At 40.4% G+C, this 242677-nt stretch overlaps 2 protein-coding genes across 2 annotated transcripts; both read left to right on the top strand.

The window, feature by feature from the left end:
• Positions 1-4254: 4254 nt before the first annotated feature.
• Positions 4255-124027, top strand: cpxm2 (carboxypeptidase X (M14 family), member 2; the record flags this gene model as incomplete). Its single annotated transcript, XM_080833800.1, has 13 exons — positions 4255-4543; positions 7705-7814; positions 17605-17744; positions 27359-27443; positions 32862-33012; positions 37493-37581; positions 85222-85345; positions 85446-85642; positions 106543-106722; positions 108273-108570; positions 109620-109759; positions 110371-110470; positions 123720-124027. 13 exons carry the CDS (start codon positions 4255-4257, stop codon positions 123995-123997), a joined length of 2181 nt encoding a protein of 726 aa, XP_080689926.1. The 3' UTR covers positions 123998-124027.
• Positions 124028-186280: 62253 nt separating this feature from the next.
• Positions 186281-241900, top strand: oat (ornithine aminotransferase). Its single transcript, XM_080834940.1, has 10 exons — positions 186281-186426; positions 200898-201128; positions 206255-206479; positions 210723-210818; positions 210952-211079; positions 219744-219866; positions 228960-229088; positions 231736-231849; positions 239980-240124; positions 240560-241900. Exons 2-10 carry the CDS (start codon positions 200912-200914, stop codon positions 240718-240720), a joined length of 1338 nt encoding a protein of 445 aa, XP_080691066.1. The 5' UTR covers positions 186281-186426; positions 200898-200911; the 3' UTR covers positions 240721-241900.
• Positions 241901-242677: the final 777 nt, after the last annotated feature.

The raw sequence follows: 242677 nt of genomic DNA, 5'->3' as shown, positions 1-242677 counted from the left end.
TAAAAGCCTACTAGTGACCTGATTGGTTTGTTGACCTGTCAATCTCACTATAACGTCTCCGTTATCAACAGAACCGCATGCGCCAGACTCCTCCTCCACCGTCCGTTGCATCAATGCCTTCAAACGCAACAATGTGAGTCGGGCGTAAGGGCATGGCAAACCTGAAGCGCGCGCGCGCACAAGGGAGAGGGAGAGACATGGATCAGATCATGACACATGTAGCTATATGTTATCCATGGGACTGTAATATTAACGCCAGACTCACATTGTTGCGTTGGAATGCGTTGATGCGCCAGGGGTAACGCATCCCCATTCACTTTGCATGGGGTGACGTCATCCTTTGCCGAACTGAATTGTGGCTCCGTTTGGTTCGTGTGCGTTGCGTTTCATGCTTTGCTTGCGGCAAGCGTTGAAGAATGTTCAACTTTTCGCGAGGCAATGCATGTGTTAGCCAATCAAATTGCCCATCATGCATAACTGGCAGCACAGGGGCTAGCCAATCATATCCTGTATATGCTCACGTCTACAGAGCGGCACGCTCAAAAAAAAAGATGGCTGACCGAACTCCGTAGATGGTCGTATTTGTACCTACAAGTTGGTTGTTTGACATTTTTTTGGTTAGATTTTTTAAAAGTTAGCGAGTAACAGACACTGTACAATGTAAAAACCCGTTTATTGTAACTAAAAAATACCTCTCATAGGATTTGCGAGGTGTCTGAGCACCCTCTCTAACGCCCGACTCACATTGTTGCGTTTGAAGGCATTGATGCAACGGACGGTGGAGGAGGAGTCTGGCGCATGCGGTTCTGTTGATAACGGAGACGTTATAGTGAGATTGACAGGTCAACAAACCAATCAGGTCACTAGTAGGCTTTTACCCTGTGAGTAGTAGCATGCTAACCCTAACCCATCATTAGACAGTGTGCTCAGACACCTCGCAAATCCTATGATACGTATTTCTCAGTTACAGTAAAGGGGTTTTTACATTGTACAGTGTCTATTTCTCGGTAACTTTTAAAAAATCTAACCAAAAAAAAGTCAAACAACCAACTTGTAGGTACAAATACGACCATCTACGGAGTTTGGCAGCCATGTTTTTTTTTTGAGTTTGCCGCTCTGTAGACGTGAGCATATACGGGATATGATTGGCTAGTGCCTGTGCTGTCAGTTATGCATGAAAGGCAATATGATTGGCTGACGCATGCATTGCCTGTTGAAAAGTTAAACCTTCTTCAACTCTTGTCGCGAGCAAAGCATGAAACGCAACGCACGCGAACCAAACGGAGCCACAATTCAGTTCGGCAAAGGATGATGTCACCCCATGCAAAGTGAATGGGGATGCGTTAACCCTAACGCATCAACGCCTTCCAACGCAGCAATGTGAGTCGGGCGTAATGAAAGCATGCTACTACTCACAAGGTAAAAGCTTACTAGTGACGTGATTGGTTTGTTGACCTGTTTATCTCACTATAACGTCTCCAGTAGCAACAGAACCCCACGCATCAGACGACTCCTCCGCCATCCGTTGGATCAACGCATTCCAACGCAACAATGTGAGCGAGGCGTAAGACAAATATAACATGACATTAAGACATGGCTATAACCTAAGCTTGCTATGTGAAATAAACAGCTTGCTGGTGTAATAGATAGATAGATAGATAGATGGATACTTTATTGATCCCGAGGGAAATTAATATACAGCATTCAGTGTGACTGTGAACACCCAAAATGTAATTGTAAGTGCAAATTCTGTCTGTTAAATACAATTGTATGTGTTTTAGCCCAAGAAGAATTAAGCGAATTAAACTCCTATAAAAAGATCCATATTTAAGAACAAACTGCAACAAAAGTCAGACCAAGCTTCAGTACTGAGATGTTGTGAATTGGATCTGACCACACTCCACTGGGGTTTGTTCCAGTTGCACCATGACAGACATTAACCTTGGGTTCATTTCGGAGCAATCGAACCAGCCTTTAACTAGTGGCAGTTTTTACACTTGGATGTGCCTAGATGTCATTTTTGGGAAAGTAAACTAACAGATTCTTCAGCATCAGTTCACAGCTCCCTGCTAGGTAGAGCCAGTATTACCCTGCTATTCTGCTGCTGCCAAGCAGAGTTGTACCACAGCAAGCCATAAGAAAATGATGCTCTACCTTCTTCTTTCAAATATCCCAAGGAGTTCCATAAGAATTCAATTGGATTAAAGTTAGGGAGCATACTTGGGCTGAATATAGTTTTCATTAAAAACCTTCCAGTATGATTGGGCAACATTGGAAAAATCTTCTTGAAGGCGTTCACTTATGTGGGTACTTTTTTTCATAGTGCCATCTACATACTGTATGTGATCTCAATACACATTTCGCACTCATGCAGCCCCAATCGCTTGGTCTCAGTTAGGACTGTTCTTTCGAAGTGATAAAGAAGAACTTGGATATCTTACTTGAATACTGTCAGAGGTTGACTGTGTGCAAAGTCTTTTGTGCTGTCTGAATGTCTCACAGATACGCCTCGTGTGAAGTCACAATTACATACTGATTGTTTTTCAAAGTAAGATTCTAAAAATATTTGATTGTGCATGGTGTCATTTTCATGTATAAACACTGCATCATCTGTCCTGGTACTATGACTGTAAAGAAAATTAAACTTAAACTACAGAAACTGTCGAAACAGTCATTTCTAAAGTTTCTTTACAATTATGTATATTTAACAGACACAGACCTGTTGTTGTCAGATACTTATTTGATACTTATTATGAGCCTGTCAGTGGCAAAAACAAGCACTTTGACACAGATGCTTGCCCTGTGGGATAACTCTGTATAGCCGTCTCTCAGTTGCCAGTCATTGCATTTATAACTCAATACTTGAACGATTTTGATCGTTTTTTGTCCTTAGTAAAAATTTAGAAAATAGGGAAAATAAGATAGTCAGGTGCAGTATTTTTTTTTTTATATGGATGAAAAAAGATTTGACAATAACCTCTGAATCTTTCATAAATATAAACACTTAACCATCTCATGGCTGTGCATAAAATTGGATATAAGAGAGAGAAACATGCAAATCCCAAAATCTTGAAGCTCAGTTGTTCAAGGAGAGAAAATACATTTTAGATTGTGTGAGGAAATCATCCACAGTACCAGTAACTATCTCATTTGAACGCCTCACCCTAAGTTTTATCAATTTAACCAGTGATAGACTGTGGTGAATTGAACAACCAAAAGACACATGTGCATGTAATATGAAATGATTTAAATATTGTTTGATATTTTCCATATTTTGTTGAAGGGCTGTACCTCAGGTGAGACATAGTCAGTATTTAACTTTTTGTTGACTGAGAGACTGCAGTTATTGTGCATGTGAATATTAGTATACACAAGCTAAGTTATATTCCATTGAAGATTTAGTTTGGAGTACCTTATTGTAGTTGATATATGTTTTGTCAGAAAGGGTGTTTCTTTTTTTCTCTTGTCTTTGCCACAACTCAGCTCTCAGGAAACATCTGTTTAACCTGTCGCTCACTAATGTGTAAATGATATGCCCGCGGTCACAAAATTAGGGGCCTAAGAAAGTGATGCACATCTTCCATTAATCTGCTTAATTGAACTTCAATACATATTTTTCCAAGTAGTTTCTTTTTAATTCCTACAAGATTTACATTCTGAAGTAATGTGAAAATCTACCATACAAATCCACCTAACCTTCCACCAACCTTCTGTCTTTCTCTTTGTAAAGAAACCTGCCTGTACTCTATTATACAATTCTACTAGAACCATGGACAGTGTAGTTCTAGTTGCCAGAAAGTATGACAAAAAATGAAAGTCATTCAAATTATAATTTATTAAACGTAATGAATTAATGCCCTTTCCATGTAGCTGTAGTCGATTTCAATACTATGTTGAATTCATTATTTTTGATTGATACTAGGTTTGCACCTGTCAATATATCCAAAAGAAAAAGTTTTATCTCCCTGTATCTATCATTCTACCTCTTCCCCAATAGCTTATCTCTTTGTCTTTTCTGCCCTCCCTCCTTTTTTATTCTCCCTCCCATTTGTTCTCCCAAGCAAGAATTTGCTTAGACCTTCTGGCTCTGTGGCTTTCGACAGGGACTTGGAGCGTCTGGAAGTATGTAGACTTAGTAAAGACAGGACAAACGGGGTAGACAGAGAGAAGTAACGGAACAAAGTGAGAGAGAAAGGGAGCAGTTTTATGGGAAACAGCTTTTGGCAGCCCACTAAATGCTGTAGCCTTCTCATGATGTCCGCGTTGTTCCTGAAAGGATGGTGTAACTGGTCTGTGACTCTGTCTATGCTGGCATTGTTGCTGTCTCTTTCTTATGGCTATCCGTTTGAAGGTAGGGATTACTATCGGGAGGACCAGCTAAATCGTGAGCACGATCTCCACATACCTGAATCCGCCCAGCATGCTCTTAAGAGACACCAGCTGCAGGGCAGCAACCGAAGTAGAACGTCTGTTTTCAGGAAAACACCGAAAACCAGCGCGGAGATAAGTAAGCAGGACACAGGGGGATCAGAAACTAAAGCAGGTACATTTCAGTGTTCCTCTACTTTGCTTCAATCAACCTTTTTTGTTTTTTCAAAATGTCTATCAGAAAGATGTTCTGGTTTTCAGTAACCCTCACTGGCCATTTTGCCAAAGGTGATCTGAAACATTGTTCTGTAAAACATTGAAAGAGCAGCTAAATCTCTGAGGCTCCTTGGTAGGACAGATGTGGGGATAATGAATGACAGCAGATGTAGGGGTAATGAATGACAGCATCCAGAGGGAATGTACTCCAGCGATGACACCAGGGATAATAGCAGAACATTTTCCCATTTCTATTTTATTTTGAAACCCCATTTTGGGCATGCATGTGTTCTTGTGCAGTTGTGGGTGGGCCACATATATTTTGCCAACAATGTGTGAGTTTAAATACAAACAGGGAATGGAAAGGAACAGGCTAAAATCACTTTTGACATCCATACTAAATATGAAACTCCCGATTTGCATAGGGTAAAATGTGAGAAAGGTTGATGGTAATGGGTTTAATTGTGGCAAATTGCCTTTGCAAATTGTTTGTGAGCATTTATTGCGTGTTTCCATTGAAGTTGCCATTGCACCCCTCAGGTTCTGAACTCATAGCTGTTCACAACTCCTCCAAAAAATAGGAAGGTAATTAATTCAAATAATGCAGCTGATGGACATTATTTATAGATTCATTTTTATAAATGTGCTTAAAATATGCTTATTGGATGGAAACCAAGCTATAGAGCGTACATCTTATGTCTAACACCTTTTATTGGTAAGTCACGTATAGTGCAAGTCCATCATGACAATATAGAGAGCCGTTAAGCAGATATTCTTATTCAAAAGTGCAAAAGTCTGAGGCCAAAAAAAGTGGTGCGCTGTGTAAACCTGGAAAAGTTTGAGGATTTACAAACATGATCAAATTGGGCATGACTATGTTAACCTTTGTACAACAGCTCAGAGATTTATCCTTTCCATTCCATACACATGCAGATGACTTGTTTTAGTAGATCAACTTGCAGCCATTGTTCACTTCTCTGGCTCAACTCTCTACAACATAGCTTATTAAATAGAATTGTGAAGGTGTAAGACATCAGAACTAAGTGAAAGTGTCAGAACTGAAATTCTTAGCAAAGAGGGGCTTGCTCAGCACTATTCCATGGCTAAACTGAGGGCTTTTAAGGGGGCAGTGCATGCCAGTAACATTTTGCAGTCAGTTGTATGAAGAGTACAATCAGGCAGACCAAAAGAGACGCATCATAATATTAGTGCATCAAGCTTCACTGAAATACAGTAAAAGTAACTCCCATTACGGATACAGAATTAGCTAAATAAAGAACGTAACCCTCCAATCAGCAAAAGTGCTGTCAGACAAAGGCTGTCTAGTGGCTTCAAGCAGCAGTCTCTAAACCACCAAAATGGGTTATGGTATTTGGCAGAAGCTTACAACCCTCCCTGTATAAAGGGGGTGGGTGGGGGTATTGTTTTATTTTTAAGGGCTATTTAGGTAGTCAACAAACAAATCTAAAGTACCTGACAAATACATTTGGGTAAAAAAAAAGTATTATACATTTTTTTGGAGGTTTGAATTGCTGGGGTCAAATTGACCCCAAGCATAATATATGCGAGTAAAATTTGAACATAATAGGAGGGTTTAAAAACATACTTAAAAAAGAAACATAATGTACAATGCAACAAAATGTTCAATGCAACTACACCAGTCCAACGCAGGCGAATGGAGAGATCAACCAGCTAGGCTATTATCACCTGGGGTCAGGAATGTAGCCACTCTTGAGTAGGGATTGGTATCGTTTGGGTTTTTTCCGATACCGGTACTTTTAAAACGATACCGGTGCCTAAATGGTGCTTAAACCGATACTTTAAAAAAAAAAAGCACAAAACGAGGATTGACAACGTTAAAGAAAAGCACATTTTTTTCTTCAAATTGAACAATATATTAACTTTTCAAACAATGAATATTACATTAGTGCTGTCAGTTTAACACGTTATTAACGGTGTTAATGCAAGAACAGTTTAACGCAGTCCATTTTTTAATCGCGCGATTAACGTGTTGTAAAAAAAAAAAAAGATTTTAGATTAACGTTCTTTTTTTGCTCTCCCAAACTGTGTAGGAGGCTAACGTTACGTTTGAGTGAATGGTGAGCGCGATATGGCGAAATGGATGATAAAAAGCTTCTGAATAGAAAGTTTACCTTTAAAAGTTGTGTTGTGCAAAAAAAAGCGAGCTTCACTGTTGTTGGCTTACCTTTTATTGGTAACCTAACTGTTACGGTTCATTGTTTTTGAAATAAGAGGCCTGACTTCTATGTTCACAGCAAACTTGAAAAAAAGACAAATATTAAGCCATGGTTTAACTGCACTATAGGCTGAGTCCTTGTTTATCTGAAATGTGCATTTTATAATTTTATTTTGTACCGCCCTGTTTGGCAATGTTGTTTTTCAATAAAATAAAACATTGCATAAAGCAAGCCAATCCACTTTTCCATGTTGATAAGAACATTACAAAAAAAAAAAAAAATGATTGAAGGGACATTTAGAATAGATCAAAATTTGCGATTAATAAATTTGCGATTAATCGCAATTCATTTTGAGTTAACTATGACAAAAATGCGATTAATCGCGATTAATTATTTTAATCCTTTCAAAGCACTAAGTAAAATGTTTGTAAAAATTTATTTCAACCACTGACTGTTCTTCTACCTTTAGCAGCATCTTCTCAAAATGTTTACAAAACTGAACAAAACCTTCAGGGCCTCCAGTAGTTGCTGTGCTGTAGAGTTACTCTCGCTGGCGTTTTTTTTTTTTTTGGCTTTGTAACTTTGCAGACCGTTTACGGGCACAAAAAGCTATATAACACACTTAAGGAAAGGGGAAAAGTGGGAACGCATAATAAGTCCTCTTTAAGATATTCGTTATAGTACTAAATTAATTTTTAGAAACATTGAATGAGTCTACAATTCTAATTCCAAAACACAATAATAGACAATTTGAAGACAATGTGTTTGTCAAAATGTGTATGACCATTGCTGAGCTTAATGCACAGCAATTACAGTTTTCACTTGCTAGTCAAGTAACAAGAGTGCAGTAGGTTTCATAAATAGAATGATTTCAGTAGTCAACTTATCACATATCAAATAAATGTCATCCTTTGTTCTATAGAATGCCCACCAATGGGACTGGAGACTCTTAAAATTGACGACATTCAGCTCCATGCCTCTACTATGAAACGCTATGGACTAGGACCTCACCGGGGACGTCTAAACATTCAGGTTTGTACACTCCCTGGAGAAAAACACAAACCCTGTGTGACACATACAAATGGAGGAGTGCAGGAGTGCTGCACTTACAGGATGACATCAAAGAAAATTTGAAATGTTTACTTATAAATAAGGGATTGCTTGTTAAAAATCACTTGTTGAAATGCAAAGGTTAAGATAACAGTTTATACCCTATGTTTTGACAAAGCACAACATTTTGATTTGAAAAATGTTTGATAAGTAGTCATTAACCCTTTGACACAATGGACAATGTCATTAACCCTTAGACATAATGGACACAACTTGCATTCAAATACACATCCGTTCTTATGAGTTGAATATCTAGCTGCTAACCAGTGCTAAGCTCACACAACCCATGCCACGTGCAGTTTTTGTCCTATATTTCTGGCGCACTGGTTGTTGCCGAGGTAGTAAGAGCTGCGGCCCGTCGCTCCTTTGATGTGACTGGAAACGGTATATTAACACATGTTAGCATGGCAGTGTTAAGGCCTCAATATACTTCTGCATCCCTCTCCATCCTCGAAAAAAAATGGGCGGGCAGTGGATTAAGAAAAATTTTGAAAAATTTGAACGTACTAATCGGCCCTACATACTACTCCGACGGCTATCCGTGCTGAAACCTATTCTGCGCCGGACCACTGGGTGGGGTAATGACTGTTTGTCGAGGCCGTAGCTACCCCATTACCTCTTTGTTGGAAGTTATTGATTGTTTTTCCTCCCTCCTCCTAACTCTCACTGACATGACATGTGGGCTCCCTCTGGACCTGTCAGGCAGGTGTCGTTACATGGGCCTTGGAGACATGTAACTCAGTCAAAGTTTGCATGTCTAATGCTATATATTCACTTGAGAAGGCAAATGTATCTCCATCGTGGTGGTAATTTTTTTGTGAAAAACATAGTAGCGATTTATAACAAAACGATATGCTTATCTTACATAAAATAGATAAACTATTATAAAACAATCCAATAAAATGAATACGTTCTAATTTTCTTTGGTATTTTTGTCACATTCAGATTTGCAATGATTTCTGGGTAACCTTTATATCACTACAACCAAGGGGGTGCAACCATAGATATTTATATAAAGGCTAGATATCCTGCCTGCGTTTCTGGCCGACAGAGTCAAATGTCTGCACATTTCGGCCATTTTGAGGACGGTGTCGCTGCCGAATGTGAGTCGCTGCCCTATGTGAGTCGTGCATGCTCAAACGGCATAATGTGGGTATATTTACTGGTTTATTTAATTGTGTTGTAAACGGTGACCAGCTAAGGCTCAACGTCAAAATATGGGGCTGCTTTTAACGCATAAGGAGTATAAATGTATACTTTTATTATCACCTTTATAAAAGCAATATTACTGAAATAATAAAATAAAGGTGATCCCACGGGGTCTCGTTTCAAGGGAACGTTCAATAGAGCAGGCTGCACAAAATTCTTGGGTGCAACGGCGGACTCTTGAACGTCCGCACGGGAGACATTTTAAGGACGGTATAGCTTCCGGGAGGGATCAGTGGTACGTTAGGTAACGTCAGTGATCTTCACAATCGTTTACACTCTTATCTCGCGGAAATCTTGACGGATTTACAAATTACTTGATTTACAAACTTGATTTACAAACGTCATTACCTTGGTAATAATTCTCGATGCTTGAACATGTTGAAATGTGCAGCGTTATTGTGTATCACGGCTATTGTGTTTCAATCATTTTACATCAATTGGCGAGGCATAATTGTTCTTTCTTTTCAATACAACTTAAGTTGCACATAAAAAAACTGAAGTTGCACATGATTTCCAATCGGGTTGGTTTGTTAAACATCTACATTATGATTTCCACAGGAAATTGCTGACTTTATTGCCAATGAAGATGCCAGAATTTTGTGCAGTCTGCTCTATTTAACGTTCCCTTGAAACGAGATCCCGTGGGATCACCTGTATTTTATTATATCAGTAATATTGCTTTTATAAAGGTGATAATAAAAGTATACATTTATCTCCTGTTGCCATTCTGTATGCTGAGTTTTAGTAGCCTATTGATTTTACATAAATAGCTTGTGCATGTGTATTTATCTGCCCTAGTCGCTGCCCTATGTGAGTCGTGCATGCTCAAACGGCATAATGTGGGTATATTTACTGGTTTATTTAATTGTGTTGTAAACGGTGACCAGCTAAGGCTCAACGTCAAAATATGGGGCTGCTTTTAACGCATAAGGAGTATAAATGTATACTTTTATTATCACCTTTATAAAAGCAATATTACTGAAATAATAAAATAAAGGTGATCCCACGGGGTCTCGTTTCAAGGGAACGTTCAATAGAGCAGGCTGCACAAAATTCTTGGGTGCAACAGCGGACTCTTGAACGTCCGCACGGGAGACATTTTAAGGACGGTATAGCTTCCGGGAGGGATCAGTGGTACGTTAGGTAACGTCAGTGATCTTCACAATCGTTTACACTCTTATCTCGCGGAAATCTTGACGGATTTACAAATTACTTGATTTACAAACTTGATTTACAAACGTCATTACCTTGGTAATAATTCTCGATGCTTGAACATGTTGAAATGTGCAGCGTTATTGTGTATCACGGCTATTGTGTTTCAATCATTTTACATCAATTGGCGAGGCATAATTGTTCTTTCTTTTCAATACAACTTAAGTTGCACATAAAAAAACTGAAGTTGCACATGATTTCCAATCGGGTTGGTTTGTTAAACATCTACATTATGATTTCCACAGGAAATTGCTGACTTTATTGCCAATGAAGATGCCAGAATTTTGTGCAGTCTGCTCTATTTAACGTTCCCTTGAAACGAGATCCCGTGGGATCACCTGTATTTTATTATATCAGTAATATTGCTTTTATAAAGGTGATAATAAAAGTATACATTTATCTCCTGTTGCCATTCTGTATGCTGAGTTTTAGTAGCCTATTGATTTTACATAAATAGCTTGTGCATGTGTATTTATGGCACCTATCTGAGCGAGCTATTCCGTCTCAAAATGGCCGCATTGTGCGGACATTTGACTCCGTCGGCCAGGAACGCGGGCGACTTATCTAGCCTTTATCTAAGATATCTATGACAACGCACTCAGTGTTGGCCACGAGACGGTTGCCTTTGTCAAAAAGTGGTAAAGTGAATGTGTCACTATGAAACAAAGCATGCACACTTCGAACAAAATTACCCCCCAAACTCTGAGAAAAGGGCCAGAAAAATAAACCCAACATGCAGTTTTATAGCAAGCAAGAGCAAGAGCATGCATACCTCAACATACAGTTGTGGGACTGCCTTTTCAACCATGAATATGTTGAAAAACACATACAGGAGCACACTTACTTATGATCCTCTCCCTGGACACCTTTAATGCCCAATTTTCAAGAAGACGATCTTAGAGAAATCGTTGTGTGTGTGGTAGTCGTTTATTGTATAAATACCTCCTCCCGGCAATCCTCACATACAGCGAACGATGGCAACTAGACAATGGTTGATGGTGGAGCTGGACTAGTTTGAGTTATTAGCAGAGGACGTGCTTGAAGCGATTTTTTTGGGGCGACAACTACAACAACAACAGAACAGGAGACAGAGGCGCAGGTGGTATGTACGTTTACTAGATTTTCCGCTAAATCAAGCGTTGGCGTATTCACAATAACACTCAAAAGTGTGCTGCTAATGCTTAAGACCAATGCTTAGACCGTGCTGATATGCTCTCACGCCACCCTCATTGAGGCAAAAGTAATGTTTGCCTCAAATGTCTTTCACATGCCGTTTTATGTAAAGTCAGACATTCTAAATATGTTCTACACATACATGAAATACATTTCCTACTTAATGGATGCAAAGTAGCCTAATGCTGCCAGCATTACTCCGTAGCAAATTACGTTAGATGTCAGTTCAAGCGGGTTGGAGAAGGCACTTTCAACACCGAGCCACCAGCCAAGAGACCAACAGTGGTCGGGAGCAATGTACTTTTCGAGGGTTTACATAAAATACGGTAGCCGTAATGCCGCAAGCGGTGAGGCTTTATAGTTTACCTCTCGTACTAAAACATTTTGACAGAAAACAGGAAATGTGAGGTCCTGACATGTGTGATTCCGGAAATTATGTAGTTTGGAAATGATGCCGTAAGCTGGCCAATCACAGCCAAGGGGGTATCCGACTCTCTCCGACTCTTTAAGAAAAGTTAGAAAAAAGCGTTCCTCTCCGACCAGCTCTCCGAGGGCTCGGATGGGTGAAGGTGTTGCCAAGGCGTGCCAAAGTGTCCCTCTACGACCGAATCGGAGAGAATCGTAGAAGTAAAAAATGGCCTTTAGCCTGCTTTACTTGGGATCACTTCACCATTTTTCTCAAATACTCGCTGCCTTGATAACACAGCTACACACGTGTATTGAATGTGAGTACTGTAATGTTGAATTTACTTAATGCCAACCCCTACTTATAGCAATGTTAAATTAATTGAGGTGAGATAACCTTAGCTGAAGTACAATGCTTCCCTTTTCAGGATAAAATGAGCCAACCCGGCATGTCTTAAAATGCTCCTAGGCTCTTTCGCCATCTTTGAAATAGATCTCCAATATTTTCCCTCATTGCTGGTAATGCTAAGGCTTTTTTAGTCAGGTAGAATCGAACATCTCTGGTGGTCCAGTTTGTTTGCTGATTTCCATTGTGATTACATGCTGTGTTTGCACTCTTATCTGGCAACCCGCGGTGTTAAAATGGGCAGTGGGCAAAATCACACAGGCCAAAACACAAACAGGTGTTCTGCTCCGGAACAAACCTTTTGAATGGAGAATTTACTGACTGTAACATTGTTGTCGGGGAAGCCAGTATTTCAGAATGTTTCCCTAATCTGGGATGACATATCATGGTCATGTTAGCTGACATAGCTTACACATATCTGGCTGTTTAGCAGAGATTTTCCCAAACCATTTTCTTATATTGCACCACACATTTTAACCCACTTCAAGTAAATGAAGAAACCACAAACGCAGTGGATTATTTGCAGCCTACATTCCAGCTGATTTTCTGCTTATGTAACATTAAATTCAAAGTGATGAGGTAATGTCTGAAATAAAGGATTTCTTAAGAAGTAACTTTTTCAATCTAGGCAAAATTGAGAGGATTAATGCATGGGAAATATGCTGGATTGTTTCATAAACTTGCACTATATTCTTTCTCAATCTTTCAACAATAGGGGCCTGCACTTTTCTATTTTTTCATTGTGTTTTAACATGCTAAAAGACTTCTTAAAGAAAAGCATGTTATACAGGTTTGCAATAGGCCTTTTGCCTAATAAGGACTGGATCCATATATAGTATTAAGTATTAAGGTCTGGAGGGACAATATATATTTTTGATTCATCCTGGAATATACAAAGCACCAAAGCTAACATTACCATCTGCCAGGAATGGTATTTCCTGTAAGGGATGAGAAACAGAGTTTGGTCTGCAATCTGTGTCATTACCAGGGCCCAAGATATTGGCCTTATTTCCCGAAATGTAATGACTTCAGCATGTCTGCATGTGAACAAACACCCACACACACAATGACTGTTACAGGACCAACCCAAATGCTCCAAGAAACATATTAAGACTAAGACAGACTCGTCCCTTCTTTGAGTTGGGAAAGGAAACACTCAAAACAGTTAAAAATGCAGTAAATGTTAGAGGAGCGCATGTGTGTTGAGTGTCAGCACAACATAGTGGCCCCAGGACAAGCGAGGCAAGCTGTTCTTGACCAGCTCAATCTAGAAATAGAAGTTAATTGGAGCAATACAGTAGTGGAAAGCAATATTTCTCACACCCCATAAACGAAATGATCTGATATTGCCTGTTGGCATTCATCTTGTAATGTGCTACCCTCTTATGGCCGCAGTAGGCTATTGGAAGCTTGGTTATCCATAATGTGCATGTTCCAACGTCTGAAAAAATGCGGCTCCCCCCTCTGTTTGATAAGCCCCAGCTGTTTCTATAATTTCAGCTTTTTTCACGGGTGCTGCTGTGACCTTTTGACAAGGGCACAATCCCAAGTCCACACTCAGAATACTCACACAGAATACTTTTGACATCACACAGTGTAGATGTTGCTGTACTATGGGCTGGAGGCCAGCGACCCACATTGGCCTTCAGTTCAAGATGGAGTCCTCCTCATTCAACATCAGATCTGCTGTTTATTGTCCCCCTCAGGGTAGTCTCTTCCTCTGATTGTAGAACACGTGCATCTGCAAAACACAAAGGCAAGAAAATATGACAACTAAAAACATCAAATGGGGAAACTGCCTTAGAATTACTGGGGAGAATACCTTAATCAGTGTTGCCAACTTAGCGACTTTGTCTCTATATCTGGCGACTTTTCAGACCCCCTTGGCGACTTTTTTAGCAAAAAGCGACTAGCGACAAATCTAGCGACTTTTTTTTTTGTCATTTGGTGGATTTTTGTGTTGACAAAGCACTGAAAAAGCATCTCACATATCCTGTTCTGCAGTTCATGTTACAACTGATCTCACGAGAGCTGAGAACAGCGAGGGCTGTCATGGTCTCCTCTCCACTCACATAGCGCAGTCTGACGAAATAACAGCAACATATTAGAACTTTGTATTCGCGGGAAAAATATTAGTGTTACCCCGTCAGAATTGCATATTGTGCGCATCCGCAGCTTATTTACATATTATGCAAATTAGTTTATTACGTCATCTAGCAACTTCTGGCGACTTTTCAGAGAGCTTACAGCTACTTTCCTCACAGAAAAGTTGGCAACAGTGACCTTAATGCTTTAATAGTAGGTATTGAGAGAGCAAGAGAAACAAGCAATCGTTATTTCTAACTTTGTCAAGTATTGGCCCTGATTTAAAAAAACGTTCTTACTCACAAATTTGATCTGAGAGTCCACGTCAAATCCACGTCAAAGTACAGATTTTTTAAAAACATCTTTGATGTGGTAAAGTACATATCTCTGAGTCAGGTTTAACTTGGCGTGTGTTACGGATTTCGGGTGATGTGTGAACTCAAATGCACGACTCAGACAACCGCAATAGATAATAGAATAAACGTTTTACTTTCCAGGGTTCGGTAGGCTACACGGTTAGACAGTCCAACAAGCAGGCAAACAAATCCAATTGGGCAAGGCAAAAGAGAAGTCAAAATACAGTCCAGGGTTGGCAACACGAGAAAACTTAATTAAGTCAATGTGAACACGGGGGAACAACACGCAACATTTATGACGAACAAGCAACGAGAGACAAGAACACATGGACTATAAACACACACACAACAGATAACAAGGGACAGGTGAAGACAATCAAGGCGGGGCAGACAATGAGACTCAGGGGAACTAAACAAGGGGAATTAACAGGACACAGGAGAAACCAATAACACTAACAAACAAGGTGATGATTGGGAACAGGTGAGGGGTGGAGACACTGACAACAACAATACCGCTTTCGGCCTCTACACAACTTCGGCGCTTTTACACTTGCCAGGCATTGACAGTTAAAGAAAGAAAACGCAGCGATTGGAAACAGGACTGTTAAATGTGTGGTTTTCGCCTGGAAGTCTCTAGAAATCTGGCACCTTATTGAACGAAATTAAAAAGAGTGAACGTGCCGTTCACAGACATCCGAATGAACAAGTTCACATTATAGTTCACCAGGCAATAATACAGAACGTTCAGTTCACGTTCACCAAAATCATGAACGAGTTCATGAACTTTCGTTCAATGACCGCGTTCAGGTACAACACTGGTTGTTAGAGGATATTTCCAACCGCACAATAAGGAGAGAAAGGGTTTTTCGTGATCGCTTTTTGACACAGGATGATGTATTGCTGATAAGCATGTATCGCTTGGCCAAGAACGCCTCTGTTAGAGCTTTGTGCCCAAATGGGCCCTCATCTAGAGAGACGCACCAGATGCAACCAGGCCTTATGTTGAGATTTTGTCTGTTCTTGGGTTCCTGGCAACGTTCCAATGAGAAATTGGAGACCAGTCGGGTATATCCCAGTCATCATTAAGTTGAATTTTTGCGATGTTCTTCGCGGTATTATCCGTCTATGTCCTCAATTTATTAGATTTCCATAGGAGGAAGAACAGCAAAATGTGAAAGAGGATTTCCTGCTTAAAACAGGGTTCCCCATGGCTTCTCACCCCACTTGCACACACTCAGACAGACTAAGAAGCCCACTTCAATACAGCCCACGTGCACGGTCGGTAGTGGGGTGCAGCATAGGCATGCTAAAGGGAAGGTGGCGATGTTTGGATGCATCAGGAGGGAGACTGCTATATGACCCTGAAAAGGTTTGCCAGATCATCCCATCGTAAAATCTGTCTAAGCCATTAGAGAGAGCTAGGACAAGACGAAATGCGTATGGACCAAGATGACCACCCTCCCATCCCAGCTGGCTGGAACACACACATCTCTGCGCTGAGAAGATTGGAGCTGATTCACCAACTTTACCAACAGGTAAATCATGTTGATAAAAATAAATGCACACATGTTCACATTTTTATTTAGGGATGTTTTTTCAAAAAAACCGTGATAGTGGACAGAGTTTGGTTTATTTGAACCAAAGCATGTCGCACTTCCCGAAGTGACGAACAGATTAATTCAAGTCCCTTTATGTCTGTAGGATGGCCTCGGATAAAACCCTTCCATGATTGGTGGAAGAGGAAGCTGGTGAAGGCCGGCGAGGCCACGATGCTGGTGCAGCAGGTGCTGCAGGGGCTGCAGGGGCGGCCGCTGTTGCTTCGGAGACATGTCTACTACCATGTCAGATACTTTGCTTTTGCCGTTACGCCACCAGACAGGCTTCCGAACAATGTTTGGCCCGCATCTGCACTTTCATCAGCAAAACGTCGATTCAGGCCTCACTATAATTCTTCTTTTTACGTGTTTCCTTCTTGCTTGCCATTGTCACAGAGAATTTGTGCCTTGAGAATGCGCTTCATTTATATGCTAATTTAATTAAGTAGGGGCTTTTGAGTGCAGGATTCAGTTTCGCACAATTCCACAATCATTTGGGATTTATAACTGAAGGATTAGGATACACATGTTTTTTGTGTGCGTACTTTCGTTTTCTCTGAATCACACTAATGATCATTTCAGAAAAGTTCTTAGATCAAATGAAGGATGCTTTTATAAATGAGACCGCTTCACTATAGTTTTGATACATTTTTCAGCTTGAAAGTTTTCTTTGAAATCATGTCATTTTCTAGATGATTTTTATAATGGTACTGTACATATTATGTACATCTACTAAATGCATGCTGTGAACAACACTTGTTGTTTCCCTTAACCTTCTGCCACACAACCCTCCCCCATCCCCCCCTTCCTTTCTCCACCCAGCCGACCTCAAGTAGATGGGTCCCCCCTTATGTGCCCTGGTTCTGCTTAAGGTTCCCTCCCCGCTACAAGTTCCCCCAACCCCCCGGGTCATAATTGTTTGTTGCCTTTACCATAAACTGCCACCTGAAGATGGCTCAGTGTTGTTTGTGTTAGCAAATAGAGGTTACACTCCTCTGGGTAAAGACATCCTACAAATGTATATTGTATTTTCAGTACTAGTAATACTAATCATTTCAACAGTAAATTACTTTATTGTGCCCTGTTTATTGATATTGAGGGTGCCAATTCTTTAAGTTTGTATGTTTACCTGTCCATTTTTATCTACTTTTCAAAGGACATTCATCTTGGTTTAGGATTAAGTTTCTGTACAGTGCCTTAAGATAAAAGACTATAATTCCGAAATTAATTTTAAAAGATTCCCTGTGTGTTTGTTTGACTGACTGTACTAGGCTGGACTGAATGATGATGAGTTCTATGATGGAGGCTGGTGTGCAGGAAGAAATGATCCTCTGCAGTGGCTCGAGGTGGACGCCCGCAGGCTTACCAAGTTTACCGCTGTTATAACGCAAGGCCGGAGTTCACTTTGGTCGTGAGTCCTCATTCATAACAATCTGACCTTGGCTCTTAATATCATATGAATGGATTTAATATTCTTGATTTTGGCTCTACAATACTTATTAAATAGTTTGACACTTCTGAACATCTTGTGAAAGCCATAGTGGTTCAAAGGCTCAACAGAAAGAAATTTCCAGACTATTAACCGCACCGTGTATAAACGGCATTACAGTATTGTATTGCTTTAAAAAAAAAAAAAAACAGTTTATTGACGACACCTGTGTATTAACCACAGTTTATTCAACGTTGCCTCATGCCATGTAGTTGTTGTGCGAGCGCTTACTAGCCATTCCAAAGTTTCTGAAGTAGGGATTGGCATTTTAAGCAAAAATGCTATAACTAAACCCCCTACTCACATGCACACATGTGCACACACACACACACACACACACACACACACAAACACTACGCTTACTACTAGGCAAAAAAAAAAGCATTTCCTGTGTACATGGAACAACCCAAGTATAATTTGGCAATCAATCAATGTATAAACCACGGAAAAATTACGGAACATCTTGGACAGTTAAGAGTGGCAGTTATGCCAGCAATTTATCATTTGTCATTTTTGTCATGTGGTCACCATGGCATAATAATGAACTTCACAGTGTTTGGGTAGCAGAACATTATTTGTTTTACTTTGTTTCATGGTCACATTACATCCATTGTCATCCATTATGAGCCAATCCAACAATGAATACCATTATGACTTAATTGCATGCCCACCAGACATTTAGGGCCTCATTTACTAACATGACTGCGTCCGTTTCAGGCGTAAAATAGCGGGTGAAAACATAAAACCGTATTTACAAAGGAGGCGCACTTTAGACCTAGTTTAGACGGAGCCTAGATTCACTGAATCGGGTTCATTTTTCACACAAATCGAATCTTTTAATTTTAATTCCGTTAAAGGACGGAGCCTGGTAATGAAAGATTTGCGTAAGGACGAACCCACCCAATTGGGATGAACCGGCTTTAGTACATACCCCACGCCTGTTGGTGGTGCTTTAGCGCTGCTACAGACAACTGAAAAAAACTTGAAAAACGTAGAAGACAGGAGGACACGGGTAAATAGCCAGTAGACAAGCTACAATTAGCAACGTTTAGCCTAACCGCATAGCATACATTTAATCTGCACAGTAATACATTATGATGGTTAATAAAATTAGTGGTCAGAGCCGACTATAGGTTATGCGAAAATGAATTCTATTCTCTATTGATAATGAAGAGTTTGGAACAGTGCAACATGACATGTCTGTCATCCCATTTCCCATGAGGCTTTGCTCCGACCATTCTACATTAATTTATGAACAAAACAGCAAATTAAATCGCTGGCCAATTTATATTTTTGGTAATGAAAGTTATGTAACGTCTAAATAAAAAGAATCATATAAAAATAATCAAGATAGGAGGCTAAACAAAAATCAGTAGGCTGGATTAATGAGAGTGAGTTCGAGACACACCATGAGTGAGATGTAGAGAGACATAAAGTGTTATGTCTATTGGTTGGAGATCGCAATGCGATCACGTGGGACAATGATATCATCAGGTTGCGTGAATCCGTGCACACAAACATCAGCCCCCAAACCGATTCAAATCTACTCCCTTTCTACCCCCGATTCGAATCGTTGCAGATACCGTGTGCGGATAGAGTGTTCGTCTAAATGATAGGGCTATCTGTATTAGTTTCAGCTCGGACGCAGACCAACTCGGCTCCGTCTAAACTAGGCTTTAGATTACTGCTGCTGGGAGTGTACAAAGGGAAAGTAGGTTTCGTCGCAAAGAGATGGGAGGAGATGCGTAAAGTGCGCCTAATTATGTATAAGTAACGAACCAAGAGGTGTTTAAGCATGACATATCAGCTACTAAATTAAAACTACGCGTGTGAGAGAAATTTGAAAAACACGAACATCAGAAATGTTATTTTTTTTAATGTTTATATTTGATATATCATTTAATATAGGCGTATACAAAAGTGTCGCACCAGCTAGCTGTTCGGCCACGTCTTACCCAGAATCGCCGCTCTTTTTATGGTTTACTTTAAACCGTATTTTCACCCATAGTTCAAGCACACCGAGAAGGCTACAGTGCTTGTCTTCTGCGTATGAGTAACGCGTATCTATTCAGGAAAAGTACTTGTACGCAAAGTACACTAACTAAACTAAGCAAATTGTAGAGACAGAGCAGCATATTTATTTCACCTTCCATGTTTATTTTGACGTTATAACCAAAATAAGTGCCAAGGCAACCGAACGTCTGAACTTCAGTTTCCCCTGCCCTGTCCAGTTTTCAAATGTATCCGCCGAGGGCAGTGTTTTTGAAAAGCATGGTTTTCAGTGTTGGAATACACCGTTTTAAAGTAGGGGTGTTGTGTATTCCTAAAACACTATTTTACAGGATGCTATGGGCAGTTAACCTGGCTATTAACCATCCTAGCTATCTCTAGCTTAGGGAACCATCTTAACAGTTTGCAGTTGCCTGTGTGTGATAAACTCATTTTAATAAGTGTGAATATGAACTTGTGAACATAAACTTGTTAATATGAAGCTGCACAGGCACACTGAGGGGTAGCCAAAACAACCCAGAAACTTAATGTTCATCGAAAAGTTTAATTTCCTAATATCAGCTCACCAAAAAAGGACAGTCATGAACTTAAAGTGATTACAACTTTTAATGTGGACGGGAGGGCTAAACGGAGAAATATTTATGAGATTCTATATTTACCCGGGTTAGTTTGCTTTCTAAAACTGATTTTTCAAATCCTTGATTGTGATTGGCTAAAAGCCGTTGTAAAATTAAGCAATATAGCACGAGTGGGAGTGGGGTAGGTAAGGGATAATCCCACAGGTGATGTTCGGCCGTAGCCACCGAGGCCCCTTTTGAAGTAGGACGGGCACGCGCACTTGCCCCGACAATTTGTCTTGCTCAAATGAATGACATGGTTAGACCGCGGATAAGCCGTACACGACCCGGTATATCCAGTTCTCAATCATCTGGGTAATTCAAACTGGCTAATAGGACAATTGATCAACTAAACAAGCCCTTAAGACGAAAACCCCCCAGGCCTGATTTCGAACCTTATAATAAATAAACAAACAACTAAGTTTGCAACTTACGTCAACTTTAAAAGTGATATGCTTTCAATATCATGCTCAAAGGCATTGTCTTTCCACCATAAAGAAGGGTACAATTGATTTATCAAAAATAAAGTATTTCAATGGTAGCCAGCAGAAGACATATCTGTGGAGAATGAAGAGCATGAGACAGCCCATAGAGTAGGCAAACCATAAGAGGCAAGTTGGATCCCTTCATAGTCAATCTTAGCCCTGTTAAAATATCACGTTTTAATACATACTTTTTTTGTTTGGGTTAACTTTACTCTCCATCACATAAGTGATATTGCTACACTAACATTTCTCTGACTGCTATCTGGCTGAAATGACGTCAGCTCTTATCAACACTGTTTAACCCATATCAAACGATTGTGGTGGACGCAATTGACAACAAAAATATAAAACAGCTGCAGGTTCGTAAAAAGCCTGTCCAGTCATTTCATCTGTCCCAGATCTAATGGTTGGATGGCCTACCTGCCTGCCTAACTACTTACCTGTGAGCACTCTACCCATGCATGTATTGTGCGTGACTAGGGTCTTCCACAAGCGGGCTAGTCACACAAGAATGGCAGAAAAAGTGCAGCTAAAGTTTCTAGTTCCACCTATACCTACAACTTGAACTTCTAAACAAAGAAAGAAACCAAAGACAGAAGTACAAGGGCCATAGAAAAGGCCTCCATATTTAACACACACAAATTACGTGATACAAACTTTGAACCACAGTCCTATACTTGGTTAAGGGAGAGGTGCAGGCACAGTTACCTAACATCCCTCCTCCTCAAAGAAAAACTCCCTGTTAACAGGAGAACAATGGCAGATTAATTCATACACGAATTAGGAAAGAATGCTACCATACATGTGGCAACTATTCAATACTTAGAAATAGGGATGCACCGATACCACTTTTTTACAAACCGATACGAGTACAAGTATCTTTATTTGTGTACTTGCCGATACCGATACTTCTTAAATTTGGTCTCATTGAAAGTGTAATTGATTTGAAGGCAGATTTTATTTTATCCTCTGCAGATTATGTCAAGCCTATAGTACAAAATTAACAGAAGGCTATCCCAAGCCAAAAATAAACAGAGCTTTTTGGTTTTAACAACAAAAAAAAAACCTTCAAAGAGTCAATATCATCACATTAGACAAAATGCCAATACAACCATATAGAGGCAATTCAATTTGCTGCATAGTTAAGAACACAGTCTGCTGTACAAAACGTGAACAGAACTATTCCTGGATAAGCAAATGAGCACATTTCAGTTATAAAAGGATCAAAAGAGTCTCCTGCTCAAGTACTCAAACAATCACTTAACCTATGTGGCACTATTAGTCTGTCTCTCTACCTCTCTCTCTCTGTGCGTGCACGTTTTATTTTTTGCGAAATTTTTTGATACCTACTTTGACACTATGACAAACTTTCCTAATACAGTCAAACATCAAGCAAGTGCAACACAAGACAAAATAAGACGGCAAATAAGCTACTTACTAGTAGGGCAGCGAGTGGTAGGACAGGTAGGACAACAAATCACATGTTGTGTCCGCATAGCGTGACCAGTTTGATTTAGTGAAATACTGTTAAGTGGTATCGGCAGTGTTGGGAAAGTTAACTTTCTACATGAACTAGTTCAGTTTATAGTTCACAATTTTTTTAATGAACTAGTTCAGTTCATAGTTCAAAATGTTTAAGTTAGTTCACAGCTCCAAAAAATGAACCAGTTCAGTTATTTTTTTCAATATGTTGGGAGCTATAATTTTTCTACAAGCTCTATCTGTCTGCAATACCGCTCTTGTCTTCTAGGCAACTTCAGCGCTCTCGCACTTGCCAGGCAATCATTCAATGAACGCTTTCAGACACAACACTGGGTATCGGTTTTTGGTATCGGCAATTCCAAAACGGTACAAGTATTTTAACGAAGTATCGGCCCGATACCCGATACTGGTATCGGTATCGGTTCATCCCTACTTAGAAACATAAGATGGTATTTACATCATACATACAAAATGTATAGTGGTTAAGATAGGGAGAGAGCGTTCAAGTATTGAAGACCATCTTAGTGGGTATACAGTGTTAGCACAGCTGACCTCTTTGGACTAAAAGCAGTAAAGAAAAGGCAGCTATCTTTCACAATATTTTTTTTTGTAAAGTATAGCCTGATACTTTTCAAATTTCAGTTCATTAATCAACATTCAGTATCCACATGAAATACAACTTTAATAGAATTTCAGTCCCTGAATATGTAGAGCTACAACAGCTAAATGAGCCTTCAAAATTTCTATTCCTATACCTTAAAATAAATGGTCCTAACTTAAACCATTGGAATTGTATTGATGTGCTTTTCATGTGGTTGTGTTTTATCCTTTCGCAAAGTTTCATAATGATTGAATGGTAGAGAATTGGCCTATGGTTTGCTATGTATTAATTACAGTTCACCATCAATTTTCTTCAACTTGATTTTTTTGTTAAGATAAAAAACACCCAAATCCAAAAATAACTCACAGCTGTTGGGCGTAATGCAATTTACAGTATATACAAAAGTTTTTCATCTTGGGGATCCTCACATTCCTCACATTAAATTTTGTGAGTGTAGGTGAAACTATATGACAGCCACAAGACTTTCTGCAAATGGGGGAGCTATTTTGACCAAGTCTTTAAGAAAAAGAAGAGGAATCCTCCTTGCCGTCCAGGGACACCATAGGCACCATAGATATCTTATAAAGGCTAGATAACTTGCCCGCGTTTCTGGCCGACGGAGTTGAATGTCCGCACATGGCGGCCATTTTGCGTCAGTATAGCTCGCTCACCCTTAACCCTTTGATACAAAAGTGACCCGACTGAGTTTTAATTGTAAATATCTTTGCAATACATTCATTTAATCATTCAGAATTCCAGGAGTTCCTCAATTAACTTGTTTTTGATCATCACAAATTCTTATTTTCTTTTTTCCTTTCTTACTTTTTTAATAAAAATCATTTTTGTATCACTACCCTTCTAAGGCACAACATGGGTCAAAAAATGACCCGTATTGACTTTTAATGTTATTTCATGCATGGCTGAGTGTTTCTTTGCTATATCTTTTAAGAATCTATTTATTTAATCATTTAATTTTAAATGTTTTCATTAAATATCTTGTTTTTGATTACCACAAATCATTATTTTAATTTTCCCTGTCTTAATTTTTGAACTAAAATAGTTTTTGTATTACTTCATCAAGTTTACACACATGGGTCAAAAATGACCCGTGTATGCAAGTGTGATAAAAATGGAAAAAAAAAAAACACCTTAAAAATGATTTTGTTAAAAATAAATGCACTATGGAATTTGAATGGAGCCGTTGATAGGAATCTTTGATTTGTAACTGTTTGCGACATGTTTACTGTGGACAACTTTTCACACTCAACGGGCTGCTTTTGCACATCTGGTTCATGTTAGTTTTACTTTACAATTGTTTTACCTAAGAAAGTATTTGATATCTTGTGAAAGATAACTGCACTTTATAAGTATTACTTTTACTTAATTACCTAACCTTGACATTTATTACTAGTGAGAAAGAGAAATGTGTCCAATATTATTAGCTAGCTGTTTCTATTCTATTCTAGCTAACGTTAGCTAGGTCAACATGTTGACAGCCATGTTGACATATTCTATTCTAGCTAGCTAATGTAAGCTAGGCCAACAATATAAAACTAGAAAAAGAAAATTATATTGTATACTTGATCAGCTGATAGTTGAAAATATTTTTTTGATTTTCTTTATCCACATTGTTAGTGTGGCTGGTCGCAGTCATTCCAGATTTACTGCTGAAATGGTCAGAGAGATGAAGAACAGGATGAGGAAGGTGAATCAATTGTCATTCCTGATTCTGACATCTCTGATGCTGAAATGAGCATAGCAGAGGGCAGAGCAAGAAGCCAAAACATCCTGAGGAGCTGCACAGGACCTGCATCTGGTTTAATAATCGATTCACCGAAAGATGCCTAGGATCTGTTTATCAGTGACGACATTATTGCAAATGCACCAACTTAGAGGAATGTAGAGCAGCAGCAGCAAAATAGAAAGAAAGGAGATGCATTGACAAAGAGGAATTCGTGGCCTTTATTGGTTTGAACCTCCTTGCGGGGGGGGGGGGGGGGGGCTCTGTAGTCCTCCTGAGCACCATACATGACGCCGGAGCAGTGGATGACAGCAGTGTGAAGAAAAAATCAGAAGTGATCCAGTAATATAACAGAACAAAATCAGGAATGGACACAATGGATCAGATTGTTCGCACCTATACATGAAAGCAGAGAACACAGAGGTGGCCCATGGTGCTCTGGCACAATGTGCTGGATGTTGCCACCCGATGCCTACACCAACTTCAGTGCACAACACCCTGAGTACATGGGTGGTGGGACCAATGCACGGCGGCTATTCATCAAGGAGCTGGGCTCAGAGCTTGTCATGCCACATACAAAGAGGCGCATGGAGGGCATACCCCACCTCCAAAAGCATACTACAGATGCAATAGGAAGATGTGGGATAAAAAAATTAAACGCAGCCACCACCCAGCCACAGGAGGACATCAAACTGGAGGGCCAAGTGAAGAAGAAGAAGTGCAAGATCTGCCCAGCTGCCACAGACTGAAAAGCCAGTTGCTGGCATCAGTTTTCTTTTCTTTTATTCATTCATTTTGTTCACTACAGTTTTACTACAGATACACTTACAGTTCAATAGCAGTGTTATCGATTGTATGGTGCATGTTATGTGTGAGTGTGACAAAGTGACAAATTAACATTTGAAATGTAAATGTATTACTGTTTGGTCCAAATAACTTCGTCTATTTTTCATTTTTATCACACTTGCGGTCATGGGTCATTTTTGACCCATGTGTGTAAACTTGACTTAGTTCATTAATTAAGAAAAGAAATAAAATAATGATTTGTGGTAATCAAAAACAAGATATTTAATAAATACCTGTAATATTAAATTATGCAATAACTATATTTTAAAAGATATAGCTAAGAAACACTCAGCCATGCATGAAATAACATTAAAAGTCAATACGGGTCATGTTGTGTCTTAGAAGGGGTATCCATAGCTTGTGGATCAAAAGGTTAACATTGTGTTGGTAGTGGTACATACTTTTTAAGTAATGCAGTGCCATAAGAAATTAACGTTCCCTTAAAACGAGAACCCGTGGGATCCCATATCCTACCCTATCCCATGTTTATAATTCTTCATAAGTATGCAGTGCCATAAGAAATATCTTACGTTTACAACAAACCAACCCGTTTGAAAATCGGTTGAAAATTGAGCAAGTTCTGGTTATTTAATGCAGTGCCATAAGAAATGAACGTTCCCTTAAAACGAGAACCCGTGGGATCCCATATCCTACCCTATCCCATGTTTATAATTCTTCATAAGTATGCAGTGCCATAAGAAATATCTTACGTTTACAACAAACCAACCTGTTTGAAAGTCGGTTGAAAATTGAGCAAGTTCTGGTTATTTATGGTTATTCTGGTTATTTAAATAACCAGAACTTGCTCAATTTTCAACCGATTTTCAAACGGGTTGGTTTGTTGTTTGGAAATCATGTGCAACTTCAGTTTTATTATGTGCAACTTAAGTTATATTGAAAAGAAAGAACAATTATGCCTCGCCAATTGATGTAAAATGACTGATACACAATAGCCGTGATACACAATTAAGCTGCACATTTCAACATGTTCAAGCATCCAGAATTATTACCAAGGTAATGACGTTTGTTAAACAAGTCGTTTGTAAATCCATCCAGATTTCTGCGAGATAAGAGTGTAAACGATTGTGAAGATCACTGACGTTCCCTAACGTACCACTGATCCCTCCCGGAAACTATACTGTCTAAAAATGGCCTCCTGTGCAGTCGTTCAAGAGTCTGCCATAATACATCTAGCCTTTATATAAGATATCTATGAAAGGCACCGCACTTATGATGCTTTGGCCCTAAAAAAGGCAAAAACTCAAATGGAACACCCAACCTAAAAAAAAGCAAAGAATAAAATGGAAACATCTAAGACAAATCAAATTACCATGATCAACATCTAGAATAAAGACCAAATGGGTAGGAAGGGAAAGGAATAAAACCACCAATCAACAAACTAAACCAAAAACATAGAACAACTTCAGACTGAACTAAAATACAACTGAAAGGGACACATAGTTCAAACCCATGGGAAGCCATATACTGTATATACAGCTATAAAAGTGAATATACTGTCTGATTTTAGTGAATAGTGAAAGCTTTGATTTAATTAGACAGTAAAATCTTAAATCTATCCTTTACCTCACTGAGAGCCAATGTAATGCAGCTTAAGCAGGTGCTATGTGCTCAAACTTCATGGTCCTTTTTAAAAGTCTAGCTGATCATTCATTCATCAAGTCATTCATTCAGAATTTCTTCATTCTTGTTTCTCTGCCTTATATTTATTTGCTCATTGTTTTTTTTTTTTTTAGGAGTGATTGGGTGACATCTTACAAAGTGCTGTTTAGCAATGACAGCCATACATGGGTTACCCTAAAAAATGGATCTCGGGACCTGGTAAGTGGCTAAAGGAATCAATGATCACTTATTCAAGATCAAGGTTTATTTTTTTATAATGCACCCTAAAGTAGACAAACACAGCGCAGGCTTATTATTTTAGTGCCAACAGAAGACACCATACATCTCTGCACCTTCTGAACTGTAAACAAAACTGTCAAAATAATGATCAAAAAATAAATAAAACAAGAAACCATACAATTACAATAGGGCTTTGCTGCATTGCAGCTCAGGCCCTAATAAATATTGTTTATTTGTATCATCTTTACTTTAGAATCCCCCATGAGTCCCACACATTGAGTTCTACTAAATGTTTTAAACAATAGGACACACTGTGGACACACTGTGGTCTTTACACCCCACAGAGGAGAGGGAAGAGGATAGCTGACTCTTTGGCATTTAAAGGAACAGGCACTCAAAACAGGTCGCTCTGAGCAGAGATGTTTTAGACAGGGTAAACAGGGTGCTGCTTTAAATGATCCTTGTGGTATTTTGACCAAAGTATATTACAGACATTTCATTGAGACCCCAAGAAGCCATATCAGCTTGTGGTAAAATGGGTATACAACAACTCCTTTAAATATGATTTAAGAGGGCAAGCTTCCAAATGCAGGGACTTACACCTTTTTCCTGAAAGCTTATCGGATTTTACGCATTATCTACAACTCCACATTTTCACTTTTTTTCACTTTTCACTGTTCTGAAAGCACATGAAATTATGCCTGAGACCTACCAGCAACCGTTTTAGGTCCTGTACAAAGGAGAATGCACCGATGTACTTAGAGTTTATAAGAGATCTTAAGTGAAACACTTTACCCACTGACTTGCTCAAGGTGTAAATATGTTTATTGGTTTTCCTTTTTTTAGCACACAACCATACTTAAAACAAGCGCACACATCAAAAACACAACACAAAGATACAACAACATTGGCTCAGCTACACACATTCAATACAATAAAAATGATTAATAAAGAAAGAAAACAGATACACAGCAAAGTATTCTCTCTTACGACCTTTCAGAAAATCCCCTTACCAAAATGTCAGAGACGTTGGGGTCTAAATAATTTAGATGAGGCTCCCAAACTTTATAAAATTGTTTGGATTTGGAATGTATCACACATTTCAGATATCCTAGAGGTACTAAAAAAACAAAACAGTATGCCAGCCCTTAATTATTGCACTTATCCACTGCAATAATGTATTCTTCCTAGCTGCATACAGTGCCCTCCACAAATATTGGCACCCCTAGTGAATATGTGCAAAACAGGCTATGAAAAAATATGTCTTTGTTGTTTATCCTCTTGGTCTTTCACTCAAAATATTCACAAAAATCGTACCTTTTCATTGACGTAAAATTATTGATAGAAAAAGAAAACTGTTGCCATTAAATAAATATTTTCCCCAAAACATGTGTGCCACAATTATTGGCACCCCTTAATTTAATGTTTTGTGCAGCCTCCCTTTGCCAAGATAACAGCTCTGAGTCTTCTCCTATAATGCGTGATGAGGTTGGTGAACATATGGCACGGGATCTGAGACCATTCCTACATGCAGTATCTCTCCAGATCCTTCAGATACTAAGGTCAATGTTTGTAGACTCGGCTTCAGCTCTTCCCACAGATTTTCTATGGGGTTTAGGTCGGGGGACTGTGATGGCCATGGCAAAACCTTTATTTTGTGGTCGGTGAACCATTTTTGTGTTGATTCTGAGGTGTGCTTCGGATCATTGGCCTGCTGGAAGGTCCAACCACGGCCCATTTATAGCTTACTGGAGGGGGCTGTTTTACCTAAATTTTATTTAGGTTTTCATTTAATATCTGTAAAGCAGTTTTCCCATTAGCGCCCCTTTTAGAAATGATAACTTTTTAACATTTTGCCATGTGTCGGTAGTCCTACAAAAGACTTCATTACCCACAATTCCCTTATCACCTAAAGTCTTATCTGCAAGAGAAAGTATTGGCTGAAAACAAGGTGGTAAAAACCGTGACGCACTTTCTCACTCTAAACTGCGTTGAAATTATACATTCTCTCTCTTTGCAAACTCTCTCTACTCTGGCGTTGGCCAGCTCACACCTCTCTATCTCTTGGCGTCGGCCAAGGAGCGTCTCCGTCCTTCCACCATCAACTGGTGAAGGCCTACTCTTTTGTTCTCAACAAAGACAATCTCTCGTTAGCCAAACACTGCCCGCTAACTGAGACAAAGTAAGTTTAGCAAAGCAGCTAACAATAAGACCTGCCAGCTAACTCTGCAACGGGAGAAACGAAGCACAACAGAACTCACGGAAACTGCAACATTCCGGGCGTAACTGCAGTGAAAAGACGACATCAAAGCAAGGACAACTTTTTCATCTCTTCTCTGCTCTCAGGAACATCGGATGTGCTAACACTTTTCCAAAGGACTGGTAACTTCGACTGGGCAGCTAGCTACTTAGCTATTCATAACCTGGCTAAGCATAGGACTGTTTACATATGCCATTGTTCATGTATTGTATCTGTTTTGTTTACCAAACATAACTGTTATATACTTTCATTGTTAGTTGGTAGTTGGCTTCGCCACACCATCCAAGGGAAATCGTTAGGATAGCTTATCAGACACACGAGTCTTGCATGCATTACTAACCATCTCTTTATTCTAACATGGCATCTTAAATCACATACGATTACCAATACATTGGCCTTCATATAGCCACACACGCGAAGCACATAAATCTAAATTCGCGGTGCATAATATAGGCTCGTCCTCTCTCACCACACATTTATGTTCACGAACGTGCACACATGCACGCGGAACTACGTGGTCAGACAAAGGGACACACACACATACTTTCAGGCGCGCTCCTAAAAGCGCAACACCAAGTTTACTAGCTCGCAAACACACACACTCCCTCTCTCCCTTACACATACAGTGGGGAAAATAAGTATTTGAACCCCTGCCGACTTCGCAAGTTTGGCCACTTGCAAAGAAATGTGTGATCTAGAATTTTAATGGTAGGTGTATTTTAACAGTGAGAAACAGAATATCAACAAAAAAATGCAGAAAACTGCATTTTATAAGATTTATGACTTTATTTGCATTTGATGCAAAAAATAAGTATTTGAACCCCCAAGCAAACAGCAAGAATTCTGGCTCCCAATGGCCAGTTATGTGCCCAAAAAGCACATAGATTAGTCCTCATTAGGTCTAACAAGGTATACCTGATCTCAACTGGTGACCTGTATAAAAGAAACCTGTCCAAAGAATCGTACTTCACACCTTCAACCTCACCACCATGGGCAAGACCAAAGAGCTGTCCAAGGACGTCAGAGATAAGATTGTAGACCTGGACAAGGCTGGAATGGGCTACAAAACCACCGGCAAGCAGCTTGGTGCGAAGCAGATAACTATTGGTGCGATTATTCATAAATGGAAGCAACACCAAACAACTGTCACCCGCTCTAGGTCTGGGGCTCCATGCAAGATATCCCCTCGTGCGGAATCAGTGATCATTCGAAAGGTGCAGAATAACCCCAGAACTACACAGGGGGAGCTTGTGAATGATCTCAAGGCAGCTGGGACCAGAGTCACCAAGAAAACCATTGGCAACACACCACGCCGTCATTTTTTGAAGTACTGCAGCACTCGCAAGGTCCCCCTGCTCAAGGAAGCGCATGTACAGGGCCATCTGAAGTTTACCATTGCACAGTTGAATGATTCTAGGGAGGATTGGGAGACAGAATATGGTCAGATGAATCCAAAATCAAGCTCTTTGGCATCAACTGGACTTGCCGTGTTTGACAGGGGGGGGAATGCTGAATATGACCCCAAGAGTACATCATACCCACCATCAAGCATGGAGGTGGAAACATTATGCTTTGGGGCTGTTTCTCTGCCAAGGGTACAGGACGACTCCACCGCATCAAGGGGACTATGGATGGGGCCATGTAACGTGGAATATTGGGCTTGAACCTCATTCCCTCATTCCCTCCCATTGAAAACACAACCTTAAAGATTTGGAGAGGATCTGGAAAGAGGAGTGGACCAAAATCCCTCCTGAGATGTTTGTAAACCTGGTGACCAACTACAAGAAACGTCTGACGTCTGTGCTTGCCAATAAGGGTTATTCCACCAAGTACTAAGTCATTTTTGTCAGTCAGTTTTGGGGGTTCAAATACTTATTTTTTGCATCAAATGCAAATAAAGTCATAATTCTTATAAAATGCATTTTTCTGGATTTTTTTGTTGATATTCTGTTTCTCACTGTTAATATACACCTACCATTACAATTATAGATCACACATTTCTTTGCAAGTGGCCAAACTTGTGAAATCGCAAGGGGTTCAAATACTTATTTTCCCCACTGTACATATACTCCTTCAATGCATTCGTTAGATACATTTAGCTAGATTACATATTGTGTGTTATTCTCTTATCATTGTGTAAATAAATACTTTGATTTATATACGCTGGTTTATTTAATGTTACACAAGAATGGACGTCAACCTCTTCTATTCAGAACTCCAATGACCTTCAACCATACTGTTAATAAGGTAACTTTGTTTGTAGTTATTAATTTAATTATTAATCAGAGTTCCAAATTGATAGTATAATATATTTTATGAGACTGATATATTTAATGACACTGATTTGTGGATTATCAACTTAATTGATCTGCCTTTGTGTTGAATGGTTGATCCCTGTCCAATCGGGTGAGATTACCAACATATTGTTGCTGTTGCAAGGACAGCACCAGTGTGTCTTGGTGGCCCTCGTGGAGACAATATCACAATTCATACACAATTGCACCCACATTCACCCGGCGCCTGCTCACTGGGTAAGATACCTACATAATCTGGTACTCCCATATGAGAATGGTACCCATTCCACCTACACATGCAAGTACACATCAAGCTCGGAGCATTCGCATCTGCATAGCTTGCATATGGTAACTGAGTTACATGGGTGCCAAAGTGAAACGTGGTTATGGCTGCCTGATGAGAAGCGATAAAATGCGGCACTTCACTTTCTTACTACTGCTCTATCAACCCACTTCAGGTCCTCCCCTTTTAGAGACTGTTGAACTCAAGATTGTTTAATCCCTCTTCTTTGAGAACAGCTCAATACAAGCATACCATTTAACACCATAATCAATATTCAAAAATTGAGTGGACAATTTTCAACATTATTATTGATATTGGTTTCAAGTTAGTCAATGCTATTCATTTAAGGCAATGAATCATACCTTTTGGGTGTAATATAATGTAGGGGCTTTTTGTAAACCGCAATTCAAATGGGTTCCCTCACCTGCTAAATTAGGACAAGCAATCACAGGAGAAACCAAGGTGTGCAGTAAGCAGTGCTTCCACATTGGAACTTTAACTAATGATTACTGTGTGTTAGTCCGTATTGTTTACTAATACCAAATACCTTCCCTTTGTAGATTTTTCCTGGAAACAGAGAGAAGGAGATCCCTGTCCTCAACAGTTTCCCAAAGCCTGTGGTGGCACGTTACATCCGTGTGAACCCTCGCTCATGGCACAACAGTGGTGACATCTGCATGAGGATGGAGATCCTGGGATGCCCCATGCCAGGTTAGCTTATTTATTTGTATCTACCCAATAAGAACTATTATTTGAAATGTTCTGTTTGAAAATTTGTGCTTTTGGAAGATGTCTGTAACTTCATGCATACAAGGAGAAGCTAATAATGGAGGGGAGCTGTTGTAATGGAGATATTTTAAGAATGAATTGTGCAGACAAAACTCTATATCCTAACCCTAACGTAATTTCCAGACTATAAAGCGCACCTGAATATAAGCCGCAACCACTGAATAAAAAAAAAAATAATGATTTTGAGCAAAAATAAGCCGCACGTGTCTATAAGCCGTAGGTGCCTATTGAAACAAATTAACTTTACACAGGCTTTACCGAAACACGGCTTGTGTCAAAAAATAAATATGCTTTAACGAAACACGGCTTGTAACAAAATGAAATAGGCTTCAACGAAACACGCCTTGTAACAAAAACAAAAAAAAACTTAAACAGTAGCTGTGGTGTCTAAAATATACACACACGCGGTCCCATTGAAGCAGAAGTCGAACAGCAGATGGTGGGTCTCAGTCCGGTTTATTATTGCACTTGTTAAAGAGCAATAAGAGAAAGCTCCCGGATAAGTTTCTGACAAAAATGTATTTGCGCCACATATTTAAAACCTACTCTGACACTCCCATTACAGCCCAGACTGGCTGACCCTAACCCAATGCTCACCTCTAACCTGACTCCATCCAATCAGAAAGCTTCTAAACTGAACCTAATAACCCACCCATTTTCTAGGTAAAACCCCTTTTTGACATTGTAGTGTGCGTGTGTGATTAACCCTCAAACTACTTAAATGAATTATCTAACATTACTTCTAACTCATATTAAAATATTCCACATAGCCTACCAAGAAAGTCATTGGTCACTATCTTCCTCCTCCTGTGCACTGAAACCACTGGAGTCATCTCCTTCGGTGTCGGAGTTAAATAGCCTCAGAACTGCTTCATCCGATGTTGGATCGTTTTCATGGTCGCTCTCGTCACTTTCATCCAGAGGCAAATTCCCCGCTGACCTCATGCTGCCCTCTTCCAAACGCAGCAGTCCAGCCTTTCGAAACCCGTTGATGATAGTGGACTTTTTGACAATGCTCCACGTTGCCAGGACCCACTGGCAGACTTGACCATAATTTGCTCTACGCATGCGGCCCGTTTTAGTGAAGGATTTCTCACCACTTGTCATCCAAGCTTCCCACTGATCACGGAGTGCCACCTTAAATGCACGATTTACACTAACGACGAGTGGCTGCAAATACTTCGTTGTGCCCCCAGGAATCACAGCTGGAATTGAGTTTGTCCTTTTGATGGCTTCTTTCACAGAATCTGTTATGTGGTCCCTCATGCTGTCCATAACGAGCAATGCCTTGTTCCTGTGAAGGAATCCTCCCGGTCGCTTGCCGTAACACTCGGTATGCCATTCATGCATTAGGTTTTCCGTCATCCATCCTTTCTTGTTGACTTTCACAACAATTCCTTTCGGGAAACTTTCTTTTGGCATCGTCGTGCGTTCACCATAGGTGGAAGCTTTTCTCCAGATGCCGTGCAGCTCAGAACACAGGTGAGGTGCGTCTTTTCATGCCCAGTTGTTTTGAGCGTTACTGATGATTGGCCTTTCCTATTGACAGTCCGAGTGATAGGCAGGTCAAACGTCAGAGGAACCTCATCCATGTTTATGATGTCGTGCGTGCCAATGGAATGCTCCACTATCTTTGCATCTGTACATTTTCGGAAGTTTGAAACTTTTTCCTCGTAGTCGGGAGGGAGCTGCTGACACAGAAACGTCCGTAACCTGATTAACAGGCCTTTACGTCTCATAAATCTGAGACACCACGATGGTCCACCTGGCGATTGTTTTGGCTTTCAGTCAAATCTACACAGTTGAAACACCTCGGCCTTCTGTTCTCTGTGTGTTGACCCAGTCTTCAAGCTCATATTCAAGTTCGGTCCATCTGCTTTTCTTCCCTCTGAAGGCTTTAACTGTCTTTTTGCACGAGTCAATTCCTCACGCTGCTGTTTACAGCGTCTTATCATTGACTCATTTAGGCCATGCAGCAGCACTATTACCTTTTTCAACAGCGAGATTTATCGCCTTTAACTTCACTTTAACATGGATGGCATCAGTGCAATGCTCCCACACGATAGCTTTAGTTCATGAGAGATGGACTTTGCTCGTTGCCAGTTGCTCGTCAATGAAATTAGACCACATTACAACATTTGACTGAATGTATTGTCTATCAGTATACTTAATCAGATATTGGGATCAACGCCAAGGAATTACTCCATGGCAAACACCTAACACCTTCACCCAACACCATTTATCCAGTGGTGACTATGCCACTCACAACAACATGATATCTGCAACACCAGTTCCTGAAAAAAAATCCCTGCTCCCCTCCACAAAGACAGTATCCTTTTGCGGTATCCAGTCTGCAGTTGCTCCACTTGACCACACACACACCATATTAATAACTTATCTAATATTCTGAGTATTCCCACCTGGTTATGACATTGTTCAGTAATGCAATTTAGTATTTGGTCCTTGCTTGTGTAACAGGATCATAAGGGGGAACCCCACAGCCCTGCTTAAGTAGCCAACTACACCAACCTGGGAATTGCACCCAGAGAATATTTAAACTAAATGTTCTAATAGGCACCTCAGCTCTTGAGAACAGGTTTGATACACACACCACACAAGAGTCGGGAATTCCAGAAGATGTTATTTATTATAAAGATATGTAATTATGATATGTATGCTTGTAGAGGAAGGGATGGACCTAGACAGACTGAGAGGTTAGGCAAAGTAGAAAAGGTATTTATTAAATAATAAATAAAAAGGGCTCAAACAGTCAGCACCAGGGCTGGCAAACACACTAGGGAAGGGAATTAAATGGAAATAAACTATAGCTGGCAGAGACTTACCTTAGAGGGGCGGCAGGCTAACTGGGAAGTGTGCTTCAGGATTCACAACACCCTTGTGAAGGCGAACACGGCACAGCACACGAAAAGTGACCAAAGTGACACAGCAACAACACAGCAACCAGTGATGTAGTCCAGGGTATACGCAGGTATATGGAGAATAGCCACTTATTTTTCAGTCAGCATTGCGTATACCCACTTCTCAAAACAGGGCTTTTATCCTGTGCTGTATGGGCTGCTTAAAAAAATTAAGAGTATTCACACTTCTCCAGGGACCACTACACCACTGACACCAACCACCAGGTGACTAGCCCCCCTCCAGGATAGCTCAATGCCTGCTAAAGGGATAAAGGAACTATGAACACCAGTCGATCCCAGCTGTAGGGCAACACACATAAACACAGAAACTAAAGGGCAAGATAGTTTGCCCTCTCACAGGATACCTGAATACTACACATAAACAATACACATGCAGACGATACAAAACAGAACACTGGAACAAACGCGTGCTGTGCACTACTATGCCCAGGTACTGAAATAAAACATGGACCACAATAACAAAAATAACGTTACAAGTTAAGCACGCCAAACCAAAGCAATGAAACTAAGTGAGACGTCAGGCACAAGCAAGCACAAATAATAAGTAACTTAGGAACACGTTAACAAATCACGAGGATGAGCTGTTTAGGCTATATGGCAGAGTATGGAAGCACTGACGCAACTCGTTTAAACCAAAACAAAAGAACGATAAGACAAGACAGCAGCTTGTGGCTCCAGCCCTCCACCAGGCCGGGTTGCGTCTGCAGAGCACAAATCATAATTAAAAACCAACGGAAGTAAAATGATGCCAATAGGGAGATTTAAATAAATAACCACGGTACTCGTAGACACTGGCTGCCGCGGGAACATGTGTCCTCACTAAACAAACATAGAACTCATTATAAATATGATTTACAATTTAAAAGACCAGGTCTACTTACCCATGCAAGAAAAACATAGCATACCTGGAACTAGGAGGAACAAGAGAGTTCTCGAGGTTAGTGAAAGAAGAGGACCACAACCCAAGGCTGCAATAAAGGACAAGTTAGTCCACAGTGTGTTTAAAGTTCCATGCAAATGGCTAAGGCGTGAAAACCTATCGCATGAGGAACAGGATGCCGAACTGCACAGGAGATAGCTATTTCCCAATCTCAAGATACTGCAAACTTCCAGGCCTTTATAGCCACACCCAAGCAGTGTCTACTAATTAAACAGGTGGGCTAAATGAGTGCGGTGGCGTGAGAGCGTAGGTGAAGTCATCTCACTACACTTGCAAACATTGTGCGTCAATAAAATGAGGGCCCAGTAATGTCAATGAAATGAAGGCCCATAATGTGTTAGCTGGTATGAAAGTTATGGTTTACTCAAATTATTTTCCCCAGAATAATTCCACAGTGCCTACATGTCAAAAGCTCCTTGAAACAAGTATATTTGCATTTTTTATCGTGGTATGGTAATTTAGGATATTGTATAACAGATATTTATATTTTTGGCTCATAAAACATATGTCTCCGTCTTGGCAGACCCCAATAATTATTACCACAGGCGAAATGAAATCACAACAACAGACAGTTTGGACTTCAAACACCACAACTATAAAGAAATGAGACAGGTAAGTGAAGATTTCTTCCAAAGTAACTAATACAAAATAAAAATAAACTCATGTGACCATGTAAACACACATATACAGTGCCCACCACAATTATTGGTTAAGATGAGTAAAAAGGGTTATAAGAAATTCACCTTTGGTGGGTTCAAGCAGCATTTCATTAAGTTTGAGCCTTTACATCACAAGCATGTATTATTATAAACATATAGTAGAATTTCTAAAATTTTGGCTGAACCCGGCCCGGCCCAGCCTAGCCCGTCAGGTCCGTTGGGTTCTGACGGCCCGGGTCAGGTATCCATTGAACCACTATCTAACATAGCACCAAGAGTCACTTTACCAACTTTAACAGAAGTGTAAAAATAGATAGCACACTCTTGCTGCACACCAGACTCCACAGTGAACCATATGGATGGCTCACCGCTAACAATGATGCTGCATTCAAAGTGACGGTAGAACAGCCCTGTTACCAGTTTTGGGGGAACTCCATGGGCCCTAACAATCTTCTATAGGGTGTCACGATGTAGGCTGTCAAAGGCTTTGTGAAATTCGATGAAGTTGATGTGCAGGGGAGTGTTCCATTCTACGCACTGCTTAATAATGTTCCTCAGAGCAAAGATCTGGTCTATGCAGCCCCTTCTTCTCCTGAACTCTGCCTGTTCTTGTCGTAGCATCTGGTCAATAGCGGCGTCAATTCTGTCAAGTAGAACCCTGCAGAAGATCTTAGATGGTACTGACCGCATGGTGATGCCCCTCCAGTTGTCACAGTTTTGGAGGTTTCTTTTCTTGGGGAGTTTGACAATCAGGCCCTTGTCCCAGTCTTGGGGTATTAATTCCCTATCCCAGATGTCTTTAAAGAGATCAGTAAGCACATTGACCGAGGTGTTGAGGTCAGCTTTCAGCATCTCTGCATGAACAGAGTCTATGCCGGCGGCTTTCCCATTCTCTTTGATGGCGAGTTTGACCTCTTCCTTACTTGAAGGGCTGGTATTTATGTCAAGGACCGTTTCTGCTGGTGGAGGCTGGCAGGATTGTCTGGCTCTGGGCAGTTGAGTACCTCACAGGAATGCTCAACCCATCTCGCGATCTGGTCACTTTCAGTGGTGAGGATGTTGCCTTGCTTGTCTTTGACAGGGGCCGGCTGGCTGGTGTACTTGCCTTTGAGTTGCTTTGTGATCTTATAAATTGTACTCAACTCGCCCCGTGCAGCTGCACGTTCAGCTTTTTCTGCCAAATCCTCAACAAAAAACTTTTGTCACTACTCACACTCTTCTTTACCTCTCTATCCTTTTCCTTGTAGGCAGGGCTGTAGTAGTGGAGGGTAAACGCACGTAAACGCCATTTATGCACCTCTGGGAGTTTGGAAACAGCGTTTACGCACCTATTAATAGCGTTTACGCATCTCAAAGTGGTGTTTACGCATCTCAAAGTTCTCTGCGCCTAGTATTCTGCCGTTGTAATAATCCGAAAGAAATTTGGTTTCATTTTACATCACCTTAGACTAAATTTCCATATTGAACATATGAACGCTGTATTCTGAATAATTTTTATCTGCACTGTATTATGGTCTGTGACCCTCCAATCAGTGCCTTGCTGCTGCGGCAACACCAATAAAGATCCAGGAAGTATGTAAACACATACACGTTGTGGATCTGCCTTTTCAAAATGGATTCATTAGCCATGGATATCAGGCGATTTTTGAAGAGACCATTGAGTGCTTTCATTCACACAGATGCCCACAATGGCCTCAAGATCAAAGTAAGACTGAAAAAGACATTGCTTTGGTTCGCACAACCAGTGGCGGACCTACCATTAAGGCAAACTAGGCAACTGCCTTAGGCCCCCACCCAGCAGAAAGCCCTCGACGAGTTGCCCACCCAGGCACCGATGGGCCGATGGGCCGATGGGATGGCCCAAGTCCATAACCAACCGGCCCTCCCGCAGATGTTGTCGTTCGCGACAGTTTTCCTTGCTTCACAGAATACATTATATACCTCTAATGACACATAACAGGAATCACTGTCTGCTATTTATACTACTCCTAGTGACCTGTATTCACACTCATGGTTACTATTTTCTTTACTAATCTAATCTCCTCCGTCAGTCTTACTATGTTTATTTGTTATTAAATGTCAATCACTCTAGCCTAATACTTGCGTGTCTCGCTCGTAGACACCTTTAACAACCCTACACACACACACATAATCACACACCCAGCATGCAACACTACCATTACCACTGATGTTTACACCCCATCGTATGTTCTGTTCTGTTCATTTCTACAATAAAGTTCAAACCAGTGGCGGCGGACCTTAAGGGCGATTGTGGCGACGAACTGCCTTCAGGAAAAGGAGATTTTTTTTTCTCTGTCGGAAATTACCAAATGTCGAATCAGGCAACAGTCACGCAACAGTTGTGCTTCAGAAGGCGGCGTCCCTATTTGGGGCTAAATGGAAATCGCCCCAGATCTCTCTCACTCTAATGTTAAATCCATTCTCTTTCATAAAAGAGGGCTCTCAATGCATTTTTTCATGGCTTCCGGGATGGCTCGCCATGCTCCATTCTTTCGTCATAAGTATAAGGACGTATGAGTTTTAAAAAAACGGTCAAGGCATATTCTGTCAAGATGTCTAACATTCAGTGCAACAACTGGAGTCACTCCTTGAAAGAAACTCATTTTTAGTCGGCGTACTAATTAAGATAAATTGACAACAAAACAATTAGGACTTCTTACACCAAATGTATCGATTCAACAGGTTTCTACAAAGGGTGGATATTTTACACATATTTTATGTGTCCTGTAAAGCTATGTTGCATCATACAACATTTGAGACATGTGGATAATGAAAAAGTGGGATAATTTAATGTGGAGCCAAATCATGTTTGCTTATGAAGGCTCCTGAATGCAACTTTCTTCCATATAACTAGCTACTGTAGCTATGTAGGTAGAGGGGAAATATTTTGATTGTGTGCTGCCATCTACTATACAAAAAGGTATTGCTGTATGAGTTAATCAGCCTACAAAAAAATTGATATTGCTTAATGTAGGATACTAGCCCAGAGTTAAGCATATTCATCTAGCAAACTATACCTACCTTGAAGTGTTACAATAGCCAGTATCATTTTATTCCATGTGTCCATCCAGGCAAATTTGTGGATCCAAATGTTATTAAAAAACATATATAATGTTATTTCTTTGTAATCATCCAAAATTATGTTAAGTGTATGGGTATTTTGCATACATTGAGTGGGCAACGCGCCGTATATTAAGTGGGCCGCTCTGACAGACAACTCCCGGGTCACTTTTTTCCCCCAGTCCGCCCCTGCTTTGAGGTGGCCCTTTTTTTTTTGCATTAAAAGGACGGATGAAGAGGGCCCCTGGCTATGTTCGCCTTAGGTCCCCAAATGACTAGGTCCGCCACTGCGCACAACATCGCATTAAGACAGGGTCACACGCTTTTAATAACGTTCTTTTAAATACGATGATGCAGGTAACAAGGCAGCCTTCCCGGTTCAATCTAAATACGCCTAATAAAACGTAAATTCTTTCAGCAATTGAAGATGCATGAGTAATTATCCTCACGCATATCACGCTAATTCATTGAAAATTGTAGACAGATTCTTTGCAAGCCAGTTAGACATAGCTAAGTGAAATGTTTAGCTATAGAATCTTCCTTTTTTCGCAGTCATGGTCAAATATAAGTGTTGAAGAAGAGCCTACATGAGTGTTCAATCCAACACAGTAGCCTATATGAAGTCCTGGCTGGTGAAGCACAGGAGAGGCATGAACCCCAGAACACGCCCATGCAAGGCAGGTTTCTCCAATGGTTAAAGAACAGGGGAAGTGTTTAATTGCAGCATGGTTTCTTTTTATATTATACTTTTCAGCTGTAACACCCTGGGCCTGTTTCCAGAGGCCTTCATTTTTTATTTAGGTCCTATTATATAGAGGTTCTTTCTTTTGTCTCCCCCACCACCCCCTTCGTTTTTGTAAGGCCTACACCTACTTTTCTTAACTGTTTTCTTGACATTTTATCACCTACAAACTCCAAACACATCTATTCACTGTCATTGATTTAATATGACTAACTGACAACATAATGGAATATAGCCAGGTTAAGTCAAAGGACTGCAAAGAGCTAAGAAAAGTTCGCCCATTAAAGCTATGAGAAGCTAGCAAGAAGCTAAAAGGATGACTCAGCAAGCATTGGAGTTAGTTTAGCATCGGTTATCAACAATGCATTGAGTTCGTTAAGAAGAGCTAAGTGAAAGTGCTTATCAAGACGGGATTTTATGCTGATTCAACCTGGATGTGACTAAGGTGCGTTTTGGATGGAATTGTAAAGATTTGTGTTGTGTTATAACCGACGACAGTTGTGTCCGACTGAAACAGAGCTTATTGAGTGAATTAGCTGCAGCATTGTGGAATATTAACGAACGATGACGACTGAAAAGGACGACCAGTGCCAATACTCGTGAGAGGGTGATGACAGCTAAAGGAGCAGAGAATAGACTGCACGTTCTCACAAACGCCAGAAGAGGTAAATTATCACAATTGACTTCAAAATCAAACGAAATTGAGTTACTTTTGAACAGTGAAGAATTGTCTACTGTACATGACATTCAAAAGGAATTTAAAGTGTACAAGGAACAATTTGAAGAGTTTATTGAGTGCAATTGTGCAGTAGCATCATGTCTCAATGCTGAAGAAAAGGAGGTTGACCAGCCATTTTGGTTTCACTCAAAGAATGAGCAATGCTTGCAGTTTATGGCTAAAGTTAAAAAGTGGATTGAAGCGAAAACATGTGATGAATAGATAACACCTATGGACAGTGTGTCAAGTGCCTCTGCAGCCCGCATGAAAGAAGAAGCTAATAGAGCTGCTTTGATGGCACAGGCAGCAGCTTTGCAAGACAAACAAGCATTAGAATTGAAGGAGGCTGAAATTAAAGGTGCATTAAGGATTAATAGCTATTCGCTAAAGGTATGCTAGCAGTTAAAACTAACGAAATCTCTTGAAATGTGCTGACTTTGACATTATGACAAACTAGTTACTCAACGACTGTCCTTACACAGTCAAACATCAATCATGTGCAACACAAGACTAAGCAAGACGGCAAATAAGCTACTTACTAGATCGGCAGAAGGTAATCAAAGTCAGGTCGGCGGGCTGCGGCAGGCAAAACTACAGAATGCAGTTATATGCCTATCGACCCTGCTATGCCATTGGCACGGACGCAAATCTCCATATTAAAAGTCATTGTAGCGCCCCAATTTTTTTTTAAGCTGTTATTTTAAGGTTAAACTGCTTATCGTAACCCTAATCCTGAAGCATAATTGTTGCATATTGCACCTTTAAAGCTGCAAAGGAAAGATTAGAAATTGAAACAGCTCTTGCCGTTTCCACTGCTAAAATGAAAGTATATGAGGAGTGCAGGGCAGTGGCGTAGCGTGGGGTGTGCGGGGTAGTGATGGGAAGTTCGGATCATTTTACCCTCTCGAATCTTTGAAACTCGTTCAGTAAAAAGAACAAATCTTTTTTCGAGTCATCCGTTCATATCAACAGGGGGGGGGGGGGGGGGGGGGACAATTCCCTGTCGTGTATATACGTCCACTACAAACACGTATCATATTCTCATGTAAGTTACTGCATGTAAACCAGCAGATAGCCTACTATCTTAAAATAAATTCCTGCATTCAAATAATGTATCATGAAAGTTTGGATGAAATGGTCATCACATTGGCATTTAATTATCACGGCAAACAATTACGCTGCACTGACCTGTAAGTAAAGTATAAAAAAGTTAAAATAACTAAACCTGTAATTATTTCTTGTGAACGAATATCAGTCACGTCTTACTAAACATAGACACTCGAAAGTGAACGAGGCTAATAAGTCCTTTCTGTTTCCTCTTCTGAGCATATGCAGGTTACGTGAAACATTATCCAAAGACCTGTATCCGAAGACCCAGTCAAAATGAACGAAACATTTCGGTTTTCTCTAGCTTCCCATGCTGAGCCTATGCAGATCACGTGAAAAATGATCCAAATACTTGCATCCGGCAGATGAACTAATCGTTCACCTCCCGACCATGTCTTTGGATCAACGTTTCGTTCATCTGCCGGATATGGGTCTTGGATCAATGATTCGTTCTTTTGCCGGATATGGGTCTTTCGTTCAATGATTCGTTCTTTTACTAACCGTGTCTTTGGGTCAATGATTCGTTCTTTTCCCAACCGTGTCTTTGGATCTATGATTCGTTCATGTGCCGGATACGGGTCTTTGGATCCTTTTCCACGTGACCTGCATAGGCTCAGTACTGGTAGAGGAAACAGCAATGATTCGTTCTTTTTCTGACTGGGTCTTCGGATATGAGTCTTAGGATAGATGTTTCTTCTGGTTGTTTTCGTATTTCATATCATCATAACATCAGCTAGATAACTAACTATCATTTTATGTAAATGGACTCTTCCATTTAAATCGTTTAATGTTAGATCCGTTATCCTTAGCTAGCATAACTAGGTGACCACAGCAACTAGCTCAAAGTGGATACGTTTGTCCTCACCGCCTTCTTTACCATGCATTTAACAGATGAATAGCCCTAATTTTTATTATTTTTCAAACTCTATACATCTGTAAAGAAGATTGGAGGTTTATGGGGATGTAGTTTTTATGACGCTAGGACAGAAATCGCGGAGCTTCAAAGGCATATTGACAACAATAGCAAAACTTTGCACCAGTAGGAAATCCTCCTTGAAGGGGGGCGGCGAATTTGGCTACCGCACAGGGCGGCCAAAAACCCCGCTACGCCGCTGGTGCAGGCCTCTCAAGTTTTGAAGCCAGTCAAGAGTGACATATCCCCGACCACGCCCGACCTGCCACCATTCCACTAGCCCCGCCCTCGCCGTATGCCCACAGAGCAGAGACCCCCCCCCCCCCCTCCCCCAGTAACAATAAAAGTACATTACTGAGCAGTATTTTGTCCATGTCATGGATGAATGTCTTATATATGCCATAGTCATAGAATTGGATGCATTAATTACCTCCAGCAAGGAGGTTATGCGATCGGGTCCGTTAATTTATTTATTTATTTGTCCGTTTGTCTGTCTGTGGACAAGATTTCTCAGAAACTACTGGGCGGATCTTTCTGAAATTTTCACAAGAGGTGGATCTTGGTCCTGGGACATCCCCATTAACATTTCGGGATGATCCGGATCTGGATTTGTGTACCTCCTTGCTGGAGGTCAGAAATCTCGGATTGCTCTTGTTGGGAAAAATGGTTTTCTTGAACATTGTAGTCAACCTTATGCATTTAAATGTACCTTGACCTCTTGTACACTCATCACTGTAGTCAATGGCAAGTAAAACTGACTGCTGGTTGACTTCAGTGCCTGCTGTTTGGCCTGATGCCCCTTACTGCCTATGTGCCTTGTCACATCCCGCACACCTTGATGGGCACAGGTGTTCTCTTGGCTGCAGGTAGAGCACTAATTTGTTTTTTACCTGACATCATTGAAAGACAGATGCAATGATTAATGCATCCATGGCCAGGATATTTATAACAAGCAAACACATTTACAAAAAATAATGCCCATAACATCATTGAATATTAAGGTCTGCCTAATATTCTTTCGAATTATAGGCTATATATATTTTTAATAGGCCTAATCGAATTTATTATAGCCTATTAACGAAGTTCGGAGTCAAAGCTATAGTGAAAAGGCAGGCTGTAGCCTAAAACTCTGTTGGCTACAAACACTCATTAAAAACGTATCCTAATTATCTGGGAAAATTCTCTAACTGCAGTCTAGTTGTCATTTCTTGTATCAAACCATTGTGAATTTGTCGTAACATTAAAACTGGAGACGACTTACTCCTTGTAGAAGACTGATGCTCAGAGCTCCAGTGGTCTCCTCAGTTGAACGAAACTTTCAGAAGATCAGTCGGGCGCAATGCCAGGATGCTTTATTTTCATTGGTTGCTGGATTAAATCTTACCCAGATACAACAGATACAAAATATACTTTTTTCTGATTGGCTATTGTGTAGCCCATTTCATTTTTTGGATTGGCTGATAAGTGGCACCTCACGTCAGAACTCCAGGGGATTCGGGGAGACGTGCTTGATTCCTCCATGGTGAGGCCAGCGCGGCCAGGTCATGTTTGCGTGCTGCGGCACATTAAATAGCCAAGAGGTTTTTTTCAGCGTGAGAAATACGATGTGTGGCGGGAGTGCGTGATTAAAGACCGAGAGCCCTGGGAGTGTGAAGAACTTCAATCCCAGACAGGTACAAAAGAACCTTTATTACTGTTGGACAGTGTTAAACGTGAGCCAGGACATGGTGACCTACAAGTTTTGCTATCCTCTAGACCAGGGATGTCAGGGGGCCAGATTGTTTTCAAGTGAGACCTCGGGGGGCCAAATTACCGGTACACTTTTGGCCTGGCAAGACCAAACACTAAACAAATAGACATGCTATTTGATATCATTTATGAAGGCCTGCTATACATTAAAAATTAATTGCAATACACAATAGCCTCGCAACGAAGCATACAATTATATGGCAGCCAAAAGCAATTTACCCTTTTTAACTGTGTAACATCAACCTCTGTATGTCAGTAACTTACATTTAAAATATTTTAAAACCAACAAGTTGACTAGGTCACATAAATAACACAAGTAAACTGTAAATTACTTTCATCAAATGTATTGACAACTTGCACATAAAATCATCTGGATGCACAGGCCTAATTAGGCAAATTAAAAAGATGGCCAGGCTAAGTAGCCAAGGCCTAAAGAAGTCAAAATATGTACCAAGGTTAAGTACTCAAACAGGTCAGGGGCCGTATTCACAAAGCCTTTTATCTTACCACTAGGAGTGCTCCTAACTCGCGCTAAAACCTTTTACGTAGGAGTAATTTCTTAAAAGTGATTCACAACGGCTCTGAGACCTACTCATACTAAGGATAATACCAACTCCTAAGCTTAAGATAAAAACTCCGTTGCTATGGATGACGACGATTCTCATGCACGAGTTTAGAAGGGGTGAGGACGGTGATTGGTTGTTGACAGGCTCTCTCATTAAAAACTCATTCGTGACGTCCCTCTAACAATCCCACTATATCAACTGAAAATAAGAGAATAACCTAGGCTTCAAATTAAGTCATATTAAATAGTTATGGACAGTGCAGTTAGTAGAATGCACACGCATGATGACAAGTTTGTGCATCCAACGGGAATGACACTTTGCACGATAAGATACATAGAAAGCGATCAATATATAATATGGCAATTGCATGTAATCAAGGCAGTAATAATTAAAGCACCCAGCAAACTGTTAGGCTATTATATTTCCAGCCCTTGACCACTTCAAATATCAGCACATACGGCCCTTCAAGCCCTCCAATCTTAATTGATCAAAGCGAAACGAGCGTGAACCGTAGCCTAGGCGAAAGCCTACTGGTCCCAGGACCAATAGCCACTGTCACCCCAGCGGCATCCAGCTGGTAAATTCTCAAAAACCTGCGACCGCTCTCCGTTGAAATGCACGAGTCATCGGTACATCCAGGCCACGGTGGACGAACTATTGTAATGTGTGTCCTGTCACTGGACATTCCTGCGATCGCCATGGAATTTACTTTGATATTGTGTAATTTGGCGATTGTCCAAAAGCAACTGGATAAACTGTTGGATGATGTGGGGTCTACAGTGCGTTGATAGTTTGATGAATTAAACGGCTGACTGATGATTTCCAGTGTCGTCATTTGCGTTTTCAGCAAAGCCAAATAGGCTATCTTTATGTTTCCAAACATTTCACTTCGGGACACATCGTTGTTTAAAGGCGTCATTGCATCCCGCGCTAATTCTACGACAATATTAATACCTTCACGGTTTAAGCAATGTCTTTTATCAATTCCAAGTCGGCTGCAGCCATCTTACGATTTTTTGTGAATAGGTCTTAGTGATTTAGGAGTCCTCATGAGGAGTTTTAAGCTGTCCTAGACTTAGGTGCTACTTTTAGGGATAAAATATTTTGTGAATTGCTCTTAGTAAAAAAAATTAGGAGTCCTACATTTAAGACTGACACGCCCATTATTTTTAGGAGTTTCTCCTAAATTCGCCACTTATAAGCTACTTTTAGCCCTAAGATTCTTTGTGAATACGGCCCCAGGTGACTAAATATTAAGTAGAAATTAATAAAAAAAATATATATATTACAACATTACAACAAGCAACTGATAGCACATTAACTTTGTCAATCAACTCCCACAAATATTTCCACATACCTATCTCCTTTATTTCCTCCCCATCATTACATTCCCTGCACTATGAAACATGAGGAAGCCAGCTACATTTTACATGTCGAAGCCAGAAGCCTTTTAGTTTTCACCAGCTTGTCCACATTGGGGGACAGGCTCTGGGCCGTGGCTATTTTCATGACATCATTGAGATGTCCATGTGTCAGGCGATTGCGCACTTTGAATTTATTAACATTCATTACTGAAAATGCCTGCTCACATAAATATGTTGTGCCAAACATACAGAGGATTTTACCTGTAAAGGCAGTGATAATTGGGTACTCGGGTGGCAAAGACTGGTAAAATTAGGGCTGGGCGATATGGGTAAAAAATTATCACGATAGATATTTATATTTTCATTCGATAACGATATAAGACGATATAAATTAAGTCTGTTTCATTTGCTTCAGACAAGAACGCCTGTACAAACCAAAGGTTTCAATGTTTCTTTTTTATTGTAAACTCCCAACATTTCTCAACTTCAAAACAAATGGAAATATACAGTAATCTTTTCAAGTAAACAAACTGATGTCTGATAATAACCGGTTCGTCCGATTGAGTTTAAGAACATCAGCTAAATGTGTGTAATGCGAAAATACGATGATAAACCAATAAACAAACAGGAGCCATGGCTGTGGGGCAATCCGGGGGGTGGGGTTATCCCCTCGGCTAGGATTCAGTCTAGGCTACGAGATTCAGCCCTAACGAAGCAAGAAGTTCCGATCATTTGAACGATAGCAATAAAATAACATTTGCGAATAAAGTGCACAATGGAAACATAGGACATTGTTCGTGTTTTACTACTCAAAGTATTCCAGGGATTGAGTTACAGTGGCAAGTTAGCGATCAAAGCAACAGGTAGACCACCTCCCAAGATCAGAGCAACAGCAGATTACAGCACAGTTACGTTAGCTAACAATGGAGTTTAATGAATGGTGTGCTAACGGTCACATATTAGAACGTAACGTAATTGTAAAACCTTTTTTTTTCTGTCTCACACTGTGATGAATATGTTTAAGTGACCACCGTTTAATTTCCATAAAATTAATACATTGCTAGCGGGCGTGGTGTAGCGTGTGGAAACAGTGCTGACAGGACTAGATAACTAGTTAGCAGGCTAGCCAGCTAGTAGGGTATCTAGTCATGTATTTAGACGCTTAAGCTTTGCAGTAGTCTACACTCTGACCTAACCATAGACAACGCAGCGATTTAAGACTTTTTAATGCCCCGCGGCCACCCTGATACCATTTCTCCGGAACTTCCTGCTGCATCACAGAAATTAAACGGACTGCTGTTCCTAATTATTCTCTATCGACATTATCGATATTATTGAAAATTAATTAATGTTACGATAGCTTTATCGAGGGAAGTCATTATCGCGATAATTATTTTTATCGTTTTATCGCCCAGCCCTAGGTAAAATGATTCAATACCAGTAGATGCGTACGCATCTTTCAACCGCGCACAGCATTGCAAGTCTATCAGTTCCATTTGCATCCCCTCTGGGACCTCGGAAGCATCCGTCGTGAATGGAGAGCGAAAAAGCGCAAAGTCCTTTTCCAGTTCAGTGAAAACCGTGAATCGATTGTCAAACTCGTGCATGAGGCCGGAAAGCAAGCTTGCATACTTGACCACTCTGTGATGACTGACAGACAGAGATTTTAAACATGGGAAATGGGCTGCATTGCGCTGGCTGAGCTGTGCCTTCCATAACGCAAGTTTACTTTGAAAGGCACGGACACTGACGTTTAAGTGTTCGGTAATGTCCACTAAGAAGGCAAGGTGTCTGATCCATTCTGGGTCGTCCAATTCCTCCACAGGCTTCCCTTTAGCCTGCATGAACTCGGCTATCTCTTTGCGTAATTTGTAGAACCGTTTGAGCACTGCGCCTCGGCTCAACCAACACACATCGGTGTGATAGGGAAGGCCCTGGTAAATGTCATTTTCAAATAAAAATGCATCGAATTGCCGATGGTTAAGCCCTCTGGCCCTGATAAAATTGACAGTGGCAATAACAACACTCATAACATGCTCCATTTTCAGACTTTTGCAGCACAACGCCTCTTGGTGTAAAATACAGTGAAAGTTCCAGAATACCTGGTCTGGGTTTGCCTCTCGTACCTTTTCTCTCAACTTCACAACCACCCCGGCCTTTCTTCCTACCATGGAAGGTGCACCATCCCCGGCCTTTCTTCCTACCATGGAAGGTGCACCATCCGTAGCCACACTGACAGCGCGACTCCAGTCCACCTCCAGATTGTCAAGGGCCCCGACAAGGCTAACAAACACGTCATTTGCGGTAGTCGTGTCTGTCATGGGTACCACGGAAACAAACTCCTCCGTGACATTCAAGGCAGCATCCACTCCGCGAATAAATATCGCCAACTGGGCTGCATCAGTCACATCAGTGCTCTCGTCAAGAGCAATAGAGAACGCGATGAATGACATTATCTTCTCTTTAAGTTGGCTGTGAAAGACACGACATTGAGTCAACCTTCCGCTTCTTTGATAGCATCCTGACTGATATCGAGTGGGAGCAACTTGTTCCTTAGTACGTTGGTCAGTGCACGCGCTGCAACTGAGACGGGCAGGACAAACTGTTGGATTACGTGGAAAATAATATAAAAATAATCATTATACTTAAAACCATTAAGTAAGGATAAAAAACAAAAGTAGATTTACATTTGTTGATATTGTATCATAATATTATTTATAAAAAAAAATAATAAAAAAAACTCTACCCAACCACTGATGTAACGGGGCCGGATGTGATGTCCATTCGGGCCGGATCCGTCACCACGGCATCCCTGCTCTAGACTGAAGAAGCCAACATATGGTATGACTACTAACCTGGCTGGGGCTTCTGGAGCAGTTTATGGACAGAAGGATGTTCCACCACCTATCCATATCCAACCTAGACCTACACATCAACCTGATGATGGAGCAAGACAGATGTACAGTGGGGAAAATAAGTATTTGAACCCCTGCACTGCAAAAAAGCTTGGTCAAAATGTAAGATATAAACACTTAAATCTATCAGAAAATGACTTAAAAGTAGTGAAATTATCTGTCCATGCAGCAAGAAAAAAATTTCTTGACAAGTTATCTTAAAATAAGCTGCCTCTAGACTAGAATTAAGCAGTCTCTGGTAAGTGTTCTTCGGCTGGAAATGCATATGTGGATGCTAAATTCTAGATAAACATATTTATAACCAGTCTCTGATTAGTATTCTTGGTCTAATAATAAGTTCACAGATGCTACATTTTAGATAAACATACTTATAACCAGTCTCTGATTAGTATTTTTGGTCTAATAATAAGTTCCCAGATGCTACATTTTAGATAAACATACTTATAACCAGTCTCTGATTAGTATTTTTGGTCTAATAATAAGTTCACAGATGCTAAATTCTAGATAAACATACTTATAACCAGTCTCCAATTAATATTTGTGGCCTAATAATAAGTTCCCAGATGCTACATTTTAGATAAACATACTTATAACCAGTCTCTGATTAGTATTTTTGGTCTAATAATAAGTTCACAGATGCTAAATTCTAGATAAACATACTTATAACCAGTCTCCAATTAATATTTGTGGCCTGATAATAAGTTTTAAGGTGCTAAATTCAAGATAAATGTACTTATAACCAGTCTCTGGATAGTGTTTATGCCCTGATAACAAGTTCACATATGCTAAATTCTAGATAAAATTACTTGAAATCAGTCTTACATTGTCAGAACAATTAGTATAATAGTTACTGGAAACAAGTTGCCTGATCTTAAAATAGAGGCAGTTATCCAGGAAGAGAGCATGTGCCAGAAAGCAGACCAATACATTAATTTCCAAACAATTAACATCATAGGGGAAAACCAGTGTGTACTAACTCAAATATAAATGTTGTGCTGTGTAATAAGGCACCACAAACCAGGATTTACACTACACAGGTTCTTGCTTTAATTTCCGGCCAATGTACATTGAGATAAAAGTCAACGTGTAAAAGATTCACCAGTTTAACTGGACCCAACAGATGAGCCAAATATACAAATTAAATGAAAAACAAGTACAAATATCAAATAAGCCAGCAATAAGCAGCTCTAAAACCTGACCCCACGGGTTCTTGCTTTAATTTCTGGCCAATGTACATTGCATTGAAATAAGTCAGTCAAGATTTTCAACAAGTCACTTAGCTTCCACAAGGAAGTTCAACTGGACCCAAGAAATATGGCAAATATACAAATGGAAAAAAAAGTACCAATATCAAACTAGAAAATGCATATCCTGAAGGAAATACCAGTGCATGAAATGCAAAAGTTAAGAAAGAACGAATAAAAGAAAAGAAAAGTGAAAGAAGGAAGGAAGAAAGGAAGGAACAGAAAAAGAAGGAAAGAAGAGTGGAGAAAGGAAAGAAGAGTGAAGAAAGGAAAGAAGAAGGGAAGAAGAGATACAAGAAGAGTAAAATAAAGAAAAAAGAGTGGAAGAAGGGAAGAAGAAAGGAAAGAAGAGTGGAAGAAGGAAAGAAGAGTGGAAGAAGGAAAGAAGAGTGGAAGAAGGAAAGAAGAAAGGAAAGAAGAGTGGAAGAAGGAAAGAAGATTGGAAGAAGAGTGGAAGAAGGAAAGAAAAGTGGAAGAAGGAAAGAAGAAAGAAAAGAAGAGTGGAAGAAGGGAAGAAGAGTCAAAGAAGGAAAGAAGAAAAGAAAGAAGAGTGGAAGAAGGGAAGAACTGTATTCTTAGTTATACAGTTGAATGGAGAGGGACAGAGAGAAGAGGAGCCTTGGAACATTGGCGCAGGTGTCAGTGAAGCACAGGTGCAAGCCAGTTTAATGACCCTATTATGATGTCATAATGGCCCAATGTAAGTCAATGGGAAAATTTAGATTCGTTTTTCTTTAATATCTTAAGAAGTATAAAGTTTAGAAAAGTGAAAAATACATAGCATAAGACCTACGCAGCAACGTTTGAATGAAGGTTCTACGTTAAGCGGTTCGAGCTGAATTAATCGCAGAAGTCGGTACATAGAATAATAAGCAGAAGAATAAAAAGCCTAGGAATAACAATACAGGGCATTTCATGCACTGTAATAAGCCAGCAATAAGCAGCTTTATAAAACAATTGGGTTCTAGCGCGTAATTTAGCTGTTTCTGATTGGACGAGAGACGTTCCATGCTATAGGTTATTCGTCAACATACCTACAGTTACGGGACTTTTCACAGCTAAAAATAAATCGCTCCGCGATGAAACATTCGCATTGATGATAACCGTTAATTCAAAGTTTTTAAAATTCCAAACCAAGACGTTGACAATGGAACTAGTTTTTGTTGCGGAGAAACAATGGCGAAATAAACCATTTTTAATCAATAACTTTGTGTTGAAATGTTAATTTGTTGACAGTAGAATTGTTTTAACCCTTACCTACCCCACTCCCACGAGTGCTATATTGCTTTTTTATAAAACAATTGGGTTCTAGCGCGTAATTCAGCTGTTTCTGATTGGACGAGAGACGTTCCATGCTATAGGTTATTCGTCAACATACCTACAGTTACGGGACTTTTCACAGCTAAAAATAAATCACTCCGCGATGAAACATTCGCATTGATGATAACCGTTAATTCAAAGTTTTTAAAATTCCAAACCAAGACGTTGACAATGGAACTATTTTTTGTTGCGGAGAAACAATGGCGAAATAAACCATTTTTAATCAATAACTTCGTGTTGAAATGTTAATTTGTTGACAGTAGAATTGTTTTATAAAAGCAATATAGCACTCGTGGGAGTGGGGTAGCTAAGGGATAATCCCACGGGTGTTGTTGCCTACGCCACTCGGCCTTCGGCCTCGATGGCTACGGCCGAACACCACCCGTGGGATTATCCCTTACCTACCCCACTCCCACTCGTGCTATATTGCTTAACTAACACCCGATTGACACACAAATTAGTGCCCGCCCAATCCCCCCCACCCCTGAAATTCTTTTAACTTGTTCAAACTGTATGTTACAAAGGGAATATTTTCGCAGAAGCAACATTTTTATGATCAACCAATGTTTTGCAGTATTTGGATATACAGCAAACATTTAAGCATGGCTTGAGCTCAAGGGCGTAGGTTTGCATAGGGTTGGTAGGGACTAGTCACGACCAAAGTTTGGGAAAGACAAAAAAGTCCCCACCAATATTTTGTTAAAGTGAGAAAAAAAATGTGCACAATATATTTGCAAACTCATTCGTATTATTACCAATACTATGTTCGTCGCCCAAAAGATTGAAAAATACATTTCCAAGTTGTCCAATTCCCTTGAGCCTGCGAGACAAAATGCTGTCATTTAATTGGCTGAAACAAGTTGTGAAACCTGACTTGCAGAAAAGAGCTGCCACTGGCAGTAGTCTGTCACGGTAAGCTACTAAATACGCCAGGAAATCATATCAGTATTTCGTTTGGTCTCAGCATTGATATTTTGACCCTTTTGTGCTTTGTAGATAGGAAAAAGCCACCTAAAAAGAAGAAAGATGCCAGAAGTTTTTTTCTACCCAGAGAGACAGGCGCTATCAAGAAGCCCATGTCGTTGTTAGCTAGCTAGTAGGAACACTACCCACACAGTGCGACCCTGCTAGACTATCTTCGCCACCCATTCTACAATGGAAACATGTTTTAAAAGTTATTAGTGTGTAGAGTAGAGGTCGACAGATATGGGTTTTTCTATAACCGATGCCGATGCCGATACTTAGAGGTCAGGGTTAACCGATAGCCGATATGGGCTGCCGATTTTTTTGGCCGATTTTTAGAGGCCGATATCTAAAAGTTTTCCCATTAATTTGCATGCTAAAGCGTCACACTAATAATAAGTAGATGCACACAATTTTACTCCCCTACTAGTATCTTAAGTCTGAAGTCCGTGCCCCCGTACACACACACACACACAGCCTAATACTTACAAACATCCATAATCTAGGAATCCAGAGAACCCCCCCCCCCCATTTTTTAATGTATTATTTATTATTTTTGTTATTATTATTTTAGTTATTCTTTTCTTCAATGTATATACATATATGTATGTGTACAGACTATGATTTGTCTTTATTTTAGGGTTGCTGTCTGGGCCGTGGGAGGGGGGAAGGGGGAAGGGAAAATTCTTTGTAAAACTTGAATCCGTCACATTTTATGTTTTCATGTGTTGTTACTTCAAGAAAAAAAATATATACAGTGGTGGCCAAAATTATTAGAACACCTGACAGATCTGAGAATAATTACCTTTTTTTTGCCTCCAAAACATGATTTAATTTCATAATGTTCATGAAACATGCAGATGGCTGTTCTGAGCACAACAAATATCAGATGAAGTGATTCCTACAGTTTTTATCCACTTTTAACTTTAATATGTGGTACGTCCACCTTTTGCAGCAATTACAGCAGCACATCTCTCTAGCATAGAGTCAATATATTTCTTCAGAACTTCAACAATAATGTTATCCCATGCCTTTTGCAACTCAAGCCAAAGGCTTTCCTTGGAATTTACAGTATATCTGTCGAGTTTATTTTCCAACTTGCCCCGAATTTGCTTGATGGGTTTGAAGTCCGGACTTTGAGAGGGCCGGTCCATAATTTTCAATGTTCCAGCAGATTCCTTGTCGCCGGTAGATCTGGCAATAGTTAAAATAATGTGTATGGTCATTGTCCTCTTTGAAAATAAATCCAGGCCCAATAAGACGTCTCCAAGAAGGAACTCCGTGCCTCACCAGAATGTTGTGGTATACTTTTGTATCCATGATGCCATCAAATTAGCCAAAGTCACCTGTTCCTGAGGCTTAAATTGCACCCCACACTATAATACTACCCCCTCCTTGTTTAACTGTTGGCAGGAGACACTCATTTTTATATCTCTCCCCCTCACTTCGTGGAACATACACGCTTTGCTTGTTGCCAAACTATTCAAACCTGGACTCATCAGTACACAACACTTAAACCAATCTTTATTTGTCCATTTCTTGTGTTCTTTTGCAAATTTCAGGCGTTACACTCAATTGTTCTCTTTCAGTAATGTTTCTTTGCTGCTATTCTGCCAAAAAGTCCTTCTTCTCCCAGTTTCCGACGGACAGTTCTTGAAGACACTGTTGCACCATTAGTCATTGTGATGTTGATCTCGTCACACAGTTCTTGTAAAGTCTTTCTTCGGTCCTGAAGACTGAGAATTTTGAGATGCTTCATTGTGTGTCAGAGTTTCGTTTTTAAACCTCCCTCCTTTCGGTTCTGGTGCCATGGTGGTCTAAAGTGTACTTTACAGTGCTGGGACTGCATCTCAAGTCCTTGGCTATGGGGCAGTAACTCCAGCCAGCATAAAAAAAAAGCCTTTATTCGAACCAGTTGCTCACTCGTTAGCTCCTTCTTCACCATGTTCAAATAGCAACATGTGCTTCAAGACTGCTTCTAGAGGCTTTGGATCTATACAATTTTGTGGTGTGTTCTCAGTGACAAAACCCTGATGTTATCAATCACTTAATGAGCAGGATAGGCCTTGTACATTCAAAAGAATCGCCAAGCTGTGTCCTAAGACTCTTGCATCACCATCAATTTAACCACAATAACACCTGACAATGATTACACAAGTAATTTGGCTTCTTCTGTGCAGGAACATGATTGTGTGACATTGACAGTGAAATAGGCCTAGCTTGTTTTTGTACGGAAAATGACCTAAATCTCATTATGATGGCTCTATTCTATGATTAATATAGCATAATGATGACTTTGTACATATTGAATTAGTTTTTAGGGTATTTTAATGGCCAATTCAACAAAAACAACTGAAACTCTTAAATATGTCTAGTGTTCTAATAATTTTGGCCACCACTGTATATATATATTTTTTTTTTTAATCGGCCGATGCCGATAGATTAAAAAATGACATATCGGCCCGATACATCGGCCGACTGATATATCGGTCGACCTCTAGTGTAGAGCATGTACCTTTTGCTTGTATTAAATCTATCCCTATCGTCTGCAATCTTTCGACCAGTGTGTTAGCAGTAGCTGGTCTTGTTGAAGGCAAAAGTAATCAGCAGTTAGCATGGTTAGTGATTGTATTGAATTGATGAATTGCTGTGCAGGATCAAATTCAGCCTGAAGCTACAGATGAAGAGCAGGGTGATGATTAATCAGCATAAGGGGTTCAGATAAGACGTTGAATTGTCCATTTTTGGTAAAGATTGCATTCAAATACAGTTTTTTAAGGGATGTTAAGACAATGTGACCCATGAATGTTATCATTCACACTGGCTATTTTGAGAATAAATGTTATACATTGTAGGTAGTGAAAAAGTGTGCAATAAATTGGGATGCCCAAATGTATGCAGCATATCATTAGTCAATAGAATATTACATTGCACTGCAATCCAGTAGGGGAGAGTGGGGTGAGTTGTGCCAGTTTTTTTTTTTTTTTTAAAGTGACTTTTAAGCGTGGCCATGACAGTAATGCTTCCAACTTAAATATGTACATATATTTCAGGATGTGGTGCATCCTTGGGAACAATCACTTTGGATCTGAAAAATAGTATTTAAGAAATATTGCTTTCTGAAAAAAAGTGTTCGGGGGCAAGTTGTGCCATTAAAGAGAATATATTGGGGTAGATTGTGCCATTGATTATTGAAGTAAAACAGTATATTTGCATCTCAGAAACTGTGATGCTATATAAAAGCTAGACTAATTCAATGCAAAATTACTCATTTAAGTTTTATTTAAAGTTATTTTACAACATCAAAGGCTGATTTTCTACAAGCCTATTCTAGTGTAGCTTACCAAAGCACTAAAACATGTGTGAAATGTTTTCAAACTTGTCTATAACTGTTCAGACACAACAATCAAAAAACTGTGATCATAGAAATTTTACTTTGAAAGGCAAAAAACTGTTTTTTGAACTTAAACGTGCTTATCTCTCATGCAAAGAGGCGCTCTTCTTTGCAGGATGAGTTAAATGGCTGACTCTTCAAAAATGTGTGGTCACTTGACCAATTTTTTCTATGGTTCCCTAGAAATAAGGGGTGGCACAACTTCCCTGCTGGCACAAATGACCCCACTCTCCCCTACAGATGATGTAGGCTTAGTACAGCTCCATAAAACCTGAACCAATTACCTACATATTACAAATTAATTTCAGAACAAACAAATGCACTTCATGTGCTTCTCAGTTATGTAATTTGTTCATTAAGGCAATATTTTGACATGCATTCAGGAAACTTAGAAATCCAGTGCAGATGTAGTGCAGGTTGAGGAAGGAGCAGCTGGACCATAGGGCTTCAGATGAGGTGGATAACGTTTAGTTTTTTATTTAAACTAAGGTTTTATTATTCTTATTATGTTTAAATCAGTTCCAAGTTCCACAAGTTAGTACACAAATGTTAATACATTTAAATAAAGTTTGCCTGTTCAATATAACATCAACTATGTTTTTTGTATATGGGGTCCCTACCAATGCTGAGACCAAACCTACGCCCTTGCTTGAGCTACTTCTGAACAAACGACTTCCATTCAATCATAGCCTTCTTGTATGCCGTTGTGGCATCCTGATCATGAATCGTATCATGAAGCACCTCAGTCTGAATTACTGACAAAAGTGTGGAAACAAACTTGGGATATGTCAAGTGAAGGGTGTAGTAGTAGGCCATCAATATAAACATACCATTGAAGACCTCTTCCAGGGGACTCACAGGGGAGTTGCCAATTGCGAGAATGCAGGTACTGCCGTCATGTAGAAGGACTGGGGTGGACAGTGGGCGTTTCTCAAGGTACTTGTTGGGATCCTCATCTTCCTACAGATTGACCAAATGTGAAAAATATCAGGATGTGGAGCATAAAAGAGTAAAAACAATGTGGTCACTACACAACCTAATTCTCACCTCAAGGACATGAATTAGTGCTTCACTGGCTCCTCCGAGACGTTTTGGTGGTGGTGTTGGTGATGGGAAGAGGGATGGTAATGCTTTCAGAAGGGCAATGGTGAAATCCGCTGGGTGGGAGAAATGTCAGAATAAGAGAAAACTCAATATGCATTGAACCTTACAATAATGCTCTACTTCGTAGAACTTTAACATTCAACATAGCAAATGTATCACATGAAGGTTACAGTTAACAGCATATTTGAACGGCAAAATGTCGTTTGCCTCCTCTTTCCATTCACTTTATATGGGAACAGATGAATCTGTAGAGATCGGGCATGACCCCTTGATCGAACTGTTACCACATGAAGAGAACAGCATGGAAGAGACAGTGGGGTTTCCAGTCCATATACGTATGTCAGATGCATATGCACAGACTCTGCACATGACTTGTTAGATTACTATGCAGATTATAATACAGAACATACCTCCACGCATATCCACAGGAATGGGGGTTTTTAGGACCTTCTTCCACAGACCATAGAATTGGACATTGGTACAGAAGGTCTCCCATCTTTTCTTGGTATCATCAATGTATTTCCTGTTGGCGCCACCAAGGATACGCCCAAGCTCGTCAACTGCCTACAGGACAAAATTGTGCATACAGCAGATTTACTAATTTGGTGTCTATACTATGATCGATGGAGAACAGCTAAAGGACAATTCCGGCGTAACATGAACCTAGGGTTTGTTTGTTGGTTTGAACGATTGCAGGGATTTGTTTTTATGACATACAAATGTAAAACAAATCCCTGCAATTGTTCCAACTCGTATTGATGTACAAACATTTTTGCGCCGGAATTGTCCTTTAACAGGGACATAGACATCAAGACGGCAGAAGTGTCTGCTTCAAATGTTAAAGGGTGCAAAAATTACTTACATGTCGGGGATCTCTAAAACATGGATATGCATCCATAATCTTGGCTACCCTGTCTTCTTCCTTTGTTGCATCGGAGTCAATAAAGGCCCACCTGGCCTCGAACTCCAAGTCCAAAATCTGAGCAACATCACTTCCTTTCGGTCTAGACTTAGGTTTGCTGTACATGGTCTGAAAAGTCTGATAGTGCCTTGCTTGTGTTTTGCGGCTGTCCTGGTCTTTAAAAAAAAGGTGAAATACAAGGACAACAATTATACAGGGAAAAGCTTTAAAAAAATAGAAATGGGCTCATGATAACAGGTCTTTACAAACAAAATTGTACTGTGGCGTACTCATTTACTCTTCTATTGGCATACCTGGACTGAGCTCATTGTTGCCATCATCGCTGTCTTGCAGAATTACTGTTGAAGCGACCGACAAATTGGTTGAAGCTGTTGAAGCATCACTGTCATCTTCAAGACTTGATTCAAAGAGAGACTTCTTAGGTACCCCCGTCGTTGTGGCATTCGTCCTTGCCTTTTTCTTGGGGACTTGATATTTTGCACACGCTTATACATTTTAGAGTACACAGTCAGCTGTAGGAAAGAAATGTTTGAGTCACTAATTTCACTATTTGAAGGGTACATCTGTTGGCTCCGAACCATGTCAAGTTCTGAATCTGTGTATACCACATACTCAGGAGGGTCTGGCATTTTTACGGTTTTCAGGTAATGGCTTTTGGGGGTGGAGGTCTGTGGTGGCCTTGGCAACATGGCATTTGTGGATGGCTGGCTTGACGGGCTTGGCAACATGGCACTTGTGGATGGCTGATCAACAGCTTCACTCACTGCATTCTCACTCTGTACCTGTTTAAATAAAAAATAAAATTTGCTATTAAGGGTTACAGTGCGGTGTCAGATAAACATTATACATATATGGGTCAAAGACAAATAAGGATTGGCAAGATGCCAATTTAAAAATATGTTTTAAACCTGTTAAAACAACATGCCCAAGGACTGTTAGAATGTATATTTTGCATTTCTGTTGGTTTCATAGTATTTGATATGACATTTCTACCATTTTTCACCAAATCAGGAACTAATGGCCCTGTATATTGTCAAATGGTGTAACCATTACACAAGTACAAGTATTCAATATTTCATCCTCCTAGATTTTATGTACGTGTAGTCATGAAAACAAGTAATTGATTTTCAAATATCACATGACATTTTTTTTATTATATTTATTTAAAAAATCCAGATTAAATTGATGTTTTATTGTACTGAGCAAGACATTATGTTGTAAACATTAAAGTTTTCTGCATATTCCATGGCCATTTGGGTAAAAATGGTTTTAAAACACATTATAACAGTGTAGTGGAATACTTAAGTATCATCCATATTCACATTTTTGTACAATATGAGATTTTTGTGAAAAATACTGGTTACGCCAATTGACATTAATCGGTTACACCAAATGACCATTCTGCTTCTACAGCCAAAGAGCAAGCAATTGACACAGAAAAACAAATAATTAGTCGCCAAGGTAAAATGAATTAGATGTTTTAATATATTCTCATGTTATTTTTCATATTACATTAAAAACATTAACCAAAACAATGAAGAAACAGGACCAAACTGATCAGTTAAATACTCTGAGGAGAGCCGTCATCCGCTGACGGATTTAGTGAAAGAGTCAGGTTCAGCATGTCTGTACTACCTTTCCTGTCTTTTGGCCAGGCCATTGACTGAATGCCTACCAGATATGAGGCATACCAGCCTATGGCAAGCCACTTTTTCTTTGGTTGAAAGTGGCATCTGTTAGGGGACAAGAGGATAGAAAGCTTATTGTTTGCATTTACATTATGTCCAGACCTATCAAAATTCTGTGTACTTACATACAATATATTATAGAAATGTGAATTTAAATGTAATTAATTAATTAAATAAATAAATACAACTAAACATACAAAAAAAATGTATCCATCAATAAACTTCATGGGGGAAAAAAAAAATCACATTTAAACCTGCTGTTAATATTGAACAGTAGAAGTCACTATTTCAACTATAAGCAATTGTATACTCATTGTATACAATTGTGCCCTAAATTGATCAAATCGGCCTCAAACAGGAAGATGTCAAATGGTGTAACCGGTTACACCATTTGACATTTCAATTTAAAACCAAAATCTGCAGGCATTATTTAGGATGACTGTCAACACTTAATATTGGTGTGAATATTTAAAAACATATTTTACATTTAATATAATCACTTTGATTATTATGGTTTATTTATATTTTTACTGAGGTCATACCACTTGACATGTCACCTGACCATGGCTGAAAAACGCTTAATTATGGCACATTAGAGAGAGTACTAACCTTGACATGTAGCAGTTAGGTTCTTCAGGGGTCTTCTCTGTGACATGATCTTCTGGCACAATATTTACAAAATGGCTCCTAAAATGTGGTTACACCACTTGACATTTCAAGAGGTTGATTGGCAGACATGATTCCCCATATTAATTTAAATATTCCGAACGATGATGTTACATAACTATTATTACGTTTTAAAAAGTGTTTCACAATTTTTTTGCATGTTCTATTAGTTGGTACCACTTTTTTATGGTTACACCACATTGACAATTTTACCATTATTTTCCTAATATTCTCACCAAAATGGATAAAACCAGAAGATGTTTTTTATTAATTGGGATTCTCAGTTTCCCTGTATACAAGACCATAACCAGATTAAAAACGGGAGCCGGCTAAATTTGCCAAAATGTTTAAAAAATGCATTACAGGAACACCCTAATAAGGAATTTTATCAAGCTGTATGTGCATCAGCTGGCTCTGAGGGAGTGTCATTGGTAGACATCAGCCATCCCTCTTCACTGTAATCAATAGAAAACTTTAAGTGATAGGGTCACTTTCCCAGTAATAAATGTGCTCTATTAGTTTTGCCAATTCTTCTCCAGACCTTGAACAGCCAGGTTCTCTCTAGCCATGTATGTGGACATTTACCTTTGGATGAATGCGATCCCACAACTTATTTCTTCTCATAAAGTTTTGTGGTCCAGGAAAAAGATCCAAAAGATCAAACCGACTGAGGGTTTTTAAAACCCCTTCATCAACATCAGCAGCTTTAAAATTACAGGAAGAGGAAATATAATCAGCTTCACGTCAAACCATTTCTCATTAAATGCCATAATGACGATCCATTAGACCTGGCTGATGGTTATTAACAAATGTGACTGGACAGCAGTGTTTCCCCCAGAGCTTTATAGTTAAGGCAGCCACCTAAGCAACCCACACCTGTCACCTTAACTGGCCTAAGCTGTCCCCCAACTAAATTAGGTGTAGGGGAAAAATTAGGTGATGAAATGATAGGAATATGTATGACATTAAACATGTCATCAGTAGTATTGCATTCAAAGCAGCAGGAAAGCTCAAAACAAAGGTGTTGCAAAGGCCTGATGTTGGTCATCTTGGTGCGATGGATTTTTCAGCCATAACCCTCATCTCCCCAGACAATCACCACCTTAACTAACACATATTCTGCGGGAAACACTGGTGGACAGCAAAAGGTGACCTTGACCAACAGGGCTATGGATGAATTTACACCAAACTCTCCCTTTAACATTAACATTATTTTGCGATCCACTCCCCATTAAGAGCACCATGTCTACTTTCCATGAAAACCAATGTGTTTGATACAATACAAATGCATTACAAAAACTGATATCTATGGCATAGGGTAGGGTGGGACATGTAAATAAATAATTTAGGGCACTACCGTGGCCTACTAGGTGCACTACAGACCCCTACCTAGAAGGAACAGGCAAGTAAACATGATTTAGTATGTCAAATTTGACTGGCCCTACTCCACTGCATGGGAGAGTGCTCTGTAATTTGAGTGTTGAAACCCATTGCAGAGAAAGCTGTTGAACAAAGGGACAATATAATGCAATGTACCACACATATCAGAATATTTAATTGATAGATCATAATTGTTTCCCTCATGATTTACCTTAACTTACATTTAATACTAAAGCTTATTTGCAGAAATAAGTAGCTAGCCTACTTTTTGTAGTACTGGGGATGATTAGATGTATCCGTTATCCACGACTTGCAGCAAAAGTAGCTTGTCCACCCAGCTGTCTAGCAATAGTAGGCTACCATTCCGTAATGCACCGGAGATGAAAACTAATTGCTGACAGACTTTGCGTTCTAGCTAAAAAAAAATCATCTTACTCTTTCCCCATATCAGCGTCTGAGCAATATTTTCTGTAGACTTTATGTAGTGTAGACTAAAATCCTGCACGTTCGAGCCCGCACTCACGTACTTGTTAAAACGTGTCTAGCCTACACGCAGTTGGATTAGCATGCACCCACTAATACTTTTATATAAATCAAATACATTTTACCTTGTAACACAGACCGTGTTGTATCATCCAAGTCATCCATGATGCGTTAGCCACTCAGTCAGTAGTAGTATCCAGCTCTGAATATCCCAGTCCCAAAAAACAGAATCAAGTTCAGAAAAGCTCCTCTGGATTTAGTTACCTAGCATGATTTACACATTAGCTATGGATGGCTAGCTAGTAGGGGTGTGCAAAAAAATCGATTCACATTCGTATCGCGATTCAAGTGCTTCCTATTCAGAATCGATTCATAGAATTCCAAAAATCGATTCATATTGAAAAAAAAAAAAAAAATGTTTTATATATTAACGTTCTTTTTGGCTTCGCAAACTGTGTAGTAGGCCAACGTTACGGTTTGAGTGATGGTGAGCTCGATACGGCGAAATGGTTGATAAAAAGCTTCTGAATAGAAAGTTTACCTTTAAAAGTTGTGACTGTTGTCTGAAAATGTCAACAGGCAGCTGGCTGAAAGCACAGAAGTAGTAGGCTTACCTTTTATTGGTAACCTAACTGTTACGGTTCATTGTTTTTTAAATAAGAGGCCTGACTTCTATGTTCACAGCAAACTTGAAAAAAAGAAAATATTAAGCCATGGTTTAACTGCACTATAGGCTGAGTCTGAAATGTGCACTTTATAATTTTATTTTGTACCGCCCTGTTTGGCAATGTTGTTTTTCAATAAAATAAAACATTGCATAAAGCAAGCCAATCCACTTTTCCATGATCAGAGCATTAAAATAAAATTTGCGATTAATTAATTTGCGATATATCGCGACAAATTTTGAGTTAACTATGACAAAAATGCAGTTAATCACGATCGTTAGACAGCACTAACATTTACATACTGTGAATCAATTTTTTTCAGTCGAGAATCGTGTTTGAATCGAAAATCGATTTTGAATCGAATAGTGAGCCTAAAAATCGGTATCGAATCGAATCGTGACATTTTCTGAATCGTGCACCCCTACGTAGCTAGCCGTTGAGGTTTTTTTTTTTTTAATTGTAGCTAGCCGTTACCAAATTAATGTAGATGGGAACAATATTCTCAGTGAAACAACATAGTCCTAAAACAATTTTGCACGACAAAGTAGCATTATACTTACGTTTTAATTGCATTCAGTTGAAACTGACTCGTCGATAAATGCTCCTGCTTACTGCGTGGTCAGTCCCGTTGAGGCACCTTTTTTTTCACCTCACCGACGTCATTCAGATGTGAGGGACGATGGGGCAGAAGATTTTTTTTTTTATTATATTATAGATTTTTTGTGGATTGTTTGTGAATGATACGTTGTCTTTTATGTTATAATATACATGTTTTTCACACAATTGCATTGATGGTAACCAATCAGGAGATGAGGAGGAAGGCGAAACAGGAAGCAGGAGAGCCAGCAATGAAAACTAAACTTCGCAACCGCCAAAATCACTGATCAACCTCGCCAGAAGACATGTCGGTGTGGCGCTGCATGATCTGTATCATTTTTGTTGCTTTTACTTAGCCACATTAATGTCACACATGGTCGTACTGCAGAATTTTGGGTTTACTGTGGGATTGACGGCTGTGAGCAAGAGTTCAGAGTTTTTAACTTGTTTTATCGTCACCTGAAACGAACACATCCCCTGTATGTAACATCTGGATGTCCACCATTTCAATGGAGACCCACATCACCACACAGGGTCGGCAACTGTCGTAAATCGCACATTTCATGCAGTGACACATTTCCTTGCAAGTGGCCAAGGAAGAGGAACTGAGCTTATGTTGAGCACCATCAATGCTGGAAGGCGAGTAGAGAGCTATATCCACACTGATTTGGAAGTTAGCAGTCTAGAAGACAACAACTTCATTGCTCTATCGGATGTCTTCACTCAGAAAAGGATTCCTGTATCCAGAGAGAATGTAGCACTACAGAAGAAGGTTGAGAAATGGCCATACCTCAGTGAAGTAAGACTGCCTCACATTGATGCAGATGTGGAACTTCTCATTGTAACCAAAGAATACAGCATCTTGGAGCCATGGAAAGTGATTCCAAGCAAGGACAATGGACAATATGCTGTTAAGCAGGGCTCTACGCTAAGGTTTTTCCCAAGGAGCACATGAAAAATGAAAACATTTAGGAGCACAGGTTTTTTTTATGCGGAAGTAAAGCATGTCATACTCATTTGCGACCTATAGTTCCAAACCGGCAGGGGTTCAAATACTTATTTATCCCACTGTACCACATGATGCAATGTCAGACAGACATTACAGAGATGTTGGCAAGGAACCAACAACTGTTTCGCTTATCAAAAAGAGATGTGCCAGTGTTCCAGGGAGACCCACTGGAGTTCAGGGGCCGTATTCACAAAGCCTTTTATCTTACCACTAGGAGTGCTCCTAACTCGCGCTAAAACCTTTTACGTGGGAGTTATTTCTTAAAAGTGATTCACAACGGCTCTGAGACCTACTCATACTAAGGATAATACCAACTCCTAAGCTTAAGATAAAACTCCGTTGCTATGGATGACGTCGCTTCTCATGCACGAGTTTAGAAGGGGTGAGGACGGTGATTGGTTGTTGACAGGCTCTCTCATTACAAACTCATTTGTGACGTCTCTCTAACAATCCCACTATATCGACTGAAAATAAGAGAATAACCTAGGCTTCAAATTAAGTCATATTAAATAGTTATGGACAGTGCAGTTAGCAGAATGCACACGCATGATGACAAGTTTGTGCATCCAACGGGAATGACACTTTGCACGTTAAGAGAAATATAAAGCGATCAATATAAAATATGGCAATTGCATGTAATCAAGGCAGTAATAATTAAAGCACCCAGCAAACTGTAAGGCTATTATATTTCCAGCCCTTGACCACTTCAAATATCAGCACATGCGGCCCTTTAAGCCCTCCAATCTTAATTGATCAAAGCGAAACGAACGTGAAACGTATAGCCTAAGCGAAAGCCTACTGGTCCCAGGACCAATAGCCACTGTCACCCCAGCGGCATCCAGCTGGTAAGTTCTCAAAAACCTGCTGCAGACCGCTCTTGAAATGCACAAGTCATCGGTACATCCAACTGTTGGATGATGTGGGGTCTACAGTGCGTTGATAGTTTGATGAATTAAACGGCTGAATGATGTTTTACGCGAAGCCAAATAGGCTATCTTTATGTTTCCAAACATTTCACTTCGGGACACATCGTTGTTTAAAGGCGTCATTGCATCCCGCGCTAATTCTACGACAATATCAATACCTTCACGGTTTAAGCAATGTCTTTTATCAATTCCAAGTCGGCTGCAGCCATCTTACGATTTTTTGGACTTAGGAGTCCTCATGAGGAGTTTTAAGCTGTCCTAGACTTAGGTGCTACTTTTAGGGATAAAATATTTTGTGAATTGCTCTTAGTAAAAAAAATTAGGAGTCCTACATTTAAGACTGACACGCCCATTATTTTTAGGAGTTTCTCCTAAATTCGCCACTTTTGAGCTACTTTTAGCCCTAAGATTCTTTGTGAATACGGCCCCAGGTCCTTAATAACAGCTTTCATACATGCCATTGATTCCCATGCTGATAAACTATACTTTTTGGAGCAGTACACCAGAGGCGTGGCTCGTGATCTTGTGAGGAGCTGTCAGCATATGCCTGACCATTGTGGATATGCAAAGGCTTTGAGGCTACTGCAAGAGAAGTATGGAAATGAGTTGAAGGTGACTACTGCATTGATTGAAAAGGCTTCCAAGTGGCCACAAACAAAATCTGAAGACACAAAGGCGCTAAATGCTTTCTCAGTGTTCCTTGTGAGTTGTCGTAATGTTATGGAAGACATTGATTATATGGAAGAATTGGACAACCTTACAAATATGAGGGCCATCATTGTGAAGCTGCCATTCAGAAGCAGGGAGCGATGGAGAGTTCATGACTATGATATCCAGGAGAAGCGAAGTAGAAGAGCCAGGTTTGCAGATCTGGTCAACTCTGTTGAAAGGCAAGCAAAGATCATGTCTGATCCTCTCTTTGGAGATCTTGACCTGCCAGTGAATGAAAATGAAACCACAAAGAACATTCAACAAGGAAGCAAGTACAGGAAAGAGGGGAAGAAAGGAAGTAGCTTTGCTACTTAAGTGGAACAAGTTGAGGATGGTGATGATCAAGGTGAGTCATCAAAGTCGAAAACTGATGTGTCATTGCCACGATCGTGGCAGCCATTGCCAAAATTTGGTGACCTCTTGTGGCAAAAGGACCTTTTTCATGGTCTTGGTGTTTTTCTGTGTTTGTTATGTGTCCACATGTGCTTTTGTTGTGATTGTGTGCACTCACCTGTTTCCAATTGTGTGCCCTCGCTGGTTTCCCTGTGTCCTCACCTGTGATGTATTGCCACTTCCCTTGATTAGCCAGGAGCTAAATACCTGGCTAGGTTCCCTGCCCTTTGTCAGGTCGTTAGTTTGTCTGTGTGTGTGTTAGACTTTTGCCACAAGGCATGCAGCCCTCTCCCGCACTCTTAAGTGCCTCTAGCGCTAGCTAGTTTTTGATTGGTGCCTTGCCCAGGTTTTCAAGCCTTTTTGTTTGTTTCCTTGGTTTTGGAAGTATCTCCTGTGTTTTTGGATTTTTGCTGTTTAAAGTATCTTTTGTGTTTTTTGGAACTTCTGTGTGGAATAAATACCAACTCTCAACAACACCCTGCCTTTGGGTCCCCTCTCTAGCCCACTGGGTTTAGCGCTGGTTCCCCAAACCCAGCATCTTGGGTTCAATCCCCAGTTAAACCCTGACAGTCATTCAAATGTGCCTTAACAAAACCGTGCATATTTTGTGAAAGGAACCACACACTGCAAGAGTGTCATACAATTAGAGAGAAGCCACACAAAGACAGAGTGGCATTCTTGAAGAATAATGGGCTCTGCTTTGGTTGCTTACTCAAAGGCCACATGAGCAGGGAATGTAAAAAGAAGATGTCATGTGAGATGTGTTCTCTGAAGCATCCCAGTATGCTGCATTTCTCGAGCCAGGAGAAAAGTGCAAAGGAAAAGCCAAGTTAAACTGAGGTCAGCAAAAGCAGTACAGCCAGTGCACCAGCAGGTGTCAATCAAGAGACAAGTTCCTGTACTGGGGCTGGAGACAGTTGTGTGCTTGCCATTGTGCCGGTTAGAATTAAATCCAAAAGGAGTGATGAAGCTGTGGAAGTCTACGCATTCATGGACCCAGGCAGCTCCGCGTCATTCTGTACTGAAGCTTAAGCAAGGCAACTGAATGTTCAAGGAAGAGGAACTGAGCTTATGTTGAGCACCATCAATGCTGGAAGGCGAGTAGAGAGCTATATCCACACTGATTTGGAAGTTAGCAGTCTAGAAGACAACAACTTCATTGCTCTATCGGATGTCTTCACTCAGAAAAGGATTCCTGTATCCAGAGAGAATGTAGCACTACAGAAGGAGGTTGAGAAATGGCCATACCTCAGTGAAGTAAGACTGCCTCACATTGATGCAGATGTGGAACTTCTCATTGGAACCAAAGAATACAGCATCTTGGAGCCATGGAAAGTGATTCGAAGCAAGGACAATGGACAATATGCTGTTAAGCAGGGCTCTACGCTAAGGTTTTTCCCAAGGAGCACATGAAAAATGAAAACATTTAGGAGCACAGGTTTTTTTTATGCGGAAGTAAAGCATGTCATACTCATTTGCGACCTATAGTTCCAAACATTGTATTTTCCAATGTTTATCCCCATTCATGTTCAGTGATTCCAAAGCAAGTTAGCTGGTAAATTGATCAAATTACTGCATTTGTTCATATTTCAACACTTTGGTGGACCTCTTATCAATTGTTATTAGAAGTATTTTACATAGCCAGCTTTACTGGCACGGTGTGGCACGGTGGCTCAGGTGCTTGCACTTCCGCCTCAGAGCAAGAAGGTCATGGGTTCGATTCCCACATGGGGCACTGTTGGCTCTGGGGGGCAGGTCCTCCCCAGACCTTCAGTGCTCAAGGTGGGCTATCTCCCGGGCCTTTCTGTGTGGAGTTTGCATGTTCTCCCCGTGTTCACAAGGGTTTCCTCCGTATAGAACCCAAACACAAAAACATGCAAAAGAACAGAAAAATCGATCTCCTCCGTCCCTGACCAGGATTGGACTGAACACTTGGCCTGGTCCCCGGGCGCCTAAAAAGGCTGCCCACTGCTCCTGGAGCCCCTTGAGGATGGACAAGGACTTCAGGATGGGTTAAAAGCAGAAGGACAATTTCACCGGCGACCTCATCAGCATGCGTGTGTGACTTTGACTTTACTTAAAGTTTATTGTAAGATAAAGCTTGTTAGACTTAATGCAGTTAGAGTTAGACTGTAGGTCTAGTATCTAACGTAAGCAACACTTTTCACTGCACGAAAAGCAAGATTATCGGGCCCGTATACGCTGTGATACAGCCGCGAATGATCACCATTCCTGGCTGATCGCGGACATTCCCCCGAAATATCCGTCTGCCGCATACTGACGGAATTTCCCGGGAAGGGACCTGCAAGGGGAGGGGGGCCGATGTGTTTAGCATTCACACCTCCCGCTGACAGAGGTGCGAAATGCTCTTATTAGCATATTGACTGTCAGCAGTCTAGCCACACACACCCTGCTGCAGCCATTGGTTGAAAACGACAAGGAATTGAATTAAAACGTCTTGTGATGAGACGGAATGAGATTCTGTCTAAAGGTCAGCTTTCAACTGACAAAACGTATCCCTTCCCATTTACAGCTATTGCCCCATAAAAACGAAATTAAAAATAATTTAATCAATACTCTGTCTTTAGGGTTTTGGTCCGCTGTTATCACATTTCTTGATTCGCCTTCCGTTTTCAGAGTTCTGTCTTTAGGGATTTGATTTCGGGGATGTCACAATGCTTGCTTTGCTTTGCCTTGCCTTTCATTTTCAGAGTTCGAGGGTTGCAATGTACTTTGGAGGCTGTTCCACTTATATTCCGGAGCTTCCTCTCTGTAATGTTCTTGAGATTCACTTTTGGCATGTAATTATACAGAGTCGGGCTTACTCTGATTTTGAGATAGTCATTTCGCAACTTGGGACATGTTTGCCACTCGTGAATATCTATCCTGTGTCTTTTCGGGTAGATTTTGAAATCTTGCGCGAGCTTCGAACCTGCCCTCTTCAGGTTAATGGTATTGTATACCTGTGTCTAACCGCTTAGCCACGTTGTTGGTAAGGATCAAGCTCGTCGGTGCGACCAAGTACCTGGTTTATCATTCCTCCCTCCTCTGGCGTATTTCTCTTCTGTTACTGGAGCGTGCGAATTGGGAATTGTTTAGTGGACTTGTGTGACGTTTTAATTATGTTCACGTAAAGGCGCCCGAGGCAACATTAGAAACTTAGACTCGAATAATAAACGTTCAATTTCTAGTCTTTTTTACACGTAGTAAGTTTTAATAACATCATATCGACATTCACAGTGGTAGTGGTCCCTGGAGAAGTGGGTATACGTTTTATTTATTCATACAGCACAGGATAAACACCCTGTTTTGAGAAGTGGGTTTACCCAATGCTGACTGAAAAATAAGTGGGTATACTCCGTATACCTGCGTATACACTGGACTACACCACTGGACATTCAAGGAGCAAAGATGAGACGTCGTTGTGTGGTGAGAACTGATAAAAAAAATCGCCTGCCTTCTGTTTTCCACGGTAGATTGCATGTTATGCTAGAAATGGCTTAGCATGGGTGGGATGGGGAAAGATAACACCTTTCCATCCAGACGCAAATTGAGCTAATCGGAATCTGTAAGTGGTTTCCAGATATATATAGGCTATAGTTGATCTCTCTTATTTGATGAAGCTGTCTTTCAATGTCTCTTGTCGAATTATCTCACATGTTTATGGTGGTATGTTTTTAAAAGTTTTAACTTAGGCTATGTGTAATGTTCCTAATTTATATATTATTATTTCACCTTAATGTTCTTGAGATTCGTTTCCGGCATGTAATTATACAGAGTCAGGCTTACTCTGATAACAGTCATTAAGAGTCGTTAACAGTCGTTAAGCAACTTGGGCCATGGTTGCCACTAGTAGGGATCGAACCTGTGACTTTCAGGTTTTTTAAATCAGTGAAGCAGTGACAGGGTGCCTCCCCTGGCGGGGGGGGGGGGGGGGGGGTTGTTTTCAATCCAGGTCAATTCAATTAACATAACAAAACCTAGGCCTGGTCAAGGGAAGGGGTGGGGGGGCTTTCACACCAATGTGGGCTTTTACGGCAATACACAGGGTCGAATACTGTCGTAAATCCCACATTTCATTTAGTGTTTACTGTATAGCTAGAGACCACGTGTATCACGTTGGTTTATAGTCTGTCAAATTTGTTGTAGTTATTGGTGTTCGTTGGGATACAAAGTTAGCAACAATGAATTGCAGATTAAGGGGTCCCCTATCTCAGTGTACATTTTGGCAGCTATTTTAGATTTAGTCTTAAGACAAAAATGCATATTAGTTTCAGTCACATTCAGGCAGTTATCCTTCTTAGTTTTTAGTCTAGTTTTCGTTGACGAAAACTCATTACAATTTAGTCTACTTTTAGGCACATTTAAAAGTCCATATTATAGCCACATTAAACTCCTTTCCTTCCCTTCTCAGGCCCAGGGTGTTGTCTACAACTGCATAATAGTCAAGCTTGCAGTAATGAAATTGTGGATGCAATTAGTCTCCAAGATACATGCCTACAGCTGAATTCCAATTAAATCAATGAAAATAATAATTTTAAGGCAATACTTAATTAACAGATTTATCATTCAAATATATGAGAATATCTCGTCTAGATTTTGAAAATTCAAATTATGTGATAGCACAATACAACTACTATGCCTAGCTGGCCTTAGAGTTAAATCAACCACATATCTTCCATTTGCAATGCTGTGCAATCTCAACAAACAGATTTAGCTACACGGCTAGTTATGACAGTTTTAAGTGGTGTCAATGATAATAACAATTGCCCAAATAGACAAGGAGATGTATACCAATCACATATTCATTTATTTTTTCTTGATTAATGTTATGTGTGGCCTGTCCTATAGTCCATACTGCAATGAGTATCGAACGCTAGTATAACTTAGCTAGGATATGCTACCTCATAGTTAGCTAACACTAGCTAAACGAAAATGACTAGCTAGCTATCCAAGCTGACACAACATATACACTCGACTGCCCTTTTGAAGTTAACTTAACGTTGGCTAATATATTCTAATAACTAGTTATCCTTGACAGTTACTAGCTAAGTAACCAAACTCCTTTCTTGTCTTAAATTGAGCAGTTGCTGGTGTGAGCTACAGTATGGGAGCTGGCAAAGCCATTACTAGCTCTACTTCACAATATTGCTGCCTAGTGTAATAAGTTAATGTAAAACAGAAATGTTTATAAAGTATCAGACATTAACAGGATACAACACACCAGTAACCAATTGATATTATGTGTTAATATACCGAAAATGTCAGTAAATCGAGATGTTGCTTCTGCTGGTCCCGTCGAAAACCATTCAAACAGGATGCCAGCAGTGGGGTGTTTGCAAGCTACTTATACCAAGTGATTGCATTAGTGTTGTGACGTTCGCGAACGAACCGATTCTTTTGAACGGCTCTTTAACATGAAAGATGTGAACCGAGTCGCAGACAGCTAGGAGCTGTTTTTTTTTTTTTTTTTAGTTGCATGGGGAGGTGCGCAGCCCTGCGTGGTGCTTGCTAGGGTTCATAGGGTTCCGGACTCCATAACAGCAACCACTTATTTGCCGTATTTAGCCTATTCCAACTGTGCAGCACTGTAGGCCTTCTATCTTATCTTTGTCATTTTTAATTTCACTTCACTTCATTGTACTTATTTGTTTTTTATCTTTTGAATTCAATAGCTTCCAATGTACTGTACATTGTATGTTGTTATCCCTATTCCTATTCCGAACCCCCTGCTGCAAAAACATGTGAATTTCCCTCACGGGATTAATAAAAGTTACCGTATCTTATCTCATGTAAATGCTTTAAGAGTGTCAGCACTCATGTCGGGCTAATTAAAAGCCCGATGTAGGATACAATAGAAAGACCAACTAGGTCTACAAAGGCTCTTCAGCTCATACAGAATTTCATAGGACAAATTCGACATTATAGGGAAGCTATTCCCGTTTATTTCAACAATCAGCTGGAAAACATACAAATACCTGCTGAAAATCTGTTGTAAGTTTCCCCCCTATCCTTCGTTTGTTGGATAATGTTTATCTCCGGTCTTTCTGGCCAAAGTTGTTTGATGGCAAACTATAACTTCTCATCCAATGTTAACCTCTCAAAAGGCTTTTTGTATCAGAAACGTAACAGGGGCATTCCATGGTATAAGTTCTAAATGTCCTGTCCATAACGACAAAAAAATTCGGTAACGCTTCCTTTTACAGTCCCCTAATAACCATGTAATTAGCAGGTAAAAAAGATGTATTTACTAGGTAATAACCATTTAATTAATTACAATTACCAGGTAATTACCAAGTACATACCAGGTTATTTACCAGGTAATTACCCAGTGTTTACCAGATATTTTCCTGACTACTACCAGGCATTTACCCAATAATTACCTGGTAGATACGCAGTAATTGTATATCGTTGATTTTAAACCCGGTTGTTCAAAAATATTTACCTTTTATTTATCTGGTAAATACCAACAAGTTACCTGGTATTTACCCATTAATTACTTGGTAGATATCCTGCAATTGCATATTGTAGACTATAAACCCACTGAATGTATCTATGTGTGACCTTGTTAGGGTGATAATAACATAGATATTTACCTGGTAATTACCAGGTATTTACTGAAAATGATCACACACTTACCTGCTAACTACCACTTATTTATGTGGTAGTTACCTAATATTTACCTGGTAAATACCACTTATTTACGTGGTAGTTACCTGATAACTACCACTTATTTACATGGTAGTTACCTGATATTTACCTGGTAAATACCAACTAGTTATCTAGTATTTACTAGAAATATACTGAAAACTACCAGGTATTTATCCAGGAATTATAGATGATGTATAACCAGCCAACCTGTGTTGTAAGTGACAGTGAGGGTATAACTTCCAACTATTTACAAAGTAACTACTTTCTAATTACCCAGTAGTTACAATTTACATTATCAGGTAAAACCTTGTGAATTACCGTGTAAGAAGGTGGAACTGTACTGTAAAAGGAAGCGTGGCTTGTTTCAATGATATTACCATGTACTTTCCTGGTAACTATAGATTATAATCCTCTACCACCCATCAGGGTGTGCAGTTTTGAACATGGTACCTGGCAAGAACTCTCATATCTCCATGATAATTATCAGGTAAATATCGGGGTGATATCAGAGTTTTACAGTGTCGTTACCCTGTAAGGAAGGTGGAACTGTACTGTAAAAGGAAGCGTGGTTTGTTTCAATGATATTACCATGTACTTTCCTTTACATAAAGATACAATGCATTATGTTACACTCCTTCACACAACCTGTGACAAAAATGCAGAAACAGGTGAACTGTCAAAGAGACTAATATTTATCTTCTTAATCTGCAAAACTTGACGAGAGTAACTTCAATACTCAATACATAAAGCGCAAAACAGTGGCATAGCTTTCTAGTGTACTTTTATTGCAAAACAAGTGTAAATAAAAAGTGCAAACGTGCAAATGGAATCTAACACCAAACACCAAACAAATTGTCAGGGTCAGAAGAGGTAGTATCAAAGAGTATCAACAGTATCAAACTCAAAACAAAAAACAGTGCAGTAATACATCATACATTACTTTGGCATTCTATATTTAATAACGAGCAGCTCTGTGGCCTTCCTCATTTTTTCTACTTTTTCTTGCAAGGGTTTGTTGGCATCTAGAAATGCCTTGCATAATTTAGCATAATTTGCTAACGTCTGTTTGTCTTTGAAGAGTGGCAGCTCCCCAAAGTCTTCGCCCTCTGTGGCTATCAGGACGTCTGCAATTACTGCAGTCCCTGCTATAGTATTCCTGTCCACTCCAAGCTGTTTACAGGTGTTGGTCATGCTGCGGTTTCGCCTGAACACCTTTAGGAACGCTTTGTAGCGGTGGACAACATCCTCTGGGCTCAGAACTACAAAACAAAATATAGATTAACCCTGTATAATAGTGGTGTAGACACACACACTCTGAATTCCACCTCTGCATTTGACCCATCCAAGGGTAGTGACACACAACACCCAGTGAAGTAAACACACACCCGGAGTGAGCTGCCTTCAGTGGCGCCCGGGGAGCAGTGATCGTGGGATTCATGGATGTGGGTCCAGCCTGAAACCCTAACCAGTAGGCCACGGCTGCCCGTAATATATTTATAATCCTGACATGACGTGAAGATCAGGGGTTAAACCAGTCATCTTGTGTCTGTAGTGCACTACTCTTCTTGACTCTGTGGTTAAATGGTACAGTTGTGGACACTCTACATAGCTGTTTCGTAATAGGGCCAGCCTTGACTCTGGTAAATATAGCCTATATAAGATTGTGTTTGGGTGGAGGGGAGAGTGTTACCTTAGCATTATGCCACATCAAAAAAATCAATACATGAGCATGCTACACTGAAATTATGATGGAAATGTGACTGCAATGTCACAATAAAAGATGCTTCTACTAACATGAACATCTTTGGTAGACCTTGATAGGTCCATGTGACAGGAGTCTGAAAGCTCTATACAAAAAGCCATTAGCGTGGTCATCTAGCTTCAATGTAATGTAATCAAAATAAATAAAACAAATGTAACGTTTGCCTTCAATGTATAAAACGGTTTACATTTACCACATTTTGGGGGCATATAAATAGATAAATAAGTAAATAAAAGGTGCATAATGCCATCTTTTTCCAGATGATGGGTTACCTCTCTTTCCAAAGGATGAGGGTTTTTTGGATTTGCTCCTCTTCGAGTCATCATCAGAGGAGTCTGAAGACCTATGTTTTTTGTTTTTCTTCTTCTTCTTTCTCTTCCGATCCTCCGAAGAGTCATCATCAAAGGAGTCTGAAGACCCATGTTTTTTGTTTTTCTTCTTCTTCTTTCTCTTCCGATCCTCCGAAGAGTCATCTGAGTCAGAAGAGTCCTCTGAGTCAGAGGAATCCCCATTCCTCATTTTGCGTTGCCCTTAAATTTAGAAAAAATAAAATGTTATAAGTAAGCAAATCTACGAGTTTGAGTATAAGTTCTCTTTATTGTCATTATTATTTTTCGCATGAAAAGAAGAGCAGCATCACAAAAGCAGGAAAAACAGAAGGGTGTGATGGGGTACAGTACTTAAAAGTGTGACATCACGTCACCCCACCATAATCAATATAAATATTGTTTTGATTTTCTTTTAAATTTTGACTTGTAGTTGTTTTAGGTAATTTTAAAATTGTGTGGGTGTGGGCTATAATCTGGCTATAATCTGGTATAGTGCATCAAATGGCAACATTTATGTTTGAATTTAACACTGTCCCTTTCAAATAAATTAAAATTGAAATTGAAAAACATTTTGGGGTCAAGCTTGGTCCCCCCAGTCTAAAAAGTGGTTCTCTCTCCTGTAGTGCTGCATGCAGGGCGGACGTTTTGCGGCACCCGGTCCTCATAGGGACTCGCGGATGGCGTGGTGGATTCGGGTGAAAAGATACAATGGTTGCAGTTGCTGACATACGTCAGCCCTGCTTCTAGGACTACAGAGGAGAGATAGCAAGGGTTTGGAGAAGGCACTGACTAAACACTCTTTCAGTGACTGCTGTCAGAATCTAGAGCCATTTAAAACTTATTTTAACACGAAAACATTGTTGGATCTTCCTTTAACTAATCAAGACTCCTTTAGATTGTATTTACAGCCTTCCATGTTGGTTTTTGGAGGAACAGTATAGATACCTTTTGAAGTTGTGTGGCCGACCTCTGTGTGGAGAGCCTTCTCTCGGATAAAGTCACGCTGCTCTTTTAGTAATTGGTTCTCCTCTTTCAAGAGACGGATTTCCTCCTTCATTAGCTGGTTCTCCCCTTTTAATTTTTGGAAGTCACCCTTCAACTTTAACATGGTTGGTGCATTTGTTGGTGCTTTTGTTGGTGCATTTCGTTGAATCTCTTCGACTAAAAATAGTGCAAAAAGATGTATTAAATACTTCTCATGTTAAGATTATCTTATTATTTCACCGTGTTCACTCCCAAATTTGTGTACAGTCATAAGCTGTTCTATTTCATTTACACTTCTAAGCTTTGTAGGTCCCTGAATACCCAGGTATGTGAGCTAAAATTAAGATAAAAATAATTTAGGGGGTTAAGCTTGTCTTTAAGAATAGACTTCCTGACAGCCTGGCGCCATGCAAGACCACTGTATGAACAACAAAGATGGAATAAAAAGCCATTAGTTTACGGTTACGACTGGCCATGGGGAAAACTTAAAGTGGTTTATCTTACCATCATTGTCAGACTGGATCACTTGGTCCTTGTCAGATCGGATAGACATTGCAGGGTTCTCCTCTGGTGCAGTGTGCTGCTTTCTTCTGGTTGTGCGTGTTTTCGGCATGACTATAAGGGGTAAAGGACATAAATTAAGATACAATTTTCAGAAAGTAAAAAGACATTTGGAAACATTGTCAAGAGAATTTCATCAAAAACCCTCCACTTTTAAGTAGTAGTGAAAACAGTCAGCTAGGGTACTCAATACTGACTGGCAAATAGATATATAGATAGATGGATACTTTATTAATCTCGAGGGAAATTTAAGATTATTAATACACATTATATACATACGGTAGGATTGCTGGCCACACCCTGATCACGTGCAGCCCTCGTGGCTATGAGAGGATTTGCACAGCATAGCTACTACAAGCCTAACAATTAAACGGATGCATTTAACTAACACATACATCTGTGCATACATCTTCCATTTATCTTCCATCACAACATGGCTCTTTAACAGTGAATTATACACCATAAGCAACAAACTACAACATCACTGGGCAGATTTAAACAGAATTGACGTTGGGAATTACGTTAACAATGTGCTACATTGTTAGATCAAATTGACATGAAATAATAAGGCACAAATGTGTGCTGGAAATTACCAAATTAAATAGTATTAAATAAACTAACATACAACAAAGTTGGTAGCACTCACCATTAATCAATCACGCACACCAGCACAAGGACACACGGACACCTGTACAATGATGCTGACACAAAGCTAACCTCTCCGTGACCTACTTTATCCCACGTGACTCTCCTCACTAACTGAATTGAAACTGAAACGGTGCAGAGCGCGCGTAAACTCTCTCTCTCTTCTTCACAAAGTTAATCAAGAATCTTAGAAGTACAATTTATCCAAAAAGTTCAAGCAAATGGAGAAAAAGGGGGCCGCATGTCTTTCTTACCAAGGTGGAGGTATTGCAGAAGATTGCTGAAGATCTGTTGGTGATGGTCCGAGTCCGACTGCATCTTGCATCAAAACGTATCTTGCATCCGAGTTTTTCTCCTCACGCTACGTATCACGCGTCATTACGTATGCTTTGTTCAATCCCCGCGAAGTGTTCAATGCCCGGGAAAAGACCCTCGGAGATGCTAGTCTGTGCAGTTTGAGACAGACTTACTACTCTGCAAAGCGTAATATGACTTTGATAAGAAGATTACTTGAGAGGACAGCGCAAGGAGGTAAACAGTTGATAGGATGGCTCCAGGAGGAGAGGCTATTGGCAAAGAAAAAAAGATGCCCTGTTTGCAACAGCAAAATGAAATTCAAAAGAACAAACACGACCAAGGATGGCTATCGATGGTAAGGGATCATTACTACCACACATACTTACAATTATTATTATTATTATTATACATTGAAGTCAATGGCAAGTTGCATGTGTTTCCCCCCTAAAAATGACCATATTGACAATCTAATATACTATCATAATGTAAGTTAGGTGTTACTCCTTCTAACTATCTTTACAGTGCATACTTGCTATGTTGAATGAATGATTTTTTTTATTGCAAGAATAGTACAGCAAATACAGTTTAACAATTAATGTTAACCTCTTCAGCAATAGAGGCCCTGTATACGGGTCATTTAGCACAAAAAGCCTGGGGCTTGTTTCAATTGTGGTCATGTATGTTATATTACAGGAGCTGCAGAAAATCAGTTCACAGGGGCAGGAATATTACAAGGTCCATCAGAGATGGCTCAATATTCTCCCGGTCTCACATGACATTATCATCATGGATGAAAATTATGCACAGGTTGGTTGCTCTCTCTCCCTCTCACTTCATTTCAAATAGCTTTGTAGGCATGATGTAACACTACATATTTTGACCAGTTAAACATTTATCTTTTATGCTCTCTCTCAAGATGCATAAATGTGTTTTGTTATGCAATAATAACGCAGAGTGAGAGCTGATTAAATCAACATTGCCATTGGCTTTTTCTTGCATCTTAGTTCATTTCATTTAATTTTTTAAGACCATTCCAATCAGGCTGACATGATACTGTACATGCATATACCATGATATACACAATGTGTCTTAATATAGCTAAATGCATACACACATATTACATAGTCAATCCAAAAAAAATCCAAGAAATCACACGTTCATCCATCCCAACATGTACAACATGCACAATGGCTATTGTAGGCACCAACCTAACTATAATTTCCCCTCCCTGACTCCAAAACTCTCCCATCCTTGTTGCTAATACATAGTTGTTATCTTTTTTGGGTCAGTTTGTCACAGGGTTTGAGGCGCAGACATGTGGATATGCTAGAGGATGGAGTATGTGGGAGCAGCAAATCACTAACTAGGGTGACTACACTTCTACGTGAAATTTGCTGTGCAGCAGTCAGACGATTGGAGAGAAGAAGGGAAATGCAAATTGGAGGGAGAAGAGCTTTCGTAGCGATAGATGAGAGCAAGTTCAGACATAAAAGAAAGGTAAGCTTGTATTTTGTTTATTAAATATCAATTTCTGTTTTGTTGTAAGGTGCAGTATTTAGTAGCTGTTAAAACAAGGACAATAGGTTTTAAAGAAAAGGGATAGTCCACTCAAAAACCATCTACAATCTATAAAGCACCAATGTGATTGCGACTCTAACATTCTCAAATGTTGCATTTAAGTTGGACTGCCTTTAAGCATGACATTTTGTTTATTTTCAGTATGGACGTGGACGATTTGGAAAGACCTGGCGACGTCGCTCGTGGGTCTTTGGGATGATGGAAGTCAGGCGGTCCCGCAGACGCCCTGTTTTAAAACTTGTTGAAAATCGATCCAGGAGGAGATTGCTCCCAATCATAAGGAAATATGTTAGACCTGGAAGTGAAATCATTAGTGATTGCTGGCGTTCCTACGACCGGTTGTCCCATGACGGCTACATACACTACCAGGTAAATCACCAAAGGTATTTTGTCCACCCTGGGACTGGTGCTCATACACAGCACGTTGAACGGGCATGGCGGACTTATAAGGAGGACATCTACAGGTACAGGGGGAACCTGACAGAGAAGGCCTTGAAGATGAACTTAAGGTTCATCGAGTGGAACCACTGGCTCGGGAAAGAGCATAGGAAGGGCATTCTTGGACGCTTATTGAAAGACATAAGAGCATTTTACAAAGTATAACCATAAAAAATGAGGAAGGCCACAGAGCTTCTCGTTATTAAATATAGAATGCCAAAGTGATGTATGATGTATTACTGCACTGTTTTTTGTTTTGAGTTTGATACTGTTGATACTCCTTGATACTACCTCTTCTGACCCTGACAATTTGTTTGGTGTTTGGTGTTAGATTCCATTTGCACGTTTGCACTTTTTATTTACACTTGTTTTGCAATAAAAGTACACTAGAAAGCTATGCCACTGTTTTGCACTTTATGTATTGAGTATTGAAGTTACTCTCGTCAAGTTTTGCAGATTAAGAAGATAAATATTAGTCTCTTTGACAGTTCACCTGTTTCTGCATTTTTGTCACAGGTTGTGTGAAGGAGTGTAACGAAATGCATTGTATCTTTATGTAAAGGAAAGTACATGGTAATATCATTGAAACAAACCACGCTTCCTTTTACAGTACAGTTCCACCTTCCTTACAGGGTAACGACACTGTAAAACTCTGATATCACCCCGATATTTACCTGATAATTATCATGGAGATATGAGAGTTCTTGCCAGGTACCATGTTCAAAACTACACAACCTGATGGGTGGTAGAGGATTATAATCTGTAGTTACCAGGAAAGTACATGGTAATATCATTGAAACAAGCCACGCTTCCTTTTACAGTACAGTTCCACCTTCCTTACACGGTAATTCACAAGGTTTTACATGATAATGTAAATTGTAACTACTGGGTTATTAGAAAGTAATTACTTTGTAGTTGGAAGTTATACCCTCACTGTCACTTTCAACACAGGTTGGCTGGTAATACATCATCTATAATTCCTGGATAAATACCTGGTAGTTTTCAGTATATTTCTAGTAAATACTAGATAATTAGTTGGTATTTACCAGGTAAATATTAGGTAACTACCACGTAAATAAGTGGTAGTTAGCAGGTAAGTGTGTGATCATTTTCAGTAAATACCTGGTAATTACCAGGTAAATATCTATGTTATTATCACCCTAACAAGGTCACATATAGACACATTCTGTGGGTTTATAGTCTACAATATGCAATTGCAGGATATCTACCAAGTAATTAATGGGTAAATACCAGGTAACTTGTTGGTATTTACCAGATAAATAAAAGGTAAATATTTTGAACTACCGGGTTTAAAATCAACGATATACAATTACTGCGTATCTACCAGGTAATTATTGGGTAAATGCCTGGTAGTAGTCAGGAAAATATCTGGTAAACACTGTGTAATTACCTGGTAAATAACCTGGTATGTACTTGGTAATTACCTGGTAATTGTAATTAATTAAATGGTTATTACCTAGTAAATACATCTTATTACCAGGTATTTACCTGCTAATTACATGGTTATTAGGGGACTGTAAAAGGAAGCGTTACCAAAAATTCCTTCTATTTTCTCAATCCTACAAAAATGTGGCTAAAATGATTGTAACACCTCATAAGATAGGTAATGAACTTGATCTAGATGCAATTTGATGTAAATCACTCTTTTCTAATTAAAGTTTTGTCAAAGGTTATTCGTTATGGACAGGACATAGTATTTCGCAAATACCACGGAATGCCCCAACACTGTTACTTACAGGTGCAACGCCACTCGCAATTTCTTCATCTGATCTGATTTAAACACGAAAGATACTGGCGGAATAATTTGAATTAAAACATCAACAGAGAATGACCATGGGGCAGAGCAGACAGCTGCAGTTGTTTTAAAGTGCTATATAAATAAAATTAGTTACCGCCAAGCTGGCTTCTTTAAACTTAATAAATATTAAAATAGAGCCGAATGAGCCAGTTTTTTGAACGGCTCTTTGAAAGGAACTGCTCACCAAGATCCGGCTCCCCTCAAAGAGCCATAAATCCCATCTCTAGATTGCATGTCGGCGAGATCAGAGAGTGTCGGAACTCTCTTTTTATATGGCTCTCGTCGCTCGTTTCATGGGAATCGCCGCTCTCATTTGCATGAAGTTAAGCGCGTCATCATGATATGTTCACATCGTGCAGTCGCGATCCCGTCACTTGCTTCCATGTGAAATCAATGGTATGCTTCTATGGAGGACCAAACCTGCCATATTTACAAATGTATGAATGAATAAATAAATGTCCACATCCATACATTTAGACAGAAATAAATGAATACATGTATTAGTTAATGCACAATTGTCAATCAATAGTTACTTATAATTTACATTTATGTATGTATTTATTTCTGTATTTATTTCTGTATTCATTTCTTAATTCATTTATGTATTCATTAATTTATTGATTGATGTATTTATTCATTCATTCATATATTTATTTCTGTATTCATTTATTTATTCATTCATTCATTCCTGTTTTTCTTCACCTCAATATGTTAATGAGATGTGTCAATCAAAAATAGGTAGGCGGTATTTGACACACCATTGGCTAATCGTTTTCAATGCGTTGTATTCGATTATGTTAGCCTTACCTTGCTGTCATGGAAGACATAAAAAGGGCAATTGCCAGAGACTTGGCCAGGTTGGCCGATCTCGTTGAAAACTAAAATGTATATCCAATCATACCTTAGCAACCACTACTGAGAAAAGAAGGTCCGACAACTTTGAGGTCTGAGAAGCATTGGTGAAACGTGTGCCTACGGGACTTGTAGATCTGACTCAAGAGATTAGAGGGACACGTTGTTTTTGTTCGCATTTCCAAAGCCCAAAACACAGGAGGAAAGTTGCCAGCTGTGGAATAAACAGTGTGGGAGACCCCACTCCCAGCTCAATACATCGCAAAATATAGCAAATCGCATGTTTCTCTGTCTTTACATCCCTTACCCCTGTAACAGTAACCCTGCTAGTACAGTAAACTGGTCTTGCCTGTATCATGTATACCACCGGATGTCTGTATACAAACTATGTCCAGCGACCAAAGGCTGGCTGTGTACAACCCCTGTTGTTTGCCATTGTGCATGCACTAAGGGGGTTTAGGCTCTGGGCTCTGTTAAGCGCCTAGAGGCAATTGTATTGTTATGGCGCTATACAAATAAAATTGAATTGATTAGATACAGACAATGTTCAAACATTTAAAGCCCAAGCCCAGTGATGTCACTCTGGGCCCACAAGCCACCCCCCCCCCCCCCCATCGATCATGGGATGGTGACATACCGTCTGGTCCCCTCTGTACATTAGAAACACAAGATGTTTTGGTACTCTTCCTTATTAGTACTTCTGTATTTTTAACTGCTGGTCTGCACATTGAAATGTCAAGTGTTTCTTCCTGTCTGTCTATGGATGCCACCCTTTCTCACACTGACATTCAGAGTTATGGCATGCTGTCTTACATTTTTACCATGTGAACCTCACTCGCCATTTTCCTCATGCTATATCGATACATTTTGATTTTATCTTACACTCTGCACCCTGACATTTTTCCCCACATCAACAAAAATGTGGGAAAATATGGATGCATACAGAAATTCCATGAACTTAATGGGCAAATGTTGTCAAGGCACAGATTCCATGTAGAAATAGAGTAACATATTTACATATTTCACCCGCCATCTACCATTGTCCATTCCTCTACAGCTAATGAAGGTAGTGAACGAGCTTTGCCCAAACATCACCAGAATATATAACATTGGCAAAAGTTATAATGGCCAGAAGCTGTATGCCATTGAATTATCGGACAACCCAGGAGAACATGAATTGGGTGAGTCATTACATTTTGTCTTGCCTCAATGTGCTACAATCTACCTGAATTATTTAAAAAATAAAAAAAATGATTTTGTGTGTTTGTTTTATCCCCCAAGGTGAGCCAGAGTTTCGCTATACGGCAGGTTCCCATGGTAATGAAGTTTTGGGACGAGAGCTGCTGCTGCTGCTTATGCAGTTCATGTGCCAGGAGTATCTCTCTGGTAATCAGCGGATACAGCATCTGGTGAATGAGACCCGGATTCACCTACTGCCCTCAGTGAATCCCGATGGCTGTGATAAAGCTTTTGAAGTGGTGGGTTTTCTCCTTCAGGGTTTCAAGCTTACAGAAGCCCTGCATCTTAGACATTCACATCAATTATTAGTTTGGTGTCAGAAACTGCCAGGTTTTGCAACTATAATCAGCATTTTGCTGGTAGAATTTTCCAAAGAGGATGTCTGTTTCTTTAAAAGGCATTATTGAAGATGTTCCAGATTTGCTACTTCCAAAATGACAATTATTGACAATCAAGCAGGCCCTCAGCAGAATAATTAATTATTAACAAAGTCAAACACAACCTGTCTGAAATGAGGGTATTGTTCATTACTTTAAGTAATGTCTCACTTAATACAGTTAGTGAGGAGATCAGGGAATTGAGTTCAGGGAGGTCAATCGGTGTGAAAGATTCAAGGAGTGCACCAGGTTGTGGGGGTGTTGTACAGGTTGCCAAAGTGCATTCTCGGAGCGCTGTAGGGTCATGGAGGGGGAGGAGACTGAAATGTTGTACCTTACTGTTAAAATGTTGTTATTGAAAAAGGTCATGATATCACTACTGCTACAGATTACTGTATTTTGCTTATTTACACATATAAATCCCCTTCCTTACACGCCTTACCTTTCACCTTGAACTAGACCCCAAGACACACCCATTATGTTAAGTTGTGTAATATAGCTTCCTTTAACTCAAATGTAACTTGAATGCCGTATAGAGAAGAGAAAGAACATCATACAGAAGACAGAAACTTTGTTACTGTGGGTTTGCTGTGTGGAGACACTGACAGCTACCTGTGGTGAGAGAACGGAGTGAGAAGGGATGCTGGGTTATTGAGGAAATGTCGCAGCCTTTGAAAATGGGGCTTTTGAGCTTATAACTGCACTGAAATGGCCTTAGTCAAAGTTCTTAATGATCTGATCCCCTTTCTTAAAACACCGTGCTGGAGCCTTGCAATTGAAAGGGCACTGCATCTTACACTTTCATCTCGCTAGCACTTTCCTTGCAGCAAACCCGGTTTGATAGAGGCAGTACGCAGAGCCACCAACATAGCCCAGCACTTAGCAGGAGGCTGCTTAGTATTCCACTCAGTGTCTGACTCCCAGTAGTCAACGACACTATGACCATTGCCAGGTCCGGTGTGGTTCACCTCCACGGGCCAGATTCAGTCACCACAATTGAACTGCCATTAATCAATCATATTTTTTCGTGTCAGTCTGGCTGTCGACTGGAGCAGTAACCCTCTTATCGTCAACAGACTGACTAGTCACCTCAGAAGGAAAACTTAGAAGCTCCTGTGCCGTGGCGGTTTAGCACTAGGAACAGAAGAAGCTCCTGTGCCGTGGCTGTTTAGCTCTAGGAACAGAAGAAGCGTGGAAAACAGGAGAGAAATACTTTGCGCACCCACCTGGCGTGTCAGAGGGAGCGCTTACCATAAGGGGTGGTGGTGCCCCCAGACATTCACCCTCGCTAAGTCATTGCCTAGGATGAACTCCAGCTAGGGTTGCCACCTGTGTCTGACAAAAAACCTGGACATATTGATGACACGACATACGGCCCACCCATGGATGGATTATGAAACCAAGGGCCCCTGGGCCTGGCCGTGTAAAAGGCCCCCCACTCTTCGTGCCGAAAAAACATTTTTGTGCGCTCGCAAAACCTTACATTGAATTGACATTGAAATGTGTTTTGTTCAACAGCACAATGACTTAATTCACCGAACAGGATATACAGTGCACACATACATTTGCTAACACAGTGCAGGTACACTTAATAGTTAATAACAGCAACTTCATGCAGAGGCTCAGGCTTTGGGACCCCCTGAGCTCATGGGGGCCTGGGCCCAGTATACCTGTTCGGTAATCCATCCCTGGGCCCAACTGCATGAACAAAATTGTCCCTTAGACATCCAACCGACGCGACAGAATTGTCTTTTGTGCAGATTGTATGCACTGAATATTTTAAACATAAAGCAATATCATGAGTGGAAACAGCTTACCTAGTTCCTTAGATACTGGAGTGTGCATTGCTTGTGCTTGCCTTCTCTACCTCTCAGCTAAACACATGAGGGATGACATTAGAGTTGCCTTTAACATACTTTGGCATCACATAGCCTCTTACGCTTAATGCACCTGTAATTTTCTTACCTGGTCTTCCATTTATACTGTGTGTTTCCCTTTGCTGTAGCTATCAGTGACACTTGACAGGTAGCTGTAACCATGTCGCACACCATGATAAGAAGCTGTTTATTCGGCAACAGTAACTTTGTCTGCTGAACATTTTGTAATCATGAATGAAATTGCCTTGGTTTTTCTGGTAACTTGAACGCGATTCTGATGGTTTTTTGTTTAAGCATGTTCGTCCAAAGCAGATTTCACTTCATGCTTAACGAGAATGTTTACTGAGCATAGGTAACATGTAGCAGAAAGTGGATCGCCTGGTGTGGTTATTAGCCATTTGGAGTAATTTTCGTTTTTCAGCCAATCATTATTAAAAGAAGTGTTACGTTAAATTTTCTTTTCAACTGGCCTGTCAGTTCCAGTAGTGCCATCCTCGTCCTCAGTCTCCCCTCCCATGTCAACGTTGTTTCTATTCAGAACAACCTACAGTAACGTGCAGTAAGCGATTCAACCTAGCATCAGTTGAATTAATGCGCGAGAGAGATCGGCTATGCTAGTGGCCGTGCAGTCTGCGCAGGAGAAAGAGATTGAGCATAATGAGATAATGAGAACGCATATTTTGCGTGTATGGACCCGCAGGGGGAAAAAAATGTATGATCAGGAATGTTCATGTTGACAAAGCCCATGAAAAAACGGGACATTCCGTGACCCGGGAGAATTTAGAAATTTTCCGGGACACGCTACAAAAAAGAAGGACAATCCCGGTAAAACCGGGACAGGTGGCAACACTAACTCCAGCCCAGGAACAGGCAGAGATGCACACACAACAACCACTACGCGGCCAGTGTCTAAGCCAGAGGAGAACTAGATATGATGTTAAGGTAACTTTCGAAAACCCATTTCAATGCCTCTAACCAGGTCATGTCTTCCTGTGGCAGTCCCGGCTGAGAGGCAGCACACCTTCCAACAGGATAGACTTAGCAGACCCTGTATCCCTCAGGATGAGCACAAGCACACAACTTTGGCCTGGCAGAGACACTGACTGCTTACAAACGGAGAGTAGTCTGCCTTCTTACTAGAACATCCCCTCATGCAAATGGGCACTTCCAACACAGCCACAGTGTGTCCTGTATTGTGAAGCTGCAACCAAAGCTAGTCCAAACTTGTCGTTTTTGTATGCATGACAGTCTGAGATCTTGTGTCCAGGCTTTCTGCAAATAAAAGACTTCCCACCAGAGGCAGCACTAGGACTCCTTGGGGGAGACGCAGGGTTAGTGTGGTATATCTTACATTCCACTAGGGGTGCTATGATGGATATTAATTATACCTGAGGTAATGTATGTGAGTTGGATTGATGAAGAAGATAAGTAAAGGATTGTTCTACACTACGTCTGCTCCGTTACTGGCTTCCACCCTAATATACAACAGTTAGGCCCTGCCACAACAGGCCTTGGTTTACCCTGAAAGGGAGCCCTGTTTCTAAACCCATAATATGATATGATGGTTGGAATCTGAATTCCTTTGGCAGCAAGTTCTTATTCTGACCTTCTTCTTCTTTTCCGTTTCACTGAAGCGTGATATTTATATGGCAGTTTCCCATTTATTTACACAGTCCTTTGCGGAGCTCAAACTGTCTTTGCCTGTCATTATTCTCAAACTGTCTATGCAGGTCATCATTTCCAAATGGCAACCTTTTTAAGGGTAACTTGCTGTCAATTTCACTTGTCAGATATATGTGTTAGGTGGTGTAATTGGGTCCTCTGGTTTTGTCGCCAGTACCTCTTGGTCGGTCAAAACTTTTTTAATGGCTTCAAACAAGGTAGCCTTTGACTTTTTAATTTGACCTGTAAGCTAGATCTCATAGTGCTCTGCTACGTGCACTAGCTGTTCCTTTGTACAGCTCTCTTAAACTTACTCAGAGGGTTGAGCAACAACTGAAAGATATAATAGTTCAACAGAAGCAAACAGAGCACTACAGAAAAAAATCTGTGTACTCTCAGGCAATCTCACAAAACTGACCCTACACAAGTAGTAGTATTAATTATTTTCCAGGCAGCAGACCCACAACCTGCTGCTTCCGTATGGCCAGTACAGGGTCTGCAGGCGGGATGCGCAGGGGCACATGGGGTCGTAACAGTCCCCAACATGGATCAATTAAATCAGTTTGGTCTGGGAAACAAAAGAAAAACAGTGTTACAAATCAAAACATTGTTTCATATTGGAAATGAAAACTATTCGGCTGGTTGTAAAGTGATAGATCATAGTGAATTTAGCTCTAGTTTTCTGTTTTTATCAAAGGTACACATACAGATACTAGAAACATATAAAGAGACCTGTTGCTATTTATGAGGCACATTTTATTTGGATAGTGAAAATAAATTAAAGATGCCAGCAATGATTGCAAAACCATTCCAAGGTTATGTCATTAATCTTTACATTAATTTCCAAATTTCCACCACCTCTGTCAATTTTATGGAAAGCATTCCTAAAAGGAATGGAGGAATAACTGAATGTACTACCCTTTGATTGTGTCTGTCAGTTTTGTAACCAGCAATATGTCTGTATTCAAATTGAGTAGTTTATATTTATATCTCAATTACATATTTAAATATTTTATTTCTCAGTTTCAATGTTTAGTTTCCTTCTGCTTCCCAGCAATTTTTTTCCTGCCACTAACGTTACCTTTCTAGCTATCCTTCAACCTCACACAATTCTCTGTTTTTAATTCTACTGCAATGCTTCTTTTTGGATTTGTTTGCTTACCTGTTGCACCTGCTGTCCACTGCTACCGTCTACTCCTTGCTAGCTAGCAGTCTCTCGCTAGCAGGCAGCTACCAATGAGCCAGCCAGCTCCCTGCTGGATACTCTCGTCCATGCTCCTTTCTGCTACTGTGAGGCAAAATCCCTGAATAGCCTCTCAACTGTTCTGGTGCGGTCAGTATGACCCTGCTTCTTCAGCTAGCTGTCAGCTTGCCGCCCTCTAGTCAGCGTGCAGCCAATGTTAGAAGCTGACTTAACTGCCTCCTCCGTTTCCTCGCCTCATTCATCACCACTTTCTTACTCAGCTCCGATCACCTGCCTGCTGTTGATCATCCGGACGTGCCTGTCACTTCTCCAACTCTGGTCATCAAGTCTGTGGTAAGCGACAAACGACTTACCATTACATCCTTCCCGGCTGGCATGTTTATGAACCTATCTTCGCAACTTCTCAAACTTAACAACTTCTCCGCTCCTCTGTGCATTTCAACCATTAAAACACGTCTTTATCGACCCCGTTACATCCACAGAGCCTCCCGCAGAAAGTTTGTTTACTCCTTGCCTGATCACTCCACTCTTTCCATCCTTGCCATGCCAACACCTCAGTGACAGTAAAAACAGCACAGCAGCGACTACACTTCCTGAGAGTACTCAGGAAAAACAACCTGGAGTGTAAACTGATGGTGGCCTTCTACCGCACCACTATCGAAGTGTACTGATGTACTGCATCTCGGCGTGGTGCTCCAGTTGCACTGCAGCAGACAAAAGAGCCCTCCAAAGGGTTATCAACACAGCACAAAATATCACTGGCTGCTCCCTGCCCTCCCTGGAATCCATTGCACGCTCCCGCTACCTTAGCAGGGTCAATAACATCCTAAAAAACTGGTACAGAATGCTGCTGCCCGTATCGTCACCAGTCCACCATCCATCACTCACATCACCCCCGTTCTACATCAACTCCCCTGGCTTCCCATTAAACACTAGCCTGGCCATTACCAGCCTGTGACTCCATTTCATTCCGTCAGTCAGTCTGGCCTAACCCCGTGCATTTTCGTTTCCAAGTTGGGCGGGTGCTTAGCTTGAGGTTTAAAATCATTGGAGTTCCCTTAACCAATCAGCAACGTTTGGTAAGCATTCGGTAGATTAAACTCTTCCCAAAGCCAGTTTGGAAAGGACGTTGTAGCTCTTCTCCCATCATAAAACTTACAAGACAATACTCTTGTTCTCCTTTTAATTTTCTGATGTTCTCGAGAGTTGAGACAACTTTCCCGATAGCTTTTCGTGTCTCCTCCTCCAAGGCGAGTTTTGCGTCACAGCTCTGAACTGTTCGCTGATTGGTGCGGTTGGATTTTGAGGCCGGGAAACGATTGTCAACGGGGTTGGGCCAGACTGAGTATGAGCTTGAAATCAATTCAGGCGGAAATACGTAGGCTGGTGTGACCAGGCTAATTAAACACTGCATTGACTATAAAATCCTCCTCCATACATTTAAGGCAATCCATAACCTCGCTCCTCCATACCTCTCTGACCTCCTCCACATCAATGTCCCTACCCGGTCTTCTCAGGTCTGCCTCCTCCATCAGCCTGACCGTTCCCAGAGCCCATCTGTCCACCATGGGATCCAGAGCCTTCAGCCGCTCTGCCCCTCACCTTTGGAACTCCCTCCCCCCTGCCATCAGGAACATTGACCCTAATTCCATTGCTCTTCTTAAATCTCACATCAAAACACACCTGTTTAGGCAGGCGTATAACCTTTAAAGTTCCTGTCAACTGAAGTTGTTGCTCTGCTGCTGCTCTGCTTTGTACATTTAAAAAATATTTGTAACTGTATTATTGACTGTTGTACGGCGACCTTGGGTTTCTTGAAAGGCGCCCTATAAATAAAATGTATTATTATTATTATTATAAAAGACTCCTCTCACCCAGGCCACCACCTGTATACTCTCCTGCCCTCAGGCAGATGGTACAGATCCTTTAGAGCGGTGGTTCTCAAAGTGGGGGGCGCGCCCCCCTGGTGGGCCTCGAAGACTCTCCAGGGGGGGCGCGAAGTCACAGACGGAGAAAACAAAAACCACCGTCGACCTGTCACTGGTCCGTCAGAGGCAAAATACAAGGGGCTGGACTGACCTGAACAAATCAAATACTGTTTTGCTCCTGTTCCACCAATCAAAACTGAGTCTAATCATTTGAACGCGAGTTGCACCTTAGCTTCCGAGTATAAAAAAAACCGCAGGCATGAATGATAAGCCTTCACTTTGAGACGGACACTGCAGAGTTTGGTCGATTTATCTTGTTTCCTCTATTATTCAGATATGAACTGGTTAATAAACAGTATTTTAAAAGACTCACTCATTCCTTAGTAATATCTTACTGCACTTGCAGTAGGTCTATTCGTAGTCTATTCTAAAGAGTAATTTCCTCCAGTCTTTTAAAAAAAGCTCATAGCCCCGAGAGCTAGCCTTCTAGCACCCTTCTTCCAACTGCAGGTAGCCTTTTTTTCCCTTCACACCTACCTTTACATTTACAACAAATAAAACCCCAGCACTTGACTCAGTCACACACACACTCACAAGAACACGACGTTGAAATTATAACTTTATTTACCGCACACACACTGTATCCGCAAACAAAGACAACTATGGACACATTTCTGATTCGTAAAAGTCCGAAAGAGAAGCCTGTGGACTTCTTTAAACATAAACGTGATGGCCTGCAGCAACAACAAACCACCATCGCCATAAACTTAGCGCAATGCCTATGTCAAATGATACTGTATCACGCCGAATATCAGAAATCAGTTTGGTTCCTATTTCAAAGAGGACTACCGTTCGTTCGCCTGAGTTTGGGATCCATTTCGACAAGCTCACAAAAGACATGAAAGAGCAGCTGAATAGTGACAGTATACTCAAGCATCTCCCCTATTCCGTCATTCTAGGTAGCAATGATCAGCTTTGCGACATAGCCTTAAAAATGCCCATCCTTTTTGCGTCGACATATTTGTGCGAGGCTGCTTTTCAATACTGACTGCGCTCAAAACTAAATACCGCAACATTGCACAGATCGAGGATGACCGGAGGATATTTGTCAAACATTGTCCCTTTGCAGGGCAAAGCAGGCTCATGTCTCATATGAAAAAAAGACCTGTAGGATTGTAAAGATCGCAAGAGGACCATAATAATAACAGTATCCTAATGATAGCAATAATAACACTTATTATTATTATGATAATACAATAATAATAATAATAATTGGTCGATAATCATTAATTACAATAAGAATAACATAATGATGGTGATAATAATGAATAACCTACTAATAGGCCTACTATGAATTATAATAACAATAACAATAATAATAATAATAATAATAATAAATAGTAATAATAATTGTCTGTATGGGCCTAACAATAACAATAGCCTAACCCTGACATGTCAATAACAATATGCTATCTATCTATCTATCCACCCATCACCCTCAACTACACCACCATATATATGTATAGGTGGCGGGGGGTGGGGGGGCCCCAACTACCCCTAACCAGCGTTTGGGGGGCCCAGCTTGCAAAAGTTTGAGAACCCCTGCTTTAGAGCAAGGACCACACGTCTTAGGAACAGATTTTCCCCTACGGCCATCAGAACACTTAATACAGACATGCACTAAACTTTCACTTTATTGCAAGTCACACATATCATCTCTGTATTTTATATTATTCTGTTTACTGTTGTTGTTTATAAGTATATATATATATATATCCATATTGGACATTAATACATCTAAAATGATGATCCTTATGTAATGATATGGCTTTGTATCTAATCACCGGTTATTGCTCTCAGGTTGTGCCTCATGCATACTGTTGTGTTCTGCAATACTTTTCTATATTGTGCTACCACTAGGAGGCACTGTTCCGCAATCAATCCTAGCTAACTTACGTACAAAGAGCAGAAGAAAAGTGAACCTCAATGCTACCAGTACTTTCATGCTACTGTGCTGACAGTTCTCAGTAAAGAGTGTTAATATCATCCTGCTTGTCGTTATTCTGAAGCTTCACTACACCACACATACCTTGGGATACCAAGGAGCAGGTTGCCCGTTTGCAAAATGCTACAAAGATTAAAATTTTAAAAAGTTCATAATGGCCTTTTGGGACGTTTTGCTCAAGATTGATACAGTATATTAAGCTAGCTCATTTGCTATCGCTAGATAAGTGTGCAACCTTACAGACGGTAACATTAACATTTTATTTGAACATTTACACATTTGTTGGAGAGACTAGTTATGTACTTGTAGTCATTATAATACTAGTTGACTTGAACAATAACTGCTTGGGGGTGTTCTCTCAACTAGATAGCATAGCTAGTTCGCTAGCTGGCAAGCTCAAGACGCTTAATTTACTTTGGAGTAGACATGTGTGTTTGTGATCTTTGATACATTGAGTTGGGAGCGGGGTCTCCCACACTGTTAAATCCACAGCCGGCTCCTTTCCTCCTTTGTTTTGGGCTTTAGAAATGCGAAAAAAAACGACGTGTCACTCTCAAATATCAGGGTACCTTGTGTCAGATCTACAAGTCCTGTATGAACACAGTTTCACTATGCTCATCAGACCTCGATTTGTCTGACCCTCGTTTTTTTTTTATATTAATAGAGGTTGCCCAGGTAGGATTGGACGAGGGCCGTTCTAGGGGGGAGTTTCGCGAACGGTCTATTGTGGGTTTATTGGAAGCTCATTCGGCACATGCGTTAAATCAGTTAAAACAAATTAACGGATTAATCCTGTAAATTAATCAAAACGCGTTAACGCCTTATTTTTCACAGCTCTAATATACATATATTAGTGCTGTCAAACGATTAAAATATTTAATCGCGATTAATCGCATTTTTGTCATAGTTAACTCAAAATGAATCGCGATTAAATTAATCAAAATGAATCGCAATCGCAAATTTGTATCTATTCTAAATGTCCCTTCAATGATTTTTTTCCATCATTTTTATTTTATTTTAATGCTCTTATCAACATGGAAAAGTGGATTGGCTTGCTTTAAGCAATGTTTTATTTTATTGAAAAACAACATTATAAAAATTATAAAGTGCACATTTAAGATAAACAAGGACTATAGTGCAGTTAAACCATGGCTTAATATTTTTTTTTTTCAAGTTTGCTGTGAACATAGAAGTCAGGCCTCTTATTTCAAAAACAATGAACCGTAACAGTTAGGTTACCAATAAAAGGTAAGCCAACTACTTCTGTGCTTTCAACCAGCTGCCTGTTGACATTTTCAGACAACAGTGAAGCTCGCTTCTTTTGCACAACACAACTTTTAAAGGTAAACTTTCTATTCAGAAGCTTTTTATCATCCATTTCGCCGTATCGCGCTCATCAATCAATCAAACGTGACGTTAGTCTACTACACAGTTTGGGAGGGCAAAAAGAACGTTGATCAAAAAAAATTAACGGCATTAAAATGGGTTTGCGTTAACGCCGTTAATAACGCGTTAAACTGACAGCACTAATATATACAATATATACAAGTACTTTAATCTATTCCATGGCGCTTTGTTGTACTCTTAATATTTATATACAGTGGTGGCCAAAATTATTAGAACACCTGACAGATCTGAGAATAATTACCTTTTTTTTGCCTCCAAAACATGATTTAATTTCATAATGTTCATGAAACATGCAGATGGCTGTTCTGAGCACAACAAATGTCAGATGAAGTGAGTCCTACTGTTTTTATCCACTTTTAACTTTAATATGTGGTACGCCCACCTTTTGCAGCAATTACAGCAGCACATCTCTCTGAGTCAATATATTTCTTGAGAACTTCAACAAAAATGTTATCCCATGCCTTCTGCAACTCAAGCCAAAGGCTTTCCTTGGAATTTCCAATAGATCTGTCGAGTTTATTTTCCAACTTGCCCCGAATTTGCTTGATGGGTTTGAAGTCCAGACTTTGAGAGGGCCGGTCCATCATTTTCAATGTTCCAGCAGATTCCTTGTCGCCAGTAGATCCGGCAATAGTTAAAATAATGTTTAGGGTCATTGTCCTCTTGGAAAATAAATCCAGGCTCAATAAGATGTCTCCAAGAAGGAACTCTGTGCCTCACCAGAATGTTGTGGTATACTTTTGTATCCATGATGCCATCAATTTAGCCAAAGTCACCTGTTCCTGAGGCTTAAATTGCACCTCACACTATAATACTACCCCCTCCTTGTAAACTGTTGGCAAGAGACACTCATTTTTATATCTCTCCCCCTCACTTCGTGGAACATCCACGCTTTGCTTGTTGCCAAACTATTCAAACCTGGACTCATCAGTACACAACACTTAAACCAATCTTTCTTTGTCCATTTCTTGTGTTCTTTTGCAAAATTCAGGCGTTGCACTCAATTGTTCTCTTTCAGTAATGTTTCTTTGCTGCTATTCTGCCAAAAAGTCCTTCTTCTCCCAGTTTTCGATGGACAGTTCTTGAAGACACTGTTGCACCATTATTAATTGTGATGTTGATCTCGTCACACAGTTCTTGTAAAGTCTTTCTTCGGTCCTGAAGACTGAGAATTTTGAGATGCTTCCTTGTGTGTCTGAGAGTTTCTTTTTGAAACCTCTCCCCTTTCGGTTATGGTGCCATGGTGGTCTACAGTGTACTTTACAGTGCTTGGACTGCATCTCAAGTCCTTGGCTATGCAGCAGTAACTCTAGCCAGGATAAAAAAAAAGCCTTTATTCGAACCCGTTGCTCATTTGTTAGCGCCTTCTTCACATTAGCCATGTTCAAAGAGCATCATGTGCTTCAAGACTGCTTCTAGAGGCTTTGGATCTATTCCATTTGGTGGTGTGGCCTCAGTGACAAAACCCTGATGTAGCCAATCACTTAATGAGCAGGATAGGCCTTGTACATTCAAAAGAATCGCCGAGCTGTGTCCTAAGACTCTTGCATCACCATCCATTTAACCACAATAACACCTGACAATGATTACACAAGTAATTTGGCTTCTTCTGTGCAGGAACATGATTGTGTGAATTTGACAGTGAAATAGGCCTGGCTTGTTTTTGTACGGAAAATGACCTAAATCTCATTATGATGGCTTTATTCTATGGTTTATAGAGCATAATGATGACTTTGTAGATATTTCATTAGTTTTTAAGGTATTTTAATGGCCAATTCAACAAAAACAACTGAAAACTCTTAAATATGTTTAGTGTTCTAATAATTTTGGCCACCACTGTATATTTTTTTGCTATTCCTACTGGTTTTAAATGTGTAATATTGTTGTGTTATATGTTGTTGTTGTGTTATATGTTGTCCCTTGTCGCACCAACAGGAAAAGCACTCCAAATTTCGTTGTACGCAAATACAATGGCAATAAAGGCTTTTCTATTCTATTCTATTCTATCAATCGGTTTAAATGGCAGACCTTCAGGATTTCGCGATCGCGCCAATTCACACAAATTCAACGATTACCCGCGAATTCAGCGCGACGTAGCAATTTTAACACATCACCGCAAATTTGACAAATCATTGTCGTCTCCCACAACTTTCTCCTGCCCTGCAGACACGGTGCAGACACTAGCAGAGTTCTAATCCGTTGTAAACAATGAGAATGGATACACCAGGCATGGAAATTAAACGCAGTTTTATGTTTAGGCAGAGATATTCATAACATTTTATTCAGTCTTACTTGTGGTCCTTTTGTAATTCCAACAGGTGCACTTCGTTGTGGATAAGAAAATCCTATGTACTGTTCCCCCTACGTGTTTAGCATAACGTAGCATAACTAGCTATGTTTCTAGATAACAGTCTAACAGCTGTTGCTGTCGGGAAAGGAGACGCGATGACCAGAGAAAGGGTGATGAAAGTGTGGGTGGGTGATTTACTCCGTTTTGATTGGCTAATACCAGGACCTTTACTTTGATGTTGAGAACTTTACTTTGTCGTTGAGAACTTGCGTTGATTGCCTAACCTTTAAACGATCGTTTTATTTATTTATTTATTATTTTGGTGAAGTTATACGGCTCAATACTCAACTGACGTGTTAACCGAACTTTTACGAAGTCATACAACTAAACACACAATTGACTTGGTGACCGAACTTTTACGAAGCTAGTGTGCTAATCAAACGTTAACACCGTGTCAAATAAGCTATTAATAGTTACAAGGTAGCGTTACACCTCCTCCTATGCATCATGTTATTGAAATGAGTTCCCGAAAATGAACATTTTTGTTTTTTTTAACAAGCAGACCACTGAAGCATGTTAGCATTTCTTTAATTCAGAAACTGTTGCAAATAAAACAGCACTATTCCTCACCTTTACATCGTAACATTGGTTTACAATCTGGCTGTCCACTTCCCAGCAGCAGCTTGTCAAAGATCGAAATTATTATCAAACAGTTTTCAATTGATGTCTTTGAAATAAATGTGTAATCTAGAGCTGATTTATGGTTTAAATGCAATTTACTTAAAATTCAATAGACAATATTGCAGAACTATGCAAATGTACAGGATTTATTTTTTATTTCAATGTAAGACATATAGTGTAGGTGATTGAAGGAAGATATATTCCAGTCTTCAGGTGGAGGGTCTGCTGTGGTCAGTCAAAATTAACTGAGTCTTGATGTGTTTAATTGTGGAGACCTGTGGAGATATACAAGATAATACAACATAAACTTGTTTTTAAAAACCTGCTAACTAACACTACTCAAAGCAAAACCTGTTTAGTTGAAAGCCCACTCACCACGTCAAGGTACAGGTTATGGGTGGGGTGTTAGTGAGACAGGACAAGACGAGAGACAAGGTTAATGAAAATTAAAAGCATGCTAACATTTTGTGACAAATATGTATGTGACAAGGACATGTGACAAAGACATACAAATTTCACAGTGACATACATATAACATGATATACATATAACATATCTAAACAGTAAACCTTCAACTAGCCCCAGGTGCGCGCTGACAGATTGCACACCGCACTTGGGAACCGTAAAGGACTTCCTACAAGCGCAACGCACGCACTGCTCGCTGACCACACCTGTAAGACAACAAATACAAGGCACATCTTTCTTAACCCAGGTGCGCGCTGACAGATTGCACACCGCACTTGGGAACCGTAAAGGACTTCCTACAAGCGCAACGCACGCACTGCTCGCTGACCACACCTGTAAGACAACAAATACAAGGCACATCTTTCTAAACCCAGGTGCGCGCTGACAGATTGCACACCGCACTTGGGAACCGTAAAGGACTTCCTACAAGCGCAACGCACGCACTGCTCGCTGACCACACCTGTAAGACAACAAAAATACACCAGAGATAGATGCCAGTCTTCAGGTGGAGGATCTTTTATGCTGTGGTCAGTCAAATGTGTCTTGATGTGTTTAATTCTGTAGGCCTGTGGAAATATACAAGTTATGCTTACATACCTTTAACTCCAAGTGGCTGGCATTGACAAACCTGTACAGCTACAGTACGATGCATCTAACCCCAGGTGTCCACTGACCAAAACTGTACAGCTACAGTACGACGCTGTTTAGTTGAAAGGTACATGTGGGGTGGTAGTGAGAAAAGACAAGACAAGGTTAATGAAAACACAAAGTTGCCACGGTCAGGAGAGCCAAGACCAACGAGACGGGGCAGTAGCACCACGCCATTGACACAGCACATCAGTAACACAACTATGTGCTGTCCAGTCACGACACTACAACGTGTATGCGTCTGTAGTAAGGGCGTGGAACACTGCTTTGTCCTGTGAAGACAAAAAAAAACCAGTGTAAACTTCTACAATAACAGATACTGGTAGGTTGTCATACTAGAGAGAAAATAGAAACTACTTACAGTGGAACGTTGTTTATGATCTGCAACAATTGCTGCAATGCACGTATTCACAATGTACAACAAAGAAAAAAAAATCTGATGACGACATGATTGGAAAAAAGTCAAATAAAAATGTATTTAAGTTTTACTTACATCATCGGACTGCCAGTTGAAATCTGGGCCTGCCAGAAAGTCGCGAAACATGGCACGACAACTTCCAATGCTGATCATGACCGGGTCTTTGTTGGCTTCAGCATTGCGGATCTGTTGCGTCAGTACCTGATGGATTGGAAGCATGCATACAGAAGTTAGCACACATAATGGACACCCCAAACTACTACTTAATGGAAAAGATGGTTCTCATGATAAACTCAAGACCATTTAACTTTTTAAGAGGCTGCAGTTTGTTGTGCTATTGAATTGTATTGCGTTGTACTGACGAGTGTTTCTATTATTTTGACCAACCCATGGCAATCAGTGGGGCTGGGCTTAAATAACGTTTGTGTCTAATCATCCCCCAAGATGTCCATACAGTTGAATGGCCACCTCTCTTAAGCAATGGAGTGTAGTTTTACATTGTATTACCCACAAACACATTTAATATTGCACTGTAGCAAAGACTCAAAGCTAGTACTTAGGTAACAGCATAAGAGGAGCTCTTACAACATAGACAATGAATTGGAGGTAAAGCAAAGTGTGAGGAGGGGGGTGGGCAATGTAAAGTCTTGACTAGGGCTAGACACAGCAATGCTAAATTGCAGATTGTTTTGTACACGGATGAAAGAGAGATCTGTAATCCACTAGGATCCTTTGCATTGGAAAACAGATTGTTAATGTTATACTACACCATAAATTAAAAAAAAGGTCTCAACTGGTTGTTATTAGGCTACTTGCCATTGCTAGATCAGCAGACCTCCGTCAATCTGTTATCTAATCAATATTGAATACAATAAAGGGAGACATGGATGCATTGTACAGTGGTGGTAAAATGCAAACTGTTAACCGAGAAAAAAAAGATGTATTGTGCTATGGTGGAAATGCAGTCATGCTTCAATGAGGATGCATATACTAAAAGGACATTGGTGAAACATGTCAGACAGTGTGATAAAATTACAATATACACAATCAATTAAAGGAGTAAGTAAGTTGAATTCTCAGGCTTTGATATTATACAACAAACTCTACAAAACATTATGCATGCAATTCTGGAGGGCATCGAAAAATCAAATGGGTTTGAATCATCTTGTTCAGTCTGGGCAGACAGGTCTTGACTCAGTGAATTCTGCTATTCTTGGTTTCCCTTATTCCCCTCTAGAGGTAAGAGATCGGCCATCCCCAATTCCTGTTGATACAATAACTTCAAGTGTTGGTAACCTTAAACAGTCATCTGGGCAGATGCTTGTCCTGTTGAGGATATTGCCGTTTGTTTTGGAGAATTTGGAAGTCAATGCATATGTGAAATAGATCATTAAGATAATGGAGAGTGTGCAGATAGTGTTTGCACCTGTTATTACCATAGCAACTGTGTCGGTTGAAGTTACTAATTGAAAATCATTTGAAGCGTTTTGAAGAGATGAGAAGGTTGCTTTAAAAGATGCTTGAAATAAGAAATTCTGACCTTGACAAAGCATTTGTCAGTGGTGATCAAACAGCCTCATAATTATAGCAATTCTAGTTTCAAGTTGTAGGTTGCTCAGAACCACTGTCAAAGCAAGTATTAACCTCTACATTTCAATCAAAATAATGCAAAATTGAATTGCCAGTTGCAAAATGCATTCTCATGTTGCAAGACCAATTTGTACACTCAATTGCCAGTTATGAAATACTGTGTTACATTATTACATTTCTAAAGACTTCATTCGGTTGTCATATTTAAAGAAATGCAACGTCAACCTGATCGAAAAAGTTTTACTTACATCATCGGTCATCCAGATGAACTCAGTTGTCCGTTTAAGTCTCGGAATGTGGCTTGGCATATTCCGATGTTGACCATGACCATGTCCTTGACACTTTGCGAAATGTGCATCTGTTCCATACCTGATGGATTGGTAAACTTGTGGACAGAAGTTAACACACAATTAAATCCAGCGTTTACGTGAATGAACCGCGTTAAATGCAAATTGTATCTGTAATTGCAAAGCAAGTAAATCAACTTACCTTGACGGGAGGTCGTTTGAGTTCCTGTTGAAGTTGACACTTCGACAGAGATGAGTTTTCCAAAGTCCAGGATTAATACAAATAAAGTGGTGGGCTCCTTCCTCTGACACATGGTGTAAAGACCGTGAGACACAAACTCCTACACTGCATGCCTCTTCATCGGAGTTCATTAAAACTAGTAACACCGTACTCCTAGCTAACATAATTGACCATCTCCAATTAGTCCTCTGAGCAACACATCGGGTTAATAAAATGTATTAATGACAATGACCAAGTGAACAGCATGCATTCATTTAAGATCAATTACCTAATTTCCCCAAAAAACATCAATTGTGTGTCTGTGAGAGTGCTAGCTTGAGTTTACCAAAACACCATATAGCTAGCCTGAGCTTCCTCCATAGCTAGCTAGGTCAATTAGCTCGCCTAAGATACTGTAATTTAAGCTAACCAATTATCTAATTTCCCCCCCAAAAAACATTGATTACATGTGTTTTTGATGTGTAACATATATCCTTAATCAGTCATTTATGCTATTTACGGTTTCGTTTATTTACCGCTAGCGATTACACCGACACACAAGTAATTAATTTGCTAGCTAGCTAGCTAGCTAGGTCAATTAGCTCGCGTAAATTACTGTAAATAAGCTTACAGTTACCTTACTAATTACCTAATTTCCCCAAAAAACATCGATTACGTGTGTTTGTGATGTGTAACATATATCCTTTATCAGTAATTCAAGGTATTAATGTTTATTTACCGCTAGGGATTACACCGTCGCAAGGGTAATTCAATTGCATTTAATATTGAACTTGAACTGTAACAACGTGACACGACATTAAACGTCAGGCAATCGACTTGGTTCCTCAAGAATAAAACAAAGGTCCTGGTAATTTTCTGTTCCGGTCAGATAACAAGTTTTAACCAACCAGATACCTCAGAGAAGTGACAACTTCCGGTTTCATCACCTTTTCTCTGGTCATCGCGTCTCCTTTCCCGACAGTTGCCATTCCCACTAGACGAACATTTGAATGATGTCAAAGTAAAAGTCCTGTGTTCGTTTCCACAACAACAATACAAACAATATACATTTTCTGACCTAAATAAGCAGAGGGCAGAACAATGTAGTATGCTACATTTTTGTAGTACTGGTAATCTTTTGTTTGGCATGTTGGTAAGGTTATTTAGGGGACCATTTCTCAAAGGTTTGGTTCTTTAGAGAAAGTTTGTTTAATAATTATTTATTTTTCAACAAATAACTCAATTATAATTACAAAGAGGGAAATAAGCAACTTTTTATCGCAACTTTTACTTGCTCCCCCAATTTCATCGCAACAAACACCTAAAAACACCGCAATTTTCACCGCAACTTTTTGGAAAAGCCCCCTCGAAATCAGTAATTTTCAGCCGCAACTATCACAAAAAAGATTGTGAAATCCTGGGGGGACTGAAATGGGTGTCTCAACTGTACTCAGTCTAGCCTATATAAAGTAAAGCTATATAAAGTGAAGCTGGGTGAAACAACATCCAGCACCCGGTCAGTCAGCACTGGTGCACCTCAGGGATGCGTGCTCTCCCAACTGCTCTTCTCCCTCTACACCAACGACTGCACCTCAGGTGACCCGTCTGTTAAACTCCTTAAATTTGCAGACGACACATCAGTCATTGGCCTCATCCGTGATGATGATGAGTATGCATATAGACAGGAGGTTGAACAGCTGGCCCTGTGGTGCGGTCGCAACAATCTGGAGCTTAACACGCTCAAAACTGTAGAGATGACAGTGGACTTCAGGAGGAGCCCCCCAGCACTGCCCCCCCTCACCATACTCAACAGTACTGTGTTGGCTGTGGACTCCTTCAAGTTCCTGGGATCCACAATCTCCCGAGACCTGAAGTGGGAAATCAACATAAACACCATCATCAAGAAGGCCCAGCAGAGGATGTACTTCCTGCGCCAGCTTAGTACAACCTGCCTCAGGAGCTGCTGATCCTATTCTACACAGCAGTCGTTGAGTCTGTTCTTTGCACATCCATCACTGTCTGGTTTGGATCCGCAATCAAACTGGACAAGAACAGACTTCAACGGACTGTCAGGACTGCAGAAAGGATCATTGGTGCCAACCTGCCCACCATCCAAGACCTGTTCACATCCAGAGTCAAGAAGCGGGCAAGACAAATAACTGCAGACCCCTCCCACCCTGGACACAACATGTTTCAACTCCTCCCCTCTGGTAGGCGCTACAGATCTCTGTTCGGCAAGACCTCCAGAAACAAGAACAGTTTCTTCCCTCTTGCTGTCTCTCTCCTGAACAGCTAACCCTCTGTGGCACTGTAAAAATAACCCATGTAGAATTACCCCCGCAACCATATCTATTTATTTCACCCTTCCTGTATAACCCAATACCATATAGTATTTATTTATGCCTGCTCTTCCTGGACTCTCCACTTTGCACTATTGTTTATCCATTGCACTGTTGTATTGTATTGTTTTGCACTGTTGTACTGATTTGAATTGTTGTATTGTTTTGTGTTGTGATATATGTGTAATATGTGTAAGCACACTGAGAGCCACTGCACCAAGACAAATTCCTTGTTTGTGCAAACTTACTTGGCCAGTAAAAGCTAATTCTGAATTCTGAATAAACCGATGCTTTTTAAGTAGGGTTCAGTTGATTTTGGGCTACCGTAGAGAACACCCACTATGGAGGATCCAGAAAGACTAAGGAGGGTATATATGCTTGCTTGAGCCCAGCATGAAGTAGATGTACTGAACTTAGCTGAGCACTGTTATAGCTGGTGCTGTTCCATGGATATGATATAAAGACTCTTGTGACATGGAAAATGTGTGTGGATGTGTTGATGTTTTCTAATAATAAACATTAAGAAACACAAATTCAGTGTCAAATTTAAATCATTTCTTTTAATCCCCAAAAACCCCAGGAATAACGCCCATTATTTCGTAAATCACTGTAATAATAACAGTACATCTTCGTCCGAAGACATTACTAGTGAAAGAGGCTTTGCATTCTTCTTACTTTCAGCAGCATTTATCATCTCCTTACTTGCAGCAGCGCTAGTAGCAGAAGCCCCCCTCACATCTTTTTGTCGTCTTGGCGGCATGATGTTCGCTGTTCAGATCAACTAAATCCACTATGATTTTCCAGCGTTTTATACCTGTTTGACCATAAAACCCACACGGCAGCCAAACGCTATTCTGTCGTTATTCACACGTTAGTCACACGCTCAACATGCTCGTCTAACGTTGACTTATCGTTCGTCGCACGCCAGTGACATGTCAGCACACGTTCGTCACGCGCCAGTGACACGTCACTTGGTCACTGCTACACACTCCTCATGCGTCAGTCCCACACTAGTCATGCGTCTGTCCCACGCTATTCTGTTGTTAGTCACACGGCAGATGTGTCCAACTCGCCCTAGAGCGTTTGAAATTGAATGATTAGGACGTTCAGAGAACTTTGACCGGAACGTTATGGTGTGACGAGGCCTTAAGGGGGCGTAGTTAAGGTGACCTAAGGCTACAGTTGATTGGAGGAGAAGCTGATAACCATACACAAATTCATGATTAGAATCAAACACAATGGACCAATTCCAGGTGAACCAACAACAGTCTTGATAATGCTCAAATGTGTTTATGAGAAGATTTGTTTCTGTAATTAGGATTACATCAAAATAGCACAAAAAAAGTTAATTTATCTGCACTTTAGAGTTTAACACGGATTTACATGTAACAGCATTCGTAGAAGAAAGGGATAGAACAAAATCAGTTTTGTTGTAGCCTAGCCTATAAGTTTGTTTGCAAATAAGTATCACAATTAAAAGCAGATTGATTAAGTTATTGACCAACAAACTTTGTTTTCTCATGTTTGTCAACTGACCTAGAAAAATAAATTAGAACATTATTTAAGAATTAATGTTTTTTCCTTCAGTCTTGAGAAAATGGTTAGCAGACCCTGATGGCCTGTCAATATTATGGGGCAACAAATGCTTAGCAAATTTAGCAATGAACAATGTTTGGCCAGAACTGGATATTTTAACTGACATATGGTGGAATGTCTGCTTACCTATTGTCTTGTCCTTTAGGGATCAGAGTTGGGGGGCTGGTCTGTAGGACGTTGGAGTCAGGATGGCTTTGACATACATCACAACTTCCCAGATCTGAATTCCATCCTGTGGGAAGCAGAAATCCGGAACTTGGTCCCGCGTAAGGTTCGAAACCATCATGTGCCTATTCCTGAGTGGTACCAGTCTAAAAATGCCACGGTTCGTAATGAGTCAACGCACATCAACATGATCTAATAAGCTAACAACCATGAGAGTCCCACTAACATTCCTTTTAATTTACCATAAGTATACCTTACGTTTATGTCCTATTCTTTTGCTATTCTTTTTTGATTTATTTTTGGGCTTTTTATGCCTTTTTAAATTGATAGTACAGTTAAGAGTGGGACAGGAAATGAGTGGGAGAAGAGGTGGGGAGTGGACAGGAGAAATGACATCAGGCCGGATTCGAACCTGTGTCCTCCGTGGCAGTGGCGCCTGCAGCCGTACAGCTGCACGCACTCTGCGTACCTTCTGCTACGCGAAAAAAAAAATAAAAAAGAGTCTGAAATCATGCGATGAGCCTGGCCATAGTGTACAATGCACATAACAAACGAATAGTGATGAAAGCACAAACAAACGCTTACAAAAGTTATGTGACACACGCTGGTCCCAGCACGACGCATGCATTTCCACTGTAATCAAATATTATGAACGCATATTTATTACAATAGGGAAACTGCAGACAGAGAGGCACGCAAAAAGTTGCGGTCCTGCGAACTCCCTGTCATTTTACATTATTATCAGCATTACTGTTATTCAGGGTTTGCTTCAGTATCTTACGCCTCTCAGCAACAGTTTGCAAAGCCCGGACTGCGAGTTACCAACTAATGCAACCGCCTTGGTACGGCTGCTCGAAGGAAAGAGAAAGACCGGTTTTGATAGGTTATTGGAGCAGGGAAGTGCCTTGGCAGCCAAGCTGGATATTGACCCTTCTCTGCCTCGCATTGTGGCGATGCAGACGAGGAAAGTTCGAGCCCTGGAGGTATAGGCACATTTCTGCCCAAACATTAATTGCATCCACAGCGTCTGCTGAGCGGTCATTCAGTACAATGAGGCGTCTTAAGACATAGCCTATACGAAGTATGATGACACTACTGACAAAAGTCGGGCCGGACTTGCTCTCATGAATATTCACACAGATTTAGAAATCGACAGTGAAAAAGTACTAAAACAATATGCAGAAGGAAAATTAACTTAAACTCGAAGGGCAATGCGTTTTGCCTGTAACCCATTATTTGCCCGCGTGTGTGTGAATGTGCGTGCGGTTTTTTTTTTTTTGGAGGGGGGGGGGGGGGGGGGGGGCGTTGGTGGCTCTGTGCGTACCTCAGAATTTTTTTCTGCAGGCGCCCCTGCTCCGTGGGCTTCAAGCCCGAATGTGGTCGAGGCTACTGTGTGAGCTACAGTGCCCCCTTTACTGCTATTCTAACGGACCTCCCCTCCTCCTCCTCTAGTCAGTTCCTCCGACATTACCACAAACCTTTTAACATAACTCCTAAGCCCAGCACTTGGTTTGAGTAGCTGGACTGAAATTTTGACAGTCAGAATCTGTTCCCTTTGATTTTGTGGAACTCTTATTTCAGTTGTTGTCTATTCATTAACATAAGAAGTGAGTTGCATTCTAAAATTCTACAAATTGCTCATTATGTATCCAATGCAACATTGTTTAGCTGTGTGTCATATCAATCATTATTCATTTTGGTTATGGACAGGTTGCCATGGAAACACGGGCTTTAATTTCCTGGATGGAGAAGATCCCATTTGTACTAGGTGGCAACCTGCAGGGAGGGGAGCTTGTCGTGACCTATCCCTATGACCGCACACGCTCACATGGGATAACACAGGAGCAAACACCCACACCAGATGACCATATCTTCGGCTGGCTGTCTTTTTCCTATGCGTCCACGCACCGACTCATGACTGATGCCAGCCGCCGTGTGTGCCACACTGAGGACTTTGCTAAGGAAGACAGCACCACCAATGGAGCCGCCTGGCATACTGCAGCAGGGAGTCAGCATCTCTCCACATTCTTTCAATTTATATATTAATTTTATTTATACAGAAAGGAACCACAAGTTACAAAGCCACAAATTGCTATAATAATTTTAGATGTATGATAACAAAATGGGCAAGCTCAAGAGTAAATAATATTCACATATTCACATAACAGTATTGATAGTTTTCATTTGATGTCAGAATTTTTGCATCAAATGCAAATTAAGTCATAAATGTTATAAAATGCATTTTTCTGGATTTTTTTTGTTGATATTCTGTTTCTCACTGTTAATTTACACCTACCATTACAATTATAGATCACACATTTCTTTGCAAGTGGCCAAACTTGTGAAATCGCGAGGGGTTCAAATATTTATTTTCCCCACTGTATAATAATATATAGTAATCATATAATAATAATAACGGTAATAAAATAACTGTATTGTTAGCTTTCATAATTAGCTAGCGAACAGTCATGACTAAGAACATAGCACATCTGAATGAGGCAGAAAGACGGCGATATTTAGAAAAAACATCGATTATTGGCTGCGATCCATATTTACTACCGTCAACTTTATTTTGCCCCTTAAAGTCTGTGAAACGTCTGCCACAACTGCCTTTTCCCGACATATGCAGTTGCAGGACTACACCAATAAATGGCAATTGGAGGCAAAACACATGTATGTCATCACAGGACATCTAAGTTACTCAAACAGCGATTATCAACCGATTTATTTTAGTGGTGGTTAAGAGTGCCAATGTGGGCTAGCTAGGTGTAGCTAAAGCCTTCAGTAAAGTTCGCTAGCAGCTTGCTAACTATTAGCACTCTAGCTTAGTCAGGAGAGTTTAGCTCTGATAAGGCACAGCAATTGTTCACAATTGTATCAACGTGCTGCATTTCACTTAACATGTCAGTCATTCCAGTAAATCTGTGTACATATAAAATCGATATCCTTATACAGTGTTCCGAAATGATAGTGTAGTGATGATAATGTTGATATTAAATCATGTAGAAAGTGTTTTCGTCATAAAGCTGGCTGAAAATTGTTGTTCTTAATTGGCAGGTATGAATGACTTTAGCTACCTGCATACAAACTGCTTTGAGTTGTCCATGTTTGTGGGATGCGACAAATTCCCCCATGAGACTGAGCTGCCAGAGGAGTGGGAGAACAACCGTGAATCTCTGTTGGTCTTCATGGAGCAGGTACAGAAGACGTTTATCTGTAGTCACATGTGCACTCACACAGACATACAAACCATCATCATGAATAGCATTACATCATACTCCTCTGCCGTTTTCTTGGGAAGTACTATTACCCGCAGCCATTTTCAATGTAGAAGTTAATGAATCTGCTGACACCATCACATTTGGGTATACATACGTAAGGATGGTAATGCAAGTAATTGAGACTTTCCATGTCAAATCAACCAGAGGTGCCTGCCTAGTGGTTTCTTTATTTTCAGTTTATTTTTAATTTCATGGACTCACTTTTACTTCATTTTAATTTATCATTGTTTCAGTTTAAGTTATTTCAGTTCAGACAAACATTGTCAAGGTGAAAAATCTTCTGCTTATCATAAAGGATATCAATATTTTAAAACGTACGTATGCAATACATTTGTTTCTGACTGAAAGCCTGTTAATGTTGCAGTCCTCGTGAAAGGTTGTTGATATTTGTGCTCACCCCTCCCGTCCATGTTTCTGAAGCACTGCATTGATTGGTTGCAGTGGGAGAACCCCCGCATGCATTTCACCCCTGATTTGTAATGTATCTGGCCCTGTTTTCATGTGTCCTATATCTGTGTCATACACAGGTGCATCGTGGAATTAAGGGAGTGGTGAGAGATGTAAAGGGCAGGGGCATTACCAATGCCATCATTTCTGTGGAAGGCATAAATCATGATGTTCGCACAGGTAAGACATCTGAAAACAAACATATTCAATGTGACCCGGAATGGTAAAACCAGCCATAATTCCCCAAAAATGATGACTGAGGTATTTCATTCCTTAGATTCTCCATCACAAAAGCTTTTAAATTGTTTTAATTTCACACAACAAATCTTGAAAATGATGTCAGGAATTCAAGTAAAAGCCATGTCAAGTTTCTGAAAAATGCCCATTTAAAAGTTCATTAAGTGCATCTTCCTATCTTTCCCCCCATCCTGATCCTGTCTTTGATGATTATCTCCTCATACAAGGATTTAGGGTCGGGGGTCCTTCTGTCAGGATCTTTTGTGGCTAGGGACCTTCACTCAGCCTTGAATGAGCTTTCCGTGTCAAAATTATTGTTAAAAGATACAAATAAATGTTACATCAGTAGCCCTTTCTCTTCTCCAGCAACCAGCATACAGTATGTTCCACATCAAAGCAATTAAAGGCTGCATTAAAGGGGTAATGTAATCGGCTCACGTGCAAAAAATAACAAAAATAAACTAAATAGAAATGCATTTAATTGTATGTAGAATAGAATAGAATATCTTTATTGTAATTGCACAAGTACATCGTAATTGAGGTAGAAGCTCTCAAACTCAGGGCAGTTGAAGTGTATAAAACAAAAACAATAAAAATCTAGACTGAACTATACAGATTTACACTACTCAAATACCAAGCTTAGATAAAAACAAGTAAAACACAAGACATATTGCATAACAGAGAGACAAATACACAGTTTGTGCAGTGTTAAGTGTGATGACAGCTCTGGGTCTGTTTTGGCTCTGATGGTCCTGAAGTGTCTCCCTGAGGGCAACATGTTTTGTAGATGTCCTCAAAAGGTGGAAGAGAGCATCCAATAACTTGTTGTGCAGTGTTAATGACCCTCTGGAATGCCTCTCTTTCTGCTGCCGTGCAGCTGGCAAACCACACCGAGATCCGAGATGCCACAGCTCAACACTGACTCCACAGAGCAGCGGTAAAAGGACACTAACAGTTTTCTTATGTGTTTCTTAGTATGTGTTCTCTTTGTATTTTAAACATAAGGGATAATGTTTAGTCCAGCTTAAAATCAATCGTGTATAAGGCTAGGTCTGAAGCACAAGCGCAGAATGCAGGTTGAAATGCAAACAAGTTTATTAACTCTGAGTTTCCTCAGAACAGAACAGGTTATATAACCCACAGTATAATCCACACGAGAAACACGGTAAAGATCTTGTCTGTATGCTGACCATATAATCCACATGAGAAATACGTTAGAGTTCTTGTCTGTTGACTGACAGTGTAATCCACACGAGAAAAACTGAAAGGTTCTTGTCTGTATACTGTGGGTCTCACAGCGCAGAGCTGGCAGTGTTCTACCCACAGTAGATACTCCAGTTCACATTCTCTAGTACGAGACGGTTGACACAGTTTATGACACGGTATTCATGGGTACCAAAGACATCACTTCCATGAAGCCTGCCGCTATATTTGTGTCCGACTGAACCAGTATTCCCATTGTATTATACGGTTTTTGTACTCAATAGTAGTTAGTAAGTCATATATAATAATATGTAGTAATCATATAATAATAATAACGAGTTTAGCTCTGAAAAGGCACAGCAATTGTTCACAATTGTATCAACGTGCTGCATTTCACTTAACATGTCAGTCATTCCCAGGCTCTGAACACAAAATCAACATCTCCATGGATAGTAGTGGGAAAATACAAAGTGTTGACTGCACAATCAGGAGTTAGCTGTTAGCTGCCAGTTGTCTCTTGTAATTTGCAGCCAACCATTTATAGCTAACCATTTATTCTGCCAATCTAAATCTTTTGGTATACAATTAAATAGTTTATTTGGGTTATTTTCGCGACTAGTGTCGCATCCATCAGCACAACATATTCCGGGCATTTTTAACTTTCTATGGGTTTTGACTGACTATGTCTATGTTGTGGATGACGCTCAGCTTGACTTTCGGACACAAAGATGGCAGCGCTTAGACACAGTGACGTCACATGGCATCTATGAATAATCCACAACGGCAAAGTAATCCAAAAAAAAGAAAGGAATGTTCACGTCTGCGACATACAGGCAAACACATAGTCATTCAATAACAAGGCTAGCTCAGCCCACGTCAGTTGAGTGCTAACGCTTACACAAAGGAGATAGATTCTAACAATACTCACATCTGTCTTCAAGAAAGATCTGAGAGATCTCAAACATGTACTCCCGGAACCTCATGACAGAGTAAAGGTGGAGGGACGCTCAATGTTTAAATAGGAAGTCGAAATCGAAGCGGCAGAACCGGCAAAGCCCGGTGCAGGTGAAAGGTGAATGTTTACAGTGTTCTAGGAGAGACGTCTCCCTCTAGAGGAGCAGCGATCATGCACGGACGTGAAATCCTGATGGGAAGAACATCATGAAGGGATGTATTTTTCGATAACAACAGCCAGACTATACATTATCTCGCTTTTTATATGGTTACTTGCCAAAATGATAGAAGACAGTCCTCCAAAATACCTCTTTTAAATGATTATGTTGCCGTTTCATGATCCGTTAAGAAAAAATGGTTCTTCCCGTAAATAGAACTTTAAAATGTCAGGTGTTGCGAACTTCCGGTGACGCCTTGTTCTGAGAAAGTCGCAAGGAGTGTTAGCTCCCTCTAAACTCAGTGCGGTTTGGCTGTTTGCAAGATTATAATAATATTCTTACGATAAATGGGATAAGTTTAGTCCTAAGGGAAGATATGACCATGTCCAGAGATACAAGAAAAGTAGGGAAGCAGCAAAAATCCCAAGAAGAGGCAAAAGGAAAAAAAGGGCCGCTGTTTAACGTTGCCCCGGGCGACGCTAGTGGCGAAGAAGGAGCAATAAACATGGCGGAGATACTTCGAGAACTGAAAGAATTAAGGAAAGAAAATCAGGAGTCGTTTACTGGCACCAAAGCCTCGCTGTCTAGACTGGAAACGTCGGTAACGGATCTAAAACCACAGATGGAGAATATCGAACAGAGGGTTGAAGAGACGGAGACCAGAGACGGCGTATCTGAAGACACTAGTCAACGGCATGAGCGGGTGCTCCGGCACCTGGTGAGATGTGAGGCGGTGACCTATGTGTTGACTTGCAGAACCGAATGCGCCGCAACAATCTCAGAATCTATCAAGTCCCTGAAGAAAGTGAGAAAAGAGATATGGCTGGATTTGTAAAAGAACTTATTAAAACTACGCTGCAGCTACCGCCTGAAATTAATGTTCACATTGAGAGGGCGCACAGATCTTTGGGGCTAAAACCAGACAATACTGCACCTCCGCGCTCCATCATTGTGAGATTTCAGGACTACACAGTGAAAGAAGCGGCTCTACGACAAGCATGGACGCAGAAACAAGTCCAGTTTCAGGGAAAGCTCATATACTTCGACCAAGATTACTCTCCGGAAGTACAGAGGAAAAGAGCGCGGGTACGTGGAGTTATAAAGCAGCTGAAGGAGAAGGGGATTCGGGCTGGATGTTGCTTCCCTGGAGACGGGAGTGAACACTTTTCCAACGCTGGTAGAGGGTCTGCCGACCCTTGGGGAGTTGGGCATCGTGGTGCATGTGAGTGAGAGAGAGAAGATGGAACCTGATCTTTCGAGGGTGACATGGCAAAGGCAGGAGGACGGGAAGAGAGGAAGAGGAGCGGCATCTCTGAGGGACACGGATTTACGGTCTTTTCTGCAGGATTGAGAAAAGGTCTCTTGTGCTCAGTTAACGCTTACAGACTTTTGAAAGTTGATGCTTAGTTTGACGCTTGACAGGAATGAGACATTATATCCCCTCATATGAAATGTGAAACGGCTAGCCACACTGAATTTAAGTGATGAGTATATGTGAGTGATATTTAAGGTAAGAGGGAGTGAAAGGCTCCCATTTTGTGTTGTATGATAATACCCAAGATGGGACGAAAACCTCACCAGGGAATTGGTTGTGTTCTTTGGTCTGTGGTTTGTATGGCACTTTGTGCATATTCCCCAGAGAGAGTTAGAGGTCACAACTCTCTGCCTTTAATACAACAGGGGCTGGTGGACACATTTCTTCAGCCAGCTGGGTTTTTGGAAGTTAAAGGTGTTTATTTTGTTCATTTAAATGTGTTCGTTCTTAGTTCTTCTATCCTTGATATGTCTGTTAAGTCCACACAAGTTAATGAGGTAATTTTTGAAGTAAGGCTTTTTATTTTAAACACAGGGGATTTTAGGGGAAAGAAAAAAAACGAGAAACAAGATTATTTATGTCTGATTTGAGGGTTGTCAGTTACAATGTCAAAGGTATCAATCATCCCATAAAGAAGAAAAAGATTCTAGCTCAGTTAAAAAAAATGAATTGTTCAATAGGATTACTACAGGAAACTCACCTAAATGAGGCTGAGCACAAGAAATTGAGAAGAGATTGGGTGGACAGGTGTTCTATGCATCTTGTCCAAATTGTAGAAAGAGAGGAGTGGCAATTTTGATTAGTAAATCCAGTGGTCTTGCCGTACATAGGGAAGTAAAGGATATTCAGGGCAGGTATATAGCAGTCATAGGAAAAATAGGTGGAATAGATCTGACCATCATGAATATTTATGCTCCGAATGAAGATGATTTGTCACGGAATGTAGCTGGACCACTGAAGGTTACATGAATTATTTTGCGAATGGATATGCAGCACAGATATACAGGGATACCTGTAAACGGCTAAACAAGGCGCGTTCGCTCCTCGATAACAGTCCAGCCCAGGAGGGGCGCAGGCTCACAGCACTGCGTGAAATAAGGAACGGGTTCACAAGAACACGAAATCAAAACAAAGAGCCAAGCTCTGAAAGAAAAAGGCGATCTAACAAAAACCAGGAGGGTAAACAAAACACGAGTCTAACTCGGTAACTACAAAACTAAACTTAACACAGCAAAAACAGAACGGAGAATAAGCAATTTAAGAGCAAGCGAAGACAGAGATTCTTACAGGAATGCAAGACGTGTGATAACCTTGGAAGTGCGATACCAGACACCGAGTGTATTGTGAGTGGGGTATAAGAAGGGACTGTGACAGGTGTATGTGATAAGTCCTCGTGAACCTTAATGTGGTGCAGGTGAGTGAGAGTGCAGGTGCGAGTGATCAATACACCGGTGAGTGTGAGCGAGAGCGCTGAGGTGGGCGTGGCTGGTGCAGGTCCGGGCTCTGACGTAACAATGATCCTTCGTTTTTAAGGATGTTGCATCCATATTGGCTAGGGAAGCTAAAGGTACCATCATTTTAGGAGGAGCCTTTAATTGTGTCATATGCGAAATTAGTCAAATTACCTACAGACCATGGACCCCCTAGCAGGAAAGCTAGAGCTGCAAAACATATGTTAGAAGAGTTAGGGCTGGAAGATGGCTGGAGAGCCAAGAATCCAACGACAAAAGATTTTTCATTTCTCTCTACGGTTCATGGCTCATACTCCAGAATTGATCTGATTTGCATTTCAAAGCAGAGCCTTCATAAAATTAAGGAGTGTGTTATAGAATCTGATCATGGCCCAGTAAGACTGAAATTGAACTTGGGTTTCGAAAGGCATTTTAAATACTGGAGATTAAATATCTCTTTGCTAACAGACCCGATAACCCAAGAGCAATTAAAACAAACTATAGAAGAATACTTTGCATAAATGATAATGGAGCAGTATCCCCTTCCACCCTTTGGGATGGGGCTAAGGCGGTGCTGAGAGGGAAATGTATTGAAATAGCCGTTAAAATTAAATAAACAGAGACTTGAAAAGGAGAAACAATTGGAAAGTGATATAAAAAGATTGGGACATGAGCATAGAGTAACTGGGGACAAAAATATATTGACACAACTACAGGAGTGTATAACTGCTCTGGACGAATTACTTACACGCAAAGCTGAGGGGGCGCTCAGATATACAAACCTTTCTTTTTCCGAGCTGGCACATGAGTGATTGAGTCGGCTCCTGGCCACGGTACAACATACGCTGTCTATAGCCCAGTTTTGTTGGTGAGGGGGGTATTACATGTCTTTAGATGGTTTAGTATATGTGGAGATTTTAGTCGTAGGCTTTGTAAGGGTTGCAGGGCAGAATGCCCATTTGGCTGGTGACAGTCGCAACATGCGCTGTATGCCGTACGACATGCCGTAGGACATTATTTGTGTTCGGATATGTCTGGGTGGCTGGCACAGCAGGTGATGGATTTGTCGACGCAATTACTTTTGGCTATAGGATGCACTAAAGAGGAATGTCTTTAGCCTTGATTTGAATATAGGTACTGTGTCTGCATCTCGGATGGAGGCAGGGAGATTGTTCCAGAGGAGGGGGGCTCGGTAGCTAAAGGCTCTGCCTCCTATTGTGGTTTTTGATATTCTTGGAATTACCAGGAGGCCTACACTCTGGGAACGTAGCAGCCTTGGAGGGCAATAGGGGACGACTAATTCCTTGAGGTAGTTTGGAGCCAGGTCGTTTAGGGCTTTATATGTTAGCAGGAGTACTTTGAAATCGATTCTACTTTTGACGGGGAGCCAATGCAGAGAGGCGAGTACCGGTGAGATGTGTTCATATTTTTTAGTTCTAGTAAGTGTGCGAGCAGCAGTGTTCTGTATAAGTTGGAGGCTCTTTATTGTGTTGATGCTGCATCCGGACAGGAGAGCATTACAGTAGTCGAGGCGGGAAGTAATAAATGCGTGGATTAGTTTTTCTGCATCTTGGAGGGATAGGACCTTTCTAATTTTGGCAATATTGCGTAAATTAAAAAATTATGTCTTTGAGATCTGTTTTACGTGTGAGTCAAGTAGGAGGTCTTGGTTGATAGTTATACCAAGGTTTTTGATGTTAGTGTTGGGTGTTGGGAAGCCATTGAGTGTGGGTAGATGGGTAGATAGTGTAGTTCTCAATTGATCGGGGCCTACAAGCATAACCTCAGTTTTATCAGAGTTGAGGAGCAGGAAGTTGTTAGCCTTCCAAGATTTTACAAGCTTCTATCCTGGGTAGATGTACAATTTCATCAGGTTTCATGGATAGGTAGAGTTGGGTGCATAGCAGTGGAAGTTAATGCCATGTTTCCTTATGACAGCACCTAAGGGTAGCATATAAAGGTAAAAGAGCAGTGGTCCAAGGACAGAGCCTTGTGGAACACTGTAGCTAACTCTGGTGTGATTTGACGACTTCTCATGGACATGGACAAATTGATGGCGATCAGAGAGGTAAGATCTAAACCAAGATAGGGCACAGCCTTTGATGCCAATGTAATGTTCAAGTCTCTGTTACAGGATTTGATGATCTATAGTGTCGAAAGCAGCACTAAGGTCTAAGAGAACTACTATTGAGGTGCACCCATGATCTGATGCGATTAGTAGGTCGTTCAGGACTTTGACTAAGGCCGTTTCAGTGCTGTGGTGGGCCCTAAAACTAGATTGGAAGGTTTCTTCAATTTTGTTTTGTTGTAGAAAGGAAGTCAGTTGCTTAGCTACTAGTTTTTCAAGTATTTTTGAAAAGGGAGGGAGGTTAGATATGGGTCTATAGTTAGCTAGATTATCGGGATAAAGGTTAGGTTTTTTGAGAGATGGTTTTATCACTGCTATTTTGAATGATTGTGGGACGTATCCTGAAATAAGTGAATTATTCATTACATTGAGTAATGTCTCACTTAATAAGGGAAGTGCATGTTTAAGTAGTTTTGTGGGGATAGGGTATAGTAGACACGTCGATGATTTAGATGAGAGGATCAAGGAGTTTAGTTCAGGGAGGTCAATGAGTGCGAAGGATTCAAGGAGACCCCCCGGTTGAGGGGGTGTTGCCATGGCGCATTTTGGAAGGGGTGTAGGGTCACAGAGGGGGAGGAGACTATGAATTTGTTCTCTTATTTTAAGGATTTTATTATTGAAAAAGGTCATGAAATCATTACCACTAAAGATTATGGGAACAGAATGTTCGATTGTGTTTTGATTTTTTGTTAGCCTAGAAATAGTGTTAAATAGGAACTTTGGGTTGTTTTTATTACTATCAATCAATGAAGAATAATAGGCCGATTTTGCCTCAGAGAGTACTGGTTTATAGCTTAGAAGACTATCCTTCCATGCCAGGAGGAATACCTCAAGTTTGGTGGAGTACCATTTTTTTTCTAGTTTTCGTGTGGTTTGTTTAAGTGCACAAGTCTGATCAGTGTACCATGGGGCCAGTTTTTTCCGTTTTCTTATTCTCTTTTTTAGTGGTGGAACAGCGTCAAGGGTTGAGTGCAGTGCATGTATGGCGCCTTCGGTTAGTAGATCGATATGAGGTGGGGGAGTGCGTACGCCATTTATTTTAGCCTCTAAGCTGAGGCGAGGGCGAAGGGTAGTTTTGATATAAATTCAGCTGTAGTCCTGTCGGATAGACAACGGCTGTAGAAGTGGGTTATTTCCGATGTTGGACGGAGTTCTAATTTCATGTTGAATGTAATTAGGTGGTGATCTGAAAGGGTAGTATTTTGGGGTAGAACTATAGGGCGGCCAAATTCTAGGCCATGTGTTAATACAAGGTCAATGGTGTGATTATGGTAGTGAGTTGGTGTGTTTACATGTTGTGAGAACCCGATAGAGTCTATCAGTGATTGGAATGCAATTGTGAGGCTATTATTTTCATTATCCATGTGGATATCAAAATCTCCCACTATCAGGATTTTATCAGAATTTACAATCAGGGCGGATAGGAAATCGGAAAATTCAGATAAAAATTCAGTGTAAGGACCTTGTGGTCTATATAGTGTCACAAGAGTGACCGGGTTAGTGGCTTTTGAGTTTGGATGCATAAGATGAAGTACGAGGACTTCAAATGATGCAAATTTAAATGTAGGTCTTGGGGAAATACATAAATTAGCGAGGGAAATTGTAGCAACTCCACCTCGACGTCCAGTGCTGCAGGGGATGTGGCAGTTAATATGACTTGGAGGTGTAGATTCATTTAGGGCTATGAATTCATCTGGTTTTAACCAGGTTTCAGTTAGGAAAAGTCTTTGGATGTTGTTGTCTGTTATCAGCTCATTTATAAGTGCACCTTTTGATGTTAAGGACCGAATGTTAATAAGGCCCAGTTTTAGTATTGTGCAAGTTTCATTTTGTGCTGATAAGGTTTGTATCTTTATTAGATTTTCCTGATTAATACTTCTTCTAGTGTGATTTGCGTTGGGTTTATGTATTCTGGGTATGGATAACGTTTGTATGTGGTTTAATATGGGCAGAGAGTGTACTGGTGCAGCAGAAGTTAATGTGGGATAATAGGTCTGCCGTCCAGTTCTAGTTATTGATTGTCAGTAGTACGTTTTGGCTAGGTGGTGTTTTAAGTTTTGAGAAAGGAGGCTAGCACCCTCTTTAGAGGGGTGGATGCCATCCTTCTGTAGTAGCCCAGGCTTCCTCCAAAAAGTTGGCCAGTTATTTATAAAATCTTAATTTAGTAAAGCTATCAGATGCAGAGGTAGAGGAGTTGACGGCCCCAATTTTAGAAAGTGAAATAGAAGGAATCATCAGATATCTGAAAAACAACCGGTCGCCAGGGACAGATGGCCTGCCAGGAGAGCTTTACAAGACCTTTATAAAGGAGCTTGAGCCTAAGCTTTGTGGGCTCTTTTACTATGCATTGCATGAGAATGACCCACCCAAGAGCTGGTCAGAGGCTATAATAACAGTCATACACAAAGAGGGGAAGGATCCACTGGAGTGTGGCGCCTATAGGCCAATTAGTCTGCTTGGAAGCGATGTAAAGCTTCTTAGTTCTATACTAGCGAATAGAATGCAGAAATACCTAAGGAATTTAATCAATCCTGATCAGACTGGGTTTATACCGGGCCGTCAAGGTGCAAATAATATTAGAAGAGTTCTAAATGTACAATCAGTAGCAAGAGACTCTGTTCTTCCTTCAATGCTTCTCAGTCTTGATGCTGAGAAGGCGTTTGATAGGGTGAACTGGTCATATTTAAAATATACTATGGAACAAATGGGATTTAATTTGACATTTATTAAATGGATTAACACTCTAAATAAGAGAGAGATAAGATAAGATAAACTTGTATTAATCCCGTTAGGGAAATTCAGGTGTCATAGCAGCAGGAAAAAGAAGTGAATAAAAGGGACAACAGGAATGGGAATCAAACATACACATAAAACATATCAAAATCCTTGTTTCCTCCTCCCCAACCGCCTCTAGTTAGGGGGCTCCTCCTCCCGCTCCGCCTGTAGTCCACCACAAGCTCCCTGGTCTCTCCGACGCTGAGCCCACAAAACTCTCCACCAGCGTTCTGCACTCCGCCTCGCTGCCAATGTACCCGATGGTGGAGAACGATGGGGTTCCCTGGGTGGCGTCGGTGCTGCTCACCAGCACATCCGACAGGCCAGCCCGCAGTCCCAGGCACTTTGGTCAGCCGGCGAGGCAGTCCGCGATCCAGGCCATGGTCCACTCACAGGAGAGCCTCCAAGACAGGTCCCCACTTGCGGCGGCACCATGGCAACCAATTAAGTTCTTTTAAAATATTGCTGGTCGTGTTCGTAGTTCTGGCCGGTCTCAAAGATAACGTCCACCTGACCAAGCAAGAATATGAAAACTGCTTTTTAACAGCAGAGCTGTTTTTCTTTCCTTTTCTTTTTTTTTTTGCAGGAGAGCAGCCCAAACAGGCTGCGCAAACAGACTGCCACTTGCTGCGCCATGGCAACGAATTCAGTAATGAAATGCCGATCGTGTCCGTTGCTCCGGCTGGTCTCAAAAATCACATCAAAACAAGACCACGAAAAAGTATCCACAATTAGGTAGAGCAGCGCACAAATAGGGGGGGGGGGGGGGGGGAACGGAGAGCTGCTAGACAGGCTGCCACTCAAGGCGGCGCCACGTCACAGAAAGGCTAAAGAACCAATATCAAGAGTTAGAGTTAACGGACACTGCTCTCAATTCTTCAAACTTAAGGGGGTTCGGCAAGGAAATCCAGTGTCTCCTATTTTGTTTGCATTGAGTATTGAACCGCTGGCTGAGTTAAGGTTTGGAAGAAAATACGACAGGTATTAAATCTATCATTATCTGTCTCTAGGGCAACAAAAAAATGATCTTTCGGATTTTCTGCCTGCTAAATTAGACAGTGGTTTAAGATGATGGGGAGAGAAGGGTTTGACGACAATAAGTCAATTATTTGAAGGAATGACTCAGGGCTTTCGCACAACTTCAAGCTAAGTATGGTATTGAATCTAATGATCTATTCCGATACTTCCAACTTCGGCACTATTTGACCACACACAAGGAATGGGGAAAAATTAAGGAATCACCAGGCAATTTTGAACAGTATTGGGTGGAGATAGCTGAGTATCGAATCCAAACAAAACATAAAATATCCTGTTTATACAGTAGAATTCATATGGATACATCTATTGATACACTGGATATAAAAGGTAAATGGGAATTGGAGGCTAACATCATTATTGCAGATGAAGAATGGGAAAGCTCTTGGGTGTCCTGGCACAAATGTTTAAGTAGTACAACCTGGAGATAACTTAGTTGGAAGCTAAGGATAAGATATTTTAAAACACCCTTAGTAATAGCTAAGTATGACAAGAAGAATTCCCCTCTCTGCTGGAGAGGTTGTGGTCTAATAGGGGACTTTTCCCACATCTGGGATTGCCCTAAATTGCAGAAGTTCTGGTAGGAGGTGAAGGGGGAGATACAGGAGATCTTGAACTTAGACAGTTCGATTGACCCACAGCAGCTGATTTTGGGAACTATGCCTTCAATGGGGCTAGGGAAAAACACACTGTACATAATCAGAGTTATGATGATAATTGCCCACAAAATGATCACAGTAAACTGGCTCAAGCCCCACCCACCTAGCGTGGACCAGTGGGCCCAGACCAGTGGGCCCCATTTTACACTGTCAGGGACCTCAGTAGCATGTCACAACAGCTTGGCAGCCACAACAGCTTGGCACCTCCTGTGGGTTGGCATCCCATTCCTGAACCAGAATTTGTAGCAAGTCAGCCAACATGGTTGCGTTGGTCACTCTGGCACGTACAGCATGCCCAAGCTGATCCCACAAGTATTCAATTCGGTTGAGGTCTGGACTCACGGCAGGCCATTCCATCCTCTCCACTCCCAAGTTCTGGAGGTACTCTGTGATGATCCTGCCTCTCTGGGGGCGAGCGTTGTCATCCTGGAGGATGGAGATAGGTCCCAGATTTTGGAGATACGGGATCGCCACTGGCTCCAGAATCTTATTCCGATATTTCACTAAATTCCAATAGAAGAATATTGCAGGGCATTTTGGCAAACATTTTTGGGTGTTGCTCATACCACGAATGCACAATCCACATGCTACTGAGGTCCTTGACAATGTAAAATGAATTAAGTGTCAATATGTGTTGTTTTTTCCTTAATACTGTGGGAGAATCATCAAATCCACCAAGCAACTCAAAACAAGAGTGAATACAAACAGAAGAATATTGCAGGGGATTTTTGGCAAACAAAATTGGGCCGCTACCAACACGGTTAGCTGTGTTGCTCATTCCACGAATGCACTATCCTTACAAGTTGTACCTCGTTGTAAAGGTGACTAATCAGGCTTTCCAACGATATACAGTACAATACCAATTGGTATTATTAAAGGGGAGGAATAATCGACTGAAAAAACTTTTCCGAACTTTTTTTGAGGGGTTTATGTGAACGCATTGGGATAACTCTTTTGCCATTTGTGTTTTCTTTTTATTTGGTATAGACTTGTAATATATATTGTTATTATAATTATATGTATGCCATTCTGTGTGAGACTCACTGTCAAGGTTCTTGTTCTAATAAAAGTAAAATAATAATAATAATAATAATTCAGGTGTTGCAAAGCAACCCATTACTTGCTGACTTCAAATTACAATGACTTTCCGTTAGGTTTAGTGACCGGACTACTTGCGGAATGATTTGAAAGATGTCAATTAAAAGCACAAAACCTGTTGTCAATGACAGCTGTCATTCATTTTTCACAGCGATCATTATATTAAATATTATATTCAGGCCCTGGGCTCTGTAAAGTGCCTTGAGACAATTGTATTGTTATGGTGCTATGTAAATACAATTAAATTTAATTTAATTATACAGAAATAACAGAGCTGTGAATATTGGGGTGGCTCATTCAAATCAACTGAGCTTTTTCAGATCATTCTGAAGAGCTGTATGATAATATCTGTATAAGCATGTAAATACATAGAGCAAGTGGTCATTTTAAGGTTTACATTTTCTTTTCTCTTACAGCTGCAGAGGGTGACTACTGGCGCCTGCTTAATCCTGGAGAGTACAAAGTGACAGCCAGAGCAGATGGATACACCCTGACAAGTAAAATGTGTGAGGTGGGCTATGAGATGGGGCCGACCCAATGTGACTTTGTTATCAGTCACACCAACCTTTCACGCATCAAAGAAATAATGGAGAGGTTTGGCAAGCAGCCAATCAGCCCTCCAGTAAGACAGCTCCAGAGACGACCCCAACAACAATGGCTGGGACATAGGTTTGGGAGAAGGGGAAGAGAGTAAAGGTTAACAGAAATGGAAAGAAGAAGAGAAAAAGGGCTGATATTTCTGTGGAAACCATCATCCTCTCCAAAGCTTCCATTGAAAGAAGGTTGTTTTTTTCTGTATGCATGCTGGTTCGCTCTGCCAGCTTTGCCACAAAAAACTTGCACAAACAGTTACATTCACTTTTTGGTCTAAAAGCTTTATTGGTCTTTGTTTTTCCATGAACTTCTCTTAAAAAGACATAATAAAGCTTTAAGTAAGGAGCAGAATCACTGTCTTATAAATCCATTGTATGAGACTCTACAAAGGTTCATGTTACCTTTTTATATCCAAGTTGAAGGTTAGATTGCAGTTCATATGCCTTTCAATTATATCTGTTTATGAATTATGGAAACATTAAAGTGTCCTTGCCTAAAGTGACTTTGTTTCAGAATTTCGTAGAAATATGAGTTTGACAATAACGTGCAATATTTAAAGGATCTAAAGAATACCTGAAAATGACTGCTTAATAAGTCACAAATACATGTGTGGAAAAGCTATTTGGAAATAAAAGGCAAAATACATATTATGTGAATCGAAATACAGAGTTACATAATTTGCAATTTTGACAGGTATATACAATAATGTGTCAAAACATTATGACCAATCACAGATTATGTGACTTACACTGATTAGCCTATAACAACATACTTTTTAAGGTATATGATACATTTTAACATCAAACAAAAAGTTCATTTTCATGTTTGGCATGCTTTATGCTGGTGAAATGAGTGAACCTGAGTGACTTTGACATCCGTCAATGGTTGACAGATTGACAGGTCAGAGCACCTACAAAATGTCAAGTCATGTAGGGTGCTCCTGGTTTGTAGTGGTGAGTACCTACCAAAAGTGGTCTGAGGAGGGACAAACCATACAGTACATCAAACCCTGCTGTGTATAGGGCTGTGTAACTGCAGACAGACAGTCAGATTGCTCATGCAAACCCGTGTCCACCATCAAAAGCACCTACGCGGGGCACACAAGTATCAGAACAGGCCCTTGCAGCGAGGGAAGAAGGCGACCTGATTAACAGATCTTTTGAGGAATCCCTGTAATATTTCCCCCGTAAACAAAAAAGACTGCCTTGTTTGACGTTAAGTCCAAGGAATTGCCGGGGAGGGGAAAAACTCCTGCACCCAATGGAATCCCAATTAAAATATATACAAATTTTGACAGCAGACCCCTCCCTCCTTATCTTATTACGGCAGCAATCATGCTACTGTTAAAACCAGGGAAAAGACATACTCTTTGCGGATCTTACCTTTGTGGTTCTCACTTTTTAACTCTTCAGGGACAGGCCTGTTTGACTTTTTTAGGAAGTCTAACATGCCTTGATGTTTTTGTATATTTCCCCTAGCTAAAAGTATTGATGCACAAGTGGCATATATGATTATGTTATGGTGGACATCAGCAATTACAACATTAGAGTAAAAGGAATGTAATCAAATTAAATTGTATTTAAATCAAATGTAAAATCACCCTTATGAAAACCTTCATTCAGAGCTGCTACGAATTTGTACAAAAAAAAAACATTGTAAAGATTTCGGACCGAGACTTTTGAACTCTGAACCTTGTAAACATACACTGTAAAAAATGTGCTTAAAATTAACAGTGAAATGGCGTAAAATCGTGACATAAAAAAACTGTAAATAAAAAATACAATAGAGTATTGCTTATTTCACAACATTTTTTGTTACAATACTAAACGGAATATAACTGTTCATTTTAAAGTAAGAATATGCATATTTCTTTAAAGAAATTTAATTTACACGAAGAAAAACTAATACAAGAAGCAATGCAATGCAGTTTTAATTACAACCTGGTGGTGTTAAAATACTTAACGAAATATAAATGTTAATTTTAAAGTAAGATTATGCATATTTATTTTTAGAAACGACATATGGCTGTAATTTACACGAAGAAAAACTGTAATACAAGAAGCAATGCAATGCAGTTTAAATTACAACCTGGTGGTGTTAAAATACTTAACGAAATATAAATGTTAATTTTAAAGTAAGATTATGCATATTTCTTTTTAGAAACGACATATGGCTGTCATTTTTAGGATGAAAAACTGTATTACAAGAAGCAATGCAATGCAGTTTAAATTACAACCTGGTGGTGTTAAAATACTTAACAAAATATAAATGTTAATTTTAAAGTAAGATTATGCATATTTCTTTTTAGAAACGACATATGGCTGTAATTTTCAGGATGAAAAACTGTATTACAAGAAGCAATGCAATGCAGTTTGAATTACAACATGGTGGTGTTAAAATACTAAACGAAATACAACTGTTAATTTTAAAGTATTTCTTTGCTGTTGTTTTTACAGGAAAAATCTGGCAGCTGAGTTGCCAGAATTATTCTGTAAAAAATACGGCCAAACCGTAACCATCTTCACAGAACATAACATTGTAAACCAGTAAATGTAACATTGGATTTATGCTGATTATGCATAACCGTTATGCTATAAAACCAATTATTTCAGTAAAATGTTCATCCAGTTGTTGTCTATATAGTAGGCTACATGAAGTACATAATGTCCATTTTTTCTATATCAAACAACAAACAAACAAGGCTGACTTCAGTCAGTGTATTGTGGTACAAGGACACACAACAACCTTCACGAGAACAGGGGCAGACTGGCCATCGGGTTATGAGAATATTATGAGAGTATTTCAACTTTTAAGCGCACCTAAAAAATGCTAGAAAGAGGTGACGCGCAGCGGATAAAGGGCGCACGCGAAAGGCGCGCCGTACAGTGGAAACTATGGTTTTGCTAGCGGCACATTTTTAGAAACGCATTTGGTGTGTTTCAGACAATTTTACAGTTTCAAGTGTTACAGGCAGAATATGGGCGCAGGGGGTGTGGCGGTGACAATTTCACACTTTCCTAGTGTTATAGACAGAATATGTGCGCAGGGCGTGGCGGGGAGATGACAAGTGCCCACATGAGCACTTTAGGCCTGGGGAGAACCTACCCCCCGAACCAACAGCGTCCCATGTGAGAAGCGAACCCAAGACCTTCTTGCTGTGAGTGTTGCTCAGTGCAAGCACCTGAGCCACTGTGCCAATCAAAACTCAAAGAATATACCATAATATGGCTCACCATATACATATGTTAAACTTAATAGCCTAGTTATTCTTCAACTTCTATTGAGTTGGCGAATCCCCACCTTTATGCAATTAAAAGCCAAGTGATAGCCAATCAGTTCAGCCTGTGATATATATTTAGTAGTTTCGCGTCTTGGAAAAATGGAGTTTGTTTACGTGAAAACCTGAACAAGGACCAAAGGACAGTTTCCGTTTGTTTTTCACGGTATTGTATTTCTTGCCTTGAAATCCATGGGGTACTGGCTGGTGTAAAAGTCTAAGAGCTTGATTTCGATAGTAAACATTAGATGAGAATGATTACCTGCCGTTTCTGCAGCAAAACACTAGAAACGTTGAGGGGTTATGTGCTACTGTCACGGAACTTAACACGACAACTGCAAGTTTCGTGAATGACTGTTTTATTTCGCGAATGGATTGACAGCACAAAACAGGCATACCGAACGGCAGTACATGGCGCGTTCGCTCCACAGGGATAGTCCAGCCCAGGAGGGGCGCAGGCTCGTAGCACTGCTGAAAACAAGGAACGGGTTCACAAAAACACGGAAAACAAAACAAAGAGCCAAGCTCTGAAAGAAAAGATCGCAACTTACAAAAAACAGGAAGGCAAACAAAACACGAGTCAAACTCGGACAGTACAAACCAAAACGTGACAAATACAGAACAAAGCATAAACGGGAAGAGAACAAGCGAAGATAGGAATCCTTACGGTCAGCAAGATGTGGGGAAACGTTTGGCAACCTATGATGTGCGATACCAGACACCGAGTGTGAGGTGAGCGGAGTAGCCTATAAGAAGGGACTGTGACAGGTGTATGTGATTAGTCCTCGTGAATGCTTAAAGGCACCCAGTGCAACTTTCGAGGCTTAAAAATAAACATTCAATTTCTAGTCTTTTTTACACGTTGTAAATTTCAATAACTCCATACCATTACATACCGACATTCAAGCAGCAAAGATGAGACGTCCTTGTGTGGTGAGAACTGATAGAAAATCGACAACAATCGCCGCCAATTTCTTTATTTTTTGTAACCTACAATAAATAAAGCAGGCTTCCAGTCAATGGAAAAATGGCTTCTCCCCACCGGCGATTGTTGTTGTTTACGATTTTCTATCAGTTCTCACCACACAACGACATCTCATCTTTGCTCCTTGAATGTCGATATGTAATGGTAGCCTATGGAGTTATTGAAACGTAGCCTACTACGTGTAAAAAAGACTAGAAACTGAATGTTTATTTTTCATTGAATGTTTACATAAAGTTGCACTGGGTGGGTGCCTTTAATGCGATGCAAGTGAGTGAGATGCAGGTGTGAGTGATCAGTACTACACCGGTGAGTGTGAGCAAGAGAGCGCGGAGGTGGGCGTGGCTGGTGCAGGTCCGGGCTCTGACGTGACAGCTACACTGTAGAGTTCATAGGAACGAACCACGTTGGGTTTTTAAATGTGATGGCACTGACTGCAACCGGACATTTTGCACTTATGCCGCTTTTAAGGCTCATTACTATCGGGTTCACCATGTGACCGTACATCCTGTAAATGCTACAGTTAGTGGTGCAGCCGTTGTAGCAAATTGAAATGTGCCATTTCGCTGTGTGGGAGCCCATTTCAGACCGCAAAATAACTTATAGTCCACTTGAAGGAACATCTAATGGAGGGGCGACCTGTAGCGTGTCCAGTAACTGCTTGTAAAAATACATTCACTGTGAAATCATCATTTACTGCTCACATGTCCAGGAAACATAGACAATGTTCAGTGAATATCATTAATTCCATTTGCAGAGACATTAATTCCCCCTCTGTCCCTGCATGTGAAGATGCTTTCCAAACAGCGACGGCGCTACACCGGGGCTAAGGGGTGCTATAGCCCCGGCAAAAAAATGTGTAGCCCCAGTTAAGCCCCTCTAGAATTTGTTTAGCAAATGTCGAGGATGATTTGAGAAATGTACCAAAGCGACTGAGAAAAGCTGTAAAGGTTCATACGTATGCATTCTGTTCCAATACAATCCACGCTTGCGTGTTTGTACTGCGCCTGTTTCCCGTTTACCCTGTGCTGTGTGTGTGTGTGAGAGAGAGGGGACAACTGGGACAAGAGTGGGGAGTAGGCCGTAAGGTGAACACTGTTTTCGTTTCAACCCGTTCCACTGTCTGGCTTCTACACAATCTTTAGCTCATAAAAAAGAACGAGTCCTGCTAACCTACCAAGTCTTCAGAGCGTAATAAGATTTTGCCCGGGAGCCGTGCCATTCTGGATGTCCAAAAGATCCAAAAGATCATGGACTAATTTGCACTTAACCACAGCAATAGACGCATCGTCCTACTGTAAAACAACTCTGGTGAGTTTTTTTTTTTTTTTTTAATCATTCAAACAAGCTATTCGCACTTCTCGTTGCGGCTGCACTTTGTAGCCTATGTTATGAGTTTTACTATTAATGTAATGTAAGTTATGATGTTGTGATCCGAGACAATATTGTCAATGCATAGTTGTTTGTTTTCATTTATTATGCATATGGAATAAATACTTGTTGCATTTTGGATGTATTGTCTGGTTATGGGCAGGCGCATGGTCGCTGTATGAATGTCACCTTTGCACGCACGTGAAACATTTCCGCCATTGTCGCTTGTATTACATTCTCGTGCTGTGTATCATAGCTGCTTTTATTGAGAAAAAAAACAAGAACCTCTTTATAAAGTAAGTGACGTCATGAAAATAAATTATTTTCTTAGCTACCCCACGTATCGGTCAAGCCCCCCCTTAGCACCGGGAGAGAAAAAATCCTGCCGCCGTGCATGTTTCCAAAGCTTGAATTGAATTGCCACAGAATGATAGTGCTACAAGTGAAATAACTGAATTGCCACAGAATGACAGTGAAGGCTTCATAAGGAATATGTGTTTATTCTACCTGAAATCGCAAGGGCGGCTCCTACTTCCAGCTTCCACGATACAGACAATCGTTGAAGAGATGCAAAATGTGCATGAGCAGGATTACACATTAAGTAAACTGCATTCACTTTTGAGGAATGACATGGCACTGACGGATGATGCTATTGCTATTGCTAAAATAAGTGACTGTGTGAAGAATTCCGATCTGTTCTCTAACTGTAATCGGGGGCCACTGAGAACAGAACTGAGACATTTACAAGCATGTTTAAATACAATGGGCCTCATTCTCGACAGCAGTTGGGAAGACTTTCAGAGGGATTTCAGAAGGAACTCCACTTCGGTGGATTTAGGAAAACATTTGCCATTCTCCATAGTTTTTTCTTCTGAATTTCAGACGACTTTTAGAACGCGAAATAGCAGTCGTAACTCTGCCGGAATCTTCTCAAATGCGATTTCACGGGCCATCTTGTGGTTATTTGAGGAATCACATTTAAAAAATCTGCCTCTATTAAAAGGGTTAACGGTTGAATTTGTGAGAACCTGTTGGTGATTGCGTTCACGTCAACTCTGCAGACATCCTCGGATTAAAATAATTATGATAATAATAAATACGAGAATATTTGTATCATTAACAATTACGTTGCACATTTATAGTCATAATTCTACGAGGTAGTATTTATTGTTACACTAGGTCTCTCGTAGCTTGACTGTTCTCTCCCTTGTACGTCACTTTGGACAAAGGCGCCTGCTAAATGACTGAATGTGAATGGACACGAACACTGCAAATGTAAGTGAATGAATAAATAAACACTAAACCCAATCTCTAAGAACTAGAAATGCACTTACTGCATTTTATACTACTACTCGTGACCGGTCTTCCCACTTATGGTGACTATTTTTCGATTAAAAAAAAAAAAAAGTGACTACTTAAATGTGTTTTACGGACTTCGGAAGTTCAACGTAATAAAATATCTCCACCTTATTAATGAATACCTGTTACGAGTTGCTTTCGTGTGGATTCGGGAGATTGCGACAGCATACGTTTCTAAAATCGCGTCTCCTAATAAGGAGCTGGCAGGGCGTGTATGTATGCAAATCCACTTTCACGAGAACGCGCATCAATCTAAGAAACTAATCGGAAGGAACCCAGTTGAGAAGACTTCGGCTGCTTATGAACGCATTTTCAAGCGTGCGGGAATGCAGCGGAAGCGTTTCCCCTACGTTGTTTTTGCGAAGTCGTGTAAGAAACATTTCTGAAGAATTACAGAAAAAGATCGAGAATGAGGCCCATAGAGTCTAAAAAAGTTTCTTTAGGAAATTACGAAAACATGATAGAAAGGTTTAGCTACTACATCCCGGTGAAGCAAACGTTGATTTCCTTATTAGAATCTAAATTGTGGAAGAATTCAGTGTCCCAAGAAGAGTCTGTTTCACAAGATGATGTGTTTGGTGACATAAGTGATGGACAAACCTTTAAATCCAACAATTTCTTTGTGGATAATCCAGGATGCCTGAAGCTCATTTTATACCAAGATGCTTTTGAAATTGTCAATCCCATCGGCTCTGCTAGGAAAAAACACAAAATTCTTGCTGTGTATCTTTCTGTGGCAAACTTACCTGTTCATTTGCGGTCCAATACCGATCACATGTGCCTTGTCTCACTATGTAGAGAAAATTACCTTAAACACTTTGGAAGGGCTAAAGTTTTCTCTGATGTGTTGTTGGATTTGAAAGATTTAGAAGCAAATGGAATTACTGTTGATGGTGAAACAGTTCAGGGGGCTTTGTTTTGTATTGCCGGTGATTATTTGGGGTCACACAGCATTGGTGGGTTTACGTAAAACTTTAGTTGTTCTCAGTGCTTTTGCAGGTACTGTGAAATCACACGAAGTGAATTTCAGAGTGATCCAAATGTTTGTGGTGCACAGTGCAACCCTGACAATTACAATTCCGCTGTTGGTGATCTACAAGCTTGAGACCACGACATCATCAAAGGAATTAAGGTCAACTCTGTTTTTAATGCTTTGCAATCTTTTCATGTATGCCAGCCTGGTCTCCCACCTTGTTTAGGTCATGACATATTTGAGGGTGTCTTATCTTATGATGTTTTACTGTTCTTGAAGCATTTCATTAAGACAAAAAAATGGTTCACATATTCAGTTTTGAACCGGCGCATCAAGCCGTTCAAATATAAAGGATCGGATGCTCTAACAAAGCCATGTGCAGTCAACTCTGCTGTGCCCAGACTTTCGGGTCAAGCCATCCAGAACTGGAATTTCTTGAGGTTGCTGCCTGTATTAATTGGTGACAAAGTACAAAATCAAGAAGATGATGTGTGGCAGTTAACTCTGCAGCTAAAAGATATTGTTGAGATGGTTTGTGCACAAAACATTTCATTGTCCCAAGTACCATATCTTGATATTGTAATTCAAGAGTATTTGGAATCAAGAAAGTGTTTCTTTCTCGAGAGCCCACTAAAACCAAAACACCATTACTTGAGGCATTATCCAGCGCTTATTTTGAAACTGGGCCCACTGATCAGATTATGGACAATGCGTTTTGAAAGCAAGCATAGCTATTTCAAGATATGTGTCAGGCATGTGAAAAACTTTAAAAACATCTGCTTAACTCTATCCGAAAGACATCAGATGTTTCAGGCATATCTTTCAGCTGGGCCAGGATGCAGTCCTCTTCTGCAAGTGAGACAGCTGTACATTTTATCCCAACCTTTACAGCGAAGCAATTAAACAGGCAGTAAGCAAGTTTGGCTTTTCAGAAATCAACACCAGTGTTTCCACAGAAATACAGTATAAGGGTACATCATATAAGAAAGGCCATTTCCTTGTGTCAAAAAATGATGAGTCCATGGAGTTTGGAGAGCTTGTCATTATTTTAATTGAAAATAATTTAAGTGTGTATTTTGTGATTGACCCACATACAACAGACTATCTCACCGAATACCACCTGTACTCAGTAACAAGACAGAGTACAAGGATGCAGTGTCTTAAAATTAATGACCTGGTCGATTTTTATCCGCTTCAATCATACGTCATCGATGGGTACCAAGTAATTCCCCTGAAGCACAGTGTTTTTATAATTAAACATCATCTTGGTCACTTTGGTACAGAATGTTCTAAAATGCACATATATGCTTACTAGAAATGTAAGCTTTTCCCTTTAGATGACATATGTCAAACTGAAGGCCCTGAAGCACAGTGTCATGACTTGGCTCGAAAGCCATGACCAAAGGAAGGACGCAGTGTTTAAATACAAAATAACAAGTAATTTATTATAACCATAAACACAAACAAAGACAAACAGAAACAAAATGGTAGAGTGTGGAAGTCAGTAAAGTCAGTAATGTAGGGTGAATGCATGGATGCGTGAACAATGTAGTGAGGTGTGTTGCATGACAGAACGTAAAGGGAGTGAAAAGAAGCTCCCACGGGTAACGGGGTGGAAACGGTCTTAAAGGAAATGGGGACACCTGGCCCAGGTGTCACCAATTCAGTAAATGGGCTGCAGCCACGCCTACAGAGAGGAGACAAAGCAGAACAGGACATACACAGACCAGACCTGCAGACCATCACACGCCCCCCCCCTCAAAAGCGGGCTCCCCAGCGGAGTCCCGCCCACAGTACAGGGCTATAACAATAAACATTTTTAAAGCTCATTTTAAAGTATAAAAAAAAAAGAATAAATCACAGGACATTAGATCAGTCGAACCCGGATGTAAGTAACATCTGACCCACCGCTCACACATTCAACCTCTCCAACTCAGCAACCGGTGCACCTAGGGAGCATATTAAGAGTAGAAGAGAGAATGGAAAAAAACATGAGAACAGAAGAGGCCGTTACACCTGGGGAGCCCTAGACAGCGCGTCTGCCACCACGTTGTCGGTCCCCTTGATGTGACGGAGCTCTATCCGATGCCGATGGCAGGAATAGAATACAGCGGAGCTGGTTTTAGAATTTGATTTTGCTTATCAGTTAGTTGGCACGTATGACAAGTCTTTATGTATGCGGAAACATTCATCCGTGGCCAAATGAAATGCCTCAACAGCCGGTCATAAGTCTTCCGAACCCAGAATGTCCAGATTCATTATGAGCCACTTTTAACGCTGGCTGACGAAACTTATCAGGCAAAGCCCACTTTCTCACCAACAGTGAATCTTGAAGAAAGTAACCGTAGGTACTGTCTCGCATCTCACTCTCAGGTCGGACCAACTCATACAACCCAGCCAGTGAAGACATGGACACAGGCAAATCAGTTAGAGGCAAAGAAAACTTTTCCAACAGCTTGCACTTGCCACTTGCCAGCTCGCGCCATAGCACGCGTTACTGCACAAGCTTTTCCATGATCTAAACTTTTGCTGATAACATTCCGGTACACGCTCATAAGCCTTCAATACTGCCACTTTTACCTTACCATAATCTTCACTATCCTCAGCAGTCAATGCTGAAAATACTTTTTGAGTCTTACCCATAAGCACACACTGGAGCATTAATGCGCGAGCGGAATTGGGCCACTTCGTGCATCAGCTAAAACGTGTCAGGATCACTTTAAAAAAACCTTGGCACAAGGCTCAGATTTCTCCAAACATCAAACTAATCAACCTGATCGACGCTGGAGTGAGAGCCTAACCTAGGCGGCGGCGCAATTTTCTCCTCACGGAGAACCTGCCGTTTGTGCTCTACCTCTAAACGCGTCTGTTCCGTCCCCTGACGCAACTTTTCCACTGCCAAGTCTTTCTCGATCGCGGCACTTGCTTTATATTTGTCATGCTCCATTTGTAACAGCAGCATCTCTTTTCTTTGTTCAAAATTCAGTCCCTCAACTGACACGGACAGCGGAGACGTGACATTAACTGCTTCACGCTCAACCAAAATCCCTGCAACAACCAAATTACTCTTAACAATCGCCTTAACCTTGTCCTTTACAAACTGAGCATTGACCTCAAGTCCGTAATGCTCCGCCAGCTCCAGCAGCTGATCTTTCTTGCACTGATCTAATAACCCCTCCGACGGAGAAGCAATGAACTCCTTGACCGTCGACATTTAACACTGTGCGCAACTACACAAACAAAACAAGTGAGCGATTGACTCGATGCAAAAAACCCTCGAAACTGAAGGCTAAACAAGCAATGCGTGCCCCTCTAACTATCTAAAGCCCGACAACCTACCTAATTAAGCTGCGGCCTAGCTCTTCATGTGGTTACTGGCGGTGGGAAATTAAGTGCAAACGCCCAGTGGGGAGACAAGCAACCAGAAACTGGCGACTCTTCTCACACCATGGATACACTCCCGAGACGACTGCTCAACCCGCTTTCACCACAACACCGCTCAACCCGCTTTCACCACAACACCACCAAACCCCCTCGACGAAGTCCAAACGGGACAACGCCGCTTCACCTAACAGGGACAAACATCGCATAACCCACAAGAACCTACATCAGGTCAAACATTCACTTACCTTAAACGCTGCGCACAGAGGTCGAGCTTCTACACACAAAATAACACATTTAAACCGGTACCAACACTACGTCGCTTCACACAACAGTGACTTCCCGCTCCGACAGCAAGGCCTACCCCTGACCGGAACCTGAGGGAATCCCCACTACGTTACTTAGCCGCAGCACTCGCAAATAACAAAACCGAAAATTAAATTACGGTGTGCAAATCAGAATGATACATTTAGAAAGTTAGACGAGCCCCCATGTCATGACTTGGCTCGAAAGCCATGACCAAAGGAAGGACGCAGTGTTTAAATACAAAATAACAAGTAATTTATTATAACCATAAACACAAACAAAGACAAACAGAAACAAAACGGTAGAGTGTGGAAGTCAGTAATGTAGGGTGAATGCATGGATGCGTGAACAATGTAGTGAGGTGTGTTGCATGCCAGAACGTAAAGGGAGTGAAAAGAAGCTCCCACGGGTAACGGGGTGGAAACGGTCTTAAAGGGAATTCAGTAAATGGGCTGCAGCCACGCCTACAGAGAGGAGACAAAGCAGAACAGGACATACACAGACCAGGGTACTATTCGGCGACACTCGCTAAGCGGTTTAGCGAGCTAAACTCCAGGCTAAAAAAAGACAACACCGTTTTAGCGGATTCGGCGAAGCAACTTTTGCTCAATTTCCATGGTAATTAATCGCTTAGCCCTAGCCTGCTCCAGGACAGGCTAAGCAAAGTTTAGCTGGCTAAACTTGCCACACCCACGCCAAAAGGAGGGATCCCATTGACAAGGTTAATAGTTTGATTAGCGTAGGAAGAGTTCTTTGCGATCGCCAAGAAGATCCATTTTTCCATCATGATGAGTTCTTGTATGAGTGCTACCGATCCACCCGACAAGGAATAATTAATTTAAAAGACCTTCTCGAGTCATTTACCGCCGAACATTGAATGTCTTCTATTTTTGTAATGTCGGCGATGCAGAGAAAAAAGCACTCATAATTATATGACATTCATTGGTACAGTTGATAAACCAGAAATAACTTTCATGCTCAGCCTGAGACGTGATTTTTAGATTGCACATGAATACTAACGTTTTCTTTGATCCCAGGAAATTTGAGCACATAACCCATCACCATTACGGAGATTTGGCTAAAGTTGTTTAACCTACTTTAACTTACATCATTGCAAACGTTTAGTTTTGCAAACGTGTCTAGTTTTTGTGCAGTGGTGGATGGTGGATGTGGATGGTAAGGTGGTTGAATGATAAGAAGAAAGAAAGAAACACAATTTATTTGCATTGCTTCAATTTATTGAATTTCTTATTAATACATTTTCATTTAGTCATTTAGCAGACGGTTTTATTCAAAGCGATTTAAAACTACAATTCCAACGAAGGTGAAGGGAAATCGAACCGGCGATTAACTGCATGCAAGCCCTACGCTCTGCCCGCTGCACCAAAGTTGCATGTTCAGTCAAGAAAAGATATCACTACTTATACAGCCTATGGACAGTTTCTTTAATGCTGTTGCAGTCGCGACAGTGATGAATTTTGACATGATTATGGTCTTGAATTCTTCATAACGCGTTTATGGTCATATCCCGCCTTAGCGGAAAAAAAATGAGTCTTTTTCTTTGAGTTTAGACCATTGTACCTTTCAAAAAAATCATGGTTTTGGGGATCGACCTTTCTTGCCTTTTGAAGCAAGACATGCACGCGCAATTTAGCTGACGAGATAAATTAACTTGAGGTTAAAATAAATTAGCGCCCGTCACCAGACCGGCTTGGCCTGTTCTCATTTAGCGAGCTAGTTAATCTCCAGTTGCGAGCTAAATTAATTATCTTAGCTTCAGTTGTACGCCGAACAGGGCCCAGGCCTGCAGACCATCACAACCATAGACATGTAAACCTATACATGTCTATGATCACAACAGTGATCAGGCCCGGAAAGCCATTTAATCTGGCCCGCCAGCTGTGACGTGCCGTGAGGTTCGCAGCTGGTGCGGCACAGAAACCGGAAGTGATTACGTCATTCCGATTGCTAGTTGTTTAAAAAAAATAGAAATGTATACATCATACATGTATTTATGCTTATGGTTTAAAAATTGTCATCTCACCAGAACTGAAAAAACTTTGTTTTATTGTCTAATACTATTAGTTTTAAACGATCGGGTTTTTTTTTTATTATAAGTAGTTATGCGGCTCAATAATCAACTGACTTTTACGAGGCCTACAGCTTAACGTACAATCGGTGTGGTAATTGAACTTTAACACCGTGTCAAATAAGATATTAATAGTTACAAGGTAGCGTATGTAGCCCTCCCAACAATGATATGGCTCATTTCATTTTGTCTAGGGAAAATATAACTACGTTGGTGGGATGCTAATTTAAATTACCTTTTACACAACTTGGACACTTGAATTCACAGTTTAGAAAAAAAAACAATTACATATTTATTTACACAACGTATTAACAAGCAAACAGTTAAACACCGCAGACATAGCACACAATACCAAAATGTTCTACTGACCGGTATAATTTAAAGTTGGTGCGCTTTCGTTGGAGCTCTTAACCGTCAATTTGAGGTGAAACCAAAGTAATCCACTCACGGCTCCCCGTATAGTTCAGTAGAAATCCGTTGTCCTTTTCATGGAATATGTCCCGTTCGGAAACTTGAAACACTCCACTGCAAATGTCAATACCTTCTGTCCCGTCGTTTGAAGCAAACATTTTAGCTCCGCCATTGGTCTCCCATTATTAATCATTTCACGTTTGGACTGCAAGTCCAGTTTTGAGAACAGCTTCAGCTTAGCAATACAACCTTAGCAATACAACCCTATTTTCGCCGTCTAGCAAATGTAGAAGAAATCCTACTTTTAGAACCAAAATATACTCGACAATTGCGCTCTCGCTCGCCTCCCTTCTTGAAGCAGTGGTACTGTTTGTCTCACTAAACAATATTTTTCAATGCGTTTTGAGCTCAACTCAAACGTTGTACGCTTGCGCACGCATGCGTTAAACCCAGTTTGGAGTGATTGCGCAATCCTAGGTGCGGCACTGGCTCAGCTGCCCATAGACTCCAATGCATCTGCCTCCCTTGACGGCACGTCCATGTTCATTGGCTGATCACTGTCACTGGGAACTGGAACTGCGCAAATTCAGTGATTTTGATAATAAAAATGCTCGAAATGGTCGGAATCATGCAGAAATGACACTCGTAACACAGATAACTAGAGAAATATGAATATTTATTTCATAATACATAAATATATATTATTTTTTTAAATATTTAAAAAAGTCAAGCTGCCTCCCCTGCCTCCTATGACTGCACGTCCCTGCCCGCCAGCTCCTCAGAATGTTGCAAAAAGTTCCATTGATTTGAATGAGCAACGGTGAAATTTTATTTGGTTTGCCTAATTTTCCCTCAGGATTAATAAAGTATACATCTGTTTATCTATCAGAGATTGTCTGCCTTGGCCGCTGGTATGTCGAACGTACTTCAAATACTGCAAGTCCCACAATGCACTGTCCCAGTGTTGGTAGCATACGTCAATTTAGGGAGCGCTTGCCCGACTGTCCGGGCCTCGACTTACACACATTTTTTTTATTTCGGCCCTCTGTGTGTTTGAGTTTGACACCCCTGCTTTAGATGTACTTAAATGTAAAGAGCATAATGTGAGCGATAATTTTCAAAAAGTAGTGGTGCTTCTTATCTGACAGTATACAAGTATACACTACTTTTGTGTCTTTTAATTTTTGATCTTCCGTTTTCAGAAATGACTGAAACATTTCTACACACCGCCATCACTGAGGTCTTGCCTGACCTTCCAGAAGTGTCTAAGGACATTCTAGAACAAACTTTACAATCCCTTGGGGTAGAGACGTATGATGATTTTCAGTTTGTTGAGGAAGCAGATTTGTTGTCAGCCTTGAAGCCCATTCAAGCCAGGAAAGTAATTGCTGCCTGGAAGCTGAAATGTAAGTAAAGTATTACAATACAGGAAGCAGCCAGTCAACAAAATAGTCAACCCAAAAGATCATTCTGAAATAACCAAAAAAATGTGTATGTGTGTGTTTTTGCAGGCCAGACCCCTGAATGCAGCAGGTCATCTCTTAGTGGCTCGCCAGGACCTCCCCCATCCTTGCAGTCTCTTTCACCAATAAGTTTGACCTCAACCTCTTCCAACATCTGCCAAAGCCCTGGTATAGACTGGGTTGACACATTTATAATACCATCAGGGAAGGTCCCAGAGGAACAGATGCAGGCATTGGGGAGAGGGAAACGGCCAAGTCCACAAATGAGGAGAGAGATGGTCCGTATCTTGGTGTGTGAGATGATGCTGAACACTAAATGCATAACTAAAAGAAACTCCATTGATGTTGCCAAAAAGATGATGTAAAATATCCAAAAACTCTTTTAGATATAATAGAGGGTGACATTATTGGGCCAGGGTATCACTCTCTCGTCAAGCAAATTCAGTATAGGATCGATAATGTGAAGCGATCTACAACCCTAAAGATTAGGAAAAGAAAGCATTGTACTGAGTCTGACACCAACAAAGTAACTCCAGAGAAGAGGGCTACAATCCAGGATACTTATGGTTGCATCAACTGGGATCTTAAAGGCACAATATGCAACAATTACACTGTAAAATATTTCACCGTAATTTTACAGTAAACTACTGGCTAATAATTGCATTCATTTCACGGTAATTTTACAGTAATGTATTGTAAATATTTCACAGTAATGTACTGCATATATTTTACAGTAATGAACTGTAAAAATTTCACAGTAAAATGCAATGCAACTACAGCAGTATATTGTAATTTCACATTTTAATGCCATTGGATTACTGTGATTTGGCAGTATGTAGCTGTGGAATTACATCGTCTTGCTGTATATAATTTACAGTATTTTTACTGTAAAACTTAAGTTATGCAACTAGTACATTATACTGTACATTTACAATTTAAGTACTGCACATTTGACTTGTTAACTGTGATTTCACCACACAAATGTGCTTTGGATTTGCTAAATTAAAAGTCAAAGCAAGAACAAAGACAATACTAATTTTAAATTCATTACTCAATACCCAAATACATACAAATTCATGAAGGTTTAAAACACGTCATATTTATTATTCAATACCTAAATACATTACAATAAAAAAGGTTTAAAAACACGCAAAAAATCAATACCCAACTAGAAAATGCATTTCCTGAAGGAAATACCAGTGCATGAAATGCAAAAGTTAAGAAAGAACGAATAAAGAAAAGTGAAAGAAGGAAGGAAGAAAGGAAAGAACAGTAAAAGAAGGAAAGAAGAGTTGAAGAAGGAAAGAAGAAAGGAAAGAAGAGTGAAGAAAGAAAGAAGAGTGGAAGAAGGGAAGAAGAAAGGAAAGAAGAGTGAAGAAAGGAAATTAGAGTGGAAGAAGGAAAGAAGAGTGGAAGAAGGAAAGAAGAAAAGAAAAAAGGTAAGAAGAGTGGAAGAAGGGAAGAAGAAAGGAAAGAAGAGTGGAAGAAGGAAAGAAGAAAGTAAAGAAGAGTAGAAAGAAGGAAAGAAGAAAGGAAAGAAGAGAGGAAGAAACAAAGTAAGGAAAGAAGAGTGAACAAGAGTGGCTCTGGATAAAGACAGTAAAGAGAGAGTGAAAATATTGAAAGAAGGAGAAAAAAAGAGTGAAGCAGAGAGATGGAGTGTGAGAGAAAGTAGAGTGAGAGCGATAGAGAGAAAAAAAAGTAGAGTATGGAAGGTGTCTATTAATATTCCTAGTTATACAGTTGAATGGAGAGGTACAGAGAGAAGAGGACCCTTGGAGGCTTGCCGCAGGTGTCAGTGAAGCACAGGTGCAAGCCAGTTTAATTACCCTATTATGATGTCATAATGGCCCAATGTAAGTCAATGGGAAAATTTAGATTCGTTTTTCTTTAATAACTTAAAAAGTATAAAGTTTAAAAAAGTGAAAAATACATAGCATAAGTGTCCTTTACAAGACCTACGCGACAAAGTTTGAATGAAGTTTCTACGTTAAGCGGTTCGGGCTGAATTAATCGCAGAAAAAGGTAACAAGAATAAGAAGAAGAAGAAGCCTAGGAATAACAATACAGGGCATTTCATGCACTGTAATTACATAACAATTACTGAAGGTTTGAAACATGTCAAATTCATTACTCAATACCCTAACCCTAGAACTCAAAACCCAAATACAAATAGCAAAAGTTAAAAACACGTCAAATTCATTACTCAATACGCTAACCCTAGAACTCAAAACCCAAATACAAATAGCAAAAGTTAAAAACACGTCAAATTAATTTATCAATTTCCTAATACACAATGAAAAAAGTTTAAAACACGTCAAATTACACACAACACTCCAGAACGTAGACTCTCCTAAATAACTCTGTCTGTCTTCAGACCATATAAAATATAAACAAAACTTCGGAACATATACAATATAAACAAAAATTAAATGCAATTACAAAAAAAAAATGGAAAAACAATTACAAATTTACAATGACCACTCGAAGTCGACAAGCTTTCTCTGGAGTGTGCTGACATTTGCATTTATCCCTCCACGCCTCTTCTTCGAGCCTTGCTCTGGGTTGATGCCCAAGAAGCACCTGTAAACAATAAGCAAAGACAACTTTCAGTTTTACAGATTTAATATGGCATTGTTTATCCAAGGCACATGCACATGCACCAAATAAGTTAGTATTGAAAGCCAAGCAAGATTGGAGGTATGTTTATCTCCATTTTCTGGCTCATCGGCCACGCTCAAGGACCAAGCTGCTATTGGTCAATCCGCGATTTCGACTTCTGGGTCCAAAAAATATGCGCATTTTCAGCGCTTGCATGTCAAGAAACAAAATGAGTACGTTTCACTCGATAAAATGGTAAAATTAGTAGGTTTCACTCGATAAAATAGTACACAATTAGAGGTTACACAATTAGAGGTTAGGTAGCAGTCGATAAAATAAGAAATAAATATATTTTTTTCACGTGTATTCATTTCGCAGGGAGATGGGAAGTGTCAGTCGTCTTACCAGACGCTTCAGCAGGGAGACAAACCTACAATCTTCTCATCACTACACTGCTTTTCCTCACTAAACTGCTTCTCTACCTCCTACACCACTGTCGGTTGATAGTGAGAGTTTTATTTATTAGGTATTTGTGCGTCCCATTAAGTGCATGTGAGCGGAGCGGAGCGCCCGCAATTCCCGCTCCCCGCTCAGGAGGATGTCCGCTCATTCGCTCTGCCGCTCAACGTTGTGCCAGGGCGCTCCGCTCAAAACCGCTCCACGCTCATCTTAAATTTCCTGCCGCTCCGGCGAAATCGCTCCACGCTCCGCTCAAATTTTTAGGAGAAATTATTTTCTGACATTTTCCCTTCATGTAATTATGCCAGGGCCCTGGGACATATGGCGTTTGATTAAAATGATGTCACCGATACATGTGTCAAGTCTCATTCAGTTACTCGAAATGATGCAGACAAACGGACGGTCATATCACCTAACCTGCTGATAATAATGGGCCTTAACCAGTATGACTGTCAATTTTTTGACCGAAAAGTGTCACGTTTATCTTGCTGTACCAATAAAAGTGTAAACAAATCTGAGTTATCGTCAGACCCATCGCTTTGCAGGAACGTTTTGTGTGCTAATCGCCTACAACTGCAGGATTACCCAAAGCTACAACTGACAAAGTTTACACTTAGATAAATACCCGTAAACTCATTCCAATATCGTAAAAAGGTACTAGAAGATGTGATAACAGTACAAGGACAGTTAACAAGTCATCTTTGAGTCATCAATTACGACCAGGTATGATAAACAGCTATCTAGCCCACTCTCCATACAGCACTGCCCTGCAAACACATACAGTTGGGGCCCACATGGGCCTCATCTGGGCTAGTTGGGTGTTGGCTGGGCATGGGCTTCGAGTGGGCTTTGTTGTTGGGCCCCACATGGGCAATAGGTGGGCATTACATGGGCTAAACTAAGCATGGGCAGCGCGTGGGCTTTGTCGTTGGAGCCCACATGGGTAATAGGTGGGCCGTAGATGGGCTAAACTAAACATAGGCAATAAGTGGGTTCTAGCTGGTCTCCAATTCAAAATGATGTCATGAGATTGTGCTAACAATTCCAGCTGGACTGGGTCCAAAATTCCTCAATTTTAGAGCATAACAGATAATGTAATGTCGTAATCAAACCTCAATGAAAATGTATATTCCGCTAACAAGAAGAAGATGGTGAAACTCCTCCACCCCACCCCCTCCCCTCCCCCAAGCAAAGTTGAAACATTTCGCGCCGTTGCGTTAACGTCTGCTGCTGCTGACTGTCATGTGCCAGTGATTCATTAAACACGTTCAAGACAAGTGCAAGAGTCGAGTTTGGCTGGACAAAAAGCAGGTAAGAATCAATCTCTGAATAATCTCTGAATAATACAACAAGCTATACACTTTAATAACTAGGACATTCTGTTAACCAAAAGGACAGGAACTAGCTATCTTTAAGCGAATGTAAGAATGTAGCTGCATGTGTAGCTAGCTTTGGTAATTAAACCTGGTTAAACCTTGATGTTGAACACATGTATCTAGTGCTAATCGTTAAGTCAATATCAAGCTATTTTCGATCTTATTTTGCGTGGTTGCCTTATAGTTTAGAAGGATTTGTTTGTGTATTTGTTAGTAAGGCAGATTAAAGACTCGGCTAGCAGCTAGGGTTCCTATCCATTCTCTATCCATTCTCATTCTGGACGAAGCTCTGATGCTAGGAAACTGTCGTGCTGTTTGCTGTGTGTGTGCATTTATCTGTTCACTCCGGTTTTCTCGAACGTGATAATGACAGTTAGTGAGGTTGAACACATGGAAGAAAAACTGGCAAACCCAGACTTCATGTCAGAACTGGTATGTTTGTTAAATAATTTGGAGTGAATCAACTACATGTTGCCAAGTGCTGTCGATATTTAGGAGAACGACTGAATTTCATGCACAGTGGACCAAATAGCGAAACGGCAGCTAACACTAACTGAAGAGGGCATAGCAGTTTTGTTTTCGTACGCCCACATCTGTTAGTCTTAGCTGCCAGTTCGCAAATTCGGTCCACAATGTACCTATTGCTGTCATGCTGTCATTCTGGTACCTATTGACAACACTCAGAAGCCTCAAAGAACAGATTGAACGGATTGACAGATTGACTCTTTATTTTTCCTTTATTATCTAGGGTAATGCAACTCAACTCATTAACAGTGAATTTGATCTGAAACTTCCCAAGAGTGCTCATATCCATGCATCTGGCAGTTCTTTCATGTTGACTGGTTTATTCCAGTGAACAATATACTGTAGATAAACCTGCCTTGTGTTGCCTTTGTTCCCCCTCAGATTGCAGCTGTGGCTGATATAGGGGGGAGGGCTCTGTTTAGCAGGCCACAAGAAGAATGATGGCCTTCCTCTTCGACCATGGCCTATCCAGGCAGTACAACTTTGTGGGACGCAACGGGAAGAGGGAATTCAAGTCCTTAAAGTTATTTGAAGTAATATATGGTAGGTGTGCATGTGTATGATATTTTAAGTTGTACAATATTAGAAAACATCCTAATTTTGTGAGATACTGATTGTGGGGTTTTCTTTATCAAAATGAACACAAATAATGGCTAGTAATATGCCATTAATGTCTATTGAATCTATATAATGTATGAGCTTCACCTTTTACATTAAATTACTAACATAAAAGGAGAAGTTTGGTGTGAATCAATAAATAGCCCTGTTGTTTGAGGCTGTCAGTGTGATACAGCATAGACCACATACAGTATGTATTGAACTGGCAACTAACACTAAAGCAGTACTATGTAAAATAGCCTTCATTCACCCCGGAATGAGCCATATAAACATCTAAGTCTTTACAAAGCTGATAAATAAACCTAAAAACGTTGCATAGTATGCATTTAAGTGAATAGGGTATAGTAACTTTCAGTTTAAATTTGTTATGCCCTGTGCAATTAACATTAGTTATTGGTTCGTTATTCGTTTTTATGTTGCATCAAATTTTCTGGCCCCTTTTGTTATAGATACTGATAGATACTGAACAACAGGGGCCGTATTCACAAAGCCTTTTATCTTACCACTAGGAGTGCTCCTAACTCGTGCTGAAACCTTTTACGTAGGAGTAATTTCTTAAAAGTAATTCACAACGGCTCTGAGACCTACTCATACTAAGGATAATACCAACTCCTAAGCTTAAGATAAAAACTCTGTTGCTATGGATGACGACGATTCTCATGCACGAGTTTAGAAGGGGTGAGGACGGTGATTGGTTGTTGACAGGCTCTCTCATTAAAAACTCATTCGTGACGTCCCTCTAACAATCCCACTATATCAACTGAAAATAAGAGAATAACCTAGGCTTCAAATTAAGTCATATTAAATAGTTATGGACAGTGCAGTTAGCAGAATGCACACGCATGATGACAAGTTTGTGCATCCAACGGGAATGACACTTTGCACGATAAGATACATAGAAAGCGATCAATATATAATATGGCAATTGCATGTAATCAAGGCAGTAATAATTAAAGCACCCAGCAAACTGTTAGGCTATTATATTTCCAGCCCTTGACCACTTCAAATATCAGCACATACGGCCCTTCAAGCCCTCCAATCTTAATTGATCAAAGCGAAACAAGCGTGAACCGTAGCCTAGGCGAAAGCCTACTGGTCCCAGGACCAATAGCCACTGTCACCCCAGCGGCATCCAGCTGGTAAGTTCTCAAAAACCTTCGACCGCTCTCCGTTGAAATGCACGAGTCATCGGTACATCCAGGCCACGGTGGACGAATTATTGTAATGTGTGTCCCGTCACTGGACATTCCTGCGATCGCCATGGAATTTACTTTGATATTGTGCAATTTGGCGATTGTCCAAAAGTAACTGGATAAACTGTTGGATGATGTGGGCTCTACAGTGCGTTGATAGTTTGATGAATTAAACGGCTGACTGATGATTGCCAGTGTCGTCATTTGCGTTTTCAGCGAAGCCAAATAGGCTATCTTTATGTTTCCAAACATTTTACTTCGGGACACATCGTTGTTTAAAGGCGTCATTGCATCCCGCGCTAATTCTACGACAATATTAATACCTTCACGGTTTAAGCAATGTCTTTTATCAATTCCAAGTCGGCTACAGCCATCTTACGATTTTTTGTGAATAGGTCTTAGTGATTTAGGAGTCCTCATGAGGAGTTTTAAGCTGTCCTAGACTTAGGTGCTACTTTTAGGGATAAAATATTTTGTGAATTGCTCTTAGTAAAAAAAATTAGGAGTCCTACATTTAAGACTGACACGCCCATTATTTTTAGGAGTTTCTCCTAATTTCGCCACTTATGAGCTACTTTTAGCCCTAAGATTCTTTGTGAATACGGCCCCAGGTCTATTGATTGATTCACACCGGATTTCTCCTTTAACAGGCTTCCACAATATTCTAATCTTTTGAGACCCACTGTTGCTTTTGCAATCCTGGTTGATAGTTATCACGTGAAGTAGGTCGCTGTTATATTTGTTCCTTGCAGGAGGCTTGAAGAAGGACAGCCTGACCAGCCAGATTACACGAAATGATGCAGAGAAGGCGGTCTCAAAGTGGCTGATTGGTGCGAGGGACCGGGGGGCCCGTTAGGCTAGACAGGCAACCCCTCAGCTTTGATTGAAAAAACTCTAAAAACAGTCGTCACCACGAGAGGAGGAGATCAGTGTCTGTCTGTCATTGTAACGCTTGTATTGTTCCCATGTTGCAACTGAATGAATCATAGGTCCAGAAAAGTGGAGCTGTCTGACTGGGCTTACAACAGACGTGGTCTTTTGGGTTTGCAATTTCTGCTTCTCATGGATCCGCCTGACGAGTTGTTGGACAGGGTTTTGAGGCCGACGGACAAGTTTTTTCAGTTTACCTAAAAACGTCTCAAAGGGAAAAGCTGACACATTATCCAATGGGCCGCATTTTCGTGCATCTTGAGCTAGGTGGATCAATGAATGCATGTTGTAGCTGACAAATTCAGTGCCATAAATTGAAGCGAAATCTGTTACAAAGAGTTTCAAAATCTCCTCAGCATAGTCAGCATAGTCACAATTGTCAGGACAACATAAGGCAGGACTCAGAAGAATTCTCATCGATACAGACAGAAGTAAAACGTTTCTGTACATTCTACTGGGTATATTATTGAGAAGAACAACAGGGCCAGTGTAAAGTAAAAATTGGCGAAGCTCTGTAGCTTTCCATGTGCTGAATTCAAACAACGATCGTGGTTTCCTTGCAAAATTGCTAGGTAAATACTGTCTGATAGAAACCATATATGCGGACATTGCAATAAAAAACTTCACAGACTGCCTGCATTTCAAAGGCCCCTTCATCCAAAGAAATATCAACTTACGCATTGCCCCTAAGCACACAAGGTGCATATAATCCAACACAAAACTGGTAACTAAACCAATGCCAAGATCATTTAGGGGGGAGACTGACAGTTGGTGCTCTTTATAGCCTTGCTTCTCTAAATTGCAATAAAAAAAATATGAATTGTATAACTTGTCTCTTTGTTATTGTAGTTTTGTAAAGAACTGTACTATGGGCTGACTAAAGTAAGTACAAATTATTTTGTATGCCCATAATGATAATGGTTATTACCCTTAAGGGTACAATAAGGGACCCATCATGGCCCAGCTGGGAGAAACCTGGGTTGCCCATGTGGGTTTTGCCTAGGGCCCATGTGAAACCCACCTTGAGCCCATCTGGGCATGCCCACATGGGGCCACCATGGAACCCCCGGACAAAACTGACTGGGGCCCAGCTGGGCAGCCCAAATGGGGCCCACTCACCAGCCCACATGCAACCCATATGGGCACCACATGGTTGTGTTGGCAGGGTGCCTGAAACGTAGCTACGTTATAAAGATAGACTAGCACAAATAGCTGTGAACGTAACACCTTGCTCCATTCATGTTGCCCCGCGTTTCCTATTTAATTATTAATGTATTTACTAGACTACGTTAGTGTATATTTTTATGATATTGTATCCCACCTTTTATCATACAATGTGCAATCCTCGTCTCGGCGATTCCGTGGTGAAGTTGAAACTCTCCATACAGCACTGCCTGAAACGTAGCTACGTAGCTACGTTATAAAGATAGACTAGCACAAATAGCTGTCAACGTAGCCAGTTATAAAGATAGACTAGCACAAATAGCTGTCAACGTAACACCTTGCTCCATTCATGTTGCTCCGCGTTTCCCATTTAATTATTCATGTATTTACTAGACTACGTTAGTGTATGTTTTTATGATATTGTATCCCACCTTTTATCATACAATGTGCAATCCTCGTCTTGGCGATTCCGTGGTGAAGTTGAAAACAGACTATAACAGATTATAGGCACAGACTACAGCATAGGCATTGACTTAGGTTAAGTCAAACATGAATTTAAACTAGAAAATGCATTTCCTGAAGGAAATACCAGTGCATGAAATGCAAAAGTTAGGAAAGGAAGAAGAAAAGAAAGAAGAGTGGAAGAAGGAAAGAAGAAAGGATAGAAGAGTGAAGAAAGGAGAGAAGAGAGGATGAAGGAAAGAAGAGTGAAAGAAGGAAAGAAGAAAAGAAAGAAGAGTGAAGAAAGGAAAGAGGAGTGGAAGAAGAAAGTAAAGAGGAGTGGAAGAAGAAAAGAAAGAAGAGTGAAGAAAGGAAAGAAGAGTGAAAGAAGGAAATAATAGTTGAAGGAAAGAAGAGTGAAAGAAGGAAAGAAGAAAGGAGAGTGAAGAAAGGAAAGAAAAGTGAAAGAAGGAAAGAAGAGTGGAAGAAGGAAAGAAGAGTGAAAGAGAAAAAGAGTGAAAATATTGAAAAAAGGAGCTAAAAATGGAGTGAAGAAGAGAGATTGAGTGTGAGAGAAAGTAGACAGAGAGAAAGATGGAGAGAAAAAAAGTCGAGAATGGAAGGTGTCTTAATGTTCCTACACTGTAAAAAAAAAAAAAAAAAGTTGGGTGAACTAAAAATTTTAAGGCAACAAACTTCAGTAAAATTTTAAGGCAACAAACTTCAGTAAAATTTTAAAGCAACAAACTTCAGTAAAAGTTTAAGGCAACAAACTTCAGTAAAATTTTAAGGCAACAAACTTCAGTAAAGTTTTAAGTTGGGCAATTAAACTCAATATTTTAAGTTTTGCTTTTGAGTTTGCTCAACTCTGAATTCTGATTTTGGTCAACTCAAGAGTAAGTTCTACTAACTCATAATTTTACATTGTAATAACATTTAATCCTTACTTGTGCCAACTCTCCCCTAAGTTGTACTTACTTATTATTTAACATTGTAATAACATTTAATCCTTACTTGTGCTAACTCTCCCCTAAGTTGTACTTACTTATTATTTAACATTGTAATAACTTTTAATCCTTACTTCTGCTAACTCTCCCCTAAATTGTACTAACTTATTATTTAACGTTGTAATAACGTTGTAATCCTCACTTCAGCTAACTGTCCTGTAAATTGTAGTAATTTATAATTTTACATTGTAATGAGTTCTTATACAGAATTCACTTTAAATGGGTTTAGTTAGTATTAGGGATGCAAATGATTAATCGACTTTAGATTAATTGTCGATTAAGAGGTTGCTCGATCAAAATGTATTAATCACGATTAATCGCTAGAGGGCGCTAGCGCGAGAGACCGGTTGAAAACAAAATGAAGCGAGCGAAAAGAAGTGCGGTGTGGGACCACTTCAACATTGTTAATTCAGGCAAAGAAGTCAAATGTTCTCTGTTTAATGCGGTATTGAAATACAATAGTTCCACTAGCTCACTCAGTTATCATTTGAACACCGTGCATGCTGCTGTCCTGCATGGCACCACCAGTTCACCTGAAATCACAGCTACACTGTATTATACCTTCTCTCGCTTACTGCCGCGAGGTTAGTTATTAGTTCGTTAGCGAGCTAGCTCACTGAGACTTCATAGAGTTAGCTACCTAGCTCGTTAGCAGGCTAGCTCACCTTGCTATGAATATGAATATCTCTGTGTACTCCCGCGCTAACGTGTGCCCGCGAGTTTGGCTCATGAGAGTAAGTTAGTAAGAGTTGAGTTGGCTATTTAGCTTGATAGCGGACTAGCTCACTCAGGCTTAATGATATTATATACCTAGCTCGTTAGCGGGCTAGCTTACCTTTGCCTGATGGCTTGCCATTAAGAATGTAACTACTCTATCCCTCACTACCGTGAGCGCGAGTTAAACTTCAGAGAGTTGTGTTGGTTATTTAGCTTGTAATAGCCTAGATGCAGTTTCTTCATAATCTATAGGCTCAATAATATTCTGTTTGGCTCTCTATTTAATTTCTTCTATTCTTTTTTTTTTTATGTCTGTTTCAAATGCAAGAACTGAGGCAGTCCATAATTTATTTCTTTGTTTTAAATTAAAGAATGTATTTTGTTATACCATAAAAAACTTTTCTGCTTTCTTTTCCTAATGCATAATTACTTGAGGAATGTATAATAGAATAGAATAGAATTATCAGAATGTAATGTAATATAATAACTCAACTATTTAGCTGATATTTGTAAAGGCCCTATTGAAGCACTGAAACTCAGGTGAAAAACGCCGCTTATCAATTAATCGAAAGTCGATCGATAAGATTATCAACTAATGATTAATGAATTAATCGATAATTTGCATCCCTAGTTAGTATAGCAGAATAATTTAAGAGGAATTTAAAATCGCACACTGCAATAGTTTAGAATGTAACTCAACTTTATAATTTATAACCAGGAACTTCTAATCAAATGTATAGATAATTACAGACGCAACATATACATTCAAAACATTTGTTTTATTTATACTGTATCAAATCCCTTCCAAAAGGGGCAAGTAAATGCAAACTATCGAGACCATGTAACATGTTTCAGAAAAACCAACCAAAAAAAAAACTAAATAAAATAAGATGCAAAATAAATGTAAAGTGGGAGATCGAGATACACAACAGTTGATTAATTAACATGGTGTTGGATGGACAGAAGGGAACAATTCCAGATCCAAGTAAATGTAAAGTGGGAGATCGAGAATACACAACAGTTGATTAATTAACATGGTGTTGGATGGACAGAAGGGAACAATTCCAGATCCAACACTTTACTTCACTGAAGAAGTTTGTTTTTTTAGGGATCTGACCGTTGCAGAGAGGTCCGACCCCAGTTCCATTATGACCTTTTGGACAGTTTCAAAGGTGTATTTCAAATCCTTTGGGTAACTAAGGTTTAATGTATAGATCAGTCCAACAAGGTAGGCAAATGCAGTTGGCAGGTAAGGGAGATCTTGGAGGACAATCTCTTCTTCCAACACAAGAGCAACATTCCTGACACTTTTAGAGACTGCTCTGCTATCATCCTCCAACACAGTGAGGATACCCACAATGAGGCCTTTCGTCTGTCCCTCTTCTGGGTCAGTGTCCTTGTGTTGACAGACAGAAAACACCAATACATGAATTGCAAGACATTAGTAATTAAAATACTGTGAATCAGAATAAGCTCTTAATCTAAAATAACTCAAAATATTGTATAAACATTTTTTTTTCCAAATAGAATTAATTATGAGTTTGACATATTAACTATTTCCATCCCATACACCACAATCAAAAATGTAACCCTCATACACACATCATATGACATCAATTAGGCTACATCAAGTCAAGGGCAGGACAGTGAAACTATAGAAGACACTCTGGACATGGTTAGGGAACCAGGAGGACAGAGAGGTTATGGTTGAAGACAACGTTAAATACAGCACTATAAATACAGTATAATAACATATTTACAATTTCTATTCATAGCCACTCACAAGACAGTTCCTGAAGAGCTTCTCCTGACTCTCACGGAGATACAAGGGAAGGCCCTTTAAAGCTGCAGTTTGTCTATGTGCAGTGATGTCAGATGTCTGAAACAAGAGTTGCATGAAACATTACAAGATGTAATTGACATATAAGTAGAGTAAACATACAGGCAGCTGTCCTTTTCAATATCCAAAATGATTGCTACGATTACGATTGCTCACTGTGAAGGTATATCCACTGGAGGTGCTTTTTGTGTCACTGACAGGCTCATATCATTATCAGTGTCTGACAACATTATGAAAAGGCTCCCCACAGAGCAATGTCTTTTTGTTTTTAAGATTAAAATACCCTTTGTTTAACAAGAAAAAGCCGCTATATCACCTCGATTTGAAAACTGAATCAAAAACGTCTAAAAATGACCCATATATTCCACAATTCACACTACATGGACAAAGATGTAAACAGTGTTGTTGGACTGCTCATTAACTTCACTGGAGCAATTCCAAGAACGCGATTGGATAACAACGACAAAACGTCACGATTATCGGACCCAAAGTGTAGCTGCCCTCTCCATTTGCCTCGGGAATAGGCTAAAGTTATCGATAACGACTTAATAAGCAATAACTGCAAGTGGCAACAATTTGTGTCTAAACGTGAATACAAACGTAGAACATATTTACAAAAACATGGCTTCTCCATATCCAGGGAACGTTAAAATGCAAGAAATCGCACCTCGGCCCACCACCTATTAGGGGAAGCCAAGCTTTAAAGAAATCGCCACTGGTCGTAAGTGTGAACTAGCCAGGTAACAAACTACACACGATGGCAGACAATGCTAATATTTGTATGATGTACGCAAAAAATGAGCTCCCCCTCTTTGAAAGATCAGCAGCCGCCACTTGTGGGGCAGGCAGCACACTGACTGCAGAACCGAGCAGCAACCTGTCGCTGGCCCCGCGCTCTCTCTGTCCCTACTAAACCAGCCTGCTCACCTGCTACCTGGAGCAGAGACGGAGCATGACTACCACTGTGTAGTAACACTACACTTCTGAAAGATGGCATAAAATGTCAGCTAATGTTGCAACCACAATTTTGAGTTAGCATTAATACCCTAATGTCTTTTTTGTATCTGTAACAAGCTGGCAAACACGAATTAAAGCAGCACAACGGATCAATAGCTATACGCTAGCTATGCTATCAGCAAAAACTGACGAAATCTCTTGAAATGTGCTGACTTTGACATTATTACAAACTAGTTACTCAACAACTGTCCTTACACAGTCAAGCAAGTGCAACACAAGACAAAGCAAGATGGCAAATAAGCTTACTAGTTCAGCAGACAGTGGAAAGTTGGGCGGCAAAACTACAGAACGAAGTTATGTGCCTATAGACCCTGCATAGCAATGGTGCGGATGCAATTCTCCATATTAAAAGTCATTGTAGCGCCCCAATTTTTTTCAAGCTGTTATTTTTAGGTTAAACTGATTATCCTAACCATAATCCTGAAGTATAATTGTTGCATTGTGTTACTTTAACACAATACCAACAGTCAGAAGATAACATGCCTGTCCTGTTTGAATAGGTTGCCTGACTGATGCTAGCTTTCTAATGACTGAAAAGCTTTGTGTAAATGTCTAGGTCGCTTTCTCCATTAAACGACGTACAACATAGGCCTACTGCACAACACAACTCAGAATAAAATTCGCGCATCATTTTAATTTAATTAAAGGTTGATTTAAAACGTACCTGTTTGGACTCCAGCAAGAGGCAGCAGCACAGCCAGAATGAGACTTCAATTGTAAAGTGCCAACGGACAGTTGGCTTTTCCCGCATTTCACAACAAAGAGGGCTTTTCCCCGCAATTCACAACACAGAAATAAGAGTTAGCAGAACTGTTGTCCCTCCTATTGAACCCCAACTTAAGGACTTAAGTATTAACAACTCACCAAATCGTTTTGGATCATACAACTTTCTTGCTTTGTTGTGTTAACTTACATTATTGCCTAAAATGTCACTAATTTATATTTTCAAGTTTTACCAACATAAAGTACTGTTTTAGGCCAACAAATACAAGTTGGTTTTTTTACAGTGTAGTTACAGTTAAATTGAGAGGCACAAAGAGGTTACTTTGATTTGGCGCAGCTGTCAGTAAAGCACAGGTGCAAGCCAGTTTAAAGACCCTATTATGACGTCATAATGGCCCAATGTAAGTCAATGGGAAAATTTCGATTCGTTTTTATTTAATATCTTAAAAAGTATAAAGTTAAGAAAAGTGAAAAATACATAGCATAAGTGTCCTTTACAAGACCTACGCGACAAAGTTTGAATGAAGTTTCTACGTTAAGCGGTTCGGGCTGAATTAATCGCAGAAAAAGGTAAGAAGAACTAGAAAATGCATTTCCTGAAGGAAATACCAGTGCATGAAATGCAAAAGTTAGGAAAGGAAGAAGAAAAGAAAGAAGAGTGAAAGAAGGAAAGAAGAAAGGAAAGAAGAGTGGAAGAAGGAAAGAAGAAAGGATAGAAGAGTGAAGAAAGGAGAGAAGAGAGGATGAAGGAAAGAAGAGTGAAAGAAGAAAAGAAAGAAGAGTGAAGAAAGGAAAGAAGAGTAGAAGAAGAAAAGAAAGAAGAGTGAAAGAAGGAAATAATAGTTGAAGAAGGAAAGAAGAAAAGGAAAGAAGAGTGAAAGAAGGAAGGAAAGAAAAGTGAAAGAAGGAAAGAAGAGTGGAAGAAGGAAAGAAGAGTGAAAGAGAAAAAGAGAGTGAAAATATTGAAAAAAGGAGATAAAAATGGAGTGAAGAAGAGAGATTGAGTGTGAGAGAAAGTAGACTGAGAGGGATAGAGAGAAAGATGGAGAGATGGAGAGAAAAAAAAGTAGAGAATGGAAGGTGTCTTAATGTTCCTAGTTACAGTTAAATTGAGAGGGACAGAGAAGAGGTTCCTTTGATTTGGTGCAGCTGTCAGTGAAGCACAGGTGCAAGCCAGTTTAAAGACCCTATTATGATGTCATAATGGCCCAATGTAAGTAAATGGGAAAATTTAGATTCGTTTTTATTTAATATCTTAAAAAGTATAAAGTTTAGAAAAGCGAAAAATACATAGCATAAGTGTCCTTTACAAGACCTACGCGACAAAGTTTGAATGAAGTTTCTACGTTAAGCGGTTCGGGCTGAATTAATCGCAGAAAAAGGTAAGAAGAACTAGAAAATGCATTTCCTGAAGGAAATACCAGTGCATGAAATGCAAAAGTTAGGAAAGGAAGAAGAAAAGAAAGAAGAGTGAAAGAAGGAAAGAAGAAAGGAAAGAAGAGTGGAAGAAGGAAAGAAGAAAGGATAGAAGAGTGAAGAAAGGAGAGAAGAGAGGATGAAGGAAAGAAGAGTGAAAGAAGGAAAGAAGAAAAGAAAGAAGAGTGAAGAAAGGAAAGAAGAGTAGAAGAAGAAAAGAAAGAAGAGTGAAAGAAGGAAATAATAGTTGAAGAAGGAAAGAAGAAAAGGAAAGAAGAGTGAAAGAAGGAAAGAAGGAAGGAAAGAAAAGTGAAAGAAGGAAAGAAGAGTGGAAGAAGGAAAGAAGAGTGAAAGAGAAAAAGAGAGTGAAAATATTGAAAAAAGGAGATAAAAATGGAGTGAAGAAGAGAGATTGAGTGTGAGAGAAAGTAGACTGAGAGGGATAGAGAGAAAGATGGAGAGATGGAGAGAAAAAAAAGTAGAGAATGGAAGGTGTCTTAATGTTCCTAGTTACAGTTAAATTGAGAGGGACAGAGAAGAGGTTCCTTTGATTTGGTGCAGCTGTCAGTGAAGCACAGGTGCAAGCCAGTTTAAAGACCCTATTATGATGTCATAATGGCCCAATGTAAGTAAATGGGAAAATTTAGATTCGTTTTTATTTAATATCTTAAAAAGTATAAAGTTTAGAAAAGCGAAAAATACATAGCATAAGTGTCCTTTACAAGACCTACGCGACAAAGTTTGAATGAAGTTTCTACGTTAAGCGGTTCGGGCTGAATTAATCGCAGAAAAAGGTAACAAGAACTAGAAAATGCATTTCCTGAAGGAAATACCAGTGCATGAAATGCAAAAGTTAAGAAAGAACGAATAAAAGAAAAGTGAAAGAAGGAAGGAAGGAAGAAAGGAAAGAACAGTAAAAGAAGGAAAGAAGAGTGGAAGAAGGGAAGAAGAAAGGAAAGAAGAGTGAAGAAAGGAAATTAGAGTGGAAGAAGGAAAGAAGAGTGGAAGAAGGAAAGAAGAAAAGAAAAAGGTAAGAAGAGTGGAAGAAGGGAAGAAGAAAGGAAAGAAGAGTGGAAGAAGGAAAGAAGAAAGTAAAGAAGAGTAGAAAGAAGGAAAGAAGAAAGGAAAGAAGAGAGGAAGAAACAAAGTAAGGAAAGAAGAGTGAACAAGAGTGGCTCTGGATAAAGACAGTAAAGAGAGAGTGAAAATATTGAAAGGAGAAAAAAAGAGTGAAGCAGAGAGATGGAGTGTGAGAGAAAGTAGAGTGAGAGTGATAGAGAGAAAAAAAAGTAGAGTATGGAAGGTGTCTATTAATATTCCTAGTTATACAGTTGAATGGAGAGGTACAGAGAGAAGAGGACCCTTGGAGGCTTGCCGCAGGTGTCAGTGAAGCACAGGTGCAAGCCAGTTTAATTACCCTATTATGATGTCATAATGGCCCAATGTAAGTCAATGGGAAAATTTAGATTCGTTTTTCTTTAATAACTTAAAAAGTATAAAGTTTAGAAAAGTGAAAAATACATAGCATAAGTGTCCTTTACAAGACCTACGCGACAAAGTTTGAATGAAGTTTCTACGTTTAGCGGTTCGGGCTGAATTAATCGCAGAAAAAGGTAACAAGAATAAGAAGAAGAAGAAGCCTAGGAATAACAATACAGGGCATTTCATGCACTGTAATAAGAAGAAGAAGAAGAAGCCTAGGAATAACAATACAGGGCATTTCATGCACTGGAATAAAGTCTATTCCATTGAGCAAATGCCAACAACCAGAGAAACAGTTTATTTCAAACCAGCAAGAACGACTTTATTTAAGGCTTGAAAAATGTAAAGTTGAAGATAAAAAAATCAATCAAACAAAAACCTTTAAAGTGTTCATAGTGTAACTTGCAATGCAACTTCTTGATGCAAAAAAAAATTAAATAAAAAAACTTCTTGTACTCACAAGTGAACGTAGGCCTTTTACGCGATTAAAGAACAAGACTCTTGGGAAGATGCGTAAGGGTGGCGCAGTGTACAGAAAAAAACAGTCGTTCTGTTTCAGGCATCATCTGGACAGTTCTTTTGCGTTCACCTTTAGTAGAACCAGTCTGGACAATATTTCAGGCTTCAGGCTTGTGCGGTGACTTCTGGACACCAACCCGGCTGCAGAAAACACCCTCTCTACGCTTGCAGAGCCACTGGGGATGCTGAAGACGACGCGAGCTACTTTCACCAGACGGGGATATAGCTTGGAGTTTTCCATCCAATACTGAATGACTTCAGTGTCAGGATTCTGCCGTGGGGTCGAAAGGAATTTTTCCACCTCTCCTTTGACGTCTTCAGGAGTGCGCAGCTGCTCGCTGAAGTATGACCCAAACAGTCGTGACTTTTTTGGTTCAGAGTCTTCAGACTCAGGGGCTTCAGATGAGGTGTGTGTCGGGTTTGGTGCTCCGAGAGGAGAGTTCATTCCTTCCGTTTCCTCCACAAGGAGGTCGCGGATCTCCCCAAGCCTGTTGCATACATGCTCGTCACGAATTATCCATTCCGTGAAGCGTGGATCCAGTACCGAGGCTAGAAGTAAGTGCTTGTCGGTGTAATATCCACTGTAACGAGCTGTGATGTTGTTGGCCAATGTTTCACTGAAGGCAGCGATGGCCATAGGCAATGCAGCATCCTTCGTGAGCAGGGATTTTAATTCACTGACAGCGGGCAGAATCATCCCCAGGTTCCCCAACTCCTTCTGCAAGGTGTTTGTGAGGTCTGCCAGTGGTGTAAGCACTCCAACAAGCTCCGTCAGCTGCCTCACTTCGTTTAGGGTGATGTGAGCTGCAGAAGTCTTCATTTTTAACTGCCACAGTGGGTCTTTATTGAAGAGTCGAAGGACCGAATCTATCATCTGCAGCTGGCTGCTCCATCTGGTGGTGCAAGCAGTTGAGGGCCGAACACCTATGCGATCCGCCTCTTCGGTGTTCAGTGTGCTCTTCCTCACGCTTCTCACCAGATTTCCGACTTTGGCGAGCAGCCTGGTGATGTTGCTGTGCTCGTTAATGGCATCTTTTATCGCCAGCTGAAGCAGATGGATAGAGCATCTCAAATGTAAACTCGAGGCAGTGAAGTAGGTGTATATCATGGTTTCTGCATTGGCTGTAACCGCATCCACTTCCATCTGCGACAGCGCAGGCATATCATCCTCCTTGTCACATTCAGCGCTGCCATCATCATCATCACCAGTCGTGGTCTCTTCCGTCACAGGCAAGATGTTGAAGGCCTTCACCATGTTGCTGGCGCTGTCGGTGACCACCCTTATTACTCGTCCTTCAATGTTCCAGTATTTCAGGACACTCTCGTATATCTGATAAATCCGTTCCGCGGTGTGATGCCCCTTGATGTTGTCACAGCTCAGCAATGATGTGTGTCCGCGGAATGACCCATCAATGAAGGTGGCCACAATTGCTAGGAAGCTGTGCCCCCTTCGGCTGGTCCAAATGTCTGCTGACACCACGAAACCGTCACCTTTTTTCAGTAGGTCTCGCAGACCATCGTTCATCTCCTGCAGGGCATCAGGCATCAGCGTGTCCCGTACCGTGTTGTAGCACTGAGGCGTGTAGCCTGGCTGGGCCATACTGGCAAAATATCGCGTTCCTTCCCTTTCTCCTTCTGTCAGTGGTTTGTAATCCAGACATATCATTTTAAAGAACGCTTTATCCAGCTGCTTCTTTCGTATGCCTGTTACAAGTGGGGCTTTGGCGGTAGCGAAGAAACTCTTTATTCCTGTGCTTTGCCCTTCAGTCTGCTGCTCTCGCTCTGTTTCTTGGCCTGAATAAGAAATAATGGAATAGGCCTAGTTTAGAACGTTGTATTAAAATACAGGCTTTCATGAACACGAAATGAACATGAACATGAAATGACGTGTCATTTCTCTGTGTAGGCAATGCATAGGGCTTATTAGCTAAAGGCGGCTACTGAATAAGACAAAGTGACATAGCAGTTGGAGAATCCGACGGCAGCCAACTGTCAACTTGTATTTAAATTAATCAAAATTATTTAATGAAATAATCTAACTCCAAAGAATTAGTCTACGGGAAATTGTTGTTATTGAGAAGTCAAAACAAAAGGTCTTTGGGGAAATGTTGTACCCAAAATGTTTAATCTAGAATTGGCAAAAGAGGAATGCTCACGTTTTGTTGGATGTTTGCGGAGAACCTCTTCGTGTTTTCTAGTTACGTGTCTTCGAAGGTTAAAATTAGAATCTTTTCCCACAGCAACGATGTCGCCACATTCTTCCTCATGCTCATCTTCCTCTCGCTTTTTTACCAACCGACCTTACCTACTCCGACCTATTTCTTCCGCTCCGCTCCACGCTCCGCTCCGCTCACATGCTCTGGTCCCATACAATTAATTATTATTTATTATTATTAGTTAAGGCACTGTATAGGTAATATTGGCATGGCCCTTACATACACGGACCAGTTTAGGCATTATACAGGAAATATTGGCATGGCCCTTACATCTACGGACCAGTTAAAGCACCATACAGGTAATATTGGCATGGCCCTTACATGTACGGAGCAGTTAAGGCACTGTACAGGTAATATTGGCATGGCCCTTACATCTACGGACCAGTTAAGGCACCGTACAGGCAATATTGGCATGGCCCTTACATCTACCGACCAGTTAAGGCACTGTACAGGCAATATTGGCATGGCCCTTACATCTACCGACCAGTTTAGGCACTGTACAGGTAATATTGGCATGGCCCTTACATCTACCGACAAGTTAAAGCACCGTACAGGTAATATTGGCATGGCCCTTACGTCTACCGACCAGTTTAGGCACTGTACAGGTAATATTGGCATGGCCCTTACATCTACCGACAAGTTAAAGCACCGTACAAGTTATATTGGCATGGCCCTTACATCTACCGACCAGTTAAGGCACCTTTGTGCTCCTGGGGACCAGTCAATAGATAAAGATGTAAATTGACAATAATGAATAGAGTAAGCAAAAATACACACAAAACTATTCCTTAAGGTTTAAATTATATAATTTTTGTTCAAAAATAAAATACAATGTATCCTGGGCTGTGAAGTATTCTTGATCTATCTTGATGTACACTTCATTCTTTTGTCTAAAGTTCTCTTACTGGTACATGTAGATCATCACAAAATTCTATTACAGCTGATTTGCTATTAAAGCAGCTATAAAACAGACTGAAAGCTGAACATCTATACATGAATACGCTTGTAAAAATAGTACTTTAAGTTGTTGACCAGTTGAAGATACATACTGTTATGGTCCGGAGGAAAAGAGACACAATTGCAGACCAAAAATGCGGGGGAAAATGTAGGATTTTTATTAGAACAGATGGTCAATTAAAACGTTCAAAAGTCAAAACACAAAAAGATCCAAATGTCAAAGGCAAAAGGTAACACACAAAAGATCCCAAGAATTAAAAGTCAAAAAAGTAACTCAAAAAGGGCATGTGGGGGCGGAGTCTCAGAGCAAACAGAAAACCTGTACAATGCCTAAACTGGTCCGTTCATGTAAGGACCATGCCAATATTGCCTGTATGGTGCTTTAATTGGTCCGTAGATGTAAGGGCCATGCCAATATTACCTGTATGGTGCTTTAAAGGGATAGTTCGGTTTTTAAGACATGAAGTTGTATGGCATCTACATCACCAGTGTAATGCAATCCACGCTGACTTACCTCCGACAGCGTCCTGTGAGCAGAGTTCTCGTCCAGTTTAGGTCAAACCGAAAGTAGTCCGGCAGGTTTCTAGAGAAACGTCCATCACAGGAAAACGATGAAAACTGAGACAACATTTGATAAAATTGACATAAAGCATCGTTTTCCTGTGATGGGCGTTTCTCTCAGGCAACTTTGGTGAATCAAACTTTCGCGAATCAACTTTCGAGAATCAACAGGTAGACTCTAGCTGTGAGATTGCATTATCGAGCGTAATGAAAATAGGGCCAAGTGATAACGAGGTGTGGCTTTTTCCACTACAACGGTTTTGGGATGCAAATATATCACTCTTTTGAACACATAATGTTTTGGGAAGAGAAACGTTTTATTTTCCTGGGTCTAGAAACCTGCCGGACTACTTTCGGTTTGACCTAAACTGGATGAGAACTCTGCTCACAGGACGCTGTCGGAGGTAAGTCAGCGTGGATTGCATTACACTGGTGATGTAGATGCCATACAACTTCATGTCTTAAAAACCGAACTATCCCTTTAACTGGTCCGTAGATGTAAGGGCCATGCCAATATTTCCTGTATAATGCCTAAACTGGTCCGTGTATGTAAGGGCCATGCCAATATTACCTAAACAGTGCCTTAACTAATAATAATAAATAATAATTCATTGTATGGGACGCACAAATACCTAATAAATAAAACTCTCACTATCAACCGACAGTGGTGTAGGAGGTAGAGAAGCAGTTTAGTGAGGAAAAGCAGTGTAGTGATGAGAAGATTGTAGGTTCGTCTCCCTGCTGAAGCATCTGGTAAGACGACTGACACTTCCCATCTCCCTGCTGATACGTCTCCTTGAAGAATAAATGTGAAAAGCAATATATTTATTTCTTATTTTATCGACTGAAACCTAACCTCTAATTGTGTACCATTTTATCGAGTGAAACCTACTAATTTTGTTTCTTGACATGCAAGCGCTGAAAATGCGCATATTTTTTGGACCCGGAAGTCGAAATCGCAGATTGACCAATAGCAGCGTGGCCCTTGAGCATGGCCAATGCCAATACCTGTACCTGTACAGTGCCTTAACGGCTCCGTAGATGTAAGGACCATGCCAATATTACCTGTAAAGTGCCTTAACTGGTCTGTAGATATAAGGGCCATGCTAATATTACCTGTAGAGTGCCTTAACTGGTCGGTAGATGTAAGGGCCATGCCAATATTACCTGTTCGGTGCTTTAACTGCTCCGTAGATGTAAGGACCATGCCAATATTACCTGTACAGTCAGTGCCTTAACTGGTCGGTAGATGTAAGGGCCATGCCAATATTACCTGAACGGTGCTTTAACTGGTCCGTAGATGTAAGGGCCATGCCAATATTTCCTCTACAATGCCTAAACTGGTCCGAGTATGTAAGGGCCATGCCAATATTACCTGTAGAGTGCCTTAACTAATAATAATAAATAATAATTAATTGTACGGGCCGAACAAATACCTAATAAATAAACTTCTCACTATCAGCCGACAGTGGTGTAGGAGGTAGAGAAGCAGTTTAGTAAGGCGAAGCAGTATAGTGATGAGAAGATTGTAGGTACCTGTAGAGTCTCCCTGCTGAAGCGTCTGGTAAGACGAGTGACACTTCCCATCTCCCTGCGAAATGAATACACGTGAAAAAAATAAACGTGAAAAAAATATATTTATTTCTTATTTTATCGACTGCTACCTAACCTCTAATTGTGTTACCTCTAATTGTGTACTATTTTATCGAGTGAAACCTACTAATTTTACCATTTTATCGAGTGAAACGTACTCATTTTGTTTCTTGACATGCAAGCGCTGAAAATGCGCATATTTTTTGGACCCGGAAGTCGAAATCGCGGATTGACCAATAGCAGCTTGGTCCTTGAGCGTGGCCGATGAGCCAGAAAATGGAGATAAACATACCTCAAGATTGATATAAGCAACGCAAATCAGGAGGCTAAAATTAGCTCCTTTGAAATGACATAGCCTAGTTGCTGCATCTGGAGGCTAACGTTTACTTTAACTTTCACGCTAATTTGTGTATTCTCAGTCGAATAACACACTCTATACCTGGACACGTGGAGAATATTAATTGAGAACACATCATTTGAGCTTTCCAAAACAACTATACAATACTTGTCTGTGAGGAAAATCTTGGCGGGGAAAATGGCTTTAAAATGACTTAGCTGGAGGCTAACGTTAGCTTACTATAACTGTCACGCTTATTTGTGTATTCTCAGTCGAATTACACACTCTATACCTGGACATGTGGACAGCATTAAATGAGAACACATCATTTGAGCTTTCCAAAACAACTACACATCCAAAACAACTATACATTACTTGTCTGTGAGGAAAATCTTCGCGGGGAAAAATGGTTTAAAATGACTTAGCTGGTTGCTGCAGCTGGAGGCTAACGTTAGCTTCCTTTAACTTTCACGCTAATTCGAGTATTCTCCGTCAAATAACTAACACACTATGACTAAAATTGATATGTGGAGACCATTAACGTTAAATGGAAACTCACAATTAGAATTTTACAAAGATAAGTTTCTTTTCTGTGAGGCAAAGCTTCACGGAGAAAACAGCTTTTGGAATTTCTTAAAAAGTGGTTCATTAAGTGACCTGACCTTGATCCAAAAGATCACTCATTTACTAACCCAGACAACGAACGTTATTAAAACGTTATTATTATAGAGTTGTGACAAGCTCTCTGTCAACCTTACCTTTATCTTCTAGCTCATGTGCTGTATCCACCTTCGCGCTCTTCTATCATGTGCTGCCTGCCTGCGTCTGTAGTCACCGTGGATCCAACTGTCTCTTCTTGAACCCACAATACAGCGTAGTTCAAGTGCAATTCAAATTTACAGTAATGTATTGGGTTATCTCAAAGGATGATTTGAATAGAGTATTTTACCGTGAAATAACCCTATACAATGCTGTGAAATCCCGGTATCGTTTTTTTCACAGTAACTTACTGTGTCTACATTGATTTCACAGTAAAGTCTACATTACAACATGACATTGTGATTATTACAGGTAAAGCCTGTAAAGTAACATTACGATGATTTATTGTGAAATATATCAGTAAAATATTGTAAAACTCTGGTAACATTTTACAGTGTATGCTTCAGGATTAGGGTTAGGATAAGCAGTTTAACCTTAAAATAACAGCTTTAAAAAAATTGGGGCGCTACAATGACTTTTAATATGGAGAATTGCGTCCGTGCCAATGGCATAGCAGGGTCGATAGGCATATAACTGCCTTCTGTAGTTTTGCCTGCCAATGCCCGCCGACCTGACTTCGATTACCTTCTGCCGATCTAGTAAGTAGCTTATTTGCCGTCTTGCTTAGTCTTGTGTTGCACATGATTGATGTTTGACTGTGTAAGGACAGTCGTTGAGTAATTAGTTTGTCATAATGTCAAAGTCAGCACATTTCAAGAGATTTCGTTAGTTTTAGCTGCTAGCATACCTTTAGCGAATAGCTATTAATCCTTAATGCACCTTTAAGTTTCTGCCTCTTACAGAGACTAAGCAGAGCCAGCAGCAAAAGAAAGAGAAGCTGAAAATTATGTCTCGGCAAACTGTTACAAATCCAGAGGAGGTCACACAATTGATGACGTCAACGTTTTACAAGCAACGTATAGAAGTCAACCAGGGGATAGATATGAAATGTCTCCTGGAAGAGTGCCCATTTTGGTTCGAGGAACCTGGCATGAGCATTCACTTTAAGGAACTCACCGGCATTGGTCTGAAAGAAGCATTCACACGCAACGTGGATCTAAAGGGAAAACGACTCCTCAACTACATGAAAACTGTTGCCTGAACAAGAGCAAAAGGTTCCTAAAGGCTCTAACAACATTTCAAGAGATGAGGGGCGAGCTGACTGGTTGCTCTGTAGAAGTGAAAGAGATGCTGCTGCTTCTGCTGTCATACTTTAATGAAAAGGAAGATTTGATGTTCTGCTACGTGGAGGACACATGCCTGGCAGGAGAGGTGCAGATGGACCAAGTTCCCTTGATTCCCACCATTCTTGGGTGTGGTAAGTTAACTTTTCCTTCCTTCATTGGACTTTTTCCATTTTGTCTTTTGTATCTTTCTATTTTGTCTTCGGTTTTGTTCTCCAGTTTGTGTCCATTAGGACACAAATGTATGTTATGTAATGCTGTTTGTCATTGTAAGGTCACAAGGTTAGTCAGTAGAAGGCCTTACATTCCTCTCCCTCCCTTTCTAAACCTGAACATGTACTGATTTCTGTATTGATGGTAAGCAAGTTAATATACTGTATTACTGTCTCACAAATGAACACTTTTTAGTTAAAATGTAAGTTTTCTTGGTGTTTATATTTTGTTTTGTTTTGACAAGGACAATCATGCTATTCTTCAAGAGTGTGGATCAAACTATTGTGAATGACCACATTCTCTCCTTCATTGCTGCCCTGTGCCTGATGTTTGGGAGCTATTATTGCTTCAACATCCATTACCCATCAGGGCTGGCATCAACCCTGAAGTTCCTGCAGAGGTGTGTCTTTGAATGTTATTTAACGTTTTTGAACTGAAACAAATATGAAATTGCTGCTACGTTGACTTGGGGGCCAGAATTTTCCTGTAAAAACGATGGCAGTTTTTTTTACAGTGTAGTTGTTGGCTATACTTGAGTTTAGCATTCAGAAAGTGTGTGTGGTTTCACTTCTACATATTTTTAATAGCAGAGTGACCTGTGCCTCTCCAAAATGTGTGTCCCTATACAAATGCATATTGATGAGTTACCTGGGACACCTCAGACAAAGACAACGGCCATTACGTAATGGCCCTGGAATGTCTTTGTGGCCCTCTACCACCTTCAGGTTTTCTCGCCACACCATGGCCCAATAGATATCACTGAATCACCATTAATTATCTTATGAATAGCTGTCATTTGCAGACTGAAATGTGCAAGAGATCAGCTGCAGGGGTCGGCAATAGGCGGACCGCGGTCCGGGTCCGGACCCAACTGACGTCTCCGGACCGAGACACAATTGCAATAAAAAAAAAATGTTTTTTTAAATAATTTGACCAAGCGGTTTTAACAACTGATGTTTGGGTGACTTTTACAAACCCGTTAAATACATAAAATTAACCATAACTTTATGGTAGGCTATGCCTTTGTTTAAACTTTATAATGCCAGTAGCCAATCAGATGATAGCCTACTCTACGCAGCACGGGCTCGATTTTAATGCTGCGAGCTGTGGGACTGGTGCACGGCTGCACGCACGAGCTGCAGACAAATTGACTGAAGAAAATAGTGCGTGAGAGTTGAGAGGGAAAGTTTCATTGCAGTTCGCGGTTGAAGAGAAAGATGGCATGCTCTAAGAAGAGAAAGGTAGACAGCGAGAACTGAGCTTTAAAAGAGGAGTGGACAGACGTGTACATGTTCATTCTGCCTGCGCGCAGCTGTAAGCCTGTGTGCCTGATATGCTCTGAGACTGTGGCACTCGTCAACGTGAAACGCCACTACGATATGAAGCACAAAGAATTTTATCAAAATAACCCTCTCAAATCCGAACTGCGAGCACAGAAAATACATGATCTTAAAGCCCAGTATGCCCGTTCTACCATCATCCTGACTAATTCATTCACTGCCCAACAACGAGCAAACGAGTGCATGAGTGCTGTAGCTGAAACTTTGCTAGGGAATATGCTGGATACTATGTTTAATGTTAATAATATGGAAAACCACAATAAACACTGTTGAAATATTATTGAAATGTAGACCTTCATTTGATATGATAGTCAGTTGTTGACCAAACAGATACTACTAGCGCCTATACTTATTGGCTAAATATGCCCCTTAATCATAATGCACAACTTGACTGTTGGTACATAAAACACATGCAGTCCTATACCAGTGAAATCAACGGTCATAAAAAATGTGTGATAGACCTCCGGACCCAAGCTTGAGGAAAATTCTTGAAACTGAACCCCTTAGAATTTTAATTGGATACCCCTGAGCTACAGTATATTCTCCTTACAAAGTGATTATTTATATTACATTTTGTAACTGTATATAAGTTAAAAGAAAAGGGTTCAAGGTTCATGTGGGTTTTCTTTATATGTCTCTAGGACATAAAATCCCACCGGTGGGTAACTGTCCTAGAAGCGATCTCAAAAATGGCAACATGTTAGGAAAAACAGGAGACACAGAACACTGTACTGCCGTACAAAGCCAAAAAGCAGTACCTGCAAATATACCAAACAGAGAAAAATAGTTTTTGGTGTTTTCCTTTCGCCAAGTGTAAGTATCGAATTATATTAAACTACCAATTGTGTGATTAAATGAGAGTGAATGTGTGATCCCCTCGGGATCCCCTCAGGCAAGATTTTCATTAGTCCAGGGTCCAGAACAGTGACGGTCAAAATCCAAAAACAGAACTTCAACAAAAACATTTGAACTATGCACAAAAGGTGATGTGGTCTGGCCTTATTAGTGTGAAAGGTGACACCTTTTTTGTGCCACCAATTATTTAAACTTGGGCATAAAAGGTGTGAGGGCCAGGCAGAAGTTTTAATTTGTGAGTGTGCTTCTGTTTTTTTTTTTTTACCATATTCATGGTTGAAAAGGCAGACTCACAACAGTACGTTGCGGTATGCATGCTCTTGTTGTGTCTAGCCTGAAAGATGGAAAGGGTGTCCGATTCTCTTATGGAGACAGGAAGATTATTCCACAGGAGGCGGACATATTATCAGAAGGCTTGTGCTTTTTGATACTCTTGGAATAACAAGAAGACAGACACCCTGAAAACAAAGAGTCTATGTGTGCAGTAGGGGACAATTCATTCCTTGAGGTTGTCACAAGTTGTTGGGGCATTTGTTGGCATCTAGAGGCTGCCAAGAATTCCCTTCCGGTTTTATCACCATGTGCTTCTGTCCTGCCCTGTCATCTTTTGTGTTAACTTCCTGCCTTTGTTTTTCCTGCCAATTGCTGTACTCACCTGGTCATTAGACAGTCACATGACTAATCACTCTAAGTACTTATACCTGGCCTTTTGGTCTCTTTTCATTGAGTCTTTGTGTTCTGTGTACTAGTGGTTCACCACGCTGGAGGTACCTCTTTGTCTTACTTGTGAATTTATTTGGATACTCTTAGTTTGCTCTCTACTTGTAAGATGCTTGAGCTGTTTTTGACTTGTTTTGAGTCTAGAATTTCCCTAGATTATCCGCCTAGTTTTTCCATGAAATGTTTTTTTCAGGATCTTCTGTGCTTTTGGAATTATCTTTCTCACGGCCCCCCTCCACCCCTAGTATTTTCGCCCTCAGGATCTGCATAATCAAGTACAGAGCCAAGCAGACCATTGAAAATAATTAGGAAGTGGTCTTTGTAGTCATAGATAGCCTGTAGTTGCATTGAGTCACAGGAGTCCTTGTATATTGCCGGAAGCTATTCTCCAAGTCTGCTCTGATGGCGTCCAGCTCATCATCAGACGGACAGTGCACTGCCTGTTTCTGAATGCTGAGAATTTGCTCCGATATTTGACGGACAGTTCCATGGACAGTTGTTCATGGTTCCTCTTCTAGAGCTTCTACAAAGGCATTAACAGTTGGTCTGAAAAAGTGGAAATCTTTTTTAAGCTCCGCATCTCCAAACAATCAAACTGCAGGAGCATTGTCATTCAGCTGACAATGTGGTGTAATTTTGGAAGGGAAACACTATTTAAAATATACTTTATTTATTTTTTGGTAATTAGCTGCATAACAAATAATCCTACATTCAACATACAAACGTTTATAAATGTGAACTAGATGTTTTACTGGGGTAACATAGTTTTTGCTGCTTTAAATTAACTGACTATACTTACAGTTAATTTAGGGAAATTGAGATTAACAATAAGTAGGCCTCCGAAAGTACTACGCTAGCAGAACATAATTAACTTAACTCACTGGCAAATGTCATGTGACCCATAACAAAAGGATGAATATCAGCGTAATCGGTTCTATTGTCTGGGAGCAACATGGCGGCGTGAAGTTACATAAAGAAGCACCTAAGCTCAGCATATATTTTGTACTCTAACTAAACCCCCAGTCAAAGATCTGCATATGTCATGAGGCATAAGCAAGAGCGCCTCAACCACAATGCAGACAGAAACAGAGAGCATATTTGCAGCATATAACACACTCCCTTAACAACTAGAAATTAAAACATTTAAATATTGTTTTACATTATAATGTATGGAGGAATCATTAAAAGAGCTGTGACTTTCCCTTTTTTACTGCCTATCTCTTCTTCTCATAAGACTCACCCCCTCCTCACATCCTGCCTGGTGAGTAGTGATGAGTTATCATGAGTTATCCCTATAACTGTAGGGATCGCTGATGTCACCTTGCACCCACCTGATCTCTTGCTCCATAGAGGTATGACAGAGAGTCACAGATGTCATCCCTCAGTTACTCAGTTATTGGGGGATATTCTGCACCAGACATTCACTAAAATTTGAATAGTGATGTTACCGTGGTCTATGTGCAGATTAGTGTTTCACGGCCCATCATAATTTCCTTCTCCTCATTACTGTTCCATTGCAATTCTTGAGACTTGGCAGCCAACATCTACGCAGTAGACAGTTTACATATAACAGAGTAACATATACCAAAAATAACATATACCAAAAAAAAACATATAACACTATAACATATAACATTACAACAGTTTTCCAGGGTGGGGAATATTACATTTATTTAAAAATATGTGCATATACTGTATATACGTAGCAAGTGTATTTGTATGAGAGGGGAGCAGAAAGTACAAGGTGATGGCGACTGTTCAGTGTTGCTGATTCAGAAGCCTTACAGCCTGGGGGTAAAAACTGTTTGTGAGCCTGGTTATCCGTGCTTGGATGCTCCGGTAGCATCTACCAGATGGCAGCAGTGTGAATAGTCCGTAGCCTGGCTGGCTGTGGTCCTTAACAATGTTCTGTGCTTTTCTCAGGCACCCAGTGTTGTAGATGCCCTGCACGGAAGGGAGATAGCCGCCGATGATATGCTCTGCTGTCTTCACCACCCTCTGCAGGGCCTTGCGATCGGCAGCGGAGTAGCTACCATACCAGGCAGTGATGCAGCCTGAGAGGATGCTCTCAATGGTGCATCTGTAAAAGTTTGTGAGTGTTTTGGAAGACATGCCAAACTTCTTGAGTCTCCTCAAGAAGTATAGCCGCTTTTGTGCAGTTTTGACCGCCGAGTCAGCTTGCAGGAATTTGAAGTTGGAGACTCTCTCCACTTCAGCTCCCTCGATGTGTATGGTGTCGTGACCCCCCCTCTGTAGCTTCCTGAAATCCACAATCATCTCCTTGGTTTTGCAGATGTTCAGAGACAGGTCGTTGTCTTGGCACCATGTTACCAAGCCCCCTCATCTCTATAGGCGGTCTCATAGTTGTTAGAGATAAGACCCAGGATGGTAGTGTCATCTGCAAACTTCAGGATGATGTTGGAACTGTGTGTTGCCACACAGCCCTGCGTGTACAGTACAGAAGGGGACTGAGTACGCAGCCCTGAGGTGCCCCGGTACTCAGGGTCAGTGAGGAGGAGGTGTGCTTATCCATTCTCACTACCTGGGGTCTGCTCGTCAGGAAGTCCAGGATCCAGTTGCACACGGGTGTTTTAAGACCCAGGCTCCTGAGCTTGGGAACTAGCTTGGCAGGCACAATAGTGTTGAATGTTTGAGTGATTGCAAGGGTGATGGCATCGTCTGTTGATCTGTTTGTGCAGTATGCAAACTGAAAGGGAGCAGATGTGGGTTGTGACCAGCCGCTCAAAGCACTTTATAATAGTGGAGGCCATTGCTAATGGTAGTCATTTAAGCAGGTGATTGATGGTTTCTTTGGTATGGGGATGATGGTGGCCTGCTTGAAGCAGGTGGGGACCTCAGACAGATGTAGTGAGAGGTTGAGTATAGGGGTGAATACCTCCGCAAGCTGGTCGGCGCACCCCCTGAGGACACGGCCAGGAACTCCATCGGGCACTGATCACTTCCGAGGGTTCACCCTTTGGAGCTTTTGGAGCCACAGTCAGGGACAGAGTGCAGTCGTGTAGGTCCGAGTACCTTCTCATCATTAGTGTTCCATTGCATTATGACATCATAAGTACATTTTCATCATAATAAGTGTTAGTGATAGTTTCCTTTTCCATCTGTATTTTTCATTTGACACACTGACATTCTCTTGAGGTATGAGCACCCTCTGCATATTTTGTGTAGAAAGGGCATTAGTCCTCCTGAAGTCACAACAAAAGGGTCATAAATGTTAGAAAGTCAAATTGACCATATGGATGGAATAGCGTAAACCTTTTGTTTGTAAGACTTTAGAGAATCACTGTAAGTCACCAAAACTGTCACTGTAGTTTTACAGTGAGAACTCGTTAACAAGCAGATGATGAACAGATAGAAAGTATACTGCTGTAGTTTACTGCAGGCAGAGGTAAAAAGTCATGTGAAAAAGTAGACTGGGTATGTTAAGGAGGGGTGAGCTCCTCAGACGAAGAAGGAAGAAGAAAGAACAAGCTAAGATTGCATTCTGCAGGTTAAGTTAAAGAATCTTTATTCACTCAAGAGAAAAATGGGAAGTTTGAGAGTTGAAAGAAAGGACTTTGAGGAGTTTCTTCAACAGGTACATACAGGTATGTGGCATGTGGATCTTGTGTTTACGGCAGACATTCACCAATGGACGATGGCCCGTCGGGTGGAGAGGGTTGGAGAGAGGTGCAAAAAGGTTGTGTATTGTTCAAGGGTTATGGAAACCATCAACCATCTGTTGCAAACAGCAAACCACAGAAATAAACGTAACGATAGTTTCCATCTTGTTTGGAGTAGACACCTCTTGTACCTTGTATTCGATCAAATTACTATAATATGCTGTTCAGTTTAGTAGGGCTACCAGCTTGTTTGTTTTCATTTGGATTTTCAACATCATTATTGTTATTACTGTTATTATTGTTATTGGTGTGCTGTTTTACACCAATTGTCATTAAAAAACATTTGTACACCAGTTTTGTTTGGTCATGGAAAAAAGAAGCAAAGACAAACTTTTGAAAGATTTAATTAAAACAGAAGAATGACTTGAATGTGAAAATGTAGATTTTACACATTACAGAAAACACAGAATAATAAATCAATACTTTAATAAATAATATTTTAAACTATTTACAATGCTATTGCTCAGGGACGTGCACAGGAATTTTGAAGGACCATTACTACCCCCCCCTGATTGTATTTAAGATTATTGCTCTGTACATGAGCTGGATTTGTTGGATTACTCAATCTCAGCAAAGAATCTGGCAAGTGAGGATTCTGCCTCACTTTCCATCTCAATATCCTCACTTGTTGGCATCCTGTCCTGACTTTCTGTGTCGTCTCTCCTTCCCTGTTTTCCAAGTCTGTTTGGTTCCCATCTGGGTCTGGCTCTGGCTCTTTGTCTTTGGCTGCAGTTGATGTTGGCTTATCATCTGTAAAATTATATATTATTGTTATAACCATTATCATTACTATTATAAGGCCCACTAGAAGCAGTGGTATGTTATTTCTGTTCTGCTCAGGCAAGATCGTTGAAAGGATCTCTAAAATAGCCTATACTTTTTTTAAGATTAGAATTATTTTGCATATGGCTATTTATCCCTGTACTTTCTAGCATGGTCCACATTTTTCTCTGGTCTTTAGGCTTGTGGTTGCTCCTCATCTTAAATGTAATGTTATTGTAATAAATTGCTTAAAATATAAGGCTTGAAATATTAGTATGGAAATATGAGGCTGTTTCACATGAATTAAATAGCCTACAGATTGTCATCTTTATCACTTTGTCTCTGTCTCACCTGCTGGTTTGCTTTTTTGTAACCAACTCTGCAAAGATGCACTACCTTTGCTGCCTCCTTTAGCTGCTTCTCTCTCTCCTGAATCCTTCTCATTTTGGTAGGCATTCTAGCTTTTTCCGCACTCTACACTTAACAACACCCAAAACACTGATAGGATTTAGGCATTTAACCATTTTTTTTTTTTTAGTTTTCACAGTACAGTTATACAAACAATAACCCTGATCCCACCCACCAAAAGTACATATAATACATACACATACACAACGTCAAAGAAAGAGGAAACTTTAAAAAAAGAAATATATATATATACTGTATGTATATATAAAAAATTATAATAAATATAGCTGCAAGCAGCAATGGAGGGTTCATGCAGCGAATCGGCCAAATTCGATTGGCTGTTGAAGGCGAATGCTTTCAGAGCGCAATGCAGTGATAAAGCATGGTCTTTAGAAAGTCCGTGCCAATTTTGGTGAAGATCGGATCAAATTTGCGACCTGTGCAAAATTTTTAGTGTTTTGGATTCAATTAAGGTCAAAGGTCACCAAATGTATTGATTGTCCCCCAGATGGGGTCAGCAGTCCATGTACCAAGTTTGGTTTTGACACATTACAGGGTTGCCGAGATATGAGCTCACTTCCTGTTTGGCGGCTTCGCCGCCTAATTCGATTGGCTGCTACTGGCGAACGCTTTCGTCAATTGTTCCATAAACGTATGCAGTTATAAGGCATGGTCTAATGATGGTCTGCGCCAATTTTGGTGAAGATCAGATCAAATTTGTGACCTGTGTTTGCTTTTTAGTGTTTTTGACTAAATTCAATATGGCGCCCTGATCAATTATGATGATGTCACATATTTGCATGTGTCAATCTAAAGACCTCCAAGAGCATGTATAGATCCCACTAGTAAGTTGAAATTCCAAACACGTCAACAGCTACAGGCCAAAATGCATTTTTGCTAATTACAGCGCCACCTAGAGGTCAAAGGTCACCAAATTTCTTAAGCGTCTTCATGATGAGGTAAGCAGTCCATGTAGTAAGTTTGTTCTTGATACATGAAATCGTTGCTGAGATATGAGCCCACGTCCTGTCTGGCGACTTCGTCGCAAACTTTGATTGGCTGTCACGGGCGAACGGTTTTAGTTGCGAAGATGTACTACCACAACTTTTGTGAGGCTTGGTCTGAAGATGATGTGTGTCAAGTTTGGTGTTGATCGGACAAAAATTGTGACCCGTGAAACTTTTTGAAGGTTTTTGATCAAATCCAAAATGGCGGAAAATCCATCATGGCGCAAAATGACGTCATAGGGTGCGTTGAACTCGTGCTGGTCCAAGGATTCCAAGGATGCCTCATTTTTGAAAATCATGCCAACGGGTCAAAAGTTACGTGTGTGAACGTACGTCCAACTTTGACCTGTTGGTGGCGCTAGAGTGCTACATCTGCCTACATGAAACTTGGTGAAATGAATCATGGGACTGTCCCCAATCAGTGTGCCAAATTTCACAACTTTTTACCAGACGGTTCTATGGGCTGCCATAGGATCCCAGCACAGAATAATAATAATAAGAATATAGCTGCAAGCAGCGATGGCGGTTTCCTCCTAAAAACATTGCGAACCAGGGGGAAATGTACTTTTGTGACAATTTGTCACTGTATAGAAAAATTGTCCCTTCTTTATTCACACAAAGTGTCATGTCTCTCAATAGATTCATGCTATCAATGCTTGCCAATACTGTAACTTGCTTAAGTGAATGGCAAATAGAACATAACATTTCATAATTATTTCAGTTAATTAAACAACTGCAATACCCAGTGAAATATTAAATACAACTAACTGACGTTAGTTATCAACAAAATGGCTAGCTCACAATTGATGGGCTGTCGTTACAACCTTCAAGCTGCCCATAAAACCAAAATGGCATTTTATTTTGTTTGAGTTTTACCTTATCTAAGTGGGCAAAGACCATTTCTTTTCCACTTGGCCTAAAAAAAACATATGTCCAAAAGAAGCAGTCAAACCGTAATAATGTCAACCGCTAAAAACCATACTGGTCTGATATTGCCATTCCATACTGAATATTCTGTCAAATTCAAAAAATGTTGCGACATAGCATGCTATTTCAGATGAAAGTTGTGTGGTAGCCTGGCTATGTAAACATTACAAAAAAGGTGACCGATTGTTTGACCGAACGCGTTAATTCACTGAACAAATACTTTCAAATTACTCTTCGACCACTTGTTAGTCATGTCATCCATTCAAATAGCTGTGAATCAATCAATATTTATACAACTTTAACTGTGATGTGTTTTAGTTTCATTTCACACGTCATTTACTGTATTATCAAGCCATAGCCGCTTGTCAACATTCCACATACAATTTGAACTAGGCCTAACTACGTCACTGCCATATACGCTGAGATAGTTGCCCCCCCATGGATAGAGAACCTGGAAGATTATCTCTGCTTTGCAAGATATTAATTATAGGCTAACATCCACAACACAATACGAAACCACATCTAACATCCACAATACAATACGAAACCAAAAAGCGATGCTGGAAGATGTCAATAAAGCTTTACTTTTCATTCATCAACGCAAACGAACTGTGTCAAAGTTCTATCCTTTGGTTAAATCACTTTCTGAACACATCTAGCTATTGCCTCTGTTAATTGCCTTCTAGTCGAGCCCTGCAACTATGCCAATATTTAAAGCTTACACAATTACCTCTGCAAACACATGAACATCACAGCATGAACGGGGCCGAACTTTTCTGTCCAAGCCCAATCAGCGTTCAACAGAGTAATAACCAAGCCCAGCCCAAGTCCGCCAGAAATTTGAACAACACAATTAGTTACATGACGAACAAATAACCTAACTGTACATGCACATACATTACATTAACTTCACTCGCCGTCCCACAAGTCAAAATGTTTTATACCTTGCTATGCTAAAAGACATAGCCCATTGCTTACGAACACACATTAATTCAGCACCTCAACTTTACACAGCAACCGAGAATACAAACACAATTCAATTGTATTGAGGTTAACATACAAATTAAACAGTAGTAGACATGCTTCCATTACTTACGGTCAAATGTAAATGACAATCTTCTAGACTCCAAAAAAATCGTGTACATTGCTCAGTGACAAAATGGTTGTCTGTTCACCTTCCAGCGTTGTTATGGGTACCATGTGTCGTCACTGTGTCTAAACCACGCGGCGCAAAGGCACACATTCCTTTGAGAATCACCCTAGCTCTTACTCAACCATGCGTATTTCAAATATTCACCAAAAATCTACTTTTCATCTTACAGTCAATTTTTTTTTTGATTTGTGTTCTAAACATTCTCAAGTGTCTTCACATGAACTTGTGATTCAATCAGAGTATCACTTTTTGACCTGTTGATGTGTAAAGCATTGTTTTAGCGTTAACAATTTATCCAATTTGCTTTAAATCAATCATTTTTGAAGATATGAAGTTGCCTTTGCACATGGCAACATGTTGTAGTGTCTTCTAGTGACATATCAAGTTTGGTGTTGATTTGTCAAAGATTTGCCAAGATATGACTTCACTTCCTGTTTGGCGACTTTTCAGCTGAATTTGAGTGGCTGTACCGGACAAACGGTTGTGAGGATCAAAATTATTTCCATAACTTTTGTGAGGCTAGGTCTGAAGATCATGTCTGGTGATTTTGAAGAATATTTGCCAAAAATTGTAGGAGGAGAAGGCTTTCAAAGGTTTTTGATAAAACCGGAAATAGCGGAAGATCTATACACCGGACGCTTTCGCGGAGCGGGGTCCGTTTATTCGTCTTGATCCAGGGAATCCAATGGTACCTCATTTTTGAAAATCGGTCATACGGTTCAAAGCTGCGTGTGTTAAAACAAGTCCAACTTTGGCCTGTTGGTGGCGCTAGAGTGGTCTAATGAGAGCCATGAAACTTGGTGTCAATGAAGAAGGGACTGTCCTCAATGAGTGTGCCAAATTTCACAAAAAGTTACCATATGGTTCTATGGGCTGCCATTGACTCCCATGGTACAAGAATTTTTGCCTACAATAACAATAGGTTACCTCCCTACGGAGGAAACCTAAAAACATAGAAACACAATAGGTTTCTGCAGCTTCGCTGCATGAACCCTAATAATAAGAACAAAGAGAAACACAATAGGTTTCTGCAGCTTCGCTGCATGAACCCTAAATATAGCTGCAAGCAGCAATGGAGGGTTCATGCAGCGAATCGGCCAAATTCGATTGGCTGTTGAAGGCGAATGCTTTCAGAGCGCAATGCAGTGATAAAGCATGGTCTTTAGAAAGTCCGTGCCAATTTTGGTGAAGATCGGATCAAATTTGCGACCTGTGCAAACTTTTTAGTGTTTTGGATTAAATTAAGGTCAAAGGTCACCAAATGTATTGATTGTCCCCCAGATGGGGTCAGCAGTCCATGTACCAAGTTTGGTTTTGATACATTACAGGGTTGCCGAGATATGAGCTCACTTCCTGTTTGGCGGCTTCGCCGCCTAATTCGATTGGCTGCTACTGGCGAACGCTTTCGTCAATTGTTCCATAAACTTATGCAGTTATAATGCATGGTCTAATGATGGTCTGCGCCAATTTTGGTGAAGATCAGATCAAATTTGGGACCTGTGTTTGCTTTTTAGTGTTTTTGACTAAATTCAATATGGCGCCCTGATCAATTATGATAATGTCACATATTTGCATGTGTCAATCTAAAGACTTCCAAGAGCATGTATAGATCCCACTAGTAAGTTGAAATTCCAAACATGTCAACAGCTACAGGCCAAAATGCATTTTTGCTAATTACAGCGCCACCTAGAGGTCAAAGGTCACCAAATTTCTTAACCGTCTTCCTGATGAGATAAGCGGTCCATGTAGTAAGTTTGGTCTTGATACATGAAATCGTTGTTGAGATATGAGCCTACGTCCTGTCTGGCGACTTCGTCGCAAACTTTGATTGGCTGTCACGGGCGAACGGTTTTAGTTGCGAAGATGTACTACCACAACTTTTGTGAGGCTTGGTCTGAAGATGATGTGTGTCAAGTTTGGTGTTGATCGGACAAAAATTGTGACCCGTGAAACTTTTTGAAGGTTTTTGATCAAATCCAAAATGGCGGAAAATCCATCATGGCGCAAAATGACGTCATAGGGTGCGTTGAACTCGTGCTGGTCCAAGGATTCCAAGGATGCCTCATTTTTGAAAATCGGGCCAACGGGTCAAAAGTTACGTGTGTGAACGTACGTCCAACTTTGACCTGTTGGTGGCGCTAGAGCGCTACATCTGCCTACATGAAACTTGGTGAAATGAATCATGGGACTGTCACCAATCAGTGTGCCAAATTTCACAACTTTTTACCAGACGGTTCTATGGGCTGCCATAGGATCCCAGCACAGAATAATAATAATAAGAAAACATAGAAACACAATAGGTTTCTGCAGCTTCGCTGCATGAACCCTAAATATAGCTGCAAGCAGCGATGGAGGGTTCATGCAGCGAATCGGCCAAATTCGATTGGCTGTTGAAGGCGAATGCTTTCAGAGCGCAATGCAGTGATAAAGCATGGTCTTTAGAAAGTCCGTGCCAATTTTAGTGAAGATCGGATCAAATTTGCGACCTGTGCAAACTTTTTAGTGTTTTGGATTAAATTAAGGTCAAAGGTCACCAAATGTATTGATTGTCCCCCAGATGGGGTCAGCAGTCCATGTACCAAGTTTGGTTTTGATACATTACAGGGTTGCCGAGATATGAGCTCACTTCCTGTTTGGCGGCTTCGCCGCCTAATTCGATTGGCTGCTACTGGCGAACGCTTTCGTCAATTGTTCCATAAACTTATGCAGTTATAAGGCATGGTCTAATGATGGTCTGCGCCAATTTTGGTGAAGATCAGATCAAATTTGTGACCTGTGTTTGCTTTTTAGTGTTTTTGACTAAATTCAATATGGCGCCCTGATCAATTATGATAATGTCACATATTTGCATGTGTCAATCTAAAGACCTCCAAGAGCATGTATAGATCCCACTAATAAGTTGAAATTCCAAACACGTCAACAGCTACAGGCCAAAAGGCATTTTTGCTAATTACAGCGCCACCTAGAGGTCAAAGGTCACCAAATTTCTTAAGCGTCTTCCTGATGAGGTAAGCGGCCCATGTAGTAAGTTTGGTCTTGATACATGAAATCGTTGCTGAGATATGAGCCCACGTCCTGTCTGGCGACTTCGTCGCAAACTTTGATTGGCTGTCACGGGCGAACGGTTTTAGTTGCGAAGATGTACTACAATGTTTTTTGTGAGGCTTGGTCTGAAGATGATTTGTGTCAAGTTTGGTGTTGATCGGACAAAAATTGTTACCCGTGAAACTTTTTGAAGGTTTTTGATAAAATCCAAAATGGCGGAAAATCCATCATGGCGCAAAATGACGTCATAGGGTGCGTTGAACTCGTCCTGGTCCAAGGATTCCAAAGATGCCTCATTTTTGAAAATCGGGCCAACGGGTCAAAAGTTACGTGTGTGAACGTACGTCCAACTTTGACCTGTTGGTGGCGCTAGAGCGCTACATCTGCCTACATGAAACTTGGTGAAATGAATCATGGGACTGTCCCCAATCAGTGTGCCAAATTTCACAACTTTTTACCAGACGGTTCTATGGGCTGCCATAGGATCCCAGCACAGAATAATAATAAATATAGCTGCAAGCAGCGATGGCGGTTTCCTCCTCCAAACATTGCGAACCAGGGAAAAATGTAATTTTGTGACAATTTGTCACTGTATAGAAAAATCCATGCTGCAGACTTGCCAATGGGATATTACATTTCAAATCCAACATTTACAATGCTTTTCCCTGAAGTTTAGACTGAGTGGAGGTTGTGTGTGTGCGCTTACCCTGTGTGTCTGTGAGAATGTATGTGTGTGACACCAAGCTGTGTGTCTGTGAGAATGTGTGTGCGTAAAACAAAGCCTGCGCGTGTGTTAAGGGGAGACTGAGTGTGTGAGATTTAGGAGCCGCGCGGATGAGGAGACAGAGAGACATTCTATAGAGAACCACCCTAGCAAGTAGTCAAGCATGCATGTTTCACCAAAAATCTACTTTTTATCTTACAGTCAACTTTTTTTCAGATTTGTGTACTAAACACTCTCAAGTGTCTTCATATGAACTTGTGATTGAATCAGAGTATCACTTTTTGACCTGCAGATGTGTAAAGCATTATTTTAGCGTTAACAATTTATCCAATTTGCTTTAAATCAATCATTTTTCAAGATATGAAGTTGCCTTTGCACATGGGAACATGTTGTAGTGTCTTCCAAGTGACATACTAGTTTGGTGTTGATATCTCAAAGATTAGCTGAGATATGACTTCACTTCCTGTTTGACCGCTTTTCTGCTGAATTTGAGTGGCTGTACCGGACAAACCATATGGTAACTTTTTGTGATATATGGCACAATCATTAAGGACAGTCCCTTCTTTATTCATACAAAGTTTCATGTCTCTCATTATACCACTCTAGCGCCACCAACGGGTCAACGTTGGACTTGTGTTAACACACGCAACTTTTGAACCGTATAACCGATTTTCAAAAATGAGGTACCATTGGATTCCCTAGATCAAGACGAATTAAACACACCCTGTGGCGTAAATTTCACTCAAATATTTGCTGACATATGACTTCACTTCCTGTTTGGCCGCTTATCAGCTGAATTTGAGTGGCTGTACCGCACAAACGGTTGTGAGGATCAAGTTATTTCCATAACTTTTGTGAGGCTAGGTCTGAAGATCATCTCTGGTGATTTTGAAGAAGATTTGCCAAAAATTGTAGGAGGAGAAGGCTTTCAAAGGTTTTTGATAAAACCGGAAATAGCGGAAAATCGATATAACCGGAAATTGACGCCATGGGGTGGGTTTAATTCGTCTTGATCCAGGGAATCCAATGGTACCTCATTTTTGAAAATCGGTCATACGGTTCAAAAGTTGCGTGTGTTACAAAAGTCCAACTTTGACCTGTTGGTGGCGCTAGAGTGGTCTAATGAGAGCCATGAAAATTGGTGTGAATGAAGAAGGGACTGTCCTTAATGAGTGTGCCAAATTTCACAAAAAGTTACCATATGGTTCTAGGGGCTGCCATTGACTCCCATTGCAGCAACATAATAAGAAAGCCTACAATAACAATAGGTTACCTCCTACCGGAGGAAACCTAATAAGAACAAAGAGAAACACAATAGGTTTCTGCAGCTTCGCTGCATGAACCCTAATAAGAACAAATAGAAACACAATAGGTTTCCTGCAGCTTCGCTGCATGAACCCTAATGATAATGCCACCTTTGAGGTCAAATGTAACATTCTGAAAGACACCCTGTATAGACTAAGTTTTGATAGTGAATGACTGTTCATAAGTAATGCAATTGTGCTGCACGCAGCACCCCACTCGTCCAGCTGTCATGTGTGCAATTGAGGATCAAGAGAAGGATAGATTAACATTTAACCATTTTTAATTAAATAATACATGTGATGCATAACTTCCATCATTTATTCTTCTTGTTAAAACGAAATGTTAGAAACTAACCATCAGCAGACATGTAGTTTAGTTTTTCTACCAAGAAATTAGCGTGTGATATTGGGCTAGTTGTCTGGCAGGCAAGCTAGCTGCCTGATTCTTTAGGCTAAAAGTGTCAAACCGAGCCTTGCATTTCAAATAACATGATAATTTCCACAACTTAAAACTCACCTTTTCAAACTACGTCAAAGCAGTTGCTTAAGTCACAAAAGACAACTGTGTCCATCTCTCCAGGCAAAAATGCAGGCTCTCAGGTGCCGGTCTCGTGTAGCACCGCACCTGCAGTAAGCAGAGTACGGGTTGCCCATGGCTACTTTATGAAATGGTTTTTCCTCATTTCCTCCAACCATTTGTCTTTTGACAAAGATTCTGACAGAGGGCAATACTCTGCCACGTAACTGGCTGTGTTCAGTCGCAGCAGTGCAGAACTGGCCACACTTTTGCAAGTGTTTTCTTCTACAGTCTATATGTCTATATGCCTCTTTGGAGGGCTACAGCTTCCACTGTAGTGGTAGGTACACCGGTTTTTGGTGCCTTGGAGTGCTGGCACAGGAATGACTAGAAGATTTAAAGGTTGTCCTGCTGGTGTGAGGATCTGAGGTGTAAGAAAGTGTCCTTGTTCTGGGGATGTGGCAAACAGCTGCCTCTTCACTGACCATTTTGGCATGATGAGATGTGGGAGTTGACTACAGGCTGTCTGCCTCTGTTGTGCCTGACATGCTGTGCCCTCTGGCAGCCTGTATTGATTCTCCTGTCGTGCTGGCATGGGTTCAGCAGGGAGTAGTTTTGCCTCCTGAGGAGGTTTCTCAGACTTGGGAAGGGCTAGGGGAAAAGCAGTACCCTGCAGGAGCACAGAAAGCTCCAGCTTCTTCTACTTGTCCCAGTGCCGCACTCTGCTGCCCTATAGTCCTTTGGACAGGACTCACAGCTGGTCTTTGTTGCCCCGTGGTGCCTTGGTAAGAACTGCTGGCTGCTGCCGTCTGCTGCCCTGCAGTGCCTTGGATGGGACCCAGTGCTCCAGTAAGTTGCCCTGCAGACCCCAGGGCAGTACTTGCTCCAGTTGGCTGTCCGTAGAAGAGTATGTACATCACACATTATTTTGTGTACTGATATTACTTGACCAGTGTTACCTTCTGCCTGTGGAATCCACAAACAGACTTCCTCAATTGACCAAATAAGGACCTCTGTCCACGTGTCTGCATCGGACATCTCTCAGTCTAGAACAAATAGTTGTACATTAGATTGAGTTGAACATGGATGAAAGAATAGTTGTACATTAGATTGGGTTGTACATTAGATTGAGTTGAACATGGATGAAAGAATAGTTGTACATTAGATTGAGTTGAACATGGATGATTCTAGAAAGAATAGTTGTACATTAGATGCACTGATGTATTGATGACATATGGTTGTCAGGGGGAAAAGTTCTAGCTAATATCTGTGTTTTTCTCTCTCATTCTGCTCACAAAGCCTTTTGTATGCCCGACCATGGCTGCAGATCCGTCGGTGCAAACACCCACACAATTGTCCCACTAAAGGCCTCCTTGGTTGAGATACTCAGAAGAATTCCTCCCCTGTCGTTTTTTCGGGCATTGACTTGCACAAAAGGATTTTTTTTGTGGCTATAGAAGCTCCATCCCCAAAGTGCACGTCAGCCAGGAGTTGGGCATGGCCACTTATATCTGATAAAACTGAGGTTATGCTTGTAGGCCCTGATCAATTGAGAACTACACTATCTACCCATCTACCCACACTCAATGGCTTCCCAACACCCAACACTCACATCAAAAACCTTGGTGTAACTATCAACCAAGACCTCCTACTTGACTCACACATAACACAGATCTCAAAGACATAATTTTTTAATTTACGCAATATTGCCAAAATTAGAAAGGTCCTATCCCTCCAAGATGCAGAAAAACGAATCCACACATTTATTACTTCCCGCCTCGTTTATTGTAATGCTCTCCTGTCCGGATGCAGCATCAACACAATAAAAAGCCTTCAACTTATACGGAACGCTGCTACCCGTACACTCACCAGAACTAAAAAATATGAACACATTTCACCGGTACTCGCCTCTCTGCATTGGCTCCCCGTCAAAAGTAGAATCGATTTCAAAGTACTCCTGCTAACATATAAAGCCCTAAACGACCTGGCTCCAAACTACCTCAAGGAATTAGTCGTCCCCTATTGCCCTCCAAGGCTGCTCCGTTCCCAGAGTGCAGGCCTCCTGGTAATTCCAAGAATATCAAAAACCACAATAGGAGGCAGAACCTTTAGCTACCGAGCCCCCCTCCTCTGGAACAATCTCCCTGCCTCCATCTGAGATGCAGACACCGTACCTATATTCAAATCAAGACTAAAGACATTCCTCTGTAGTGCATCCTATAGCCACAAGTATTTGCGTCGACAAACAAAAATGATGTCCGACTGGCCAAGCAAGTCTATGAAAACTCCTTTTTAGTAGGAGTTTTTTTTTTTTTTTGCACCAGAGCTAATAAAACGGGATGCCACTCACTGCGCCATGGCAACCAATTCAGTTATCAAATAATGCCGGTCGTGGCCGTTGTTCTGGCTGGTATCAAAATGTACCTCCAACTGGCTAAGTAATGGCACGAAAAACTATCCACATATAGGTTGAGCAGCGCACTATCCCAATACAAACAACTAAGCACAGTAGTCAATTTTAAGTCACGAAAAAGTTGCGAAAAGAGGGGGAATAAACTAGAAAACAAAGATCTGCTAAAACAGGCTGCCACTCGCAGCGGCGCCACGTCATATACATTTAGTTTATGTTGTTGCTGTTATGAAGTGACACAGCGGGGTTAATAAGAGTTCAGGCTGAGGGCCACAAGGTTGCAGTCACCCAATCCGCCGGGTTCGTGTGGACACAAGGCTGATCCGACAACATTTCTTTCTGGATTCTGGCAATCCAGGCTCGGTGTGGACAGGCCCTCAGACACATCTATGAGCTCATTGTGAATATAATTCCTGTGACCACCAGAAGTCAGTAAATGGACAACAGAGGTGGTGTTAAAAATGTCTTTGGGATTGTGTGGGACAAGAATTTACTAATTTTCTATGTACAATGTGAAGGATGAATGACGTGTGTGTAGTTTTACATTTGAAGAGTTCAAGTTTTTTTTAAACTATGTATTCCAGGTCATAATGGGGGATATTTTAAGTAAAAAAGCCATATCTGAAACTGGCCTATAAAAAGAACAGATTGACAAATGAACACAGACAATGGACAGAGGAAGATTGTAAAAAAAAAGTGTCATGGACAGACGTATCAAAGTTTGAGGTGTTTGGATCACACAGAAGAAGATTTGTGAAAAGCAGAACAGGTGAAAAGATGCTGGAAGAGTGCCTGACGCCATCTGTCAAGCATGGTGGAGGTAGTGTGATGGTCTGGGGCTGATTTGGTGCTGGAATTTACAAAGTAAAAGGGATTTTAAATAATGAAGGCTATTACACCATTTTGCAACACCATGCCATACCCTGTTGACAGCGCTTGATTGGAGCCAATTTCCCCCTACAACAGGACAATGACCCAAAGCACACCTCCAAATTATGCAAGAACTATTTAGGGAAGAAGCAGGCAGCTGCTGTCTGTAATGTTGTGGCCAGCGCAGTCACCAGATCTCAACCCCAATGAGCATGTTGTGGGAGCAGTTTGACTCTATGGTACACAAGAAGTGCCCATCAAGCCAATCCAACTTGGGAGGTGCTTCAGGAAGCGTGGGGTGACATTTTTACAGATTACCTCAACAAATGAACAGCTAGAATGCCAAAAGTTTGCATTGCTGCAAATGGAGTATTCTTTGACGAATGCAAAATTTGAAGAACAAAATTTATATTTCAAATAACAATCTATTTTTCCTAACCTTGTCAATGTCTTGACTATATCTTCTATTCATTTTGAAACTCAGTTGATACATAAAAGTGTGAGTTTTCATGGAAAACACGAAATTGTCTGGGTGACCCCAAACTTTTGAACGGTAGTGTATATATTTTTGTATACATGTTATACATATTTCCTTTGCAATCACACATGTTCAGCATGTCAGATGAGTGACAGGTGAGAGTGAAACAGATTCATTATTCATCCTGAGGGAAATGGATAGTGGGAATATAGTGGAACTGACTGAGACAGACTCTGAGCTCTGAACAGTATAGACACAGGTGCTATAATTTTGGTTGCCGAGTCCAAAGTCCGTTGCCTTCTGCCTGTGCCTACATCCTACAATAGATAAAGTAAAAATCATGTAGACAGAAATCGAATAAAAAACATGCACGATTTGGCCCAGTGCAGCACTTAAGCGACCAGTCGAATATGATCTTAACCTCCATGCAGAAAGTGCTACACTGGGTGTTATACAAAAAGTGCGTGTAGCGACAGGTGGATAAAAACCGTGCAGCACTTTAGTCAGTAGAAAAAGGCCTCTGAGAGCATTTCACCCGAGAGCGTCTGACGCAGATATATATAGATGTCTATATATGTCTATGGTCTGACTGGCTATGCCTTCACGAAATGAGACACCCGTCGTCATGACAGTCTTGGATCGATTTCCGGGGAAGGAGCTGGAAGACAAAATAAACGAGGACAGCGGAATCATGCAAAAAAAAAAACTGTTTGGGATGTAGGCTACATATTGATGACGGGATGCTGGGTCTGCAGGGCGTCATGACGCAGGACTACCAGATAAGCGCACGTCCACGCGCAACAATCAACCTGCCCATAGAAAGATTCATGACTCTTCACCGGCTAGTGGTGCACGAAGAACTCATTGAGGTAACAACGTTAACTAACGTTGATTCATTTGTTTTACAGGTAGTAGGCTTTAAACTGGAGCATTTGCCAAGAGATGTTAACATGACCGTAGTTTGTCTTGTAAGTTGGTGTCAATGAACTCGCTAACGTCACATTGATGACAGCGTTACTGTTGTTTAGAACGTCAGTGTTGCAAACGGTAACATTAACTTAATTGAAAATTAGTAGTTATACAGCAAGGTTACTGTTGATTTAATTTGAAATGTAAACTTGAGCTAGACAACCACCAAGTTAACGTAATGTTATTTAAACTTGACATTGCGTTGTCAGTGCCTTGTCAATCTTGTTTCACGTTAGCATGTTAGCTAATTCAGACATGTGGACTCGCATAGCTGACGCTATGCTAGGACAACACGCCAACAAGTTATAGGTTATATACACTGCGAATGGTCGCCACTCTAAAGTTTATCAGCACGTCAGCTAGCTAGTTCGTCCCTATGGTGGACAAATGAACACCTGTGTTCAAATTATCTCGCCAACTACTAACGTTTCCCATAATCTGTTTAAATGGAATCGGGTGTATGGACTCTTTCATTGTGGCAAACATTAAATTTGTTTTCCTCGCGTACTTGAGGAAAGTTACTATCACAAGCTAACGTTAAAGGTTAGCTAGCAAGATTATCAATTTATAGGTTGTTGACATTTGAGCTCAACAGCCATTCACCAGCATCGCTGAAAGTACAGTTAAAGCAAAATATACATTTGTATAGAATAACTAGCATGCTACGTTTGTTCTAAACGTGTTACTGATATTATAGATTATATGGATGGCGTATGGAAATTTGGAGTGTGAAGTAAAGATGTGCTTCGCTTTGAGTGGGCGTGTGGCCAGCTAGTAGGCTATCCAGTCACTTGTCTTTATACCATTCTATTAAAGCAACTCTATGCAACAATTCGACACTTTTTGAGGTGTATATATACAGCATATAGAGATGTGAAGGACGGATAAACACCTGTGATATTCCCTGTAGCCATCCAGGATATGCACTATGTAGTTCTGTGTTCCGAGCTGGAACACCCGGCAAAAATGGAAGAAAAGCTTACACAGCCATGATATTGCAAGTTATACACTGCAAAAATGCAGATTTTGCTTAAAACAAGCAAATTTGGCTGCCAGTGCGTTAAGCAAATTTGGCTTGTTAAGGTTTCTTAAAATAATTAATATTTGCTTGAAATAGGCAAAAATAACCTTACCAAAGAGCACTAGGTAAGTTCAATTTAGCTAGAAACAAGACCAACTAGATTTTTTCATCTCAATATAAGAGTAATAACACTAGGTTAGAAAAGCATTTTTGCAGTGTACTGTCAAAAGACACCTGTTAGTGTGTTGGGAAGCTTACATTAGTAGTAGGTAGTTGGCTTGCTAGTTTTGGAACAGAACTACTTATTGCTGCTTTAAAGTAACTACATAATCAAATGCCTAACGGTATAAAAATGTGTCTATAATCTTGATTTAGTATTACAGTATTATTGCGAGATTGTTTAAACGTGCTGAAAATGTTAAAAAGGAACAATTTCTGCAAATTTTATATAGAAACCTCAAATATAATTATATTAAAAACCAACAAATACAACTTAAATTTTTTCAAAAAGCAATTCAAAATAGCCTTCCAAAAAGAGCTACAGGTAAGCCTTTTGCTGTAGCCTAATGTCATTACGGCTCATGTGGATGATTGAATATAATATAAACGTGTGTGTGTGTGTGTGTTTTTTATCATCTGGCTGCAAACGTGTCTTAATATAGCTTTTAGATGTCTGGAAGGGGGTGTGTGTGGGTGTAGCTACTGTTTGGCCTATTGCGATCTAGTAGCAGTTTGAAATCAGGTCAGTGATCTGCCATTGAGTAAGGCCTAGGTTGGTGCCTATTTTTTCAGAATGTATTGTGTAGAAGGGTGGGAGAAATACTACGGTGTGTGATTGCCATGTCCTTTATAATCTGTGCAGTTTAAATAATATTCTGTGAAATGATTCCTTGAGGCTGTGGGTCTTTTGCTTGGTGATGAGGATAGCCATCCGATGTATGTACATTACTGTTTAAAAAGTGGTGATCAAAGGAAATATTTTCAATCCAGTTTTATTAGAGTATAACTTCCACCAACTGCATAATCTTAAAAAATGATAACAAGGGGCTGAGAGAGGGGACTGGGGGGTGGGGTAAACTTCTGTGAATGATTTTTGTATTTTTTTTTAAGCCTAGATAGATAGTACAATATGGTTATGAAAAACGGTATGACCTGCCAACTGTTAATAAATCAGTCACATCTTAAGTTAACCATTAACCTTCTTTACGAATTTCCAACTTGTAAGGAACATGCATTTGTGGGATGAACAGCACAGCTGATTATGTGGGTAGCGCACAAGTGAAATTTTCCAAAATTCTCTGCCAATGTTACACAGTGTATTCTCCTGTTGGTATTCACTCTGGTATTCACAATATGAACTATTATATACATTAAATTAAGACATTAATATTAATAAGACAGAGACCAGCAATCAGAATTTCAGCGCTTTATCTTTTGCAAAAGAGTGAAGTGTCACAACCAAATATCATGAACAAACTTCAATGAAAAGTTGGGCGCAGCTTTTCATGAGCAGACAAGGGGCGTTATTTTTCGATTTTTTTGCGCACTCGACTTCCAAAATAAAGGCGATTTTGGGTTGAGTGAAAGATTGTTAACTTAAAGTAGAAAAAAACGCACTTTCAAGCTTGTCTCATTACTATTTCATTTCGACCAGTTTATTCACAGATGCGTTTCGGCCTAAGCCATCGTCAGTGTGTGGGTGTTATTTTCCCATCCCATTGCTACAGAAGTTACAACAGTGATCTCAGAACATGTCCTTGAAAGAAGAACGGTATGCATGACTCAGTACAAAAGCAGGTGGTTTGCCTCAGCAAGAGAGTAGGGCTAGTAGCAAACAGGATAAGCAAGCAGATTAAAATACATGAACAATGTCCTCATTAAATTTCTCTATCATACACCAAATTCAATCTATGGTAGAAACCCAAGTTGGTTGTAACAACATAATGACAACTCCCTCAAATTAAATGGTTGCGAAGTTGCTAAGTGTATAATTGTTGCCAATAAAACCAAACCAACCTAAAAGCACACCCAAAATGAGTAAGAGCGATATGAATGAGGCTAGATCAAGGAGAAGAGGCAGAGAAGAGTGAACCTGCCCACGGTGGCAAGAGTGACCCCAGCCCACGGTGCTCAAAACATGTCCTCTGAATGTCTGTCATTTAAACATGTGCTTCAGTTTAGTGCTTGAATGGCCATAGTGCTGAGTTATGGCCACCTGTTTTAATTCATTTCTGTTTTCAATGTAATTGAATGGTGAAATTTGCAGTGGTGTTTTGGGTAAATTAAAGGAACATACCCGTTATGATATTGTTCCCAACACCTGTGTATTTAAAACGTCATGTTAAGTACATGGAAAGAGAAATCCCATAAGGGTGATTCCACATTAGTTCAAACCGCCTTGACCGCCTCATCGTCTCAGATTTGTTCAAATGTATTGTCTTTACCATCCACCACGTCCTTTAATATCATACAAAAATGATCAGCCTGCTTTTTCAATTATGACCTGACGCCGACACCAAGCTATTTTGGTTGGGGTCCACTTACAATTTCAAAAGTGTAGACCATAAGGAAAGGTACAACATGTGGTAAGGCCTAGGGAAAAAGATGTGTTTCCCGACCAACCCTAAAAAACCTGCCGACCCTAGCCTTTTTTGGGGGGTGGGCCGCCGGCAAGGGACATAAATGACACCATTTATGGTAAAACAACAGAAAACTCTTAACTGCTCAAAGGGTTCACATACTTTCAAGCGGCACTGTATACACTGAATTTAAACTATGTTGTAATAACTTGAAAAAAAAAAACTAAGGTATTGTATCTCTAGTGAAATTCCATGTACTTACTCTTTTGGAGATGGAAAACACAGTTTGAATAGAAAAAAGGATCTTGTTAGCTTATTTATATGTTACAAACATATCAAACCTTTTTTTGCTTCCCAAGAGCAATATAATTCTATCATGCACTTTTGTCCTTTATTTTATTCATAAAATGTAATTTATCATTTGACCCTTCTGTAGTCATTCTGTATAATCCTTATCCTAATGGCCCACCTTCACTTATGCCTAATCCTTAAAATGAATTCTAACAACCTGTCAATCTTTACAAACTTTGAGTATCTGGGTTTTCCCTCTTCACAGTGCAGAAATATGGCATTGGTGTACACCGCTCGCTTTGATTTCATAACTGTCGTAATAATTAATTCATTATTTGTTTTACTAAAATAGTGTTATTGCTGTTGCTAAATGTGTGAAGATAATTTTTTTTTGCAAGAGATGGCACTTCTAAAACCTCAAATGGTAACAGAAATGTGCAGAAAGTAGTTCTGAATCATTTAATTGAAGAGAAATAATAACAGTCAAACAACATCAGTGTGTGCTGATGTAGGACAGTGTGTGCATGGACCATGCAGATCTGTTTCTGACGTGCAGCACATAGTATTTGTTTAACAGTCCTTTGAAGGGCGGAATTGGCATCTCTTGGCAAATGGAAATGTGCATTGTAACCACTGTGACACTGTGTTTAGGGTTAATACTAGTGTTGCACTAAAACCGTGGTATCGGTATCGGCGAGTACCAACAAATAGTGCAGATACTTTATTTATTTTTATTTATTTATTTATTTTTTTTATCAATGGTTTGGTCCCCAAACAAAACAAACACACAAAGAAACAATACAGGGAAAGAAAAAATAAATAAATCTGACCAAACTTTAACTCTATTGTGTTCAAAATCAGAAAAGCCACAGTGCTGCTCAGTAAGGTAAACCATCAATTATAGAGGACTAGTCCTCAGTTATGTCTGAAGTGCTGAAACTGTCAAGAAATGTAATTTGACTTTCTTACTGTTACACTAGTATTAAACATGGGACCAAACCATTGATAAAAAAAAAAAAAAATCAAATTTCAAACAGAGTGGTATCGGTATCGGCCGATACTGCACAGCCAGGTATCGGTATCGGTGCCAAAAAATGGCATCGGTGCATCACTAGTTAATACAACTAGAAGTCCTTGTGTACCATTTAAATCTAACCTTACCTTCCAAAATTCCAGTTACAGTTCCATTACTTTTGCATTGGCTAGGAGAAATTGCAATGACAAGCAAGCTAACAAAATCTTAAAAAGAATATGTGATATGATACAATCTTTAATGGCATGATGCCACTAACTACAGCTGATGGTGAAGGTTTCCGTGTGGCTAGAGTCTTGTATCCCATCCAGAGGCACATTGACAAATCATATGGAAGAGCCACACAGAAGGAAGGATGAATTGGCTACCTTGGTACAGTTGACTATGGTACAGTTGACTATCACAACTCGCGCTGCGTTAAAAGAGGTGTATACAGGAGTTTTAGGACAAAGTAAATGTGCGTCAAAACTTGTTTGGTGGCTGTATTTATTTTTCAGGAACCCACCTTTTTTTGATGGTATATTATATTATATTTTCTTCTACCGGCTTATTTGATGATGGCTCACAGGGGTTTTCAAATGCAGAGTAGGGGCGTTACTCCTACGCGCTGGGTTATTAAGTCCCAATAAAAGAGGCACATTGCTGGTAGCCTGGCAAAATGCGATTTTAAAGAAGATAACTGAACAGCATATCAAAGAGAACGAATGGGATCAAATTGAATCGGACATGAGAGAACTGAGAGGTGCAACAGGTGTCGGCTCCAAAGAGGATTAAACCAGCTGGAAACTCTCTTCAGGTAAGTTTATTTCTGTGGTCTGCTGGTTTTTGCCTGACTGCCACCCATTCCATTGTGTATTTGAATTTCATTATCTGATTTATGCTTTAATGTGGTTGAATTTATAAAAGGTAAAGTTATAAAAGTTGAGTATTAGGTCTAAACTTTAATCATACATTTATTCAGTGTACTGTTTCCGGTTGCATAATAAATACAATGTTTTCTCAAAACCTAATTATAATATTTTCCCCAATAATTATTTCTCAGTAATTATCTTTGCCCTGTGTTTAACATATGCTTAGGGCCAGAGCTGGTGTTCTACAATCAGAGGAAGAGGCTACCCTATGGAGGACAGCAACAGCAGATCTGATGTTGAATGAGGAGGACTCAATCTGGGATTGAAGGCCAATGTGGGTTATCTGGCCTCCAGCCCATAGTACAACATCATCCTCACTGTGTGGGGAGCTGAAGAAAATGCTGGATGCAGACCAGAAGTGCCTTGTGAATCACCATGCTTGTGTTAATGTGGATAGATTCAAAATGGAGACTACAGTGTGAGGAGCTGTGTCCTTTTTGAGAATGCTCACAAGTGATTCCTTTATGATCATTATATTATATACATTATATTGTATTGCATTATGGCAAATGTTATGTGTAATTGTACACTGATGTATATTGATAGTTTATATGTCTAATAATTGATATTTAACAGTCAATTCTAATAAAAGCATTTGTGAAATTCATTAGACACACAATATAATCTACCTTAGAACAAAACACCAACAGCAATACTTATTAATTGTTTATCATTATTATTATTATTAATAATAAAAATGATAATACTGATATTATTATTATTATTATTAATAATAATAATAATAATAATAATAATAATAAATAGTCATGTCTGAGGACACACACTGGACCAATGGGCAGACAGATAAGAGGAGAGGCGAGACATTGTGCCACCAATCCAAGGTACCAATTGATCAATTGAGGAATACCTGTTCCCTGGCAAGGGCACCATGGCAACTGATGACTTCAGGCAGGCCCCCACACCGGGTACAAATACAGGAGGATCTGGGATTGTATAACAGGCCGTTAACCCTCAGATACACCCCATTATCTGGGATTATATAATAGGCCGTTAACCCCTCAGATACACCCCATTATCTGGGATTATATAATAGGCCGTTAACCCCTCAGATACACCCCATTATCTGGGATTATAGAACAGGCCATTAACCCTCAGATACACCCCATTATCTGGGATTATATAACAGGCCATTAATTCTCAAATACACGGTACACCCGATTATCTACTCTCCTATTGTCTGCTACTCACAGAAACATGTCCGATTGTCCGTTCGAAATACTGCTGACAATTTGTCAGGGAAACTGAGCTAGGCAGTGCATGCATGGGAACTAGGTGGTTGCGAGAGTTTATCAAAATGCCAAAGGTGCGTGTCTGTTAGGGATGAAATGCTTACCAGTGTCATGGTTAACAATGGTTAAATTCCTGATTTAGCATTGCAGGGTTCAAATATTAATTATCAAAGTTAGCAACAGGTGCAGTGACTGCTTCTTTGCACATTTCACCACTGACCAGGCAAGCACAACTCACTGTTAATAAAAAAATCACTACAATGACGTAAAAACAAACAAAGCAAAATTATCTACACAACACAGAGTTAAGTCCACTGATATTTCAGTTATGAAGCATCATGTATGCTGGACATGATAGACATTTTCTTTTATTGGGACTCGGCAAACCAAACAATTTTCAATGGCAGTAACACTTAGAGCATTTTAATAATAATGGCAGGAAGGGAAAGTTTCTGATATTCGATAGAAAAGCAAGTATTTTCGATGAACAGCTTACTTAATGCACTTTACAAAGATTATTACATCTGATTGCATTACATTGTAGCCTAAAACTTAGACTTGCTTTACGAAACGTGACACACAAACTTGTTTTTGTGTATCAATTTGATTATCATCTAGCCACTGGTGATTTAAGCCCATTGTTTGAGAGGCGTTCTATGTATTGAAGTGAAATGTTATTTTCAGGTGTCAAAAGTGGTGTGGGCATGTGCCCAGTGTCCCCAGCTTAGTCTATGCCTTCTTCTGTATGGATTGTCCAGTGTTACTGTAGTGTATTTGCATTTGTCTGAGATTCAGTAAATAGTTAAACTTGTACGTAGTCTTGAGTTAATTAGCCTGCTTTGCTGTCGGGGAGCTGGACATTTGCTCTCTGACATTCTGAAATGACCTACAAATTGGCCTTTGTTTTCAATATAATTTTTTTTTGAGTGGCGGGGTGTGAAGGAATAATCGTTTAATTATTGATTACTTGACTGTCAATCAAGAAAATCCTTTTTGATTTGCAACCCTACTATTGACGAACTACCGTAATTCCCGGACTATAAGCCGCTACTTTTTTCTCACGCGTTGAACCTTGCGGCTTATACAATGACGCGGCTTATTTATGGATTTTTCCCACTTTCACAAGCTTAATGCCTGAGGGGAGGCAAACAGTAACTCTGCCTAAATGAGGGGGGCGTGTGTGAGCCTGAAACTGGACTTTAAATCGAAACGTGAATGTTAAATAATGGAAGATCAATGCCGGAGCTCACAGGTATGCTTCAAACGACGGGACAGAAAATAACTTACTCACATTTAAAACCAACTTGCTTTTGAAAAATGTTGGAACCTCAAGAATAGATTTGGCTTTAGACGAAGAGCGGAGTCTAAAGCATGAGCAATATTCGCTAACATTACATTGATATCAGAGTGAGCCCTTGCTCTATCGATTTCCCATTATTTCTCTTAGGTATGTTTATATCTATGTGAAGCCATTTAACATTCCACAAGTGGTTGTAATCACGTAGAACCCAAGACTGCTTTTTCAATGGTGAGATGATTTTGAAAAATTAAACTCTGCAGCTTAAGTTGTGTTTCCTGGTTGTTACTGGTTATCGAATTGCTGTGCTAGCTAAGGGAACTTTAAATAACCTCAGCATAAACGATTTAAATGGAAGAGTTACAGTTGCATAAAACGATAGCTAGTCATCTAGTATCCTCGATTTAACTCATACAATTATAATGGGAAGGGGTATAAGCCCTCAGGGTGCCTGTGCAACTTCGTATGAAATAGTTCATATTCACACATATTAATACGAGTTCATCACAAGCTAGCAGCTGCCAACTGTATGTACCTTACCTATGTGTGTGAAAATGATAATATGAAATATGATAAACAATAGACAATGTTCGAGCTGCCAATTGAATGATGGTTTTACGTTGCTTGTGCTTACACCTTTGGCTAAAACAACACGGCGACACAACTGTCTTTTATTCTTTTATGGTCGAGATCGGATATTTTGAACTCAAACCGGTTCCAAACAGAGGTGCCACCTTTTTAACCAAATCGTCATCATCCTGCTCTTGAGCAACATCACTTTCTGCGTGTTAACTTATCCTCGATTGTTCACTTTAGCACTTATAATAAGCTATATATTTGTAAAATTGAATACGTTGCATGCCTACTAACTGTTCTTGTCATGCCGAGTTTCGTTAAAGCCTGTGTAAAGTTAATTTGTTTTCAATGTACCGGTAGGAACCTGGGCTTATAGACAAGTGCGGCTTATTTATGTTCAAAATAAGTATTTTGTTTTAATTCAGTGGGTGCGGCTTACATTCAGGTGCGCTTAATAGTCCGGGAATTACGGTACTTGAAGTTTGAGGAGTTATTCCAACTTCCTTTTGGGATAGAATGTGCGCCAGTGGCACGCAATTTAAGCCTGTTCCTATGAATGTCTTTGGTAAAAAAAAAAAATCAACCAACATAGTGTGATATTGTTTATCTTCTATATGAGCACTTTATTATTTGATTGGCCAATGCACTAATCAATCTGATCGAGTAAAGGTAGGAATGGACCGTAAATAGGCCTGTTCTTAAACAATTTATACCCTGTCAAGGTTCAGACTGAAAGCTTGGTGCAATACGTGACCTGCAGGAAAGACAGTGTGCTTGACTTTGTTTTACACATTTTTACTACAATAGGCCAGTCGGGCCAGAAATAAATTAGTATAAGGGCCATTCTACCGAATTGGTGCAAAGTCAGGTCGGAAATGTTTTGAATTTTTTAATGTTTTATTCCCAAAACTTTGTCCGTATGTATATTGTACCATATCTAAAGTACACATATCTAGTAAAAGAACAGTCAATTTGTATATTGTATTTTCAGAATGTGTTGCAATTAGGGATGGGAATCTTCACCATCAAGGCGATACGATACACATCTCGATACACTACCAACGATTTGATACATTCACGATTCATGGAATTACCAGTGATACGATACGATTCTCCTACCTCCTGCGATCCGGTGCGATACAGTACGATCTAATTTTAAAACAATGCGATCCAGTGCGATACGATACGATACAATACGATGCGATGCAATCCAGAAGAAAAGTACACCATGGAATACATAGTTCAAGTTATGGCACTTGAAGCATTAAAGCTGGCTGTGCCTTTTATTTTGAAACAAAGGAAGTACAACTTAGAGAGTAATTCATAGTAGGTCTCTGGAACTTTAGGATACAAGTGTAACCTTTAACAAAAATTCAGATTTCTCTTTAGTGCATGTTGTAGAACAATTTAAGCCCTACACAAAGGCATGATTTCCAGTTAAGCCTTTAAAAGTGCTTTACGTTTATACATGAGGTAAACCAAATAAAATGGGCTAATACAAAAAGGTGCAGGCCAGGAGATTCCATCCACTATAAAAACTAATAGGAAAGCATTAACAGGAACATATTGCATTTTCCCCAAAATATACAATGCACACCATTGATGAGTACACCCCATTTGAAAAGTAACATTTTGAACAACATTTTAATAAGCACAAGTTATTTCCAAAATGTGCATAGGTAAATGTTATGCCCAAAATGTGCATACAATATCTGATGAGCAAAGTAAGGTTAATAATGTAACTTAGGTGACATTTTTTCCATTTACTCAGTGCACATTTTGGAAATAACACGTGTAGGCCTACTTATTGAAATATAGTTCATAATGTTACTTTTCAAAAGGGGTATACTCATTATCTCCATGCACTGTAATTATCATTATGAACAAATGGCCATAACAAGGGAGTAACAGTTCCCCATCTGGAAATTAAGACAAGTGAATCCAAACACTTAACCCAGATGGGTCTTTTTCAAGTTCTTTTTAAGAAAGAGCTCGTTTGTAGAAGCCAAAATCTTTCCATACCCTAGACTTAAAGCCCACAACCGAATGTACTACCTCCGTTTCGTTTTCCTCCATGCTGCGCTATCTGACTGGCTGGCCGCCTCTTTTCGAAAGCACGTTTGTTTGGACCCGCCTATTCGCGCGAGCCTTGAGCCGAGATTTGAGCAGAGACTAGAGGGGTAGGGATAGAAACACAACTGAAACTCAGAGACACGTTTCTAAAAAGTTATAATAATAATCGGTTTGTATAGATGCAGATAATTTTGATACGATGCATCTCGAGTTTATGTGCGGTTTTTACCGATGCAGACGTTTGCAAATCGATGCAACTGCATCTTACATGTCGTATCGATTTTCCGATGCGCATCGGTGAATCTTCCCATGCCTAGTTGCAATGTTTTTCCTCTTCCAAAAATTGTCACTACCGAAACATCACATTGACTATAGTAAAGAAGTATTATTATAGACCTGTTCAGATTGTGTTTCCTTCCCTTCTCTAGGAGTATTTTTACAAATATTTCTTGAAGGTTTTCACAATGAAATCCATAAAAATGAAATTTTTACCAAATTTTCAAGTTCAATTTATACAATTCATCAAAATCTAAATGCAATATTTCTTTTTAAAATGCAAAATACTGATAATATTGATTCCAGAGTTGTTGATTGATGAAATTGAACATACATTAATCCAATCAGTATCATAACATTTTAGTTGATTACTCAATATACTTCATTTTTTACAAAACATCCAATGTTTCGGTAGTGCTGCACTGTTTCGGTAGTGACTGCACTGTTGGATGGATGTTCATTTCTCTTCCAAAATCTTCCAAAAGGTGCTCTGGGCCGCCCTTTAGTCCACACAACACATTTTTTTTTTTAAATTATGGGATTGAACTACTTACCATTTTATTTTGCCACTACCGAAATCATCAGGTCACTACCATATGTTTCGGTAGTGACAATTCTAGCTAACTTTAAGCATAAATAAAGAATTCTAGCAAGCACACGGCTGGCAAACAAATCTTTGAAGAGGTGTACACACATACAAACATACGATTTTGCATGAAACCCCAAAAGGTTTACTTAATTGAAGAAAACGTGGGTTTCGGTAGTGACAATTCTTAAGTTTACACTTCGATTTTCAGACTTTGGAACACATTTATACAAAAACTATGGGATTTAGCTACTTACCATTCAACCGTGAGGGACAGGGATGCAGTCTCACTGCATGGTCAAAAATGCAGGGTCGTGGCTAGAACACAGGCTCAGCCAATGGACTAAAACTCTTGTGTTTCGGTAGTGACATGAAAACTGGGGACATGATCTTTTTGAGTAAAGTTTATTTATTTAAAAATTAAACCCACAATAAATCTAAATATTCCAAGTTCTGTTTGAACCCAATCATAAAGATCTTTGAAATTAGATAATTGAAAAAAATCAAAAAAATTGAAAAGTGTTATTTACAGGGTTGGGGACAGCTACTCCCCAATAGAAAGTACCCTATAAATGATGATTTTGTATATATTTAGCTTATCACTATCTTATTTAATGCATTGGGTTTATATAGACAAGGGGTCGGGAACCATTTTTGCCTGGAGAGCCACTTTTACCTATATATATATATTTTTTTTAATCTCAGAAGAGCCACAAAAAGACAAAAAAAAGTTTGGATATTTAACTAACAGTTACTTTTATTCAACAGAGTTTTTTAAATACATGTTCTACTAGTTTTAAAAGTTATTGTACTAGTAACTTCAAATGTAAATGGCAATGGGAAATGACAGAAGTTAACAACGTTACAGCGTAACAACGACACGAAGTTAACAACGTTGACAACACAACACTCGAAATTGAACATTAGGCCTACCAGAGATTAATGCGACTTCTGGTGCTGCATAGACTTGCTGATGGCCTTGTAGTCTGGCTCATATTTAGTGAGGTGAAGCTTCATGCAAGCATTGAGGCTTTCGTCGTTTAAACGCGAGCGCAGCTTCGTTTTTATATTTTTCATATGAGAGAAAGATTTCTCGCATGCATAAGTGGAACCGAACATGGGTATCGTAACGCGACCTATTATCCCGCAGGCCACCAAAAAAATCCGCTTAACAAATATGTTTTTATCAATATAAATATGGTTTAATGAATCAACCTTACATATTTCAGAAGTGACAGGTGTGTAGACAATGCACGAAGTCTTGTTTGACTCTCAGTGGGAACATTTCTACCGTATTTTCCAATTTGTTTTGTACAGTCGCGAAATGGCAACAAAGTTGGCGACGATTTAAAATGCCGTTGGAAACAGAGCTCAACAAGAAAAATAATTTACACCGAACGTCGCGAAATCAAAATTCTACTATTTGGATCAGGCTGGTTTGTACACGCAGTATAACAACACTATCTTATACACTTCAATACGCCGTATATGTGCCATTTTTGCTACAAAGCTAATTTAAATACCCTTTTTGGGCAGGGACTTAAGTTTTCCGAAATCCGCGATCCTGGATGACACCAAAATCAATATTAAGTAACGTGTACCAGCGCTTGCGGGATAATAGGTCGGGCTACGATAACACAGCAATACTAACATATTGCAATGTGCAATATGCAATGGGCAGTTCTCTCCAAGTTTTTAGAAGCAGTTCGTCTTGAGATGGAAGCTTTCCCATGTCAGTCCACTTGTGCTCGCAAGCTGTGCGATTCCTTCCAGCTGATCGTTCAGTGATTTGAACTTGCCCACCCAGATGCCAGACGAGGTCAGGCGCTAACCTTTATTTCGAAATCGCCGATAGAAACACCAGGGATGCACAATATGTTTTTTTCCTTTTCGATATTTTTCTCTAGCCTATCAACTTTAACAATTGAAGTTTTCTCGTTGACGGAAATGTAGGGAAATCTGTGATTTTGTTAGATATTGGCATGGCAACCAGCCGCGAATGTAACAATGTTTTGCAGGCTATGGTTACGGAGTCAAGTGAGGTGGAAAGTTAAATTAAATAACTCAGATAGACCAACGTATTTGCCACGAAGCCTTGTCATTCTAATAGAAGTAGTATTGACTGTTATTTAAGCCTTCTACTAGGCCTAGGCTGATCCCTTGATTACACTTGATTTTTTTCTCCGTATTTTTCTCCAACCCATTTCGTCCGAGAGCCCCGGCCGTCAGCAAAAGAGCCAGTGGTGGCTCGCGAGCCATAGGTTCCCGACCAATGATATAGACCATAACACTTTCTTAGTAAATGATCTATGCCTAAATGCCTAATTGTTTTGTAAATAGTTTATATTGTTGAGGGACTGCATATTACACAAATTCGGTAGAATGGCCCATAAATGAACATCACAGTTGTAATGTATGAACTGATTCCACAGAATTGCACATTTTAACATTGGCTTCGTATTGTTATGTCCTCCACAGGGCCAGCAGTCTCCATGATAAGAGAGATGATGCTCAGACTGAGTAATGGGATGCAGCGTGTTGTTCCCACCATCGCACGTGTTCGTTTCAGTTCCCACACAGCGTCCGCTACTGCCTCTAGCATAAAGCATGCAGAACGTCAGCTCACCCCTCAGGAGTTGTATGCCCGTGAGGACAAGTATGGTGCCCACAATTACCATCCTCTTCCTGTGGCTTTGGAAAGAGGAGAAGGTGAGAATGTAACCTTCTTATTATTGGTTACCTGCCTGGGTCTAGATTTGTGTATTGTCCTTAACACTCTGGAGTCTGAGGCCTGGCAGGCAATTTTGAGGTAGTTTGACCGACCTTGACCGTTAAATAACAGTGAAGATGCCATTTTTAAATTAACCTCAAATCAACTGTTAACATATTTTAAGTGGTGCTGAGATATTCTAAAGCAAACACACTTACTGTCTTAGTTTGGCAGCAGAAACTTGACGAACCCGATACCTTGTTTTAAGCAAATGTGTAGGTTCATGAGTGGCTTGTATTTATACACATTTGTGGATTTTTCAAAGCATCTATGTGTTATTTCCTCTTTCAGTTAGATTTGGCTTCAGTTGTATATGCTGTGGCAATATCCTGTGAAAGATCAACTATAATCCTTGCAAAATAGTAGCCTATTGGCTATTCTGTAGGAAAATATGACGCAAATCAGACAAAATCAGACAAAAGCTATTGAGTAACTATTCACATGCTTAAGGCTTTGTCATTACCTGTGGCTTTAAGGGAGGAGGGAGTCCACATGGGAGAAAGTCCACTGTAAACAAAACTCTACCAAGGTCCAAGTAGAATTTATTTATTTTTAGGAAAGCCCTGCCATTTGGAAATAGATAGTAGTAGATAAAGAGATGCATGTCCACTCGCTCATGTGTATAGAATTTTCGTCTATGGAATGCCTGGCCTTCAAATGCAAACCTCCACACTCCATGACAGTGCTTCTAATATACCGTCCTCCAAAACCTTACCCAGCTTTTCTACCTGAGATAAGTGATCTGCTAACCTCACTCTGCACTACGTCAACTAACATTGTCATTGTTGGTGATTTAAATATTCATGTTGACAACCCCTCCTGTCAGTTTGCAGCAGATTTTCTGAGTTTGCGTGAGTGTCTTGGCCTGCAGCAGCATGTTGAGATTCCTACTCACACCAAGGGGCACACTCTGGACCTGGTTATCACTGACTCTGCTCCCATCAGTAACCTACAGGTGTATGATATTGGTGTGTCCGACCACAAGGTGGTCTCAATGGCCTTGACTTTTAAGCTGCCTACTATTAGACCTAAGCGTCAAATGTCTTTCCGGAACTGGAAAAGCATTGACTCAGCCACCATGACCATGGATCTCCAGCTCATCACCTGCCCACCCTCTGCATCAGTGGATGAATTAGTGGAGCTCTATAATACATCCTTGAGCAGTGTTTTTGATCTCCATGCCCCTGTCAAGACACGTGAGGTCAATTTCTCACGCTCTGCTCCTTGGTTCACACATGAGCTGCGGAAAATAAAAACAGCTGGGCGTGTCCTGGAACGACGCTACAGACACTCTGGGCTGACTGTGCATAAACTGGCCTTCCGTGAACATCAAAGGGCCTACTCCAACTCACTTAAAGATGCTCGCTCACAGTTCTATTCCAACTTAATTAATAAAAACCCTGGCAACTCTAAACAGCTTTTTACCACCATAAATCATCTCCTGAAGCCACAACCATCCTCTTCAACTGAGGCTACAGAGGAGCAATGCAACAGCTTCATTGACTTTTTCAGATCCAAGGTCAACGACATTCGCTCTCAGATGTCAAGCTCCCCGGCTCTGCTTCCCTATGACACCAACGCCTCATCTGCGAGTGTGCTGTCTCCTCTACATCTCGCTGAGGTTGGGGAGAGCCATTTTGAAGAAATCCTCAGAAAAATTAGATTGTGTACCTGTACCCTGGACCCCATTCCCACTGCTCTGCTCAAGTCACACATCCCCACTCTCAGTCCTTTCATCACCAAAATCGTTAACCTTTCCCTTCAGTCTGGCTGTGTCCCACCTGCCCTCAAGGTTGCTGTCATCCGTCCCCTTCTTAAGAAGCCCACCCTGGACCCGGAGGTTCTAGCCCCAACTACAGGCCTATCTCAAACCTTGCCTTTCTGTCCAAGGTGTTAAAGAAGGTAGTTGCTTCTCAACTTCAGGACCACCTCAAACACAACAACTTGTTTGAAAAATTTCAATCAGGATTTCGTTCAGCCCACAGCACTGAAACAGCTTTGCTCAGGGTGACAAATGACCTGCTGATGACAGCCGATGCAGAATCACCCTCACTCCTCATCCTCCTGGACCTGACTGCTGCATTTGACACAGTGGACCACACTATCCTGCTAGAGCGCCTCCACACCACCATTGGACTATCAGACTCTGCACTCAAGTGGTTTCAGTCCTACCTTTCTGGCAGAACTGAATATGTCTCACTGGGAAGTTGCAAGTCCAGACAGCTCCCTGTCTCCTGTGGTGTTCCGCAAGGGTCGGTCCTCGGCATAGGGCAGCGACATCGGCAACAGTGAAAGTGCAGAACAGGAAGTTATGTTATAATTTAGTAATTCCTATATACAGCCGCGGAAAAAATTAAGAGACCACTTCAAAATTATCAGTTTCTCTGGTTTTACTATTTATTGGTATGTGTTAAAGTAAAATTTACATTTTTGTTTTATTCTATAACCTACTGGCAACATTCCTACCAAATTTCAAATAAAAATATTGTCATTTAGATAATTTATTTGCAGAAAAATGACAATTGGTCAAAATAGCAATAGCAATAGTGTCTTCAGATCTCGAATAATGCAAAGAAAACAAGCTCATATTCATTTTTAAACTACACAATACTAATGCTTTAACTTAGGAAGAGTTCAGAAATCAATATTTGGTGGAATAACCTTGATTTAAAATCACAACTTTCATGTGTCTTGGCATGCTCTCCACCAGTCTTTCACATTGCCGTCGGGTGACTTTATGCTACTCCTGGCGCAAGAATTCAAGCAGCTCGGCTTCTTTTCATGGCTTGTGACCATCCATCTTCCTCTTGATCACATTTCAGAGTTTTTTTTAATGGGATTCAGGTCTCGAAATTGGGCTGGCAATGACAGGGTCCTGATCTGGTGGTACTCCATCCACACCTTTACTGGCCTGGCTGTGTGGCATGGAGCATTACCCTGCTGGAAAAAACACTTCTCAGAGTTGGGGAACATTGTCAGAGCAAAAGGAAGCAAGTTTTTCTTCCGGGACAACGTTGTACTTTGCCTGGCTGAGGTTTGTAAAAGACCATAAGGATTGAACCAAAGCTGACTGGAGGTCTCTAAGTTCGTCTTCTCTGATGAGTCCAATTTCACAGTAGGTGCAAGACTCTGTGGCTTGTAGGCCTCTCCAGGTCTCAGTCTAACCATCAGACGACCATGTGTTGGGCAAAGCTGAAAATCGGACTCATCAGAGAAGACGAACTTAAGGACCTCCAGTCAGCTTTGGTTCAATCCTTATGGTCTTTTACAAACCTCAGCCAGGCAAAGTACAACGTTGTCCCGGAAGAAAAACTTGCTTCCTTTTGCTCTGACAATGTTCCCCAACTCTGAGAAGTGTTTTTTCCAGCAGGGCAATGCTCCATGCCACACAGCCAGGCCAGTAAAGGTGTGAATGGAGTACCACCAGATCAGGACCCTGTCATTGCCAGCCCAATTTCGAGACCTGAATCCCATTAAAAAAAGTCTGAAATGTGATCAAGAGGAAGATGGATGGTCACAAGCCATGAAAAGAAGCCGAGCTGCTTGAATTCTTGCGCCAGGAGTAGCATAAAGTCACCCGACGGCAATGTGAAAGACTGGTGGAGAGCATGCCAAGACACATGAAAGTTGTGATTTTAAATCAAGGTTATTCCACCAAATATTGATTTCTGAACTCTTCCTAAGTTAAAGCATTAGTATTGTGTAGTTTAAAAATGAATATGAGCTTGTTTTCTTGGCATTATTCGAGATCTGAAGACACTGCATCTTTTTTGCTATTTTGACCAATTGTCATTTTTCTGCAAATAAATGATCTAAATGACAATATTTTTATTTGAAATTTGGTAGGAATGTTGCCAGTAGGTTATAGAATAAAACAGAAATGTACATTTTACTTTAACACATACCAATAAATAGTAAAACCAGAGAAACTGATAATTTTGAAGTGGTCTCTTAATTTTTTCCGCGGCTGTATATATCGACACTAAGCTGGAAATGATTTGTCTGGGAATTCCCCGCCCCCTTCACTGCATTTTATTTGCTCAGTTAGTCTGGCGAACTACGCAATGGCAGTTCACTTCAGTCACGTATTTGGACACTCCTTTAACCAATCAGACCAACGATACTATAGAACGATACAACGATCGGTAATAAAGCAAACACATATTTTTTCTGTATGAATTGTTCCAGGGCAAGTTTCTGTTCTGTTTTCAAAGAAAACTTGCTGTTGAAATCATCCAAGACAGTCGTGAGAGCCGTATCAAAGTTTTGCTGTGCTTCGGAGGCCTCCATGTAGAATGTTTTCAATCTCTGTTTGCCGTCGCTTTTGTTACGTAGTCGTGGTTAGTTTAAATCCGCCAATGGCGTGCCAGGTCATAGCCAGGTAGCCAATAGCCAGTTTGTGATTGGCTCCAAGGATCCTTGCAGTCCCCACAAACCTGGCATATACAATTTGCCAGACCGATACTGGAGGCAAAAACAAATTGGCCGGAAGTAGAGAGGCGAGACTTCCCATACAAGGAAATGATGCCATATATCAGCTAATCTTTGGTAAATTGCCATAAAACTTTCTAGGAGTGTTAACAACCATGCCCTTGACATGACTACAGTTGGCATGGCAACTGTGCATGGCCAACTTAGCTTGTAGGCCAAACTTTTTAATTTGTTCCCCAATGCTACCGCTTTGCAATATGTTGCTATTTCTACGCACACTGAAAAAAAGATGATCAAATGCTAATCATGTAATCAAATGGAATTGTGTTGGAAAACTTAAATATATGTGTATACAGTAGTATGAGTGATGACTAGGAAATCATCAGTTTGTGAGATTTTGGTCCTATTATTAATAGTTAGAATGATGAAATTAGAAAACAATAAACCCTTTTCTACTCTTGTGTTAACTAAATGAGAATTACCTTAATTAGTTTTGGCTTTCAGTTTTGCTGTTTGAATTCAAAATGTGGATTGTCTGGATTAGTTTTGCCTGTTTTTGCAAAAAAATGGCCAGATGAGATGATGAATAAACAGATGTCTCAGAAATACACTATGTTCCCTTTTTGTCTTTCAGGTATTTACCTCTGGGATGTTGAGGGCCGCAGGTACTATGACTTTCTGAGTGCATACAGTGCAGTGAACCAGGGCCACTGTCACCCTAAGATCATTGCTGCACTCAATGCCCAGGCTTCCAAATTAACCCTAACATCCCGTGCTTTCTACAACGACGTTCTGGGAGCCTATGAAGAATTCATCACCACCTTGTTTGGCTATGACAAAGTTCTGCCCATGAACACCGGTAAGGAGTTTAAACACAGCAAGGTTCATTCATTCATTCATTGTACTTTCCCTGTCTTTAAACGGTAGGCCTTAATACATTGATGTCATTAAAATTCAATTGAAACCGGCAGACTATATGTTATCACAGGCGCAATTGAATGGAATCATGGAACCGCTGACCAACATTAAAAGGAATCAGGAACATATATACATGCCAATAAGATGTCATCAAACAGAGAACTATACTTATTGTGCTCCTCTCAAAAATGGTCTGACTATTTGTGCAGCTATAATAGGCAAATGTAGGGCCAATAGTTTTCCGCGAAAACGGACGGAATACTCGGAATGGACCATCTGAAACGGAATGGACCACTGAAAACGGAATTGCAACTTTTCAAACGGAAATATCATTTTGTGCATCAAAATCGCCCAAAACCCCCTGTATTTCACCCTGTAAGACTGAATTTCTTTCAAATAAACACAACAAAGATCGCAACAATGAACAAACATTAATTAAAGAACAAAAGCAGTCAGAAAATGTCACGTCTGCGCTGAACTCTGCTCCGGCCACGCCCCCCTTTTCAACGGTAGTCACGCACTCACGTTCATTTGCTCATCTTCCCAATCACATTAAAAACTAAAAATGTTAAGTCTTCTGTTGTGTTGATGGCTGTCAAACAACAATCTAAGAAGGGCACGTATTATTCACTGAGTTACCAAGCAGTCTTGGGACTAATTAGCACTGCACTGAATTACATTACCATGAGTTATTGCTACACAATAACAATTACACAACTAATATTACTAGATACATATAATAGTGGACATTACACTAGGCAACATGGATCTCACTAGGTGCGTTTCCATTCAGCTCGTTCGCATTAACGATTCGCATTCACGGACGATTCGCATAAAACAAATGCGCATCAGCGACCGTTTCCATTCACCCGAGTCTTTAGTCTAATTTGGAGGAAGAGTTTTGTGCATGCTTGAATGGACGCCCTCCTCTCTGCCGTCGGGACTTGCTGTAGCATTTGAGTTGTTTTGAATATAGTTGCTAGAAGGAGAAGGCGTATACGGTTTTAACATGTTTTACAAACTCACATAGCAGCGAATTCCGTTCCCCGCAGATGTCCGTACATCTGGGAACGAGCACGGTCTAGTGATTCTTTTAATTTGGTGAAGGCCCACTTCACTGACCAGCTGTGGGTCGAAAACTTCAGGCTGACCAGGTCAGGATTTCAAGAATTGTGCAACGGATAGGCCCTGCTGTGTGGCCTGAAAGTATTTGCTGCCGAAAGCCTGTCCCCACCGACGAGCGCATTGCAATTGCACTTTACAAACTTGCAACATGCGCGGAATACCGTGTTGTGGGCGAAACGTACCACTGTACAAAGATGTTTATATGCAGTATGCTTTGCCATCCGAGTGCAAAGAAATATATTTAGTTACCATACATGGTCGAGGTGCAAGAGATTGCGAACCGAAACAACCGCGCACACCAGGTCCGCAGGTGTTAGATAGAATAAAATCAATGATCACAAAACAAAAAAACTATAATTTACAACAACAACAAAAAAAGTACGTGTGGGGAGATAACATGTCCACGTAGTTTGCACGTAAATCAACTTAATCAGTTAGCCTACAATAAACTAGGTAATGATGATGATGTTCAAGGGAAACAACAAACAGCAACCATAGATATATTATAGTATATAACAGCAAGTGCATATGCTGCATGAGGTGTGGTGTATTAGCTGGCAGTTTGAGAAGCAGTAGAGGAACATCACATTCGTGGCAGACAGCAGCACGGTTGTCTGTCACTGCAACAGGACGTAGTCTACAGTCCAACTCCGAACATAAACAAATTCACAAAATACGCGAATCGCTCGAATAAACTGTTTCCATCTACGTTAAGGGCATTAACTAAATTCGAATAACTAGTAAATCCACCTTCCTCTGGCGAATCGAATTTCTATGCGCATTGGGGAAGTTAATGCGATACGCACGCGTTTCCAACCAGGATTAAATATTCGCATAGAGATAATGCGCATTAAGACATGGGATGGAAACGCACCTATTCATATCTCATCCAGTCGAAATCTTAACAGGATTGAACCCATCTTTATTACAGCGTATCAACATAAGAACAGAACATAGCTAAATCTCCGCTTAGCATCATGCTAATCACTACTAATAGCACGAGCAGGTAGCCCAAAATTTGGTATTTAATACACGATATATCACAGAAGCAACTTCATGAAAACCCTTACTTTCATTAAGTATGCACATAATGCCTCACATACAGGTCAAACAATGATGATTTACGCATTGGAAATGTATAAGGCACAGTATGGTCAACTACTTAGCGACAAACTGAACTTGAGGGTGCTGCACACGCACGCAAAAACAGCGTTGCTAGGCAACATCACTGTCAACAGAGTTTTTCATACAGTTAACGTGCGGAAAGGCATTATACGGCTGTTTTTTTTTTTTTGACGCGGAATCACGGAATTACCAAAAACGTGACACGGAATTTGCTTTTTTTTGACGCGGAAAACTATTGGCCCTACAAATGCAATAGTGTGGAACAAGCGGAAAAGCAATGGCAAGACAAAAAAAATGCAAATTAAAGTACGAACAAAGTCATAAAAGCGCACCTTGTCATGCTGCACTCCTGCAGCAGGCAGAATACAGTTTAAGCCATGTGTGGTGTGTTTGCACATACCATGCCGTGTTTTTATGCACACTGACACGAAATGACTCCTGAAACGGGCACTAATATGTTAGTACAACTGCCCCAGAGAGTGTGACACTATGATTGACATTTCCAACAGCACTCTGAATTTACATACAATTTCAGAGTGTGCTCTGAGGGGCATTTAACAAATGCATCATAAATGTCAGGGTTGCAAACTCGTCACCTTTCGTCGAAATTCGCAGTTTTTTATTCAAAATTGGTCATTTGTGTGATTCGTGTGGATCTGCAATAAAAATAGTTTGTTGGGGGAGGGGTATAATTTCACGGCAGGCACGCTTTTTATTCTGAGTCTTCTGGTAGTTGCCTCGGTGCCGTAATAGACAGGTGTATTAGGGTCACAAAGAGTTTGTGACCAGGGTGGGAGGGGTCGGCCATTATCTTCCCCGCACGCCTCAGGGTCCTGGATCCATACAGGTCCTGAAGAGATGGCAAATTGCAGCCAATAACCTTCTCCACTGAACGAATGACAAGCTGCAGTCTGCCTTTGTCCTTGGCAGTGGCAGCAGCGTACCAGATGGTGATGGAGGAGGTGAGGATGGACTCAATGATGGAGGTGTAAAAGTTCAACATCATTGCCTTTGGCAGGTTGAATTTCTTCAGCTGCCGCAGGAAGTACATCCTCTGATGTGCCTTTTTGGTGAGGGAGTTGATGTTTAGCTCCCACTTGAGGTCCTGGGAGATGATGGTGCCCAGGAAGCGGATGGACTCAACACTGTCAACTGGCGTGTCTCTCAGGGTGATCCCTAATATCAATAGATCCCTGCTGAAAGCTAAACTTCTGTCTATATAAACCTTTTGCGATGGGTTTCAGTGTTTCCCCTAGGTTTACAGCTTGGGGGGGGGGGGGAACTTAAATGAATTATGATGTTCATGTGTTTCTTTTAATGACAGCAGTCAATATAACATCTTACAGTAACAGTATTCAACAATTATACTTCAGGATTAGGGGTTAGGATAAGCAGTTTTACTTAAAAAATAAGTATAATTTTACATGTTTTATGGTAAAGGTAACCTTAAATGACTTATTTTGTGATCTGGCGCTATATTCATTTTAAATCACAATTATCTTGAGCTTCCAGGGGGGGCGGGCGGGGCCGTTGGGGTGGCGGGGCGCCACCCTAATATCATTGTAGGGGAAACACTGGGTTTATCATTGCTTGACTTTCAGCCTTGTGCTGGGAGGGGAGCCTGATTGCAATTGTTGTTGTCTGTCTGTCTAATAAATATACTTATATGCAGCTACGGAGGTAATTAGGGTGAATTTTCACCTATCATATTTGGGGGCTTGTCCGGGGCTCCGGAGTCCTGAGGTAATAAGGGTGAATAGTCACCTATCATATATAATATATATTCCCCAGGAAGCATGCCCCGGACCCCTCTAGGGGTTTTGCGCCGTTGTCACCTTTTTCATCCCTGATGAGTTTGCACCCCTGATAAATGTAATAATTTTATCATTTTACTACATGTTTGTAATGGGTAACTTTATTGCTTTATTCCCCAGGTGTTGAGGGTGGAGAGACGGCATGCAAGCTTGCTCGGAAATGGGCTTACAATGTAAAGGGTGTTCCAACAAACAAAGCCAAAATAATTTTTGCAAGTAAGTTTCATTCTACCTCTTATTTATATGATATGGGTTCTGACTAATACTAAACTGCCCCTGGGGTCATAAAAACGGCGCCTCTAATAACATCCGTTCCTTGCTGTGCTTTCTTCCCCATGTTTCTTCCTAGATGGAAACTTCTGGGGACGGACCCTAGCTGCGATATCAACGTCCACAGACCCAAGCAGTTATGAGGGCTTTGGCCCCTTCACGCCTGGGTTTGAACTCATCCCTTACAATGATATCCCAGCACTAGAGGTGGGTCCTTTTACACGCAAAAGAAAAAACACTTTTTAAATGCTGTCTATACATGGACTTACCACTTGCTTAACCATCTGGTGTCGGCTGTACGGCCGGCAGTATAAAACAAATACTTGTTTAAACATTGCAAACATTACTGGACAGTGCTATGCTGTTGATTAACCCATAAGTAGGTAGGACAGTGAGCTGGATTGTTTACCTGGATGGTCACCTATTCAGTTTAGTGTGTCAGGGCGGTGGGGGGTTTTGGGTGTTGTCAGAAGGGAAGGGAGGAGAGAAGTAGAAGAGACAATCAGGAGCGAGATGGATTCATACACTTATCAGAAGATAAAACATTCAAAGTATTGGTTGTAGAACAGCTTAGTAATAATAATAATAATTCATTTTATTTGTTGAGCACTCTTCATTCAAGCAGAATCTCAGAGTGCTAACAGCTCTAGGCAAAAGCACAGTTTAAGAAAATGATTAGCTTAGTGCGTATACAGTGTCCTCGTAAGGTTACTATAAAGAGAAGCAGAACCATTAACCAGAAAACAATGTCAATAAATGGCATGTGTTTATTTACAGGTGAATAGACTGGCATACAGTTTGTATTATAAGGAGAGTAGAATTTATGCATAATAGTTCATTGGAAATGGGTTGCTGTAAGCAAAGGGTTTCTGCAGGTAGATTGGGTGAAGTACTAACCTCAGTTTGGTTAAGGGTAGGAATTGGAAATCAACCAAGCTTAGGGTAAAGGAAGGGGTTGGAGGTGGGTGAGCCCTTCGGATTACAAACCCAGATTAGGGTAAGGCAAGAAACTGGGATATGAACCCATAGGCGCCCAAAGAGAACAACAAGTAATATGGCCGCTTCATCAGTATCAGCAAAGGTAGAGGTAGAAAGTGAGGGGGTCATTTTTAGTTTTAGGCATACACAGGAAAAGATGTTTAATGACTTGTGCTCCTTATTAGGGACTTGGCTGGTTTGGGTTAAGATAAGTACTGGTTGGAACAGAGTGAATGTTGATTGCTGAATTTCTGTCAATGCCATTGGTAAATAAAGGGCTTTAATCACCACACTGACCTCTCCAATGAGAGGAGTGAAGCAGGAGAAATAGAGCAGGAGAGCAAGTCTGTCTGGGTGAGACACCTGCAGAATGCCTGCCTGAGCTTATTTCACACAGACACCCCCAGACTCCTCCCCATGGGTAGACCCAGGGGGTGAAAAAGGTGTAGGTCAATGTAGCGAAGGGAAGTGCATCTATGGGGTCCCTCACACACGGGTCAATCTACCTGGGGGTCCCTCATAAAGTTTACGGGCATGCCCCGATGGCATCACAGCAAGCCATCCCACTTCTGGCACTAGTGACTTGAACAAGTGTCTACAGGGTAGGGATGCACCGATCCGATATTTGTATCGGTATCGGTACCGATATTGACGACATTTCTAGATCGGGTATCGGTGAAAATGTGCCGATCTAAAAAAAAAAAAAAAAAATTTTTTTTTTTTTTTTTTTTTTTAATATTTATACTTGAATCCTATTCCTACTACCTTGCTGCTTTGATAATTCAATTTACCTCACGGGATTAATACAAGTTTATCTATCTATCTGTCTATTGGCTGATCTATTCAGTGTAATTCTATGCTGTGCGCTGTGAGTGACGTCATACAAAAGCAACACGCCGTGCAGAGCTCAGTGTTTACAAAATGGAGCGAGCGAAAGGATCTGCTATCTGGAGCTATTTATTATTTTATTATTTATTTTGTTTTACATTGTATTTTGAATCCCTAATTGCACTGACTGAACCAGTCACACTATATTTATATGATTAAGATTGTTTTACTGGTGCAAAATGATTAAATAAATAAGTAATTCAGTACATTTATATCTGTTTATTTGTTTTGTTTTACATAGGAAAGAAATGTTTAAGTCAAGTCTCATGATCCCAGATCTCCCCCAATGAAACTTACAGTTTGTTACCATCATTTCGCTTTTTTTTTTTATATCGGTATGGGATCGGTATCGGCCGATACTAAACCTCAGATATCGGTATCGGTATCGGAGGTGAAAAAAGCGGATCGGTGCATCCCTACTACAGGGTGCCAAATTTGCACTCTGACCTCAACGCCAAAGAGCCAGGCTTGTTGGTATGCCAGTCAGAGCGCATACTAGGGACGGCACTCTGCACACTGCCCTCCCCTTCGGGAAGCGCACCCTTGCGTTTCACGCACACAGGCATTCCTCGCACATCCACCAACTGTACTTCTCCCATCCCAGGGTGCCCCACACACAAGTGCTTCACCCATCTATGGGCTCCCTCACACAGGGGTCAACCTACCTGGGTGTCCCTCATACAGATTACAGGCATGCCTTCGATGACCTAACAGTAAGCCATCCCACCACTTCCACCAAATGTGAAAATGGCTGGATTTGGGATGTATGCTTGATTGGAATGGGTTTGCAGATGAGAAACACACATGGCGCATGAGACCGTGGCTTGCTCATCAAAAATAGCATTTATTTACAATGGGGGATGCGACATCCACCCCAAAACAGACATTTACCAAATAAACAAAACTAAAGCCAATGCAGCTTTCTCCTAACATGTTCAATCTGTGTTTCCCCCCATTAGACAGTGAGGCACACCTTATATAAGGCCGCCCATTAGGCTAAATTGGTCCAATCATTGTGAATTGTATTCCTCTACGGATGTGGGGGAACCCGGACCCAACCCAAGGTTCTCTCCCTTTTGGGTCATGGTGAGAAGGGGGAGGGATTTCACCTTCTGACAGTCAATTTGTACGTCAATTTGTAGGTCATGACTTATTCCATGTGTACAGAAGTGTGAAGATGTGTAGCCGTGACAGGCAAGTCTGGCAGAGATGCAGGTCCACAAGAAGGTTTCGGGCAAAAGGTTGAGGGTTGTTTTTATTTCTCCCAAGCCAAAATCCATCCAGATATTTACAGTGAGACTAAACTAAAGTCACAAATGCCAATAAACAAACAAAAAAAATAAACTGACAAAAGAGAAAATAAACTGACAAAAGCTAACGCAACAAAAGTTAACTCAAACTAACTTTGTGCTACAAGGTTACTCACTTAACTGAGTTCTGAGGCTCTCACTTACAATAGTGTGCACGCATGGCAGGCCTTTCAATAAGGTGACTCACTGTACTGAGTTCTGAGGCTCTCACTTACAATAGTGTGCACGCATGGCAGGCCTTTCTTTCCTAAGACTGAAAACACAGCACCTTTTAAAGACGCATCAATTTCCCCTAAGTAATTGGAACAAACCAATAATACCAAAACTAGGGGTTAACAATACAGAAAATGCTTTTACAGCCAAAGTAAAGACATTAACTGAAAAGAAAAGAAATGTTCCTAATACAGGAAATAACAAACATCCCACTCGTACAATCATATTAAAACCAAACGCTTAATGAGCGAATATTACCTGGATTGGACCATACCATTGTCAGCTCACGCACGAGCGCAGTGCGCGAACGCGCCCCAGTCGGCAACAACAGTATATCAGGCTTGGCAGTGGAGGTGCGCGCCCCTTTAACACTGCGGCCAGAGATGCCAGGAGAAAACGGTAAACATTTGAGACACTTTACTTTACTTTACTAAATAAACCTTTGTGGATCCGAAATAGCCCGTCTGCTTGTTGTTCTTGGACCCTGTATTTTAAAACATGTAGCATTTCGCTCGGTGGTCAAACGCCATTGCGAACAAACAATTGTAAACAACGTTGCGAGGTTGGTGCGTGCACTCACCCTCTCGCAAGGAAATTACTCACAAGTTTAAAAGCAGGTGTTTGACAGCAGTCCAAGGTCTTGGTAAATCCACACAGTATAACAGTAAAGGTTAAAAGTAGTCCATTTAACTAAATCTTACACAAAGAAGCCATTACCTGGCTGGTGGTCATGTGACTCAGTTACGTGATACGGAGACGCCAAGTCACCGCATCACACAAGGCTCAACTGTGGTGTCTATATAATGCACTGAAGAGTAATGTTTTTAGTCTGGCTTTAAAGATGGAAAAGATATTTACTTCTCTGGAGACAAGATTATTCCACAGGAGTGGGGCTTGATAGCAGAAGGCTCTGCCTCCTATTGTTTCTTGATACTCTTGGTAGGGCCAATGGTTTTCCACGATAACGGAAAACGGACGGAATTCGCGGAATGGACCTTTTGAAACGGAATGGACCATTTGAAACGTAATTGCATCATTTTAAACGGAAACATAATTTTGTGCATGAAAATCGTATTTCACCCCGAATTTTACCCTGTAAAACTACATTTCTTTAAAATAAACACAACAACGATCACAACGATGAACAAACATTAATTGAAGAACAAAAGCAGTCAGGAAATTTCACGTCTGCGCTAAACTCTGCTCTGGCCACATCCCCCTTTTCAATGGTTGACACACACACACACACCTTGCTACAGCCATATTGAGTCACATTCATTTGCTCGTCTTTCCAATCGCATTTAAAACCAAACATTTTAAGTCTTCTGTTCAGTTGATGGCTGGCAAACAACAATCTAAGAAGGGCATGTATTATTCACTCATTTTAAGCCATCAATTTACCTCAGGGTGAACAAAAGTGAAACGGAAAATGCATTTTTTTTAAACGGAAAACCATTGGCCCTATCTAGGCCTCTCCTTTGTTCTCTTGGCTGTGTGCTTCGTGTCGTTGGCATGCTGGAAGGTAAACCTTCGCCCCAGTCTGAGGTCCAGAGCGCTATGTAGCAGGTTTTCTTATTGCACTTAGAGGGAAAGATGATTGCAGCTATCAGGACTAGTCACCCAGTTCCCGCTGCTGAAAACATGCCCACATCATCATGATGCCACTGCCATGCTTCACTGTAGGGATGGTATTAGCCAGGTGGTGAGCAGTGCCTGGTTTCCTCCAGACGTGACGCTTGGTATTCAGGCAAAACATTCTGATTTCATCAGACCAGAGAATCTTGATTCTCATGGTGTGGGAGTCCTCCAGGTGCCTTAAGGCAAACTCCAAGCAGGCTGTGATGTGCCTTTTACCAAGGAGGGGCTTCCGTCTGGGTACTGTAAGATAAATTCAGTTCAGTATAGTTTTATTTGTTAATACATACGGTCTAATTGTCTATCTGGTGACATTCTGTTTTCAAAAGTAACACATAAATTCTGTGTGAAATCTCAGATCCTCTGCCTCTCATGCATGCTGACCCATCTTATCTTACCTAAGGCCCAGCTTGAGAATACAATGTTGCATATGGGCTGCATTCTGGCCTCAAGCAAGGAACTGCCTGTCCTTTCTAACTCTGGTCACAGAGAGACAATTGTATTGTATGTATTCACAAATAAAACTATACTGAACTGAATTTATCTTACAGTACTCTAGCATAAGGCGACCTTGGGTTTCTTGAAAGGCGCCCTATAAATAAAATGTATTATTATTATTATTATTATAAAGGCCTGATTGGTGGAGTGCTGCCTGGATGGTTGATCATCTGAAAGGTTCTCCCATCTTCACAAGGATATGCTGGAGATCTGTCAGTGACCCTTGGGTTCCTGCTCCGGTTCCCTGGCCAAGGCCCGTCTTCGTCGATTGCTCAGTGTCATATGTCACAACTCTAGGGTAGGAATGACATAGACAAATAGCGGATGGAGTAGGTTTAACGGTGGGTTTATTTTAGATTTTAAGCAATGTTCCAACCCAAACCAAGTAAACAGAATGTCTGCATCAAGATTCACGGTACAACGCACAAAGCACAACGCACAAAGAAAATGTCAATGACAAACAAAGGAACAGTACACAACACTCCGAGGCTGGCCAACACCAGCGGCTAAGGTAGTGTCTGCTGCAGGTCGAATCTCCTGAAGCAGGAGGAGCCAGAGGTTTTGTGGAGTCAGGTGAACCTGCGTGCCAGGTGCACCCAATTAAGGCTCATCACCTCCAATCACCAACTGCACAGAGAGACCAGTGGGCACAAACAGAGGGTTACATACATACATGGAACAGCACAGGCCATGTCACAACTCTAGGGTAGTTATGACATAGACAAATAGCGGACGGAGTAGATTTTAACGAAGGGTTTATTTTAGAATTCGAACAACTATCCAACCCAAACCACGTAAACAGAATGTCTGTATCAAGATCCACGGTACAACGCACACAAACGATGACAAACAAAGGAACAGCACAACACTCCGAGGCTGGCCAACACCAGCGGCTTAGGTAGTGTCTGCTGCAGGTCGAATCTCTTGAAGGAGGAGGAGCCAGAGGTTTTATGGAGTCAGGTGAACCTGCGTGCCAGGTGCACCCAATTAAGGCTCATCACCTCCAATCACCAACTGCACAGCGAGACCAGTGGTCACAAACAGAGGGTTACATACATACATGGAACGGCACAGGCCAGCAGGCCGTCACACTCAGTTTGGCTAGGCGTCCGGGTCTAGGAAGATTCTTGGTGGTTCCAAGATCTTCCATTTAGAAATGATGGTGGCCACTGTGCTTTTTGGGTCTTGCAAAGCTGTAAAGCTTTTACCGTACCTTTCTCCAGATCTATGCCTTGACACAATCCTGATTTTGAGGTCTGCAAATAATTCCTTTGACCCCATGGCTTGGAGTTTGCTCTGACATTCTCTTTCAGCTGTGGGACCTTATATAGGGGCAGGTGTTGGCAATCCCCAATTATGTCCAATCAATTAAATGTATCACAGGTGGACTCCAATTAAGTTGTAGAAACATCTCAAGCAGTATCAGTGGACACAAAATGCACCTCAGCTCACTTTTGGGTGTCATATCAAAGGGTGTGCACACTAAAAAACAGTTTTCATTTAATTTGTCATTATGGGCTATTCTATGTAAAACTTTGAGACAAAAAATGAACTCATTCTATATAAGTAGAATTTGTCTGTAAAGTGATAAAACGTGGAGAAGGTGAAAGGGGTGTGCAGACTTTCCGGCTTGAATGTACAGTGGTGGCCAAAATTGTTAGAACACCTGACAGATCTGAGAATAATTACCTTTTTTTTGCCTCCAAAACATGATTTCATTTCATAATGTTCATGAAACATGCAGATGGCTGTTCTGAGCACATCAAAAATATCAGATGAAGTGAGTCCTACTGTTTTTATCCACTTTTAACTTTAATATGTGGTACGTCCACCTTTTGCAGCAATTACAGCAGCACATCTCTCTGGCATAGAGTCAATATATTTCTTGAGAACTTCAACACTAATGTTATCCCATGCCTTCTGCAACTCAAGCCAAAGGCTTTCCTTGGAATTTACAATAGATCTGTCGAGTTTATTTTCCAACTTGCCCCGAATTTGCTTGATGGGTTTGAAGTCCAGACTTTGAGAGGGCCGGTCCATAATCGTCAATGTTCCAGCAGATTCCTTGTCGCCGGTAGATCCGGCAATAGTTAAAATAATGTTTAGGGTCATTGTCCTCTTTGAAAATAAATTCAGGCCCAATAAGACGTCTCCAAGAAGGTACTCCATGCCTCACCAGAATGTTGTGGTATTCTTTTGTATCCATGAAGCCATCAATTTAGCCAAAGTCACCTGTTCCTGAGGCTTAGATTGCACCCCACACTATAATACTACCCCCTCCTTGTTTAACTGTTGTCAAGAGACACACATTTTTATATCTCTCCCCCTCACTTCGTGGAACATACACGCTTTGCTTGTTGCCAAACTATTCAAACCTGGACTCATCAGTACACACAACACTTAAACCAATCTTTCTTTGTCCATTTCTTGTGTTCTTTTGCAAATTTCAGGCGTTACACCTAATTGTTCTCTTTTAGTAATGTTTCTTTGCTGCTATTCTGCCAAAAAGTCCTTCTCCCAGTTTCCGACGGACAGTTCTTGAAGACACTGTTGCACCATTAGTCAGTGTGATGCTGATCTCGTCACACAGTTCTTGTAAAGTCTTTATTCGGTCCTGAAGACTGAGAATTTTGAGATGCTTCACTTGTGTGTCTGAGAGTTTCCTTTTGAAACCTCTCCCCTTTCGGTTCTGGTGCCATGGTGGTCTAAAGTGTACTTTACAGTGCTTGGACTGCATCTCAAGTCCTTGGCTATGTGGCAGTAACTCCAGCCAGCATCAAAAAAAGGCTTTATTCAAACCCGTTGCTCACTCCTTAGCTCCTTCTTCACCTTAGCCATGTTCAAAGAGCAACATGTGCTTCAAGACTGCTTCTAGAGGCTTTGGATCTATACCATTTGGTGGTGTGGCCTCAGTGACAAAACCCTGATGTTACCAATCACTTAATGAGCAGGATAGGCCTTGTACATTCAAAAGAATCGCCGAGCTGTGTCCTAAGACTCTTGCATCACCATCAATTTAACCACAATAACACCTGACAATGATTACACAAGTAATTTGGCTTCTTCTGTGCAGGAACATGATTGTGTGACATTGCCAGTGAAATAGGCCTAGCTTGTTTTTGTACGGAAAATGACCTTAATCTCATTATGATGGCTCTATTCTATGGTTTATAGAGCATAATGATGACTTTGTAGATATTGAATTTGTTTTTAGGGTTTTTTAATGACCAATTCAACAAAAAAAACTGAAAACTCTTAAATATTTCTAGTGTTCTAATAATTTTGGCCACCACTGTATATAGTCTGATCAGCTTCAAAGGCATTGACAAAGGTGTGTTTGTGTTGACAGAAAGCCCTTCAGGACCAAACTGTGGCTGCCTTTATGGTGGAGCCCATTCAAGGAGAGGCTGGTGTGGTGGTCCCCGACCCTGGCTACTTGACCAAAGTGCGCGAGCTATGCACAAAATACAATGTGAGTATTAATGTATATGTATTAATGTATCAAAACAGTTTGAGAAGCAGCTGCTGGTTTTGGGTATGTAATTTTGGCAATCACCGTTAACCCTGGTCTTGCAGAACAGTCTGCTTTTGGGTGGCCATTTAATACAAAAAACCCTGATGTTTGATTACATAGCACAAATTACATATACATTCTATTTTAACCCATTTAAGCCGGGAAAGCATTACCGCTGTTCTACCATTAAAGCCGGGAGTGCTGTTGCGTCATTCTACCTTTAGGGCCGGGAAAGCATATACGTCGTTTTCCGGTATAAGGGGGGGTTTTGCCCAAATTGTCGGCCTCTGGGCCAATGAAATGCATCAGAATAGACATGTGATAGTGCCTCAAATGTTTTGCCATTAGTAGCTTAAAAAAAAATCGTTGGCTTTCTCGCTTTGCTAAGTAACGTCTCCTCCGCGACAGCCAGGATTATAGCTCAAAGTAAATTAGGCAAGGAGTGAGTTGTGAGTACTGGTAGTTACAGAATATGGTTATCTGTAGTTGTTAACGATTGTTACTTGCTTAAATGTAGGTTTACTCGAGGTAAATGAAAGGGAATATGGTATCATAGAGGGCTATATTAACACTAAGCTAGCTTGCTATGTTGTTAAAACTTTCTCCAGTGAGCAAGAGTGTGAACGAGCGAATTATATCGACATCTCTCTATTCTTTGCATTACTATATATTCTAGTATTTCAAAACAATAATCAGTCCCTATAGAATGTTGTTTATAATCAGTTAATGCTACTGAATCCTCGTTTGACTTTATTATAGTGAATGCTTTGGTTGCCTTCCATTTCAGCCCAGCATACAGTATTTATAAGTTGATAAATAAGATGTACTTGAAATTTGTTTAGTTTTTTATTTGAATTATTCCTGTTTTTTCCCTTTGAATGGAATATTTGACACTAAACTAGTTCATCTGTATCTCAGTGATAGTATCCAAATGATCATAAAAATATCACTGGTATGTATAAACTACATAGACAACAAAATAGTTATAATTGTTGATCAAAATCTTATTCCCTTCTGCTCATAATACAACAAGTAGACAACTCAGAGGTTGACACTGTCAGGTCCATTATCCATCCATAGTGTCCAAATGAGCATTAAATATCCCTGGTATGTAAAAACTACACGGACAACAAAATAGATGTTAATCGTATTCCCTTCTGCTCATAATAAAACAAGTAAACAACTCAAAAGTTAAAACTTTCCCTATAAGAATTATATATTTATAATTATATAGTTATATACTTTATTTCACTTTGTTATATACTTTGTCATATAGCTTATTTAATTTTTTTCTAGTGTTTTGTGCTGATCCTGCACTTTTACATATTTTGTTTACTTTTGAGAAGGTGTATGTAAATATTGTAAATATTTGTAAATACAATTCCCATGAAAGCCACAGGTGTAAGCTCCCAAATACTTTTTGAATTGTGTTCTTATCTGTTACAGGGGCTGAGAAATCAGTAATGTAGTAGGCGTTGACACAATTGCTGAATTTCTAGAAAAACTTCAGGTTTTGGGGGCTTTTCTGAAATCGCCTATAGGTTTTACAGGCATTTTTTCCAGGCGCTTTAGGCCTAAATGGGTTAATCAAAACAACCAGTTCTGTAATATGATGTCTTTCATTCATTAATCCTTCAAAATGTATCTAAAAAAAAATACAAAATGTAACACATTTGATTTAATTCATGAAAAAACTTATTTTCAGTGAAATACTCTTTCATTTGCTGCATTTTCCTGACTATAAAATGCACCATATATAAATCACATTACAGTATTGCAGTATGTAATTTTATAAAATGTGTATTAACCGTATTTGATCCAATGTTACATTACCCTGTCACGTAAATGCTGTGTAGTTGTGGTGTGCGTGCTACTAGCCATTTAAAAGTTGTATGGGATGAGCATTTTAAGCAAATATGCTACACCCTCTCCTCTCTCTCTCACTCACACACACACACACACACACACACACACACACAGGCTACTTACAGTAAAAAACATGCATTTATTTAGTTTTATGGTGTTGTGTGGGAATGAATGCTATGTTAATGTTAAAGTCAAATAATAGACTGCCAGGCAACCACTGAATTAACGAGTTTGAGAAGGGCAAGGGGGAGGGGAGACTTCACTCCCTTCATTTACTACATCAGAGCAAGCCCTTGCTCCACTGAAGTCCCATTATTTCTCTCAGGATTGTTTAATGTCAATATGAAGCCATTCAACAAGTTGTTGTTATCACTCTGAATCTGAGAAATTAAACTTTGATTCAGGTAATGCAGCGAACACTATTACACACAGTGTGTCTCAATCTTACACTTTGCACAGGACCCTGTAATACAGAGTCCTGTAATACAGGGCCCTGACATCTACAGTGCACTCCCCGTCGCTCAGGGGTGCTTTATCAAATAGAACACTGACGTTAAGCACCTGGTGGAAGTGACGGACGCAAATATGCTCGTGATTCCAGCGAAAACTAAATAGCCAGCTATCTAGCATAACTGCCATGCAATTCTAATGGTAATGCTACCTAGCTTGGTATGCTAACTGTCGGTAGCCTATACATTGTGAAATCAACCAAAATACTGATGTCACTGGCTTTAATTTGATAATGGCATGTTAGTAGTACATTTAATATCAGTACAGTTGTTTAACACTGTCCAATGACTGACATAGCCATCAACTGGCCCATTGCAAAGAGTGCTTTGAACAGTCCAAATGCCCCCGCTCGCCAAGCGAAGTTACCCGATTTAGATGCACCTTTTTCGGACTAGCCACAGGCACTGGGTGGGGGAATAGCCCAATAGCTTAGCATATCTGTCATGCAATTCTAATGGTAATGCTACCTAGCTTGGTATGCTAACTATCGATAGCCTATACATCATGAAATCAACCAAAATACTGATGTCACTGGCTTTAATTTGATAATGGCATGTTAGTAGTACATTTAATATCAGTACAGTTGTTTAATTACTGCTGATATTTACATTTACGGTCTGTAGCCTGGTGATCTACAGCCACCTTAGCCACCGTTAACCATCGTGTCCGCCATTGTTTTCGTTATAAAATGAAAAGCTAGCATTGGCTCCTCCTCTTCCGTATGTAGCCAATATGGCGCCCGTTAGGGCGAGTAGTGAGCTTCAAATCACCCTATATTTTTGACCCGTTTTCAGGGCATGATACGGGCAATTTCAGGGCTCTGGATTCTGCTGATTTTGTCAGTGTGGCGCCCTAAGCCCTGAAAGTCGGGGCTCGAAGGGCTCAAGGGGTCGAATCGGGACAGAGCCACGGTTGCCTAGTTGCTTTGCTAGCTAACTAGCTAGCCAGCTAAATTACACTTTTAAATAACCTTAAACTGTCTGAATGTCAGAGTTCCATTTGAATGACCTGATGCCTAATTATCCAGCTGATCCTCGAAAGTATAATAGGAAAAGGTATAAACACTCAAGGTGCCTTTGCATCCTTTTACATGAGGAGGGTTGCCTAAGCACGAAATGGCTTAAATAGTTAAAAAGCTACGATAGGTAGAAACCCTCTGGGTGCCTGTACAGCTCCATATTAACATGAGCTCATATTATACACGCTAGCAGCTACCAACTGTTAAGCTTGTTCCCTAAGCTAGAGATAGGAAGTATAGTTCTTGCTAGGTTTACTGGCATGAGACACAATACACAGACCTTTTTCTTTATCGTTCTGGGAGACTGAGTGTGAATGAAAGTTCTTTCTATCCCATGTTGTTTTTACCTGATATATTAATATGATTCATATGTGAAACAGGGAGAGAGACCCATTCTACTTGGCAAAGTCACTGTGTGCGTTGCTTACTTCTAGGAAGTTAAAATGCACCTCCCATGTATGGGCTGCACCCGAGCATTAACCGCAGGGTTGCAGAAAAAAAAAATGTATAAACCGCAGTTAAAAGGGAATTACGTTATTGATAGGTATGGAGATGTAGAATATGTGAATAGGTTGGTAGTCCTTCAAAAAAGGACCAACTCGTTGCATGGTGGATAGAAGCACCAGAGTGTTTAGGATGCATCTCAACATTTCAGAAGGTACCCAGAATTTTTTACGCATTAAGATCATAAAAAGTTACATAATTACGCAGATTGCACCTTGTTCTCTGTTGTATTTTTTGCATTTAGTGTATAAACTGATAATAAATAATCTTCTCAGAATAACCCATGATGCAGGCCTAAACAGTCAGAATGACGAGACTTTCCGAATGGATCATCTGAGTGGTGAATTATTAGTGTTATGTATGTTTGTGTGTGCATGTGTGTGTGTGTTTTTAATGTATGTATTAAAGTATCACTATGCAACAATCTGACATTTTTCAGGTATGGTATTATAGGCAACTCATTTTGGTACCATTCTCAAATTAATTTTGATAGCAGATAAACACCTGTGTCTTCCCCAATAGCCATCCATGATATGCTCTATGTTGTTCTGTGAACCAGGCTGGAACACCAGGCAAAAATGGACGATAAGCTTTCACACGTATGACATTGCCAGCTATACTGTCAAAAGACGCCAGTTAGTGCGTTGGCAAGCTTCTATTGGTGTCAGCTGGCTGTTGGTGGTGTTTGCAAGGTTTTTGCATGCCTTTTAGGTAGTTAGCTTTCTAGTTTTGGAACAGAACTACGTTTTGCTGCTTTAACAAGAACAAACTACATTTGTATATCCTGAGCAAAATACCAGTGCATGCAAAGCAGAAGTCTAGTTAATCTTAAATAATTTAGACTGTCCTCTACGCGACAGTTTACCTATGATCATAGATTACATCGCATGGACACCCCATCAGTCAATGTCTATATATCCAATAACAAATTAAGTGAACTACACAGAAGCAATGAAGTAGCTCCTTTTTTATATTACTACGTTTTGTTAGCTTGCAAACCAACAGACGTGGCCTGAGCCTTGAGCATATCTATCAACAACAGCAAATTAACGTAAGCTCCCGAGTGGACTCCAAACCAGAGCCATTATGCCAAGCCTAAAATTATTTGAAACATGACATGACTGTTTATGTCTCAAAAAGACCGGTGCTTTACCCTGGTGATTACTGGGGTAAAGCTCAGATGTATTGCTTTTGACAGGGCTAGTGCTCACCTTTAAACTACTGGCTGCCAAACTCTGGACTGGACCCACTGTACAGTTTGTGATACTGTACAGACCACTTCTGATGCTATGTGCTTTGTCTCTTAATGTCATCTTGATGGGTTATTTCAACCTTTATATGGATAATTCCTCCAACCAATGTGCTACCACCTTTATGGCCTTACTTGATTGCTTTGGCATCATCCGATTTGTGGACTTTTCAACCCACAGCAAAGGTCATATTTTTGGTCTGGTCTGCTGAACTGGTATTACACAGTCTTAGACATGGGCTGATTACCACACTAGCTAGTTGAGTTCTTTCCTGAGCTATTTTAAAGATAGTAATTCATTTTCTTTTTGTACAGCACACTTTAAAATACATAGATTTCTCAAGGTGCTTAACATGATTTAAACTCACAATAATAAAAAAGTAATAGAAGTGCTAAAGTCAGACAGAACATAGGATAATATAAAATTACAATAAATAATACATTTAATTTAAAATAATTAATAAGATAGTGGTAAATAAACTGTTTTACCCTAATTGATTACAAAATGAAACGACAGTTGTATATTAAAGACTTGCACACAGATGACTCATGCTTCACTGAAAAAGGAGCAACAGAGATTGGTTGTTTACAACTAAACATTTGTCAGGTATCTTAGCAGCAACAATATGTCAATAACACAGATGGTCCTTGTAGCAACCGATAACGTTATAACCGCCAATAATGTAATAACGGCCAATAACGTAATAATTTAAATGTAATAAAACCAATAACGTAATAAACTGCCAATAATGTAATAAAGTTGCTGAGCCAATAACGTAATAACTTATTACGTTATTGGCCGGTTATTACGTTATTGGCCTTGCATTAAAAAAAACCTTTGAAAATGTAATAACTGAGCCAATAATGTAATAACTGCGGTATCACTTCATTTTATCTTCAATATCTGGACAGAAAGTGTTTGGACATGTCATTACCACTAGCCCTGTGTACTGGGCACCTCTGTCTTTCTTAGGGTTAGCCTATTTTTAACAGCTATCTGCTCATTTGGGTCTTTAGTCATTACAATTCTTACAGATATTGTTGTATAGACAGTTGCTCCTAATCGTGTATGTAACATGTAATAATGTCTCGGTGAGGTTCTTGCATTGTCTAAAGAATTTAACAATTTTTTTTCATGGAAAAACTTTTTTAATTCAACCTCATTCAAACAGAACTCTTTTACTGAAGGCTAAGTAACTCTCAACAAACTCTTAACTCTTAAACTGACATACTTTTTCAGTGGAACTTAGGCTGGAGGCAATGCTCAATTTCAAATGAAAAGTTACTAATTTACTAATGTAAATAAAATAAAACATTAACACAAAATGTACTACTACTTTTTCCAGGACACATCCCTAATTTTGAACTGCCCGAAGGCTACATGCCTAAGAAGAATCAATGCCCTCATCCAGCAGCTGTCCTTACGTTGCGTCCAGCGGCCTTGTATAGCTTCATAATGCTGATTGAAAAGTCATTGTCTTTATCCAGATGAAGGCTCTCAGCAAGTGATTATCTTACATACAGACAGGCGTGGAATGGGATACATAGCTCATGGAATAAATGTGAGACTTGGTTGAATGTCGCAAGCATGGACATATCTTGTTTTAGAGAGAATTCTATAATTCGTGATAAAATTTCATTTGGCAAGTATTGAGCTCCCGGGTCATTGCCAGCATTCACAATGTCAACCAAAGGAGGCAGAGAGCCAAGTTCTGTGTCAGACAGAGGGACAGATTGAGACACTCTATGCATCTCTGCCTCCTGAATGGCTTGAATGTAAGGGAGAGTAGGTCCATCTAAACTCACATAATGTTCCCCTGTCCTTCAGCAAAATGTCCAAGAACCAAAAGAGGCAAGCTTCACAGTAATAACCAGACGGTGATATGACAGAAGTGGCATCCAAACCAAGTGTCAACACAATAAGGAACTGAACATTGAACATTTGTGTTGCTCTCTGGAGAGTGAGGTGGTCACCGTATGTGCTATGTTGTGCCATCCTCTGTATATAATCCTCCCATGCTTCCTCAACATACTCCGAAAGTTAGGTCAGCAACTACTTCTCCACGCAAAGTTTCTGCAGAGCGTAAAATTCCAATAGTGGCCAATTGATCAGAAATAGCAGCAAATTGGCAGCTGCCATCAGGGGTCGGGTCAAAGCGAATGTTCAGGTTCAACAGCTGAAGTAAGACTGAAATAAAACTAGCCTACTTGGGTATAAACCTCACAGCTGTGTTATTACAACAGATAATTCTGCGCAGCGATACTGAACAAATTATATTTATACCAAACAATATCTAGAGCATTAGGTGCAACCGCAACAATATCTACTGAGATACAGTATATAGCTATGCCTACTATAATGTAAATTATGCTAGCAATTTAACAGTTTTACAGTTAGACTAGCTATTTGTTTGTTAACTTTAACTATGCTCTCTCAATGTATATCTCTTCCCCTTATTATATAGGAATATACATAGGAAAATGAGAATGTATGAACAGGGATTCCATCAAAATTAAGTATGTTTATTGTAGTAAAATCAGAAAATCATTTACCTTCCAACATGTTAGAAGTATGGGCATTTGCAGAACTTCTTCTGTCGCATAGCTTAGCCACTTGACATGACTTTACTATTCCATTGCCATCTACTGGTCAATCAAGGTGCTGCTGCAAAAGAAGCGTTTCTCCGAGAAATTTTAAGGATTTTACGAGTTTAGGTACATGTGTGCTGTTATTATTTTAGTATTTTAGTATCTTTTATACACATTGATGGATACAATATATAAATAAATAAAAATTCAAACAAGACGGCAATAAAAGGGTCTGAGAGTGTGTGTGTGTGTGTGTGTGTTTGTGCTAGCCTGGGTGAACCCACTCGAATCTGCAATTCATTTAATGTTGCTTTGTAGATCAGACTGGCCCTAGCACAGTTTTGGCCGATTCGAGAATCCAAGAGTAAAAGTAAAGCTCCGCTTATGGTAGCCTGACGTGTGCCTCCAAAAATTGTTACCAGTCGAGGCGACTGAGACCAATGGAGACGGTCAGATAATTCCCGTAACCCCTAGTGTTCCGGCAGTGAATTGCAATACCATACTGAAAACTGCAACGCACAGAGTTGTATACACAGAGTTCTATAACAGAACCCTAAGAGTGACATATTAATCCAAAATGACTCTTAATTGCTCCTGTAAGGCCTCCTGTTGAGGGTGGAGGGGTATCTGTAAGGTCGGATATTTAAGCATCTGTTGCAAGATGCAATATTAAGGCTAAGTGGGACACTTTCTGTCCAGATATTGAAGATACAATGAAGTGATACCTCAGTTATTACATTATTGGCTCAGTTATTACATTTTTTTTTTTAATGCCAGGCCAATAACGTAATAACCGCCCAATAACGTAATAAGTTATTACGTTATTGGCCAAAAGTTATTACGTTATTGGCTCAGCAACTTTATTACATTATTGGCAGTTTATTACGTTATTGGTTTTAATACATTTAAATTATTACGTTATTGGCCGTTATTACGTTATTGGCCGTTATTACGTTATCGGTTGCTACAGTCCTCAGCTGTCTCCATTTATTAGTAAGTTTGCTACATTACTGACAATTATACGACTTCATTATGTAAGATTAATTTCTATGTCATACAGATACATCTGCTATTATTCGCTTACTGGATTAATTGAATTGAATGCATTTAACTTACCTTTCTGTAAATGAAGTGTCAGGCTCAACAAGTGAACAAATCAACCGCATTTTTGGCACAGCCCCAGTTCTGGTTATGGTAATCAAATGCTATTGTGTTAGTTTTCCTCCTACCTTTTTTACTAGAAGGTTGTATTCTGTTTGCAACTGTTTACCGTTGTGTCTGTTTTACCCAGAGGGTTAATACCATCTTTTTTCAGGTGCTGTTCATTGCTGATGAGGTGCAGACTGGGTTGGCCCGCACTGGCAGACGGTTGGCAGTTGATCACGAGTCTGTCCGTCCTGACTTGGTGATACTTGGGAAGGCCCTCTCTGGTGGAGTTTATCCTGTGAGTGTGCCTGTACAGCATGTTATTTTTTATAATTATGCTTCATAATCATAGATAATTGTATTCACCTTTAGCCACGTTTCCATATTCTCCACAAAGACCCACCGGTTTAAAATGTGTTATATTGTTGGTACATTGTTGTTACATCTGCCAACTGCATCTTTAGCTACTCTGCTACTCCATCATTGACATGATTCTATGCTTCATAGCTCTGCTTCTCCATGTAATAACCTTATGAGCACATTGTATACTCACTAAGCAATTTTGGGTGGATCTTTGAGTGTATCTTTGTTTCTGATTCTCTCCTTGCTTCTCATTTTCTCTTCTCTTCCCTTCCCTTCTTTCCAGTCATGTTTATAACCAAACATACATATACATACAGTGGTGGTCAAAATGATTAGAACACTTGGCATATTTGAGAGGTTAGGGTTGTTTTTGTTGAATTGGCCATTACAATACCCAACAAATGAATAACATATCTACAGTCATCAATATGCTCTATAAACCATAGAATAGAGCCATCATAAGGAGATTTAGGTAATTTTCCTTACAAAAAACAAGCTAGGCCTATTTCACTGTCAATGTCACACAATCATGTTCCTTCACAGAAGAAGCCAAATTACTTGGGTAATCAATGTAAGGGTTGATTGTGGTTAAATTGATGGTAATGCAAGAGTCTTAGGACACAGGTGTGTGATTGTTTTGAATGTACAAGTCCTATCCTGCTTATAAAGTGATTGGTAACATCAGGGTTTTGACACTGAGGCCACACCACCAATTAGTATAAATTCAAAGCCTCTAGAAGTAGTCTTGAAGCACATGTTGCTCTTTGAACATGGCTAAGGTGAAGGAGGAGCTAAAAAGTGAGCAAAAGGTTCAAATAAAAGCCCTATTTTGATGCTGGCTGGAGTAACCTCCGCATAGCCAAGGACTTGAGATGCAGTCCAAGCACTGTAAGGGACACTTCAGACCGCAATGATGCCACCAATTTACACCAGAACCGAAAGGGGAGAGGTAGAAAAAAAGAGTGTGAAGCATCTTAAAATTCTCAGTCTTCAGGACCGAAGAAAGACCTCACGAGAACTGCATGACGAGATCAACACCACATAACAAACAATGAATAATGGTGCAGCAGTGTCTTCAAGAAATGTGCATTGGAAACTGGTAGAAGAAGGACTTGTTGGCAAAAAAAGCAGCAAACACTGCATGAAATGTGGGATTTACGACAGTCTCCGACCCTGTGTATTGCCGTAGAAGCCCACATTGGTGGGGGGGGCTGAATGGGTTAAATGCAGAGGTGGATTTCAGAGTTTGTGTGTGTGTGTACACCACCTCTGCCATAGAGTCACTTTCACTTTCACTTAGTGTAACAATAAATACTACTTTACATAAGAAATAGAAAAACGAGGCAGAAAAAAAGAAGTGCAAGTCAAGCACTAATCGCAGTGTCAGTTAGGAAGGGAGGTGCTCTCTGAAGAGTTGGGTCTTCAAAAGCTTCTTAAAGGCAGAAAGGGACGCGCCTGCTCTGGTAGTGCTAGCTAGGCAGTTCATTCCACCAACGTGGATCTACAAATGAGAATAGTCTGGATAAGCATTCTGGTGTACTCCTTTTCTTTATTTAATCACATCACGATGCCTCGTAGAATCATGACTATAAATGTGAAATGTAATTGTTAATGATACAAATATTCTCGTTGGCCATCTTGTTTTTATTTGAGGAATCGCATTTGAGAAGATTCCGGCAGAGTTACGACTGCTATTTCGCGTTCTGAAAGCCTTCTGAAGTTCAGAAGAAATCCCAGATGAGAAAACTATCGAGAATGGCAAATGTTTTCCTAAATCCACCAAAGTGGAGTTCAGAAGAAAGTCCTTCTTAAAGTCTTTTCAACTGCTGTCGAGAAGGAGGCCCAATGACCCTAAACATTCTTCTTACTATTGCCAGAACTACCTGTCACAGAAGGAATCTGCTGGAACATTGAAAATGATGGACTGGCCCCCTCAAAGTCCGGACCTCAACCCCATTGAGCAAATTTGGGGCTAGTTGGAAAATAAACTGGACAGATCTATTGTACATTCAAAGGAAAGCCTTTGGCTTGAGTCTCAGAAGGCATGGGAAAACATTAGTGTTGAAGTTCTCAGAAAATATATTGAAACTTTGACAGAGAGATGTGCTGCTGTAATTGCTGCAAAAGGTGGACATACCAAATAGTAAAGTTAAAGGTGGATAAAAACAGTAGGATTCACTTCCCCTGATATTTGTTTTGCTCAGAGCAACCATCTGCATGTTTCGTGAACATTCAGAAATTAAATCATGTTTTGGAGGCAAAGAAAAGGTGATTTTTTTTTCAGATCTATCAAGTGTTCTTATAATTTTGGCCACCACTGTATATATTATGATATTGGTGAAAAGAAGAAAGATCTGTCTCTCATTGGAAAAAAACTAAACAAAATCCACTACACGTATTGCAAGTGATTTATTTCATTCAAATAAAATGCAGAAAGGTTTAGAAAAGTGTTCTTGCCTACAGCAGTAAGATTGGTTTCTTCCCAGATAAATGATATGTGGTGAGAACTGTTGATTTATTGTTTTCTTTAAAATTAACTATTTATTTATTTGTATTTGTTTGTGTGTGTGTGTGTGTGTTAGGTATCAGCTGTGCTTTGCAACGATGAGGTGATGTTGACCATTAAACCCGGAGAGCATGGCTCCACATATGGAGGAAACCCTTTGGCCTGCAGAGTCGCCATGGCAGCTTTAGAAGTGAGTTTTCTGTCTCTTGTCAGTCAACATTCCATTTTACAGATGTGATCCTAACCAATAAATCCACTCACAAATGATCTTTGAATTAAGTCAGGAGAAACAGTAATATTTTGAACATGATGCATTTTTTACATTTTGTTCTTTCAGTTTATGTCTCTGATTTATCAAGCCTGAAAATAATTTCTAAATTAATAATTGTGAGAGGGTTTTTTAATACAAACCATGGGTATGTACAAAGACCTCATAGGTAAGTTTTGCCACATAGAAGCAATCGTGGCAACGCCTCCAGGCAGCTATTTCAGGCAAACATAATCCGGCTCCAATCTAAATGAATGGGTAGAGACTAGGAGTGGGCGATGTACTGGTTTGATAGTAAAAACCGCGATTTTGCCACGCCATGATATGGATTTTGCAATATCATGGATTTTGCAATATCATGGATATCGCGATTTATTCATAATTCATTAATTTGGCATTAATCATTTTTTATTCCAATTTTTAGCTGAGTGATAGTACTAAGTAGCTAAATCTTTTTTTATTTTAATCTAACCTTTCTTGGTTCTTATGAATAAAAGAATGTAGGTTAATATATGGACCTATTTTTTTGAGCGCACGTCGCATGCACTTGTTGCGCGAATGTAGTGCTAGCAACACAGAAGCATGCAGGAAGCTGTAGTTTACTGCATGCAGGCAGGTTTACTATTGAGGAAAACATTAGCAATCAAGGATGAGCGAAAACCCAAAAATGTATGTTGCTCAAGAGCAGGAGGATGAATTGGTTAAGAAGAAAGGGGGCACCTCTGCTATTTGGAACTGGTTTTGCTTTAAAATCCCAGACCCTAACCAAAAATGAATAGTAGACAGTTGTGTCGCCGTGTTGTTTTAGCCAAAGGTGTAAGCACCAGCAACCTGTTAAATCACCATTCAATTGGCAGCTTGCAAATTGTCTACTGGTTGTTTATCATATTTCACATCATCATTCTTCTCAACACACATAGGTTAGGTACAGTTGGCAGCAGCTAGCTTATGATGAACTCGTCTTTCATAGGAAGTTGCACAGGCACCCTGAGGGTTTTTACCTTTTCCCTTTATAATTGTATGAGTTAAATCGAGCAAACTATATCATCAGCTAGATAACTAGCTATCATGTCATGCAAATGTAACTCTTCCATTTAAATCGTTTATGCTAAGGTTATTAAACGCTTCCTTAGCTAGCACAGCAATTTGATAACCAGTAACAACCAGGAAACACAACTTTCGCTGTAAAGTAAAATTTCTCAAAATCAGCTCACCATTACCGTCTTGGGTTCAAAGTGATTACAACCACTTGTGTGAGGTTAAATTGCTTCACATACAGTAGATATAAACAATCCTAAGAGAAATAATGGGAAATCGACAGAGCAAGGGCTCACTCTGATATAAATGTAAGGTTAGTGAATATTGCTAATGCTAATATTTAGTCTCCGCTCTTCGTCCAAAGCCAAATGTATTCAGGTTCCAACATTTTTCAAAAGCAATTTGGCTATAAACACAGTGTTTCCCACACATTGACGCCCCGCCATAGTCTAATTATGACCGCCGCGACAGGTTTAGTCAGGTTTAGTCAACGATTCCCGTGACACTGAAACACAGAGGTGCACGAAATTTGGTGGGCATGTAGCCCCACTAGATGAGCGTGGAACCATTGATTTTCGTTTTGATCCGTTGCACCCCCGTCGGGCTGGACCCGTTTTAGAGAGGGTGGTGCGATTCAGTTTTCTGTGAATAAGTCGAAAACCGTAGGGCTTAGGAGGACCACATTTTTTTTGTATGTTGGTCTTAAGAGGCCACGTCAACCATTCTACTACCACTTATTTCATGTATAGCGCCACCTAGTTACAAATGAAAAAGCAAAAATGGAGTGTTGTAAAACATTTTAATTGTAAGTTGACAAGGTAAGAACTGCACGAAATCGGAGGTGTGGGATCATTATGACACCTTCTGACTGCACGTTAAGTTTCGTGGAATTCCGTTCACGGGGGGGGGCATGCAATACATTGATTTATATGAGTATACACCAACTGGCCTGTAGGTGGCGCGACACAGTTTTCTTTGAAAAGCCCGAGAACCGTAGGGCCTTGGAGGGCCAAATTGATCTTGTATGTTTGTGTCAAGGGGCCATGTCAACCCATACCATAACCAGTCATTACATGTATAGCGCCACCTAGATAAAAATGAAAAAGCAAAAATGAGGTGTTTTAATCGAATATATGTCAAAGTGCTCGGAAAATTACCAAATTTGCCAGGGACATCAAGCATGTAACCGTCCATCTTCGGTAGAGTTTTTGTCCATGGATGAAGCAAAATGGCTCTGTAGCGCCCCCTAGAACATTGCAAAAACCCCTGCGCATTGGGGTTATTTTGGCGTAACTTGACGGAATACGGTACACGTCTTCATCATGCTTGGACGCACCAAAAAGTCTCTTGACGCCATGGTGGCAGGCCCACCGGAAGTCGCCATTTTGAGTGGAAGATACGTTTTGACGGCGTTTGCACACCTCGCATCTGATCGAACTCCTCCGACAGCTTTAATGGTAACTCCTTGAAATGTGGTCCGGCTACTCTTCAGCCATGGGCGACTAAAAGTTATATTGGATTTTCTCATTAGTCGGAAGGTGTGAGCGTGACAGACCCTCAAACTTTGCCAACTTGTTAGTGCTTGCCACAAAACACAAAGTCTCTTATAACTCAATCGCATATATGTCAAAGTGCTCGATAAATTACCAAATTTGCCAGGGACATCAAGCCTGTAACCGTCCATCTTCGGTAGAGTTTTTGTCCATGGATGGAGCAAAATGGCTCTGTAGCGCCCCCTAGAACATTGCAAAAAACCCTGTGCATTGGGGTTATTTTGGCGTAGCTTGACGGAATTCGGTACACGTCTTCATCATGCTTGGACGCACCAAAAAGTCTCTCGACGCCATGGTGGCAGGTCCACAGGAAGTCGGCCATTTTGAGTGGAAGATGCGTTTTGACGGCGTTTGCACACCTCACATCTGATCGAACTCCTCCGACAAATTTAATGGTAACGCCTTGAAATGTGGTCAGGTTACTCTTCAGCCATGGGCGACTAAATGTTGTATTGGATTTTCTCATTAGTCGGAAGGTGTGGGTGTGGCAGACCCTCAAACTTTGCCAACTTGCCAGTGCTTGCCACAAAACACAAAGTCTCTTATAACTCTTGCGAACATTGTTTGATCCAGAGAAAATGTCTTAGGGTGGACGCTGGCCCGAACCCGTACATATGCCTGTACACCTGTTGGTGGTTCGAAACTTCACTTTGTTTCTACACCTCTTTATGTGACCTGTTTTAACAAACTACATTGCAAAAGAAAAATATACCAAAGCAATCCACAAAAAAGTAGTGCACAAAACATTACATTACCAAATCATCCAAATCTATCACAAATAATTCCTTTAATACATAAAAATGAAACACAAACCAATGTACACACACAAAACACATAAAAACACACTGCCAACCATGACTCATTCTGTGTTAAAACCTACTGAACAGTTTGGGGGTCATATTTTGTAACGCTTTGCGTTACGTCTAGTTTCGGCCGCCATCTCTGCGTGCACATGAAGGTTTTTCTTTTTTTTCTTTTTTTTTGCTCAGACGAAGTTTGTGTCGCTCTCATTGGGATTGCATTAGAGCACGAAGTTCAGCTGCCTGCCTGCGACTGTGCCGAATAGCCTTCTGCTACCTGTTTGAGGATCTCTATTAACGGGCCAGAACCTGAAGACTTAAGTTATCAAAGGGCACTGGAACTGTTTTTCTCAAAGCCAAGAAAAATTAAATGTTCTAGTGCAGGGTGTGATCTCTGTAAATAGAGTGGTTGCTATCTGTAATATGTTCTTGTAGAAAACAAAACACTGTTGAGATATGTTCATTATATCACGTACTGCATAATACTGAACTAGCATAGTGCAAATCCCCCTTTTATAGTCTGTACCTTAACGCCATCTTGTGGTATAAACATTTATATACTTCAGCACAATACAGCATTACATTACATATACAACAAGAGCAATCCGAGATTTCTGACCTCCAGCAAGGGTTGACGTTGATAGTAAAGCAAGATCTAAAACGTTCATCTGAACAATAGCCCAAAGTCTGCATTCATTGTAAATTTCATTAAAATCCGGTCATTGGTTTTCGAGAAATGTCACTTTAGGTGTGAAAACAAAGATCCGGATCCAGATCCGGATCATCCTTAAATTTTAATGGGGATGTCCCAGGACCCAGATCCACCTCTTGTGAAAATTTCAGAAAGATCCGCCCAGTAGTTTCAGAGAAATCTTGTCCACAGACAGACAGACAGACAAACAGACGGACAAATAAATAAATTAACGGACCCGATCGCATAACCTCCTTGCAGGAGGTAACTACAGCAGCCTGAATAAATACGCCAAGAACGGCTAAAGATAATTCCATCATTTATTATTTCATCCGAATGCAACGTGAGCTGCAACAATAGTGCACCACAACTCAACAAATACGAAGTCCATAATCAATACCAAGGAATTAGTTCTTTGTTAGTGTTAGTTTACTATTAGTAGGCAACCACCGTGCATGTCCGGTTGAATGTCCGGGGAGGGGGGCATTCAACCGGACATGCGCGGTGGTTGCCTACTAATAGTAAACGCAACCCCCCCCCCCGGACATTCAACCAGCCATCGCAGGCCCCATAGTCTCCAAAATTTCTGTGGGAAACACTGACTAGTCTATCACGTTATTTTCTGTCCCGTCGTTTGAAGCGTACCTTTCAGCTCCGGCATTGGTCTCCCTTTTTTCAACATTTACGTTTCGATTGAAATTCCAGTTTCAGGCTCTCGCACGGGCCCTTGTATGGTATTCATTTTTTGTTACACAGAAGGTATTGTGGGTCTTGTGGACCTGCTCGATTTTTGGGTGTTTAATACAGTACAATCAAACCATTTTTTTAAATACTCAACAGATGTTTACTTCATCCCAATTAGAACCAATATGAACAGCAAATATGGTTAATATTTGCCCTTTAGCTTTGTTATTTCACATTTATGAATTTAAGTGCTACCCGTTTTATTTTAAATTTTTTTTTTACAAAATCAAGAAAATCAATTATAATCAAGATATCAGTGGACAAAATTCAACAAATTTACAAATGAAGCAAGGGTTTTCACAAATATTTGGTTTATGTGAATTTAATTTGAAAACAGGTCAGTTTACATAGCTCAATATGGGTGGTTGGGGCACCAGATGGTGGCTGCAGAGGCGGAGATTCTTGGAACAGATTCTTCTCAGGGTTTAAAGGATTCACCAGTGTCTTTCCCAGGTCCTCGAGAAAAAGGCTTATCCTCTGGAGCTTCCCTCTCTTCCACTCCGGGTTCAGTGCCATTGGCAGTGGCCAGTGCAGGGTCCTCCTTTTGCCGCTGTAGGCAGACACCAGCTTGTCTATGTTTTCCACCCCCTGCTTTTGTGGCATTAGAATCCATGATCTCTGGTTTTTGATGCTCCAGGCCAGAGATGCTCCCATCCGTGTGCAGTGTACTCATGAGTACAACATTCTTGCCTTTCTTTGCCACATAGGATACCAGGGATGTGTCAGCCGTGTACACACATTTAGAAGAGTTGACAGGCCTGTTCTTTGTAGGCAGTAGTAAGGTTGGGAGCTCAGACCTGTTTTTCCTTATTGTTCCCACCATGGTCAGCTCCTGTCCCAGCTTGTAGGATGTAAAAAAAAAAATAGCATGTGATGTTGTGTCCACTGAGTCCCTGAGCCATGTCCAGGACAACTCTCATTCCTTGATTTTTCTCAGGGTGTCCTCATCAGGTTACCCTAAGTAGACTTGTAAGTTCAAGCATATGAGGAAGTCGCATCACAGGCAGCCCAGATCTTTATACCATATTTTGCAAGTTTAGATGGTATATAATGTCTAAAGGGGCAGGGGCCCCTAAATGGCATCAGCGGCAGAAACACAAAACTCTTACTCTAACTTACTCACACACTCACTCAAACACACACACATACTTAGCCTACATACAAACAAGGTCCACAAACACACATAAGCGTGCGCGCAGATCACATATATACACACACACACACACGCACACACACACACACACACACACACTTACACACTCTTAGAGGGAGCAAACATTTATACATTTCTGTTTTTTTCTGTCAAGATGGGTTGCTGAGTGTACATTAATGCGGGAAAAAAATTACTTTTTCGATTTTTAGCAAATGGCTGCAATGAAACAAAGGGTTAAAAATGTAAAGGGGTCTGAATACTTTCCTAGCCACTGTATATCAGCGAGACAGTCGGAGATCCGTGCAGAGACAGTGGTGTCATCAGGAGGGAAAGATGCAGTTCAGTGTCATCGGCATAGCAGTGATAGGAAAAACAATGCGAGCGGATGATAGGGCCCAACAAGGTGGTGTAAATGGCAAAGAGAAGTGGTCCCATCACAAAGCCTTGGGGCACCCCTGTGGTGAGTTGGTGAGGTACAGACAGCTGACCTTGCCATGACATGTTGAATGAGCGCCCAGTGAGGTAAGATTCAAACCAGGAGTGTGCCCTGCCAGAAATGCCCATACTTGACAGTATAGACAGAAGGATGCAGTGTTGACTGTGTCAAACGCAGCTGATAAGTCAAGGAGGATGAGAGCCGAGGATTGAGCTGCTGTTTTAGCTGTTTTTAAGGCCTCTGTCATAGACAAATGGGATGTTTCAGTGGAGTGACCATTTTTTAATCCAGACTGGTTTGGATCGAGGAGATTGTTCCTTGACAGGAACTATGTGACCTGTTTGGAAGCTGCCCTCTCAATGGTTTCAGTGAGAAGTGAGAGTGTTCCACCTGAGTGGGAATTACTCTTGAATTACACAAAGACCTGCACCCAGGAAACAATGGTGTCTTGGTGTGCAGTATGGGACAGTTTTTTGTTGAGGTAATTTGAAGCTACGCCATTTAGAGTTTTGTTTGGTAGAAGGAATACTTTGAAATCCATTGTTCTTTTGAGAGAGGCAAGTACCGGTGATATGTTAATATTTTTTATTAATTTAAGTAATTTGTGCGTAGTCTAGTTTTTTTGGATCTTAAAGGGATAGGATGTTTCTGATTTTTCGTAATGGAAAAATGTGTTTTTCAGATCTGTTTCATGTGTGAGTAGAATGAGAGGTCAATAGTTCAAAAACCATGTTTCCTTATTATAGCACCTATGGGTAGCATGTACAAAGAGAAGAGCAGGGGTCCAAGTACTAGGACTTAAACTCCATAACTTTCATTTGTATGACTGGATGACTCATTTTGGCCATTAGAAAGGTAAGATGTGAGCCAGGCAAGGGCACAGCCAATCAGACCAATATATGGTGTTCATGACTGTAGTAAAATATTATAGTGCCAAAGGCAGCGCTAAGGTCAAGAAGAACCAGTGTTCAGAACTTTGTCTTAGGCCATCTCAGTGCTGTGATGGGCTCTAAAACCCAGATTGGAAGTCTTCTCAGCCTACACTGTTATATTACATTATTCCATTGTCCTTGGAGTTTAAAAACCTGTACTCTCTGCGTCTGTTCATATGTTTATGTAAAAAATGGGAATATGCATTTCCAATTTACGAAAGTTTTGGTCTCAAAATAGGAACAATGCATGGACTGGGGTAGCATTTTGTTTGCCGTGGACTTTCTCCCTTAAAACTGAAGTCTTCAGCGTGTGCATAGTTCAGATTATGAAGGCGTGAATGTTTACTCTCTCCTACCGGTGCTGTGAGAAATGCACACTGAATATTTCAGTGAAATTGGGAAGCTTTTCTTGAAAATGCATGTCAGTGGATTTATTGGAAGGAAATGCCTATAAGGTTTCCATCACCACTATTATCACATTGTTTCTAATAATATGTTATGAAGATTAGAATCGAGATTCAAGACAGTTGTAATTTTACCGCTGACTACGTTGCTGACTTCTAAAGGTTAAAGACTAGTATTAGACGACATCTGCTATTATTAAGATTAAGATCTCTTTACTATGTGAGAAACAGCTACTGAGCCAGACATGTCTAATGCTACAATAATGATGTGTGCGCGCATATTTTGTGTATGTAATTGCAGGTCCTAGAGGAGGAAAAACTGGCTGAAAATGCTGAGGAGATGGGCCAGCTGCTTAGGACCGAACTGATGAAGCTGCCCAATGACATTGTGACCACTGTAAGGGGGAAGGGACTGCTGAATGCCATCGTTATAAAGGAGACCAAAGGTACCAGCCACTGAAACCAAGCAGACACTATATCAGTTTATAAAACAATTGGGTTCTAGCACGTAATGTAGCTGTTTCTGATTGGACGAGAGACGTTCCATGCTATAGGTAATCGTCAACATACCTACAGTTATGGGACTTTTCACAGCTAAAAATAAATCACTCCGTGATGAAACATTCACATTGATGATAACCGTTAATTCAAAGTTTTTAAAATTCCAAACCAAGACGTTGACAATGGAGCTATTTTTGGTTGCGGAGAAACAATGGCGAAATAAACTATTTTTAATCAATAACTTTGTGTTGAAATGTTAATTTGTTGACAGTAGAATTGTTTTATAAAAGCAATATAGCACTCGTGGGAGTGGGGTAGGTAAGGGATAATCCTATATATAATTCTATACATTACTGAGAATGTGGTTCCTCTTCCTCCAGGCTATGATGCATGGAGAGTTTGCCTTCGTCTTCGTGACAATGGCGTGCTGGCCAAGCCCACTCATGGTGACATCATCAGACTGGCCCCACCCCTCATCATCAAAGAGGATGAGATCAGGGAGTGTGTTGATATCATCCAGAGGACCATCCTGTCCTTCTAAACCAGCATGGGCATGTGTAGCCCAACACTTGAATGCTATTTCTAAAATGACTGGATGAAACACAAGTTCTTCCTGGATTTTAAGAGCCTTTGTTCTAATAAGTGTTTCCACGCACTGGAATGTTACAATCATAGTTGTTACCCACAAAAAGACGGAAAAGTAATGTTACATGAAGCCAAGCTTGTGATTTATTAGCTGAACAGGTCAAGGTGAACATTAAGTACCTCGAAAAATAAGAGGTTGAATTGAAACAAAGCTTATATTACATAATTTATTTAAATAGTCGAGAAAGAAAATGTAGAATTGTAAATTGAATTAAGAAAGGCAACGAAAAAAAGGGAATGGCAGATTTATTATTTTTAGTCATATGTTTTAGAGGTTTAATAGATTTTATTAAAAAAACTGTGAAACTCCTCAGTTTTGAAAGTGGAAAAATTGCCCACTATCCAATGATAATATTCGCATTGAAATGGTATAGGGGACATATAGATATCAACAACTTCTGAGGATGTTAGGGTATGTCTTGGTTCCTGAAAGGTAAATTACCTGCCCAATGTTGTATCAACCTATAGGTCCCTCATCATGAAATTGAGGTTTGAAATTGGTAATTATTTTCTTTTTCAGTTGTGATGAGTACAAACAGGTCCTTTATATAGTTATTATTTGTACAAGCATGCACATCTGTGAAGCGTTGTCTTGGGTTTTCTTAGTGGTTCATTCAATGTGTGGAAACTTTTGAGAGGAATTGTCTGAATTTGCTAGATGTAGCACGAAGAGTTAAGCTGTCATGCTGCTGTGCCTGGTTTTGAGAGGCAGTACAGCACAGAGTTTTGGAGACGTTTCTGCTGTATCATTTGGAATATATTGATTCACCCAGATGTATTGGAGAAGATGGGTGTGAAAACTGTTCTATACTTGTGTATTCAGGACTATTATTTAAGTGTACAATATTGATTTGCATTGTGGAATGGTATACTAGTACTAATGTGCTGTGACATTTGCATATGGTTTCAATGGTTTTAAATTACCTGATCTTATGATAATTTTTTTTTTATCTCTTTACGTTAAAAGAGATGTTGGGTCATGTTGGAAAAAAAATTACCATGTGATCGGTTTACCGATGGAGGCTTTATAGTTGAATCTCAAAACGAAAAAATAAATGGAATTTAATTCAACTAAATTCTGAGTTTTTGTTGAATAATTTGATTCAGCCGGCCTTATACATTCACCGGCCACCTTCACTGTTCAACTGCTCGGTAACACAAATATCTAATCAGCCAATCATTCACATGGCAGCAACTCCAAGCATTTAGGCATGTAGACATGGAGACATGGTCAACCTACTGAAGTTCAAACCGAACATCAGAATGGAGAAGAAAGGTGATTTGAGTGACTTTGAACGTGGCATAGTTGTTGGTGCCAGATGGGCTGGTCTGGTAAGTGGCTCTTTTCTTGGTGAAAATGCCTTGTTGATGCCAGAGGTCAGAAGAGAATGGCCAGATTGGTTTAAGATGGATTGAGTTACTGGCAAGAGTAACTCAAATGACCACTCGTTACAGCCAAGGTAGAAGAGCATCTCTGAACGCACAACACATCGGACCTTGAAGCAGATGGGCTACAGCAGCAGAAGACCACACCTCCTGTCAGCTAAGAGCAGGAAACCGAGGCTACAATTCGCACGGGCTCACCAAAATTGGACAATAGAAAATTGGAAAATATGAAAGCATGGTCCTTGTATCAACGGTCAAGGCTGGTGGTGGTGGTGTAATGGTGTGGGGGATCTTTTCTTGGCACACTTTGGGCCCCATAGTACAAATCGGGCATCGTTAAAACGTCACAGTATTGTCGCTGACCATGCCCATCCCTTTATAACGTTAAAACGTCACAGTATTGTCGCTGACCATGCCCATCCCTTTATGACCAGAGTGTACCCATCTTCTGATGGCTCCTTCCAGCA

The sequence above is a fragment of the Sprattus sprattus genome (genome assembly GCF_963457725.1).
Source record: "Sprattus sprattus genome assembly, chromosome: 3".
In the NCBI taxonomy this organism is placed as follows: domain Eukaryota; kingdom Metazoa; phylum Chordata; class Actinopteri; order Clupeiformes; family Clupeidae; genus Sprattus; species Sprattus sprattus.
This window is presented reverse-complemented; position numbering and strand designations above follow the sequence as displayed.

What these genes read in the sequence shown, in the direction of transcription:
- oat (XM_080834940.1), top strand. Translation starts at nt 200,912, where the DNA reads ATGATAAGAGAGATGATGCTCAGACTGAGTAATGGGATGCAGCGTGTT. An exon ending in AGTTCTGCCCATGAACACCG is followed by an intron (nt 206,480 to 210,722) that starts GTAAGGAGTTTA and finishes TTTATTCCCCAG; the next exon opens with GTGTTGAGGGTGGAGAGACG. An exon ending in TCTCTGGTGGAGTTTATCCT is followed by an intron (nt 229,089 to 231,735) that starts GTGAGTGTGCCT and finishes TGTGTGTGTTAG; the next exon opens with GTATCAGCTGTGCTTTGCAA.